This window comes from Ciconia boyciana, chromosome 7, assembly GCF_034638445.1.
Source record: "Ciconia boyciana chromosome 7, ASM3463844v1, whole genome shotgun sequence".
Taxonomy (NCBI): Eukaryota; Metazoa; Chordata; class Aves; order Ciconiiformes; family Ciconiidae; genus Ciconia; species Ciconia boyciana.
In genome coordinates this window covers 52,565,409-52,850,302 of record NC_132940.1, presented here as the reverse complement: position 1 = coordinate 52,850,302, position 284,894 = coordinate 52,565,409, and the positions used below count along the sequence as shown (strand labels likewise).

General features: G+C 48.3%; 8 protein-coding genes across 27 annotated transcripts; 2 read left to right on the top strand and 6 right to left on the bottom strand.

Moving 5' to 3' along the window:
- Nucleotides 1-1,474: 1,474 nt before the first annotated feature.
- LSG1 (large 60S subunit nuclear export GTPase 1) lies at nt 1,475-15,871 on the bottom strand. Its single transcript, XM_072867958.1, has 14 exons — nt 15,726-15,871; nt 15,520-15,637; nt 15,075-15,195; nt 14,398-14,484; nt 13,443-13,529; nt 10,261-10,321; nt 9,383-9,559; nt 7,678-8,103; nt 7,270-7,371; nt 6,307-6,450; nt 5,871-5,994; nt 5,147-5,226; nt 4,306-4,479; nt 1,475-2,952 (listed from the first exon to the last, which is right to left on the bottom strand). The coding sequence occupies exons 1-14, from the start codon at nt 15,804-15,806 to the stop codon at nt 2,773-2,775; spliced, it is 1,962 nt and encodes a 653-aa protein (XP_072724059.1). The 5' UTR covers nt 15,807-15,871; the 3' UTR covers nt 1,475-2,772.
- Nucleotides 15,872-24,691: 8,820 nt separating this feature from the next.
- Nucleotides 24,692-26,584, top strand: FAM43A (family with sequence similarity 43 member A). The gene has a single exon (XM_072867819.1). It carries the CDS (start codon nt 24,954-24,956, stop codon nt 26,040-26,042), a length of 1,089 nt encoding a protein of 362 aa, XP_072723920.1. The 5' UTR covers nt 24,692-24,953; the 3' UTR covers nt 26,043-26,584.
- Nucleotides 26,585-82,154: 55,570 nt separating this feature from the next.
- XXYLT1 (xyloside xylosyltransferase 1) lies at nt 82,155-120,875 on the bottom strand. The gene is made up of 4 exons (XM_072867190.1): nt 120,387-120,875; nt 114,004-114,151; nt 98,436-98,568; nt 82,155-83,323 (listed from the first exon to the last, which is right to left on the bottom strand). Exons 1-4 carry the CDS (start codon nt 120,837-120,839, stop codon nt 82,927-82,929), a joined length of 1,131 nt encoding a protein of 376 aa, XP_072723291.1. The 5' UTR covers nt 120,840-120,875; the 3' UTR covers nt 82,155-82,926.
- Nucleotides 114,004-193,387, bottom strand: ACAP2 (ArfGAP with coiled-coil, ankyrin repeat and PH domains 2). Of its 4 annotated transcripts, XM_072867186.1 has the most exons (25): nt 193,115-193,387; nt 172,737-172,794; nt 169,369-169,488; nt 167,955-168,008; nt 164,180-164,238; nt 163,497-163,680; nt 161,188-161,232; nt 159,970-160,065; nt 155,377-155,451; nt 148,450-148,562; nt 144,718-144,738; nt 141,489-141,540; nt 140,009-140,109; nt 138,756-138,861; nt 138,111-138,319; nt 137,827-137,896; nt 136,369-136,463; nt 134,783-134,967; nt 133,866-133,955; nt 132,370-132,557; nt 131,921-132,030; nt 130,789-130,899; nt 130,485-130,546; nt 125,503-125,640; nt 114,004-114,151 (listed from the first exon to the last, which is right to left on the bottom strand). In XM_072867186.1, the coding sequence occupies exons 1-24, from the start codon at nt 193,165-193,167 to the stop codon at nt 125,537-125,539; spliced, it is 2,361 nt and encodes a 786-aa protein (XP_072723287.1). In that variant the 5' UTR covers nt 193,168-193,387; the 3' UTR covers nt 114,004-114,151; nt 125,503-125,536. The 4 variants fall into 4 exon arrangements, with proteins under 4 accessions (XP_072723287.1, XP_072723288.1, XP_072723286.1 ...); XM_072867187.1 differs by lacking the exon at nt 114,004-114,151 and having other exon boundaries at nt 124,744-125,640; nt 132,370-132,554; XM_072867185.1 differs by lacking the exon at nt 114,004-114,151 and having other exon boundaries at nt 124,744-125,640; nt 193,115-193,386.
- A 2,449-nt stretch (nt 193,388-195,836) lies between these two features.
- PPP1R2 (protein phosphatase 1 regulatory inhibitor subunit 2) lies at nt 195,837-211,309 on the bottom strand. 11 transcript variants are annotated; one of them, XR_012043357.1, is made up of 8 exons: nt 211,125-211,309; nt 206,254-206,361; nt 205,698-205,778; nt 205,294-205,397; nt 203,852-204,031; nt 202,378-202,501; nt 200,786-200,836; nt 195,837-199,414 (listed from the first exon to the last, which is right to left on the bottom strand). XR_012043357.1 is itself a non-coding variant. In XM_072867176.1 (8 exons), the coding sequence occupies exons 1-7, from the start codon at nt 211,280-211,282 to the stop codon at nt 200,819-200,821; spliced, it is 849 nt and encodes a 282-aa protein (XP_072723277.1). In that variant the 5' UTR covers nt 211,283-211,309; the 3' UTR covers nt 195,837-199,414; nt 200,786-200,818. The 11 variants fall into 11 exon arrangements, 10 of the variants coding, with proteins under 10 accessions (XP_072723277.1, XP_072723278.1, XP_072723284.1 ...); XM_072867176.1 differs by having other exon boundaries at nt 200,786-200,880; nt 202,378-202,533; XM_072867177.1 differs by having other exon boundaries at nt 202,378-202,533.
- A 2,471-nt stretch (nt 211,310-213,780) lies between these two features.
- On the bottom strand, nt 213,781-218,068 carry APOD (apolipoprotein D). The gene is made up of 4 exons (XM_072868359.1): nt 217,922-218,068; nt 217,506-217,627; nt 215,591-215,679; nt 213,781-214,132 (listed from the first exon to the last, which is right to left on the bottom strand). The coding sequence occupies exons 1-4, from the start codon at nt 218,042-218,044 to the stop codon at nt 213,897-213,899; spliced, it is 570 nt and encodes a 189-aa protein (XP_072724460.1). The 5' UTR covers nt 218,045-218,068; the 3' UTR covers nt 213,781-213,896.
- A 13,472-nt stretch (nt 218,069-231,540) lies between these two features.
- Nucleotides 231,541-251,123, bottom strand: LOC140653969 (D-beta-hydroxybutyrate dehydrogenase, mitochondrial-like). 4 transcript variants are annotated; one of them, XM_072866810.1, is made up of 5 exons: nt 250,992-251,123; nt 246,967-247,077; nt 239,809-239,978; nt 235,615-235,767; nt 231,542-233,908 (listed from the first exon to the last, which is right to left on the bottom strand). In XM_072866810.1, exons 2-5 carry the CDS (start codon nt 247,026-247,028, stop codon nt 233,427-233,429), a joined length of 867 nt encoding a protein of 288 aa, XP_072722911.1. In that variant the 5' UTR covers nt 247,029-247,077; nt 250,992-251,123; the 3' UTR covers nt 231,542-233,426. The 4 variants fall into 4 exon arrangements, with proteins under 4 accessions (XP_072722913.1, XP_072722911.1, XP_072722912.1 ...); XM_072866811.1 differs by having other exon boundaries at nt 231,543-233,908; nt 239,809-239,975; XM_072866809.1 differs by having other exon boundaries at nt 231,544-233,908; nt 239,809-239,950; nt 250,992-251,117.
- On the top strand, nt 251,112-268,164 carry BDH1 (3-hydroxybutyrate dehydrogenase 1). 4 transcript variants are annotated; one of them, XM_072866808.1, is made up of 8 exons: nt 251,112-251,253; nt 252,571-252,702; nt 255,816-255,888; nt 257,340-257,450; nt 262,680-262,821; nt 264,403-264,555; nt 265,973-266,467; nt 268,020-268,164. In XM_072866808.1, the coding sequence occupies exons 2-7, from the start codon at nt 252,620-252,622 to the stop codon at nt 266,440-266,442; spliced, it is 1,032 nt and encodes a 343-aa protein (XP_072722909.1). In that variant the 5' UTR covers nt 251,112-251,253; nt 252,571-252,619; the 3' UTR covers nt 266,443-266,467; nt 268,020-268,164. The 4 variants fall into 4 exon arrangements, with proteins under 4 accessions (XP_072722909.1, XP_072722908.1, XP_072722906.1 ...); XM_072866807.1 differs by lacking the exon at nt 268,020-268,164 and adding an exon at nt 266,977-267,781; XM_072866805.1 differs by lacking the exon at nt 268,020-268,164 and having other exon boundaries at nt 265,973-267,782.
- The last annotated feature ends 16,730 nt before the right edge of the window (nt 268,165-284,894 follow it).

Here is a 284,894-nt window from a genome sequence, read left to right as displayed (position 1 = left end):
CGGGGTAGAAAGCACCACGCACTGCTGGGAGCAGACTCCTGGTTGGACTAGGGCTCCCTAAACTGGGCAGAAGAAAGCTGGAGGAGAATAGCAGCTCCAGCTCCTGCCCTGCACGGAGGAGAATTGTAGTTCATGATGCAAGCACAAGATACCATAAAAGGGAAGTTTAGCTTCAAACCATATTCCCAAACCAGCTCTGCACTTATGCTGGGTATCAGTACAGCAGGTAACAACATCAGCCAGGAAAACAAACTGCTTGCGTTATAAAGCAAAGCCCCCTAAAAGGGGAGGCAGACCACTGGGGTTCTGAATGTGCTGCAGGTCCCAAAGAACAGACTGGAGCCAGTTGCAGGCCACACGCTCCCTCTACATGCACAAGGCGCTTTAAGAAAACAACACTCAAAAATGGAAACTTGCCTTCTGCAGAAAGCAACGGGAGCAGCAGAGAGAGGCTCCTTCAGCAGGTGACCAGGGCAAAGCTCCTGACAACAGAGCAGTCTCCACATTGCCTCACGCCTTCCAGCTGCTCCTATGTGCTGTATGGAGCTGTCAACACAGCCGGCTGGCATTCCCCAGCAAGGGTAGGATGCGGTTCAGCGACAGACCAAACCACCACAGGAAAGCATTAATTTAACCACGATCCTCGCCTATTACCTAGTTTGCCAACTGCTTAATAGCAACATAAAATATTAACAAGCCTTTAGGTCTTGCTTATGGTCCTCCTTCTATCAATGCAGGAGTCCTTTAGCACAGCAAGGAGCAGTTTGCATTTAACAAACCTGAGCAAACATTATTTGCTCGGTCATATTTACATTATCCTCCACTCACTCAAACACTGCAAGTGGTTTGGCAGGTCTTGTCGCCAAAGGCTTCTGTAAGCAACAAGCAGAGTTGTCCCAAGCCTCAGGCCCAGGGGATTGCTGTTTTCACTAGATTTGGAAGAGTCTACAGGATACAGCCTGTCCAGCAAGGAGGCTCATGGAGACCCAGCTAGCAAGAAAGGGCTGAGAATGCAAAAGAAGAAAACTCAGGTACGTGCAACAAGAACAAAGAATTCAAAATGCTTTGAAGGAGAGAAACAGAATAGAAAAAAATATTTTAAAACTTCAATAAAGGATACCCCAACTTCAGTTTGACAGGTAGCTTGACAGATAATAGCTTCACACAAGACAGGACAAAAAGAAATGGGCGTTTCTGAGCAATCAGGTCCCTAAAGTATTATAAGGGACAAAAGCAGAAACCATCCCTCCAAGGAGGGTTGGGAAGTCTGATCGGAGACTGATTTGGCTAGAGCACAACCTCTTCAGGAAACAAAGGCAAAAATCACCTTCTCCAGGAGAATCAGATTAAACAGTGGAAAGTAGATTCTCAGGAGAGACTATGGTACACTGACTTAAAATACCATTGACCGTATTCATCCAGTATAATTATGCTTTAGTTTTACAGGTGGCAGGGAAGTATCTTCCCTCTAGTGATGTAATTAAGAACTTGAGAGCAGGGACTCTAGGGGAAGCAGGAGCCAAGGTGGGAGCTCTGCTGTCAGGAGACCCTCTGCATCCACAGTGCAAGCTGGCTGTACAGGACAAGCACACAAAGAGTCACAAAGCCAAAACCAGCTTGGTTGCACACCCCACATCTGCTGTGGCTTTGCTCAGCAGTTGCTTTCATCTCTCCATCCACACTTAAAGCCTGAAAAGTACAAAATTACAAGACAGCAATCCCTTTTTTTAGATTCAGAGACCAGCATCATCTGTTACTCTGCTTCACCACCTAAAAACAAAGCACAACTTGTCTTTGCGAGCCTCTCCAGTCCTATCATTACTCCCTGTTCTGGACTAGGAATAAAGAGCACTGACCAAGTACACAAATATTTTCTCAGCAGGGCAACCAAGGAGTAAATATCACTTAAGTCTGACCCCAAGTAAGTACAGTCTTTTTAGTGTCAAATACTAATGTGCGCATTAAAATCTGCTATGACGACACTTCTGCAACTAGGTCAATGCCTAGGTCAGTGAGACAGCACACGATGCCATATAGGAAGTAAAATCTCAAATACATTTAAGGACAAATTAGCACTAGATTTTTGGCCAGTCACGCGGAGCTAATGTTTTAAAATACCATTGGGAAGTCACACAGAAAAACAACTGATACCAGCTCAGTGCGAAGGACATAAAAGCAGCATTTTCCTTGCATGGTGTGCCATGCTCTGCTCTGCCTTAAACTGGGAGACAGGGAGTGGTTTCAGTACCAGATTCTACAGAATAGGGCAATAAAGATCCTTTTAACTCATTTTTCACCACACTAAAATGTTCTGTCAAATTAAGAAAGAAGCATTAAAAAAGATGAGCAACTGCATCTCAAAATGTAACAAACATCACTCATTGAGATTCAACTGTTTAAAGATTTTTGTCAGTTTTACAGGGCTTGCTTTGATCCCAACAGCTATAAAATACATCCTTTATGGAAGGAAAAAAAAAAAAAAAAAATCATTCCCGCATGGCTCCATCTGCTCTCATTGAAAGGACATTTCAGCAGCAGTCAAACATCTGGGCTGGCTTCCAGATAACACGAACAGCCAGGTCTCTTTTGTCCTCAGAAGGGATGAGCTCCAACTATCAGAGCCCGCTCTTATCCCCTGCCCAGGCCAGTCCATAGCATGGAGCTCCCAGGTGAGCTAGCAATTCCCACTTATCCTTTTTTTTTCCCCCCTCAGTTCAGGCCTGCAGGACAGTGCAGTCCCTGCCCTGGAAAGGCCAGATACTGGTGCCACAGCTAAGCCTCCAGGTGCTTAGTGATCCTGCGAATTTTCTCCTTCTTGTTCCTGTTTCCATGTTTTTTCCAGGGCTTTCCTACCACATTCCCAGGATTGGGCGTAGTCACAGGCATGAGGCCACCGCCGGGCCGGTATCCCATTGCAGCCCGGACCCCTTTCATCAGGGCGCGAACATTCTCCTGGAAGAGGAGACATAATCACCAGTGACCGATGAGAAGATATTTAACCACAAGGAACTGTGGTATGTTACTAAAACCAGACACAGGCAAGCTCAAACCCTACAAGACCTGCTCAGCCCCCAGCTCCAGAGCTGCAGGAAAGGTCACGCCGCACAGCTGAGTCAAAGCCTGCCAGCATGCTCCAGTTCTGTCTGCAGCCATGCCTCACTGCTCCAGGTCCTCAGCGTCTACCACTGCAAGCAGAGCCAGAGCGCTGATGAGACACCAAGCTCTGATAGGCATTAGCTACGGTGCTAGGATTGATTCCCACAGTCTCTGCTTTGCACACAACAAATTGCCTTTGCAAATAAATCTGGCGTCTGTGAAAGCCAGAGACTAAAATAACTTGCTCAAGTCTGGAGCGTGGGTAGAACTGCTGGCGCTCACAGCTTGTGCCAGCACTTTGGGCAGCCAGAGGAAGAGTCTGGTAATCCCAAAAATTCTTTTCAGGTCATAGCTTTCTGAAACAGCGCACCGATTTTTGAAAAGGGCCCGAGTTCTTGTTTTCAAAATGCATGACTATCTTCAGCTGTGCTGAAACCAATACTGTTCATATCCAGCTAACCAAGCGGAACAGATCATGCTATCTATGACCTGTCCTCTTCACTGCTAAACACCCTGTTCTGGTCTTTGTCACGTATCCAGACTTAATCAGTTATGGATCTGACATTGAGTCATTAATAATTTTTTTCAGTAGTGTAGGGGCAAAACAGATCCCTGTGGGACCTAACAAGAAGCATACAAGTTCAGAGAAATTCCCATTTTCCGCTTCATTGACATCTCTCATTTAGATTTTAAATTTGTTTCTGTGTTCTTTTCATCCGATTTCAGGTTCTGAGTCAAAACAACCATGTAGTACTAAATCAATTGTCTTAAAGAAGCTCATCACGTCCCCTAAATATGTCATCTCAAGTAAGGAAAGTTAGTTTGAAGGACCTGTTAGTCCAAACCCATGTTCGTGGTTGGTTGCTGTGTCACACCACCATCCTTCCTTGTCTTTCTTCCCAGTCACCTTCCTGTTTGCTCAAGATTGATGTTAGGCCCATAATGATGAGGGTCACACTGCTGACCTTTTAAAAATCAACTATGCACACCTCCTTAGCTACCTTTCAGTCACTTAGGACATTCCCAGTGATTTAGGAGATAATAAAAAGAACAGAGATCTCTTGGGTAGAAATTACGTGCAGATGCCAATGGCATCTAACACCATTAACAACGCAGCACCCCTCCATCCTCAAAGGTAATTTTTCCAGTAACTATGACACAGCAGTGCTGCTGTAAAAACTCCTAGAATAAATCTCCTCCAGAATTTACCTGGTGGAAAAATGTTTTGTCCACCACATTTTCAATTTGTTTTGCTTTGGTATTCTTCTCAGGCTTCACCTGTCCACTGGCCTGCACCATTCTGCTCTCTGGGCATCCTTGATGCTGGTGCTGAAAATCATTTGGGTCAATGCCAGGAGGTGGATGGCAATATAACAGCTTCCCCTGTGAAAGCAATGGGATACAGTTATTACAAAAAACAAACTCAGAGAGACCCAGAGAGGAAAGAAAACAAGTCCAAACCTAAGAAGGGCCCTGGAAGTCCAGGGGCTCACACTGGCAGACTAGCTATCAGTATACTTTATCTCTCCTCCCAGGCAACAACTGGCTTGACTTCTAAGTTAAAGCACCATTCTACCTCTACTTCAAAGCACCATTTCCAGCTGCAACATCCAGCTGCAAGCAATACAGTGCAAAGCTCTCAGGACTAGTGGAGGATCCTATTAAGAAATACTCAACAATAAGTTGCTGAGAGGGGCTGTAGAAGCATGCAGTATTACAACACTCATAACTGCAGTCCTTAGCGCCAAATACTGATCCAACTATACAAAATGGGTTTGTTTCCTGAATATCTGCTGCCTATTTTACAGATGCGATAATTTATTTAGCTAGCACCTTAGTTTTAAGCAATCATCTTTTTAAGAGTAAGCAGCAGGAGAAATTTCATTTGTTCCTTTAAAACACAAACATAGCCCCATTTAAAGAGTATTTTAATATATGCTGATTTTATCCAGAGAAATAGAATTCAATTTATTGTGCTCCTTCCTGCTCCAGCGAAACCTTCAATTTACCTCCTAGCAGGAAAGAAAACCCAGATGTAGGAAGCACTTACACTGACATAGTCTTTTAACACATATCGAGCTGATCGTGGCTGGTCTGGCTGTCCATGAGCTGCCATAAAGCCTCTCATATCTGGAAGACAAATCCAAAGTAAATTCTGTGTCAGTACAGCAAGAGAATTAACACATTCTTCTCTGCTGCCCAACTGCACGTTTGTATCCTTTCTAAAAAAAAAAAAAAATCCCTAGAAAGAAGCTTCTGCTGGGGAAAGCAGGGGAAAAAAGGGAACATTGCTGACTGTAGAGGTACTGCATAAGCATCCTAACCTGAAAGGAATGATGAGAATTGACATCTCCCTACCACCAGAAAACCTGCTGGTTTTTCATTTTTGTTTTAAGGCCAGAGAGGATTAACTGCATCAGAGAATCAGACAAGGGAGATAAACCTTCACTGCATTCTTCAGTCTAATTCAAGGCAGAGTTGATGGGAGGTATCTAAAAGGATAAGAGCACCACGCTACACAGACCAGCAGGGCATTTCACCAACATCCTCAACACAATCACTGTGTCTGTTGGATTAAATTGGCAAAGCACCACTGCAACAAACACATGAGATTAGCTGTTAACAAAGGTCCTTCCTGAGAGGAGAGCAAGTCCTAATGGGGAAGTTCAATGCATGACAAACCTGAGCTGGGCCTAATTTTAAGAAGTTCTCCTAAGGCCATGTTCAAGACCATGCACACAGCATAGGCAATAGGTTTTAAAGAGATCACTCACATCCGTATGCTGTCAGCAGCTCTTCAGCTGTTGGCTTTCGATCTGGATCCTCATCTTCCCTTGGCCTTATGATATTTATTCCATAGGTTGCTTCCAAAATGTTTCGTGGGATATGCTGGCAAACGTAAGCTAGTGAAGGAAACCACCTGGTGACTTTCAGCTACACAAGTAATCTTGCCCTAGTCACTCCAAGAGCACACATTAAGAATGACTTTTGGATTTTGTCGCAAACCAGAAAAACAATGCAAGTCTGACAACAAGAAAAACTTGAAATGAGATGGGGAAGGACCAACACAGCAAGGCTGTTTTATCCAGTGTGTCCCCACCACCCTCAACTCATGAGCACATGTGCCCCTAGCAGGGCTGGAACATGCCACTTTGCATACTCCAGATCCAACGCTTGCAGACACTCTCACAAACCGCATGCAAAGGATATTAGAGAAATGGGTGGGACATGGTCCCTCATCTGGTCTATAGGCAGAATTCCAGAACAAATCATTTCTGCCTTGGTAGAGATGAAAGATGGCATCACCAGACCAGGGCAATCACACAGGCACAGGCCAGGCTCCACATACAGGGTCTACACAATAAATAACCGATGAGTTCCCCAAGGCAAGTCAGTGTCCATGGAGGAAAAAGGAACAAAAAAAAAAATCAAATGTACAGATGGAACAAGGATGCAAATGAGAATAAGCAGAAATTCTGCTAACACAGACATGTGCCCTGCTGGCCCCAGCCAATGAACTAAGGAAACCGGATGTGGAAGACAGCAGCACTTCCAAGGTTCATAAATAAGGTGTCCAGACGGGGGCAGCAAGATCTTCAGCTCTCCAGTCTGATGGGAGAGGAGAAAGCATTCCAGAAACCTTTAACTGTTGGGCCTTTTGAAACAGGTAGGAGATTGCACAAGTGCAAATCCCACGATGCTCATTATAGCACTGGAGTTGCTACCTCAAAATTAAGAGCTTTATCAATATGAAAACAGCAGCATAATTAGACTTGTTCACAGGGACAACTATGGACAAGAAGGATGGTCTGAAAGCTTGACCTTAAGCTATTCAGAGGAACACTCACTTTTCAGAGGTTCTCTTCTCATGACTAGTGTTGAAAAAAGGAGGACCAAGCTACTTAAATAAAATCCGGAGATGGAAAATATCTCCCATTGCACAGCAGCTCTCACTAGTGGCTCTACAACTGTAGCAAGAGTTTGGAAGCATGAACTAGAGTTCCAAAATTATATACATCAAGCCCACCCCTCTCCAGCCTAAACTCTGCTGGGCAGAGTTCAGGTTGGCAGAATTCTCAGTGAGTCCACTTGGTTACGACTAGTTCATAATGAAGCTCTCTTCCACTGGGGGGCAGGAAAAATAAAGAGATCAGTGCTCTTTGTTAGCAATACCTGAAAGTGTTTCGTACGGCCTGGTGTAGCAGACACTGACACCTTCTTATTTCCAAGGATTGTGTTGATGGTCGAACTTTTGCCAACATTAGGGTAACCAACCTAGATGACAAAGAAGTGGAATGGTAACAGTGATATCAGGCAGGGCGATGCCAGAAGACTGGCAGAGCTCTGACACAAAAGTACTTTAATAAAACATACTAAAAAAAATTAAGGCAAGCAGTGGGGAACACTGAGCTCCAGGAACTTCAGAATTAATCTTTGCATAAAACCCTCAGTGATTTGTGCTTGCTAGTTTTTTTTACCCTTATAGGAAGCCAGGCTACAGGATGAATTTTTCCCAAGGAAGGCATATGGAATTAAAATTTAGATTAAGCAAGTTCCATTTAAGCACGAAGTCCAACTCACCAGCCCAACATTTACTTCCCCATCCTTCACCCTTGGTCTGTTGTGCATGGTTTTGAATATCTCCAGCAGCTCATTTCTCTGTACCAGATGGCTGAAGTTCCTGATGTTCCTGTTCTGCTCCTGCACTACATGCTGCACCGCAGCACCATCAGTCCTGCTTTCCATCCTCTCTGGGGCAACGGCATTTACTTTGTCCCCACCTTCATCTTCAGAACAGGTTTGCCAGGCCTCCTCTTCATCATCTTCACAGTCTTCATATTCATCACTAGTGTCATCATCACTAACCAGAACTTGGTTTACAGTTTGCAAAGCATTGCCTGTGGATGTGCTTTCTGCACTGTCTTGTGCTGTGTTGTTGTCTTCTTGACTGGAGCTTTCATCCTCAGAATCACTCGGGTCCTCTGCTACATCTTCAGTGTCTAGTTCCTGTGTGAACAGTATTTCATACGTGAAATGTAAAGACAACACTAAGTCTTGCTGTTGACTGCAGTTGCTGCAGCACAGTCAACTGTGTTTTCATCAGCCAGATCCCAAGGACTGACAATTCACTGCTTACATCACACAGGTTTTTTAGGGGTCTTAAGTAGGATGTAGAAACAACTAGCTTGTTTTAGGAGAATGACAAAAGTATTCCAAGAGGGATTGTTAGCTTCACTGCGAAGTTATTAGAGGTTTCTCTCCAGAAGCACAACTCTGAATGCGTGCACACCCACATTATCCTTACACACAACACCAGCAGAACACAGCTTTTTTTTTTTTTTTTAAATTATCAAGTGTTCCTAGTAATAGGAATGAATAAATTTTTCAAAATGTTCAGAACACAAAGCCATTTTGTTTCAGTTCTAAATATTTCATTAAAATAATTTCAAGCTGTCTTGTTTTCAGTCCAACTCTTTACATTTGTTACCTGCAAACAGTTCACATTTAAAAAGAAAGACCTTTTCATAACAATAGTATTTTGACATTTCTTTCCAAAAAAGAAAACAACTAACACTTTCACTCTCGCTTTTAAATCAATCTGTAAAAACATTTTATCCAAGGACTGTAAACCAGCTGAACAGACTAGGTATTTTTGGAAGGAGATACGGGATATTCCATAGCTGAATAGCAATGGCTGTAACAGATGAACCCAGTAAAACCTGGAAGTGGCATCTATTGATAACATGTAACTTGGGGCAGCAGCACAGTTTGTTCCACTGGGCAAAGAAAGGCTCTCAGGTACTTTAGATTCTCTAAGAAACACCTCCCCTCCCTGGGAGAGAAAAATCCTCTGTACAGATAACCATGTCCCTCACAGCATCCCTCTTGGAAAGGATTACAATTCTGTCAATGAGTTAAGCGTTTGCAAACAGATCTACAAGGGCTGTTTCTGTAGCTATTCATCAGTAGCCTTAAGGGACAAATTTACATTCTAGTTCAGTATTATTTCTCATGTCATTAACCTTGAAAGAGAAATTGCAAGTACTACAAACAGGGACTGAACAGCATACCACTTTGATCACCATTTTACTCTCCTCACTTTTGTCTCTGAATCAATCATTAAAATGCTGTTTTACAGCCGCATAGGTCCTTAGAATAATCCTTCCTTGAGACAAGGACTGTGCCTTTCCTAGAAAGGTGCTCAGGTATGTCACAATCATAACTACAAAGCAAGTTATCAGAGGCAGTCAGCACATATCCAGTTGGAACTGGTCATCTACAGTACCTTTGCTTCTCCAGATAGCCGTTTGCACTCTGCCAAAGCTGACCAGAACACCACCTTAATGCCCTCTTTCTCAAAGAACTGTGCCCAAGCAGCCCGCTGCTCCTCACTCAGCAAATCTGCTTTGTTTATCAGGATCATGTTCTCCTTGTCATTGCTGACTTCCTTAACGTAACTTTCCTGTAGAAAACAAGAGAAGGATCAGTTCATACTCTGGTTTGGACACCTCCTCCCTGCAAGGTGATACAAGACCAGCAAGACAAGTTACCCCATCCAGCTCCACATGACTGTAGCTAAGCTTACTGTCCCCTGGGCTAGATGGAACTGGTGTTTAGCAGTCAGCTACAAGAACAAATTGGAGCATGCAACTACGGCGATGCAGGTTGTTTCTGGCCAGGTGTGCAAACGCCTTGTCTGCTTAGAGCTACGACAAGGTATTAATCAGCACCTCACAGCAGGAACTCCTAAGATCAACTATTCAAGCAATTTCCTATCTCCTTGATGCACAGTGTTCTATAGTCTATCAAAGTTGTCACTTCAATAATTCTTGATCCTTCGCTTTCAGCGCAGTAATCCTCACCCATTTTTATTCCACTATGATTTTAAACAGAACAATTCCTTTAAGTGCAGACACTTCTAGTGGGTAATGAGGAGCAATACAATATCTGCAGCACTGCCTCTAAATCCACAACACTGTGTGAAATATCAAAAAACATTGAAGAAAAATAATTTCATGTCAGAATACTTGCATAAATAAATAAGACATCCAGTTAGGCACAACAGCAGAACAGCTTCAAGGTGGCTGAATGTGTTAAAAAAATAAATCATATAAACTCTCAGAAATAAAATGAAGACAACATTCAAGAAAGTGGTTTACTTACCAGATCTTGGCATCTAAACAGAAGGGGGTTTCTAGCATCTACTATCTGGACTACAATATCACTGCAAAAATAAAAGAAAGCCCCATTAAGTACTTTCTTACCTTGCTTCAAAGAAAGCAGCAAGGCACAGCACATTACTTGCTTTTAGGTTTTGCTTGGAATTTTAATGGTTTTAATTCTATTATCCTACTAAGGACCTTTATGGAATTAAAAAATCATCTCAGCATCCCACACGCCCCAACAGAGACACGCTTATGCTACAAGCCAGTACTACTGTACAGTATTTCTGCCTCACTTGGCTAATTCTCCTGTACAGACAGCAAGGGGAAAGGAAGCACATGAGTTTTGCCAATCCGTCTACCCTTCAAAAATGCTCAGCAGGCAAGAACGAGAGTAGTGGTATTCTATCCTTTAGAACGTTACTAAAAACTGTGATAACACAACTTTATTTCTGTCTAGTCTCATCCCCAAACCGCAGTGGGGTGGCTACAGAGAGGAAGAAGAGGTGGTTTTCCTACACAGCGAGATATTCTGCAACACTGTTGTCCCCTTTGCATGGAGCAAGATGTACAAAGTCTCCCACAAATGACCTGCAGATTCTAAGCATTTGCTATCAGGCATTTTCAGAATTTCCTTTGTGCTCTTCTTGTCACAAAAAGCATAGAAGAGTGAAAGAACAGTCCTAGACTTCAGTAAAACATGCTGCTCCCCCATGCAAGCAAGGCCTTGCAAGCATGCTTTTAGGAAACATCTTCCAAATCCAGACACCAGGTTGCCACCACATATATGAGCAAGATTCATCAGTTCTACACACAAATTAAATGCACTGGCTTCAGATACCAGAGGCATCCATGCTTTTTTCAAAAGGAGGGGGAAAATTTAACTACAGCCTCTTCCACTAGAACTTCCCCAGGCTGGTCACAAGCGGTGTTCCCCAGGGCTCTGTGCTGGGGCCAGTTGTGTTTAATATCTTTATCAATGATCTGGACGAAGGCATCGAGTGCACCCTCAGTAAGTTTGCAGATGACACCAAGTTGTGTGGGAGTGTTGATCTGCTTGAGGGTAGGAAGGCTCTGCAGAGGGACCTGGACAGGCTGGATCGATGGGCCAAAGCCAATTGTATGAGGTTCAAAAAGGCCAAGTGCAAGGTCCTGCACTTGGGCCACAACAACCCCATGCAACGCTACAGGCTTGGGGAAGAGTGGCTGGAAAGCTGCCTGGTGGAAAAGGACCTGGGGGTGCTGGTTGACAGCCGACTGAATATGAGCCAGCAGCGTGCCCAGGTGACCAAGAAAGCCAATGGCATCCTGGCTTGTATAAAAAATAGAGTGGCCAGCAGGACTAGGGAAGTGATCGTGCCCCTGTACTCGGCACTGGTGAGGCCGCACCTCGAATACTGTGTTCAGTTTTGGGCCCCCCACTACAAGAGAGACATCGAGGGGCTGGAGCGCGTCCAGAGAAGGGCAATGAAGCTGGTGAAGGGTCTAGAGCACAAGTCTTATGAGGAGCTGCTGAGGGAACTGGGGTTGTTTAGCCTGGAGAAAAGGAGGCTCAGGGGAGACCTTATCGCTCTCTACAACTACCTGAAAGGAGGTTGTAGAGAGGTGGGGGTCGGTCTCTTCTCCCACATAAAAAGTGATAGGACAAGAGGAAATGGCCTCAAGTTGCGCCAGGGGAGGTTTAGACTGGATATTGGGAAATTTTACTTCACTGAAAGGGTTATCAAGCATTGGAACAGGCTGCCCAGGGAAGTGGTTGAGTCGCCATCCCTGGAGGTATTTAAAAGACGTTTGGATGAGGTGCTTAGGGACATGGTATAGTGGTGGTCTTGGTAGTGTTAGGTTTATGGTTGGACTCGATGATCTTAAAGGTCTTTTCCAACCTATATGATTCTGTGATTCTGTAATTTAAAATACTGGTTGCCACGTGCTGATTCTATTTGTTTGACAGGGATTTCTGTTAACTCAGGAGAGCTTCAGAACACCATGGCTTGAATAGAAGAATTTCAAGCCTCACTAGGCAGTTGGTTACATATAACAAAACAAACAAACAAACAAAAAAATCAATAAACCCCTCAAGGGAGTCATTTAATAAGCCACATGGGTACAAAGAGGTACTGAACAGTTACAGAAATTCAAGGATCAATACAAGAGAAAGCTGACACCATGGTACTGGGATGGGATACAGAGAAGTTACTGAATCACACAGCTGGGAGCTAGTTTGAAGCAAACACAAGAAAAGACTGACAACAGATCAAATCATGTGGCAAGGTATGGGACTGGATGACTTTTCCATTAAATTCTGAGACTGCATCCTCACTCTACGTGAAATAAAAGGCTCCAACAAGAGCAGAAAGTCATTAATAACACATTCCAACCACCTCAAAACACACAATATAATCACACTGCACATCATGATACCCTATAGCGGATACTCCCGACCCAGCTCTCTCCCGGCCAAAGGCCCAGCAGCACCCAGTACAAAGCCACTTCTGTGAAAGGACCAGCTCACCATGACCTCACTGGTGAAGTATTTTTCAATTTTAGGAAAATCAGACGAGATGATCTCAAACTTAATTGCTAGTGAAATTAAATGCCCCAGTTAGATTAACATAGCAGATAGCACTCCTATTGTATTACAGCTCGGCAGAGCAAACAAAGCTATTTCTGTGATATGACAGGCTGTTGTCTTTTGTGCACTGCTGTAATTTTTCTGCATGGGAAGAGGCCAAGGACCAAGAGGCTCTTTCTTTCCCAATGTTATTTAGTTGATCTCCCATGCCTCCTGCCCCTGAACATCAGGCTGCAGCTGTGTGGTTGAGAAAGAGAGGAAAGTGCTAATCTTGGCAAAAGACCTCAAAGACACATTCTCAAAAGAGGCCTCCCACACAGAGTTACTGGAAGAGGCCAAGAGCAGCTGCATCTGAAGAACCATCAGAGAATCACAGCAAACAACCTGCAGAATCGCAGTGCTGAGAGCTAGCGTACACCTCTAAGCAGCTGCCCTTCTTCATGTCACATTTTGATCACTTCAAAACAAAATCACTTCAGTGCTGACAATAAAATATAACCAACTGTAATTGTTTTTCCTGCGCTCAGACACTTGAAGCTTGGCTCAAAAGCTTCAACTCAGGAAAACACATTAAACATTACTTTAAAAAAGGAGAAAGCGATACACTTTACCTTCTTTCAATGACTCTCCAAAGCTGACGCCAAAATTCCAAGTTTCGTTCAAATGGGGTTAGAATTAACTTTTTTTCTTCCTCAAGGCTACGGCAAAACAGAAAAAAAGACATAATATTTTGCCCATGTCAGGCAATAAGCACACCACCAGTTCTTCCTTAGATCTTAAACTTAGGCTTTAGTTTCGGAGAGAGCTACCAAATCAGACTCACATAGTAGGTACTATTTCCGCTAGTTTTGCAAATAGATCACGCGCCCAGGTAAACTGGTGTCAGTGACACTGGTTCAGCAGTGATACGATGGCTCCTGACACAATACCAATGGAGAAGTGGTAAATGATGGAAAGAGAAAAAACTCATCAAAAGTCTGCCTGAAATTTCACAGCCACAATAACAAACCAGAGAAGTTATCCCAAATGCCAGCAGTTATTACTCAATCGAGTAGCACCTAGGAAAAATAACAAATTTGGGGATGGTAGCGGAAACGGCTCTATACAACCCTTGACTTGCTGTGACCACCACCTCAACGACTTTACTCAGGGCAAGCGTGGGTTTGCAGGGTGTGAGCAGATACCACCTAACTCTCCAGGACAGCAGATGCAGCGCCAGACCAGCGCAAGCTGCTATACGCAGGCTGGCAGCACTGCACTCTATTTAGAGCAGCACTGTTGCTCTTAGAAGACACATTCACCACTCCTCCACTTTACAGGCAAAAGCAGAACATCACACTCCATCCTGAGGAATTTTAACTGTAAGCCGTACAAGAACACGCGCACACAAGAGCTTTGCAGAGCTCACCACAAAGACGTGTCTAGACTGCGGCTGGGATGTCCACCCTTCCAGAACAAGTGCAGCGAGCTTAATTTTATTGGTCCAGCAAGGATAAATACAACCCACCGCTTCCTGTGTCTCCAGATGCCACCAACTACTTACCCAGACACAAGCGGCATACTCACTGGGCAAGCTGTCGCCTCCATTCGAGAAAGCTCTCCCTCTCAGCTTGCTTCAAGTCCTCCGCACTGGTTGTCCTATCCCAACGTGGCCTGTAACAAGCACATTTTGGAGTGAGTGGTCAGAAGTAGCAGTTAAACCAGTTCCATTACTGCAACAAACATTCATAAAGAACACAGGCACCACACATTCAGCCGCACTGAAATGGTTATAGCTCAGACGTGCGTGCGCCTGTTTCCAGCAGCTTTAAGTACACCTTTTTTCCTTGTTCCTTCTAAACTCCGCTAGCTGAGAGGACACTATCCTACGCACACTAGACATCACAAAGCTGTTTTTTCAAGCTAAGATTTGTAGGACATTTAAGATGGAGGATTCATCTTTCTGTCCACCACACACGGAGCTCTGGAAAGGCTAATTAGGTGGCGTGGATACACCAGCTCCAGCAATGCCAGGCTTTGAGCAGGAAACCCACACAATCAGGACAGATGAGCTGGGGCTAGCAGCACCCATGTGGCAGGCAGGCACCTGTGCTGTGGGCTGCAGCAGGCTCATGCAGCCTAGGTAGTGTCATCCCCAAAACCAGGGTATTGACAAAGCAGAGGGCTGTCCCCAGGCTTGCAGCCACCAAGGGGCTGAGCCCACTCAGCAGAGGGGGATCCAGGCCCGGCCCTGCAGGACTCACCTCCGTGGGATGTGCAGGAACTGCTGGTTCTCCTCGTGCAGCTGCCGGACACGCTGGGCCTCCTGGGCCGTAAGCAGGCCAGTACGGCTCTGGGCAGACACGATCTGGACATTCAGACGCTCTGCAGGAAGAGAGAAACAATCATCCAAAGCCAGCTGTCCCCGTTCCTGCCTGTCACCAGCCCTGCTGGCCCCTGCCGCCCCACCCCAGCCCTGCTCACCCCCAGCCCTGGCTCAGTACCCCATCCCCTGCCCCTGTTCCCCCGCCCAGCCAACCCCATTGCCCGCCCCAGACCTACTCCCACTCCCCCATCCCAGAACCGGTCCTGGCCCCCCGCCCGGGTCCCCAGCCCCTGGATCTCTCCCCGGCGCCAGGTCCCCCCGGCCCGGCACTGGGCCCCGCCCGGGCCCCAGCCGCAAGCCCAGGACCCGGCCCGGCCCCTCACCGGCCACGAAGCGAGTGCCGGCCAGCTCGGCCGTGGCCAGGAACTCCTCCAGCGGGCTCTGCTCCGGCGCCGACCGCAGCTCCGGGCCGCGCTCGCCGCCCACCTCGCTGGCGTGCAGCTGCCGGGACAAGACGCCGCCGTCAGCCCGGGTCGTCCCCGCCTCCCGCCGAGCCCCCGCCGCCCCAGCCCCAGCCCCGCCGCCCTACCCACGAGGAGGTGCCGCGGCGCTCCAGGCCGCGCTGCCGCTGCAGGCAGCGGCCCAGCCCCGCGCCCCGCTTCTTGCCCATGCCGCCGCCGGAGCCGGAAGGGGCGGGGCGTCCGCCCCGCTTCCGCGGCCCCGCCCGGGTTCCTCCGCCGCGCCCCGCGGCCGCGGAGCAGCGTTCCGGGGAGGCGGGTTCCGGGGCGGCCCCGCGCTCCCCGCGCCCGCCGCCGGGCGGCGCCACGGCACCGGTACCGCCGCCCCGTCCGCCACCGGCCCGCCCGCCACCGGCCCGCCTCTCCACCGGCCCGCTCTCCACCGCTCCGTGTGCTCACGGACCGCCCATCCGGCACCCGTCCGCACGCTGCCCTGCCCGTCCGTCTGTCCACCGCACCCATGCACGTCCCTCCGTCCATCCCCACGCTGCCCTACCTGCCCATCTGCCCATCCCCACGCTGCTCTGCCCATCTGTCCGTCCATCCCCACGCTGCTCTGCCCGTCCGCCCGTCCAGCCCCGCGCTGCCTTGCCCGTCCATCCATCCATCCATCCCCACGGTGCTCCCGTCCCCAAACCCAGCTCCAACCCTCTCTCTCCCGCAGCAGCCACCAGCCCCGCCATTAACCCACGGCGCTAATAAAACCGGGGGCACGTCCAAACCCAAGCCCCCGGGGCCCGCGCTGCTGCGGGAGGCCCTGGCAGAGCGGCGACGCGCAGCGCTGCGAGCCCCGGCAGAGCCCACGGCAGCGCCGGTGGCGGCGGGGGCCGGTTTCGCTCGCCGGTTGGGCCTGGTGCAGATGCTATCTCCGGGGAGCAAACGCCGGCGGCGAGGCGTGCGAAACCCTGTCCCGGCAGCCGGCGATGGGGGCAGGGGTTTTGTGCGTCCCTCCGGGGGAAGCCGCAAGCTCCCAGGGCCGAGGTTGCCCCTGCAGCCGTAACGCACCCAGCCCACGCAGGACCCCCGTCCCAGCCTCCATCATCCCCAAACAGCAACTAGTGCATACGAGGAACGACGGTGAGAAAGGGGGATCCTGGATGCGGAGGTGGACGGTGTGCTGCGAGGTAGCTGCCAAAATCTAGCCAGAGCCTGGGCATCTCCGCAGGACGGAGGACGTTGCCTGCCCAGCCAGGGAACCATCAAATGGGTTTTGGCAGCAGCTGTTGCAGCCAGTTCGGGTCAAGATGGGAGAGAAGGTTAAATTAATAAACAACTCGACCTGTTCTTGCACAGTGAACTGATTTATGAACCATTTCTCCTTTATGGGTGTTGGGTTAAGGCCAGACGTTTTTGACTATAACTCTGTAATGTGTATCAGTTGTAATCAGAGAATAACCTGGCTAATCCCTGGAAAACACAGGCACTGCCTACACAGGCAGGCAGAGCTTAACTTCAGGTGCTGGCCATGTGCAAAACCCCGTGGGCAGGGGTCTTTTCTCACGCTCGGCACTACATGATGCCTCCCCATGATAAACACTCGTTAGGAAGATGCAGTTCTTCCTTTCTTCTCCTTTTCAAAGCCGGCAGCCGTACAGCATAAATTTCCCAAGTACGTCTGAACCCTTGCCATGCTCATCCCAGGCTCTGCCACCACCGCCAGCCTGGCCCGGCCCCTTCTTTGCTTCCTAAAGGCAAATAAGACAGATGAAAGGGGACTCGGCGTTCACCTTTTCATTTACACAAGGTGCTTCGGTGGAAGGCTGGTGGGCTGCAGACAGCACGCAGCGATTTAGTAAATTCATTTTTAATCAAGTCATCTTTAATAAAACCACCTCAGGTCTTTATGTGGGCATCGAGGCAGCAATATAAGCGCCCATTATTGTATTTCTTTTATACTTCAGTTAAAAGTTACCTTCCTTCTACACTGCATAATCATCAACCAGAGCAGCCAGCCAGCCCGGCCTTTCCCCACGCCTTGGGTCTGGCAGCACTTCTAACCCCACAGCCGAGGCACGCGCGATGCTGTTCCCAGGCTGTCCAGCCAGGGGTGAAACGCTTTAATGGTCCCATCGGCGCAGCCCCGGCAGCACGGCCTCGGCACCACCAGGGTCCTTAGCTGGCGACACAGCCCCCGATATGGAGCGCAGAGCTCGACGGACCTCCATGGGACACGGACAGCGGTGGCTGGTGGCATGAACTGGAAACAGAGACACACGGGGATGGGCAGAAGTGCTGGCACGATGGGAAAAGGAGGCTCAGGCTTGCTCCACTGCCTGCAACCCTCTGCACATCCTGGGGGCGGTGAGGTTTGAGGGTAACCTGAAGAGCAAAGATCTGTGCATTTTGATTGGGATGTTTTTCCCACACGTTGCCCTTTTTTCCCACGCCATTCCCCATTTCCAGACTGAAGCGCTCCAGGGACAGTCACTGCAGATATTGTCTGCAACCTTTGTGGGAGCTGATGAAGAAATGCCCAAATTGCCCTCATTCTTGCAACAGATACATTTCTGGGCGCTTCATAAACACTAAGGAATTATTTCTGTCCACTGATGCCAGCAGCACAGTGAGGATTGCTTTGAGCAGAGCAATGCTGAAGGAGATACAGATTGGGTGATCCAAGTGACGGAGATATCAGAGTCTCGGCTAGAGTCTTAATTGCCTATTTCTAATTGCAGTGTTTCTCCTCCCACTCCTATTGCTCTGCTGTGCCTACCTGAGCAAGATAGCCTTCTTCTGGTTTTAACTAAACACAACAACCTGCTTCTCCTAGAAGACATTTATGCATGGATTAATTGCACACACTGAAAAGGGCCACCAAGGAAAAGATGCTGTCACAAGAGCTGTACAGAGGCGGCTTGGCACCTGCGTGTGCATGCCAAGAGCGCAGACAGCCAAGGAGAGCGTGGAGGACAGGGGCATACTGCTGCAAAGTCCAATAAACCTGTTGATTTGCAGCCCGCTCCCGTACGATGCAGCAGCTACCGCAGCATGCAAAATGAACACGATTTTTGCTGCTGGGCCTTGTTTTTACAACTCATCTCTTTGACAGCAGTGCTCAGGCTGGAGTGCAATGCTGTCCTGGGAGAGCAAGCACCCCCTGTGCATGAAAAAACCTCTCGCTGCTCCTTTGAAGTGTGTTAACTGAGTGCCCAGCACTGCCAGCTCTTTGGAGGGTGGCCATGGCTTTGGGACTTCTCGCAAAACCATTGCAAAGGCGAAGTAAGATCTGCTGTCCTTCCAGTGCGCTGTAATCATCGACTTGTGTCAAAAGGTCTGGCTTCCCTCCCAAGTTTTCCTGCCTTGGAGCCAAACCACTGCTCCAGTTTTTGATGCAAATCCTGAGAAATATGTAGCAGCAACAGCTCTTTTTCAAAAGCCAATGACACCAGTGCATTTTTGCCTAAAGGAAACATTGTTCTTTCTGGACAACTTTTCCTCCATTTTCCTCTAAGGCAGCACTGGGAGATCTCAGGACTGTGTCTCTAAAATATTCATGTGACGGCTATTCATTATTCATGTGGGCTCACAATGCTCGATTCAGCAGTACTGCCAGCCTCAGCCTGACAAGCAGACCCATTAAGAACCCCCCCAAAGCACCCCTGCAAGAACACCAAGACAATTTTGCTCTGTGCACAACTGCAGCTGCTTGAACCCCCTTCTTTCCAGCTGTACTCAGAAGTGTGCCGGCACCGTAGGAAAAGGGAGAGCTCGCTCCACAAGCTCCCCCATCTTATGGTGAAGGTCTTGGTCCCCTCTGGGAAGAGCAGCACCCCGGGGAGGCTCTGAAGCAGGGCTGCCTGGCCAAGGCTGAGCCCTGAGAAGGCACCAACCCTGCCAGGGCCCTTGGGCGAGTTTTTTAGACTCCGCTTCTTCCACCAGCCCTATGAAGATAAAATCACCTCCCCGCCTGGCAGGGTGGGGGAAGGTTAATTACAGAGAGCTGCCTGTGTCTTTGAAGGCGCAAAGCGCTGGGCAGGAAGCCGGCAGGGGATTTCTCCAGCTCCCGGCGTGCCGGCTCTGCCAGGGCAGGCTCGCCCCCGCTGCCCACCACTGCCCACACCGGCTCCCCCTCCACATGGGCAGGGATGGCCCCATGGTGGCAGCCCCCAGGATGGGGCGTCGAGCAGAGGATGCTGCCCCGGCACCGCCTTGGCTGGCAGCATGGTGGGAGGACGGGTGCCCGGCACAGCCCCGCTGCCCCGGCGAGCTCCCCCGAGGGTGCCGTGACCCCCGAGGGAGAGCTCTGCACCCCTGGCCACTGGTTGCCCTTCTAATTATAGCTGCGGGCGCAGGAAGCGCCGGGGCCGCCTGTGCAGGAAGTGGGGTGTGCCACCCTCAGTGACTGAAAAACAACCACGGCAGAGGTGTGCCGTCACCGCCACGGCCCCGCCAAGCAGCACAGCCCCGGCCCCGGGGCTGCCCCTGGGCTGCGGCACCCTGAGCTCCACCAGCATCACCCTCGGTGCACCCAGGGGGATCTAGTGCCGTCGCCACGTGGACCCTGCGCGGTCCTCACGCCGCCCCGGCATCGCCTGTGCCCCCAGCACTGACCCCCGGAGCCCCGCCGGGGCAGGCCACCGGCAGGATGGGGTGCTGCTCCCCTTTGGAGAGGCAGGAGGGCAGCAGTGGCGGCATGAGGCATCCATTAAGGGCTGCTAAGGACCCTTCTCCCTGAGCAGGAAATGCTGTTCCCTGCCCTGCCGACTCGTCTCAGGCTGCCCCAGCTCCCGGCAGCAGGCAGCCATGTGCAGCCACTGCTGGTGAGACCTGGATGACGGCCGGCGGGGCTGGGGGCCGTGGCACCCCACCTGCCCCCATCGATGGCCCAGGGGGCACAGGTGCCACTCAGCCTTTCCATTTCGTGGAAAATCCTGACAGTTCAGCGTTTCCTTTGTCCTGGTTCAGAACAAAGAGTCGAAACTTTAACATTTAGCATAGTTACAGAGCCTCTGAAATACTTTGTTTTGGAAAATACTGAAATGCCAGTTTGAAACGTTTCACTTTGACTGTGTCACTTCGGCTGCTGTGGCACAACGAGCTCCGTTGCTGTCTGAGAGGAGAAAGCTTGGGATGTTTTCATACACTGACAAAATCAATACATTTCCATGAATTATTTTGGTCTTGTCATATCAACTTTTCCCAGCACCTTTTCCCGCTACTCTCCCCAACCAGAGACCTGCATCAGCTCCAGTTCCAGCTGCTGGGCACAAAAGCCATGCCCGAAGCAGGGCTGCTCCCTGCAGGGTTCTACCCTCTCCCATCGGGCAGGCCCCGGCATCTCGCCATGCTGCAGCAGGGCAGCCAGCACGGGCAGCCTGGCGTCCCCCTCCAATGGAGGCGGTGGGCAGCTGCCTGCCTGCCTGCGCCCCAGCAGGGCAGCGTGCGCCCCGCAGCCTACGGGCTCGTGGTGGGGTGCAGCCAAGGGCTCCAGCGCAGACCGGAGGGGCCAGGGGAGGAGGAGGATGGAGCGGGGCAGGGAAGGGGGTCTGCCAAGGGCCAAGGGCAGCACTCGCCGCGCTGCCGGCGCGGGGCAGGCTGGGCCGCGGGGGAGAGATGGTATCTTACAGACTTTCCCACGCCTCGCACAAGCTCTCCAGGCAGGCGCACGCAGGCAGGTGATGCTCGGTAGCTGCTGGGGTATTGCATAAATAGAGAGCAGGCTGCTGTGCTTCCCCCGGGCTACAGGGCCGTGCAGATAAGCCCCCAGCGTGCATGTCCTACACAGCATGGGTGCTGCCAGCCTCACAGGCGGGGAGGGAGCCTCGTGCTCACTGGGAACCAGGCAGCATGCCCTGGCCCTGCAGGGCAGGCTCCCCTTTCATTGTTCCTCAGCTTCTCCTCCTGGCAGTGAAATATGGACATCCAACATCACAGGAATAGCCCCACACTTGGGGCAGGTGCCCCAAGCTTAACTGGGCTGCTCCCTGCTGCCAGACTTCACCCAAACACTGCAGCACAGCTCCTCAACCCAGCACGGGACTAGGAGGGGTCAGCATTTCATTTGGGAATTGCTGTCCCAGGCCACCACGATTTGCAATGTGCTCTTCTGGTGCCAAAGCATGTGGTGGTTCTCCATGCCCAGAACTGAAGCAGCTGCCACACAGCAGGAAAGAGACAGTCCTGAAGCTAAGTGGGCCCTTTAATGAATCAAGGAAGGCTGCAATGGTCTCTGTCACACCAGCTGGTGAGCAAGCATGGTGAGGAACTGAGCTGAGACAGTTTCCATCTTCGAGCAGGGCTGTAACCACAAGACACCTTCCCTGCAGCTGCACTTCCAGCTGGCCGGGAGGCAGCTATGCCGGGGGTGCTGCTGCTCCCCAGCCACCACCCGGAGCCCCCAGCGGGTCTCTGAGGGGCTGATAAGGAAACCTCTGCCCAGAGAAGGCAATGCAGTAATGGCAGTGCTGCTGACTTGGGGGCTGGGGAGCTGGTGGGGAGGGCAAGGGGGTCAGAGCTCCTCCTCATTGTATACGCTACTGGGGTTTGCAGACAGGTATGCCCAAGGGCTGTCGGAGAGACATGGGGCTTGGGAGCCTGTGCAGGCCATGCTGTGAAAATTTAAGGTCTTCACTCCTGAGCATGGGTTGCTTTAATTGGGGTGACAGAGGCACCTGCCCAGCATGGCTCTGCAAACAGCTCTGTGGCAGTAATTATCACAAGAGTCCGTGTGCCAGCGCCAGCCCCCGCTGCCACTAACCTCCCTCTGGAGGCAGCGCCACAGGGAGGCGTGGGGGGCTCCTTGCCTGCTCCATCCCACCCGGAGCAAATACCTGCCTGCAGAGCCACCAGCCCGAGACCCAGGACAGGCTCCTCTGCCCACAGCCGGAGGCAGGCAGGGCTTTGGCAAGGCAAGTCCCGCTCCCATGGAGAGGCTGCCGTGCCCACACGTCTCAGAGGAGCAGCCGGGGCTGCTCTCGGCCTTGCAGCTCACGGGTGTTGCTCAGGGAGGTGGCAGCTGCTGAGCATGGAGCAGGCGTGGGTCTTGGGGTGCGAGCCGGGAGCTGCAGGTTCTCAGTGCAGTGGTTCAGCAGGACACCTCGAGGGGAGAAGGCAGCTCTGTGGGCACCGTGGGAGTGCCACACCACGTGTGGGTGTCACATGTCACCCTAAGCCGTTGGATTTATTTTATGTGCACAGCAGCGTCTTCTGTTTTCACCCTGCAAGACAAAGACGACAAAGCAAAAGCACACTGGATGCTTCTGGAGATGAAATGAATTAGCTGTACAAACCAAAGTCTTTCTCTCCCTGCTATGGTCCTGCAGGCTGGCGGGAGCTGTCTGCAATGGGCTGCAGCACGGCACATAGCCCCTCCTGCCCACCACACTGACAGCGCTGTGGGGGGCTCCCAATGGGTGCCCGGCTCCCAGCCTGCGTCCGGCCAGCCACGGCCAAAATCAGGGACCCCCCAGCTAGGGCAGGCTGCTGCTGGGCACCGCCAGCCGGGGCAGACCTCAGCCCCTCACCTGCCCTTCTGCGGAGTCCCAGCAGGACTTTGCCCAAGAGGCAGAGGGCTCGGTTCAGCACGGTGCTGAGCTCAGATGGGCATCTCGGTGGGTGCTGGGCTTTACGCCAAGGGGTCCAGCCAGCTTGCCCCGGCCATGCAAGGGCTTGTGTGCACTGACCGGCGCGGGCTCGGCCGATGCGGCTCTCGGGCTGCAGTTTTCCCATAGGAAAATGGGAGCATTAACTCATTCACAACTCAGGGCCAGCAACAGCCTTCCTAGCGCTGCGAACGTGCTGCGCTAGAGATGCTGAAGACAGGAAATGCAGCGTGGTACAGCTCCACACCCACCACCGGCCTCTGGAAACCATAGATGCGGTCAGGCGTCCCCTGGTACCAGCTGTGGCTGAGAAGCCTCAGGAGACGGCGCTGACGACGCTGCCCTCCAATGCGGGGGTATTTTTGAAATGTAAGCAAATGGGCAAGTGCTTTCAACAATTAGACGCCGGTCACAGTGGTTACTTGCAGTTCCCAAGTAATCTGCTAGATGGCATAATGTAATAATAATAATAATAATAATAATAACGATAACAACTATAACGATACACAGGTTTGTTTTAATTGATCCAAACTGTAGAAATGATTTGTCAAATAATTTAAGCAGGCGTTTACATCCTTTACTGCACGAGTACGTACCGCTCCCCTTTTGTCGAGCCTTTATTCAAACCCTGATGAAGCGCCGTGCTCTGCAACCATGGAATTTCTATTCTTTCTGGCAGAGGATATGATACATGACACGAGAAGCTATAGCAACGACACAGAGACCAACTTTCCAAAGCCCTCATTATGTCTGTGACTGTACTCGAGCAACCCCAGCAAGAAATTACAAGACAGCTTCTTGTTATTCGGCTGCTGCGTATAAATAAAGAGCAAAGCCTTACTCATACATAATAGCTTTCATTTGCTGCAGGCCCTTCGGCTCTCAGAGCCGGACTAACCAAGTCAAAGGGAAGATTATGTGGCAAGAGTGGGACTCCTGCACGGCACGCCCTGGCCGGGAAGGCTGCCGGGGTTTGGGTTCTCCGGGGCGGGGGGACTCCCGGCGCGTGGGGCCCCGCCGCGGCCTTGGGACTTTTATCAGCTTGGGCGGTGTTGCGCTGGGTTTTTTTGAGCCGGTTTTCGGCGGGGTTCCCCCCCCGCTGCCCCCTCCACCCTCCCCGCCCCTGCTGCTGGCGGCTGCGGGGGAGCGCTGTGGCACGCTCGCTCCGCGCGTGGTCGTGGGGACGGCTCTCGCGTGAGCTCCCAGGGCGGGCCGCGCCGCGGGGACCGAGCCGGGCGGCAGGCGGGGCGGGGCGCGCCGCCGCGGCGGGGCGGGGGGGCGCATCGCGGGCCGGGTCCCCGCCGCGCTCCGCTCCCCCGCGCCCACGGCCGGGGCGGCAGCGGCCGGCGCCCCCGCGGGGCGCCACGCTCCGCGGGGCCGGGGCGAGCCGGGGGGGCGGGGCGGCCCGGCCGGGCTGGCGCCGCCCCTGCCCGCCCCACAGCGCGCCGGGGCCGGGGCCGGGCCCGGGGCCGGGGCGCCGCGGCGGGCGGCGCAGAGCGGCGGCGGCGGGCGGGCGGCGAGCAGCGCGCCGCCGGCTCGGCGGGCCGCGGGCAGCGGGCGCTCCGCCCTCGGTGCGCGGGGCCTCCCCTCTCCGCGCCCGCGGAGCGCCGGCGCCCGTCTATATCTACGGCCGCGGCGGCCCGCCGCCCGCAAGGATGTGAGGCGGGCGGGCGAAGCAGCCGCCGCCGCCGCCGCCGTGGCATGCCCCCCCGCGCCCGGAGCCGTCGGCGCGGCGCCTAGCCGCGGCTCCGCGGGGCGATGCTGCCCTGGAAGCGGAGCAAGGTGGAGCTGGTGGCGGGCGAGGCGCGGCGGCAGAGCAAGCCCAAGGGGTACGCGGTGAGCGTGCACTACTCGGCGCTCACCTCGCTGGCCCGCGCCTGCCCCGAGAGCGCCCTGCACCGCGTGGGCAGCATGTTCCGCTCCAAGCGGCGGAAATTCCGCGTGACCAGCGAGGACCCCACGTACACCGTGCTCTACCTGGGCAACGCCACCACCATCCAGTCCAAGGGCGAGGGCTGCACCGACCTGGCCGTCTGCAAGATCTGGAGCAAGAGCGAGGCGGGCCGGCAGGGCACCAAGATGAAGCTGACCATCAGCGCGCAGGGCATCCGCATGGCCCACGCCGAGGACAAGGGGCTGCGCCGGCCCGGCCACCTCTACCTGCTGCACCGGGTCACCTACTGCGTGGCCGACCCGCGCCTGCCGCGCGTCTTCGCCTGGATCTACCGCCACGAGCTGAAGCACAAGGCGGTGATGCTGCGCTGCCACGCCGTGCTGGTCTCCAAGCCCGAGAAGGCGAAGGCCATGGCCCTGCTGCTCTACCAGACCTCGGCCACGGCGCTGGCCGAGTTCCGCCGCCTGAAGAAGCGGGACGACGCGCGGCACCAGCAGCAGCAGCTGGTGGGCGAGCAGAGCATCCCGCTGGTGCCGCTGCGCAAGCTGCTCAACGGGCAGTGCTGCTACAAGCCGCCGGTGGAGCGGAGCCGCAGCGCGCCCAAGCTGGGCTCCATCACGGAGGACCTGCTGGGCGAGGAGCAGGAGGAGCGGGCCATGCACTGCGACTGCGAGGACATCCTGGAGGCGCTGGGCGAGCCCGAGGGCGAGCTGCTGCGCGCCGGCGCCGGCCGCGGCGAGGGCCCGGAGCTGGGCCAGCTCCTCCGCGACCTGGGCGAGCTCAGCCTGGGCAACGACCTGCGCTCGCTGCGCGCCGACCTCCGCGTCCGCCGGCTGCTCTCCGGCGAGAGCACGGGCAGCGAGTCCTCCCTGGAGAGCAACGGCCCGGACGGCGCCGCCCCGCCCTGCAACGGCGCCGAGCAGCCGCCCCCCGGCGACCCCGAGACCGGCTGAGCGCTCGCCCGCCCCGGGCGTGCGCGGCGCCGCCGCGGCCCCTCCGGCAGCGCACGGTCCCTTCCGGGCCTGCACGGCCCCGCCGGGGCCCCGCCGGGAGCGCGCGGTCCCTCCGGCCGTGCACGGCCCCGCCGGGGCGCACCGGGTCCCTCTGGGAGGGCACGGTCCCTTCGCGGCGCACCGGGGCCCCTCCGGGAGCGCTCCGGGCCCCTCTCTGGGCGTCCCCGGCCCCTCCGGGAGCGCACCGGGGCCCCTCCGGGCCCCCTGGTTCCCTGCGGCGCCCCCGCGTCCCGCAGCATCCCGGGGAGCGGCCGCCGAAGCCGGGCCCCAGCCCGCCGTGGCCGGCGGAGGGGAGGCGGCCGCGGGCTGTTTCCCTCCGGCTCGGCCCTTGAAGATCTGCCAAATTCCTGGAATAGCTTTCCCCGGGGAGGGCGGCGGGAGGGAGGTGTTGCGCCTTGTTTACAGTCAGAAATCTCACATCCGAGAGGGCCCCCCCCGCCGTTTTCTCCATTAAAATCACTCCATCGTGCTGTCGTGTCCGAGAGGTTTGCACTGTTGTGAATTTTTTTTTTTTAATTACTATTTTTAAGTTAGACCCTTTTTTTGGGGCGCGGTCCTGTCCCCGGTCTCAATGCTCTAGATCTTTTGCTGTGCAAAAGAAGACTCTACTTGTGGCTGTTCACCTGTACATAGGGAAATGTATGCAAATACATTTTGTTATTTTTAAGAACACCACCATTGCGATCTCCTCTGTTTGCACATACGTGAAGAAAATAAAGATGACAGTAATTTAAAAGAAACTGGGGTCGCTGTGGCGATTTGGCCTCTCTGTGTGTGTGTTCCTGTAAGGGGGGAAGAGGGGGAAGAGGTCCCTTGGGATGTGTTGTAGCTGCAGGAGGGCACCCTGCAGAAATGCCCTCGCAAGCACCGAGCGTGATTCCTGAGCCAGCTGGAAATCTTGCGCTGCGGGGGAACGCACTGGGCACTTCAGGTCTCTTGTAAGACACAGGGATGAGGTTTTCTCTCTGCAGCCTCTAACGACGGGCAGGAACGTGCGAGAAGCCTCGTGTTGGGGATCTCTGGCTGGATCGGAGGCTCAAGAAACATAACTGCATGGTCCTGATTCTGAGGCCGCCGTGGGGCGCATGTGGGGCCATCTGCCCCGTGGCTGGCAGCGCGCTCGTGGGCGCTGGGACTGCCGCGCAGCCCTCGCAGGGTTTGCAGGCGGGTGCCGCCGCTGTAGATGATTCCTCACCACTTGCAGCGCCAGCCCGAGACAATTTCATAACCTCACCCCGGGTAAGCAGCGAAGTTGATTAGCCATGGGACTGCTGCGGTATTTTTAGCTGTAAATCTGTTTGTAAGTGGCAGGCTCCCAGGGCAGTAGAGATGTTCCGGTTTCATTTGTCCCCAAGTGGAGGTATCAATTAAGAGATAATTAATCTGGCATTTCTGATGTCTAAATGTTTTCCACTGTGCCCGTGCTGCAATCGGGCGAGTTGCAGGAATGTCAATGAAAAGCCCAACCAGCTGCCGGGGCCAGGCCTCACTCCTTGTGCAAGGAACCAGCCTCTGAACTTGTAAATATCTCATTAAAAGAGATTGCAAAATCTGCCACCGCACCAGCGAGAAACTTTTACCATTGCCTCAGTGTGAGTCATTCTGAGGAGGGAGGCACACCGGGGTGGTTTGCACGGGAAGGGGTAATGGCGAGAGAGGGGAGCCCCTCTCAGAGCGGGCGCCTTCTTGCCCAGGTCACGCTCAGCCCGTGATGGGCAGCGAGATGCAGCAGTGGCCACGGCTGGATTTGAGCACGCTTAGGCCGGCACTGCTGAGACACACCGTGCAAAAGAAAAAGCGCATCTTGCAGCTCTTTCTCAGGCAAAGCTCCCCTCACCTTTCCCAGGGAGGGAAGGGGCAGGCGATGAGGGGGAAATGAAACCCCCGGGGAAAGCTTATCCTGCAGTGCCTTCCCCAGGGTGGCGGCTGTGAGGCCGCCTTGCCCGCAGCAGGGGACCTTCAGTGCCCCAGGACCTTCAGTGCCCCAGACACCTGCCCCAGGTCTATGCCCAGGGCTTTCAGTCACTGCCTGCTCTCTCCTTTCAGAGAAGGGCAGCGATACGGCACCCCGAGAGCAGGGCATGCCAGGCACGCTGGGGAACGCACAGGCTGGTTTGAGCTAACCCTGGTTGCTGAATGACTGGGCAGTGTTTGCTTTTACATCCTCTGTGTGTGCTTAAAGGCAGTTAATGGCATTAGCTCAGTCAATGCCTTTCCTCTCTCCAGAAGAGCCATCATGTCTGCAACAGTAAGGAAAGGTTTTTATCGCATGCTGGAGCTGGAAGCAGAATTCCCCAAGCAGCACCAGCAGCAGCCAGGGCCTGAAGCATTTCCCCTTGAAGCCATTAGCAGGGCTACTGTGCAGTTTCCTTAGAGGCCTGTACAGATCATTAGTTGTAAATGTAGGGTCCAAATCCCTTTGTGCCTGGGATATTTTGGTACTAGAACCATTGAAAAAAAAATCATACAGATGTCTGCAGCACTAGTGTGAGGTTATTCATGTGCGCTTAACTGCTGTGTCCTCCCCATAGCAGCATGCATGGGCCTGCAAATGAGAACAAGTGCATGTGAGGAGAAAAAGGTCATTATGTTTTCTGCACAGCAAGTTTGAAGGACCATCTCCGTAAGATAAGGAGAGGAGGAGAGAGCAAGACCTTCTCTGCAATAGCTTCAAGTAAAGGGCTGAGCTGCTAATGATTTTCTTTTGAAACAAGTAGCTTTTAGCTGAGCTGAAAAGCCTGCTGCTGGCTGATGGGGTGGAAGCCCAGGAGAAGAGCAGGGCTTTGGGAAAGGCCTCTGTGGGACATGCAGCCTCTGCTGACTGCTGTTGAGGCCGTTCCTGTCTCGGGCTGTGCTTCCATCGGTAGAGGACAAACTGTTCTGTGGTCTCTGCTCAGCGCTGGGGCTGATGCCAGCCCCTGTGCCAGGGCTGCTCCCCGCAGACAAGGTGAAGCGTCCCACTGATCGCGGCACGGCCCCTGCTCAGGCTGGCGGCAGAGACGCGTGTTCCCACGTCGATCGGGCTCCATCCATCAGCGCTAACTCAGCTCTACAGCTGGGGATGGTGAATCAGCCCCTGACGCAGCTGAGGCGCGTGGGCTGCGCAAAGAGCAGCGCAGCCTCTGAAACGCTGCTCCCCACCAGCCAGCAGCCCCATCCCACCGTTGCTTTCCCAGGGACGGGCCTGCAAAGGGAGAGCAAAGGCAGCCTGATTGCTCTGCCAGTAGGTTTGGGCTGTGCGGGGAGAAGTCAAATGTGGGAGCAGATGTTTGCAGAATTACAAGTCAAGCATTGCTATCTGCCACTGGTGCAAATCACTGCCCTGCTCACCGACACATCGGCCGGGGCTCGGCGGGCCGTGCTCCTGCCTGAGCTCGGGCAGCCCTTGCAGGTTTCCAGCACGGAGCTCCACACAGCGCCGACCTAGCAGACAGCATGTGATGAATTGGCCAGAAAATACCCATAACAAATGATACAACACCAGGAAAGGCAATGATCCTGCTCCAAAGGCTTCAGCTGCTGGTTCAAATCCAGCACACGGGGCTGATGCTTTGGCAAGTCAGCTTAGGTACCCCACCAGGTGCCTGAGATTTCCAGAGCGTGTTACAGCTAAACAGAGCATGTGATTATTCCAGGCAACAACGATGATTCCCTGAATATAAAGAGATTAAGGGGAAAAGAGCACTTGTTGCTAATAGTATTTGTTGACTTTGTGTATTTGCTGGTGTACTCCAGGCTGGCTCCTGCACATAGGTAGTGAGGCTGAGGGGGGGCCACACAAATGTGGAAGTGTTTGCAGGATCCCACGTGCAGCTTCTTGTCTTTCTCCAGCCTTAGCATGCCCTTCTCCTGTCCTTAGGTCTTCCTCATCCACAACAGGAAAAAATATCATTTACAACCAAAAAAATTAGCCAGTGGTCAAGTGGAGTGAGCCAGGTCACAAAAATGACTTATAGCCCAGACGGTGGTACTGATTTAGATCCAGAATTATTTGCAGTCAGTCTGGTGACATGCCTCTACGAGTGACATCCAGTTTGTCTGGCCAGGGGCAATGCTGCAAGAATTGCTGGCTGACGGGGCTGGTGCAAGGTCTGGTTGCATGTCACCAGGCCAGTGGTGAAAACCTCTTGCTTTTTGGGGTCTACAGGCAATACCCAGTATCGAGTACAGCTCCAGCCCCTGGGGCGGTTCCGAGACACCTTCAGCACACACACTGCGACTCTCACAGGGAAGCAGGAAGGCGTCAGGATTTCCTCCTCGGCGATGTGTTCGAGAGGAGCAGCTGACCCTTCCCACTGCCATTAGTCATCCCCAAGACACCACAATGGTCCTATTGCCCAATTTTTAGCCATCACACCAGAACTCCTCATTAATTAGGGGGAAAGCCCCCAAATCTCAGCCTCCAAATCTCAGCCTCAGATCTCCTGCCTTCATACCTTCCAAGGGCGCGTGGGTGACAGCAATGCACAGCCCCCAGTGAGGACCTGTTTCCTGGGCAAGGGTGGCCAGGGTCCCATCAGTGACGTAAAAATTCTGCAGGGCTGCAAGCGGTACACAGTGCCAGCCGGCTGTGCCTCACCTCCTGCTTCTCTTGGAGTTGGGAGGAAAAAAACCCTGCATTCCCAAGGCCAGCAGCAGCCCCAGCTCCCACAGAGCCTGCGTGCTGTGAAGGCGGCTCCCCCTCCGCACCCCAGCCGCTGGTGGCAGCGGGGGGCTGTTTTCCCCAGCAGCTGGAGGGGGATGATGTGCGGGGACAGGAATGCGAGGGCAGGCAGCTGGGGCAGGGCACAGACAGCGTGGGGTCCCAGAGGCCAGGCCAGGTCGGTTCATCTGCAGGGCTCTTCGAGCGGGCCCCACGGATGAACCAACCTGACCTAGCCTCTGGGGTTCTGCTTCTCCCCACAGCTCCATCACCCACCCCAGGCAAGGTGACACCTCCAGCTTGCTGGCTGGTGGCTCGTAGGGGGCTGCATCTTGGTTAATGACCTGCAAGGTGCATGAGCGGGGGGGGGTGTGGTGTGTGGAATTGGCCGCTGCTACGACCCGGTGTGAAATCAAAGCTATGCATTCAAAAAAACATGACATTCCCCCTTGCCAGTGGGGGCTCTGCCCGGTGGGAGGGCTGAGTGCTATGAAAACACTCAGAGAAACAGTTATATAATGAAGGACAGGGGCCCAATCCTGCCTTCGGCTTGACACGGCGGCTCTGCAAGGAGCTGAGCTCCAGGCTGCAGCTGCCCAGCACCCTCCAGGATCTGGCCTTGGTCACTGCACTCCATGCTGCTGCCGAGGGGTGGAGGAGGGAGAAAGGCTGCAAAATGCTTTTTCCCAAGCTGGGGGATGCTCTGCAGGCTCAGCATCGGTAAGCCAGAGCCCAGCTCCCATCTGCAGGCTTAAACCAAGCCCCATTGGTGGCAGGAGCTGGGCAAGGTCTGGGACGGGATAGCCCAGGACTGCTGAAGGGCAGGGGCTGCTCGCTGCAGGCGTCTGGGCTTTCATGCTACTGCCCTGCAGCTCCATCCCAGGTGCCCCAGATGCAGTGGCGGCACATCATGGTACACATCATCAGTCCCCATGCCACAAACATGTCCTCAGCTCTGTGGGAAGCATGTGAGCTCTCCCCTGGAGAACTGGCTCCAGCAAAAGGCTGTGCCTATAGAGCTCTTGCCATGCTCTCCTACTCTGAAACGAGGGGTGGCTGGCCAGCTTGCCTCCTGCAGCTGGTCCTGCTACCAGCCTGCACAGAGGGGTGACGTGCTCGGCGTCATTTATGTCCAGATCTGGAAATTCCCGCTGCTCTGGCGTGGGCGCTCTGCAGACCCCAGGGGCCACAAGGAAAAGGCTGTGGGACGGGATTCATCGCTCTTCCTGCGGCACTGTGAAGTTGCATGCAGTCTGCTCGGATGCATGAGCAAGCTAAACCGTGATATTAATTAGAGCTGACAGCGTTCCTGGAGGGAGCCGGCAGAGAGACAGCGCCGAAGCCACTGCTGCTGGGGGACGGAGATCACCCACACTGTGCGCAGAGCCGGGCTCTGCAGCAGGCTGGCCTGGGCATGCCACGGCCCTCGAGTCCTGCTACCCTGAGCTCTGTGCTCACTCCAGCTCCAAAAATCAGGGTGGCAGGTACACCCTCAGCCCCGAGGTACAGGAGACGTGGTGCTTGAATCCAGCCCTGGTAGCCACCTCCTGCTGAGCATCTGCCCAGCATCGCTCTGCCCTTTCCAGCCAGTCCTGCCTGCAGCCTGGTGCTGCCTTTCCCAGCCCTGCATGCTCCCCTCCAGCTCCCCGCTCTTGCTGTGGCTCCTGGCCCCCGGAGCGCTCCAGCCCTTGGGGCTGCCGTCTCTCACACAGCTCCTTTCCCATCCCAGTTTCATGCTGAGTAAGAGCTGCCATTCACTGCTGTTTCAGCAAGTGCCGGAGAGGATCTCCTGCGCTGGCACACAGTGCGGCAGCCCGGAGCAGTGGGGGCTCCTCCTCCTCTGGGCAGGGAACGGTTAAGGCAATTAGAATGAAAAGTTGATATAAATAATTCGGTAGCTCCTGTAGGAAGATTGCGATTTAGCTTAATTATCATAATTACATTTTCAATCTCTCTGCTAATAATTATGAAACAATAGAGCTAAATGTGCATGCAGCCGCCTGCTTTCCCGACCAGCGACTTCTCATTCTGCTGCGTGAAGCAGGTCCATGGGGATGGCGAGGCAGCCGGCAGGGATGGTGGGTAGGGATGCGGTATTTCTCCAGCACCTTGTTCTGGGCATTGGGAAGCCTCATTCCCCTCTACCTGGCACAGGGATTTTAACTTCAGCTCCAGGATCAGCAATGGGATCGTCTGAGAGCAGCCCGCTTCAGTGGAAAAACATCTTCTCTTCTCCTGCCAGTGGAGGAGAATAGTCTAGAAATACTTGTTTCTGAGTGGGGAGGCCTGTGCTTTCTCTGCATGTGCACACTGTGGTTGCTGACCCCCAGGGCAGCTCCATCCACATCCGTGGTGGCCCAGGAGATGAGACCGGTGCGAGTGGAGAGCCATCCCCAGGCAGCTACTGGCAGGAACATTTTGGCAATAGCTAATTAGAGCTGAGCGGTAGCAATGATGAATTCTGAACAAGGACAGGACCATGTTTGTCCTGCAACCTGCTTCTGCCTTCGCCCACCTGGGAGGAAATGGAGGCTTCTGGGCAGCAGGGGCAGGTCCTGGGGTCTGTGCCCTGCCCACCACCTTCTCTGGGGGTCCCAGGAGAGCCCAAACTGAAGGCAGCTTGCCAGGGCCCTGGCAGCGACAGGCTCTGTGGCCAGGAGGCAAATGAGCAAGGGGAGGATGCAGCCGCAGAGAGCAGGGTATGTGCTGCGTCTCCGTCATGTGCAGACCCCTGAGGAGCAGCTAGGGCCATGGGAAGCCTTTCCCCATCCCACCATCCGCCTTCGTCTGGGTGTACCCCGACCTGCCCAGAGGGATCGCCAGTGCAGGAACAACACACCGGTCCCTGCCCTGCTCTGCCCTGGCTCAGCGGCAGCAACAACACCCTGTGTCCATGTTCTGCGTCCCCCCCAGCATCCCAAATACCTCTGCACATCCAGCTCTGATCAGCGCAGGGCTGGGGCAGGTCTATGAGCTTGGGGTCCCCTGGGGCAGTCTGCCACTGTCCCTGCAGGTGACACTGTGTCTGGTCCTGCCTCCTGCCTGCCACACTGCCCAAGTTGCGGGATGAGAACTGAGCCGCTTATCTTTAGTGCTGCTCTGATCTAATTTTACTTTCTTAAGCAATGTCCAGGCTTTAGAGAGTGTTTTATAATGCAAAGGCTCTGCATGGCAAGGAGGGGAGTCCCTGCACCAGTACAGCAGTTACCCCACACACCAGTACAGCAGTTACCCCACACACCAGTACAGCAGTTATCCCCCACGCCAGTACAGCCATTATCCCCCATGCATGACTTTGCTGCAAAAAACCTCTGGCTCCAGTGCTGGCTGGAGAGAGGTCTCAGCAGATTTCTACCAGAGCATACAGCATGGTACAGCTGTGCAGGAGACCCTAAGGTCCACCAGGATCTGCTGGAGCTGGTGGCCGGGAGGTACACAGCCATTGCTAGGAAAGGTCACTGGAAAATCTGCCTTCTCCCTTTTTGGACTCCCAGCTCAGTCCCATAGAGACCTTTTGATTACTGCTGCTTTGAAGTGAGCTGAACCCGCTGCCTCTGCCCGGCTTTCACTGCTGTTATTGAAGAGAGAAATACCAAGGAAACCAGACCCTCCAGGCTGCTGCGGGTGAGTGAGGCAGAAGAGCGAGGACAGCTGCAGACACGGCATATCGCAGGGACCTGCTGCGCAGCGGTAGAAAGACTGAGAGTCCTTATTGCACCTCTGGGCTGACCCAGACTTGGGGTTCACCAGCCAGGCCATAGATGGTCGTTAGTTCTGCTCCCCAGTTTGGGCTGCCAGGACTCAAGACATGACCCTCAGTGCGCTCCATGACCATGCAGCATCCCAGTGCCTGCGAAAGCGGCTCCGTGGACACTTACACCCATGCTTCCCCATGGCACCTTTGTGAGTAACGCTGTGCAGAAAGCTATTTCAGGACCCAACATGACTCTCCCTGATGTCAAGTCCAATTAGTTACATCCTGCAAGGGAAAAAAGTCCCCTAAAGCCAGCTCTGGTGGGACAATGACATTAAGACATCCCAGGTGCTCATCTGGGTTCCCCAAGCAAACCAGGAGCTAAACATAGCCCTGGGAAAGTGGCAGGAGGGGATGGCTGCTGTCCTCTGCACAGAGGTCTCCTGGGGAGGTCTGGTCGTGCGCTGGCCGTCCCTTCTCTTTCGTAACCTGACCTTCCTCTGATCTGCCCCTGAACCGGCAGCGGGCAGGATTCACCTGCCTGTGGTAGGACTAAAGCAGGGATCAGTCTGGGCTCATCTTGGTGGGCTTGACTCATGCTTTACGCCCCCCCTCCCCCCACCTGGGGCCCATCAAATCTCACTGTAGTTTTCCAAGGAAATACCCATTTGAAAAAAAAAAAAGAAATTAGTCAAAATAGTGAGAGACAGAGAATTTTAGGCATTTAATATTCTCATTGTCCTCCCCCACAATGGCATTATCCTTCTCTAAATAGATGCTGAGCTGAAGACATAACAACACCCTACTTCCCCCAAATAGCTCAAGTGAAACAAATGCAGGAAGTTTGGAGGGGTTGGAGCAGAGCTGCGGCCGGCTGGGAGCCCGGGCACCCCATGGGGCGCTGGGGCTTCAAGGGGCTGGCAGCTGAGCTGCAGCGAGCCAAGACCCAGGGTCCTGCCCTCTGCGAAATGGGGGTGCTGCCCTTGCATTGCAAAAGAGCTGATATGGGGGTCCTGGCCCTCAGTCCCCATGCCTGGCGCTGGTGCTGCCCCTTGTCCCTGGGGAAGCACCAGTGGGGCAGCCCTGAAGTGTGGGAAAGGCGTCAGCAGAGACACAGACCCCACACCCTGGCACAGCTCGGTCCTAAAAGCTGGTGGCAATGGGCTGGCCTGCCTGCTCCGGTGCAGTGGCAGCCTACCCGGGAGAATCCGCTGGCCTGAACAGCCCTGATGCCAGCTCCTGCCATGGGGTGATGGGGAGGAAACCAGAGTCCCCTGGTTCGGTGCGGCCAAGCTTCACCGCTGGCATCGGTGCCTGCTGCGGCATGGGGAGCCATGCTCCTCCCGCTGTGCCATGCATGGCGTGACGGGGACGCCCCGGGCTGTGAGTAGCCGCCACAGGCAGTTGCTTCATACAGAGGCTTGCGGTTCCCCGCAACACAGGGACAGCCCCCTCCCTGCCCTCCGCCCCGAAGCAGGGGTGACATTCCCCCCCCCGGGATGGTGCCGATTCCCCACGAAGCACCTGGGGCTGTGCTGGGACCCCCGGCGGGAGCCGTTTCGTCAGGACCAGGGCTTCCACACGTGAGAGCAGAGCCCCCAGACAGACCCACACTGAGACAGGCAGACGGGGCTCGATCCCAGGGAGAGGCAGCCGAAAGGAGGAGAGCTGGCACCCGAGGCGAGGCTGTGGAGGCCCCTCTGGCCAGCATCTGCCTGCAAGCTCAGAGATCCTCATCCGGGTTCGCCTCTAGTGCAAGGCACGGAAGAGCTGCTGCTGGCAGTTACGGCCCTTAAGCAACTTTTCACAATCATCCGCAATGGCAGAACCAGCAGTAAGTCACTCGAAGGTGCAGTTAGACTTTCCCTCCCCGAGGAATACTGTTAACTGAAACCGAAGCGCAGAGGCAGGGAAATTGCTCGATGAAGTGGTTTGGTAATTGTGAAAAAGAAGAACTTGTTTTCTTTGTCTTGCAACAGCAAATTGCACAACGTGACCTGCAGCGGCTTCAGCTCAGCAGGTTTTCAGGAGGAGGCTGTGGGGTGATTTAAAATTCAGACTGTAAGGAGGGAAATGCTTCCGAGGCTGTTATGGACCGTATGGTATCCATAAGGAACGTAGCGGTGGGTGACTGAGGTGGCAGTGATTGCGCTTGCTTTGCTACTCAGGTGCCCTCCGCAGGCACGGGTGAGCCCTCCTCTCCCATTTGGGGGGCAGCTCAGAGAGGAGCTGGCTCAGCCCCAGGGCTTGCCCCTGGTCCCAGGGGTAAGGTAAGCGTAATGGCCCATGTAGAAGAGATGCATTAAGCAAGAGGAGCTTTTAAGAGCTCAGTTTGCTGGGTTGCCATAAGAACCATTATGGTGATGATGACTTTTAGCCGTTTAACATAAAAATACTCTTTGGCAAGGTGAAGAGGTGCACTGCAGGTTAGCCCAGGGTGGAAGGAGAACAAAAGCCACCAGGGCAGCTCAGTTAGGATTAATTGCTTGTCCTGGTGTCACTCCTATGTACCCTGGGCCCACACGTGAGCTGGATGTGCTAGGTGCAGGACAAAAAAAGAAGAAAAAAATAGTAGTGCTGAGAGGAGCCAGCAGCAGAGCCCAGGACGAGCCCTGGCCAGGAGAGCAAGCCCGAGCTGAGGTCCCTCTCCTCCCCTTCTTCTTCTTCCTTCCTTCCCCAGGTGCTGCTGCCCCATCCTGGCTTTGCCATTCGGATGTGAACGGGAATGCTCCAGGGTGAGGCAAAGGCCATGGACACCGTGTATTTAATTCAACTCAAAAAAGGCTACTGGGTGTTAAAAGGAAAATGAAAAAAATAACCCCACAAAAACCTTCCAGCTCTGTTTTGTCCCAGTTTTAAATGGTAAAATCTGTACTTTGTTCTCAGCTATTGTTGCAAAATTGAACCACTTTCAGCCTCTCACCTTACTTAACCGCAGGCTACCTTCATGCAGAGCTGCTGAGTGCAGCACAGAATCAAAGCTCTCGCTTGGCCTAGAAATCCAAAGTGTGTGAACGTCACTAAAACGCACATAAGGAGCCCGGGCTTTGAAGTGGAGCGAAGTCAAAAGCCAGCGAGCCCCCGAAGGACAGCTGGTGTGTGCTGCTCCCAAGCCGACAAGTGCATCTCCAGCTGAGAGACATGCTGTACCTCACAGCCCCGTAATGCCTTCCCAATAACCGCCGTGGCCTAGAAATAACTTGGTGCTAGACGATGCTCTTAGGAGGCTGATGGATGTTGCTGACTTTCTGCAGCAGCCCAGCAGCTGGCTCCCACCCGGCCGCACCGACCCTCGGCTCACCAGCACCGAGGGCCTGGCTGAGGACCTGCAGCACCCATGGCTGATGAGCGTTGAGCTTTGCTCAGCTGGCCAGGCGAGCAGCTCCTCTCCTGGGACGGAGGGAGAACATCTCTGGTCCTGCAAACATTGCAGGCGTGTTGGCCTCTCCGGGGGCTCTGCCTCCGTGAGCAAGTCCAGCATGCAGAGCTGCCAGGGTAGCGTGTCCATTTCTCTTTGGAGATGTGCTCCTGGGCGGGCACTGAGCTCTGGCAGCTCCTCCAGCTGGTGCTCGGCAGGAGCATCCCGCCAGTGCCGGCTGGTGCCCTCCCGGTGTCACTGAGTGCTGCTCGGCCTTGGGCTGCACACCCCGCTGGACTCTGCAGGGCCAGGGATGCTCCAGCAATGAGACCCGAGGCCACTCCAGCCCCATTCCCAGCCCTCCACATACCCCCTTCGCTACAGCTGCTCCCCTGAGCTGGCTGTGGGGCAGCTGCCCCCCGAGCCCCACCCGGGTCCTCCTGTGCCCGGTGCCGGGCGGCTGCTGGAGAAGCCCTGACCCCTGCCAGGAGCAGGCTGCTTGCTCGGCCCTGGACAGAGGACAGAGAAGGTAATTGCAATCTGCCGACCGAGTTCCTCCTGCCACCCCAGCCAGATCCATGCTCTCAGCTGCTGTGCAGGGTCACTGTGCAAAGCCGAACGGCTGCTGCACTTCATTTCCCAAGTGGCCACTATTTGTCAATGAATGAAGCAAGTCCTCGCCCATGTGAGCACCGTTTGCAAGCGTTTCTGCATGGAGCAAGCGACCAGCAGCACTGGAAGGTGAAAATCAAGAAAGCCATGCTCCCATCCATCCATCCATCCTCTCTCCGCAGAGAAGGCAGGGATGCTCCTGCTGTCAGCAGGTAATGTAGGGAGGATAATTCACTTATCAAGTCATTTAGTGCAATTCTTAGTTATTAATACTGTGCTTTCTATTTCTTTTAGCTCTTGTGTAATCTCTCCCCTGCTCTGACTCATGCTATCCCAGAGAGTCAGAGCTGTGCACTGTGTTAGCACTGCTTGTGAGATGCGTGAGCACCTTAGCCACTGCGTGGCCTTGCTCAGGGGACCCTCTCCCCGTCTTTCTTCAGCACCAGACCCCAACCTGTCCCTGCAGCACAGCAGGAACATCCCGACCTCCGTAACCTGCCCCAGCTCAGGGCCCCGGGCTCACGCAGCAGCACTCATTTGTCTGCAATAACTCTACAGGGGAAGCAAAAAGCTCCCTGGTGTCTGTTTTATCTGCGTCCCTCTTAAGCACTGGAGAATGGTGTTATTCAAACTCAGCAGAAGGGTAAATTTTTTTTTTTACATGATTGAAACTAGAGTTATATGTGCAAAGCCATAAACTGTGTCTGACACCCATCTGCTCTTGTTCACCCACAGTATCTTTCAAATACAGTGTCCCAGATGAGTACCATGGGGGCCCAATTTGCACCCACAGATCCCTGGAGATCCCAGAATAGGCTCTGGGTGCTTTCCCCCTCCCCAGTTCGCTGACCACGAGGCCTATCGCATTGCTCCTGGAGGCCGGGGAGGCGAAGGCTGTGTGCGAGCAGCCTGGCTTCTGACCCAGGCTCCAGCCCTGCGGCAGTGCTCCCTGCCTCAGCCTCCCGTTCGGGGAGTTAATTGAGTTGCCACTACCCGATCCCTCACTCCCAGACAGCGTGTCTTGCTCGGTTGCAGCTCTCATAGCTTCATTACAAATGATGTATCTCATATCGGGGCGGATGTTATTTACACAGCAACTCTCGTCGTCTGACATCTGCAGTGAGAAGACAGCGTTTCCGTAGAGCCCAGCGTGGCACGTTTGGCTCACTGCTGGTGCTGCCTCAGTTTCCCTTCTTGGTGGCTGAGCCAGGAGCTGGCACCCACATCCCTCCGTGCTTCCTCCATGGGAGTGCAGCAAAGACCTGCCGCTCGCGCACTTTCCTTTTGGCTCCTGCGTCCCATCACCCTGTCTGTGGGCAGGGGACCGCGACCCACACCAGCCACCGTGGGCAGAGCCAGCGGGACTTGCAGGGATGTGCGCGGAGGCATCCGACGGTGAGGTCAATGCCACCGTCTGTTGCCACCCTCTGCCAGCCCTCTGCTTGCCAGGGCCTGGAGGCAGGGGATGCTCTGCCTGGGGCAAGATGCCTGGAGCTGGCATGCGGTGGCAGCTGGAGCTGCTTTAGGTAGCTGGCCACGGGCTGTGCTGGGTGACCAGGCTTCATGAGTTATTTATAAGCTACGGGAGGGAAGCGGCAGTAAATAATACATTGGCACTCTCACATTCTGCATGCGTGTGTCTATAGATAAATATTTAATTCTCCAGGAATACACATAGACACTTGTTGATAAATAAAAATTGGAAAATGTTCTGTTGGATAGTTTTAAATGTGACTGTCAACTTGCATCCAAAGAACAGAGTGTACCTTGTGTACAGCACAAAGATGCTAATTTCCCTCAGCAGGGGCTGCCTTAAATGTATCACTGCAGCGTGCTGGGCACAGTGCCTAGTGTAGCATGCACATCCCAGAAACATACGGCCCCAGCTTTTCCTTCCACACCATTATTTTAACATCACTTTTATAACAACACTATTCAAGCAGCTTTTCTAATTATACCTTGTACTGACTGGGCTCGGGACACAGCTGTCAGCCTTCTAAATATTAGCAGAGAGACCCAGAAGGCAGCACATTTCCTCTTCTAAGTGTCACTGGAGTTTGCAGTGTGCTCAGGCATGGCTGGCGATGCCAAGCTTGTTATTGCTGTTTAATTAGGCAGGTGGTTTCTCCCATTGGAAAAGCATGAGATACTGAGTGGGATGTGAGCAAATCCATGGGTCCCACCAGCCCCGCCACCGGCACAGAGCCACCATGTGCTGTTCCCTACGCCAGCCTCGGGGACCCATGGGGATGCAGGGACCTTCTGGGCTTGAAGGCAGCCCGCAGGGCGATGCAGCCCTCGCCCCGGGGAGCGCAGGGAGAGCCTGCCCTCGGTGCTTGCTGCTCGATCAGCCCCAGAGCCCACGAGCCAGGGCCAGCACCCATGCTGCAGCATCAGCCTCCGCCAGCCCGGCACTGGCAGCAAGGGCAGGTGAAGGGGTCGCTTTTCCCAAAAATATGGAAGGATTGGCTTTCTAGAGCAGGTCGCTCTCGGCTGGCTCCAAATGCAGTGCTGGAAGTGGAACTATTTAGCAGGGTCATTGTTTAACTTGGCCTTCACCGAGAAGGCCGTAAACTGCACCGTGCCGATGCCCCTGCAACAGCCGGCAGCACAACTGGGTTTGCACAGAAGCAGCCAGCCTCGGCAAGCAGCACGCGCCGGCAAACAACCAAGTGCCGATCACACTGTTCCTGGCCGGTTCGCCTGGTAGACGCCAATGTAACATATTGACATATTTGGACTTTTTCCAGTGTCTGGGTTTGGCTGCACTGGCTTGTGATTTTTTTGAGTAACCCTTTTTCTGTTCCGTGCCCAGTTATCAGTCGCTGGGTGCTTTGCCACGCTGGCTCTGGTCCCAGTGGCACGCAGGCAGCTCCCAGCGCTCACCACGCTGTGCTTCGTGCCACCACCCGAGGGATTTCCCACCTGGAAGTCCCAGGGACCGGGCCAGGCTGCAGTGGCAGAGCTTGGCAGGGAGACTTTGATCGTCGGCCAGGGCTCGTCCCCATCAGCGGTCCCAAGCGGTGGAATGCAGCACATCAAAGGGCAAAGAGGAGTAACTCTTGCTGAGCGCAGCAAGGCTCCGTGCCACGAGAGACTGTAACAGGCCCCCGGGAAGGGCAAGGCACAGGGAGCCGCTGCCCCAGGGAGGGGAGGCTCCAAGCGGCTCCGAGGAGCTGCGGGGCAGATCCAGGCTCGAGGAGAAAAACCAGGGAAGAGGGTCCGGGGAGGGGAGCAGAGCGAGGAGGCGGTGGTGGGAAAGCCAGGCAGGAGGCTGGCAGCGTGCCTCTGAGAGGCTTGTGTTTCTGCAGCCGTGAGACACCAAGCCACTGGGGCTTGTCTTTAGCAGCCCTTTTCCTCATCCTCAACCTGTGCTTGGCTCCCTCGCCAACAAGGCGTCCATCCAGTTGGCGATGAAATCGTAGCTATGTTTCTCCATCAGCGTGCCCTGCTGGGCATTTTACTGTGGGCTTCCCCCGGGAAACTGCCTGCCCGGTGCCCACTCCAAGGGGCACGTTGGCCCTATCATCCAGCCAGAGGAGGTAGAAAACATGAGACTCCACAGGGAGCAGGGAAGCCCTGGGGGTAGCAGGACTATTCCAAGGGGTGCTGCAAGCCCCAGTTCTGGGAAACTGCATCGCCAAGGGGACATGCCTGGCAGCGTGCCGGGGATGCAAGAAGCACCTCAGAACCTGCCCAGACCATGTGAATGTGGTGGTGCAGGATCACACCATGCAAAACATGACTTGGCAGGCAGCACTGGTGGGGAGAAGTGCTTTGATAAGTGACATAAGTGCTTTATGTCGTGTCAGCCAGCTGGAATTAACAGCCTCGTCGGCTCTTCCTCAGGGGAGATCCGCATCGCTGGGAGGAGGCTTCACGACAGGAGCGCAACAGGAGGGTACTGCGTCGACGCTGCCTGCCTGCCTGCTCACTCTGGCTGTGTGCCACGGTCCCCGCTCACACTGCACCTTCCTCCCCTGGCACCGTCTCCTGCTTACCACATGGCATCACTACCATCTGCCAGGAGAGATTCATTTTCCCCATCCTCCTCCTTAGCAAAGCTATTTGTGCCGCAGCACCTTTTGGTACTTGCATGAAGCACACAGGGAGAGATAATTTTATTAAGCCCAAGAAGTCTGAAACCACAGTATATGTATCTCTAACATAGGAAGTATGGGAATTTTATTTCTAGTCTGATCTAATCCCTATGCTGCAGGTCCCCACTTCTTCCAGCCCCATTAGGAAATGTCCAGGCTGTGTTATATGGCAAGAAATAGGTACAGAAGGAAGATAACATTGCTCCCATGCCTCATCTCCTCCTTCTTTAATACTGGTTTATCACCCTGAATAAACTGGAGTAATTGTGCAGAAAATTGCTCCATCCACATCATGCCCATGAGGAATTTCTGCTCTGAGTAACTGGCTGTCACCAGTGGCCAGACCCACCACTGACAGCAGTTTCCCGGGAACATCAGGCAGCGGTAGGGGTGCTGCAGGGCCGGGGGCTTTACCCGCTGGGCAGCAGGGCACGACCTCGCAGCGGGCCCGTCCCGCCGCCCCGGAGCAGGGCACTGGGGGTAGCCCCAGCCCTGTAGCCCCAGCCCTGGGCAGCCCTGTGGCTGAGGTCAAGGTGGGGAGCCCCGCTGCCCAGGTCTGGACCAGCGGGGCCCGTGGCTGGGCAGGCACAGCATCTTGGTGCTCTCCTCCTCCCTGCTGCTCTGGGGAGCGATGCCATCACAGGAGGGGGGGTAGGGGCGAAAGCACTCTCTCCCCAAAAATACATGCCTTCTCGGGCTGGTGTCTGCAGGCTGAGCAGGCAGGGCAGGCTCTGAGAGGTGCCAAAGCCTGGGGCTTCACTCCCTGCAGGACACTGACCCCGCGTCCTGTCCCTGCTGGTCCCGGTGTGGGACCAGCTGGTGGGGACAGGCACAAACAGGGCATGAGGACAAGTGGCTGAAATGTCCTACATAACAGCACGGGGGAGGAGAGCCTCCACCCCAAGGACTTTTGTGCTGCCTGTGACAACCAGAAAGGGAATAAAAATAGTGCCTATTGTAGTGTGCAGGCAGCGGGCTGCTGCAGGGTTGTGTAACGGTGCCAGCCAGCATGGGCTGGCTCTCCCAGGTATGGCGGGGCTGCTGCAGGGATGTGGGTCACCCGGGCACAGCCCAACATGGGGCGGGGCGGCAGCAGTCCCCAGGGAAGAGGAGGGGTGTCCCAGCCACTCTCCTAATGCCCAGCTGGACCCCCTGAAGCCCCAGTCCAGGACCGCTGCCCCTTGCTGCCCCACTGCCAGGAGCAGCCAGCTCTGTCCCCTGCCACCTGTCCGCAGCAAAGTACCCGTGGCTGAGCCTGCATCCCCCCAGCCTGCCCTTCCCCGGAGCAGCCCAACTCCTGCAGCCTCTCCTCCTCACGCTCCAGCCGTGACCAGTATGCCAGCTCTCCTCTGGATGGTCTCCAGTTCCTCTGCCTCCCCCTGAGCTGGAGAGCCGAGGAGAGGAGACACTCACTCCCCACTGCACCCTGCTCCGCACGGGGACATTTTCCCCTATTGCTTGTCTGCAAAACCATGAGATTAACAAGGAAAAGAGCATGGGCTGCTCTCCAGCAGCCAGGATGTCAGCGGCAGGAGGTGGGCAGGCTGGACCCACGGCTGTGCCAGGGCAGCCATGCCTACGTCCTCACCCTGCGAGCTGTCGATGTGCCTGAGTTTGCAGCTGATGTGCAGCCGCACTTTGCTGATTTGTTTGCAAATTGCTTTCCAATACCATGGTCCTGTCAAGTGTTTTAGCAAAAGCTGGATTCTGCTTTTTTATGGATTAAACACAGGTCTGTTGGCACCAGCAGGAGCTGGTCTTTGGTGAGACGTGCAGCTGCAGAGTAAGTGGGTCAGGGAAGTGGCTTTTGCAGACACCAGCCAGAGCTGCAGAGCTGCATGCCTGCAAGACATTGTGCCTGGCACTCTGCTTTCCTTGTCGAGAGGCTCAGAAAAATCACTTGGAGACATGGCTCAGCACAGGCAAGTGCCAGCCACTCAGGTATTTGTGGTTTTCGATGTACCACTGTGTCTTAACCTGACCACAAAGCCACTGGTGTCACTCCTTGGTGGGAGTCAGGCAAGGGTCCTGAAAAGGGTCCAAAGCAGCTTGGCGTGACTGTCACATCCAGCGAGCACCAACCTGACCTGCACTAGGGATGCAGGAGGGGTGAACACACACATCTGCAAGGCATGAGGGGAGTCATCCCCCCCGCCCCAGGCAATGCCTGGCTCCTCTGCTCTCCGGAAAGTGGAAAGCAAAGAGCTCAGGTAATAAAAGAAGAAACATCGGTACCTGCCTGCCCAGAGCATCTGAACCATACCTCAACCCGTGGCAAAGGCAGGCACCGGCATGGTTGGTGCTTTTGTCATATTCCCTCTTTAAACCTAGCCGGGTTGTCAGTGGGAAATGGAGATCGTGCCAAGAGAAAAACTCTGTTTGACACTGCATGCCCAGAATAAACCACATTTTTCACTGCCTCATCCCACCCTTGGGTGCAGACAGGAGCAGACCCAGCCAGAGGAGCACCACTGCTAAAAGGGGTGGCTCAGGCCAGTATTTAAGACATTTAACCCAGTAGCAACCCCCATCTTGCTGCTCTGTAACAGCCCTGGGCATAACTCCTCTTATAAAGTGCCAGGAGAGCATCTTGCTGTAAATCTTCACTGTCCTCACCAGCACTTGAAGTTTGTCCCTACTTAATCCCTGTGTGGCTCTTCCCTTCCTTCTAGGGAGCACGCAAATACCTTTGGAGCTGATAAGTCCTTTCTATGTCAACTTTCAGGTTTATTTATACAGCAAAATATCACTTCATTATAATGCAAATGGAGGAATCCCTGGGAAGCAATCAAAGCAAGCAGGGAGGTTTGTTCACACCATTTCATGTCAGACAAGCTGGGATGAAAGGACCGGCTGGCAGGAACCACTGCCTACAAATGCCACCGTGCTTTTGCCGCTCCTGTGCTGATAGTGCTCATGTGGGCACAGGGCTGGAGCGAGCCGGGGCTCTTCTCCTCCCTGGCTCTGGCAGGCACCCTGCCTTCCCCCTCAGCCTGGCTCCCGCCCAGCTGCCTGATCTGTTGGTGCCACCAGAACAAACTGCCATTAACTGCAGCACTTTCTGCAGCAGACACCAGCGTGGTGCATGCTGCCCAGCCAGCTTGGCAGCTGCTGGCATCGCCCAGGCACTGGGCAGCCCTGCACCCAGCAGCCACCCAGCTTGTTGCCCAACACCTAATCCGGCCCCCACAGCCTCATGCTCGTTCTGTCTCCTCGTCCTGCTCCTGCATCTCCGTTTCCATCCTCTCCGCTAAAAGAGCAAAGCCAGCTCCAAGTAGCTCATTGCAGCCCCTGCCAGATGCATAAGCACGAAGAGCTGGAAAGCGGGTCCCTGGGAGGGGAAGGGCTGGGGGCTGTTGGTCCCTTGCCCGTGCATGCAGCAGGGCAGCGCGGTGGGCAACGGGAGGGAGAGGAACAGCAGCAGCACAACCGCCAGCGACAGAGCTGGCAGGGGAGGCCGTGGCGCATGCCAAGCGGCCACCACAAGCACCAGGCCACTGCCTGTCCCCAGGGGAAGGGACCACGGCCACCACTCCACGGTGTGGGAATGCCCAGCTCCCCTCTGGGTGCCCCTGAGAGCGTGCTGGGGCATGGGGACAGCACCCCCTCCCCAAAGGCACTGTCACCACGGGGACACCCTGCGAGGCCGGGGGTGTGAGCTGGCGTCGGTAAAGCAGGTTAGCTGGTCCCAGCTGGTGAGGCAGGACATTGTCCTGGGCACGGGCAGGTAGGCAGGGCTGTGCCCGCAGCCCTGGGCCAGGCGTACGCAATGCAGAGCACCGGGGAAAGGGGGACTTTGCCCCCTCTTCGTGAGCAGGGAGACGGGCAGGATCCACAGAGAAGGAGAGGCTGCTGGAGGCTCACAAGCCGCAGACCTCGCGTGCCATTTGAGGGCTGGATATTTGCAGGCTAAGAGGAAAGCCACTGGCACGGCTTAATCCAGCCGAAGCAATTGTGCTTAGATAAAGCCACTAGGTGCAAATGGCTCGTAATGAGGGAGTTTAGCTGGATGAATATTTCTGGAGTAATTGCAGCTTTGCCTGATAACCCAGGCAACCGAAATGGGTCTGTCACTATCCCATTATATGGGGAGCAGAGAGCTCAGTGCCTGGTGACAGTGCTCCTGGCCCAGCTCTCAGGGGGTGCCCAGTTTCCACCCCCAGATAAAAAGGGCTGATTTCCCTGGGCACTGAGCTGTGGGCATCTGACTGTCCCTGCTAGGGTGCCTGCTGCGGGAGTACCAGCCAGGTCCCCTGGTGTGGGCAAGGCTTCTTTGATGCTACCTGGGCAGCATCAAATATTTAGCTGGAAAGGGTCCTGGGACACCGGGCCATGTGTCCCCGCTCCCCTAAGGGGGCTGCGTGCCCTGCACACCCCTGGCACGAGCCTGACCTGCTCCAAGGGCCTCCCCATAGGAAGACACCGACATCCCAGAAATAATCAGCCCATTTTTAAAGGTTAGGAAGGCTCCTTGCAAATCCTCCCTTGGGTTTCCTTCCCCCGAGCTTTTTCTCACCCTCTGCCTCTCCCCTGAGATAGCAATCAATGATACTGCAGGTTTAATTAATGTTTTTGACTTCCAGCACAGGGATGTGATTTATCCTCTGTGCTTTCGCCAGAAGTTGCCTTATCCTGCCAAGTGGGCAGGTAGTCTGGGCAGGCAAGACTGGCTTCGTACCTGCAGCTGCTAATGAGGCGAGGGGTTGTGCCTTTGGGATCGGTGGCAGTGCTGGTGAGGGGGCAGATCACCCCTGCTTGTGCCGGGCGCCGCGTGCCATTGCTGGAAAAGCTGCGAGCAATGCCAGGACCTCTGCTGGGAGGGGAGGAAGAGGAGGGTACCCCCTGGCACAGCGGCAGCCAGGCTGGGTTTCTCCCAGAGGATGCCCTGGTGCAGGGAGGGACAGCGGGCAGGACACTGGCCTTGGGAAGGGACACAGGAACCAGTATCTTTAACCAGATAATCCTTGTTTTCAAGAAGCAATGGCAGCATCAGCACTGACCCTGGCTGCTGCACTGCAAGCCTCAGGTTTGAAAAGCCCCAGCAGTGACTTCTGACAACAAAGAGGGGCAAGCTGCTCCCACAAGACCCTAGCCCACTGCCGCAGCCCCTCTTCCCCGTGGCCCCTCCGTCCCCGCCGCCAGGCTCTGCCACCATGCAGCACCGGCGCCAGCACGGGCTGCCGGCACAGGGCACCCAAATAGCTCTGATAACAGCCACCACATTGCTCTCATCCAGGGCTGTTTTGGGGCTTTTCTAGTTTTGTCCAAGATACTCAGATGATGTAAAATTAGGTTTGAGCCTTACTGCTAAGAAGAAATGCTAATAATGTTCAGCCTGAGGGCTAAAGATGGAGCCATGTCTTTTAATACACTGGCGTCTTCGCCCTTTGGAGTGGGATTTCTAAGCCAGCCTGCTCCAGCACAGCTGAGGACTCGCTGTTGCTCAAGAGCTGACTTTAGCCATCACTCCCTTTTACGCAGGGTGGCAAGAGCATGCGATGCAGGTGGCTACCTCTAATTATAGGGAGGGCTTTTTCCCTGGGGTGTTTATTTAGTGCCGATCAGCAGAGATGTGCCATTAGAGCCAAGGCAATCTCTGTAGGTTAGCATGGTTTGGAAGGCAGTCAGGCAGCCCTGGGAACGAGGCAGTGGTGGAGGCAGGAAGAGCAGGGAGCTCGCTGCGTCGGGTGCACTCAGCAGGCACAGGCTGGTCCGGGGGCAACAGGGGCTTCAGGTCTTTGGAGACATCAGTGCCAAGCTGGAAAGGCAATCTGTGCTGGCTGCGGCAGGGAAGGGGAACAGGGGCCAGACGATGCATGGTGCTGTAGGTCTCATTCCCTCATGCAATGTGTGTGCAGCTGGGGAAGGGAAAGCTCAAACCTGCTCCCCTCCCAGTGGCACCCACCCTGTCCTGGGTGGAGCAGGGAGACACAGGACAAGAGGAGGTGATGATCCCGCTTTTCCCAGTCCTGCCTGCATTCCCATGTTACTGCACTTCTGAGAGCCCCAGAAAACCCTCGCATGGACCATAGGATTTTGTTAAGTCTATTAATCAATTATTAAACTAAATTTGGGAGTTAAAAGCTTCCTGGAAAGATGCTGACTGCACCCAAAGCAGGAAATATCCAGCTTGTGTGTGGCTGAGGCTGCAGGAGTACCTGTGGGTAAAACATACCCCTTGCAGTGAAAGAAAAAGCCATGGGTGGATAATGTATCGTGGGAACAGAGCTGTGCCTCTTCCCAGGCATGAGTTGCCCATGAGCGGACAGTGACATTCTCTGCTGTGCTTGTTATCCGCACGATGTGTGAAGCTCTCCTGCAAATACTCATGCCTCTGCAGGCTGCGTGAGTATTGCCTCCGGGACGAGCAGGCTGCTCCCTGCCTCTCTTATTTTACTGGATTACTGCAGCCTCACGAAGCAGGGGATCAGCTAACCACCAGGGTGTCTCCATGCAGAACCGAGAATGGTTTTGCTTGTTCTGCCCCAAAGTGTGTCCCCCAAACGTGACAAACATCTTATCCCCCCCGCAGCAACCATACCTCTTCCCCACGGACCCTCCACTGCTGCAATGCCCGCAAAAGCCCCATCTCACACTGCCCTTAGCTGCCTCCTGCCCCCAACCACAGGCTGGGTGGGGGGCTGCTGGGGCCCCGGGCAGTCCGTGCATGGTGGGTGAGTGCCGAGCTCCTGCCGGGCAGGGGGACCCTCACGCGGTGCCTGCTCCTGCTTGCCTCTGGGGGCCCAGAATGCAACACACTAGAAGACATCCCTGGAAGGGGAGGAGATGACCAGGCAGGCACCCACGGTTGCACAACCCTTGTTTCCTTAGGAAACCAGGACAACAGCAGCCCTATTTCTGCCTGAACAGATGAAAGTAGGGATGGGGCTTTCTGGAGGAGATGGGGAGCAGTGCCGGGGATGGTTGCCCAGTCCCGCTGGGGAGGACAGCCCTGCAATGGCTGCGGCAGCGGTGCCAGGCTCTGCAGGCTTCACTAGCCAGGCTCGGTCCCTGTGAACACAGCTGGGGGATGGCTGTGCTGTGCTGCACCGCAACCCCTGCCTGCTCTGGCCTGCAAGGAGGGGGCTGGCAGCTCTTCCCAAAAGTGGCCGGAGCCGTAAATGCTGGGTTGTGCCGACAGCTCTGCTGCTCATTGACCCATCCCCAGAGTGCTGCTGGTGGCTGCGGTAGGCGGTAGCTGGAAGTGCTGAGCACAGCGTGTGCTGCCCACTGGCCGGCTTCACACCTCTGATGAGCAAAGGGCAGGAGGGACAGCGGGTTTCTCCGTCCTGCCGCTGGCACCTGGCCGTGCCACACCTGCCCGGCCAGGCTGCCGGGAACCATCAGCGGGGCTGGGGGGGGAGGCTGCAGCTGGGGCTGGAGGGTGGCAGGGGGGATTTTGTCAAACACTTGCCATAAAACACTGTGGTTTATGTGAAACCGTGACGGAGACCTGCTCACTTCCAGGCTTGCCACCCGTGCGGGCAATCGATGCGCACCGACCTCGCTGCTCGGAAACCTTTTTGATCGTGGAGCTCAGCCCCAGCTCTGGCCGTTTCCTATCAGCTACTTAACTATTTCCCTGGCAGCGGAGACGCAGCGTTAGCAGGGGCACTGCCGGAGCTGTGGGCAATGAAGATGGAGTCAGGGGTGCTGGGGGCTATGCAGTGGCCAGGCTGGGTCCCTGCTGCACCGCAGCTGGACCAGCCCTGCCAGGCCAACGCAAACCTTCAGGAGCATCCCTGGCCCTTGCTCCTGGTGGTCCCTGGCTCTTCTTGGGGGCCTTCATGTATCCCAAAGGCAAGCTGACAGGCAGCACCACCCACCCCCTCGCTCTCCGGCCATCACAGGGTGGCTGTGCCGGGGCTGTCGTGGGGGGCACCTGCCCCAGCCTCCCCTCCCGCACGGGGCAGGGAGGCAGAGAGCCATGCCACCGAGCACAAATCCCCTTAAATGCTCCGTGGCGCTGAGCAGCAGCTCCGAGCCCTGAGCCTCCCAAAGGATGTAAGGCTGCTTAGGACACCCTAAGCTCTTCATGCAGATGAACACTTGAAGCCATTAAAAAGGGCTTAAAAGCTTAAAGCAGGTAAATGTTTAAACTGCTCTAAGCCCTCAAGTGTTGCAGCCAGGCCAGAGGGAAGTCCCCAGTGCCAAGCCATCCAGGCGGAGCAGACCTCCATGGCCACCCGGTGCCCACATCCTCAGCCACCCCCAGGGCTGCATTTGTCCCCCCAGCCCATCCCTCCATCCTCACCATCCTCCCCAGACCGCATCCTCACAGCAATGGGTCAGGCCGCCACGTCCCTCTCAGCACCGTATTTATTTTCTGTCTAGACGCTGGTGGGTTTGATATGCAGCCCTCCAAACCCCAGCCACCGCTTCTGCTCCCTCTCATCAGGAGAGCAATAAAATGAATGGTTTTTTGTGGGCAGTTACACGGTTAATTCGAGCTCTACCCACTGAAAAGCCTGAATGAAATTGCACAGAGCACAGTTGGGGCCCCACGAGTGTTTTCATAAATAAATCTGGAGGCTTCAGGGGGATCTTTAATACACACTAAATAGGAGCCTGTCACAAACGTGTTCTCTTGCTAAAAGACAGCAGAATATATCTCATTCACAACAGCGGATCAATCCACACAGATTTTCCTCAAGTGGTTTCTCAGTGTACTAATGACTCGTCCCTTCTGGTTGCAGAGAGGTGTATTTGCAGTAATGGGATACCGCAAATTACTTCACTTGCTTCCAAGATCCTGAAGCTGCCCTTAAGCTTAATACAGCAAGTTATTGCAGGTATCTGTTCTTCTTTGCTCTGAGGTACCATGAGAAAAGCCTTGCTGCTTGTCTCCCTCCCAGGTCTTGTGTTCCTACGCGTTTATTTTTGGTGTGGGAACAAACTGAGCTCTCCAGTTCAGGCCGTGCATCTGCCTGAGAGAGGACCCTGGGTGGGGGATGCTCACCCTGCTCTGGGTGCTCTTCGGCCCTGCACCTGCGGTCATTTCCCTCCCCACACTCAGTTAACTCAGTGAGTGCCGCCGGCATAGCATTTCCAAATGTACTCCCATGGGGCAGGAACATCGTGTCCCTTCCCGGAGCTGCCGGCCTTGGAGAAGGGCTTGCTCTCAGACTCCCTCTTTACTTTTAGGAATATTTATTTCTACCTCACCAACCTTCAGTTTGCTATTTAACTTTGCTGGGATACACATCACCTGAAGCACACAGGCATTGCAAAGTCAAAGCAAAGCAAATTAATGTTTTATTTTGACACAAGAAACATCCCATCCAGCCAAGTGATTCAACACCTGCACGCATCCTTTTCAGCACCCTCCCCAGCCCAAGCCACCTTCCCACCATAGCCTCCCATCCAGGGCAGGGCACTGCTGGCCCTCCTGCTCCCAGTCTAAAATGCCCCCCAAAAGACCTCTTGTGAGCTTCCCAGCTTCTGCGAGGAGACAACACAACCACCACTTGTGACCAGTGCTCCCCGTAACTCACTGCTCCCTCTGAAGTTCAGCCCGGAAAGTGCCCCGGCAGCCACGTCCCCAGCCCTGTGCCGTGGGAGGGAGGGATGGCCGGCATGTGATAGATCACCACTTCTAGGCCCGTGACAGGCATGAGAATCTACTGTTGGGTCTTTCATAGGTTTTATCTCTATGCAGAGCCATAAAGAAAGTGGAAAAGGCAGCCAAGTGCTTTGATGTGGATCAGCACAGAGCATTCCCAGCGTTCGGGCAGCCACCTCAGACTCCCCAGGTCACCAGAAGACATTTGCTTCCTCCAGCTAAGGGCCCAGACCTCTGAGAAAACCCTGCTCCAGCCCCAGGAGCCCGGTATGGGTGAAAATATATTGGGAAGGAGGGAAGGATTTCCATATGAAAGAAGGAGTCGACTTGGGAAGAAATAGGGAGACTGCAGCGTGATGCTAACATGAAAAGCACACTCATGAATATGGGCTTTGTAGGAGAGCCTATAACCACCCATTTCCACACTTTGCAAATGCAAATTTATTTTGCATGCAGGATGAATGCTTGCGTGTCCCAGCTCGGTGCCACACTGCCAGAGGGGCTCTGGGCCCTTCCAGCAGAAACCTGCAGCAGCATGCTCTGGATGCTCCCGTGCTGCTGCCACGAGACTCGGACTCTGCGGATGGGGACACACCTGCAGGTCTCATCCCAAAAAGCGCTGCTCCCCGCGACTTCCATTGCTGGAACAGGAACGAGGGATCTGCAGCATACTGCTCGCAGCACCGCCTGTTCCTCCTCTTCCCCTGTATGCGACCCTGCTCCCTAACTCACCGCCACAGTCTGGGAGACCCCAGGACCCCAGCATAGCAAATACTGGGTGGTACAGTTCCCTAAGGCTGAGGTACCTTTTGTGTTGAAGGATTCTCACATGTATTTCACAGTTTCTTTAAATAAAATCCAAGCCCAGACCAGCAAATTGAATCCTTTACCATGGTGCTAAATTTCATACAAATTTCTAAACCTAAAAAAAGCAATTGATTATGACGCTATTTAAATAATAACCATGCAATTACATCATGAGAGACAGGAAAATAGCAAGAGAATTTATAAAAAAAAAGCCAGGCTTACTCAGCTTTTAATGTAGCACAAGTGTTCACTCAGGCATCCTTGGAATGAGAATTTTGAATTAAGGTTGATGATAGCCTGAAATAATAACCTCCATACTGTCTACAAGGCTTTTATTCTATTAACTCCTGCGTCTCGAGCAGGATGATAAATTTACTCAGTAGTGGTCAATTAGCACTTTTTCTTACAGCTTGTATTTTCTGCAGATACCGTCTCTGCAATCCAGGCTGTGCTGGTGCCGAGAGCACTTGCAAAAAGCCTTTCTATTCAACTGAGTTTTAATGACTGAGAAGCTTTGCTGCTGGGGAAGTTTTGGTCCCTGGGATGAAAATAAATGGGACATGCCTTTATGTCTCGCTACTCTGCGCTTTGCCAGTTCTTTTTTGTACAGAAATATCACCCCAGTCCCCAGGACATGGACCAGCACATTCGTAACCCCAGCCTTCTGGTCTCTGCGACCTGGTTTAACTTCATTTCTCCTCTCTAGGTTCAGACCCCCTCACATTTTTTAGGAATATCTTGACCCCCTGAACTGTCATTTATATCCCACACCTGGTGTTTGTGCCAGGATCGCCGCAAGGGTGACAAGGACACATGCTGACAAGTGAGGCCACTGAGAGCAGGCACCATGAGACCTTGCTCCATTGCACAACCACCAGCATCCTGAGAGCCCTCCTCTGTCTGGGACCCTTGGAAGCTACTATGAAAAAAAAGAGAGAATGACTCACTGTTGTGAGCCACAATGAAATAAAAATTACTTAGCAGAGGGCCAGCTGCCCTGGGTCACAGCAAGGGACTACCTTGCTCAGGACCCCATCTCACCCAGCATCCCAGCTCCAGCTGTGGCACACAGCAGACTCCCAAAGAAGGGTGCGAGAAGAGGGTAAGTTTAATGGTATGTCCCAGGATGTGCCACCAGTCTTCAAGAATCTGTGGCCCTGGGACTTCCTGAAACAGGTGATATCTTGTCTTTATAGCCGCCAGCAGACAGCAGTGTCAGCTGCCCGCCTCTGGCATTCAGCCCCAGTGAGGGACACCAACCAAGGTCCTTCTGCCCACAAAGTGTCTTCTGCAAACTGCAAAGCTCCCCCAGGAACGCAATCCCCACGTAAGCAAGCGACACCACGGTGAGGCACTGAGAGGCTGAGGACGGCAGACGGACACGTTTTCAGACGAGCTCTGGATGGGAGCCAAGCGCAGCATGGACTCCCCACCCCCAGCACAGGCCACAGCAGCGCGTCTGCTCCCACTGCTCCCGGGGTGCTTCTCCAATCTGGGAAATGATCTGGTTAGGAAAAAAGCACAAGTCTCATCTACAGCTCATCTCCGCCAAGGAGAGCCATCCTCCTCCAAAAGAGGTGCAAGGGGAGACGTAGGGGGGGACCCTGTGGGGACTGAGAATTGCCTTAGCAGCAATGCCTTGCAAGACCAGGTCCACAGGAGATAATAGGTGAGGAGAAGCAGAAAGCCACTGTCCTTTGTGTCTGTGGCATGCCATGGAGAGGAGGAACAGAGTAGACTGGTCCCTGGCACTGCTGCGGGAGTGCAGAGGTGACTCGAACAAAGCGTTGCCTAAATACAGTGCCTTGTCTATGGACAAGGAAGGCAGCAGCAAAGAGCTTTTCTGATTTATACTCGGGACACAGGTACGATAAGCAATTCGGTAAATAAAATGAAGTGCCAGCTGGGAAGGGCTCAGGCTCCCAGGGAAGCTTCCCTTTAGGAAGAGGTGATTCTTCAATAATCTGACATTTAAAGTGTCCTAAATTCCTTAAACTGGACTCGTAACTGGAAAATGCAATGGTGGCTACCACCTCTGTAGTGACAAAGGGGAAAATTCAAGTCTCAATTCCCTTGGCCCCTTCCCCTGCCTGGTATTTTTCCATGGCCTGGTTACCCTTTGGACACATCCCAAGTTCCTTCCTGCGGTGGTCTCTGAAATTCATTTAAACCAGGAAATTACCCTGCCTGTTTTTCTCCGTAGACTACATGTGTCCAGGCTGACAAATCACAGCAGGACTGGATGTCAACCATGATTTAACTCTTCATGTCCAGGGCCAGGCCCTTTTGAAGGATGCCTGCCCTCTCAGCTCCATGGCGCAAAGCACATCGGGTCTGGCAACTCCAGGCGATCGTGCCAAGTCCACAGCCCCTAGGAGAGGCTCGTTTCAGTTTACCCTTTGCTGGATCCTCTCTGACTCCCCTTGGTCCTCCTTAGGACTGCTCACAGCACTCGGGATGTGCGCACATGGTGATTTTATGCAGGTACATGCTCTACTGCATGGTGGCAGCCGATGCACAAAGCAGCATGTGGATGCCATCGACATGCAGGGTGCTGCAGATAGTCGCAGGACACATGGCAGCAAGACCAACACCACTGCTGTCGCAGGCTGGAGCGGGGCAGGACATCTGTCAGCACAAGGGAAGGGGCTTCAAGGAGTAGAGGCGCAGGGCTGTGCAGAGAGCAAGGCTATTTCTCAATGAGACCAGATGTATTGCAGGTGTTGCTACAGGATGGGACATGGCAGGGGTGTTCTGCAGCCAACAAGCTGAACAGATCGCATCTCTCCGAGGTACAGCTGAGCCACAAGTACCTTCAATAATTACCATCAGTTTCTTACAGCTACATCAGCTTTTCTGGTGCATCAGCTCCAGGGGGAGGACCAGTGACTTTTCTGAGTCTGGAGCACTCCTGCAACAGATGCATCCCCAGCGACCAAGCAGAGGTGCCACATGAGCTCTTGCTGTGAGCACTGGCAGCTGTGGAGGCCATGCCTGCTTAAACAAGGGAAGGATGGTCACTTCTGCTTTTTAAAAGACTCCCTTGGTCCTTACATAGGAACAGATCACACCCATGATGGGGCATGGCAGCCATGGCAGTAGCCAGGTACAGATTTGGGGTTGACTATAGTCTTTAAACTCACATTGTGAATGATTTTGACAGACCCTTGGTCCTTCTGCAGTGATGATTCATTTGGCAAGCTCATATACATGGGAAACCTTCTGACCTAGAAGCGTATTTCAAGCAGAGCAAGTGCCCGGTGCCCACTCCTACCACCAGCAAACTGCCCAGACTGGTGCCACCCATCCTGCCTGGCAGGGTTTTTTGTAGATGACCAGGGTCAGGAGGAGGGAACTTAAACTACAGGGCTGGACCAGGGCTAACCCCAGCCAAGGTTCCCATATCCTCCAGCTCAAATGGCCAAGCAGAGCCCACTGCTAGAAGACAAGAAAGAGTTGGAAAAAATGATTAAGAGAGACTTGGAAACAAAGCTGGCTTGATTTCTTTTGAAATGGAGAGCAGTTCCTCAGACAGCAGCCAGCATGAGCCTGCACAGCTTCCAGTGGGAAGGAAGATAAGTGTTTGCCTGGACGCAGTCCAACCCAGCGCGAAGGGAGACGCATTAAGGAAGCGAAAGGTTCACAAACCAACCCATGGTTCTCAGTCCCAAGGGGCTGAGATGGGCTCGTAGGACCCCAGCTTGGGTAGGGGCCACCCTGGAGCACACTGCCCCTTGCCTTTACACCTGGAGACAGTGTCAGGCGGGGCGGCATGGTCACAGCCAGCTGTGGGACAGCCGCGTCCTCGTCTCTGCATGAGGCAGAGCAGAGATCAGGCAGGAGATGGACCCTGCCAGCAAAGCCAGCTGGGCCAGGAGATGCAGGGAGCTGGTTTACAGGCTCTGGCAGAAACTCCAGGAGCTGTGACAGGAGCTGGCCAGAATGGAGAGCAGAGCTGCTGGTTGTTTCAAAGTCTACATTGCACTGGCCCTATAAATCAAATGGGGAGACGTAGTAAATTCATCAGGGTGGGATTAAATGGATTTCTCACTGGTGTTATATGCCAATGCCATCGAGCCTTGCTTCATCTCACTCTCATTTCCAGGGGCTTTAAATAAAACCTTCTTCCCTGCACTGTTTGTGATGTGGGTAAACAAAGTACCAGTTCCTGGCCAGAGGGATGGGGAAGGCAGCACCGAGCATCCGCGCTGCGCACCACCTTCTGCAAAATGGGGAAGAGATCGGAGGAGCTACTCCAAACCAGTGTGGGAGGGGAGCTCCAGTCCCCCTCACCCAGCAGGATTGCAGAAGACCTGGTGGCCTTCACTGGACTGCTCCAGTTTGCAGCTGTGGCAGGTAGTCCAGCCACAAACCACACACGCTAAGGGAATGATTCTTTTAATTAGAAACAAGCCCCATCTATTAAATAGCCTGCAACACTTAAAGGGCTGTTTGTAAAGAAAATGTTTTATTTCCAGGGAGATGGCTCACTTATGACAGCTGTAAAACCCCATTAATGAGAGGATAAGAGCTCTAGAGCTGTTACGAAACCCACTGGCTCATTTCTTGCCTTTAGTGTTGCTTACAATTCAATTTGCACTCAGGATCATTTGTTTAGCAGACGTTAATACAGCAAAGGCAAGTTAACTGCATCCAGCACTCCTTCACTCCCAAGGCACAACTGCGTGGTCCCAAAAGCCCATCTGCATGACCCACAGGGTGCAGCTGCGACTCCCCGGCCAGGATGGGGCCAGCACACAGCCTCTCCCTGCTGCAAGCACTGGGGCACATGGTCCCAGCCTCTGCTTGCTGGGCTCTCAGCAGCATCCCTGGGTCACACCGGGCAGCAGTCCCTCTGCAGCCCACCCCCACCCAGGGGTGCTCGTAGGTGCCCGGGGCAGCTCTGCAGAGCCCCAGGTTCATCTTTTGGGCTTTACCCCCCCATCTCCTCGGTGCTCAGAGCACCTTGCAATACCCAGCCCATGAGGGCAGGTCCCTTTACAGCTCCTCTCTTGTATGGGGCGGCTGCCTGGACTATGGCTATGGTAGCACTGGGGGTGGGAAGAGTGGGGCAGTGCCCCATCCCAATCCTAGTCCCTCTTCCACAAGAACAATAAAAAATATATATATATTCCTGTAGGAACTCCACTCAGCTTTGCACATTGAATGGGGAGTCAATTAAACCAGACAGCCTCTCCTGGAGCTTATTCTGTACGGTGTAATTAAACACTACAACAGCTTCACGCACGCATCTTTAACAAGGAGGCAGGAAAACTTGGCTGTTAAAGATCCAGCACAAAGTTACACCAGGGCAGAGATGCTGACCCATCGGGTAGGAAGCGTCTGGGGCAGAAGGGCTGCTGATGCCGCCTGTCCCAGGCCCCTCCTGTCACTGATGCCTTCGCGACGCCAAGATATGAGTGCAGCTCGTGTTGACTGTTGCACTGAATTGCAGTGTGCTGTCTCCATTTATTTGATTTGTATTGCCTGAAGGAAAATGCTTTTGCTGTCTTCATGCACTCTAAGCATTTGGCTTCAAAATAAAAGCTCTGGGGACCTGTCATCACATGCTTTCCTTCCCTTAAAGAAAGGGCAAGATCCAGTCTTTTTGAGCTGAATTGCAGAAAAGTGCTTGAGCCCTCTGCTGCTGCTTCGCCTTGCTCAGAGACGACCTTGCAAAGGTTGTTTTTGAAAGCAGCTGTCTCCTCCTGCTGCAGTTTTACATTAGAGCTGTCATGTCCTGACTTCCCTGCTTTACCTGGAAGACTTTAATAGCCTTTGGAGGAGTCAGAAAAGTAGCAGCATGGCTCAGGCTCTTCCACCCTGAACAAATGCTCTCAGGACTTGATCCGACATACCCACACGCATGACTGCCTCTCCTCTTCCACTGGCATCACACGAGAGCTCACGTGCACGGCGCAGCCCTGTGTGCCGCTGCGGGATGGGAGCAGGCCATGTCTGCTGGGGGTCTGGGTCATTCCCCTCTGTGTCCAGGGAGCTCTGGCAGGATTTCCTCCCCTCCAGGCATGCAGAGGGCTGCGGGGGAGGTATGTGATGGCGTGGGAGTGTGCTGTGCTCAGCCCAGCTGCTCTAGCTCCATGCACCTATGCACGACCCAGCCCACAGCTCCCAGGGCCAGTGACATAGATGTGAATCGCCTGGGTGAGTCCAAAAGAAAAGCACAGGGCAGAACTGCTGGGAAAGAGCTTGTCTCTGCTCTTGGAAACAAGGAGTAGAAATCCAGCTCCCCAGTTTCTGCCAGTGCAGGTACTGGTTTCTTTCTCATCGCAGATACCTCACTTCTGTGCAATGCACTTTCTGTGGTCCATAACCCAGATGCCCATCCTGAAGCACAACGGGGGGGACGTCACTGCCTGCAGGGACACCAGGCAGCTGCAGCGTGCCCTGGGCTCCACTTGCTTCCTGACACCTTCACACAGCCACCCGGCACCTCTGCAGTCCCATGCAGCCAGGCACCCACCCACAGGAGCACAGCCTCTCTGCCAGCCCACGGCAGGAGCCAGCGCCAGCCAGAGAGCTCATTCCTTACTCTTAGAGGAGGAAAAAGAAATACTTGAATTATTTACTTTGCAATTGACTCCAGTCCTCAGATCAAGACAGTCAGAACAGCAAATCCAAAAAATGTTTCCCTAATTCCGCATTACTCCAGAGCGCTGTTTTGCTCTAAAATAGTTAGCTTGCTCCAACAACACTGTTAGTGTTGTACCAGATCTCACTCCTCCTGTCTCTCACTTTCTCATCGCCTCTCCTCCCTCCCCCTCCTGTTTTTCCCATCTGTGTTTGGAGCAGAGGAAGCGGAGATGAAACACAGGCTGCTGACTCTTCCTGCAGGCTCTGAATCGCCAAAACCAGTCGACTCAGTTCAGTCTCTGCATTTCTTTGCCCACTGCTGACAAGCTCTGCAAAGATCAGAATGGATTTACTCTCTCCCGGTGCAGTGAGGAAGATGAAACATGAGCGCTCAGTGTATTGTTACAGAAACTGCGAAGAGAGGCTCTGCAAATACGATCATCGGAGGATCCAGAAAGTCTCTGACCTGACCCAGCACAGGGCCCTGGTTAAACGATTTACCGAGGGCTGCCAAGGGGCTGTGCAAGCATCATGCAAGGCAGCCTGCTGCTGGTTGCAGAAATTACCTGCTTATTCCCTTTGTTAATTCCCCCCCACCCCCTGCCTCTGAAGGAAAAAAAATGGGTCTTGAAAGCTCCCACCAATTCTTCAGTGAACTGTGGCATTAAGGATGCAGAGGGGGCTGACCCCACCAGATTACGGTTCATTCAGCAGTGGCCCGTGGGTGTTGCTCACCCGGAGAGCGGAGCCATCTCTGGCAGCTCCCTGCCCTACTTCTCTTTCATAAATGCATAATTGTGACATTGTATTACATAATTTATCATGTTACGTCAAGATTGGGGCCATCCTCGTGCAGCTTATTCCTCTGGGTGTTCGAGCTGCCAGGGAGGAGAGGCAAGAAGTGCTTGCAAAGGGTTTTCTCCATTGGAGGATTGATTTTGGCAGGCCCCATGCTGCAGGCCCGCAAACAGCCACTACTTTAGAAAAAGCTTTTAGAGTTGAGAACAGAGTCTGAGAGACCCTATCCCATGACACACAAGCAAAGGGAGTTGCATAGAGACCGAGGTCTAAGTTCAGACCTTGGTCTGGCACAGGGGTGCAGAGATGGCATCCCCTGCCTGACCATGCACATGCCAGACCTTGCACAGCTCCGTGGCACGCTGCTCGAACCACAGGGCGCTGGAAAGGACTGCAGTATGTCAGCAGAGACTTCCCCAGACAGCCTGCTGCTTTTCCAGTGCCCCCTTACATGCTGCCCAAGGACACAAGGAAGGGGCAGCCGCAAAGGGGTAAAACCCTCCCCACTGCTGCCTGCCACACCTGCGGTGCCTGCAGGACGGGCTGCAGAGCCAAGCAAGCCAGCGTTTGCTGGACCAGCGTCCTCCCAGAGGAGGGTCACACGCTCACAGCCACAGGCAGACTAAACCAGCCAGAAAGCATCTGTGTGGAGCAGCAGGAATTACAGCGCAAGCGCTCATTTCCCAGAAGGTGCTAACGCAAGCAGGGGCTCTGGGTGCCAGCACCCCCGCGGTGCCTCCGCACCTCCCACGGGACAAGCTGCACGTGCGCCGCGTTTCCGCCTCCTCCACCCTCCGGGAGGATGGGGCTCAGCCTGTCCCGGGACACGTTGCCTGGTCCTGGCTCAGCCCGTCCCGGGACACGCTGCCTGGTCCTGGCTCAGCCCGTCCCGGGACACACTGCCTGGTCCTGGCTCAGCCCCTGCCTGGAGCCCTGCCCTGCGCTCCCAGTGCAGGCAGCACAGTCCCAGCTGCAGCTCCCTGTCCTTGGCGCATGGGATTTCACTGGGATCCAATAACTCAGCTCATCCCGTGAGCCACCACTCGTCCCACCAGCGGCAGGACGGCCGGCTCCAGCCTGCATCCTCCCTCACACCGGGCAGCAGGCGTCTCTTGCCTCTCCCCCAGCCTGCCAGGGTGATTGATGAGTTTTGCAGGCACAGCAGGACTTCCCACATCAACCCACTCAGCTGTTTAACCTGGAAATGAGTCTATCAGCCCCGGCCGGGAATGACGACACTGCCCCGGCTCTGGAGCCTCCAGCCTTCACGCAAGCACAGCATGTCCAGCAATGGGACCTACCCATCGGGGAGGAGAGACCCAGGCATGGGCAGGGCAGAGGCACTGTGCTGCTGATGGTCATTACCCATGCCATTTCTCGCAATGCCACGGCAGGGACCCTGAGCACACACACCATTGGTGAGCCCTGGCACAGCCTCGTAACCACTGCCTACCCCCAGACCTCCTCACGAGACAGGGATGCTCAGCAAGGCACCGCCAGGAACCAATGGCAGACAGCAAACAGCCCTTGCTGTCCCCAGAGGGAACTTGCTTCTCCCATTAATATTTTTAACTGATTGCCACTGATTTTTGCTGTGTCAAAGCCTGTGCAATGGAGGAGCTGATGCAGCGTGGTACCCAGGAGCTGCGGGAAGGACGGCTGCAAACCCAGCACCAGGCAGAGCCTGAGGCCTCGGCTCAGAGCGGGGCAGGACAAGACACACCCTGGTGTCACCAGTTTCCCCCTATAGCCAAACGGCCAAGGCACCAAGGTACAAGGTGGTGTCTAAACACAGTTAAGCACCTTATACTCTCTGCCAGCATGGCTTTTGAGGGAGATTTGCAAAACAGAGCTGTTGTCTTTTTTTTTTTTTTTTTTTTTTTGGAGAAGACTACAGCCCTGCCCGACAAGCTGGGCTGCTGCCTTGCAATCCAGTTTCCCCAAGGTTTTTAATGCCACCTGACAATCTGAGCAAAAACATCTCATGTAAACAGATGCTCTGACCAAGTTTGAAGTGCAAGAGAGAATTAGAGATGCCATTTGGCTGTTACAAGCAGCTCCTAGGGGATCAGCTCCTGGTGTTGCATAATTTAATATTTTAACAAATTAACTAAATGACTAGAAAAATCTTTCCTGGTAAGACAAGAAGATGACACAGACTGATGGTGCCATAAACAGCAAGGAGCACATGCTGCTAGTGCCAGTGATCTGAATCACCCAGGGAAGAGCCACAGCCCTCAATACACCTTGAAACCGTGAACATAAGGTCAGGCTGAGACCTGAGGGCACAGGTGCTATGGAGGATGAGAGACTTGGTATAGGGAAGCAATGGCTGAGGACATGACTTGGGGCCCACAGCTGATGAAAGCAACCAGGCTGCCCTGCAATGGTGAGACCATTGATAAATGACTGTCCTGTGCTGGACACAGCACCCAGAGAAAAATAAAATGCAGGTTAGAAAGGACCTCTGCAAGTCTCTGGTCCAACCTTCTGCTCCCAGCAGGACTGTTGCAAACACTGGCTCAAGACATTTGAGTTTTGGAGACCTCCAAGAACAGAGACCCTCACAACCCCTTCTCTAGTGACGTGGTCCAACACCACACCAGCCTCCTGGCACAAAAAGATGGGGGAAAGCTGCCTGACCAACAAAACAAGCCTTCAAAGGGAATGGTATGAAGGACAAGATATTGCAGGCACAGTTGGTGGACACAGAAATGTGGGAAGGGGAACTGAGCCTTCCATCACTGCAAGGGGAGACCAAATGGCACCTCAGGGCTAAAACGTGACACTCAACAAAAGCCACCTCAAAATCACTAGCAGTTTTTCTACAGTGAGATAGATCAAACACTGACCAGCTTACTGGGAGCTGGGGGACTGACTGCCGCTGCAGATCTTGAGCACGAGGAAGAGCAAGCCCTCCTCCACGTGCCGAGGAGTGCCTGTGCCTGCCTGCATCGCCTAAATAGCCTGCCCAGGGCCAGCTGGGGTGCGCAAAGCCAGTGGATGGCCAATAAAAAAAGCAAGTGAGGGCAATGCACAAGTGTCTTGTGCTATGGGATTGGGTTGGGTGCCAGGAGAGCTGTCAATCTTACTCAGCTGTCAGAGCCCTCCCAAGGTAGCTGCTGACATGCAGCTGTGAGAAGCCCCTGTACCAGCTAAATCAGCCTTCCATCATACCTCTGTTAGCCTTTTTGTCCTGCTCATTCCTACAGGTACTTGTCATCGCAGCTTCCTAGGGTGTGAGTGTGCAGGGCAGTGGCCGGGGAGCAGCGCCCTGTGCTCTGGGATGATGCCCTTCCCGCGGGCATCTTCCTATTTCCTCCCCGCTTCTTACGACTGAGTCAGTCCCCATGCAAGCCCAGCACAATGACAGTGAACCAGGCACGCGAGCTCTTGCATGGGCCCTGCAGCCCTGCGGGAAGTGCCTCGGGGCTGGGACGGGTGGCGAGCCTTTTTGGGGCACAGGGGAGCAAGCTGGGAAACAAGTGGTGCTGGATACACAGCCCGGGGGCTGCCGCGCAATTTGGTCCCCACTCTGTGGATGGGCAGCCCGTGGGTTGCACCGGCCTCTGCTTCTGCATGCGGCTCTGCTCAGGGAGGTGGAAAGAGGCATTTGGGGTGCAGAGCAACCTGTGCCTCTGCTGGGGTGAAGGTGGCCAAGGCAGGAGCGAGGGGATGGAGCCGGGTGGCAGCCTGGGGGTGCTGCTGTTTAGCCTGGCTGGAGAGCTCGCCATTCCCCAACCACCAAAAATAGCTGCCACACAGCTCTTTGGTGAGCCATAGCCAGAAATATGTCCCAGGCACGCAGTGGCCTCCTTTAAGAGTGTACAATTAAAAAGCAAGGTTGCAATTTGATAATTTGTAGAGAAGAAATTATTTGCTACCTGTGCCCTGCCTCGGTCTGCCTGCTGTGATGGCTGGCGCACACGCCGGTTCAGGAGCTGCTGGGGAAGGGGAGTTACCAGGGGAGGGAACCACAGGAGCCCGGCATGGCGGTGAGAGATGCTGCTCACCCTACGGCCTCAGCTGTGGCCATGCACATGTGTGCATCAGGCACACCGTGCTTACGGATGTTCAGGTTATACCGCCCGTTCCCTGCAGCAGGGGTAGGACCCTTCCTAGATGCCGAACGCAGAAAGCCCCTCCCTCAGCCACAGCGCCAGCCTGCTCGGCCGTGCTCTCTTTTGGGCCAGGAGGGAGCGGGAACAGGTCCCAGCTTGAGATCATGCTGAGGTCTTGGCTCTTCAGACTGCCACGACGCCCCTTTTAAAGCAAGTTTCTTTGTATTTTCTCATTGCTACTGGAACCAAAACATGTTATCTGTGCAAAGTCCTAGAACCCAGCAGCAGTGCTCCCCAGGGAGGGGTGTGCAGGGGCCCCATCCCCGCATAGCACAGCGGCGAGAAGCCCCTCACCCCCCATGGGACTGCTCCTTTGGGGCATCACCTCGCAGGGTGCCCACCACCTCCCACTCCCAGCGGAGCCCCCTCCCTGTGCTTTGCAGGACAGGTTTTGGGTGTTGGCTCCTGTGCTTTTAAGCATGTGTGGGGGTAGCAGGAAAGGCTTATCTGCCTCTCCTTGGGATGAAAGGCAGCCATCACACCCACCCAGCAGGAACCTGCCCAGCCACACACCTCCACCTCTGCTCTGCCAGGCGCTGCCTTGGTGCGATGGCTGGAGAGCCCAAGGGGAGCAGCACCCGCAGGTTGGTGCCCACACAGAGAGGACGGGGAGCAGGTCGGCGCCGCAGATGCCGCAGCCCAGCGGAGCAGTCAGTGGGTTGGAAAGCCGCACGCTGTGAAATCTGGAAATGATCGACCAGGAACGGGGCGTGCAAATAGGAACCCCAGAGCGGTGGCCGAGAGCTGCCCCAGCATGCATTGGCCAGCTCCCCAAAGCTGCGACCAGGAGAAGGTGCAGGTCTGCATGTCACAAGCTTCACAAGAGGTGAAGGCAGCTGCAAAAATAAAGACCAGAATAAAAACTGTAAGTTTATGACAAACTGCATGTACATCAGGAGCCTACAAGATTGATGAAAGAAGCAGTGAGCACAAGGAGAAATCTCTGCCTGGCCCAAAAAGGCAGAGGGTGGCAAATCATGTAGGCAGCAACCCAGAAAAGGAGAGGTATTCAATAAATATTTCTGTTGAGCATTTGGGAGGCAAAACCCAAACAATACAGCACGTTATAAAATAAAATATAATTGTTATAAAATACTTTCCATCCTATGAGGGCTTCAGGAAGATGTTAAACAATAGCTACTGAGGTTAGATTTTCAAATCAGCAGGTCTGACACATCGGCGAGTGTAAAGGAGCCGGGTAAGGAGCCGTCTAATTAGCGCCTGCAGGTCCCTGGGACTTTCCCCGGGGTCCCAGGGCTGGCACGCTGCCTGTACCTCCATGGAGTAAACAGGATGTCCGAGGCTGGTCCAGCTGACATCAGTCCTGTGCTGAGGGGTGAAACGGCCGTGACCGGGTTCGATCGATAAAGCTTGGAAGCGGGGAAATATCATTAGTGTCAATTAGCACCATTTTATGGAAAAGAGATCTTGGCACATCTATGTTCTTGAGATTGCCCCTATCAGTCAAACTTGTGACGGCGCTGATATAAGAAGCTTGCGTAAGGCGTTTGGCAACTCCAGCTGCTTGGAGCATGTGCGTGGAGTTAGTACGTTGGAAATCCAGACATTCCAGAGGTTCCTTGCTGCAAACATGGCACCGCCGCTTAGCCGGGATGTTTCCAGGGGCCTCTGGCGGGGATTAATTCTCAGCCCTCCATTATTTAACACCTTCTCAGTTTCTCAGTGAAGGCAGAAGATGCCCAGGCTCTGGCGAAGTGATCCTGGCACAGACACAGCCCCAGGAGCAGGCTGTACTGCTAGCACAGCACCCAACACCCGGGTGAGGGGGGGCTGCACCCAGGAAGGCTAGGGACCTCCCCCCAAAAAGATGCCTCCCTGGGGAAGGGACTGAACACAGCCACCCAGGAGGGGTTTGCAGCCCCCCTGCAGAGCCGTGCCCGGTGCGGGGTCAGCATTTCAGGAGGAGGCAGGAAGCTGGACAAAGCCCAAAGAGGAAGCCAAGGAGCGACAGAGGGATGGGAAGACAGACTTTTCATGGAAAGAAATTCCCAGGACACCGTCCGCATGGGCCAGAAAAAGAGGTTAAAGGGCTGACTTGATCCCAGCTTATTAAAGCTCTTTCTGATGTGATTAAATCTTTGGCAGTGCCTCTGTTTGGCAGACAAGGATGAAAGAAGGCTGTGGTTGGGAATAACGCACGGATTTCAATGGGTGACGGTAGCTGGCTCCTGAAATGCTTTGTCAACGCCTGTGGTGAGTTCCCCATCCCTGGCAATGCTGTAACCGAGGTTTGGATAGGCTCAGCCTGTGTGTCCCTGACCTGGCTGTCCTGCTGCTTGTCTCCGAAGCTGCGCAAGGTCCCTATGCATGAGACAGGTCTTCATCAGAAACATGTTACGGAGAAATCAGGAGCGGGTCCATTTCCACCCTCGAGGGAGCCTGCGGTGCCTGAGCAGCCCCAGCCCTCAGGGGATGTCCCACTCGGCCATGCTCAGGCACTGCAGCTTGGACGGAAACTCTGGCCCGTCGTTTTCCTGCTGGGGACACAGCTGCTTCCTTACGGGTGGGAGCACATCACTTCCACATGCCAGGTGATGGAGGGCACATGGCTGGAGAGCAGGACCGTGGCCAAAGCGGGCGCAGCCGCTGTCACCTGGGAACCCTGGGAAGGGCACGGTGCCCAGCTTTGTGAAGCAACCAGATGCGCACAGTGATGAGCTCCCGGTGACGTGGTCCCCCATCCCTGCACCACGGTAGCCCCCAGCATGACTGCCCTCATCGGTCGGAGTTGAGGCCGAACTGGGATGAACACGTTTCAGGTGGGGCAAGGAGTGTGACACAGCCCTGCAGCTCCGCTGTGGACAAAACCCGTGCTTACGGACCGGCCCTCTGCCATGGGGCTCGCCCCCATGCCAGCCCCCCTCGGCGGGGTGCACCAGGGCTGCAGGCAGATGGAGAAGCTATTAATGGGCTTTCGTAAGAATTGGCATAAACACAGCCTCAGGGAGGGATCTGGGTTTACAGCTGGCCTCTCCCTGCCTGGCTGAGCCCCGTCCTTCATCGTTTACCAGGAGCAACAAATCATGGTCCCCGTGGGCTTGTCACTTGCTGGGTTTTGATGGACGCCTCTCCTAGGCAAATCCAGGTGAAGACACCTGGTTGCTCCTTTTTAGGAGACAGTTTGCTGCTGACAAGAAGCAATAAAGAAAACTTGGCTGATTCATATACTGTCTTCTTTGACATGCATGGTAGAAATAGAGGAGTGGATAAAAGATGATAAGCAGCATGATTAGAGACCCACAAGGGGAAATGAACGTGCACTTCAAATTGGAGGCAGCAGAGCACAACACCTGAGTCATGATTAAAGATGGATCCTGCACTCTGTCCCCATGTGGAGGCTACCTGCTTCTCTGTGATTCAGCATGTAATTGGAGTAATTACTCAGAGCTCACCCTAAGCAGCATGGTGGAAGACCGTGTCGGGTTGTTTCTCTCTCTGGTGATGTGGCAGCTCCCTGTAAATCACTCTGAAGTACCTGGGTGTGATGCCGAAGGAGCTGGCCATGGACAGGGCAGCTCCATGCCACCGTCATCGTGCACCGGGGCCACAGCTGAGCAGGGCGGTGCTGGCCCCTGCACCCAGCCTGTGGGAGTGGAGCGAGAGTCCCTCAGCCTAGCGCACTTGGGAGCAGAGGTAGTGCCCAGAAATTAATTACCCGGCAATCATTTAATTCATGCTCCTCTTTTCCCCTCAGTCCTCCACATCAGCACCGCTTGGCAGGCTGGGCTGCCCGTAATCCCTGCTCCGCATTCAGAGCTGCATTTAATCCCTTCCAGCAGGCAGCTGCCCTTCCTGGGTGTTTCCCTCTGCTCCAGCCTTGGCACAGCCCTCTGCCACCGGCCACCCCTTCCCTGCAGCTCGGAGACGTCCCTCGGCGGTGCGCTGCTGGTCAGCGGCAAAGCAGCCATCAGTGGTGTGGTGATGTCCACTCGTTTTAATGAAAGCATAACGAGCCTGCCATGGTATGCTCATTATGGCAATCCCAGATATCAGTCTGTGGGCTACTGCCCTGGGGTTCCCAGCAGTGGCCAGTGCCCAGACGAGCTCCGTGGGTGCAGCGAGCCTGCAGCATGCCTTGCCTCCCTGCCTGGCCAGTGGCTGGGCACTGCCCGCTAGCAAACCTCCCCAGCATCCCATTGAGTGTGCCAGCCCGGGGCTGGAGGCACCTCCGGGCACAAACCACGGGGCGGTTGGGCAAAGGGCCACAGCCCCCGTCCCCTGGCACAGCATGGTGGGTGAAGCCATGCGCCAGCCAAGGGAACAGGATGATATTTATTTGCCACCTTGGGAACATTAGCTGAGGAGCGTGTTTTGCGGAGGACAGTGGGCAACTCGTGGCTCTGACCACCAGCAGCATGGGGGACGCAGTGGCTGGAAAGGATGTTTCTGCCCTGCCCACGGCGACTGCTGTCAGGGCTTTGCCCACATCACGAGGCTGGTGGGACAGCAAAGCAGGGACAGAGGGACCTGGCCCAGCTCTGCTCATCCCTGCTCCAGCACAAACCAAGAGCAGCAGTGACAGGCGTGAAGATGTGGGAGATCCCGGGGGGACAGGAGGGTGCTGTGCATATTTTGAAACTCGAAGGGCGGAAGACTTTGCACTCCATGAGCAACAGGGCGCAGACTGGCCACAGCCCAGTTTCAGTGGCTCTTCTTCCCAACAGAGGAGCTCAGCAGTGCTGGAAATCAGACTGTGACATTATGCAAGACCTGTACACGGCTGCTTATCACTTCTCAGAAGCCACGTAGCAATCCTGCTCCCTGCGCCCCAGAGCGTAACCTGCTGAAAAGCACATGTCCTGCAAACCATGAGGGGTTTCCTCCCCACGGCCGCTGCTCTCGGGGGACTTGGGACGTCGCCCTCCGGCAGGCAGGGAGCCTGCTCTGCCAAGTGCCAACTTGGCCAGAGCTCCGGTGCTTCCCAGCACCGGATCAAATGCACAGCCCATTTTCCTGGCTGCGGCGGTGCTCTGCTGGGAGGTGTTGATTAGCTTGGCTGGTTGCTAATTGCCAGGAAGGGCCCAGCGCGGAGGTCAGGGCGGCCATTCTCTGGGAAGAGGGAGGTCAGAGCAGCCTCCACGCGGGACCGGCTCAGTTAAGCGGGAGGGGGCTCAGGCCCTGCTTGGGGAGAAGGGGTCCCACCAGTGCCAGGGCTGGAAAAACCTTGCTGCTGGAGGGTGGTTCCCTTTTAAACTCTGTGGATTGACATTGGTTTTGAAAAAACACAGCCAAACCCTTAAAAATTTCCATCCGCGTCTCACCGCACATCTGCATCTCACACGTTGGAGGAAAACAAAGACCACAATATCCAAAAAGTTCCTCCAAAGTGCATTGAAACAGCAGGTCCACAACCGTGCGGTGAGCTGCTGCTTGTCCCTGTGTTTAACAGTGACCAGCACCTCCCTCCTCAGTTTTAATTTTTTTTTTTTAATTATTTTTTTTTTCCCAAATTACCTGCAGCTCTGCCATGGGGTTCCTGCCTCAGCTTCCCCCAGCAAAACGCCTGCATACATGTGCAAAAACCCATGCTCCTGTTCTGCAACGCTGCCACGTGCGCCAGAAAAAGCACCATCCCACCCTCCTGCAGGACACTGCTTGTGCTTTAAAGACTGGAGAGGATGACATGAAGAACCTCACATGCCCACACGCCCATGTACCAATGCACACCCACGTATGCTCGCCTTCCCTCAGGCACTCGTTCCCCTTGGCCAAATGTCCCATAGCACAGGCAAAAGGGACACTGCATTTTGGGCCAGGTGTTGAATGAAGCCGGTCTATGAGAGATGGTAAGAGTGTTTAAAGCCTTTTTGCTTATGATGTCTAATAACAATAAGCCTCCTAAAAAGATGAAAGATGCCCTTTGGTGCACTTTGGAAGCAAGAATAAGGCAGGAAGACACGCCAGCCTTAAATTACTGTGAAAGCTGACACTACCTGTTAACATTTAATGTGCAAAAATCCCGTGTCCCACCACATCTTGAAAGAAGCCTCTTGCATTTTAAGCATGACTGATAACAACTGGAGATAAGTCATGCCTCCTCCTGGCGGGTGCAAAAGCTGCCAGCAGATACTATCTTTCCTGCTATCGTTTTTCCCTCTGGAGGCATAGGTTTGCAAGGTGTGAACATAAATCCATGCAGAAAGCCCAGCTGATGTTCTCCTAATGTAGAATATACTGTGGAGGGCAGGAGTCCTGGCTATGGCATGGCTTGGGAGCAAGGAACAGCCAATGTTTGGGGCTTTCACCTGAACAAGCAGAATAAAGCACCACATCTTGATTTATTTTGCTTTTTGATTTATAGCCAAAGACTCTTGATGCAAAGCCTCCCATGCAACATGCATGGGAAGTGTTTCTTTGGGGCTGAAATTGTTTATTTGACTTAATACGACCAGCAGCACGTTTTTAGTCTCCTCTCAGGCTCTCAAGGCTTTAAAGACGACACTCTTGGCAGGTATTTTCACCTAGCATCATTCTGAACGAGGAAAAACAGCTTGAGGCCTCTGGGATTAACTGCCCTTTCTGTGAGAAACATTTATCACTGTTCATACAGCTCTCTGCAATCTTTGTTTCTATCAAATGCCTGCGACCAAAGATCTTTGCCCTATCTGAAAGCATTTCTTCCCCATCAAACACAGATCATGCAACACTCCCCCATGCATACAAACTTCATCTTGCTAGAAAGTTACGGTTTCCAGATCAACCGGGCAAGAAGTTTTGCTGGTCCAGTGTACTCTGAGGGGCATGACGTGCTGTTCCCAGAGGCTGAAGCAAGGGGAGGATGTGGGGACGGCGAGGGGTGGTGCCTCCGTCCTCCTCCGCAGAGCCCTGAGGAGCCCAGCCCCAGGAGAAGGGTCCCCAGCTGTGGGACCTCCCCAGCACACCCTCAGCCTGGGTTTGCAATGCTCCTCAGCAAAAGCCACTCCATGGGCCAGGAGGGCATCGTGGACCTTACCAGGAGATGCTCCTGGAGCCTACCTGCTCCCTTTTCTAACAGCAGTGCTCAGAAGAGGTCCTGCAGGCTTGGCACTGGCGCCGGAGGGCTGGGAATGAGCTGAAAGTGCTAAGATCAAATTTTCTCATAAAACAGCAAACCACCCACCACCATTCGCAAGGAGGAAGGGACAGCTGTGACCCACATCTCTGCCCCATGGCGGGATGCTGCAGAGGGAAGGCAAGCAGCCCCACAGCCTTCCCCACACCACGCCAGTCACAGGCAACAGGCTAAAAAGGTGGGGGGCCACTTTCCTAAAAATACCCCTCTTCTCTAATTTGCTCTGTTTGAACAAGGAGAAAGCTGGCACAAGCAGAGGAACCACCGGAGAGCAATCCTGAACAGCACTGGGGGGACCTCGTGCTCAGCGTGGGAGTCAGGCTGGAAAACCCAAACCCTTGCACACAAGCCCAACACAAACCCTGACAGAAGTTGTCCTTCTGCATTGTCCTACCACCGCCCTGAGCCGCTCTCTGCAGGGAGAGCCCGCACCATAACGTCATGCTCAGGACTGGGCTTACCCAGTGAGGTTACTCCAGGTTTCTGCTCTTCACACTGCCAATCCAGGCAGGAAAATGGCACGGCAAAGATATATATTTATTCCTAACTATGGAAAATGCATATACCTGCCTCCCCCCCAAATCCTCCCCTTTTGTTGCAGAGGTTTATCAAAGGGCTGGAAGGCGATATCAAGCCAGGTTTTGTAGTGGTGTTGGGCACGGCTCCTGGTGGCTCTGAGCTGCTGTGAAGGTTGTAGGAGACACCAGAGATGAGCAGCAGACAGAAGTTATGTGCATTGGATACAACACCTTAGTTCTTCTTTCAGCTGGAAAATAAACTGTTAAACATTTGCTTAAAAGGGGCATTTTATCTGATTGCCATTGATACTTCCAGCTGCAGAAATATCAGAATATTTCCAACAGTTGTTTGTTAATGGCAGTTTGAAAAGAGAAGAAACCATTGTCTGATTATTTCCAAGGCAGCACTGAAGCTGAATTAACAATATTTGAAAATATAAAAAGTAAACTACAAGCAAATGGTTTCAACTTTGACGATATTTGCAGCTGATAATGGTAACGTTAAACTGGTGAGACACTATCCTAATGACACATTCATGGAAAATGAGGAGGAATATGTGCTTCCAGCTAATTGCTGAGCCTGTATGCCGTGTAACACCACAAAGTGCATTCTAAATAAATTATCATTTGATCTTGAAGGTTGTGCAACAAAACTTTTCAATTGCCTTTTCTAATCATCAAAAGAATTTCAGGATTACAGGGGAGATTTCATTTCTTCGGCTCTGAGTACATGGAAATGCAGAGGCGTGCCCTGACAAGCCAGTTATCTTTATGCTTTGCCATCTGCGGCGATCATGAGATGTTTCCCAGCTCAGAGACATTTCCTCGTGCATGAAGCGAGGGCTGCTGAGCCGCACCGTTCAGGGTAGGGATGGTGGGAACCAGGCGGAGAAGCTACCAATGCCTGAATCCTCCCCAGGGCTGCTGCCCAGCCCATGCTGCACGGCAGCCCCCTGCAAGGGGCACGCTCGCAGAGACCGGGCAGCGGGAAGCAAAGTGGCCTTTGGTCTGGCGCTTAGCCCAGGACACCCATTCCAGCTGAACACAGCTCTAAAGAAAACGAGCCTTGGGCAGCTCCCCCTGTTCACAGCAGCTCACACGGGCGAGGGGCAACATCTCCTCCTGACATGACCCACTGCACCAGTCCCGCTACTGCTGAAGCACTGCGTATGCAACCTTGGCAATAAATTACTCCTATGCCGCAAACCTCAGAATTCACCAATTTATCATTTTCAGCATAATTTACCATTCCAGCATAAATGCTGTCTCACCTAACATGGCAGTTCTGTTTGTTCCATCCCAGGCAGGTGTCCCAGAGCGAAGCCTCCCCTCTCCTGGGGCAGGCACCTGCCCCTCCCCTGCCAAGCTGAGCCTCTTAACTCTCCGTTGGCTTTACATGACTCTTAGTTTCTTTATGTATTTTTTTTATGAGGCCTGGTTAAAAATAACACAATTTGATCTTCTGTATGAGAAAAAACTGCAACATCTCTTCTCTGAAGGGGAAATTAGAAAAAAGCAAACGAACTTGGCTCTTAACTAAAACCAGACAGCAGCGGGGCACACCGCTCTGCCAGGGGACCTCCTGTAACGGCACCACGGAGCTCCCAGGTCTCTGGCTCCTGCAAGCAAAATGAATGGGTTCACCTGTGCTCCCCACACCTGGAATGTGGAGGAACTAGCATGCATTTTACTGTGTTGAAATTTGACAGCAGTCTGAACCTGGATGGTCTGTAGGAGGAACCCTGAGAGCCCGGTGCATGCCCAGGCGATGGGCAGTGTGCAGGTGGGCAGCCCCGGCGGCGGTGCTGGGACCCCTGGGACATTGCTAATGCTGACGTCCCAGTGCCCTCCCTGCAGCTCACAGCCACTGAGGGTGTCTGCAGAGTGGGCTCCATCTGACAAACGCCTTCCCTGGGCAGGTGTGGGACAGCCACAAATGTCCTCTCTTTCAGCCCAGTCCCTGCTGCTGGCCTCAGCACTGATTTTAGCTTTGGTCAGGTCCACGCCTGCTCTTGCGTTACCAGAAGGTTGCTATTCTACAAGCAACTATAAAGGGCTCAGAGAGCATCAATTATGGTTTTCAGACAACTGATCCACAAAAAGCAAAGTTATTTTGAGAAGGATAAATGTAGCCGAGACCATTATATATAATTCATGTCTGCCCACAGCATTCCAGCTCTGCTGAGAGCGGTGGCACTTCAAACTCCACGTCCTGTCCCAGATATGACTTTGGGGACAGAGGGACTTTGCTTTCTAGCACCTCTGCTTCCCCAGGAGGAATTCTGATTGCAGGAGGTCCCCCCAGAAGCGTGTCCTGCCACCCTCCCACGCCACACACACGCACCCCTCTTGCAGCCCTGGTGCTTCTACAGGCATGTCCCCAGCACCCTGCTCCGCTTCCTTCCCAGCATGCATGCAATGCTCTGGGTACCTGCTGAACCAGCCCATCCCACCAGAGCAGGGTGGGCATCACTCCCCTGTGAGGCATATGAAAATGAAACAGGAAAAAGGAGCCACATCACCCCAGGACACCTGGTTCCCAGGTCAGTGTCCTGTCTCCTCTAGTCCAGGACATTTGGCACTGGCAGCTGAAAGGATGGCCAGAAAATCTAGACATTCCCTCCCGGCTCCATGTCAGACAGTGGTTTCTCAGCCTCTGCTTCTTTTTCCCCTCTAAAATCAGGACAATATGGTCCCTTCGCAGGGAGGCTTGGCTGAGCACAGGCTGCAGAAACCCACGGGCAGGAGGAGCTGCAGAATTGCAAACACCAGTAATTTTGTACTGGAGCCCACAGAGTCATTTTCAGGCTCTGTATATGATGCTGCCAGCACCCACTCGGCCTGCCTGATGCTCCTGCCCAAATTCAGCTGACACATTCATTCATTAAGAACCTGGTACTCCGTTTTTATGACAAGTGTATGACTGCCTTGGCACTCTCTGCTCAGCCCAGCATTATTTAAATGCTTCCCCTATTATTATTTGATAATGCATTCTATTACACACAGCTTGTGAGGGAAGGAGAAGATGAAACACTCTGTGCATTTTGTATCCTCGTTCTTTGCTGGAAAAACTTCACTGAAGCAATGACTGGCAAAAGAAATTTAGTGGCATCTGATGAAAAATTTTTGAGGTTACAAGTAAATGACTCATGATAGGCTATTTCGTTACATTTGGTTTAATAGCGCTGACTTCTTGTATTTCGTATTTTTTGCAATGTCTGCTGCTTTGAAAATGTGAGACACTGGTGTGTCAGCATGGGCACAGCGTCCTGGTCTCCAGTTTCTCTTCCACTGTATGCTATTTTCCTCTAGATCAGTTACTGCATCTTTTAAAAATGTGGTGTCCAAAGCCCTGCTCGCTGCTCTCTTGCTCCAGGTCAAACCTTTTTGACCTAGAAAATTTGCTACCCAATGAACCTTACACCAGTTTTCCCATGCCTTTGCCCAACCTGGAAGTCAAGCTGCTAGCTCGGAGTTGCCAGCCTCCTCCTTTGAACACTGGCACAAGACTAGCATCCTCCCTGCCTTGTGCATAGGCATTATAGTTTATTCCCATTACTTAACTCGAATACACCCCAGCCCCACTGGACTCCAGGCACTGCTGTTTCGCTTCTGCTGTATGCAGTGGTTTACAGTGCCAGGACATCTTTTCCAATTACCGGACCAAAATTGCTGCTGGACACCTCTGCCTTTTCTATAACACTAAGAGTTTCCCCAACTGTCGGAGCAGAGATCCCACATAATTGCAAAATTTCCTTTGTTCCCAGGAGAGGGTGCGAACGTTGCTGATTCTCCTCAATCGCACCATCCTCGTCCATAATCTTAAGGCTGCTTTAATCCTGGGAGAGGTGCGCTGCCACTCTCTGACCTGACCCCGGGTCTGCAGCGCACAGTGGGGTCCCTGCTGGGGGACTTGCAGATGTATCACGAGTGACCCTGGCCATTTTTTCCCTGAGACGGTGCTGAAAGCCCACGACTTTCCCCCATGAAAGAAGATTTTTCTCGCTGGCAGAATCAGTTCATGATGAGATCATGGCTGGTGTGACACGAGGAGGCACCCACAGCTGATGCACATCGCTCTGCGCAGAAAACCACCTCTGCCCCAGCTCTGGCGGGCAATGGAGTGGAGACCGAGGGCATTTTCAGGGCCAGAGCTGGGGCTCCGTAAGCGCAGCCTGCAGGGGTACGCACAGCCAGGCAAAGCACAGACCGGCGGCTTTGGCCAGGTAGCCCATAGCCGGTGTGGAGCAGGCAGTGGCTTTCCTGCCCTGCACCCCCAGAGCAGCTGCTGGAGCAGGTCCCCCCGAGAGCCTGCAGGGCATGGCTTGGCATGGGCAGCCAGTGGAGAGAAATCCCATCCCGGTACCCCCTGCGCTGGGCTGCTTTGCTTCAGCAAAGCAGAGAACTGCGGGACGTGCTGACAGCTGGGATGTGTTAATTGACTGGCAATACATGTGGGTATCCACAAGCCTCCCCTTCAGCTCCCACCCAGCTGCGGTCAGCAGCAATCCCTGCAGCGCTGTCAGGTTTTTCCCATTTGTTTATTTTTCCTTCCCGACACCCCGTTGTCTCTTTGACCACTGAACGGACATTTGCAAGGAGCTGCCTATGCTGCCTCCCAGATCCCCTTCCCACAGCCCACGGCTCTTCCTTGTACCCTCGGGTTATGCCCTTCTGCGTCTGCTCTACCCAGCATCTGTTGACGATGAATTTTATTCCCATGTCATTACCTATCTGCTCCATCTCACCCACATTTTCTGCAGCTCTTCACACTGGCTCTGCATTTCCCTCTCCTGAACAGCTCAGCATCAGTGGCAGGTTCTGCCATGTCACCATTCACCCCCATTTTCCAGATAACGGTTTTTGACTGGTTTTGCCGCAGGGCCATAGGGCCTGTCAGTTCAGCTGGGCATCCTTTACCTGGGCAGCTCTCCGTGCCCCCATTCCATGGCTGAGGGGCTCAATCTCACATGCCCATTCATTGTTTCCCTACTGCTGCTGGTGTTTTTAAGCACTCCGTGTAAAACTTCCTTCTCTCTTGAGCGTGGCAGATCTTGCTGGAAGGGTACATCTTTGCTCTGTTCCCCAGGTAGCCAGAAAAGTCCTCCAGCATAGAAAAGAGATGAGTTAGAAAGTAAAAAGCACGCAGAAAAAAAAATACACCTTTTCTTTCCTACAGACTGCCTAGAGCCCCATGTGCCACAGGGCATCTGCAAGCATTTTATTCCCTAAACTGAGACTGTCCTTACTACTTAAAAGGATCTGTTTACCCTGACCAGCTCCAAGGAGGGGATGCGTTATGACAAAGGCCCCGAACCTTTCAATAGCTGCAAAATGCACTTAGAGCGAGCGGTCTGTGGGCGATAAATGGAGATACTTCATGCAGTACCTTCTGTGAACAGGGCTCTGCGTGCAGCCCATGGCTTGCACGGCTTTAGGATTGTCACCAGCAGGGTCACAAATTGCTGCTAAACGATGGCCGAGTGGGAGAGGGAGGAGAAGCTGGTGCCGGTGCTGCGCTGGCAAAGGCTGGCACTGGGGACAAGTGCCCTGCCAGGGCTGCAGCGTGCCAAATCCATCTGGAGTGAGCTGGGAGAAAGAGCTTGAAGGTGCCTGTCTGTTCGGAGCAGGGCTGGAGCCCCAAGGCATGGTTTCCCACCTGCCCCAACAGCAATGAGAGCAACATCTGTCCCAGGTAAAACACATCTGGCTCTCAGGAACATCCCTCAAATCTGAGCATCCCCTTCCACAGGTGGGCAATGCTAAAGCCTCCTGCCAGGGCCAACCCACAGCTGATTCTGGCAGCTCCAGACTCTGCTTTGTTTCAGCTTTTTCTTCCAACAGGCAAATTGCCTAAATTAATGTTGAGACTTTAGGTACAATATAGCTAATTCCCGTGAAATATCTCAGTAAGGTAATTTGCTCCAAGTGCTCCCCCCATTAGTAGCTGGTTAGCGAAGAAATAATTTCTGAAGGAGAATTGCACAAACTGAACCCTGACGGCACTGAAAAGACTAACAAGACCAGGCAGCAATTTCTTAGCAATTAGTAATTAAGCCACAGAGGCTCACGACAGTCAGAGATGGAGCTACTAAAAACCTGGCTGCAATATTCCCAAGTGAGGTGCTAGGGAACACGTCCCTCCGTGGCTCTGCAAAGTGTTTGAGGAAAAGCTCACAAAACGATGCAGCAACCTAATAAAAATCTGCGTTAAAAGGAAAAAAAACGGCAGTCGCCAACCCGTGTCCCAGGCTTACTGCTCTTTTCTTGCCTCTTTCTGCGTTCCCTCGGGGCAGATTTCATGCTACCCACGGCTCTGCTGAAGGCAGCAGGGTGGTTTGGGTGCCCGCTTGCTATGCTGCAGCCAGGCATTTCTTAGGGGAGGCAAAATAATAGGTTGGCTTTTTTTTTGTTTTGCCAAGTCAGGAACTCCATCTCAGTGCTTAAGCCCATTGTTATGGTTCGTGTTATTCTTGGCACGCTGACCGGAGTGCGCTCGGTATGAATAGCAGAGAGCTGAAAAGTAAATATTGTATCCTCTGGGAGCAGCGGAGAGGGGAGGGTGGTTATATTGCTTAATGGAGCACCCCCAGCGCCTGTTTGGGTTAGGCTTACAGTAATTGCTCCCTAGGTGAGTTTATACCAACAATTGATCGTTCAAATGGGAAAGAAGTACAAATGAGTAAGAGAATAAACACTGACAGTGTTACGAAATGCAGGAGAGGAGAGCAAAAATCCCATGCAGCTCAAGCACAGGGCTGAAAGCAAAGCTGGCCAGAAAACAGGGGATACTGTTCGCTTTACATGCAATTTCTCATGAACGCTGAACGACACAAGAAAAGAAATTGAATTTTCTCCTTAAGCTCAAGCTACAGAGCTACTTTCCACAGCCTGATCTTCTACAAAGAGTTCAAGGAGACCCCTCTGCTCTCCCGACTCCTTCTCTGTCCCGCAAAAACATGGGGCTCTCGGCACGAGCAGCACTTTGCTGTGAGCAAGTGGGTGAGAAGACAAGGAGCAGGAAGCCCACAGGCGTGACAGAGGAGCTGAGCTGAGTAACCTTGGTGTAAAACCCACCGTCCCCTTTCATGGGCCCTGGCTGGGGCCACCGCAGCTCTCCCGTGGGTGCAATGCCCACGGCCCACAGGGCACAGCCCCATCCCCTGCAGCCAGCCCGTGCCGGTGGGGCTGGCCCCTGCTCCCCACAGCTGTGTCCCCCCCCGCCACTCGCCCAAGGCTGCCTTTCGCCCGCCGTTGTCTCCAGACGGGCCCCAGCCAACCTGAAACCAGGCTCTGGAGTCTGCACATCCCCTGTGCTAGGCAGGGGACCAGCGCTGGCCCGAGGACGTGGCGCCAGCCCCTGGGGACCAGGAGCTGCTGGTCAGCCCCAGGGCCATTGCTGCAGGGTCACTGCTGCAAACCCCTGGTGCCCAGAAGCAAACCGGTGCTGCTTACTGTTTTCTGAGCATCTTTTACCGTGCTTGTGCTAGCGGTTGCTAGTGCTGGCTGTGATGGAGCCAGGGCAGTGTCAGGAGGACCAGGAGGGGATGCTCAGGTTTGGCCTGGGATGCAGGAGGGGATGCTCAGGTTTGACTTGTGCGCCTGGAGCAGTGTCTGCCCAAGGCTGGGCTGCACAGCAAGAGGGTGTTGAAGTGCAGGGAGGGATGGGGACAGAAAGTCCCCATTCTTCCAGGAATTACCACCGAAGGAAGGGCATGGGATGGCCCAGCAGCTGCCAGCCGGCTGGGCATCGAGAGCAGGAACCAGCTGTGGGGTGCCTGCAGGGGTGCTGCCCACCCTGGCCAAGCACAGCAAGCTCTGCTTCTGCCCCAAAGCAGACCTGGCGGCAGCGCCCTTTGAAAACGCTGAGCCAGCAGCCCCACGCCACTCAGCCCCAGGCTGCCTCAGCAGCTTCTGCAGCTGAACTCATTAGTGCCTGCAATCAGCAGGGCATGAAGGGGAGATTACTACACAGGCAGCGTGGCCCGGGCTGCGTGCAGGGTCTATATATAGCACTGTGCGGGTCCCCGCCGCCTGCGGTGCCTAGTCACAGCCCCAGGGACCGTGCGGGTCAGGGGGTGCAGGCACCACTGCGTGGGGAGCTGCGCCGCTGGGCTGTCTGTGGTGCCTGGGGAAAACTACCCCGAGCTGAATTAAGTAAACATTTTTCACTTACTGAAACATTTTTCACTTACTATGTTTTTTCCAGCTGAAAAAACGCAGTGAGTTTCCCAGTGGACTGCCATTTTGCACAGAAAAAACTGGAAACATTTTTTTTTGGCAGAATACCTAAGCAAAAGGTTTCAGCCTAGAGGCCAGGGTGGCCGCATGAAGGCATACCTCCCCTCACAGCCCCCAGGACCCCACAGAGAGGGAAGGGTGCTCCCAACCCTGCAGAGAGCATCCCCCAGCTGCAGGCAGAGGGTGCCCAGCGCCTGGCCCAGCTCCAGGGGGGCAGAGGGGCACCCGACCCCATGCAGCCCTGGCTCCTGAGGCCACCAGCCTCGGTGTCACCCTGTGGCAGTGCCATCCGAAACCCATCATGGTGCCTTCGGGCCAGCCCCGACACCCAGAGACACCCCAGAGCTGCTCAGCCCCGTGGAAAAGATGCACTTGTTCATCGCCCTGCCAACCCCCAGGACCGGTGACACGAGCCGCCTGGCCTGTATTTCCAGCACGGCCATTTCCAAACTGACAGTACGGTCCCGCCCCGGCACACAAGGCCCTGTGTGTCACGGGTGCCACCGGTGTGCCCCGGCTGGCGAGCGCAGGGCTGAGTCCCCGCAGCAGCAACCCAGGCACGGCAGGGGCTGTGCATATGGGGCAGTCCCGGGAGGCGCTCAGGGCAATCACAGGGGCCTTGGGACATGCCGGGGTGGTGACGAAGCACTGATGCCAACCACGGGACCATGATACTGCACCAGGAAGCCCTGCCCTCTCTCTGTTTTGCTCAGCAAGCCCAGGAAAGCAGCGTGGCACTGCCAGGGCAGGGGGCAAGGTGGGCGGCTGCCGGGGCTGCTCCCGGCCACGCAATGCAGGGACGTTCCCACCCAGCTCACACCTAAATCGGAGCGGGCACCGACCGAGCAAAGTCTCCCTCTGGAGTCCCCGGGAGGGTGCGTGCTCTGCGGGCACGGCAGCAGCGCTGGCTGGCTGAGCCGCTGCAAACCCTCCTCACTGCAAACCCTCCTCGTCCTTCATCTGCCCTGAATCCCGCCCCGCTGCAGCCTCCAGCACGCTGGCTGCTTGCCTTGCCTTGCACAGAGAGGCCTGATCACCTTGGTTTTTGGTGAAAATGTGAGTCTAAGACAGCAGGCTATTGCTTCTTTCACTAGCCCTTAATCACCTCTTCGCAGCTCCTTCCCTGGGGATGTGCAAATACTTAAAGCAGAGCTTGTGCCATTTGGAAATGGATCGGTTCAGCAAATCAAGGAGGGTAGGGTTAGGGCTGCAGCCCGCATCTCAGCCTGCCGTTCCCCTGACATCAGTTAGAGGGAGGAGAGCCTCTCCCTCAGTGAAGACAAACCTTCATTCACAGACACAGGGAAAGGAGCCCAGGAAACTCCTGCCACACGCTGCACGGGCTGTTATCAGGTTAAGCCATAACTAAGTCCCCGTCCCTCTCTTGCACGTGCACGTCACACAGGCGCACACACAGACATGCACACACACAGACACGCACACACACAGACACGCACACACACAGACATGCACACACACAGACATGCACACACAGAGACATGCACAAACACAGGCACACGCCAGCTCGGTGTAAAAAAAGCAGGGCTGAAAGTCCTGCGCGTGGGTTAATGCCCGTGGGCACCTCCTCTGACAGAGGCCTGTGCAGGAGCTTGCACGCGCCGGCTGGGCCAGACAAGATAGGATTTATTTAGGGAGCAGAGTGCTCATGCCTGAAGCCTGCTCATTCACAGCACAGGCAGTTCCCAGCTCCTTCCAAACCAACCCTAGCTACAGTGATGATGATCTTTTTTTAAAATCCAGTTTGTGTGCTGGCCCATTTATTTGCATCACTCACTCGGGACAGACGTGGGATAATCACAGCAATAAGCTGTGTGGGGCACCCCATTCGAATGCCCAAAAGATATACATCAACTACTTTTTAATCATGATAAGCACACAAAACCTCTTATCACACAGGACTTCAGTTGGGCCACAGAAAAACAGCCGAGTGTGTTTTACATCTGCAGCTTTATTCTTGTACGAAAGGTGAAAGGCAAAGCTAGAAAAATGAACCTATTGGTACACGCTCACTGAACGCTTTTAAGACAAGATACGGCAGTAAAGCTTTTATTGCTAAGAAGAACCAATGGGCGGCTTTAAAGCTCATCTAGCATTCAATTTTTGTTTGTAAGTAACCCAATTTAAAGCAGCTTTTCAGTCTTTAAAACCCTCTCGCCTTTCTGGAATGCTTCAAAAGGAAGATGACCTGAGGATGGTGTCCGCTCTCCAGCGGGACCAGACGGATGCTCTGCGTACGATGCAGAAACAGGCCACTGACGAATGCCAAAACGAAACCCAACTGCCCGGCTGTGGCCTCCTGCTGATCATTAGACAAGGCAAGGCTGCACAGCACCCACGGAGCCAGCACCCTGCCATGGGCAAAAGCAGCGATCGCCTGAAGGCTTCGGCTGTCCCCATGCCCCGCTGGCTGTGGCACAGACGGGCACTGTGGACTTGCCCCAAGCAGAGCCAGGTGAGAGCCGGGAGCTGAGCCTGGGCACGGTGACCGCGATGTCCTGCTCCAACTACCGGACTGCACTTTCGCCTGGAGGGGTGAGGCTACAGGCAGTGGGATACTGAACGCTCTTGGGATCCCTAGGGATGCAATGGATCAGGGCTGGCCACCGTTCCTGAGGGACTGCTGGTGCAGCCACTATGGCTTTGCAGGGCTTGCTGCAGTCAGAGCTGCTCCCGGGGCGGCAGGTGCCCTAGTCTTCAGGGATTGGGGTGTTGCAGTTCCCATGGTAAATTTTGACCTCACCCTCGCACTGGAAGTACTGGTCAAACACGTCACTGTATCCATGGTCCCTCCACCATGTGCAAAGCTGCCGGTTCCACGTGCAGTCAAGCACATGGAAGAGCTCTGGGTGCTCCATCCCCACCATGGTGAAGAAATCCTGGTCCCCGAGGTGTCCCTTGAAGTGGTACTTCTCCGTCAGCTTCTGCACCATGGCAGGCTCCAGCAGCTCGTTGTAGAGCTTGGACTGCCTCATGGCTTCCAGGTTCAGGAGCAGGACACCGCTGTTGAAGCCAGGCAGCCCATCAGGAGGGGGATCCCCCACTTTGGTTTGGGGGTTCTCGCGGCGATACTGCCAGAACGTGTGCCTGCAAAGGGAGGAAAAACAGGAACAGAGGAGTCAGGGAGCGCAGCCCGAAGAGCAGCCACCTCAAATCTAGGCAGGTCTGGATCACAGCACAGGATCTACCACCCACCCAAAGCATCTCACAGACCTTGTCTTCTGCTGGCTGGAGGCACCCAGCCTCCCAGAGCAGCCTGGCGCTTCATGGGCTGCGTCTCTCTCCATCCCCCTCCACAGGATATTGCCCAGATCTCAAAACTCTCTTCCTGCTCGCTCCTAAAGCCCCTTTTGTTTCTATCACCATTGCTCTTGGTGAGCCAACAGGACAGAGGATCGCGTGACTGCTCACATGGCTGTGCAGGGAGGCAAAACCACATCCCCAGTGCCTAGGGCGAACCACCAGAAGTGTCCCCATGGCTGGTACACACCAGGAAAATGTCCTGCAGTTAATGGGATCTCAGCAGCAGAGCTCGCAGCATCATTATTATTATTATTTGATTATGGGGAAGCTCTGCATCAAATATGGGCCCCAGTTTGAGGCTGTGCAAAAAGAAGGCTTGAAATAAATCTGCATGACAGAAATAGTTCTTCAAAATAAAAAAATAAATAAAATCCAATGGCAACATCTCATTAGCTAAATAAGCACTGCCCTCAGCATTTGCAGCCCTAGGAAGGCCCAGCTGTAGCAGCTCTGGCAGACGCGATCTTCACTAGCTAATTTCCAGCTGCCAAGGAGAAGAGAGCGGTGCAAGTCTACCAATACACAAAACTAACTCCAGAGGGTGATTCAAATGGGAAAAATTTAGACTACCTAAGCAAGCAGCCCAAAAATGTCTTTGGCTTCTTCCTCAGCCCTGGGGCATTGAGCACACCCCACCATACACGCACTGGCTGCTCCCACTTGCAGGAATTGAATTAATCCCATGCTATTACCCAAGCAGCTGAGGTTGAATCCGCCCCAAAAATTTGCTCCCATTCAGACTGAAAGTCTTCTGCCCCCAAGCAGCATCCTCTGCTACAAAGCCAGGGAGCAGAGCTAGCTGAGCCTGCGGTTCCGTCTGACAGCCCAGGGGTGCCAGCACTGAGCTCTCCTTCCAGCCCTACACTTAAGGCAAAGCTACTGCAGGTTTTTTTGCACCTTGCTGTGAAGATGTTGGAGAGAAACACTGTTAGAAAGAATAAGCCAAGCCTGCCTCTGGTTCCTCTCTGAATCTGTCAGACACCAACCAAAGTCTCCGTGCAGCTACAGGAAAAAAGAATTTGTTGGTAGATGGAGTGGATTTAGCACTGAAGGTTTAAAGTGGTCCCATGCTTGGAAGCTGAAGCTGGGCTAATTCAGACGCAAGAAGATGCAAGGACATTAGCCCCTGGGACAGCTCGAGTCACAGTGGGTACTCCCCCACTGCAAACACTTACACTGAAATTTTTCTTGTAAGAAGCTGCGTTCAGCTCTAACGATCATTAGCTCAGGGAATTCTATGGCTTGTGCAGAGATCAGACTATTAAATACACCCTTCTGGCCTGTCCTCTGGATCCCCTGGATCCCGAGAGGAGCCAGGACAGCACAGGACCGCGAGGAGCCTTGCCCAGGCGAGAGCGGCCAAGGCAAGAGCTGAGATTCAGCAGCCAGCACAGAATTATCCCAGCAGAAAATGTGGATCTATTAATAACTTCGACCAGGAGCACCTTTTTTATTTCCTGCTGGAGAACCACGACCATCACGCAGCATCACTTCCTTACAACTTTCCATTTAGATGCTTCAGATTCAAACCTCTGAAATTTGTCATTTCATTAAGGGTCTTTACACCGCTCCCTTTTGCCTGATTCAGGGCAGAAAGGGTTTTTCCAAGCGCCAGTTTCCCATGGAAGGAAGGCTCAGTTTTTGAGCAGGCATCTGCACGCCTCCTGGGGAAGGAGAGTGGAGGACTGGCTGCCTCATCGGAGCCCGTGGGCAGCAACGCTCGTTTGATCTAAAGGGCAGGGAAGAGATAAAAGGGCTCCGCTGGCGCAAAGAGCAGTTATGTCTTGGGGACAGGCACCAGGCCACTGCAAAGACGACTTGTGGATGCTCATGAGAAAAGGAAGGCAAAGTGCTCTCCATGCAGCATTAGAAGGAAACTCAACCTGCAAAGACAAGACCCAGCCTTGCACCAATTGGCCTCCCGAGGTGCGCAGGTCCAGGGGTCTGAGCAGAGACTGGCTCAAGCCCACCTCTGCATACTCTGTTCTCTCTGCTTCTCCCTAGCAGTGCCAGGAAAGTCATCCCTGTGCCCAAAAAATGATGCTGGAAGCTGGCAGGAGGGAGAGGGGGAGCAGTGCTGCGGAGGGAGGCACCTTTCCAGCTCCACAGCTGCAGAGCCGACTCCTTTCACGTTCTTACCTCCAAAAACAGGCTGCCCAAGCTGAGGGATGAGCTTACAGCCCCTGCAAGGAGCTAGAATAGGAAAAATGAAAGTGCCCAAGCCCTCAGCATCGCCAGGCCATGGCAGGGCAAAAGCAGACCTGTACCAAATGACTCAATTTTTCAGCAATGCCATTCCCCAGCAGATTACTCAGCGATGGCTGATAAACAAGAAGGGAGCAACGTGCCCTTTTCTGCAGGGAGAGGAGACAGACTGACAAGCAGCAATTGTTTAGCCCTTCCTCCCAGCGCTGGCGGGACGGGGCCATCCTCCCCCGGCCGTGCGCAGGGACCGCAGGGGAGCGGGGCTGGGGGGGGGACAGGGCCGTCCCCGGGGAGTGATGCTGGGGCGAGATCCAGGATGCGACGAGCTGCGGGCGGCTCCGCAGCGCCGACAGCTCGGGAACCTGCTCACAGCAGCGCACCACAGCCTTTCCAGTGCTGGGCTCGGGCCAACCAAGGGAAAGGTATTCTGGCAGGGCCGCCGGCAGCTTGTTTAGCCTGGATTTCGCTCGGCTTTTGTCCTTCTAACGGAGGGTTTTGGCACTGTTCTTCTGCAGGGCCAGGACAGAGAAGAGCGTGGCCGAAAGGCACCTCCACCCAGCTGGAAGTGGAAGGAGCTGTGGGTACGCGAACATCATTTTCTTTGGGGGAGATGGGACCAGGGAAGCACAGCAACCAGCCAAACAGCTAACCCAGGCTGCGCCCCGTGCTGCTCTGTCCTGCCCGACATCGCCCCTTGGCACCCACCTCAACTTTGGCAAAGCATGGGGGGAAAATCCCAGGGGCTTGATGAGTGTGCTGCCAGGATGCAGGGAGGGGGTGCTGGGGGTGCACCCCACCCGAGACAACCATTAAGGAACGGAACCCCGACTGGATGCAATGGAAACGCCTCCCTGCCCCAAGCCGCTGGAGCAGCTGGGATCTCCCTTGGGACAGGCAGTTCAGGCAGGGCAGCGTGCCCCCAGCCTCGGCTCCGGGGTGCCCTCCTCCCCGCACCCCCGGCAGCGAAGGCCAGGGCCGGAAGGCAGCTTGGAGATGCCGGCGGTGCCGGGATGCGACAGGGCAGGAAGCTGCTGGCCAGGCGGAGGGGAGGAGAAAGGAAGAGGAGGCATTTCGGGCTTTTGTTAACCGCCCTGGCCCCTCTAGACAGGAGGGGAAAGAGGTGACCCTGGGCCCCCGACCCCGTAGCATGGTGCGGGCGAGCCATGCAGGGCTGCTGCTGCGGGCGCCCGCCTGCAGCCCCGACGGGCTTTGCTTTGAGGAGCTGTTTATAAACAGAGCCGGCGTGTGCTAGGAAACATCTGGAGAAGAGCATTTCCAAGCATTCAAACGCCAGGCCCAGGCAGCCCAGATAAAAAAAACCTGCTTCCACCAGGACTTCCCTTGCTGGCCCAGCACAGGGCGCTCCAGCCGCACCTCCCCTGCCTCGCAGCCCAGCGGCCACCAGCCCCGGCTTGCAGAGCTGCCATCGCACGCTTTAAAATGCCTCGCTGGGAATAGCTGTCGGGGAGAAGGGACTGCTCCACCCATCAGCTGTATTTTGCAGGTCCTTCTCTTGCTTTCACGCACAGCAAGGGGCAAACGCTGGGCCCAAACCCATGAATTTGCCCAAACCCATGAATTTCCACTCGTTTACTTCAGCTCTGGGTTATGGGACAACTTCATGGGATGAGCTGGAAACAGTTGGTAAAGCAGCAGGGTGCCCTTGCTGGCAGGAAAGGAAGGGTGGAGGAGTTACTGCGGTGACCAACAGCAAGCCCGAAGCACTGGCCCCACAGGCAGCGCACTGGGCTTGTGTGCCTGTACCCACCCAAGATGTTCAAGAGGCTACAACCCTGCCACACCAGCTGTGCAGCCACCGCTGGCCTTGCTGATGAGGACATGGATCCTCCCCATGCAGCTGCATCTCCAGAAATGTGGACAGCCTGCAGGATCCCCCCCATGCAGCTGGGGAACCAAGGAGCCAGGTCAAAAAGACATGAAATGAAACCAGATGCCAGGCCAACCCCAGGGCGGCTGCAGTCAGAGGATGCTCCTGGAAGGCTGCGGGGTCTCCGACCACCACTGTGCACCGTGCACGTGCGCTGCATGAGCCTGAGCAGCGCGGTACCCAGGGAGGAAGACTGCACAGCCTCTCCCTCACCAAAGGGGAAAGCAAAGCCAACAGCCATGGCACGAAGCTACAAAAATAAGGGGTCTGCAAGATTCTGGATGCAATAAACATCCCTGGACCAGTAAACTCCTCACTGGAGCTCACTGGTTTGCTCCTACCTCTTGCCAGCGCTGGCAGAGTTTGGGCCAGCTGCTTGGGAGGGCAGGACGGGCAGCAGCAGCAGGCCAGCACCTTGAGGACACACTTTGTCACCAAGCCTCCCTCATGGGGGTCAGGGGCTGGGGGACCCTGAGCCCCATCCAGCCGGGCACGGGGCTCCTGGTGCAGAAGGGAAGCATGGGCTGCCGGCCGTCCTGCTCTGCGCCACTCGACAGCAGCCCTGCCAGCCCAAACACCAACTAAAACAACAAGTGCGCGCTCTTGCTACCTCTAAATACGCTTTTCAGTTCCTGAGCCAGAAAACAGATGGCTGGCGGCGTTATCCCCAGCTGCAGCTGCTGGCAAACGCCGCTGTTCCTGTGCAATAAGCAATGAGGTGCGAGCACACCGCGCTCCTCCGCTCCATGCCGCTGCCAGCGCTCCCCCGGGGTGGGCAGGGGGACGCGGCGTGTGGCTGCGGTCCCGCCAAGCAATCCCCAGCCGAGCTGCCCACCTGCTCTTGCCCAGTACCTGCGGGGCCTCGGCAAGCCAGCTGAGGCGGCAGATGGGATGGGAGCCCCAGTGGGAAGTATGCACCATCCTGATGGGGATGGGGGACGTGTCTGAAATGGAGGGGGAGAGCAAACAGAGGGGGTAAGTAATTGTAAAGGCTTCTGGGGACAACAGATACAGGCTTAAAAGCAACCTGGCTCCCACAGCAGCCTGGAGGACCCACTGACAGCGGCTTCTGTCCCACCTGGAGGAGAGGGTGTGGGCGGTGGAGAGGGAAGAGCGATGGCTTGGGGATGACGGCGTCATGCGTCCAGGGGATGACGGTGGCTTTCCCCCCTAACCCTCAGCAAGAAGTAAGAGCACAGCCAAGAAACCTCCCTGCACCCTTCTTCTCCTCTTGGCTAAACCTCACTGTGGCAGGCAGCTGCCAGCCCCTTACCACCACTCTGTTCAACCGAGATTAACCCTCAGGAAAAGGCTGTCTCCCCTTCCTCCAGCTCCCCCCCTCCCACCCAAAAGGCACTGCTGCAGTGAAGATGGGCCCTTCCAAGTTTCTGCCGCAGCCGGAAGGAGGCAGCCACCCTGGGGCTACACCCAGAGCAGCATCCGACCCACGCTCCCCCTTCCCGCCCCGGTACTGCCGGACCTCGGCCAGGCGAGCTCAGCCCTGCTGCAGACAGAGGCTTTGCAACAAAGCAGCCCTTGTTGCTAATTGCTTATTTCCCATGTGCAAATGCTAAACCCCTTAAGGAGCTGGGGCAGCAGGTTCAGTACCAGCCTGGCCCAGAGCGCCTTAGCGGAGGCTGAGCAGCTTGTGTAACCCAAGAAATCCCGGCTCCGCACTTCCCAGGAGCACTGTGCACCCAGCGATGTGCAACGGCATCACCAACACAGCAGTACCCCCACCTCTGCAGGGGAAAATGTCACCCTGGGGCAAAGCAACCCCAATTCCCAGCCCAGGACAAGGGGCAGGATGCATTGGTGTGCACACCAGGACTGCCTTACCCTCTTCCGATGGGTTCAGGGCAAGGGGCCAGCTCAGGCAGGACATCCAGCCCTCCCCTGGAAAACACTGATGAACTGACGGACTGAGTTCTTCAATGAAGACGTCAGTGATTCCTTAATAAACTTCCCACGTAATGCACAAATTATGTCTGTACTGTGCTGGTCTCTACTAGAACACGGTCTGCATGCCAAACTTTTATTAAAAGGCCTGTATTTGGAGCAGCAAATTGATTCTCGATGATTACACTTCTGCACGGACTTAGCAGTCCAAAAATGTGCACACTTAAATAGATGATTAGTAGCAACTTGCGAACGCAGCTCGCAAGCAAAACCTTTCCTCGGGACATGGATTTTCAAGGCCAGCCCCACTCACCACCTAAAATCTTCGCAGCCCATGCCAGTGCTAAAATAACCCTCCAAATAGAGGTGGGATCATAAATCACTCTGTCTGGGTCACATCGGTTTCCTTCCCTCTATAGATCAAACGCCCATGGTGCAAGCGGCGGCACAGAGCAATCGGCGGTATGCATCAGACCATCCGCTCATTCAGTGCCGGGGAAGGATGGGGGGCAGCCCGTTCATGGGGGCACTCCAACACTGCCGGCCTAATTATTGCCAAAATGGCAGATTTCTGTAACAACCGTGAGCAGACACCTCTCCGGCAGCACTCTCCTGCCTGCCTGCCTGACCCAGAGGCGCTGGCAGCCTCCCCCAGGCCACCCTCGCCCACCGATGGGGCTGTCAGGAACAGGGGAGATGTTCTGCCTTCAGGGATGCTCACCTGCTGCTGGGGGGAGGAGAAATAAAAGGCCTCCATCCCTCCATCCCCATTCGGGAGTCCCGGCCGTGGGACGCTGTGCTGCTGCAGGGGAGTTCTGACATGAAGGGGAGCTGCCACCGAGCTTTGGAGAGCAGGAGGGTGTTGCGGGAGCCCTTCCAGAGGATTGCCGGGAGCTTCCCTGTGTGGCCCCAGCACCACACTGCTCCAGAAAGCATCCCAGCTATGCAGCAAAGCCTCTCAATTTCCTGCTGCTTGTTTGTTTGTTTGATGATCTACCAGTGCAGGTACTCCAGCAACCCCCATAGTGTGCTTCCCAGAATGGGGAAACAGACCCAGAAACCCTGCTCATGCCGGTTCTGCTAACACTGCTTCGCACAAGGCAGAGGACTGATTTGCCCTCTGCAACCTCCCCACCAGACAGGAGGACACCTTCCAACGCTGGCTACTGTAGAGGGCAGCCAGGACAGCCCCAATAGCTGGAAAATCAAAGGGTCCTCCAAAAAAGTCAGCTGTGTGGGTTTGCGAAGTGAAGCATCAGAGAGGAAAAGGCCAAAGAGACTGTTGGTGCAGACCCTGCAAGAAGCTGTGCTACTGGGCATGGAGAAACCGGTCCAGCAGCTCACAGAGCTGGCGGCACAGTGCCACGGAAAAGGCAATGTAAATCCGCTGGGGCAGAAGGAGCAGCGGGAGCTGCCCGTGGGGACAGACAGCCATGGTGGGAATTCACGCTGTGCAAACTGGAACGTAATCTCACCAGTAGAAAGAGCCTTTCTTGAAAGTCTCGTGACAACCACAGCAGCTCCAGAAGATGCCACCGGTGTGACACCTACCTCTAGACACCAAAACTGAGACGTTCAGGAGCTGAAATTGAGAAGTTCAGAAGTTGAAGACAAGTGCAGGTACAGTAACTGATACATGCTCACCTGACACACACATCCTGGACTTGTGTGCTATGACCAACAAAAAAACCTGTAGCAAAGTCACGGCAAACTTCTCAGGCAGCCCTTGCAAAAGAGGACCACCACCCACGTGTGCTCTCTGCAGGACAGCAAAGTCCTCGGAGGGAAAGCTTGAACTCATGCTTGGAGAGTCCTGACTGCCTTACCCAAACACACACAAGTGTCTTGGTTGTTGGAAAAAATAATGTTTGTAACGTTCAATATCTCAAAGGGACAGTTAATAGTATTAATATTATTAATAGTATTTGTGCTAATCGATGCACAGTTGTGGTTGTCAGATCTTGTCAAATTTATTCACTGTTTTTAAATGACGTTTCAGGTTTGGTTGGTAATGGGAATAAGTGCAATGGGTCCTACATATTAATGACGTGCACAGATGTAAACAACAAAACCCTTTATCTTCTCAGATAATTTTTCATCAGAAGGTAATGCTGAATTCCTGAAATCAATTCTGCTGCCAGTTCCTTGCAGGTTCTGCTTGTTCTGTAATTTTGGCTGCTTCTTGGCAGCCGTTGTCAAAGAATTCCTAGAACCGTTCCCCCTGCGCATCAAGCAGCAGCACTTGCCACAGATCAAGTCAAAGCCTCAAAATGGTTTAAAATCCAAAGTGTGCAGGGTCCGGCTTGCAGGACTGTGGGCAGGCAGCACCGATGTCACCATGCCTGGCAGGGCACAGGCAAGGCAAATTCTCCTGCCTTTGCCGACTGAGGGGCTTGGGAAACACAGAGCCCATCGTGGCAGGCAGCTCCCTGCTCCCCCAGGGCAAAAGCACTTGGAAAAGAGCAAAGTCTCCAAATCAGGGCAACCTGCCTGCATGAAGAGCCCAGGAAACCAGGCGAACTCAGGCAGGAGAACCTGCTTGCTGGAGATGGTTATCTCCAGCTCTGGAAAGCTCCATCCCAGGCAACAGCCCACCTGCACTGTTATATCTTACAACCACCACCACTGCCTCAGCTGATACCCAGGGAATCCAGCTGCTCCTCCTTGCTCGCAGCTGTCAGCAGTACTTTGGGGTTTTTTTTAAATCCCAAGAGAAGGTACAGAATGTACTGTCTCAGCCCAGATGTGCTGACAGCCCAGCCTGGCTGCGGATTCAGCACTAGCCTGCTCACAGCCCAGGATAACTCCATTCCTCTTCCAAACATCTGACAAACTGACTTAGTACCGCTGCTGCTGAGCTCCCAGCAAATGTCGAGCACTGCAAGTGCCGTGCCTCCAGGTCTGGAGGTTGCACAGGCTTGCTCCACTCATTAATGGGCTTTTCAGGGTTATTTTACCAGCTCTCAAACAAACAAAACCCGTGTGACAGAGCACACAGCACACCCAGAGCAGCTCCCACACAATCACAAGCAGAAACAAAGCTTTTGCTTTCCACAAAATAATGTCCTGTTCGAGCTCTCCCTAGGTTTTAGGCAGAAGCAAAGGTGAACAGCCTTGCAGCCATACAAGGACTCAAGTGTCGGTCCTTCGTAGTCAGCAGCTGTCCCTTTGATGTAGATATCCTTTCCTGCAGGACAAACTTTTATCATTTCCAGCACTGTTGATTCCCAAGACACCTCCAGCTTTTATTAGCTTCTTGTCACGGGGGACAGCAGTGAAGATCTCACCCAACAGCAGGAATGGAGGCAGCAGCTGCCTTTCCAGCCCCAGCTACGTGTACCCTTGGACCTGAGAAGGTCTGGGAGCTCTCCTGAGGTCCACCATCACAGCCACCTAACAGGTACCTTGCTCCCAGCTGGAAAAAGGGGATAAAAGCACCTGCCTGAGCACCTGTGGGTTAGGTCCTCCCCAACAAGACCTCCAAAGCAAGCGACGCGGGGGCAGCGCTCAGGGCCCCAGGCAAGGCAGTGCCGGCACTGGCGGGCACACAGAGCCCACCACAACATGGCAGTGCCAGTAACAGCACCAGCACCATGTAGGAAGCGGAGAGGCAGGGACAGTCATGGGGATGGGAGCGGGGAGCACGGTGTGGTGTGCTGGTCCAGGGTCAGCCTGAGGCTGCCGAGCGCAGCTGTGCAATCAATACTGCTGTCCTGCTTCCTCTTGCACGCCACCAGCATCACCAGAGGGATCTATAACCAGGAAACTGAGTAAGAATAGGGTTTAAGCTCTGCCTTCTGTAATCAAAGAGTTTTCAGGACATTTTTTGGAGTGCCACAGTGTCCCCTCACTCCGTTCATCTCAGCCATGGGGCTGATTCGAAATGGGGAGGCATCTCCCTTCGGTACCCGGCAGCGCTGAGCTCCTGTGCCCGGGGACAAGCGCTGAGCCGAGCCAGGCTGGCAAAGAGGCCCCTGGGGAGGTCTAGGCTGCAGCAGCATCTGCATGAGGATGCCCTCGCCGTGCCCCGATGGAGACCTCCACCGTGCCCCCACACACCTGGGGGTGCCCCAGGCACAGCCCCTGCGGCTCATGCCAGGTCAGGAGGCTGACCCGCAACAAGCCATGCGTCGCTTGGCCATCGCCCAGCCCCACTGCAGCCGGGACCACAGCTAAGCCACTCCCCAGGCCAGGCGTGCACCCTGCACGCACCCCGAGGACAGTGACCTGCCTCCTTGCCTGACAACCGGCTTGCAGGCTGCATTTGCAACGCTTGCCTGCGTGTTTCTTAGCAGGGCTAACAGCACAGGAGGGCCTGGACTTCTCAATTTGGCCAGGATCTGGCATGGAAGGCCCAGTGCAACATAAATATTTATACAGAGCATCATTGCTCGCCCTCTGTAGCCTGGTGAACAGGACACTGCCAGCATGCCTGAGTAGCTGAAACGCTGCAGGGGACAACAGGATTTTTAATTAAGGTTATGACTCTGCAGAAGCACTTCCTTGCATGGAAAGCCTTTTGGACCAGGCAAACTTCAGATGCAGATTTTAATCTTTCCATCAAAATCATTCTTGCTGAAGCAGGAGCTCCCAGTCTTGGCTGTGGTGTTGATCCTGTGCAGACAGACACATGAGCAAGCATATGTCAGTGCTGGGAAGAGGCTCTGCCTGCAGGCCAGCATGCAAATGTCAACCTGGCAGGAGGCGTCCAGTACTGCCGTGGAAAGCCCACAAGCATCTAAGAGCCTAGTGCATAGTACTGAGGGGCCCCAACAGCCCTGGCAGCGGGGGCAGCCCCTTGTGGGACGAAGCTCTGCCTGCGACCCCATCCACAGAGCTGTTGACTGTACCTTGTGTCACACATCAGATCCAAAAGCCACAGGAAGGACAACACGTCTGACCCATGGACAGAGTGCTGCTTCCTCGGCTGCAGTTGGAGAAAAGCAAACCTGATGCCAACAGCCTCGGACCTCGGACCGACTCCTGCACCTGAGGTGGGCTCCTGCAAGCTCCCCGCTCCGCGCCCAGGACCCCCTGCCAGACACCACCCTGCGGGGCACGGTGGGGAGACAGGTCTGCAGGGCGATCCACGTACAGCTTCAGCAGGAGCTACCGCTCTCCGCAGGCCACTCCAACCCCCCCTGAGCAACCCCAACGGACAGGCCAGCCCCAGGCTGCGCAACAGTTAAAGCCCAGCGTTTGCCTTGCAGGAGGGCCAGGAGATCCTGTTGCTCAGAGAAACGCGTTTGTCCAAGACAAACAGCAGCCGGACATTGTTTCAGCATGAGTCAAATGAGTGGAAATGCTCCCGTGCCATCCTGTTTTGCTGTCTGGAGGTTTCCCCCTACCTTCAGGATGTGCAAGCCGGCTCCGGGACGTTTCCTATTTGCTGTTCTCTTACTCTCCTGTTTCCAGCAAGCGTCTGTACCCAGTGTACCAGTGCACAGTGCGCTCAGTGCACCAGCGCAGCAGCCGGGTGCTGTGCAGTCACAGCCCGTGCCTGGAAAGCACAGCCTACAACCAGACAGCCAGCAGGCAGCCAGTAGGGACAGCATCGCCTCCCAGAAAACAGTGCATCGTTTACAAAATACACCAGTCTGCACCCATTTACCTCCTCTGATGGGCCAAGTAGGTAGCAAGGATCCAACACAGCCAAGTGGATTGATCTCCATCCATCTTCCCCATTGCTACAGAGAGAGGAAGATGGCACCCAGCCCTTTCCCAGCCACTGGCTTACCCTGCCCCAAGGGTGCCAGTCCACAGCTCTGTGAGCAAGCTCAGGAAAGCTTTGCTGACTCGCCTCTGACGTTCTGCCCCACGCTGGCTACCCTGCTTTTAAGGCCTTGGTGTTGAATGTGTGCTGGTGCAGCCATGGTTCACACCAACACAACCACTAGGCAAGGGTGCACCCACACTGCTGCAGAGTCACAGGCACAGGCACAGCCCCGGGCACTGTGTCCTGCTTGGAAAACACCTCCTGGTCTGCTGTGGGAGCAGGTACCAGGACGCTGGCATCTCCTTCGGCTGCAAATCCAACCACATCACCTTGCTGCCCTTGCTGGGAATGCTTTGAGTGCAAAGGAGCAATGCTGGGATAAATCCCCCTGGGCAGCGCTGGTGCTGCAGGGAGCTGCATGAAGTGGGGAGGAAAACACGAGTGGAAATCGAGAGACCCCGCCATCGCCCCCGCAACCTGGTAACCCTCCTCCACCCCCACAACCACTTTCCCAACTGATGCTTCAAGCCTGCGCACGTGGCAAATCACATGGCTGGAGCTGGCACCTCTTATTTCGCACCTACAACACGTTTTTATCTTGCTAAAAGTATAAAAAGAGCAAAGATTATTTCTTTTACAAAGACACTCATGCTTCGTCAGCTCGCATTTTTGTCTGGAAGCCCTTTTAGCAGCGAGGTGCAAGCCCCACGGGGCGGAGGGCTCGGCGGGAGGGCAGGCTGGCGTTTGCACAGCTCGCCCCGCACCGGGTGATCTGGCGACAAGAAGGATCAGGAACTTGTTTTCACATGAAGATCAAAACAGCACAAGAAGAAAAGCACAACATAGCCCAAAGTGACCCAGAACATCCAAACTGCAACAACAGAAAGTTCAGCCCAAAAATTCAGCCTGTGAGGGCTGTTATTGCTTGGCTTGTTTGTCCCCACTGCGGGCGGCAGGACAGGGGAGAGCACGGCTTTGGCTCAGGTCAGATATTCAGTGCTCAGCCCCGTGGTCCCGTGCCTTGTCCCTTGCTGTGCCGGAGATCTCTCCCTCCAGCAGAGCACCCCAAACCTTAACTTGGTCCCCTCCAGGCACACCCGGTCCCACAAACCACATCCAGGCAGCGGAACACCATCCCCACTCCCTAGCTATGCGTGGAAATAATGCAAAACTGATCCCTGCAGAGACAGAAACATGGAGCGATTCCACCGTGGACTAATTGCAGGCAAACAAACACTTAATTTATCCCATTACAGGCTGCGCTGCTAACGAACGGGATCTGCCCTGCTGGGCAGCACTGACCGAGGCTGACAATCTGACACAGCCCCGCGGCCGCACTCGGCTGTCGCTGCTCCCTCCATCCTGCTTTAAGCTCTAACAATTGGATATGATTAACTGGGGCTGGATTTACCATTCTGGGCACCAAAATCCTGCCAGGACACCCAAAGCGGATACAGGAGCCCTCCATGCTCCGAGCGCAGTGCCGCCCTACGGAGAGGAGACCCGAGCATCCACATTCCTCTGGTCCCAGCTCTCCCTGCCAGGAGCACAAGCCAGGAGGCGAGGTGACACTCCTGCCACGGGCACAGAAACGTCTTCTTCCAGCCCGGGAACAGTGGTGACTTCTGCAGTTTGAGCAACCAGAAATGCTCTCATGAGCATGCTCTCAGCTGGCTTGGGCTTCTAGGAAACGATCAGTGGTGATTAATGACAATCAATCCCCTGCTGGTGAACTTCTCCCTGTGTCCACCCTCGTCCCATCTGGATGCACATGCAGCAGGAATGGCTGCTCCAGATCTTTGCAGCTCAGCTTTTGCCCAAGAATGCTGCTGGACATATCTTAGGAGGTTCAGTTATTGATCTCACTACTAAGGCTTCCAGGAGGGAAGGAAAAGACGTACAGAGCTCTTAAGCTTTTTTATCTTTCTCCAAGAACATTTCCATTAGGATTAGCAAATCTAGCCGAGCCTTCTCAAACACTCAAACTCTGCTCAGCTGAGAAGCCATTAAGGCATCCTGCGTTGATGATCTGATTCACCCTGGACTAAAACAAAACCTGAGGTTCATCCTTGGAACAATGCAGGCTAAACTAAATCAAACTCTTTAAGCACCAGCCTGGAAATATCTGTGTCCCTGAAGCCCATCAGTGGCCTGTGAGTGGGAAGAGCAGGGCCACCCCTTGGTGCACGGCTCCCACCGCTAGCTGCCACCACAGTTGGCACCGGCTGGTGGACCAAGGGTCTGCAGAGCAAGTGACCATGGGGCTGCCCGCATGCTTGCAAGCTCAGGTCACCACCAGAGTTGCCCACTCGGTCTTTCCTGGAGGAATATTTCTTCGACAGAAGGTGCACTGACTCTCCAGGGACCCAGAACCTCGCTGTTGCCCAAACTCAACCCCTACTCTCTGCCTACAGGGAAATGAAGCAACCACCAAATGCCACCAACCAACACACACTGGAAGACGCATCTCTCCACTGCGTTGGTCATTTTAGGCATTTCCCAAAAGATTTCTCACGTCAGCAGAGGATGAGGTTCACACTCACTGCAAGCAAGCTACTGGCTGGAGAAGGCAGACTGATCCGCTTAAACCTCATGCCAGGGGGATTCCCTGAATGCTGGGTCAGGTATTTTGTGGAAAACTTTGGTGGAGAGCAAAGAGGAAAGCTAGACAGCAGGACGCAAGGCAACCGCACTGCTCAGAGCGAGTCCTCAGGCAGTGCTGACCATACTTCCCTCTTCGTCAGAGTAACACGATGCAGGAGTACAGCTGAAACACACTGGTCCCAGGTCCACCTAGGCTAGGAAGGTGTTGCTGCTGCTTGGGCAGAGAGGCAATATTCACAGCCAAGCCTCTGAGCCCTGACGTACAAACTGATGCTCCAGAATGCAATCAGAGCACCTCAGCAGGGATGGTTGGGCAAATGCACCTCTAACGGATGTGCTATCATCTAGGTATGGATTTTGGCACTGATTACCAGGAACTTGTGACGGTGCGTGAGAACAAGGAAATGACAGTGACGCTGTACACTTTGTTCATACCGACCTACGCATTTCAGATTAAGTCCCCCTGCAGGGATTAAAGCAGGGAGCTGCTTCCCCCTAGATTTTCTTCCAAAGACAGACCTGAATTGAAGAGAAGACACGCCAGCTGCCCGCTGCCCACCCCCTGCTCCCCACGGGGGCTGTACCTGTACACTGGCTGCATTTCCCTGGCAATCCCGATGACTGCTCCCTCCGGGAAGTTGTCAAACTCATCAAACAGGTCTCGGATGTTGGTCTTGTACTTCAGGTCCAAGTCTACCTGGATGATCTGTGTTATTTCTGAAAGCACAAAGAGGGAAAATCAGCTATACAAGACAAAATCATAACCAGTGAATACCAATGGTGACATGACGAATTACACCCAACGAGGATTTGGTGCAATCAGCCCCATGGGCAAGACTCAGCCAATTCAGGGCAAATGCAACCCAGCTGCAATATCTACATAAAGCCACCAACCTTCAACCATCACGACAGCATTTACCACTGTGCATTTTAGGCATGATTTACTTTGGAAACCATTTCTGGTGACCTCCTGCTTCTATCCACTCCGTCCTTCCTTCCAGAAGAGTGGTTTTCCATATGACTGACAAAAGCAAGCGGTAGCTCCAATCCAGCCTCCCCCTTTCTGGAAGCGCTTCTGCAGGAGCAGCCACACAAAACCCCACGCTCACCGTATGTACTTCTGGGAAAAGCTACCAACTCCACGAGCATTTCCCAGCTCCAGCCCCCACAGTATCCCTGGCTTGAAGCATCAGAGCAATTCCCATCACGGACAACATCAGTAATGCAGTCAGCCACACGACACCCCCAGTAACACCTGCACAAGCTCATTAGCTGCCAGCGGCCTGACATGGGCTTCCCCGAGGGCAGAGATTACAGCCCCCTGCCTGCACAGAACTGCTGGAGGTCTGCGGCAGCCTGGAAAACTTTATCATGGACGGTGGTATTCTGTCAGAGACAAGGAGGGTTGTGCAGACATGGAAGCATCTTCCACTTGCAGTGGGAAAGTCGAGAGTGAGGAGAGGCTGGAGGATATCATTATCAAGGCCAGGCCTGAGCTCATCAACAGGGTCCAGCCCCTGCCTGCATTTGTCGTAGTCTCCTCTGCAGCACACGAGACCGATCGATGGAGGTGTTGCTTGGGAGATGGTGCAGGAGGTGCGCCTCATCAAGACTGCTCGTCCCAGGTGGATCTGGGGATGTTGTACGGATTGCAGCAGGCCAAGTGGAATGCTACAGCAAATGCTACGAGAGATTGGACAGTCCCATGGGTTCCCCCAGCCCTGGGCAAAGCCCATGGTCATCTTCTGGCCAGCGAAGCTCAGCCCTGCTCAGGGACTGTGAGCGGAGTCAAGCCATCCCCTGTGGCGTTACGTAATGCCAACCCTATTTATATGTGTTATAAAAGCCAAGAGCAAACTGGCTGGCTTGCTTAACACTTGGCACTAATTGGATTAAAAAGACTGTGTCAACCTGTTTCGGCCCCCACTCATCATGCACAGGTGCCGTTACAGCTTTCTGCAGGCTAGACATGCGTGTCACCACCGCTTTCACAGCAATTAGCAGACAAGGCCCTCATCCTTCCTCCTGCCCAGTACTTGCAGGCAGGAGGACGAGCCCAGCCTGCCCTCACCCTCTGCTGCCTGCACCCTCCATGGCTACGGGCAGGGCTTCCCATCAGGCTGGCGTTTCTGCGGCGCTGCCCATGTTCCAGCCTTCACACCACCGCGGTTCCTCACCCCTCGCCCCGCCGTGCTCAGGACAGGCTGCTGGCTACCCCGGTCTGCTGAGAGCAGGAGGCAATCCCTCTGTTTTCAGCCCCCAAAGCCACCGTTGGGACTAGAGACCCAGGGACACTGAGAGCAGCCAGGCACGGGCAGCTATCCTCCGGCACAGGAATGCAGCTTTGCCATTTCAACTCTGTTCGTCGCTTGGTTTTTGTGTTTCAAGCAGACGCTGGGCTGTACAGCAGCTCTGAATTTTTTGCAGATCCTGCACTAATCTGGGGCTCTTGGCAATTGGTCATATCCACCACGCTGTCCTCATTTAAGAAGGAAAAAGCCCTGTAAGGTTAAGCAAGAAATATATTGCTAACTCTGCGAAGCATCCAAGCAGAAATATAAATCAAGGAGAAACAGTATCTAAGCTACAACCCAGGCTGTATCTCAATTTATTTTTTTAACATCCATCACTCTCTATCTGCTAAAGGGAAAGGCCGCAGTCCCTTCAGCCAGCAGTACGGCAATCCCCAGGCCTACCTAGTATTTACCACCACTATAATCCTCTGTTTGCAAAGATTTAAAACCCAGGCATAGTAATTCACTACAAGCTAAAGCAGGTCTTGACCTGAAAGCAATTTCCCTCAGCCTTCCTAACTGCCTTAGAAATCTCTAGCACAACTCAAGCAGACGAATAGGCAGAGCAGAGGATTTCTACAATGGGGAAGGCGACATGTATCGCAAATACCCCAAACCTCCCCAGTGGTCCATACCACAGCAGTGCAAAACCCTGAATCCTTAACGCAACTGCATTTGAGAATATCCAGACTGGCCACAAAACTCCAGGGCGAGGGGACCTGGACCTCTCGCACAAGCTCAGCCCAAGCAAAACAGGGTGGGAGCCTGAGCCCTCCAAGGCGCTGCTGAGGATGGGGAGAGGGGCTGGGGTTCCCAGGAGGATCCCAGCACAGCTCACCCCAGTGCACAGCAGCCTTCCGACACCTCATCAGGTTTCAATTAAATCAACTGTGAGGCACGTCATCCGATTGTTTTCTAAAATTACAGATGAGCGCTAACTGCAATTAATCACAGCGGAGAATGAAAGCTGAGCTTGGGGGAAGCTCTAATCCCAGCCCTGCCTGCCCCAGCACCAGCACCCTGCACTGGTCCCACGCTGTGCTGGCAGAGCACCCCAGGAAAAACTCACTAACAAATTAGACCCAGAGAGCGCAAAGTACTTTTCCTTTTTTATTTATTTTTTTTTTTTAAAGCAAGTATGAACTGCAACACTGAGACAAAAATGAGCATGGGTGACATTACGTGCCGCTTTGCCAGATGCAGCTTGCATGGATAGATTAATGGCCAAGACGATTTCTCTGCCTGCGACTGGCAAGGGGCCAGGCACTAATATTTATGATGTATCACCCTCTTTCACCCTTTCACCAAGCGCTTTGTCCTGGCTGCCATGTGGGGGTGGAGGAATCGCGTGCTCTCTTAGGCACAAACTGCTTGCTTGGAGGGGTCCAGCTGGAAATGTGGGAAAAGGCTGAGAGTGTTTTGCTCAGCAAGCGAGTTTTCTAACTTTGTCATACTGTCTATTACCTTCTGCTCTGTTCAACTCCGGCTCTTCCAGCCATGGCACGTAAAGGGGAGTTACACCACTCAAAGCGGAGATGATCTCCATTAGCAGTGACAGCTTTACAGCACAGGCTGGCCCCATTTAACACTCGTAATGTTTTACCGCAGCCTCGTACCAGCAGCTGCAGCAGGGCTGCTGTCCAGGCTTGGTTCAAACCCTCCCTCCAGCCACGTCCAGAGGAGAAAGACCAGCTTAAGGGATGCATGAGCCTGCAGCTGTAAACCAGGAGAGAAAGCCAGCACCAGTGTCCAAGCCGCCTTGCACCGCGGCTCAGCTGCCGAAGACAGGGAGAATCAAGGTTATGCCAGAGCAGGACTCCAGAGAGATGCTGGTGCAGATCCCCTCTCGTGTGGGTGTTTCCTCCTTCTCCGAGAGCCTCAGCCCAGCGAGGGGGCACAGGCAGGCGGAGGTCACCTCCCTGTGCCCTGCGGCCCAGCATCCTCTGCCGGGACTCAGGAGAGCCACGCCGGCAGGCGGGCAGGCACCCCGGGTGCCTGCCAAGGGGCCCGGTGGATTGTCCAGATGCTCTGAGCAGCACCCAGGAGCCCCTCTGGCAGGGGGCAGCTTCTGCAGCAAGTCTGATGGCCCTTCCCAGGAGGCACCAACCCCATGGCCTGCCCCATGGCACAGCGGGGACAGAGCGGGACGGGAGCAGGCGGTCGTGCAGTGAGCCAGACCACCCCACCAACATGCGGTGCGAGTCTTGGGAGCAAATCGCTCTTCTCAGAAGAGTCAGGCGGGAGCGGGAGCGGCAGGCACAGGGAGGAGGAGCGCTGCTTTGGCTGACCCAGCCAGGGCTCTGGGGATGCTGCGCAGCAAGCAACCCTGCAGCGGCTATTGCCCCTCCAGCCCTTCTTGACCTGCAGCCACTGTTCAGAGCAGCCGACGGCTGGGCAGCCTTGAGCCTGCCTGTAGGCTAGGACTACTTTCCCCTAGCCTGAGTTGAGGGGATGGCCTGCAAGAGATTTAAACAGTGGATTTAAAACTTCAGGAAAGGGGATAGATGGAGGGTCAGGACGACAGGAGACGCGAACGCCGGAGCCTGTACAGAGCCTGGGGGAAGCTGCCAAGCACACAAGCCTGTGGGCACAACTCCCTTGGCTGCTCTGAGAATGCCAGCTGCCAGCTAGAAACCCGATGGGAGCAAAGGAGATCCCCTTCTTGGCTATTTGCCTTTTCCTGCTCCGGCACCTTTGCCACCAGTGAGTTGGTACCTCTCCAGTGCTGCAGGCAGCCAGGGCAGAGGCAGGCAGCAGCAGTGTGCACTCCCCGTGGCACGGACGATGCTGACACCCTCCACACGCAGTCAGGGCCTCCACAGGTCACCTAGTGATGGCCAAAACTAGTCTCTGGAGTACGACATGCAATTTGAGAGGCTCCTACGTGAGCTACAAACCTCCTGGATACCAGGCACCCCTGGGCACAGGTGTGGGGAACCCAGTGTGGCTCACCAACCGTGCATTGGGCTCTAATAGTTAGACAAGGCAGAAAAGCAAGACCCTGCAGCCTGACCTCTGCAGGCAGCACAGGCTATTCTGCAAGCAAACTCATTTACACTCATCCCAACAACTTTCTCTGTACGAGGGTTGCTACCCCGGCAAAGCCGAGCCCAGACGGCAGGTGCAGGGCTGGGGCATAAGCACTGGCCTCGGCTCCAAACCTTCTTCTTCCATACAAACCACACCAGATCTGGGGCAGAGGCATGCCACCACCGGCAGCCACCATCACTCTGCAGAGAGGGGAAAGGAGTGAAAATAATAACTTATGTCCAGGAAGAAATAGTGAAATGGAGAGCTGCCATCACAATGCAAAGGGCAGAAGCTGTCCCGCAAATGGCACTGCCTTAATCTCTGTTAACTGAGCAGTGGTTTAACAGCTTTAGACTAGAAGAAGCAAGAATTGAAACCTCCTGGAGGTGGTGTAGCTCTCCAGCCCATTGACGGGCTCATGCTGGCATGAGCTCAGCTCCCTCCTCAGAGTACCACACCCTGCCTGCAGCTGGTCTGGCAGCGGAGCTGCTGCAGGGAGCAGTAGGATGGCAGGAGGGGACAGGCCACCACCCTGCCAGGCTGCACTGTGCCCAAACCTCAGACACACTCCTGAGGCAGATGCCTGTCACCAACGCTGGTGGCGATTTGGCTCTTGCTCCTGCCATCCTCTGCACCGGGGTCTCTACCTGTCTCAGCAAACCTGCTTTTTAGGACCTAAGCACCCTGGTGCACCACGCCAACGAGGAGAGACTCCTCTGATGTATCAGATGGGAGCACCCCGATCTCCCTGTGCCTCCTCTGCATCACAGCAGCAACTTTTGGGGTCAGAGGCTGGTGCCTGGTGCTCATGCAGAGCAGAAGAGGTGAGATCAAGGAGGACACCGCTGGGATTGCCGCCTGTGCCTCACGTGCTGCGCAACCTAGGCGTGCCGCTTCGCCTTTCCCCACGGAGCCAGCAGCAGCGAATCCTGCAACACAAGGAGGCAGGAGCCTCCTGCATCCTTCTGGAGACTGTGCAGGGGGCAATGGCCTCGCAAGGGCAGGGCGACGGGCAGGTACAGACAGCTGCCAGATGCTGAGTGGCTCAGAGACCCTCTGCAGGGACAGCAGTGGCTGCAGCCAGCACGGGTGACACCACACAGTGAAGGGACGGGAGTGTCCCCTGCTGGCTGCAGCTCTGGGTGTTGTGGGGCTGCGGCCAGGGGTCTTGGGAAGGGCCAGGGGGTGGCTGTGCATTTTGCCACCTGATTTGAACCGTCAGAAGGAAGAGGGCCAGGCAGCCCAGGCTCTCCAGTTGGGGTCAGCAGGGCTGGAGGGCTCAGGTCTGCTGGTCTGCAAACAGTGGGCACACCTGGACTGCTTCCCTTCCACCTCTCTCCATCGCTTTGAGTTTGGCTCTGACTACCGATGATTTTTTTTTAGCTGTCCCCACCACGACACGAGGACATCCCAAGGAAACCAGGAGCTGTGAAGGACCAGCAGTGACTTTTGGATCACTGCCCCGGGCAATAAACCTCCCGGAGCAGGGCGGCAGCAGCCCCTGCTCCAGCAGGCAGCGTGCCTGGCAGCAGCAACGTGCAGCTCTGCAAAGCCACCGCGCTGGCTGCGAAACCAGGATCCTCCGCCCTTGCCGGCTCAGAGGGACGCGTGGCCAAGAAAAACACCACTCCCACGGCCAGCACCAAGGCCAGGCGTGGGTGCAGGGTGGGCGACAGGCTCCAGAGGGTCCCTGTGCAAGCCGGAGGGTGCTGCCCAGCAGAAGCAGCTGGCTGCCCCTGAAAGCCTGAGCTGCAGCAGGGAGCAGAGCACGAGTGCAGCTGTGGTGCCAGGCGGTGATGCCAGCACTATGACAAGCCCAGTGTGGATATGCATGGTTTATTTACACAAACACACTGGGTTCTCCATCCTGCCCTTCACTAGAGGCTCCCTGTGTTTGGCTCGCCCCCCCGCGCTGTTGGCTGCCCCCGGCCGCTCTACCTCCTGCTGTCAGCAGGGCTGTGAGCAGCTTCCTCTCCAGCTGTGCACTCCCCTGCCAGGCCTTATTTTCTCCACAGATAAAGTCTCCCCCTCTGCTTCCAGGATTAATCACCACTGCCTGCGCAGCTGACCCCAACAACACCGGAGAGCCTCGCCCAGAGGAAGGCAGCCGATGCAGGGGCACGCACGTGTGTGTGCAAGCACGACATGCTCTGTAGAGCTCACTGCCAGCACATCAGTGACTGCTGGGGGCTGCAGTCCCTCTCCCCAGGACCTGGTGCTGCTCTGGAGCCCACCCTCCCAAGAGAAGAGGATCCTACAAAGCCCTGCACAGGCAGGGCTTACCAAGGTGCAGACAGCTTACCTTCCAGCTGCCTGCTTAAATGCAGGTCCTCGCCTCTGCCATGCAGCCAAGGGTCCCCTCTGCTCCCTGGGGCAGCCTAGCAGCCCCCCTCCCCATCAAGCAGCCTCCCCTCCCTGCAAACAGGGCACCAGGGAGGGCAGGAGGCAAGGGGAGACGTGCCCAAGCACCCCGGCCGCTAACCATACCAGGACACAGGTTTCTGCAGCACTAAGTAAGCACCCAGCGGAACAGAGCAGCATCTTCTGCACAGCAATTCCAGCCTATGGGCTAATTAGAAAATGAGGCTGCCCGCCAGAAACAGATGACAAATCATTGCTACCACCCACGCAGGGCAGGCACCTGGGTGAGCTCAGGGGTCTGGTGCAGCAGCAATGGCCCTGGGTGCTGACGGCAGCATCGCTCTGCTCGCCTTGCTCCACACCCTGCAGCCACCTCCAGAGGGATGGGGAAGACTCGGCAGGAGATGGATGCATTTTGTTCCAGGAAATTAATTCTTCCTGTGCATCCAAGTGTCTCCTCGTAATCCATCAAGGTCTGAGGGACTAATATTTAATGGTGCTCAACACCTTGGCTCTTAACCAGACTCCAAAGCAGAGACATTGCTGAGCACGCGACAGCTTTCAGGATGGAGCTGTAAGTGCTGCTTGCTATGTATTTAATATATGGTGCCGCTGGGGGAGGAGTGTGAAGACACTTTTTGGAGCTGGAGGAAGAGCAGCAGGAAACCTTATAATCAGACAAAATAAGGTTTAATTCCAGGTTGCCATAAATTACAAAGCAGTGCAGATGGAAAGCTGTGAAGTAACGAGCGGGTGAGACGGAAAGGGAAACCAAAAAGAGATAAAGGAAAATAAATGCATTAAGGTAGATGATCTCATGTCCTGATTAACTGCATGTGCTGGGGGAAGAGGCTGCAGGCAGATTTTGTCCTTGTTTCTTCTTGCTAAGCTCTAACGAGCTACGGCAGAGCGGGGAGCAAGGCCGTGAGGGAGAGCAGCCCCAGCACCAACGCCGGGTGATCCCCAGCAGCTTCCACCCTTCAGGTATGGGGGAGCGGGGCTGGCTGGGGAGGGAGGAGGGCAGCACCCACCCGCAGCACCGGGCACCGAGACCCCGCTGCTCTGCGGGGAGAGGTGAAACAGCCGCGTGTGCCTGCCCCAGCCTGACAGATCTAGGACATCCAAAAATAATCAATGGTGGCACTGCAGCGATGGGCGGCCAGCGGAAATTATGAGAAGTGACACCATCCCCGGGGGCTGCGGGTCGCGCCGGCCCCCAACGGCAGCGGTGCCGCAGGGAAGGGGCCTCCGCCATGCCGAAGCTCCCGGGGTGCTGCCAGGCACCTGCCGAGCAGCATCCGCATCCCCCTCATCGCAGCAGCCCTTCCCGACAGCTCCTCCGCAGCAGGGCTGGGGCCGAGGGGCTCTCCTGCCAGGAGAGGCACATCCTGCAGGCAGCCGGACGGGGTTAGCGTCTCATTTTGGCAGGTGAAGGACCCCCCTACAAGGCCACAGCCTCCAGTGTTTACCTGGGGTGGGCTTATTCAGAGGTCTGCTGTTGCCTGCTCCCAAAAAGCACCATGAAAACAACTCCCACAGCACAACAGGCTCGCCCCAGCAAGGAACAATGGCTGGCACCGCTCTCCCTATTGCTCACAAATCCATCACTCCAGCCTCTTGTCTTCTCCTCCCAGGATCTGACATGAGTGAGCGCAGCCTGGAGACAGGCTGGGGAAGGAATCTGGCTGGTTTTCACATGGCTGCGGAGTGAAGCAGGGAAGGAGGTTATGAGACCACACCAGACACTATGAACACTCCCTCCATCCCTGTAAAGATGGAAACATTTTTACCAGAAAATAAACCCTTCAGCTACTGCAGCATCCCATGGGAGCTGCGGCTTGGGGGCATGTGGCTCTGGGGCCATCTCCCACGACTCCACCACAGACCCCAATTTTCTATGCCTCTTCACAACGTCTCCACTTCGATAATGCAGGATCAGGCCTGGAGCATCTGGGACGCTGGCGCTCTCCTCCTAGCACTCTCCCAACCCGCTGCATCTCTGCGTACCCCTGACGTGGTGGGGCTCAGCGACAATGGCAATGCTCAGCCAGCAGGAAAGGATCAGGAGTGACGCGCTCTCAAAATGCTCATTTATTACAATGCAAGTCGCTGAATTTTGTGGGTAGCTGCACTGTGCACCAGGAATTGCTCTGCAGCTGACAGGAAGAGGAGGGGGTGGTACTCCCCCATCTCCCTCTGCCGGGCTCCACCTTACAGACCTCTGATGCACATTTCTTTGTTCACGGTGTGACACAGGATTGATGCACTGTAACTCATTGCACACAGGTGCTGTCAAGGGGAAACATCATGTGCAGTCACCTGGCATGCTGCTGGCAAACAGAGCCCAACCCAGGCAGTCCCGTGTTACGGATTCGAACGTTGCAGCTGCAATGGCAAACCCTCATGCACGCACACCTACAAATTCCTGTTTTCCCAAATGCAATAGACCACGTTTTCGGGATGCTGCCCGCCTGTTTTTACAGAAGCGCGCTAGCAGAAGACAGCCACTTGTCAAGGTGCTGTTCCAGGAAACAGACTATTTTCCCAATACCTCTGCTTAACACATTTCCACGGCTCCAGGCTCTCCACCTCCACAGCCAGCAGCAGGAGTGCTTGGAGAGCCTGGCCTCAGTGCAGGCTAGGTGCCCTGAGAAGGCAGAGCGCAGCTCACCGCTCGCTCTAACACGTCTCCTCCCTGGCCTTTGCCCTCCCTCCAGCTCCGCTCGGTGGGAAAGGCGTAAGCTGATGCTCACAGAGGCCACTGTCTCCGGGCCGGGACTCCCAGAGCAGGCAAAGGCTGATATCAGTTTCATGGGAGACCAAGCTGGAGCCAGCAGCTGGAGCCTGCTGCAAGCAGCACCAAACCCCAAGAGGCCTAGGGCTTGGTCATTGACAGGCAGCTTGGACAAACATCGCTATAATCTGGTCTACGCTTAATAATCAGTACAGCCATTGATAATGAGCTGGATAAAATACCCCATTCAGAGCCTGAGGCCAGGGAGACCACTGGACCTCCCATTTGATCCCGGTGTGTCACAGCCATTAAGTCCAGACACCCGTTATGAAGCCGATGGCACAGCTCCCTGTCGGTGGCCGCTTCCCTGGACATGGTGCTGCTTACTCACCTGCAACAGCTGGCCGTGCTTGCCCCCACCACACGCAGCTGTGTACCCCCTGACATGCTCCTGCACAGCTTGCAGCCTGGGGAGATCCCAAAGCAGAGGCGGTGTCTATCAGACAGCAGCTTGAAATTATTTCCTCTTCCATGAGGCAGCTCAGCATCTACAACATCCCACGGCAAGAAACTCCATGGATCACCACACCTGTGTGAATAACCACTGCACTCTCTGTTTTAAACCCGTCTCCCACCAACTTTGATGCCCCTCAGTACTTGTACAACATCTGCCTTGCGTGGCTCGTGGCTTCGTGGACCACACCGTAACCCCCTCAGCCAGCCCTCTCCCAGACCCAAGGGTCCCAGTCAGCCAGGTTTGTCCCGTACAGAAGCCACTGCTGTTCTCTGAACCTCTTCCAGGTTTTTCCCATCAGACCATGTTGATATGCCATAAATTTCAGCAATACATAATGATCAATCCCACTCTGTTCTCCTTCCTCGTAGCTCCTCATCTTTGTTTAGTCACACAGAAACTCACCCACTTCTCCCACTGCTGCTTAGTTCCCTTATGAGCCCCTGATGAATAACCTTATCTGGTTATTCATCAATGGTACCTGCAGATCAAGCTCCTGAGTTTTCAGTCAGTAACTCCCCAGGTGTGTCTTCACAGTAGAGTACTGCCCAGCTCCTACTTCTCTTATTCATTGCCTCTCATAAGCACTGCAACCAGTGGTCTTAATAATTTAGTCATATCTCACCCTACCGATTTCAATAGTGATAATTATGTCAAGTATTTCCTCACCAAATATTTTCTCCCAAATCTTTTCCAACACATCCACTTTCTTACCCCAATTCCTAACACTGGAATAAACCAGTCAGGGAATTGGCTCTCTTCCCCTTCTCGGTCCCATGCTTTCAAAGTACTTAAAACAGGCTGAGGGTGAGCTGAACAGCATTTGCCTCTCTCCCTGGCTGTTAGCTAGACACCTTCTGATGGCTCTTGCTGTCTGCTCGCAGAGCCTTCTGCAGGCACGTGGGTCATCTCCGGGATGCAGCAGGCATCAAAGCAGAAGAGAGGCTGGGCACGAGGAGGAACTATCCTGCTGAGCTGCTTTCCTGGAGATCTCCAAGCCTAATTTTATACATATGCTTGTAAGAGATCCCCTTAGTGGAGTTAAACATTGCAGTCACAAGCCATCCTGCTCTGCACTCTTCCCTCCACTGCCTGTGTGAAGACACGGAGCCGTGTCAGCACGAGCAGGGGCCCATCCTCGCTGGCACTCCCTCTCCATGGAGACATCCCAGCCGTGGCTCGGCTCTGCTGCATCCCGCCGGCTTCGGGGGAGCAGAGCCGCGTTCCTCTTCCTGCCCACCCAGAGCGGTACCAAGATTAACGAGTTAGTGCTTCACCAGTGCCTGAAAGATGCAGCAGGCGCACGAGGGCTAACCTCATGCATGGCAGAGCCCAGGGGCCCTCTGCACCCTGTGCTCATCTCCTACCCTTCGTCAGGGCTTCTGCCTTCATGCTGGGTCGGTCAGTGGGAGAGAAACCCCGAGAGCTCCCCCACGTGCTGCCAGGTCGGGAGGAGGAGACCGTGTTCAGAGATGCTGTCCCCCAGGAAGACTGCCAGCTGTTCTAACCCGCCAGGAAACCTTGCTGCCTCCAATTTGTCAAATACCATCTTCAATCAACTTCTGCTAAATACCCTCACCCTGGTACCTCCAGCCGGGTTTCAGAGACTCCCCTGAGCTAACGGACTCCACTCCTCTGTCCGAGTTGGCAGAGATAAGCCACAAAGCTGCTTCTCCATCCTGTCCCATTTTCCCTCTGCTCCTTCTCTTCTCCCACAGGGTCATCCTGCTACAGCATGGTCAGCAAAACCAATGGAGTCAAACACCAAACAGCAGTTTTCAAAGCTCTGCCCAAGCTGCTGGATGCTGACATCTGTCCCTCAGCCCACTGGCTGCTGAGAACACCCAGTTGCCAAACTAATTCTCCCTGAAAACCACCTTATTTGGGCCAAGGACAGAGGCCAAGAATTCCCTGGGGAGCCCACAGCTTCTCCTGGATGCCCCTCTGCCACCCCATCTCCTCCTCCCCTCACCATGGCATGAGGAGTCCGTCCTGTGACCTTGCCTGCCAGGCAGACCTGCCCAGACACTGCTCCTTCACGTATCCGTAAGGAGGGTGATAAAAAGCTTGCTGGGTCTTCTGAAGTTACATGACTAAAATGGCAAGTGATTAGAGGGATCGAAATCAGCTGGGAAGTGAGAGGCCAACTCTGGATAGGCATACTAGAAAGGAAAGTAAAGAGGTCCGAGTCCTTGTTCTCCCTTCCCCTCCTTGCACTCCTCTGCAAGTCCCAGGACCATTTCATCCTGGCATCGTCCTCACCCTGGCAGCTCCTCCTAAGCCTGAACCCTGCTCGTCCTCTCTGTGTAACTTTCCCATCACTTCTGCCTTGCAAAACCATTCCGATACATCAAGCCCTCCTCCAGCTCCTCAGGCCTGGCCACACTGCATTAAAACAGGATTTACGAGCCTCAAGCACAGACAATAGTTATGCAGTCTGCACGCTGCATACCAAGTCCCCAGCTGGTTTAAATCAGATTAACTCCACTGATGTAAGACATTTAAGGCAAGAGAGTTCCATGATTTACACCAGCTAAGAAGCTGTTATATTATAGTTTGGCAGCTGCAAGTTTTAGAGCTGAAGTTTTTTGGGCAAGGATCCCAAGCAGCAGTGAAAAACAGACCAGTTGAGTGGCAAAACCCACTTATTCTCAGTGCTATATGCACGCAGCCAGCACGTGTTCCACAAAAGTCTTCTTTAAAAAAAAAAAAACAAACAAAAACCCCTGGTGTTCAGTTGTGAGTGCCATCAGTCTGCAAAGTCAGTGCCCCATCACAATCCCAAGGCTCCAAACAAATCACTAAGTCATGATACTACGAAAATGCCTGCCGTCAAAAAATGATAAATTTGGGAAACTAAAGCCAGGCAACTTTAATGCAAAGGTCACTAGCTATTGAAAAAAACCTACAGACCGATGAATACAAATGCAAAGAAACACACAAGAGAACTTAATATTCAGATCACGGCCTTCATTTCTGCTGGAGGATGCTTAAGCAATCCAATCAAATCTGGCTTCCACAAAAAACTGGTGCTAACACTGTGGAGCCCGATGTGCCTGTGAGGTGCACGAAAAGATGCAGCGTTCAGGGGAGGTGAAATGGCACAGAAATGCACCAGGACAAATGCTAATACTGCCTGAAAAGGAAGGTTTAGTCTTTTATCCTCCACCTTAGCCAAGTGGCTTCTTCACACCAGTAGAGGCTGGTTTGTCAGAGCAGCAGGAGCCCAGTGCCATTCCCACGCCACCCACAAGCCTGCAATGGGCAGCAGAGCTGCAGCCTTCCCTGCTGCCTCCCGTCCGGTGCCGGCTGCGCATCGGGAAGGAGGGAAGGGGCTGGGGAGCCCTGCCAGCCCCATAAATCACCAGGCACCCAGTGCAGTGGAGCCCTGACCTCCCTTGCAAGGGAAATATAAATCAGCTTTATTAGCAGCTTCTGAAACAAAAAGTAAGCTTATGAAACTGTAAAAATGCCTCTTTAAACATCCTGTGCCCCAAACAGACCATTTAAAGCCCTGTCAGGCTGAGGGAGAGCACGCAAGCTTTCCAAGCGATGAGACAACCAGTGGGTTGACGAACTGAGAAAAGGCATTTCAGACTGAGCAGCTTCTTGCTGGCAGGTGGCATGACATGGATATCTTTAGCACATGGTAAAGACAGGGTAGGGAATCGCGATGAGTGAATTACCCAGCATTAATACCGTCATTTGTATTCAGCATACTTCAAAGCACTCACAATGCAGACGTCACCGGAGAAAAAAAAAATTACCCAAGCCTAATGGAGAGCAAAGTACAGCACATTTGCTGGAAACCACAGAGTAATGACCGGTGGGGGCTGGATGGGACCCTTGGGGCTGCCTTGCCCCACAGCCCCCCGGAGGGGATGAAGCAGGCCACCTCCCTGCCTGCTCTTCCCTAACGCCTGCCTGCACAAATTAACCACCACTGCCCCACTGCTTAACAAGCTAGCATGGGATGGCTGTGCCCCCCACACAGGGGCACATCCAGAGGCAGCCTCACGAACCAGAGCAGAGGCAGGAGCTACTGGGCAGAGCCAAACTGGGACTGGGCTCAGCAGGGGCACAGGGGGAGTCGCACCCGCTCACGTCCCAGCGAGAGCAAGACTGTGCCTGAGATCCATGGTAGGAAGTCTGCAGGGAATATTATGGCTAGGCAGAGGCTCCAGACACCGAGGAAGCTGCCGGTGCCGGCGGTGCTAGCCACGGGAACAGCTATTTCAGCAACACACACAGGTGGGAACAGGTCACCACCGCGTGCCATCCACAAGCAGCTTTGAGAGGCTGGTCACCTCCTCCTGGGGCAGGGGTACAGCCACGCAGGACCCCGGGGCTCCCTGCCGCCACTACCACCCACGCCCTGCCGTGGCACAGGGAGGGCACGTAGCCAGCGGCTGGCCCGGGAGAGGATGCTGCCCTCACCGGTGCATCACGCCAGTGGGGCAGCCAGCAGGGAGAGCACAGGGACCAGCACCGGGAGGGGACAGGCAGGGCTGGGGGAGGTCTGGGGAAAGCGTTTGGAACCCAGGGATGCAACACCCTCCTCGTGCGACCGGTCCAAGGCTAGAGAGCACGCTGGTCCCAGGAGAAGCACCCGTGCGCAGCCGGGGAATAAAACATGGCATCAACTGAGCCAAGCCCTCTTTGCCAGCTGCCTTGTTTTCCTGCAGATTTATTGTTGTTCCCGCACTCAGTAACAGCAGAGCGGAGGCACAATAAGGAAACTCAAGTGATCAGTGGCTGCTAATCAGCAAAGCCTTCCAAGAGCTCACTGAAGCCAAGAGGAAGGGCTCAACAACCACTCTCTGCTGACACTTGCTAGCACAGAGCCAGGCAGCTGCGCCACGAACATGTGGCACCTCTTTCTGCTGACACCCCACGGGGAAGGGGGCTGTAAACACACACAGGGCAAGCACGCTTGCTCCTGTCTTGCCTCTCCTACCATCTCAGGGCGCAAGGGCAGGGCCAGCTGCAGCGCAGCGCGGATAACCTCCTGCCACTCATGCCAGCAGAGACCTGGATGTGGGCAGTCTTGGACCGAAGGGTCCGTCACTCTGCAGGAAGGAGCAGAACCCCAGCAGCCCACCCCAAAAGTTTGTTAGCTTTCTTTGCATTTCAAATAGCACAGATAACATCTCCGTGCAGAAGAAAAAGAGAGCCTGTGTTGCCAGAGGCAGCTGCTGCAGCAGCTCACGGAGGCTTACCTTTGGGCATGATGCGATGCATTGCAACCGACAAGAAGAAGATCGAGTCGCTGTAGTAGGTCCCTGATCCAGCGCTGAAGTGTTTCTGCATGGCTTCGACAATTGGAAACAGCTTTTCTGTCAGCTCATTCACATCATGGACTATTACCTAGGAGAGACACCAGAAACACCACTCAGCAGCCACCTCTGGGGACTGGCCCAGCGCTGGCAGCCTTCGCTCAGCCTGCACCGGCACAGGGTGAGGGGGGGCAGATTGGTAAAGCACAGATACTGCTGGTTGGCACTGCAGCTGCACAAAGGGACCCGACTGCCCCGGCCCCTGCATGTTCCCCTGCCAAGAGAGCCAGCTAAGTGTGGCAGGGAAAGGAGGGAAGGATTTTTACAGCCATTTCATAACTGTGAGATGGGCAGAGACTCGAATCCACTCACACAATCAAGCGTGTTCAATGTTTTGTGGTTTTTTTCCGGTCTATTCCCACTGCCTAATGCAACCATGTATCTGGTCTCCCATATGGAGTCCATCAGAAGAGGTGACTGTTCACTCCAGGGTCTGGCATCCTGCCATTTTGAGGCAAGCCAGACCATGTCACTTACCCTGAGGACCAAGACTTGCTCCTTCTACAGAGGCAGGCTGTGACAGGGCCAGGGACACAGCCCGGATTTCCTGAACCTCAGCCCGGCATGGAGGCAAGCTCTGCAGCACGTCCTGCCAGAGCTGGAGGGGGAAAGGGAGGACGGGCCACAGCACGCCGATGAAAATCCAAACATCAGCAGTTACAGCAGAGCCGAGCATCTTCTCTAGATGGAGCTCAGCCCGCTTGTGCTGGAGCTTTGCTCGCATGCAGCCAGCAATGCCCTGCACTCCTCAGCCCTGCTGGAGCCCACGCACCAGCACCGGCCCTGGCACGCCTGCACAGGTCGTGGCTATGGGCCAGAAACAGGAGCAACTGCAAATGTACCTTGTCAGCTACTGAAATTTTACAAGCTTATAATTAATTTTGGTCAAAGTCCGACGAACAGGAACTTTCATGCAGCCTGATGCTCATTACACACACAGAAGGACGCAGGCCACCGAATCACTCAAGATAACAGGAGGAATTTTCAGGGTAATTAAGAGAGACAAGGAATATGACCCTGGTGCGGACGGGGCGGAGTGCAGGAACTCGAGCGTGGAGACTTGAGGTCACGCTGCCTTCTTCAGGCCAGGGAAAGCAGGAAGAGCCCAGCAGGAACTGAAGGCCAGCAAGGACACAAATTTGCAGCAGTACTTGAATTTTGGAAAGGGGAGCCTATAACCCTTGTTTGAGGGATACAGAGACACTTCCTTAAGCCTTCAGCAGGGAACTCAACCCCATGATCTCCATAGATCCCTTCCAAACTAAACTATTCAACGGTTCTATGGTGTCACTCCTTTTTCCTACTAGAAATTCCAACTGCTTAAGAGCAAGGAGCCTTGCACTACACATACTTAAACATAAAACATAGAGCATTTGCTTTTTTTAATCCTAAACCAAGTCAAGTGCTTCAGAGGAAAAGGTGGCTCTGGAGCCTGAGCTGGTGCAATGACCATCCTCTCTATGGGATGCACAAGGGGCTGCTTTGATGCCCAGCAAGGCTGGCACAGAGACAGAGGCAGTGAGTGGTCTGGAGCTTCTTCCTCCCACGCTTTCTTGCAGAAAACGTTACCCAGATCAAAGTGCTCTTGCGTCAGAGCAGAGCTCGCCGGAGGCAGGGAGCCGCTCATGGGACCCACAGTACGCTGCACAAGACAAGGTGACGAGTCCATCCTGACCCCGGGCACGGCAGCCGAGCCCACGGTGGGGTACTGCTGGAGGACAGTAGCCCTCCCTCCTGGGGAGGGCACCCCAAACACCTGCCCTCAGCCAAGGGCTCAATGCTGGCCCTTGCTGTGAGCCAGGCGCTGTACGAGAGCCCTCGCGCAGGCTCTGCGGCCAGCGTGTCCCTCGGCGGGGCGGCCATGCTGCTGGCGTTCCAGCTGCTGGGATCAGGGCCAAGTGGCTGCAGGAGGACGGCAGGAAAAACACAGAACAACATGTACCAGAAAAGTGCATTAGGAGAGCTCATCAGCAGCCACACCTGGCTGTGGATAGCACAGCATACATAATCCTTCCCTGAGACACTGCAGGGAAGGAAACTCTGGTACCAGAAACATTACAGCAGTATCTCGCCCCAGTCCTGCCAAGCTGTGCGACCGGCTTCACCATCACCGTTAGCACCAGCATGGCTGCAGGAACAGGCAGGAGAGCGGCACGGCTGCAGGGAGCAGATCGGCAGCACCAAGCGCTGCTGACAGCAGTGATCCTGGGTGACCAAACACAGCAAAACACCACTACCCTCCAGGTGCAAAGGCACTGACCGCCTGCACACGGAGCTGAGCACCAGCACCACTGGGACGCACGATGCTCCGCTCCCAGCCCAGCTCAGTAGGGGCAGCTTCAAGAGTCTGGGCAGATTGGAGAAGCATAGAGGAGAAAGACAGCACCTGTAACCGCCCTTCTGCATCCACCAAAGGCAGCCTGAGGTCTGCACAGCACATAGGAAACAGCTGAGCAGGGGGAAAAAAGCATCAAACCAATTCCAGTCACCTCTGAAATGAGCAGAGTGCCAAGCACCAGTGAACAAAAATCATGGGAAAAATACTCCTGAAACTCCAGACACAGCATCATCCGCCTTCCCTCCCCTGCCAAAGAAAACAGGAAAATTTGTCTTTTGCCCACCCTTTGGTTAGGCACTTCTGCAAAGCAAACTCCTGAGCAGCTGAATCTTCCTGCCACAGCCACAGGCCGGCCGGCCTCTCCAGGACTGCGAGGGCTTCTCCTCTCCCCACTGCTGACTTTAGCACAGCTCGTTGATCTGCTGCTAATTTTGTACTTTGTTATTTATTTGTGTAGCAGCTTTCAGTAAATCCCGGTAGCTAAATCCGACCGTGTTTGCTGAGGACATTAAGAAAAGTAAGTTCTAGGGGTTTCCTGTGCAAGCACAGTTTTATAAACACGTCCTGCACCTGGAAAAGACCCTTTCAACTGATTCACTAGGAAAAAACAACCCACATTTCCTTTCTCTTTAACTTTCCCTCCTTCTCGTGCCGGCTATCTTTGCAGCTCTCTTGTAAGCGCAGGGTCATGGCAGCTCAGTTACATTCACCCGAGAGTGTCTTTGCACAGCACCAGACCCACAAGAGGAGTCAGCGTTTGGCAGCATCCTCTGCGGGGCCGATCTAAACAAGCAACCAGGAAGAGCAATGCGCAGAGTGAGCAGTTAATTTTATTCTCAGAGGGGAACGGAATAAATAAGCGATATGAATCAGCGCAAGGAGTCAGAGCACGCAGCCCAGAGTTGCAGGAAACGGGACGAGCAGGGGCTCTTTGTAAGCACAGAATCGGCCGCTGAGACATGCCCGGGCTCGTTCCTGGGCATTTCCCACTCGCCGGGAAGCAGGGAGGCTGCAAAGATCACCCTGCAACCCACGGGACAGGACAAGCTCTCTGCAACTGCGAGCATAAAAGCCCTGGTAAAAGCCCAGCAGAACCTCCGCTCAGAGGGCAAGGCACGGGCAGGAAGGCCAGGCCCTGGCTGGGTGCCGGCGTGCGGTGAGTCCTTCCTCCGGCACCGCTGTTTGCGGGTGCTTCCCGGCCAACTTCCTCCGTCCCCATCGCTCTCCACCCCACGCAAAAAAGCCACACAGGCACCACATCGCGGAGCACCAGCTCCATCTGCCGCTCACCGTCAGCACGCTGCGGTCCCAACTCCACATCTGGGACACATCTGTACAGGCACTGTGGGACCGGTGACGCCATGTCACGACTGCCCCATGGCTGGGACAGCCCAGGTCTGCCCTGCCCTGCACAACAGGGAGGGTCCCGTGCCTAAGTGCTCCCATGCACCCCACCGCGGTGCATCCCAAAGCCCGCCTGCTCTCACCCTCCGCGTCCTGCCCTGGCAGGCTGCAGCTGGCTGCTTCAGTCTCCAGGAGATCTTGAAAGTTCCTGAATTTGCTTAGGGAGACGAGAGCTGGCCCACGACCTTCCCCAAGGGCTGGGATCCAGGTTTGGTTCCTGGGCTTCACTCTAACAGAGGACGCAACTGATCCCAGCTCTGATGGGAGGGGAGGGCAAGGACAGCTACAAAAGCAGAGCCCAAATCACATCCTCATGAAGAAAAAGTAAATTTCAGAGTTTTTATCAATCCTGCCTCAGCAGCTCAAGCTGCCCTCTGAGCACTTTATCAAGCCTCGTCTCTGGGCCTACTCTAGGACTACAGCATAAGAAGTAGGAGTGTGTTCTGGGGACACCAAGAGAACCAGGAAAGGAGAGGTCTCGGGATGAAGATGGGTTACTGCTGGAGCTACCTGAGCATCAGGATCAACCATCTTCAACGTTATAGCAGCGCCAAAGTTAGGTCCAAGTTAGGGTGATGTTTCCTGCTGATAAAGAAGAGGAATGCGTAGGCTACAGCAAGAATAAAGAGGTGCTGTCACCTGCTGGCGTACCAGAAACTGGCACAATATTAGGGGCAAGGCTGTATGCTTGAGGAGCAGGCAACAGCTTCTGCTCTGTACTAGGAACTCTACCTAAACACAGGTAAGTGGATAGATCTGAAGCGTCCTGCCAACCACAAGCTAGCTAATGAAACCAGGATACGTCAGGCTCTGCCAGGAGAGAGGGAAGCAGCTGTCCCACTGAGCAGATCCCAGTGAGATCTCACTCGAGCCCTCCAGACCACGCTGCTTGCCTACATCCAAAAGACCAGTTCTGGTGCAAGACCTACTCACTGAGCCGTGAGCCAGGCTTTACTGCAAGTCCACAAGCACCTACAGTCAGAGGCCCACCCTGCAACAGACACATTACTGCGTGCCCCCACCTCACGCAACATTCAACTCGCAAGCCCATGTCCCCCTGGAAAAGCAAGACTGGCAAGGCTGCCCGCAGAGGAACTTGGTTTCTGAGAAGAGCAGACAGTAGTAAGGCAGCCACACGCACACAGAGGTGTCTGGAAGGGATCTGCATGCCATGGTGGCCCGGGGGACACTCGCTCCAGGGGACACAATACCACAAATCTGCGCTAGGCTGTCACACTGCACATTTGCACTGCACCGTCATGGGGCACCACCAGTCAGGAGGAATCCTCCTGAAGGCCGCTGTGCACACCTCCTCCAGACAGCTGAGCGCTGGCATGGTGCAGGTTACTCACCACGATTACGTGACCTGACTGAGCGCTAGCACTAGTAAAGTGCTGTTTAAGAAAAACGAGAGGTGCGATTATTTAGCAACAAGTGATTTGTATGAACAACGTTAAGGTTATATCTCTACTTACATCTCAGCAGCGTTCGGCTAATATTAAATATCTGAAAGATGAGAAATGAAAAATCACAGCAGAGGTAGAGGACACTTGCAAGCAATACTCTGCAGCAGCACCTCAGGACAGGAAAGTCAAGTTACCTGGAGTCTCTGGACTTAATACTCCTCCAGTTTTCGGATACCTGTTTAATGTGAAGGAAAGCCTGACTTTACATGGACTGCACCGACTACATTTTTGGGAGGCAGAACCGTTTCTCTCACAGGTAGAAGGATGAACATTCGCACGTGGAAGCACTCCAACCTTTGCAGGCCCTCTGTTCCCTTTTTCAAGAGCCGCTAGCAGCAGAGCGACAGCCTTTTCTGACCACGGTCCTGCAAGACCACTTGGGAAACCATCTAGCACAAGTGCATGTCGTCCTCTTACTGAGGCGCTGAACCGGGACTAACAACAGTGTCTCTAGAAAAGGGGCAGCGTTGCTGAGAGCAACTGCTCTTCTCCAGCAGAAGTGGTTTGCCAGAGGTGTTCCCAGGCCGCGCAGCCACCCAGTCCTGGGTGAGATAATCGCTGAGCTGCACCAGGACACCTCCCAGCAGGCAGCAGCAGGGAGCGCAGGGTCTCGGCTCACACAGAACAAGCCCTTCAAAAGATTCACTAGGCTGGGGAAGAGACGCAGCCTTCTCCAGCACAGATGAGAGGCAAACACCCTCTGCAGGGAGCTGGAGCAAGGGCTGCCAGTTGAGACGGTTTCTTTTCACTAGGCTGCTGCGCCCTTTACCTTGCGGGAAGATTAACGTTACTCAGAAACCCCGCGCGCTTCCTCTGCAGCGCCTGGCAGGGAGGCAGGTAAGCGAGAGCCCCAGGAGACAGATGCTCCGGCAGTAGCACACCCGCCAGCCGAAGCGCCCCAGCGGGCGGGCGGCAGAGGCCAGGACCCCGCTGCCGCGGAGGGCCGCTCCCCGCGGGCACGCCCCGCAGCCGCGGCAGGCCGGCCGCAGCGGGGCCCGGCCGCGCAGGTGCCCGCGGCCCCTCCGGTGCCCGCGGCCCCGCCCGCCCCGCCGCCGCACCTGGTGCCGGAAGGCGGCGCCGCGCAGCAGGTCCCGCAGCAGGCCGAGGCCGATGTCCCTGCTGGCGCCCTCGGTGACGAGGTGGAGGTGCAGCGCGTCCCCGCCGCCCAGCCGGCCGTGCCGCAGCAGGGAGCGCAGCGCCGCCTGCCCCTTGGCGCGCAGCGCCGGGCTCCGCTCCGCCTTGGTGAACATCATCAGGAGGTGCAGGTCGCGGCCGCCCCCCGCCGCCGCCTCCCCGCCGCCGCCGCCGCCGCGCTGGGGGTGGCGGTGGGCCGGAGCGGGCGGCGTGGCGCGGAGGCGGCGGGTGGCGCTGGAGAAGGTCTCGCCGCCGCCGCCCAGGTAGTAGAAGGCGCAGACGGCCAGGGCGGCGGCCAGCGCCAGGGCGCAGGGCTGGGAGCGCGCCCAGCCCCAGCCCCAGCCCCAGCCCCGGGCCGCGCGGCCCATCGCCGCCATGCCGGGGGCCGGACCGCCGCCTGCGCCCGCCCCGCGCCCGCCCCGCCCCCGCCGCAGAGCGAGGCCGTTGACAGCATACAAAGGTTTAATCAAGTACAGTATTTACAGTCCTCGGAGCATGTACAGTCGGTGAATTACAACGGTAATAATGCGTTTCTCTCATTTACAATGACAAACGACAGAAAACTACATTCAAGGTTCAGATACAAAGGCTGCAGGCTTACTAAATGCGAAGGAGGGCTGGTTATACATTCTGTACAGTTACAGCTTAAGGGGGGAAGAGGTCACAGGAGAAGGCAAGCGTTCTACTGCTGGAATGCTTACAAACACCAAATACAGAGGGACACGTGGATAAAGAAAAAAAAAGTTCATTATTTCAGACAGAGTAACCTCTCTGCTTGGGAAACAATGATTTCTCAGTGACTTCTATCAAAACGTGGACAACCTGGGATCCTAACAGAAAAGTGAGGGGGATTTTTTTCCTTCTCTATCATCTCCTTCCATGGGAAGAGAAACAAGGAAATACTGTATGCAGAAAGATAAAGCAAGCGTATAGGAGGGGATATACCGAAGTGGTACATTCATCCTTTTCCCCTCTATTGCCTTTCTGGAGTTGTCCCTGTTTTAGAAGTGCGCTTTTTGTGCAAGCCAGACAGCAAGACATTTCAGCTAGCAGGGTGCACAAACAAGTGGCATAAACTCTAACTTAGGAAAAAGTGTCCACCTGGGAATGGGCAGAGAGGGTAGTTTGCAAAACTGACTCTCAAAATACTTTCAATGTATTAAATAAGCAGCTCAGTCCTTTTGACGGTGTAAAAATATCACATCCTTCGTATTCACACATTATTTGTAATTCTACCAAGTGGTCCTTTTATATTCACGGTGTCATCTGAGATTCTCACGATCAAAAGGCAGCGTTAACATCCATACCTTAAAACAGATGGCTGCAGAGAAGCACCAGAGTCCTGGAAACATCACAGCCATCCCTACGCTTATTCTAGTTCTCACCTTTTTTCTTTAGTGCTACAAAGTTTTTGCTCTATCAGGGAGAACTCTAATAATTTGGACAACATGTGTGTACTGATGTCATACTGCAAAACAGGAGAAACTTCCTCTTGTATGGAGATTTTGCTGACAGCAGTTGGAAGGTCTGGTTGCATTTTCTAAAACTATTTCAGCTCAGTATATAACCAGGTAAAGTGTAAAACCCCACAGCGTGAAAAAATGCAGTATGAATACAGAATCCTTTAATGCACAAACATCAGAAGCCACGAAAGGTACAATCCAAAGCTTCTGAAATCAGTGGAAAGACTGCTACCGATTTCAGTGACTTCCTGGATTATGTCCTAATTGGTAAGGAGGCCGAAGTCTACAACGTACTAATGAACAACTGAAACACGTTCAGACTGCAATATGTGCAGCTTGTGAAAGCAAAGCAAGACTTCTACCATCTACTGTCTTCACCCAAATTTAGGGGAACAAATTCCAGCATGTCTAATATAATTCAGTGGCATGAATCAGTGTGATAATTCAGAAATTTAAATTTATATGCACTGTACTGACATTAACATAAATATGAAACCTTATGAACAATCAAAACAATACAGACCACTAAGGAGACACCACAGACACCATTTTAATCAACATCCAATGTAAGTAAATTATACCTCTGAAACCAAGATACATTAGAATATATGTTGAGCTCCTTTCCAAGAGACCTTTGGAACACATGATCTAACTCTGGCTAGGAAAAATATTATAAAATACTTTCAATGGGCTACCTAGTAAATTACTAAAAATCCATGTGAAAGCTGATTCTAAACTGTGTTAGGAATTTACCGCTTTCTACCTCACCAACTAAGACCTATTATACTTCATACCTACAGAGAAACGTGAACTGGAATTGAAGTTTTCCATTATCTGGCACAGAGAATGTTAACCCGCAATGGAGCCTTACTGTCTATTATTCTAGTTATACTCAGATACATATTGTAATAAAAATGGAAGTTTCCTAATATTACTGAGCAGAAGATTAGCCCTCGAGTCAGAACTTGATATGGAAATCCAGATCTTCAGAGTACCAGAGATAATCATACTTTGTATTCCTGAGGGCTGAATGCTACAAGTTACAGAGGCCCCGGACCACCAAGCCTGCCAGTGTTTGGTAGGACGAAGCCCTCAATACATTTCATGCAGCCTAATGGCATATTCATTTTTGCTGATGAGCAACATCCTAACACATGTATTGCACCTGACCTGAAAAAAGCTTTAACTGAATGTAGTTTATACTGGACATCCTAGCGTACCTAAAAGGATTGGGGATTGAGGCTGCAGGATCAGAAGTGACATACCTACTCCCTGAACCATTAAAACTCCAAAGCTCCTCACAAGAGTAATACAACCTGTGGATCACATATGTTATTAGTTCTTTAGCATAAGTAGACTGATACGGCTTCCCAGACAGATCAGAGTTGGAAATGCAGCACACAGATCTGTAGAGCTACAGGGAAGAAACTTTTTGTCTACAGGAAGTTGTCCTGCAAAATTTGTCATGGAGATTTTTATGGCTAGGAAAGAAAATACCAGTGGAGATTTGAAATAAGTGTCTCGGACATTTGTACAGCAACACGGACTAAGATAGTGATTATGCCATTAAGCTTTAGGTAGCTTTACATTACAACAATCACACTATATACTGCCTGTCATGTAGGCTGCAAAAGACAAATCTTTAAAAAAAACTATGTTTAAAGTGTATACTATACATAGTCATATCTTACATTGTCCCATCTGTACACTGGGAATTTTACTTTCTCTAAGTTCTACTAAAACATCCACTGCTGTTAAATACTGCAGATTAGGAAGTACACTATCATTTCATAGACAGCTATTTAAAAAACAACTTACTAGAAATTACTGCTTACAGGTGATATTCCTAAGTTTCTTACTATTCAGACTAAATGCACTCTTTAAAAGGGCAGAATCTGCTTTTCCTAGCATAATTAGACCATACACGAAGCAAGAACTGTTTTGTAAGATTCTTCTGCTTGGAAAAAGAATCTATTGGACAATTCTAAAATGCTATAACTTTGCAGCAATAATCATCCAGATTTGATGCATTATTATACATTTGATACAAAATTACAAATATATGAAATACCTTGTTAAAATGTAATATGCCAGAGAGTTTAATTTTACCATAGTTTACAGAAATTTTTTACCCTGTTTTGCTTATCTTAGCCAGCTTGGAGAAAAGCCAATTCATTTCCTAAATACATTTAAACAGCAGGTTAGCATAATGCCATGGCAATTAGGATTGTTAAAAACTCACATTGATACTACGTTACCTAAAAATTCTCCTTAAGTTGTCCATAGGGCAGACAAATAGAGCGTAAAGAATTGCATCTGCTGGTTTGGGGCTTCAGGTGATTACTATCTAGGTATTAAATAACCTGACACAGAAGCAGGTATCTACAGACATCAGTTATACATGCATATCAGCAGAGTGGAGCTCACTACTGAATAAAGCAAACTGCGTTGCTGCCCTCAGAATACAGCTGGAGAGCATGCTCATTCGTTACTTTGCAAAAGTGTGCAGTGAAATTCCTAGGTTTTCTTGTGCACACCTTAGTTTAGACAACACATATACATACACATCTTTGCAGGTTATATAAAGGATACTGTTTCCTGATATAAAGGATTGATGGCCCTAAATTTAGGGTGGCTGCATTACATAGGAGATGTTATATATTCATCTTGGGGCTAGTAGTGAGAACAGCAAAAAGAGAAGGTAACAAACAGCCTTCGTATGACTGCTCTACACAAACTCCATTGGCTCAATATTGACTTTCGTGTCTCAAATTTCAAGCTTTGATGTCCAAACACTGCAAACAAACCCCACATCATGTCCAGCAGGATTAAGTTTATTTTTCATGAAAGGTTCCACGTGCTCATTTAAAAGTGTACTTGCTGCACAGAAAGTTTAATTTAAGAGAAAAAAAAAAAAAAGAAGGAAAATAGATTGCTCTTAGAAGTTTGGTCCTCCAGGATATACACCTATTGTGACTGACCTGCAGTCACTAGCGTAAAGGCCAGCCTGGTGTTAAAGCTTCCACTGAAAAAGAGCTTGCAAAAGAGCAGAAGTTCTCATGTCTTGTTACTAACAGCTTACCTCTAACCACAGTCAGCATAGGAACAAGCGAATCTGTTAAGTTACAGGCCCACAAATAGAAGGACAACTTAGTAAGTCATTACCTGATTTCCCTTCCAAACAGTCCCAGAAAATGCAACCCAGACCTCCTTGTCAGAGACACATTCTTTATGGCAATAGGGAGACAAATGACAGTAGGGAATACTAAATAGCAAAGCTGGTCTGATCATCCTGCCATCCGGAGTCTGCAACGCATACAGCTACGCTCTGCTAACTTTATGTACAAACCACAGACTTTGTACTTGCTAACAGGTACTATTTTTATACTGAGCTAGCAGGTATTCCTTTTTTTAAACATTTTCTTCAGCTGCTGAGGTATATGTACTGTAGAACATAAAACAATTCATACATTTCCCCAGCTACCACAATCTAAAGCTACATTAGAGTGGTCATTTTATCCAAACTATCTAACAAAATGCATATAATTCATTCTGTTAAAGTAAAAAAACAACTTGCACTATAAGGATCACGTTCTTTTCCTTCTTGACACTTAAGACTTCTGGGAATCTGACTGCTGGAAACGGTTTAGCTTCTCTGGATTATTTGATGCCATTTGAGAAAAGTCACGAAAAATGTCCTGATAAATTTCATCTCCTAGGTAGAAAACAAAAGAGAAACTGTTTTAAACATTTGTGATAGTTAACATCACCCACCATTGCACAAATGCCCTACTGCGCTACCAATTACTGTATAACACTTATTCATGTATAAAGATTGCTTATAGATGGAATGATGCTGATGTGAACTCTTTGGGACTGTTTACTTGCATGCACATTCTGTAGAAGCAAATTAAAGCCAAACTATACCTGATATAGTACCTCACAGGCAGCCACACAGAGGAAAGTTCAGAGTTAGAAAGGAAAAATGAAAGCATTTTAAAGCAATGTAAGAAGAAAAATGTTTATTAGCTATCAAAGAATAAAATCTTTGTTTTTGCAGGGAAGTGCTAACCAAGTTCTCTTCAGAAAAGTAGAATTATGGCATAAAGATTTACTTGGAAACAGAGGTCAGAAATCTTACAGCCAAACAGAACTGTCCATGAAAGAAACAATCGCCATACAATAGTATAACACCCCCCCCCCCCCCCGCAATCCTAAGTAGAGAAGTTATTGTTCATAAATCCCTTTGGTCTATTACTTCAGCAAATATAAATTTTTACATGCATTACTGAACATTCATTACATCTTTTAGTTTTATCTATAAGAGTGATGGTATTTCCTTAAACATCTTTCATTTGTTTTTTTTTTTTTTATCTTCACCCTTTGTGCTTAAACACCACCCGACTGCTAGTGCATATTCCAAAATGAGGGATGGCAGCAATTTCCACCAGGCCTGTCTCCCTCCCCCTCCCTGTCTACACAGGAAAACACATTCAGGAATTATTACTTCTTGAGTCATTGCCAAGTCATTCTTCTGCCACTTTAAAATGGACATTTTCACATTCTTTCATCTGCTGCAGCATTTTGGGCCTTGAGTTCAGGTTTCATTTTAAAACATTAACCATACCCTGTTGCCTTCAAAGGGAATTCAATGCATAGAACATTTGGTCCAGTCAGGAACTATGAACCCATCCAAATTTTACTGTCTTCCCAACACAGATGACCACACAGGACACAAGATCCCAGCACTACTGTTCCTTGCTGACAGCTTGATTAATAGCATGGCAAAGAAATCAACCCAAAATCTCTCTCATCAAGTATGGTGAACATTAAGATTCCCCCCCCCCCCAATATGATTGCGGAAAAAAAGTATTATTCCACCACTTTTTTTTCCAAAGGGCAGTTTTTAAAAGAATTTTTTGTGTTTAAAAGTTTGCACTACAGTGAAGTTACACTGCTTTGTTTCTCCTTCTTTTAATGCACATTTCCAATATTAGAACTATTATTCTTTTGGAGATGAGACTCCATTCATTTGAAAGCACTTTCAGAAGTGATAACTGACCTTCCAGAAATATTTAACATGCATGGCATGTGGGTTTATATAAAAGTGTAATGACATAATTCTTCCCAGACTTTAAAAGCTAAATACATTCAATACTGCTCTACTAGGAAAAGTTAGTTCTAGTGAAATTCCCTTTTGATTTTCAGATTTAGTTTCAAGTATATTCTAGAGATGAAGCAGGCACAAGACACATTCTATTGTAACAGTTTCTGATAACTGCTTGCGCTGGGAGATAAGCACAGAATGAAGGGAGTTGTAACATTCACCAAAAGAACAGCTATGAAGAGCACAAATGGGAATCAAGCTTGTATGATAAAAGCAATTATGCTTATACAGAAGTGGGTTCCACTGGTGAACTAGTACTGTAGTTCAAGCTGCCATATTTGGTTCTTTCATATTAACTTGAAAGAAAAAACAAAAGCTATTTTTGCAAGATACATTGTGGCTCTGGTTTCGGCTCTATTACATAACAAAAATACTACATACAAAAATAGACTAAAATAAAGTGCCCCTTTAGTTTGTATGCTGCATTAAAATACTTACTACTGTAAACCTTATAATTATTTTAAAATCCTACTTTAAAATTGAATTCTGGAAGGAATTCTGCCTTTCCAAGCAATGTTTTCCCTAAAGTGCAGATTTTATGTACAAAAATACTATAATACTGCTTTACCATTTAACACCAGAGTAACTCAAAAGGCACACATCATACATTCAAGAAAAGATAGGAAGAAAAAGTAGCAATACTAACATCAAATAGTTAGCAGACATACAGTAGCACCAGGAGATGAGCACTCAAGTATTATACAAGAAACAGTACAATGGTACATATGGCTTCTACCACCAGAAATTAACTTTTTGTGGAACAAGCTAGTTTCAGCTAGTTCCCATTCTAGGAATATTTTGGAAGACCAGCTGTACCTTGCAAATCAATATGTACATTCTCTCAGTAGTTCAAACCAGATAGGGATACTTAAATTAGAAATGTTGATGCCATTAGCTACATTAGTAATTGTCTATCAGCTGCATTACTAAAGCAGAGAAATAGGTGGTTGGCTTCACTCTGAAGACAGCGAACTCATACATCGATATTTACCCTAACATAGCTCCCAACAAACATACAATTGTCTTGAAAATCCTTATTTTCTTCTAGAATCATAATCTTGGAAAAGAGGAGTTCTAAAATAAGGGCAGTGCAGATAACATGTATATGCAGTGAAAAAGACCTGCTTCCTCTACAACGTAAAGGTATCATACCTTGCGACAGCAAAGACAGATTTTGTGCTTACATTTACACATTTACACAACCCTTCTAGCAGGCTAGCAGACATTAACATTTAAAACACTCAAATATTACTTCAACTTTTAAGAGACTTCAGCAAGTAAAGAGTCAAGGAGAGTAGAGCTATGCTATCCAAAGATACAGCAAGATCTCCTTGCTGGGACACTGTGCTACAGCTTGTGGCCTGAATTTCAAAAATTACTCTCATGATACCCTCCCCCCGATTTTGGGCGAACTCTATCCCTTTTGGCAGCTCTACTTTCCATTGTCAATCTCGCCTGTTTACAAGGATCAGATACTATCTGGAAAATATCTGGATCAGATTGTATCAACTGCAGTCTCTAGATTCTAGTGTAATACAAACTGATAAAAAGGTCAAGATATTTTCAGTGAAAGACTTAGCCAGCTTTTTATTTCATCTACCTAATTGAAGAATCTGTCTAAAAAAATTATTTTAAACAAGATGCCAGGGAAAATAGTCTCCTGCATCTCCAGTTTAACACATTCATATTTTCATGTAAGTAGTGCCTGTATTTGTTATGAACGAAACACTTTACTAAACATTTAGTAACCAACTGAGGCTTTTTGTACAAACTATAGAAACACATTTTCTGGTTTATAATAATTTTGGATTTGTGACAGATCAATTAAATGATCTAAAATATTCATTTATGATTTAGCACAGAGCTTTTGAATCAAAATACCTACCTCCCTTAAAACAAAGGCATTTTAGTATTTGAAACTGATAGTTATTGTTTTTACCCCTTAAAATAAAAATGAGGACACTCAAAAATACTTCAGTATTTGTTACCTTCAGCCTGTCAGTAAAGTACTATGCATTATATCAGAAAACAGCTTTACATTCAAAATGGCCAAACTGGCAATACACTTTTTTCATATACGTAGCCTACTGCATTTTCTGAGTGGGGAATTCTTCCTTATTTAAGCTCATGATCAAGTATATACTTTTAAATTATCTGTTGCTCTGCCAAAGAAAGCATCTGAATGTCTGGGTGTCTATACTACTTTTATTGTTTTAATTTGAACTTCCTAGAAGATTTGTTTAAAAATAAATTTGAAAAATACCTATTTGTAAGGAGAAACTAAATAAATTGGGTTTATTTAATACAGTTCATCTGGGATATTGACATAAGACTCAATGTTGCCCTTTGAGTGTATTCTAGCTCCAATCTAGTAAAAGACATAAGCACACACAATCCTTATGAATCAGTGGAAAATACATAAGGGCTTTATAGGAGTGAGCCAAGAGTACTCAGCACTCAACCTTAAAAATAAGGTTTGCCTTTCACCACTGCCAGGTATAGCAGTGTCTTTTTAGCTGTCTAACTTGACAATCAAGTGTGACTTCATTATTGATATTTGCATGAGATGAAATTAGGTTCCTATGGAAGCATAACATAATAGAAGAAATGGCTTGCATAAATATCACATCAGAACATAGTGTAAATTGGGACTGAGTGCCTGAGAATAAAGTTGCACATATTTGTTAAATATAATTTGTTACTTTTTTTGTACCAGTAGGCTCAAATGTTTGCCAATTCTTTTTTTTTTTTAAAATCAAATGGTCAGATACTATGCATACAAAAATACATACTTAAGAATGACTGTTTTGTTTCTTATTTGTATCTTAACAAATAAAAATATTTAAAATAAAATTTGAGGAAATAATACTTTCCTATTTCTGTCTGGAGTTATTTTGAAATATTTGATGTACATTTTTACATTGTGTGCAAGCATTTTTTCTTAAAAAAAGAAAGAGAGGGCCATTCCACAGGAAGGAGAATGGTATCCTGTAATAAGATGAACTCCTCAACTGTCTCTGAGCAACCCAGGTCAGAAGGCTGCTATTAAATAATGTCAGGTAAATCCTAACATTACGTGAATTTCAATGGAACATCAATAGGAGAAAACTGTGGACAACTACCAGCAAAACAGGTTGGTAATGTCTGTAGTAACATACACTGCTATAATAATGTACTTTAAACACTCTCCTTTTAGGTCCCCTAAATACTCTGACAAAGTCACACCAGGGAATTTCAATGAAGTTTTAACATGTTGGTTGTTTATAAAAGACATTATTGTATGAAGCTATCTTAAATTTCCCTCAGATCTTAAGAATCTAATTGTAAACTGATAAATTCCTGAATACATTTCTTATACTGCATTTCAGTATGGTTATTAGTAGAGTATTGACCTGGCTGTCCATAGGGTCCTTCCGATTCACGCATTTCTTCATTCATCCTTGCTAAACGCAACCTATGATTTAGGAAACAAAAAGAACAATGTCATCTTTAAAGCACTAAAAAAAGACTGCAATTCAAGACCTACAATGCACTCCTGAACCTCACACCAGTGAGGTCATCCACGGATAGCGCACTCTGATTTTTCTTTTGCTCTCCCTGTTTTTATGTAAAGGAATTTTGACATTTCTTATATTTTAACTTGAAACAGAATAGGAAAACCTAGTTACCTAGTCAAAAACAGAACATACAACTTACAATGTCACAATATCTGCATTTGCAGCTTCTACTGCTATACTCAATGGATCTTTCCCATCTTCATCAGTGGCATGCTGGTTTGCTCCTCGTTTTAGGAATAAACACACTTGTCTGTTTAGAAAAAATATTTAAGAATAATTTTCACAACAATAAAGGGAAAAAAGCAAATAAATTCAAGCTGGATGCAACATATTTGGCTTAAATAGCCAAAAGTCTCTTGAACATATCAAACCAGTGCTGTTCATCTAGAACAACTAAGACGTTAAGACAGTAGTAAGCAAAACCTTTAATTATTTAATCCACATTAGAAAGACAGCTTAACTCAAATCACACTAGTGCAGCAAGGAGTTGAACCCTTTAGAAGCGAGACTCTACCTTCCTGTATCATCTTAGGTTGTAGAACCAAAAAACATAATCCCTTTTACCATGACAGACAAGAACCACTGAGCAGGATAAATCAATACAGGAAAGAACACAGTTCACAGGTGCCTGATTTACCCCATAGAAACTGATCTCATTTTTCTCTGCTATTATAATTCTTCATCTTTATAAACAGGGCATACTGACTAAGCTTACGTCTTAAACTCTCCCAAGTTGTTGCACTCTATTTAGAATTTATGCATGCAAAGAGTTTGGGCACCACCAACCAGATTATTATGTTCTTATTTGAATTGAGCTGGTACAGGGTTTCAGTTAAAAGCTGCGATTCCAAAATTCAAGATGTAATGCAGTACATTTTGAAATGAGATACGTTCTCAGTGCGACACACAGGTGGGACGAGTCAGAAAAAGCCTTGGCCCTCACACACCACTATTTCTCCTATTTGTATCTTATTTCTTAAGAAAATGAGAAAAATCTCATGAGTCTTCACCAAAAGTTCATGCTATTTCAAAGCATTATTAAATACATGTTTTTACAAAATGAACCAAGGTGTGTTTACAGATGTGTGTTTTGCTAGCAGATGAGACTGCTAATTCAAAACGTTATTTCCTCTCTCATCACAAAAGTTTAAGAAAAACCTAGATCACTTATAATATATTAAAATGCCAAAATATTTGGGGAAATGAAGAAGCTTCACATTAACAGCTATAGTAAAGGATGGCCATTTACAAATTCTGGAGCAGTGAGTTACCCAGTGTGTCCTAGAACCGTGGCATGGTGCAGGGGTCCTCTTCCTTTCATGTCCCTGATGTTCACATTGGCCCCATTCTGCAGCAGGAATTCACAAGTAACCAACGAACCCTACGGAATAAAACCAAAGAAACAATTCAGCACCAGATCTCTAGAATAAGAGCCAAACCTATTCTGCCTTCTCACCACTGAATCATGTGGCAAAGGAAACAAAAGGGATTTGCTTCCATATCAAGTTTAAACACTACTAGGTTATATAATTCCAAACAAAGCATTAACAGGACAAAAATAGTTCAGAAACAACTTTCAGAGAACATTGTGAAGACAACTTCAACATCACATTATCATTCATTAGTGAAGCAAGCAGTTCAAAAGGAGCAGTGACACAGAAGTATCCCTGCTCTTCACCTTCCCCTCCTCCCACATCAGTCGGTGCTGTATATCACATACCCCTCGCACTGCCTGAATGAGTGGCGTTGCTTTGTTTTCTTCTACATTGACCCAGTTTACTTCAGCTCCATGGGCCAATGCTTCTGCCATATCAGGAAGATTCTTCTCAAAGGCAGCTCGATACAGCTGCAATCCAGGACTAGGATGTTTGGAGTCACAGAACACAGAAGACTCTTGCTTGTCTCCTTCTGAAAGGAAAAAAAAAATTACTTATCCCTGTTTTTATAAGGTATCTCCTAGAATTCTGACCAAAAAAAAAAAAGTAATTTCTCTGGCATAAGGTAGCTCAGGTTTTGCAGAATTCTGTGCACTGTTGCCCCATTCTGCCAGGAGAAGTCACAGATGCCTTTATCTTGTTCCAGCATTCAGGCATGGCCACTTCACAGAATTATTACTGCCCAGAAAACATTCTCTCCACATTACTGGCACATGTTAATATCCTTCAATCTACCTAAATAATTTCCTATCAATCTAGGAAATTATTTTAGGTTAGAAGTGTGTTTTATCCTATACTGCAACATATGAATAAAACTAGTTTCCTGCAGGGATGTAGTCATACAAATATATCTTTATCTGCAACAGCTTGATACACCTGAATATGAGGCTAATACTGTTCTGACCTAATTTTCATTAAAGGATACCATTGTCATTTACCAATTATTCGCTGTGGCTATAATCTTTTGGACTAAACCATAATCTTTCTTTTCATCTCAATAAGAGTTATACAGAGTGAAGTCTGGGAGATAAAGACATTGTTATATATATATATATAAGCTTTCATGAGTTACAGCGTCACGTTTCTACAATGCAGCCAAAGAAAGGATCCAAGCCACATGCTGCTTGCCTACAAACCACAGCTGTGAACTACTGGATTTAAAACATACCTCAGAAGAGTGCTTTCATGTAGAAGAATAAGTTTGCTTTATAAATAAATGTTTTTAATATTTTGACAAGCCATACTCAATACATCTGTCAGCCCAGGATGCTAATATTAGATAGCAAATAATTTCATCAATTTATAAAACTTTGAGTAAAGAGGGGGTAATGTTTAAAGACATGGTAAATTCCACCTAAGTGTAAAACAGAGAAATTAAGTAAGAATGCTCAAATAACACATAAAAGCCTATTATCTGTGACTTAACAGGAATTCCATCTCCAAGGATTTAACTATTTATAAGAGGATTATGCATTTCTGTGGAGACTTGTCCGTATCAAAATGCAGCATTGCTCTCTCTGCTAAAAAACAAAGTTCTGTCTCAATATTATCTGACTGGAAAAAAACGTAATTGACTGAACTAATTTAGAAGGTGTCAATGTCATTCTTGCTACCAAGCCTGGAAGAGAAAGAGGTCCCTCAAGCAATTACTACCCTTGTTAAAAATATTTCAACCCACCAGGATGAATCGTTATCACCAAGTACTAATCTCTTTGATAAGAGCATGCTACCAAGAAGAAGTGATTAAAATTTTCATGCTGAAGTGCAAAGCCTAACGCACCTGGTTCATACAAACTGTTAGCTGATATAGTAGAGGCAAGGTGTTCTCTGCTGTCATCACTCTGCTGGATCCCACTGTCGCTGCTTCGTACTGTTTTGGGGAGAAACTGTAATTACTATGCAGACCGTAAGTTACCTACTCTTCACAGATACCATGATAATAAAGCAAGCTCTTATACTTGGTCCTGAATACATAATTTTTTTTTTAAAATGACTAGTAATTATTCAATATCCTTAACACATCCATAGAAAAATATGAAGTCACATATTGCAACCATAACATTTATAATAATAATAAATGTCAAATGTTATTAGAAAGGAAAAGATCAGGATAAGTAAAAAAGCTTAAATTATTTCATGAAAACACTAAGCAATGCAGTAGCCTGGAGACAATGGATTAAAGGCAGGGAGATGGCCACAACACACAATGAATCACTAGTGCAAATACTGAACACGCCATAGCTGTAGTACTTACTACTACGTAGTTTTGAAGAGGTATCAAAGTAGGAGAAGAGTGAATCTAGTTCATCAGGACAGAACAGAGACTCCCGCCTCGCCTCGTCGCTACTTACAGCAACCGCTGGGACATGCAAGTTAGCAATGCACAAAGCAGGCAGTAAGGAAGGGATAGGGCAGGAAAGAACGTTATTGGAAAAATTAAGAAGGATGAAAATACGGAGGAAAGTAAGTCGTTAATATGTTTCTGAATGATAAGCATCCCCACTCCAAATGGTTCCCCACCTAAAAATGCACATCTCTGAACAAGTCTTTTCTCCCCTATACTTCTGAACTAGGCTATGACCCATTAAAAGACAGATTCCGATTTCTCTGCATGAGGCAGGAAATCAATTAATACAAAAATATGTTACTTTACAAAGAACATGTGTAATATAGCTAAGGAGAGAAGGGTGTAAATACCTTTTTGGGATGCTGCACCTTGTTCCCCTGTCAAAAGGGATTTTTCAGGGCCACTGTGCCTTTTCTCTTCCTGACTTTGAGGCAAAACTTTTGTTCCAGATTCAAGCAGAGATGCTGATGCAGGCTGCTTCTCCACAAACTTTCTTTCCACATATTTTGCTCTGATATATGCCTCCTTCTCCTGCCTGTCATATACAAAATCCCTGGAGTTAGTAAGCTAATCTTAATATTCTCATGTATTAAAAGAACATCCATTTCATACTAAAGCCAGTAACCAAAATTGTAGTTTGGCACTGCACATAAGACACTTATGATGCATTTTCAGAAAGACGAAGAGCACGCTGTCTATCTCTTTCTGGATTCTTGATTAAATTTTGCATAAGGCTCAAAAGAAAGTAATTTTGTTAAGTTCATATATGTATATTTTCTTTCAGGCAGAGACTTTGGAAAGTGGTTATGTGGAAGACATAAGCATTAGCTACTCTATGTTACTTAGAATAGAATAGACTATTTCAGTTGGAAGGCACCTACAATGATCACCTAGTTCAAGTACCACTTCTTGGTATGAATCCTTTATACATGTTTTACACTGTTAATAACCAATTAATATAGCATATATTTAGGTTTTTAGGTAAATATAAATTGCAACATTTGTTAAAGGAACATCAAGATTGCAAAAGAGAACCATGACAATAATAAGCCTCAGGTACGCACAGCCACCAGTTCCATAATGCATTCTGAAATACTTTTTCTTGTAACCTGAGGTTATCATCTTAAGACACACACAGCAGTTGTGACAAACTGATGGAAGGGGCTATAGAAGTATTACTATTGAAACTGCTGAAAAGCAGTTACCACTAGAAGGAGTGTCTAGCAAATCTCCTATGTTATTTATATTATTATCATCTCCAAATTGCCAATGCTTGATAAAACACTGTTTTCTATACCATAAAACTGCCTGACAGCAAGCAGCACAGAACTGGAAACCTGGTTAAAAAAAGTTTTAGAAGACATCTTGTACAGCATAACAAAACATTAGGAAACTACCTTCAAACGCAAATTAGCATCAGAGAAATGGAAGACAGCAGTACAATCATTAGAGGGTTGCTCTAAAGCAGCAGAGCTCATGTACAATGTAGGCAGAAAGAAAAGAGCATTCTGGGGATCAGGGAACAAAAGTCAAGCTCAAGAACAAAGTCACAGTAAACAAAAGGCACAGCCACAGGCTCCTTCCAGGAGCACTCACAGACCAAGTACAGCTGGCTGAGATGGTACGAAGTAGACAGGAAACAAAATCAACATGCCCACGTTGATGAGACAGAGCAGGATGCTATACAGCTGTCATCAAAAGGAGGGAGTGAGACCAGAAAAAGAACAAGTGAACAAGAGAAGCCGAAAGGGACCAATAGAAGGAATTCCCAATAATGATAGAGAGTGAGAAAAGGGGAAGAGCAAAACATACTGGTGATAAGGAGAAACAGAGTAAATCAAAGGAGTGTTACACACATTAAGTGGCAGCATCTTTTAAAGCTGGAGGCTGAAGGAAGCGACACGAAAAGGAAGAGGCACTGCTAGTAAATTACTACCTTTGGCTTCCCGGTTGTGGCTTCTTTACTCCCACTTTTTCCAACTTCACTTCATATATTCTATTTATAACATCATTTCCCAATTCACACATAAGCTATGAAGCAAAATAAATAAATTCAAATACAGTTGCAAAAGGCTTTATATACCTATTTAGGTTTTTTTAACCTCACTCAGCATATTTTTACAACTTAGTATTTCACTGGTAAAAGTACACTTACAGAAATAAGCATGGGTTTATACCGTGATAATGAAACCACCAGTGAATAGAGAGACCAAATTCTAAGTAAGATAGCAAAAGATATAGTCACTCTTTTAAAGTGCCGTTCCCTTCTGAAAAAGGACTGCAAAAATGACCATCTGTCATTCAAGAATCTTTTTTGTGCAATCAGAATGGCACCTGCAGGCCTCATTAACAAAAGGTACTCTTTTCCACTGGCTTTGCCTGTAGCTATTCTTATCCCATCGGCAAGAGACAATTCAATCAATTCTATTCCATCTTGTTCAACAGACATTTTTGCTAAACCATAATCTGTTATGTCTACAGAAAGAGATCAAAGACAAAAAACAGCCTGCAGATACTACTTCAAGGAGAATTTGGCCCATAAAGTCCAATTTACTGATGGCAATGAACAGACTTCTTGCTTCTAATACCACGTGGAATATTCAGCTCTGATATTGACATAAACAGGACAATGGGTGTAGTTTTGGGGTTTTTTTTAGTTTGTTTCCTCAGCATGAACAAATTGACATTAAAGTTATTTAAGGTTAAACCACAAGAGAAACACCCCTACTCACATTGTCTTTTGATTGTTCAGAATAGAGAAGTAATACCCAAGTACCAGAACATCACAGCTAGAAACGAATGCTTTGCATCAGTTATTCAGTTGCACACATGCATCCATGCGTGAGTTCCTATTTCGGTATTTCAATGTCACATGATTTTCAGAACCACATTTCAAGCTAGAATTTTGGCACACAAATAGCACACAAGCAGTTGCATGAATATTCTCCTATAAGCCAGTAGGAAATCAAGATCTCACTGTTAAGAGCTGGCATCTGAATTTTCAAGTATGGTCATGCTTTAGGCTGATACAGCACTTCCAAAATTTTTCAGCCCACTATATTATTGGTCTATAAACAGATTTCCCTTTTTATATGTTTAAAGTATCAGATGAAACTTACTACTCAAAGTGTGTTTGCAAACCCCAAAGCATCATAAGTTGTTCTGACTCGCACGTTTGTAACAAGAATGACTACTGCTACTGCATATATTATAAGAAAGCGTGAATTAAAAAAAAAACAAACAACACACAACTATAAGCACTTCTGAGCAGAAAATTTAAGGCATGAACTGGGTACAAATGCAAGTGTTTCCTGCATTGAACTTTCTGATGCAGTTGCTTTAGAACAACAATTTAAGTACTAAACAGAAGCTTGTTTCAAAAATACTGTCATACCTTTAGAAGTTCAGGTTCCCATGAATCCAGTGTTAAAGATCTTACTTTTGAAAAGTGGACTCCCAAGCTCCTAAACAGCATGAAAAAAATATTAACCTGTAACTGCATGCTGTGTCTTACCTCAGACAGCTTTACCATTAATTTATGCAAATAAAGCAGTTACCTTAATTCTGTTTACAAACAGGGGTCTCTAACCTTGCTTCAATATACATTTGAAGAGGCAAACACCACCCTTCCTAATTAAGTCAATGCACAAATCAAATAGTTCTGAAGAGTTCCCCAACCTGTGTATCCCAGAGCACTCAATGCACAGCGTGATTCCTAGGTTGATACTGGCCCAGCGAGGATCTGCCAAACCACAATCACAGCAGGCAGCATTACCAGGAATACACTGAACCCGCTGTAGAGCACTTTCTCCCTTTAACAACTTCTCTTTTGTCTCACTGCCAGATTCTAGGCTTCCAGTAGAAGGGGATGATTTCTTTTCCTGTTTCTAAAAAAAGGAAACAAACAAACAAAAAAGAGACACACACTAAAATAAAGAAATAAAAGTCCTACAGATACCAACAGTGCACTAGAATCGTAGAAAAGTAACTTCTGCATTTAAGGCCAAGGAAAGCCATACAACTGAAAAAAAGTTTAGTTTTTTAGAAGAAATATAGAACTGAATATAGGAGTAACCAGTAATGCTATGAATTTTAATCACACTACAGAAAAATCTCATCAAAACATATAGGCCAAAGTAACATTAGTAAGATGGAGTGAAAGATAGATTAGATATAAATCATAGACTTCAAAATTTCATTGCATTTCCACTGGAAGACAAACAATAGATTATTTCCTCCCCTCTCATAAAAAGAGGTTTTCCTCTATTTTTAATTTTCAGGATCTAAAGGGGGGGTTGTTGTTTATTTAGTTTTTAAACTCACCTCAGATTCATCCCCTTTCTCTCTATATGCTGTAGCGATACTGGTCTGAACAGCCTTAATCCATGCCTGTCGCAGCTTTTCCGAGTCAGCCTGAAGCATGCAGCTTCTGTGACAAATACACGTGCACTCAGATTCAGAGAGATTGACCAAGCAGCTAACATCAAACAACACGTTGTTCAAGAAAATAGACTCTTGAGAAAGTTTCTTGCTATCACCACAAGCATATTGTTTAGTAGGCATCATCTAATAAACCCATTTATTTTGAGATAAAAAAGCAGCTGATCCTTTATGAATTGCAAACTCCTTGTTTCAAAACTATTTGCAGGTAATGCTAAAACATATAGATATGACTCTTCAAATAACCCAGAGAATGGCTTAGCTTCCTATTCCCTTTCTTTTCTTATTCCAAATTTTCCATTTTTGTATCCATTTTTGAGATCAAGAGAAAATTATGTTAAAGTTCTCTGACAAAGAATGAACTACTTTTCACACCAAAGGAAACAGGTCATGAAGTATAAAACTGTTCCAACACTTATGGGCTGAAAAAGTATAGGCAAGCAGGAGCAAAATGCATGCTAAAGTGAACCACAACTGAGTAGGCAAACATTAGGACAGCAATCTATTAAGAAGAGAAACATAAGTAGGAGCGGGGAGTGTAGATAACACCCAAACCTAAAAGCGGGTTGACCTTATGTCAAAAATTTAAATATGGTCACACCTCAAAATCATTAATGATAAATCCATGTCCTGTGCCCTGGCTGCAGCACAACTGCCATACTTCTCCAAATATAACCAATACACTGCACTGCTAGAGCTGAAAAATATTTTTATTTGCTAGTTTCATTTAGTGCATTCTGAAATGTAATTTAACACTACTGAGACAACAACTTATTAATTTGTTTCTCTCTCATTACACCAATCAGAAATTTGGAGAAACTGAGATCTATTTTCTATGTTACTAAGCAGCTTGTTAGCATGAGCTACTACTAAGCCACAACAGCTCCACAACCACAAGGCATTTATACGTAAAGCACAAGAATGTATGTTTATTTTAATGCCAAAAGTAAACTAAATACCAGAAACATTTCTCACAGCACCACTTACTCTTAGCCAAAATTTCAGAAAACAGAATTGTTCAGATACTTCTCCTGTTTTGATCTATCCCAAGAGAAATGTTAATCTTGCATGTCAAGACAACTGAATGTAACAATTTTTTAATTTTTAAATAAATATGCTCCATCACTTTTCCTTACTTTGTTGGAGAAACCACCTCAAAACAGAAACGTCTTTCTATGTCCTCACAGTGTTTAACCGTGCAAAGCCGTAAGTCTTCAACAACTACTGTAGGATTATCCTAAGAGACAAAAATTAACAAAACAAGTCACATAGAGGAAAGACAATAAAGTTGCTGGTAATATTTATCATTTAATTCTATTTGCTTGTTTACACAAATTTTTCCTCAAAAAATGAAATTTTAAATAGGTGGAATCAGAGGTACTTAGCAGGAAATACTTAGACAAATTTTAATGTTTCATTATATTTTATGAAAATTTAATACAAACTTTGGAGAATTCCTTTTTACCTACAATCCAATCTACTAAATAATTAACACCTTAAATTTAAACAACAGTATTCAAAGGATTTCAAAGATACTTTCTAAGAGATGCAATTAGCTCACAAATAAATCAGAAAGATTATACCTAAATCAGCAGTATTATAAGCGCCAAGCACAAAAAACCAGAAGCTGGATGCAGTGGTTTAGAAAATCTGATTCAATTCATAAGAATTCTCTTCTAAGCTAACGGCATTTTAAAGGTGCGTTTTTAAAAAACAAAAATGTAACTGGAATTCACAAACACAAAATGCCCAACTCAAATATGCTCACACAAACTCAGCTGTTTGTTTCCTTTCCAACCACAATAATGAAGACCCTTGATTTGATAACAGATAACAAGCAGTAGCCTCTGAACCTGGTCTGCTAACACTGAAGAGAAATGAGTTGTCATAAGCTCTACCCTCTTTTTTTTTCCTTCTCCATACAGTTCTCTAGTTTTTTCCAACATGAAGAACAGTTACAGCTATATGGTGCAAAAGCAGATCCTAGAACAGCAAAGAAAGGAGCAACTCAAAGGTTGATTCAAAAGGCTGGCTTATATACCGTGGCGCAGAGCTGCACTTGCTGCAACTGTAATATACAGCAACTGTACTCTCCCACCAGCAAAAAGACAGATATTGATTGCTGAACCACCTTACATTTTCAGTATTAAATACATGTACACAGCATCCCTGTTTCATAAAAAAAGCTTCCATGCCTTTCCCCCTCCCCCTCCAACTGCTTTGGGTACGTGAACCCAGTAAGTAACTGGAGAGAGCAAGTCCTGAAAGAGTTAAACACAACTGCTCAAAGACCAGCATGGAATATTTCGCTGCCACCAAGCACGTACAAGCCTTTTGGCACCAACAACCTTTAAGGCTCTTCATAAACCTCTGCAACAAGGTAACGAAACCCACAGCAAATAACATTATGTGCTTACAAGTCACTGTCCAGGAGTCTCCAAATCTGTAAGTGTAGCTATTAGTCTCATTTTACAAAGGGAGAAACTAATTTAGAAAATGCAGTAGGTTGTTCAAGACCACACAGGGTGCCAATGTCAGCACTGTTTCTCCTTCTGATCAATCGGAAAAACCATCACCCGCACCTCAAACTATCCCAAGCCAGTTTTTGATACCTACCTTAAATTTCTTCTGGTACACAAGTTGGTTATTTTGTATTGAGAACCAGCGCCTATTCAAATAAAGAGACATCCAGAGAGTACATAACTGATTTTACAGTGCTTATTTGACTAAAATGTGCTAACAGTCAGTGTACAGAGAGACTGCAGAAAAGAATTCACAAAAGTAATGCTGCAGTCAGTTTTGGCAAGTATTTCGTGAGAATAATGAAAAAAGGGAAAGCAGAGACAAAACAGAAAAGAAAGCAAGGGACTCAAATTATTTGAGTCCTAAACAAACACATTCATGTTATGACAACATTAGTTAAGCTATCACATAAAAAGATTTTCATTTCAAAGAACATTTACTTCCGTATTTCATCAGCAAGCTACAATTTTAAGTAATTGTTTGTCAACACAAATTCAAACACTTTGAATAACAAAAATACTTAAACTATGTAAACTACTCACTCCTGAAATACCTTTGAGACTAGAGAAATAACTATGAAATAACTTACTAAGGGACTAAAAATACTAGTGTTGCTATCCCACGTAGGTTTACTGTCTCTCTATATTTGGAATTTCTTAAAATTTTAGATGCTGAAATAAAAGGATTATATACAAAAACAAAGCAAAACCAAGGAAAGCCTTTTAAGTAGAATCCTAACTTAAGCCTCAGCTTTGTAGGAAAATATCAAATAAAGATTTAATGAAGGCATCCTATAAAAACCAAAAAGATAACGTAACGCTTAAAAACTCCTCTGAACTGTATCCTTCCTTGTCAAACTCACTGTTCAGATAGGATACAATTCATAGAGAATGGAAAGATCATTCGTATTTTGGAAAATATTACGAGCACCTCAGATCTCTAACAACTGCATTTTATCAGACCACTGAATATTAAAAAAACAGCAAGTATAACCATCGCTTTCTAGCTCTTCTGAGGATGCACAAAATAAAAGCTAACCAATCATCACTGGTTTTGAACTGACAAAAATGAAAGTAATATAAACAATAATTCAGTCCCGCAGTGAAATTTACACTATTTTGTTTTGTTCAAGCTTATAACGTGAACCTGTGTTTATCATAGCATAACTCCTCAATTATCTCAAATACCCCACTTACATCACACATCAGTTTTTTCTGCACTGCCAATTAGTTTGAATGGTAACAGTATACAACATATTGTATTGCACATATCTTGTTATTCTCCACAGGCTGTTGAACTTCAAGCTACAGTTTACTACAATTAGTAACAAGAGGGCTCCATATACTTATTCAACCACCACAAGCCATTCATGAAAAAGAAGCACACAAAAGATTGTTAAGAAAAATTAAGATATACTTAATTAAGAAAAATTAAGATATACAAGAAAAGTTAGATTCAAATCAGAAAAATCTAGTATTTGTTAGAAAAGTTAGTACTTAGTAGACAGATGAGATTCTACCTTTTAACAATTAATCTTTTCAAATGTTGTGCAGATATATTTAATTTAAACAGCAACAACAAGATCTTTTAATACTGGATTTCTAACGTAACAACAGTAATCTTTTTGGGTTAAGATAATTGAATAGAATAATGCAAAAAGTTAACTACTTTTTCAATTTATTAACAGCAATAGTTTTGGTTATTGCTATTTAAAAAGGTATCACCTTTACCATCTATTTAAAAAAAACCCACAGATGCCGTAACTAAGCCTCAAATATGAGCATAAAGGAGGTTATTGCTAATATTTAAATAGGTAACAACAAAAAAGCAGACTAGAAAAGGAAAAAAACCTCAGTCTTTTTCACGTGCCTTTTTTTTTTTTAACATAACAAATAGAAAAACATGAAAAGCAGTGCCTAAGTGATAAAGGGAAAAAAAAAAACAAACGCCAGCCTTGCCCCAAGATAACATGCAATGGAGCAAATCCCTAATAATGGCCTTAGGTAGCATTATTAACTTCATTAATGCAATGCTTCATTTGTTCTACAGCTAAATATTTAGTGAGTTACTAAAGTAAATAAGCTCCAATCTGATCAACTGGATATAAGTGACCACACAAATTGTAAAACAAATCTGTCTCATCTTTAAAACCTAGTCTGGAAGTTTTCAAACTATTCCAGCCCCTTTTTTTCCTAGTAGAGAAATTAAATCTGTTCAAGAAAACTTTCTAGTTAAGGCAAAAAGTGTGCGGGTTTTGATTTTTTTTTTTTTAAAAGAAACTTTTATTGAACAAGATCCACAATTTAGAATGTACTATAACTTGTAGATCACACTTTTGAAGTAGCTGTCAATGGAAAATAAAGTTAATACATTTTATTGTATGCTTGAAAAAATAAAATTGGCAGACTCCTCTCCAACATGTCAGCACCACAGCAGTTTTATTCAGGCCAAAAACTTGGAGCTATTTCATATTACGTGAGTATCATCAATAACCTCTGGTCATTACTGTAGGAAACAGACTGCCGGGGGTCTACAGTAGTAACAGCCAGGAACTTCTGAGGTACAATATATGTACTGAAGGTGCTGTCACAGGGTATACCACATCTACCCTGTTCTAAGAATTAATGTTCATAAACTTTTAGGCAACGTGTGTGCAGTAAGTACTGATCGTTATCAAAGTTTCCTTACAAAGTGTCATTCTGTCAAAAATAGGAGAGAAGCATGGTGAAGGAGAAAACATACTTGGAGAATCTTTAAGTAATTTGCACTGCCTCACTCAATAGTGCCTAAATATAGCTGTTTGGGTTGAGAAACTGAATGTTTTCCATCATTTATACCTACACAATTCAAAAGAGTATTTGTTAAAGAGGAAACAATACAAAATTCATTGAAAAACATTTCCAATTTCTGAGAACTGAGAGTAATACCAAGAAGAAATAAAATCTAAATTGAGTTTTGCGTAAAAAAAATGAATCATGCTTATTGATTCTCAAAAGGAAATAGCTAGTTGCTATCAGCATGCAAATAAAACAGAGTGATTAAGAATGCACAACATTTAAAAGTTACATCTCTATTTCCAATGCAGTTGATAAGAACTTTGTTTTAATTCCTTTTTAGCTAAAACTAGCTCAATCTTTCTAATTCTTTTAAAGGTGTTGAGCAGCAGGTATACTGGCATCCCAGGCAGAATCCTTCTGTTATTTTCTTAGACTGAGCCACTTATACATCCATTGCAAGTAACAAAAATTAAATGCAGGGTTAATTAAGAGCTTTTAGCGTGCCAAAGAAACATTGGGAAGGTATAAAAGAAGCTGGTTGGTACCTGATGTGATCTGGCTTTTTCCTGTCATGTGAAAAAATGGGGTAGGATTAAAACATAAGGGAAAGGAGGAGAAGGAATGAAAAACGCAAAATGAGCAAAATAAGCAAAGAATTAGCATGACCTGAAAATACAGCAGAATTTAAAAGGAAAACATTTAATGCATCCAACCTAAAAACTATTCAGAACATACTAGTGTTTGATAAAGGCTTTTCTCCCTACACACATTTTTTTCACACGTATCTTTCTTCATGATATGGACTTATTTTTCATTTGAATTTCTAGAACCAAAACAGCTTTCCACCTACTGCTCCACAATAACAAATGCACCTGATTTCAGTTCCTGATGCCTTAAGAAAAATTGTGTACAATAAGAGATCTCATTTACAAACAGATAGACATACACTCAAAAAATAGGTCTCCATACCTGTTACTGTAAGACTTTCTAGTATAAAGATATCATTTTGATTCCACTAAAGTATATTATCCAAAATACTCATGTACATTATGCACTATCCATTTAGTCACCATGAAAAGAGATTGCAAAATCTCCAGCTCTTTCAAGACACAGCAACATTGGATTGCAAATAGCTCTTGTGGTTTACTTTGTAACCTGCTCAAACACTATTTGTTTCTCAAGCCAGTGTCATGCAGAAGTATCCCAAGAACAGGAAACTTAATGCACCAACCCAAATAACTGAAGTCTTCAGACAATTAAACCCAAGCTGCCAGCTGCCCCAGGAAGAAACTACATCATCCTAGCAAGAAATTAGCTTGGATTGGAAACAAAACAAGCTTTCATTCATTAGAACAGATCTGCCCCCCTTCAAAGGGCTGCACTATATGGTTTTGATTTTTTCTCCCCCAGTAACCAGACTTTTCCCAGGATAATCCACTATGCTGTCCATGGATTCATTGACCAAGACATGCACAACGAAGCATCGCAATTATCTAATTTGTTAGCTAGAATCATACTGATGTGTGTCAAACCCAGACAAAATCCGTTGTACCATTTCTTTTACTCTTATGGTTTTAATGCTGGCAAGTATTATTTATGATTTTTGGTGCCTTTAATTCAGTCTTAAAGGAGTACTTAAAAAGGCCTAGAACCATCAAAACACCAACTGATACCAACAGAGGGAAAAGAGAAGCTACCATTTTAAATACATATTACTACTGACAGTGCAATCAGCATTTAGCAAGGAAGGTAAGTGCCATCGCCCTTAGTTCAGAACATCAGGAAATCCCAGTATTTCTTTCTAGGCAAATTCTTCTGGTTTTGTTTCAGCTGGTTGATTTTCCACCCACCTCCCCAAAGATGGGCATGTAATGAAGTGGCAAACTACCTATCCGATAAGAACACTGAAAATTTCTTGTCTGTCTTGGGGTCTCTGACTTCAGCTCTGAATTCCCTCATATGAAATACGTGATTCTCTAAATGTTTCCTCCTTTGGTACTTCATTGTACATTTTCACGCACAAAACAGTTTAATGCAATGACACAGTCCTTTCTTGTACCCTACCTAGTGACTGGAAAAACACCCTCACCTCTAACTTTAATCAGTAATTATCTTCCTGCAGCTGAAACTGCCATACTACATAAGTAAAGCATTCAGGCAGTGGAAAGCAGCAATGACCACTTCAGTGCCTACAATGCAGCAAGCAGTTACAAATGTATTCGGAAATAAAAATAAGATAAAAATACTTCTCTATTTTTATTAAAACATGAAAAATGGGGCTAGATTCAGAAACTAATAGTTGTCTTCATTAAGGTCTTAAATGTATATTATGTACGATAATAGTAGTAGTAGTTTCGTAACAATTAGTAATGGTTTGTGAATGTGAAGTACAAAATTAAAATGATTGATTCAATTTCTAAACAGTGTTTATAGATAGCATATCCAAAGCTATTCTCTGCCTAATTCTGAAGCATCCAACTAGCCTATCACAGTGAGATAAATTATCAAGAATCTAAGATTAAAAAAGGTAAAAGGTTTAGCTTTATTGAATACTTCTGTGACAAATAGAAGGAAAAACTATAAAAAAATATAACATATAGTAAAAGTAGGCAGCTCTGACTTATTACTGAGCCGTTTACCTTGGCTCTTTTAAATAACTTATTGTTTGGATATGTTTTTATTATATATGTTCAAACCTGTAACTTAACAAAGAATGTCATTGTGTATCTTGATTTAATTGAGTTCCCCATATTTATTTTGTGTCCATTTAAATTTCCAACATACAACAGTTAGTTTTAATTGACCATAACCACCTTCTGGCAAGATACATGTACAGTATTACTAGGTATGAAGCCACGTGGAAGAATAATATTTCTCAGCTACCTTCCAATGTTCCTGTCCTGCTCCCTCCTGTTACCTCCCTACAGATCAAGGCCTTTATGCTATTCAAAAGAAGAACCCAGAGAGAGTGTCAATTAGCAAGAGGCTGCAGGCAATCCTGCAAAACATCTTGCAAAAACAACCCTTTCGGCCTGTTGAGAATCCAATAGAAGACAATCTCCTATCATGTTACTATGGATTTTTCTCAGTGTGCTTACACTAACATTTTACTTCAGACCAGGAACATGCTTTTGAAGCATATCTCCCAGTTTTCTCCATTCACAGTCCTTTGATGCCTTGCAGATTTATCTTGGAAAACTCCGAATTCTGCTTGGATGAAACTAACCCAGAAGGTACATTACAATTACAGATGGACAATCAGACCACAGGACAAGACTAGAAGTAGTCCAAAGCAGAATCCCTTACACTAGTTGCACGTGACTTGCCAACACACAGTTTTATTGACGCCAGTGGCCCTTGCATTAGTCTACGGATTTAACTGAAGCAAACCCAGTATGTTATAGACTTGTGATGGTCCAAGATGCTCAAGGGATTATAGAATAATTAAGGTTGTAAGGGACCACATATCCAAATGCACATTCTGGCCTTTGACACACAGCAAATAGTTTAACAGAAGCACTACTGCAAAAATTGCAGAGCCTAACATAGTAAAGAGAGCTCTATATCTCAACAAATTAACTTCAAAATTCAAGAACTGTATCCAACTATACTGTAAGTACTCCAGCATATATAATATTTCCTTGAAAAAAGCGTACACCTTTGGAAATGCAAAAGAGATCCTGTTCAGGGAGAAAAAATATTTAAACAATAGTAAAATATACATTGTTAAAAGACATGACTAACAATATATTTTGAATTCCCAACAGGACCATCAAAACTACTAAGCAGAATTCACTGCACAGGACAGGAATTGTAAAGGACAACAATTACATGTTTACCTTTCAGGAAAAATAACTTGAGTCCTTCACTGTGTTTCCCTGCTTCCAATGGCTGTACAACTTCCATTTTACTTTGTCCTCTAACACTTATTTTCCCAGCATATACATTCACATAGCTTACAGTCATAAGGATTGCTCTATTTCAACCCCAAAGTAAGGCCAAAATGCAATTACAGAGCTGGACTGTGCACAAGCTTTCCATACATAGGACTTCTCCAGACGAAGATACACTCTCAGAAAAAGGCTTGCAAACAACTAGGACAGAAAATAAGGAAAAATGGCTTCAAAGCGTCATCTCTGCATTAATTAACAGAGTCGTCCAAGTGGTCTGTCAAAACTGTGGAATCAGTGAGTTGCATAGGTTATAAAGTCAGACCAGAATTTAGCTTAATAAGCAGTATCTTAATAAGCTAGTAAATAGAGGTTCTGGATAATTACCTGTTCCAAGTCTTGAAGGCATTGCTGGCTCGCTTAAATAGATAACCTTCCATAACAATACCATTGGCTGCATCTACATTGTATTCTAGTTTAGTATCATCACTGGAATAATCCTAGTACAAAGGAACAAGACAAGAAAAAGGCATTGCATTTTCAAATGAAACTTCAAATATAGGCAGCATTAATGTCAAAAAGAGTAAACATTTAGGAATAACATTTTGCTTGCAACACTTATTAGTCAAGCCATGACACTCAGCCCTGACAATTTTTTTTAAGAAGCATTTTTAGGAGATCAGAATGCTGAAGATTTTTACTTTACCTGCACACAAGGGGAATTTCTTGCTCAGATATTGGTGACCGCTATGGCCAAGTAGAGGGCACACATTACTGACAGAGCATCTGATGCTTCTACTGTCTGCTCAAATGGTCTCACATTTATTCCAAAGAAAGGGGAGAGTAAGGTAGTAAGGAAAAGGGGCAATGTGAGTTAGGAGTCAAAACTGAAAAGCAATTGCAGCCTGTTGCAGACAACTGTATAGAGCCAGCTGTGCTTTAGTATTTTCTTCAGCTCTGTCATCTTGACAAGTGAGCCAGATCAGAACTTAGAAGACAAGTAACCACATAAAGATGATGCTATCAGTTCTCTCTCAATTAAAGTGGTCAGGGTGCTGGCAATGATGACAAGAACTTAGCAGTAATTTTTTCTTTATGATCTATTGAATCATGAAGCTAGAAGTAGGACAAAGGAATATACATTTCAATCAATCTAATAACAAATAATAACAGCTAATAACAGCTTTACAAGTTTTAGAAGGGTTAACTGCTTCACATCTCCAGCAAAGGTAGAGTAGACTAAGTAGTAATACATGTGGTGATTATTTGCTTTTATATCTCATCTGAAACAGCATGGACTCTTCCCAGGGAGCTACAGAGCTCAGGTATTCAGTGAGTGGGAGGCTAACAGCTACTAGGGGTGCACAAAAAAACCGCACATGGAATGACATCACTTATCATAAGCTATGTCCAGAGATCAAAATAATATACATGCTATTATTTAATTTCACTCTTAGTAAAATATATCTTTGAAGTAGACCAGCAACATATGGCTTCTTCCCCTTAACTCGGGCAGAAGAGACACATCACTAAAAATTAAGTTTCAGGAAAAAAAAAAACCAAACAGGTTAAATACTGAAGATCCAGGATATTTCATAATGTCACTCTGCCATACCCTCAAGCAGGTACTTTTTGTAAATTGCAAACATCAGCTTGGTGTGAAAAGTATGTCTTTAAATCTCTGGTTTGCTCCTTAGGAATTTGTCTATGCATATGGAAAAAGAGGCTATACAAAAAAAAAAATCAGCTTCAAAACCAATACCATTAGCTCTATGTAATATCCCAGTCTGCACACAACTTTTCTGCTACACATGATGTTTACTCTTATACATGCAGATGGTTTGGTCCAACCCAAGGTTAATTAAACAAGACAGCGAAGTGGTTACAAATCAAAATGGGCCCTTTACACTCCCAGGCCAGCCCAGAACCAAATTCCATAAAATTACCCACAGTGTTTTCAGCTGTTACCAATCTGAATATATTAACTGGATTTGAAATGTTAAATCTAGATTTTTATTAATTTACTGGCAGAAGATCAGTGCAAAAGTAAGAGTTCCAAAAGAAAATGGAACTATCCTATCACTACCATATACTGATCTGAATAACCATATAGGTTGCAAATAAAAGCTTCTCAAAAATCACAAATTTGTGCATTTATTATTCAGCATTTAATAATTTTGATTTTCTGCCTGTTTTCTAGCTCAGAACATGCTGAACATTAAAGACTTCCTGTAAGCACAAACAGCCAAATACCACAGTACAATTTTAACTTAGTATTTCACAACTTATGGCATACATAAACAAAGTGTTAAAAGTCCTTTGTTTTCTTCTTATCCCCTCAAAAAAGAGAAAACCCCTATGAGCACAGACTTAGACATGCTGATGTCACATTACCCCACTCCCCAAAAAAATGATCAATTACTCTAACTTACCAGCTCCCAAACATAATGAAACCTGCTAAAGATTTGCATCTTCCTGCCTCAGTGATGCCTGCAACTCCTTGTCTAGTGAAAGACAACATACATTCCCTCAGTCTTTTCTGTTCAAACTACTGTGTAATCACATTTTCCTCCAGGTTTGGAGAACTGCTGTAGAAAACGCAACTGTCTTTTCCAATGAATCCAGATTTATGCTTTGAAGACATATACAAGCACGACAGGAAAACTCCTTTGGATCGTTTATCATGCTGCACTCTCAGTCCAAATTGTCTAAAATACTGAGCCTTCCTCATGAAGTGCATTTAGTATCATTTTTAATGGCTTCCCTGATTGAATTCCACCTTTGTGGAGCAGATAAAGACACAAGAGTATACAGACAAATGTTTAATATTTTCCTAACTATACATAGCAGACTATCAGCTGGGGGGTGATGGAGTAAAGCTTCCATATGCTTTATCCATAAAACTTCATTGATAAAGTTGTGGTCAGGAAAAAGATGAACAAACAAAAAAAACCGCACTTCATTTCAATTAAAAAGATGAAAGTAGAAAAAGGAACTAGATAAGCCCTGTCTGATCTTACAGTCTCTGCTAAATTTTATAATTAAAGGAGAAAAGCAGTCACATTATAGTTTATTTTTATCTTGGCTCATGGAAAAGTTTAGTGAATCACGAAAAATAATCGGGGTGGAGAGAAATACATCCATCTCTTTCCAGTGTCCTGCATAAGAGAATCACATGTTAATAAACCCAGTCACTTTACGTGATTCAGAATTTTGTATTCCTTAAGCAAACATGCAGCTGATAAAGACTGAATTTTAAACATCACTTATTTACTAATAAGGTGTCAGTTAGGACTAAAGTACATTTCACCTAAACAGAACTAAGAAAATTAAACCAGTATTATAAGTTACATAAGTGCTATATCGCACATTTCATTCCGATTTGAAGGAAGGAACACCTATGGCTTCTATTCTGATACACATTTTTCAAGGTTGGCCAGCCACTGGAAGAGAAACATGTAGAAGTGGGTTATATAAGTGAGGCGTACAGCATGCTTTCATGCCCCTTTTTTTTCTTTTTCTTTAAATGTCCATGAGGGATAGCAAACCAGCTGGCAATGGAAAAACAACTTTCATTTCCACAGTTAATACTAATCTGGTGGGCCACAGAATACTTACTATTCTTGACAGTGTTTCACTGAATGGATTTGCATATGAACGTATCAATTTATCACACATACTGGATTCACTTCATAGCTTGCGTGTGTTCTGTTTCTCTACAAATAATCTTCTTGTTACCAAAACATAAACCCCCATATTTTTCAGCAGCAGAGTTTTTGATTTACTTTCAATATGAAGATTGCTAGCAGGTGATGAAAGCTATTCAAGCCATTTAACCAGTAAACCTTAGGAAGTGTATCAGCATTTTAACATTGCATATGTATTCAATATGTTTTTTTTACTTTAGGGAAGCAGAATTTTTAAAGTTTTTAAAAAGACAGTAAATGGGGGAGCATAAGTACAAAAGAAAACACTAATCTGAAAAGTTACTCCAGCATATACTAAACAGAAGACAAGAACTGTGCACACCCCCCCCATTTAGAAAGTTGCTTCCATTTCCATCCCATCGACAAAGAGAGATGTTTGTCATGCGTAAGTTGAAAGTCCCTTGAGGAAGGGCTTAAAACAACAACAGCCACAATGAGTAACAAGGTTTACAGTCCAAGATAAAGTGAAAGAAGGCAAGATACTCATCGAGCATACAAGTCACTTGAAATACTGGCACATCTTTGTTTTTTGAGACAGGAATTAGTTTGCATTAATTCTCAACAGCAGCTCTGGTTTATGCCTGCTTTATGACTGTGGGAGCATCTGGTTTCCTATCACCTTGTTTACTCAAGATGTTAAAAATTTTCAAATCATTCACACTCCAGCTGTTTCCTGAGCAGTTCTTCGGATGCAGATTTTTTTTTTTTTAAATGAAAAAGGGATTCAAATACAACAAAAACTATTTGAAGTTCAAAGCAAATATTTTTCCTGTATCATTTCCCTCGTTTTAGAACAAAATACTAGCTCTGTCACAAAACCAAAAACCCATAATGCTGTTTACAGATCCAACCGATTTTTAAATTATTTCTTAATTCAACATCTTACTATAACAATGGACTGCAAACTGCTCAGAAAACAAGAGCTATAAATCTTAAGTGATACTGACATTGTGAACCACTCTTTCGATATGAATCTTTCCCTATAAAAATATATTGCAAAATGTTCCCAAAATGATTGTGACATTTCTAGATTAATTCATAGTATGTGTTGCTCCAGATTAATATGGAAAAAAATCTCTTACACTAAAAAAAAAAAAATAATTATTTCCTGCATATTTGCTGGGTAAATAGAACACAAAAGTTAAAACAAAGAAAAAAAAAACCCCAGACATCAATTCTCTTAAAATAGAAATCAAACTATAGTGGTGACCAAGCCCTTCCATGACTTTTGTATCAGCCTCTCAGACAACACCCTAATTAAATAGGATGATGATTGTAAAGAAAAGTGAGATGAGTTATTTAATTAGTGCAATTATTCTGCATGCATATGCACATATATGCAAACACAGGTAGGGGGTGGGTAAGTGTGTGCACATGTGCACTTACCTATACATTTCAGAAAAGGAACTGTTCTTTATCCACACAATGAAGAAAAGGCATCGTTCTGAAGCATTAGATTAAAACTTCAGTATATTAAATGCATATATACCTCATGGAATATTCAACACAAGAAGCAGAAGTTTCAGTAGTTATAAAACATGGAAGGATTTGGCACTGGAAGATTTAGGAATATATGCCTAAGAGGCAGCCTAGTGGAAAGCAACATGACAAGCCATGAGAAAAGAACAGAGAACAAGGTTGCCATCCTGGGCACGTTGACCAGATGACAAATAATGATATAAAGAACAAGATCCAAGGTCTAAGGCAGTTCAAGATTCTGAAATCCTGATGAGCTGGAAGAAAACTTGGTGGGAAGGTTGGGAAAAGCAAGTAGGAGGAGACAAAAAACAGACAGACAACGTGATTTGAGTAAGAAACCAAGAAAATGATTTGACGAGCTATAAGAGGAATCTCCAATAAAGCATGCCCTCCAAAGCCTAGATGCATTAATCTAGGCATTATCATCACAAAAATGCATCAATGATTTCACTGATAAGGACAGGAAACAACATACACAACTTGAAACAGAATTTTAGAGGACAACATACAATGCAATCCGACTGCCCTGATTATATTTTAGAGACAGCGTAAAATTGTCATTTAATTAAAATAAGGAACAATATATAAATAACCTCATTATGATTGCCATTTGTACTAGAAATCACAACTATTTATATTACACACAGATATAGCTTATCAAGTTTCATTAAGCTTAAAAGTTTCAATAACCATCAATACTATTAGAAATAGTTTACCTGTAAAGCAGCCTTAAGCAGCATTTGAAGAAAAAACAAAGACTGTAAACACCACTGGCAACAGTAATGACCATAATTCACAGTAACAAGTTATTATTTCTATGGCCAATTAAAAGATAATTGCCCATAGCTTACATCCTTCACCAAGCACCGCTGTTCTCTAACAGTAAAACCCTCAACTACTGCCCACTCCTGAAACTAGGCCTATTGAGCCCAAACACATTAAAATTTGAACATCAACGTTAATTCTCGAGTTCCATCTCTTTCCCATTTCCCCTCTTCCCCTTCCTAGCCTGTAGTTATCTCCTGTCTGCCTCCAAACACTGCACATCAGCACTGCCCTAAAACGCATCATCATGTCTGCTCAATTTCACAGTTAAAGCAATCCTAATGCTTCCCACCAACTCCTGCAGGAATGATGGTATGAAGTAACAAAAACATTTTCAGCAACCAAAAATGTTACGTTTTCCAATTAGTTTTAATATTGACTCCTACTAAGGCTACCTAAATTATAATCTTAGGATGTTTTCATTCCTGAGTTTATTTACTCATCAGATTTCATTTACATTAGGCTTTTTTTTTTTAATCTATGCCACCTGAATAGATACAGAATGTATTTGAACAAGAGTAAGAAGTGTTGCATTACCTTAAACTGGTATCTAATCCCTTTCAAAAGTACCTGCAGTATTAGCTCACTACCGGAGAGTTCAGTGGAAATATTTTTAACTTCTAGCATTATACCTGCAAAATCAATACTGATCTAGAGCTTCTGAAACATCCAAACAACAGAAGTCATTCCCCCCACAACATGAAATTATCCACATTTTTCTCAATAAGCAAAAATAAGAATTATTGCACATACAAATCTTCCCAAAACAGCAATTTAATGTTATCATGTTCATATTTGTGTACAGTTGAACACCATACATTAGACAGCCTTTACAAAAGTTTACTTTTGCTCTTCACATGCAATAGCAGCTGCCACACTCTACCTCAAAGTGCTGCACTCATATTTGGTACAGTCCAGAATGAAAGTGATACATATGACTGTAGGACTGTGCAGCCTATACACTTCTACAGATACGCAGGAAGGAAAGATAGCAACTTTTACAACTATATTGAATCCAAGATGTAATCGGAATTAAGAGTTCTAATGAAATGTTAGAGTCCCAGCATTCAAATAAATTCCACTGTTCTATTTATGTTTCAGTCAAAACTAAACATAATATTCTGTTCTGTAATACAAAATGAATATCTGCAATCCAACCCTACGCTTAATGATGTGTAACTCTATTTGTCTGCACTAAAGATACCATTCCTCACAGTTCCAATGCAGAGATGCACTGCTGGGGAGACATGCCAGAGATACAAAAAATGTGTGTGCAGTCTGCCTTTTACATTCTCTCAAGTACCTTTTGTTGAATAGTGGAGTGCTTTTGCTCCATATCTCTCTTCTCCTTTGCAGCATCTACAGCCAACTGATCCAGCTGTAAAGAGAAACAGAAAATTGGATCTTTAGATATCAAGAGAAATTTGGCTCAGTAGATTTCATAACACTGACAAAAAAGAACACATTATGTCTAGACATTGCATGAATTTTGTTTTATTTGCATAGTATAATTACTTCTCTGGTCACAAAGTGTTTACCTTGAATAACCACTGAAGCCTCGTTTAAAGCACTGCACTACCATCCTGAATTAACCTCTACGAAAGGTGTACATTTCTTGTAAGCCTTAGAAGAAATGTTTCAAAGAACAGCATGGTGCCAAGCATATGCGACTCTATACCGCATTGGTGCTCAGTCTCCGAAGAGAATGACTCATGCTTTAGCTGCTCTTGCTGGCTGACTGGCCTATGCAGCAGCACTGGCATTAGCAGCAAAAACTAGAAGGAGCAAATGCTAGTGATTTTTCCCCTCCACAAAGCGGGGGAACTGCCTCAACCAGGCTTTTGTATTGATAGTTTTGATAAGGTCACTAGCAGTATTTGAGCAAGATTCCTTGAAATCTTATGTAGAACCATTCAAACTGTTTCTAGTTTCAGAAGTAACAACATCATTTTGCAAATAAGAGAGACTGTCACAAAGGAGAGCATTTAAGTTAGCATCCTTACAAAGTCTGTGATAATAAAAAAGACACTACCAAAAACTTGCTGCAAGCATGTCTATAGCACTACCATATAAACTTTTTCCTTTTAAAACCAGAAGGAAAAAAGAGGCAGGACATTTAAGATATCATTTAAGAGAGTAAGTTTGGGGTTTTGTTGCTTTTTTGTTTGGCTGGTTTTGTTTTGTTTTGGGTTTTTTGTGTCCCCCCCCGTCCCCCCCCTTTTTTTTTTTTTAACAGACCCATTATCTAATGTTTAAGTAAGAGATATGGTGGAGGAGCAGATGCTGCCTGAAAGACCACTTAGCCTTGTAGTTATGTGATATGCTACAGAATCTGATGAATGACTCCTTTATCCAACCTGTAATACAAGACTGCCATTAACCCCAGTCACAGCATCTTACTGAATAACAATGCAGATGCAATACTGAACACAGTAGTAGAGCCCGCAGCTTTACATCTGTGGGACAGACCTCGTTCTACTCCAGGCCTAGAACGAGAAGACCGTGAACAGTGTGCAACACCAGTTTTCCAGCTGAAGTCAGCCACATGGCAGAGGGCACAGTATGATTAACAGAACCTCCAATTGACACAAACAAGATCACCTCCACCCACTCTCATAACAACAAATGAGAACCCCTGCCAACTCCAGTCATTTGCCCCAATGTTGTATTTCCCTTGCTTGAAATGATGTTAATGAGAAAAAAGGGACAAAACCTGCCTCTTACACCCTTGTGCTAGACAGTGTCCAACAATTAAGGAGCCATCAGATAGTCAGGACATTTGGATCTAATTCCATACTCTGTTACTTTTCTCAACTCTTCTCTCCCTGGCTTCTTCTCTGGCTCAGATGGCTATACCAGCACTTTCACACCTTACAGGTATTTGTGAAAATGAACACGTTAAAGACTGAAGTGTCCAGATGTCATGTTTATGTAGCTATACAACTTACAAATGATAGAAGAGCCTCTAAAACAGAGACTGCGCTGCCACTGTGCTCAAAGACTGTTTTGCACCAAGAACCCTGGGAAACCCATTCTTTTTTGATAAAGATGAGAACTTGTCCAAGGCCTATTGAAGACTTTATAGGAATCAAGCTTCTTGCTAAAACCTCAGATTCAGGAATCTGCACATGGCCCCCAAGAAATTCTTCCTCCTACCCTGCTAGGTGAAACAGAAGGTAGCCATGTTCAGATTAGGGCAATTACCTCTGATTTATCTTAAATACAAGTGTTGAGGATACATTTACCACACTGTTAAGTGCCAAAACAAAGTTCTTAACAGCAGCTCACTTAATTTACTTTTTTTACTGTCAAGACAGCATTGCATCATTCCTTTTTCCAAGCTCAGACCAGAATTTCTTCTTTTCACTGAAGTGAGCAGCACATCAACTGTCTTAAACAAAAAAGACCAACAGCATACAACTATCAAGAGCTGTGGCCAATTACACAACTAAACTACCGAAATCACAGTCATTGTACCGCTACTGGGTAGTCAAAAAATTAGTTTTTTCAAAATACTGCATTTACTGGTAAATGTATTTTCATAAGCATATAGTGCTATACGTGGTATTCTGTAGAGAACTAAGACTAAAGTGTTTAGCTTTTTGAACAGTCATCTCAGAATGAAAATTCAAATTTAAACTAATATCACATTTCATATGAAAAGTGCCCAATACCATGATTTCCATGCAAAAGCTTATATGATACTTGTGTGCCATTAAAGATCCCCCTGCAATGATCTGATTCACAAGCAATCCTACCCTGACCTAAAATATCCAGAAAGCAAAATTGCTCAATCCTATCCCGTCATGTAAAGCAGTTATTTTGAAAATGCAATACAAAAGAATTAAGTTATAACTCTTCTATTTAAGATCACTTCAATTTTAATACTTCAGGTGTTGTTAAACCTTGTAATCAAGACCACACACAAAATTTACCTGGGAATGGAAACTCACCAACAGAAAGACTCTGACAGTATTTTCAGAAAAATATAGCAAATCTCTGTTTTGTTATGTCACAACATACCTTCTCTCTGACCTGTTAAAGGTAGAAGCTTCAACCAATACAAACTGCAAAGCCATTAACTGTTAAACTTTCATAAGCTATTTACAAGTCTGCTTCTGTCATGAAAAATATCCATTACTTAAATGCCAAGGTCTGACACAAAAGAATAATTCAGCAAGTTGTACAACTTTAGGGTCTTCAGTCTCTCTTTGCTCCAACTGCAATATATTTTAAACATTCTCAGCTTCAGATTTTCTAAATTTAACTCCTTCAGTTGCTAGGATACCAGCACCAAAATGAATGTTACACAATGCTCCTTACCAGATCAAGCAAAAGGATGACCAGCCATTCAAAAATAACCTTGTGTTCCTTGCTCAAATAATCTCAATGAAATGAAAGCATAGCTGGTAGCATAAACCACTACCAACTCCATAGTTTTTGTCTCCTTTCCCCATCCCCTCTTCTGTAGAGGTACAGGACACAGATTCTATACTATCAAAATACTCCAGTTCAATAGTTACAACCCAGAATGGAAGGATGTGAAAGAATAAAAAGGCACAACTAAGGACAGAGTCATGTGCACCTGAACCTTGCAAGTGCCACTATTACACCAAATATGGAGGGCTGTAGCTGTACAGAAACTTCCCTTCTTGATGGCAGTGCCAGCTCAAGCAGCCTGCCTCTCTTCTCAGCTCCATCACTTGCTCGCCACACACATGCACACACACAAGCACACATTTCCCTGACGTGTGTTTGTGCAAGTAATTAAGACCCACAGTAACCTGACTGGGGACTAGCCTAGCAGAAAAATAACTATTTAGACATTTGATTGTTGGACTTATTTTCTACAGCTCCCAATCTGCTTCACTGCACAGACACAGAAGCAGGTTGAGGGGCACAGATGACGACAGCGCTGTGGCAGGAATAATCAGCTCAGAACAATGTCATTTCTTAGACATTCAATGACATGTCTACTTGAGATGAATGCAAATAAATGTTTGCTGTCATTTATTTGCTTTTTTATCTGGATAGACACTTAGAATTTGGGTTGGCTTTGTTTCGTGGATCAGGTTGAGAAGTGGCAATAGAGGGTTTTACATCAGTTCAGTTGTTGCAAGTCCTCGGACAGAAGTGAGGAAAAAAAAAAAAGTGTTGTACAAGTATTTCCAGGCCCATTCAACTTGCACTGAAAACAAGTCAAGACACTGCGGAGTCTTCTTCCTGCACCACAGACAGATCTTCAGATGAATATTGTATGTTCTTAATCTACTTTGCATAACTATTTTCAATGTCTCCTGTGTGCAGTTGGCTGTGGTCCATCTAACCTTTTCACGAGTCCCTCACTGAAAACCCCGAAGTTGCAATTGTGTGTTCTTAAACTTAAACAACAAAACTGGGCAAGAAGGATTCAGTGTATGAACTCTGTTTTGCACTACTTATTAAAATCAGACTTCTGTTTTATGGTCTAAGTTGCTAACATCAATAATATTTTTGGCACACTGCATAATTTATACAGTAAATAATGTATACAAGTAGAAGGAAAAAAACTAATCTACTTTTTATTGTTAAATATATTTATAACATGGGTCATACACAAAAGAATTTTAAAACAAAATAATCCACTGTCCTGAATACCAGAGTACCTCAAATGGCACTACATGGCTATGTTTAAGTATGTAAATCCTAAAGGTAGTATTAATTTTAGTAAACAGACAACCTTCAGTTTCTAACTATTTTCATTCAAACTGCTTACAGTGTATTTTTATGCTTTGCCTTTATCACACTACAGTTCCCTTTTTGTTGAATAAAAATGTTATATGCCTGATATGTATGCATATATCAAGTTTTCATCCATTCTAGCATATAGTTATAAATTTTTAAAGTAATTTGTTACCTGTGCACCAAGATCTTTCATGTAGGGCTCAAGTTCACTAAAAAGATCATAGCCTTGATGGAAAAAAGCCAGGTGGGCATACATGAATGATAACATCTAGAAGGAAAAAAAAGTATATTTTTTTAAAGGATAAATATTTATCACATATCACATAAATAGATCACTTAACTAATCCACATTAACAAACTTAAAATACAATTCCAGGGCTAATTTCTGCTCTCTTGTGTCCCGGCAATTTTACATCAATATCTCAGAGTTTCCAATGTTGTAAATAAACATGCAAGGTAAAGGCAAAGAACCCAGCCAAAAATCTCAGAAATTGGTTAATAGTATTAATCCCATTAACAAGACAAAACAAATCTACTTAAGGGCAGAAAATTACTTCTAATTCATGTAACCTGAAACTTTTGTTATCTCCTGTTTAACTAGGACATGTAAATTAGAGAGGGGCTACAGAATATACTAATGATCTAAAACTATAACCTTTATGAACACAGCTGAGAAGACTGTCCAGTCTTAAAAAGAAAACAATCTGTGAAGATGCAGAGCAGAATGGCAAGCAGCTATAAAACTGTGATCCAACTAAAGTTTTCACTATTTAAAAGGAATTAAGAAAATCATGGGAGTGCAACTTTAAACCTTTGAAAAAAAAGAGCACCATTTAATTTGGCAGTCTCTACCTCAGTAAACTTTTTACAGAGAAAATATGAAGCAGAAAAGGGAATACAATCAGAAGAAAACTAGTGTGCAGATATAGCTGTATATTAATTTAGCAGATAGCAAATATACAACATGCTTTAGTATGGTATTACAATATGCTACTTACATAAAAAAATACCATTTTTGTAGAAAGATCTGAATCCATCTTAGAATAGATTATAAGTAGTACTTATTGTTTATAAATGAATATAGCAGACCTAAACAGCAGAATTCTTGGCAGACAAAGTTTGATTTTAACCATGAAACACATACCAAAGAGTCAACAGCAGTGAAAACCTTGAAGTGTTCAAATCTGAACCAAAAGGATTGCCAAAAACAGTTAAGCATCTATGCCCAGTTATGGTAAAGGCCAAACTGACTGTCACCAAGGTGTCAAATGTACTGGCAATGTTTTGATGGGTAAAAGGACTAAATTTTTAATATACTGCTTTGCAGTCACATTTTTAATTTCAGATGTATCTAAATATTTTCTATACAAAAAATAAAAGTATATCTTACTGATTTTAAGATTTCTGCTCTCCTTTGAGACTGAAGAACGTTGATCTAGAAAAAAAAAAACCAAGCAAGCAACTTATTTCATTCTACTTGCAAATCTTCCACACAGAAGTAAACTTCAAGTTACATCCAAATAATCATATCAAAGCTTAAAACATTGGAAGAACATAACTCAGTATCAGACTTCACAAAGCACTTTTAAAAGAAGATGCATTCTGGTTTTGTCATGATATTAAAGCGATGCAATCAGAAAAAGCTTGCGAAGCTAGAATTTTGCAGGTATAGTCACAACTTGCTTATATTGGGGGAAGGGAAAATATAAGACATCACGTGCTAGCTAGAACTAATATACTACACCTTTCAAGCATGGAAAATTGGTACCCATTTTCAAGAGACTGAATTCAACATGTTTCAAATACCCTTTCTCACAGCATGAGCTAACCCAGCCCACCAACTTCTTACAGAAGCTGCACTCAGCACCACTGTGGTCTCCTGCCAGGGGAGAGGAAAGGACGGAGGCACATTTGTTTTTGCCCTTGAACTGACATTGTCTAAAGTGTCCCAAAACTGTGATATAGCCCCAGCCTCTGAAACAAGCAAGATCATAATAGCTTCAGTAAGTAATTTTTCATGTATACTTGCACTTTTAAGCTAGCTGAAGTCACTGACCAATGGTGTTGCTCTAGAACCTGAAGAATTTCATATCATATAGAAAAAATAACTGGTTTTTCACACTCACCTAGTTCTTCTATCCTCTTTGTCCCCTAATCTTTAAGGTTGTCATCTAGAACTACAGATTTTACTTTAAAAGCCCCATTTACCAGAAACATGCATGATTTTGTAATTTAACACCTCTATGTCAGTTTAAAATTCCAGCAAAAGAAATAAACTTACTGAAGCTATAATCAAAACCAGATTGTACTTCTATACTTAAATAGTCAGTATTTTGGAAACCTTCTGCAACAAAAATAATTAAGATTTGTTTGTATAGAACAAACCCTCAACTTGCAAGGCAAAAAAAAAAAAAGCAAAGGTTTTGAAAGCCAATTTAAAAAGCCAATATAGCTACAAAGAGACCATAGTTGTGAAGCCACTTTTCCAGAAGAGAGTCACTCAAGCAGAAAGAGTTCCTAAAGCTGAAATCATTTTTGCCCACATTAAGAGATGCTGAAATTTTCCCCTGTGACTTTAAATGCAACTTTATCAGAGGAACTGCTCATACTTTGAACATACGAATTCCAGGAGGCAAACGATCTGCAGTTCAATGCACACACAAGGAACTGGCCTATAGTAATGACCGCCAGCTTCCCCCCACCGCTACTATTCGATGTTCATACAAATTATGAAGTGGTACATAATTCTTATGACTTTTTAAACATCAAAATTAACTTTGTCCTTCGTGTTCAAAAGGCAGGAGTTCAGTGTTGACCGCTGACCACCATATCTGTGCACGTCCCCTGGCTGATCAGATCAATTCCACTTCACTTTACAGGCAATACATGCAATTTAAAGAACACTTAACTAAGCTTTAAATGACTGACTAGACTGTCACAAGTCAAGATGATAACGTCTAATATAAAACTAACGTAACTGTAAAGGGTTGTTCTGTGTTTGATCATAGGAGAACCCCAGAACTATTTAGGAGCCCCCAACCCCTCATAACATCTGAGTTGCAATAATCCTGTTTTTGCTGTAGTTGTAGGTAACTATGAAACAGATGAATTGTAAGTATCAACAGGAAGTTTATTATTATTTCACAGAATTAAAAGAAGTAGGACAAAGAACACCTCTCAACGCTCTATAGGAGATCTGCATTAAAAAGCAAAAGAGCAGTTATGTTCTTGATTTCCCCTATGGCACAATGCCAAACTCTGAGGTTTCTAGATAAGTAGGCTGAAATTGTAGTAGTAGCCAAAATCCTATATCAGAATTATTCAGGTAATTTGTATTTCCTAGCCTAGGTTACAGTTTTTACTTCAAACATATATGGAACTACAGTATAGCCGACTCACAAAATACATTTAGCTAAGTATTAGGCAAACACTGTTTTTTCAAAACGAATGTTCAAATTGAAAATTAAACTGTGTCATTACAGCAGCAGCACTGAATACCGAAGCATTAAGCAGTAAGAATGCATCAAGTAAATTAATTTTGCTCAGATTTCATTAAAAAAGAAATTACTTGCAAAGTTATTCCTTTTTCATTGAATCTCCACAGCTTCTGAGAAGCTTACAATAAGAACTTTTAAAGGACAGATCTCTAACTATATGTAACAGATGGTTTTGAAAAATAACTTTTATTGCTGCACTTACCTGAAGAACATAATCCAGAGCTATGTGTCGAAAACATTTCCGTGTTGCAGTCAAAATATTGGTTGCTTCCTCTACTTCGTGTTGCTTATTTCTTTGAACTTGGGCATTTTTTACTAGAGCATTCTCTTTTTCTTCACTAACTTTTTCAAACTGTTTCTTTGCATCCTTAAACTTCCTAATATCTCTTAAGAAAAATTGGATAACAAATTAATTCCAAAGCATGAAAAAACTGTTTAAAGATACACTAGACAGACCATGCTCGTGACTATTACAGCTAGTTTCTTTGTTTTCATATTCTTCAATAAACGCTTGGATCAAACAGAAATCATACAAAGTATGATAGAAGCTTCTCTGTCTTTCTCTTCTGAGGAAAGGACACAACTGAAATTTAAATAAATGCATCTCATGCTTACCAGGGAAAAGCTTTGGTAAGCACTTTTTTCCCCTAAGCTTAGACAATGGCAACATGTAATTAAGATCAGTAATTCATACTATTTCAACATTTCTGCAGCTGGATCTAAGGCCTCACTGATTTGGGGTGATTTCTGACAAGCTTTAATATATACTTCTCAATGTATGCCTGGCAATTTTCAGGAAAGATAGTTGACCAACAGACTCAAATCAGATGTTTTTAAATTCTATTTTACCTATAATTTTCCCATTAGAAGTGCAAATTAACTTACTCTTTAACAAAAGTCTGAAGCTGTGCTTTAATTGATCTTTGGGTTTGGTCAAACAGGATCTGAAAGAAAAGCATTATTATGTAGGTCAATAACTTAGGGGTATTCATAACTTCTCATTTTAGACATACACATGGTTATTATGCAGAATTAGATGAGAATTAAACCAATGTGTCTCTAATATCAAAATATAAAACCCTTCAAAGTAATTTTGAAATAAATAAAAAATAAGGAATAAAATAAGGAAAATAACAGAAACCCAACACCTTTTGCTGGTCTTTTCTTAAAGACTGTGGTTATAAGGAAAGACAAGAGCTCCTGGCATCTCACTCTCTCATCCTGACAATATAAGACATGCCTACTTTCATAGAACATGTTTATTATGATTATTAATCAGTCAATAATATTACCTTGAAGAAACTACTTTGAATGTTAAGTAACAAATTTTTTTTATTCTTACAGAAACTTTCCCATTTTAACCAACAACTAAAAGAAATGAAACCATAGAAAGAACATGCCCTTAACTTCTGGCAAAAAAAACACAGACTGAAATTAATGCTGAAAGTGTAACATACATGAGTAATTAGTACCACCTCCTTTACATAATATGTTTGTAAAAAAACGCCCACTGTTGAAGTGTTAAGAAGAATGGTTGCTTCTTTTTCTAAGATTAAGTGTTCTACGCCATGCTTCTCAAATTTTGTATGATTTGGGGAGGCTGGGAGTAGGGGAAGGAGCAGAATATAATCTAGTCATTCAAACTGTAAAGCTTGAGAAATTTGTTACGTTTCCAAGGCCAAAGCATACCTGAATGTTAGACAACTTGTATTTTCTCTTATGACCCCAGAAATTCTAACTGAGGAGTGAAAATGCACATTCCTTCAGCTTCACATCTGCCCTCTGAGTTTTAGGACAGAATGGAACAGGTCAATGGCTATGGGACAAATCCTTTTGCCACCTATCGTTGTGCAGACCACAAATGATGCCTTAATTCCCAACTCCTCTACACCTCCCATTCTGCATTATGGAAATATACAAGGCACAATCACAAAAAAATAAAGAGGTGAAAGAATATAAGGAAGTAGTAGTTGGCCCAACTGAACAGAATCTCTTCCAAAAGGTAAAGATCTTTAAGCGTTAAATAATTTTATTGAAAGAGCAAGTCAAGAACTGAAAGTTTCAGGTCAAACAATGTTTTCTTTACACGTTCTCAGTCTTAGTTTCCCTGTTCACAAAATTTGGGAATGAAAAGCCATGCAATGCCAAGTACTGACAGCAGAACCCTTGCCAGCTTGTTTCTCTTTTCCAGAAACACTGAAGGAAGGAAAACATGACTGAGTTTAAGTCACCCATTAACAGTGGTACTACATCCTTCATCCAGTCTCCGTTTCTGGAGGTTTTCAAGACCAAATGGGATAAAATCCTAAGCAACCTGCTCCAGCCTCAGAGCTGACCCTGATTTAGGCAGGCAGTTGAACCTGAGGCCCCTTCCAACCTGAATTGTCCTATACCTAACAGTAACATATTGAAGATCCTGCTTGTATTCCCACTTTGGGAAACCAGAAAAACAGACAACTAGAAGAGATAAAGAACTTCGTGACAAGCTGGAAGTCATGCTGGGACTACTCCCACTGCTGACATTTAAGCTTGCCAGTGCCTGAGGACTGCACCAATCAAGATCAATACAGGAAGAGTATAACCAGATGGGAACTCAACTGATTAGTGGACTCCCAGAAATATGAGCCTTCTAATTCTGCTTATAGTAACGTAGAGGAAAGAAGTGTTAGGTAGAAAAATACATACACATTTTTCCCCTAAAAGAACAGAAAAGAGTGCCCAGACCATGATCTGACTAGATTTACAGCCTCTCCAATACATTACCTTTCACACACTCCAAACCAAGTCTAAGGAAGCTGCTATTTGCCATACGCTGTCAAAGCTACTCCCCCACCGCTGAATCAGTGAAGATGCTGCATTAGTCTGGTTCCTAGCCTTATTTGTAGCAAAGCCTCATATGAGAAAGCTGACAGTCATCCAGATCTCAGTGGGACCATCTCCTACCCCTTCCCTCCTTCCTCTGGAAGATGCCTGCCTCTCCTCTTTCTTCCTCTAACTTCTTCTCACTCATGAAGGCTCTCCTGCCAACTTGGTCAACAACAGAGCTAACGCTCTGAGCTAGTAAGCCCTGCTGAACTAAGCAGATTCACAAAAAGCAACACAGGACCACAACATGTCTGGCAAAGCTCTACATTAGAACCCCATAACATGCCTCACTTCTTATGTTTGTGCCTTTTGATAAAAGCCACTGTCCTACTCACTATGCTTCAGCACAGCAAAGAACTGGAGGGAAAAAAAGCAGAACATAACTCAGAGTGGTCCTACTTAGATCTGCAAAGAAATCTTCTTTTAATATGGCTTGTTCTTTGCTTTCTGCCTTCAATCTGCCCTAAAGGGAGAATTGTGCTGTACCAAATTTTACCAAAGCACTGCAAGCCACAATCATGGAGAACAAGAACAGCCGCAAGAACGTAGGACCTAGGTCAGATGTGTCAAAAAGAGCATACCATATAGCAAATACATGGTTAACAGGGTAACCAGCAGCAAGAACTGTGATGAAGAGTGTAAAACAGGGACAGCCAACTGGATTCATCTGCTCAATCTAATCTGCAGAAATCACTGACATGAAAGTAACGCTTTCTCCCACTACTGCTGCTTTGAACCTTTACACTAGCTTCTCTCTACCAAAGTATCACTGTCCACTTACTCCCCTCTTTACAAGTTTTCATTATATTAGGTGTAGATATGTATGCCTCATATAATGGAAAGGAAATCCAGCTCAACAGTATTAACCTACTTCCCTTTGTTTCCCTTCCCTTCTAAAAGCATGCATTTTCAAAATAATGCCTAATAAGCCAGTTTTAGGAAGCTAAGTTAATGCTAACAAACTTAATTAGAGCTGAAGCTGTTTGAACTGCATTCTCTGTATCTCATTACATTTTAAACTCCTAGTGGTATTAAAAAAAAAAATAATTTTAAGTGCCCTGAATATTTTCAGCACTTTGGAGACACTTCAGTTGCTTTCCAGCAATTTGCTTGAAAATGAAAGAAAAGCAGTAGGGGCCAAGGGAAGAGGAAGAAAACAGGAGAAAACCACATCTCTTTGCCTTTCAGGATATAAGACTAAACTCTTTAGAGGAGAAAAAAATAAATCCGTTTTCAATCCAGGCAAAACTGTGCTTTCTAATGAAGTCTGACATGCTAAAAATCACTATTAGTCTTAAATCCTAGTATTTTCTCCTTCCTCTACACTTGTCTAAATCTGTCATACTTCCAAAAAGAAAACTACACACAAATCAGAGGAGCTTCGTTTTGTGCATTATAAAGGATGGGAAAAAAAAGTAGAAAATATCGAAAAGGTAATCATTATTTCAGTCCAACAAAGAAATATGCTCATAGTTTGTTACTGCTGCCCATCAGTTCGATTAAAAAAGATGAAACAATCCAGTATTTACTCTGTCTTACAGCACTGGGTTTTAGTAAAGCTTACAAATTCCAAACCAAAAATAAAGCAAGATAAAAATATGCAGAAAAGGGGATATAAATACTTCATAAACAAAATATAAATAAAATATTTACAAGTATAAAATGAGAAGTATTTAATACCACTTAAACCATGACTTTGCAAATACTATCAACAAGAAAAGCTTTAGCATTATTCTGTTATCTAATATAACTGGAGGTAAGCTATCAGTGTCATGTTTCAGCTAGAAATACTTACATTGTGATAACTGATCATTTCCTGTAAGGTGTCAGAGAACTTTGTCAAACTGGTCTGTAAAGAGAAAAAGTGGTTTATGTTAAGCCCTACCAAATACACAGCACGAAAGCAACGTTTCAGAGGTTTACAGCTTTTCAGTAAAGAACTTGGGAATTGATTTTCCTTAGCATGATTATTAAACTAAAACCATTACACTAGAAGGAGAAACATGGGGGTAATATCAAGTAAATCTATTAAAGCCACAAGCAACAAAAATGTTACTGCTACCTACCTATATATAAAGGACCAAACCGAAGCAAAGCAGGAAAAATTCAAATTAGGTTGACTAAACTATGGGAAGTTCACATAATTTAGCACATTAATTTACAATATTTAATATTACACTACTTAGAGTATTAAACATTAACTCCAAAAACCTGGTTAACATGTTGTAATCATCAGTATACACACGTTTACTGTAGGAACTAGTGCCTCACAGACAATATGCTCAACAACATCGACATCAATCTGTACAATCAATGTCTCAAACACAGTTAGAAAACAACGTTCCCTAATATATTTGGATGATTGCTTATTGCTTACAGAACAAGTGTAACAAAAGCCTGCTTGGAATCAAATAATGTAAGTTTTACTAGATTGCCATCACACTACGTTTCTAGCAAGTAAATGTCCAGACAACAACAGTTTCAGTTGCACACAGACTATACTGAAGTTCACAGGCATTATCTATTTCAACTAGTGTGTGAAGATGCATACATGCAATTGATGTTCTATTACATAACACGCATTAAATATAGATGATATACACACAGATGTGTATATACACACATAATTATACCTGCATATTACACAATTTCATACCTCATTTCAAAGTAACATAGACAGGAAATATTAGGTGTTCCAAAGTAGCCTAACAAGACATCAGTCTGAGGTTACACTATCAAAGTGGGCTCTGTACATTTAAAAATTTAAATTTCTATGTATTAGAGAGAGTGCCAGTTTCAGGACCCAAGAGATCAACTCAGGGAATTTAGTTGCAGAGAGCCAGCTCTTAGGATCTCAAAGAGACTAAAGGGACTAGAACCCCTTTATTTAGCAAAGTAAACAGGGCAGCTGTTCACAACCTCAACCTGACTTTCTCCACTCCTCCCAAGACTATTCCTAACCTAATACATATTTTCTGGAATTTGGAAAACCCTTGCCATTGCAGGTTAAAGTGGAAACTAAACAGCACAGACACCTGGAGTGCACCACAGTCAAAAAAGCTCACTCTTAAGACATCTCAAAGAAAAAGGAGCAAAAAGGCCAATAATAGTATAAACTTCAACTACTTCCCTTGCTAACTGTTATATTTTACCCTATGCATTTTAAGCTATGCTTTTCTCCTTTCATTTTCACCTCTTAAAGAGCTTACCTCAACCAATGCATCTTTGCAGGAATATTGTGCAAGGTCTCGAATTCCATTCATGAACTGTTTGTTGGCTGTACAGAATGCTTTCCCAGTATCAATCATTGCAATACAAAGCTTCACCAGCTAAAAAGAGGAAAAAAAGACAAAGTGGAAGTTTTTTGTTTTGTTTTTTACACCACCATATAAACATGGAACACGCTGAGCTTAGGTAAGACTGAGAAACAAAGATTTCAAAAGTTAAATTCTAAATTTACAGAGCCTCACATTCTATGAAAAGCTTTCTATTGTATAGTGATAGCTATAAAAATACTACTCTAGGTCAACTGATAAGCCATTGAGAAGGTTACTACTCTTTATAATTTATTTTTTATTTGTTTTATTGTTAACTGAGATTTTGCACATATTTCAAGAGAGGTGGCTGTATGAGGGCAAAAAGCGCAGCAACTAAAACATAACTGGTTAAAACCCAAGCAAATTAAGTGTTTTGTGGTTTCTGAGCCAAAAAAAATCCCAAGAGAAACCCACATCAGTTGTTTCATCTTGAGATACTCAGAATACAGGCACAGAAAAGCAAAAGGTTATCTGCAGAAAGCACAACTGAAGAGAGATGGTTACATCTCAGAAGGTGAAATCAATCATGTTTTCACTCATACAAGACTAGTCTTTCTCTGATGGGTTTCCATCCCTACCACTCACTGCTTAGGTCAGCACCTTAGCTATCATGGTACTGCAGAGTCTGATATGAAGACTGATGACTGACAACATCCGTCACAGTACCTTGTGATGGATGTTTTCCCACTTTTTGAACCATTTATGCACTGGGCCATTCATGAAAGAAAGAATGATTAGTGCGATCACTAAGATGCCCTCTTGAGAGAAGTGTCATGGTTTAACCTGGCAGGCAGTTAAACACCACACAGCTGTTTGCTCACTCCCCCCACCCAGTGGGATGGGGGAGAGAATCAAGGGGAAAAAAAAAGTAAGATTCATGGGTTGAGATAAAGACAGTTTAATAGGACAGAAAAAGGAGGGGAAAATAACAACTACAATAATAATAAATTATAAAAGAATATACAAAGCAAGTGATGCACAACGCAATTGCTTACCACCCACCTACCGATGCCCAGCTGGTTCCCAAGCAGCAGCCCCCTGGCCAGCTTTCCGCTAGTTTATATACTGAGCGTGACGTCATATGGTATAGAATAGCCCTTTGGCCAGTTTGGGTCAGCTGTCCTGGCTATTCTCCCTCCCAGCTTCTTGCGCACCTGGCAGAGCATGGGAAGCTGAAAAGTCCTTGACCAGTGTAAGCACTACTTAGCAACAACTAAAACATCAGTGTGGTATCAACACTGTTCTCATGCTAAATCCAAAACACAGCACTATACCAGCTACTAGGAAGAAAATTAACTCTACCCCTGCCAAAACCAAGACAAGAAGACATATTATAAATTGAGTTCCCCCACCCTAAACCAAACTGAGAATAAAATCAGAAGATTGAACCTTTATCTCTGAAGAATTTTTGAAGGATATTAGACAAATTTTCATTAAGAAAAACATGGAAGTACTTATTCCCATGTTGAGGCAAGGAAACCACCCACATGACCTTCCTGCCTTATTTACCCAGTAATTTTTGTGTTGACTCGGATTCTCTTAGGAAAAGAAGAAATCTGAGCATCATCTCCCACATTCTGATGAATGGCCAAGGTGCTTGAACAATGGACAGAAAAATCACTACCAACGTGATCCTTTTTTCCTCCATTTTTGTTTATGGTTCACAACCCTGAACCCAGCGTCCTTTCTTCCAGAGGGGAAAAAAAATGCAGATAATGTAGCCTAAAGTCACAATTGTGGGACAATAAAACTAAATTTAGTACAAATAACTGAGCAGAAAAAGTTACCAACCAAGTCTAGACAAATCATTACCCTCAGGCCATAGTTACTTCAGCTCACACAAGAAGCTTGGCTTTCAACTTAAGTATTATACTAGATCACTTATACTTCACATTACAATTAAACTAAATACTTACCTTGTGTACTTGCTTTCTTGTCAGGGGAGCAAATGGGTTTGGGTGTTTTTGTTTTCAAGAGTACTAGGATATTGTCTCAGGGCAAAGAATAATACTACAATTAGAGCTTTTCCATGATAGAATGGTATATTTGGCACTGGCCTCCTGCAAGAGGCTGGGGGCAAGGCCCTGAATAATGCCCCTTAAGGAATTTGAGAATTCTTTTCCCCAAAAATGACCCTTTTAGACTGCTGGAAAACACAAACTCGCAGGATAGATTTTTCAGATCCTTTAAATACTTACATCATTTAATCTACCAAACCAGATTCATCACCCCTGCAGTCTTATACCCATCAGTTTCACCAGAACTCACACCAAATCAAAATTAAGTATCTTAAATTTATTTGGAAAGAGCAAATGGTTACATTATTAACTACAAAAGCTAGAAATATTATTACAAGAAGTAACAAAAAGTCTTCAGACTTAAAACTACACTTGACACTGACTTTGTCTCTATCTTTCTACAGCCAACTCGCAGCTGCAGGAACAAAAGTTCAAGTTCAAAAAGTAGCTAAGGAGGTGAACAAATGACATCAGCCTACCACATTAAAACACAAGCAAAAAATAATGTTAAACATTTAGCATAAAATTCTAAGGAAAGGAGACTTTCTGCTTATGTAAAATGAAAATAAGCCATCCTCAAAATACTAGCAAAGAAAGAACAAAAGCCTCCAAGTACTACTGGTTAGGAAACCAATAAATGGATTGTAAGGCACTGAAAAGATGCTACATATAACCTTTTATATACATGCACAAAGCATGACAAAAAGCAGGATGAATTTTACTGTAGTTAAGTCCTCTAGACGAAAGTGAAGGATATATATACCTATCCCGCTGTGACTGTGTAGCAGACTACCAAAGACAGAAAGCATTGACTTTAAATCTCTAAAACAAAGAGTATCCAGATGTCCTCACAGTATGCAGTTGTCATAAAACATAAGCTCTCAATGCAGGGGTGGCCAACTCCTGGCTTTTAACTGAGATGAAAGCTGAGTTAGTTTCCATGCAGCTCCCACTGTGGGCTGAGCCACATGAGTGCGAGGGGGCCACAGGGGCAGAAGGGTATTGCACAATCCAAACCCTCAGCTGGGGGAGAAAGTGAGTTCACACTGGCTCTTGCTGCTTGTTACTCAAGCTTGGGTCTCTGGGGCCCAGCTGTGCACTCGACCCAGATCCATTCCCTCTGCAAGAGCAGAGCACTCAGTCTGCGGCCACTGCCGCTTCCCAGCTATGAACTTTAAAACAAAACCCAAACACATCTTTTTATATTTTTCAGAACAGACATTCTTGAAGTAAAAAGCTTACCTTGTCAAGTTTCAGTTCCAGTTCTGTCACATCTCCTTCTACTTCTTCTAAAGCTGCCCTGCATGGTTAAAAAATGTTTTCCTGTAAAACTTTCACAAAAATACTCTGGGACTGAGGGGAAGGGGCAGGGACACGTTAATTTAACCCATTTATTGCCATCACAGTTTTACTTAAATTTCAACTATAAACCAGCATAGATTTTAGAGAACCACAAGAATTGTAGAAAATTTGACAGTTAAAAGAAGAAAAACTACATCACTGATAAAACATATAGCTTAGTAATAAAGGTTTGAGATGAAGTTTTATTAATCCTAATATTTGACACATTGAAATAGGTTTCTTCTATTCTTGTATAGCCAATAGTCTATATGTTTGAAGGCAATAACAAAGGAAAGAAACTAAAAGTCTGAGTGAAATTTCTTAAGTAATTATTTTGGTGACTCTCCTGGCTCAAACCTATAGCTATTTAATGAATGACCTTGCAATGAGATTATGAAAAATACAGCATTTGCCATAAGTCAACTGACTTAGCAGTAAGTTTGAAAGGCACACATTTATATCATTTGCCTCTAGTCTAGACTGGTTGCAACTTTCAGGCCAGTCAAATTTTACTTGCCAGTAAAAGTTGCTTTCATGAAGCATTTCTAAAGCATAACTTTTTTTGCTTGAGAGATGATGTTTCCTTTGACACCTCTTTTCTTGCTTATTGCTACCTGAAAAAATAGGAGAAGACAGAGGAAGGATGACACTTTGTTCAGGGACATCATGAACATTGCTGTTCCATCAGGCTATTGCCTTGAGAGCTTGAATGTACTAATTTCTGGCAACAAATGCTACACTACAAAAATCTATTCAGTGAGGCTAGGATTTCACATTACACAGAGGTTGGCAGGAACAGCTGTATTCCCATCCCTTGCTCCCATCACGGGGTGCCTCATTCTTTCAGTCATTCCAGCATAACCGTTCACGGAGCCACACTGTTCACCAGTAGTAGTCCGCCTTGGGAAAAAAAAAAAGTAATAGGAAGTGTTCTGTAATGCTTTTTGGAAAACTGGATCAGATACAATTCACATTTCACTCCTACAAAAAACTCTTCCTGCAAAAAGTGAAGACAGGCAGGGAAGTACGATTTGGAGCAGGAATTTCTTAAGCCAGTTTTACCACTGAGGAGAGAGTACACAGAACCACAGCTCTACTGTCTCTTGCTAATTCCTTTCTAGTTCACATGAGTTCAAGCCAAGAACAAAAAATAAAAAAAAGACTGGATCAGGCCCCAAACTCAAGAAAAGCAGTTTTTACAGGAATAGTTCTGAAAAACACTGCCAATAGCCTGCAGTTCTCAAACACTGAGCATGACATTCCCAGCTTTTTGCAGATTTCAGTAACACATAGTTGCATTCCAGTTTTTGTATCTAAAGGCATTCCCACAGTTACGTCCTAGGTTTTATATCTAAGCACATTCCTGCACAGTTACATTTTGGCTTCTGCCTCTTCTCTAGCTTCCGACCATGAAGGACTTCAGGCAACATCAATTTCTCTTTTACTTTCTTTATTTTCTTCCATAAATTATTAACTTTAATGTAAGTCTCTAGAGTTAAATCTTGTTTCAGAGAGCATTACGGAGGAAAAAAAAACAACAAAGGAAGGAAAAGTATCTCAATATTTAGACTGCAATTGCGTATTAATTTGTTTATAATCACAGTGCAACCAATTTTTACTTGTTTCTTTGGCATTAACATAAAAGCATGATTAAGTAGTTTGTTTACAGAACTGCAGCAAGATCTGATAAGAATATTTTGTGTGTGTGTGTCTTTAACTCGCAAAGAATTCTAGCTCCACAGGACTTGATGAGCTAAAAAGTCTAAGATTCAAGATGAAGAAGGGAGATAAAGGCAATTAGAGCAGGCAGAATGAAGCAGAACACATCTGCTTAGCAATTAAAGCACTATTCCAAGGGGAAAGTTTTAAAACAGAATAAGCTCAACTGAAAGAGAAGTAACAACAGAACATTAAGAGACTGAAAAGATGAGGGACAGGTCAAGAAAGAAGAAGTATAAAGCAAAGCAAAAAGGTATCATGGGAGAAGGGAGACATACAGCCCCTCCACCACCTGATTCATTGCAGATCATCTTTGAATGACCACAGGCCCCTGAAGCACCAGGCTGGTTCTCTGGGCTATTTCCCACCACTGCCACATGATGGAGGGAAGGCATGTCTGGGCCCTATAGCTGGATATGGATCAAACAGCTGTTACGTTCCAGCCAAACCCCATTTCAACTCCCTGTTTCTTTGCATAGAACTGGCTACTTTCACTATTTCCATCATATACAAACTAATAGAAAAGTTATTGTCATGCAAACATATTCACAGTATTAGACCAACACTGGATTACAAAGCGTAAGAACAACAGAGAGGATGCCCTCAGACTATAAGAATACAGACACATATATCTAATAATGTATTAACACCATCTAGTCACAACAATTTTTTTCATACTGGGTTAGGGAACACATTAAGAACAGCTGATCTGAGCTGTGCTATGTTAATGCTATCCTTGTTTTTCTTAATTTAATACTTTTTGAAGCCACAGAATACAAAGGTGCATTTCTCTCTCTAAAACATCTGTGTCAGGAATTACTTAAAGTTCACAGAAAATTGTCATAATTCTGAGAAAATCTCATGTCCACAGCCAAGACCCAATCTCCAGCTACAAACACAGGAAGTGGTGATAAAACAGTTGAGGACCAAGTGCCAGACCTGACATGTACCAAAAATGTTGCTCCTTAGTGAAGTGGGAGCTGGGAGCAGGGTTTGCATGAGGGTAATCTTAGCCAGAAGGCTCTGGCATTAGGAATAAGGATCAAATCTGCCTCAGTATATGAATCAAAGTCAAACATCTGTGGCTTTCCGAGATGTTCAAACACTGCATGGCAACGCACAAAACTAGAACAGCTGCTTAAGGGTGGAGGACAACTTTTATAAATGAGCAGTCTCCCATACTCTTCACACTCCATAACAAGGAGTCCCAGGAATGTGTTTCTCTCCTCTGCTGTTCCTCCTCTCCTCCACCCCCCCTCCTAAAACACAGTTCAGTTTGCTAGATACAGCTTCCTGCACAGCCGCAGCTGCAATGGAGGAAGAATATAGGAGATGATGGAAGAAAACTCAAGACCTGCCTTAGCAGCCTTTTTAAATGAGGTTAATGTTCTGTTTAATATCTTTATCCGGTTCTGTTTAATGTCTTTATTAATGATCTGGATGAGGTGATCGAGTGCACGCTCAGCAAGCTTGCAGACGACACCAAATTGGGTGGGAGTGTTGATCTGCTTGAGGGTAGGAAGGCTCTACAGAGGGACCTGGACAGGCTGGATCGATGGGCTGAGGCCAACTGTATGAGGTTCAACCAGGCCAAGTGCCAGGTCCTGCACTTGGGACACAACAACCCCATGCAACGCTACAGGCTTGGGGAAGAGTGGCTGGAAAGCTGCCTGGTGGAAAAGGACCTGGGGGTGCTGGTTGACAGCTGGCTGAACATGAGCCAGCAGTGTGCCCAGGTGGCCAAGAAGGCCAATAGCATCCTGGCTGGTATCAAAATGGTGTGGCCAGCAGGACTAGAGAAGTGATTGTCCCCCCTGTACTCAGCACTGGTGAGGCTGCACCTCAAATACAAGAGGTGCAGCCATGCTACAAGAAAGACATTGAGATGCTGCAACATGTCCAGAGAAGGGCAACGAAGCTGGTGAAGGGTCTAGAGCACAAGTCTTATGAGCAATGGCTGAGGGAACCAGGGTTGTTTAGCCTGGAGAAAAGGAGGCTCAGGGGAGACGTTATTGCTCTCTACAACTATCTGAAAGGAGGTTGTAGAGAGGTGGGGGTCAGTCTCTTCTCCCAAGTAACAAGCCATAGGACAAGAGGAAATGGCCTCAAGTTGTGCCAAGGGAGGTTTAGATTGGATATTAGGCAAAATTTCTTCACTGAAAGGGTTGTCAAGCATTAGAACAGGCTGCCCAGGGAAGTGGTGGAGTCACCATCCCTGGGGGTATTTAAAAGACCTGTAGATGTGGTGCTTAGGGATATAGTTTAGTGGTGGACTTGGCAGTGTTAGGTTTATGGTTGGACTCAATGATCCTAGAGGTCTTTTCCAACCTAAACGATTCTATGATTCTATTCTCCGATTCTAACGTCACCAGTTACCTAGCCCAGCATATGACGAAGGAAAGCTGAACGCTCTGGTGTCCATCACAGCACTCCCCCCCTTAAGTGACCAGTGAAAGACTTGCTTCCAGGTTAAGGTACTATGGGACTCCAAGAATCCCAGGAACCAAACAGAAAGATGGCAACTAAACTCTCCTCTGGAAAGAAAATTGGTCACTCTTAGGCCACGAGCTGCAGACACATGCTAAGGAAATAACTTATTCTGGACTAAATCACTACATACTACTGACCATAAAGCCAAGCACACTGTGGCCACAGACAAGTGTCTGCTTGGCCTGTTTACTCTTACAGTGTAAAAGGTAGCAATGCTCAATGCTTTTAAAGTCAGCTGTTCTTCAAACGATATCTAACTGCCATTGAAGCCACATCCTGCCTTTTGTCTTTCATTCATTCATGATGTTCTAGCTTGCATTTTTAGACTGCGTTCCTAGAAGTGAGGAGGCTGGAATCAGTAGTCATTATAAATTAGATGTTGACAAAAAGCAAATTGGAGAAGTCAAAGTTGCTATGGATTATTAACAATTAATTACTGTTAATTCTAGAATTAACACATCCCACTATAAAAAAATATTCAAAATAATAAAAAGCCCATTAATAAAATTATTTTCCCATGCTATGGGGTTTTTTTTAAATTTTAGTTGAGGAAAGTTTAAAGCCTAAATCTTAGATTCACCTCTTGAATATACTTTCAGAAGAATAGGAACAAGTACACAAAATCAACTGCTATTCAGACTGGGACTTCTGAATACATTCATGTATTTGGACTCATAAAAAGGGAATAACAGATGCTCACAATCACAATTTCAATAATATTACTGCTAAAGTCTTGTCTTCAAATCTTGGAAAGACACAGCTCTCCTACTTGCACATATTCTATGCAAAATAGCCCCTTAATGCACAACTTTTGACTTCACTGCAGATGACAAGTCCTTTCAACTAACATCCACTACAGTTCAATGGTATAAAGTTGACGTGCAAGACTAGCCGCAAATTATCAATAGCTAAATCAAAGTATTTGAGTACACATTCAAGTATGACTACATTCACATTTTCTTTCATTTACTGCAGTATAATTTCATGAGACTGTCTGTGTATATATAGAAGAGTAAATAAAGAAGCATTACCATGCTCCACTGCCAGTGGAGAACAATTCAGCCTCGGAGGGAAAGAGAACATTGAACACGAACCAACAAGCAAATGGTACTGTGATTAACTCCCCTTTGTCCTCTTCAATTGTATTTCATTTTAAACTTTAAGGACATTAGGAAAACTGAAAAGCAGTTACAAAGATATGTACAGCTCACTAATTGCAAGGGCCAAAGCTGGATAAAGCTGGTTCATAACTGGCTAAAGTAAAAGCAATTGATCATTCTAACTCTCATGTTAAATACAAACCCAATACAGACACTAGCAGAGATTAGCGGCAAGCTATTTGTGCATCCCACAGTGGTATCACAGTTCTAGATGCATGTAAAAAAAAAAAAAAAAAAAACCAAACTCTATCAAAATTACCAAGCACTTGTGCTATAGCTTTATGTGATACCAGACTTAGGTTTCAACCTGTGCTGCCCAGATTCAGATGAAAAGGCCAGCAAGATAGTGACTTCTAATCCTTTTGATCCAAATTAGACTGAAACAAAATCAGCAATGGAGTTGCTTATGGACCACTCCTAATAGTGACTGCATTCAGCATCCTCAGGGACAGAGGGAAATAGGAGTAAATCAGTCACTAAGTTTCTTATAATGGTATGAGAGGCTTCAAAGCAAGATAACTTCAAAACACGTTAAAGACAACTTGAAAAAAAAAGTACTAATGAATGTGAAAAACTGGAAATAGGATGAGACACAGAAGTGCAAGATAAGAATATGCTCCTGATGATTTACAGGAATGTCTCCTCCTCTATGCCAGAGCCTATCAGGTGACAGACAGCAAAAAGGCCAGTCAACATCAATCAGAGGATGGACTACAATCTATAAGTATGATGTAAAGGCAAATTAAAATCCAGGTATACCACACAAGATACTATACTTGCTCACCTAATTGGTCTGGTCTCTCTCTCTCCACACACATAGCAGTTGCACCTTGGTATCACACTTCAGATGCTAAGCAACTACTTACAGATTAGTTTAGAAACACCCACAAACTAACTGCTGAGGGTAAAATCAGGCCAGGGAAACACACACAACACCATGACTAATGCCACTGCTGTCAACATCGTATTTCTCTGTGCAAAGTCCTCCAAACAGAAATCTGTTGTGAGCCTCACAGGAAAGACAAAATAGCAGTACTGTACCAAACAAGTAAACAGTCAGTTCTACTGATGACACATTTCAAGCCTCCATACCCAATCTGCCCTCTGCTAAAAAACCCAAGGATCAACGCACATTTCACCTACAAGAGGCTGTAACTTAACACAGCTATGGCAAAAATACTAAAAAGGGAATAATTTTATGACGCTGTTCCACCCAAACCAAGTCGTAACTACTTTATAACCAATACTCCTGATCCTCTCCACTTTGAATGAGAATGGAGGATGGAAGTAGCACAGCCTTTCTGGGCAACCTGTTCCCATGCTTAACCCTCAGTGCATGCCATTTGCATAGCTGCATCTTTCAATCATCATCTGTCTACTGTGCACCTAAAAACAAAACACCACACCTATACCCATATTACCTGAACTCTATAGTCTACTGGGTTACTGAAGACAGCAATTAGATCCTCCATGAGCCTTCTTAGCCTGCAAAAGGCCACAGCCCTCATGCTCTCCTTGAACTCCACATACTCCATTACAGTTGCCTTTAGCTGCACGTCCTTAATTTTGGTAATATCTTTCTTTTACTGGCAGGGCCCCAAATTGGTCATAACACTCCAGAGTTAGCCTCATGACAGCTATATACAGGGTCATCATCTCTTCCCTCAACTTGCCAGCTATTCTTTTGCAGCCAAATACATTTCCAGTTTTCACTGCCACACAGGCACACTGCTGACCGATGGTCCATTTGCTGTTCACCAGGACGCAAAGTTCCCTGTCTGTCAGCACAGCTGCATGGGGTTGTTCCTTTTCAGAGGAAGTCTTCACATTTCTCTTGGTTAAACTTCAGGAGCTTTCTACCAGTGCTTTCCTCTACCTTGCTGAGGTCCTTCTGAATGGCAGACTACCCTCCAGCATATCAACTCTGCTCCTTCCAACTATTATGTACTTCATTTGATTTCCTTCATCTCTAGTTAGATATAAAAAGGTATCTGGAGGCATCTTAACCAACATGCTAACAAGGAATATATTTGGTACATGTATAATGGCATCAGGCAACCACAGATTAAAAAAGAAACATGACATATTGAGGGACAAAGAAGTCATACACTGAAAAATAAGGCCTAATAACCTTGGGTAACAGCACAGATACATGCAAGAAGAGGTTTATAACTTATGAGATGTGTCATAACCATTAATATGGTCTGAAGAAAGAATGCTGTTGTAGCCTGTCACAGAGCCCATTGAAGTCCTGGTTTGGCACTACACAGATTTTTCCCTGCTGGCACAGAGCCCCTCCAGGCTGAGGAACAGAAAATGAATGCTCCCTAACATGCTGAGATAAATTTCCTCAGTCATGCTAGTACTCCTTACATTATTAATTCTTCAGGCATTGCCACAAAACATTTTATCAATAGCTTGGAAAAGCTTCACAATGTGAACAGTAGGACTTTGAATCAGAAGTGTGACATTCTCTTCACCCCCACCCCAAAATCCTAGAAATTTTCTATGAGCTTGGTGGATTGAAATATGGAAATGCATTTCCTGAACTGAAGATTATCATGTTGATGAATAAGCCAAGTTTTCACAGGTCCATAGCAAGCACTACCTGCATTTCAAATTTCCCCAGAGAAAAGAAACAAGGATCAAGTCCTCAATATTAGAAGAGCCATTCTCCTATTCCTCCCAAGTCAGACTTCTCCTCCTATAAAACAATCAAATGAAATAAGACAAGGGTATTTACTAAACTCACTTAATCATTAAAGCAAAAGTCTGCTTGTAGGTACCAGTTTAAGGCCTTCTTCACCTACAAAGTTTAGTTCATCCTCAGTAATTCATATGGTCTTTGATAGAACAAACAAAGAAACAGGACAAATCCCTTTAGGATGCATGCTTCACTTGATTTGCTCTTTACTGCAAGACTACACATGGCTCAAAAGATAATGAACATTATAAAAAAATCAGTCTTCAAAAAGGAAGAAGTTCTATTGCACTTAATATACATGGCTGAAAGTCAAACTGATTACCACTCAACTTGCAGCAGCATTTAATGTATCATACACAGTCTGGAAGGACATCTGTGCTACCTGCTGGCCCTAAATTCTCAAGATTTTTCTCTCATTACTCTTTTGCAGTAAATTGCCAGAAATGCCCAACAGTGTTCTTTTCCCAATAGTTTTGCCTAATATTTTTCCCCTAAGTTTTTTTACCCCAAGAGAGCCTGATACTTACTGAGCCTAAGTAGGAAATTAGCAACACTTTTCTTTCACAAAGATTCCGATAAGCAGGATTTTCTTCATCTTTCAACTTAAATGTTTTGTTCATTATGGGACAGCCGTTAGATGGGGACACAATGGTGACCATGAAAGCTTCACCAACAAGAAGTTGATTACATTGCTAAACATAAACTCAGATAAGAATACAACACATCACAATACCTGTCCTGCACAACTTTGACTAGTAATTCCAACATCTCAAGAATGAGTCAAAAGCTTTTTAGGAGGCCTTATTATCAGATAAGGAAGTAGGACTATAGTATCAAGATGTTGCAACAAAAAAAGGGCAGCAGAAACAAGCGCAAGAAACTGATAGTGCTGTGCAGAAACTTCTTGTTGCTGAAAACTTCCAAACATCACACAGCTGCTTTAATCTTTTAAATCTCAGCAACTACCCAGGAGCTTGAACACAGAAGCAGCAGAAGGAATGAAGGATTTCAACATTTGAAAACTCAAATATGTAGTAAGGTCAGGAAGTAGAACCATACATATAACCATCAAGCAACCAACTGAAAAGTATATGAGATAGGACATCCCTCCATCTAAATGCTACACCCTAACTACACCTCAACATCTGGAGTTCCTAGTCAGATGCTAAGGAGTCATGTCAACTTTTCTTTTAAAAGCTATAAGTGATAATAATCTGAGGAAGAATGAAGAAATTAATCCCCAATTTGGAAAGCTACCCCTTATGTACCACAAATGCAGACAATATAAAAGACAGGGTAGCAGTGCCTGAAAAAGAGAGAGTAAGTATCACTAGATTCCTCCAGGATAGGATTCTCAGTATCAATATGTTCAGAACTGATACAGCAAGACTTAACCACCTGTACAGAAAACCTCCTATAAAGTAAAGGCAACTGGAGATCAGAGTACTCTGCAATTAATCAAAGAGCATTCTTTACAGATATCATATAATCTTAATATGAGTCTTGTGTTTGCTTTGATTTCAGAAAAATAAGGCATATATCTGTCCCTTTCTTTTTGTAGTTTCCTTAGTTGCTAACTTATACCTACTACAGTTAGAAAAGTACTGTTGCGACTAAACCACCATAAGATGGCAAAGCCTTTATAACAAAAGCCCACCATGTTTGAGAAGAGCTAAGGACCATTAGCTCTCTACAATTCCAGTTATATCAGGTGGATCTTCTTTACCGAAACCAGAGGAAAGTTTCAGATTTGCTATGAAGACTGGGTCCTCTGCAAGTATTTACCCTTTTTGTCCATTTCAGGAGCTGAATATTTTGGTAACACGCTTTCACAAAATCAGAATGCTCTAGTGACAGTCAGAGGGGAGGTTGCAACTTTGCTGCAATAGACAAATTCTGAACTTGAATTTTTGTTTATCTATTAGGTGTATACACATACATGTATATCACACTCAGTTACCGTAAGTGTATTTTACAAGTAAATTAATATTTTTATTGTGTAGTTTTATTGTTCCCTCATACTGCAAAGAAACAGTCTTTGTTTGCCCTTTATGTCTTTGCACTGAAGCAGCCAGTCAAATGAATCCAATCTCAAGATAACAGAACCCATCAGCATCAGGAGTAGGAGAATATAGAAATACAGTGTATTGGTGTTCTCCTCCAATTTACTGTTTTCACATTTGGAAAAGCCAGTCTCCTTTCTTCTTCATCCCTCTCAAATGATAATGGGTAACCTATTAAAAAAATAAGCATTTGGAATATTATAACATAAAAACTACAAAATGCATATGGCACACCCACAGCCCTGGAAAAGGTTTAAATATTCTTTGGGTACATTTAGTATCTTTTCTCCCACTACTTTTAGTCATCAGGAGACTTTAAAGACCCTGGGCTTTCATTCATCTATTGACACTAATTGCAAGTAAGCTATTTCTCAACCAAACAGAAGCTTACATATCCTTTATTTATTACATACTACAGGTTTTTCATCTCAAATCAACTGCAAATATTTTCAAACAAAACCTTGCAAGACCAATACTTACGATATAGTGGATATTTTGCAATAGTAGGCACATTTAACACTTCATCTTGTCATTTTTCATCATTCATTTTGGGATAAATCAAGTAGGATAAACAGGCAAATATATTCTTCAAAATCAGATACTTGATAAAAGAAAGCACTCCAGAAAGTTAAATGAGTACTTTTAAAAAATAATAATAATTCTCCACAAACCGGAGATTCTTCTGGAGAACAATCCTGTAGAGAGGATGTGCACATGTGCATATACTTTTTAAACGGACTCCAATTTAGCAACACACAAATTGAGCCAGAAGTTGCATCCTCAATGAAACATCAGATTCCTCAGTCATCTTAAACAGTTTTTATCCTCAATAACAACCCTGACTAGCAAAGCCAATACATTTGTTCTATTCTTGTAGTGTGCCTTATCTGATCAAATACTGGTATCTACGCATAGATACCCGAGTTAGTCATCTAAATCACCTTTGGAAACGAGAGTAGAAATGCGCTATTTCCAGGGCTCAGTTCACCTTATCCTGACACGTATGGCTACAACAAATCAAGAGGCACTTGGGATACAACTGTCAATCTTCATTAAGATTTGAAGGAGCCTAGGCCTAAGATCTGCCTTCAGAAGAGAGATGGCTACACAGTAGATGATATGAACGCTACTCTTCCTGTTTAAGGAAGGTAGGAAAGGGCCCATTTTGTTAATTACTGAACTCTTTATACAGACAGGAACTCCCACCAACTTACATGAATCCTACCAGTCTAGGAAAGACAAGATATAACCTACATTTCCAGTTGAGCAGTGAGTCTTTTTAATGCCTTTGGTAGTCCCAGTTAAGATCACAAAGTCAAACACTGCTCCACCTACATTATTTTTCTTCTTCACCCACCCAGCTCTTACTTAGGTCGTCTTAAACCTAAAGTATATTAGCAACAGCATGTTACATAAAACCAATAATTTTGTAATAATACCATATGTTCTTTACATGAAAGTTCACCAGAAGACTCCAGTCAAATGCAGAGTCTGACTACTTTCACGAGGTACTCTAAACAAACAAAAAAACCACACACAAGCTGCACCATTCTGTCTTAACAATAAGCAACGTTCAGTCTCCCATTACTACCCACTGACGAGCAGCCACAGCAGCAAGGGAATCACCGGAGAGCTGAAGTCTAGGAAGGCATCCAAGAGTGGGACAGGTCTCCCGGCACCGACTCACACCAGCCACCACTGCTGTGCAAAGTAGTTGAGGGAGGCCTGAACCCAGCTCAGATCACTGCGGCAGTGAGGAAGGGGACAGAAGAGGCTCAGTACCTCCCTGGGTAGAGACCACGGAGCAGAAAACCAAACCCCATCTCCCAGCTCAAATTCCACACCTCTGTTTTGTCAGACAGAAGGGATAACATTCACGGCCAGAAGTCAGACTCTGAATACAACACGCCTTTCCTTTGTACCAAAGGAGTTAATTAAATTCAAATTTCAATCCACAAAATGTCATTCTAGACATCAGTACACAAAAATCTGTTACATGATCTACAGCATTACGTAAGTTATACATCTTTTTAAAAATAATTACAAGATCACTAATAATTGAAGACTAGGATATTTAAAATGCACAGAAATGTTGAGTGTGTTTGATATCCATGTGTTCCTACTTAAATTAACATCTGGCACGCAGAAAGATGGAAATCTGGAATTCTTTTGCACAGAACTTGTTTTTTTTAAATTTTGTCGGACTGAATACATTTCACTACATATGGCTTCTCCAATTTCTCTTTGTATTATATCCAGCTTAAAATACAAAAATACATTTTGGAAGTTTAGAAACTTCAAAATCACATCGTGTGAACTGATCACTAGCTCTGCTTTATGTTTATTCATAGAAAATTGTCAGCAGAGGTCTTCCTTTAATGACTGTTACTGAAGGCATATCAAACTCATGAAAAGAAAAAAGGTAGTTTGTGCGTGTGCAGTGACTACTGTTAGACTCTCTCTCATGCCAAACCACAATACAATTATTTAAATCCCCATTACTATTGACATACGAACTCTAAAAATTATTCAAGAGCATCATGCCTGCATATTGTAGAGTCTTAGAATTTCAAACAGAAAACTTAAAATATCAAACAGAAAGCCTGATTCACAGAAAGATTCATGCCACATGAGCAAGTTTGCCAACCATCTGACAGGCATTTTCCCTGTTCAAAACCTCCTCTCATTCATAAAACACTTGAAAGGACTATTTTGCAGCAAATTATTTTCTTAGTCTATCCTTGTGTCTTATCAGTTTGAAAATGTATACAGGACATCATTCCATAAACTAGATTTCTCCTCTATGTAGGCATAAGTTACGTACAGTGCATCAAAACAAAACAACTGATCTACCCTAGGTCTAAGGCCTGGCTACTTTTAATATTCACAGAGTAAATGTTCACAAAGTAAAGTAATTATTCTGCCACATATACAAGGACTCCTCTTGAAGAGATCATCAGGAAGGCAAAACAATGTTTCAGTCTACTTTACTGGACTGCTTAAAATTTTTTATTTTAGGATCATAATGATAACATCTACTATTTCTCATGTTCTTGATCTAACTTTTCAGTCATATGAAAGAGTGGCAACAAAACCAGGATTGATATTGTCACACAGAGAAGTACAGAAAACTCCTGCATATGTTAAAATAACGTTACAGTCCACATGCTAATCTGCATTTCCTCATAATGGTCTTCCCTTGCAGACAGCTACTTTAGCTGTTATTTTTCTTACAAGTCTGCCACTATCAGAAAGCAAGCCACCTAAATTACTACCTAAACTAACAGAGATATCTAAATCTCAAAGAAACAGCACAGTATCTGCTCAAAGAGATCACAAATGCATTTACACGGTTTAAACTTCTATACATTTTTTTTTTTTTAAATATATATGGGGGGGTTTGGGGTTTTTTGTTGGTTTTTTTTGTGCTCCCTCATGACACTTTTGCATTTGTATCTCCTTGAGATACTAAACTAATTCATTTAGCCAGAAAGGCCTGCATCAAGACCCAAGCAAAGGGTTCTTGGCTCTAAACCATAATTTCAGTAGGAATGTTTCTGTAGACAATGAAAATTAGATATTTTCTTTTCCTGGTTCTCCCAAATCAGATTATCAGGATGGATTTTGCTTTGGGGACTTTTTACAATTATTTACTATAGTAAAAATTTACCAATAACTTAAGTCATATTGTTCACTGCATGAAGTAAGAACAGGAAAAATGCTGACTCTAAATAATATAGTTCTGAGTACAAGGTTTTCAAGAAGCTAAGCCTGAAAAAAGATCACAGGACACTGCTAACATAGGTAAATCAGCACATTTGCTATTCAGTGGCCAATAATTTCACAGATGCATACAGGAAAAAACAAAGCTACCCAAAGCCTGCCTAGCCCAAGATAGACAGATTTCTATTTTACAATTGCCACCTTCCTAATGAATATTCTATTTACTAACCCTGCTTTCCAGAGATTTTAACATTGATATTCCTCTCCCCCCCCAAATATAAAACTATCATCTCCATAACTTTAGTTCTTAATGTAATTACATGAGATGTGCTTAGCCAACATAAATGAGACACTCCAGGCTAAAGAACCAAACCTCTTCAAATCCATATTTAAAACTTGAATGACTGTAAGAGCTTGTATAATTACAGTTATATTGCGCACACACATGCACATAAATAAGCTGTCCTTCTAATTCTGCAAGTACTCATTAAAGATCAGTTGCACAGGCTTAATTAATATCAGTTCTTCAGGAATTGATCCTGCTGCTGTGCTACAGCAACATTATGATAGCTAGCAGATTTTATTACTACTTCCACTGTAAGCTCCCTTCTCAGTGTGTGGCGTTTTTTTAAATATTCACAGATAAAAACTTTAAAAGTCCAAAACCAAGGAAATCAACATTTTAAGTTCCTATTAGCAATTTGAGATATAGTTAAGATTTTTCCGTTTGCTGTTACTTAACGTAAATTATAATCAAAGAGCAAAGAAACAGAATGAGAATCACCATTAAAAAAACCCTAACCTTTGTAATTCAATTATGACAGCCAACTTTTTACTTTTTTTATTTTTTAATTAAAACAATTTAGGTGCACTAACCAAATCAAGACAATCTGATTTCAGGACACATTTCTCTCATCTCTATTAGGAAGTATTGTAACAACTTACTCTTAAATTTGAAAAGACTTCAAGAGATTTCAGTGTGAGAGATTTTGATGAAATGTATTTAAGAGGGATCTTCAATGGAACTTCTTTACTCTAGTATGATTACCCTAGAAGAAAATGCTCTAACATGGGGTCCTATCTTCCAATACATCCCCCTTTCTTTAGGTCAATTATTTTCTTAATGTACATTTGAAAGATGTAGTCCCAGATTTAAAAATAAATAAATCATTGACTAGAGTCTGAGTAGAACAGCACATTCACTGTAATCTCCACAAAAGCAAAGAATTAGAAATCTAGAAGCACTCTGTCTAACTAACTCCATCAGACTCCTAGCAGCATGGACAGAGATGTTGTACACGTGTAACTCACCAGCATCCCACTAAGACTGTCCTCCACGTCACTACACTTCAGCTATGAAAAGTGCTGTTCTACAATCACATACTGGAAATTATAAACATAATAACCACAAAAGTATGAAAAATGGTAAAAGCAAACTTACAAACAAATGTTTGGCAGCTTTCTCTTTCGACTTATTGTATCTTTCTTTTTCTGTTCTTCTGCAATACTTTCCACCCTGCCTTGCCAAGTAAGTTACAAGCTTGCTTTTCAGTCCCAAACACCAAGAGGAGAAAGCCCAGACCAGACATTTCTTTGGAAATTCCTCCTAAAACAGCTAGGTAAGTCTGAGCAGAACAAACAGATTTTGTATACAGACAGAGTTCCTGGTCACATACCTCAACACCTTAAATGTGGCTGAGTTTACCCACGTGAGCAGCCTCAGTGATTTCAACAGTACCACAACCACACACAGATTACCTGCACTATAACACATGCTGAATAAGAGGGGTTTACTTGCTACTCGCAGTACTGTAACACAGCAGGTTAGGAAGGAGGCCGCACTGCAGCACCGTACCCACTGGAAGTCAACACAGAAGGGACAAGTTTACTGATGTTCTGATTTCTGTGTTTTCTTCAGAAAGTAATAAGCAGACCAAAGTATATCGGTTAGGCACATACACTAGTTTCTCTGACTACTGAACAAGACCTATTCCAAATAGGTTAAATAAGTTAATCTCTTAAATTACTCATACTTTAAAGTGACAAAACACTTCCTGTTACCTGGGAAACAGATGCTTAGTGACTAAACTTTGGTTACACAGTCCTAAAGAGGAGAGAAAAAAAGTAGAATTTAGAAAGCCATAAAACGGCATGAGTGACCTATTCAGCCTGCATCCCCTACATAAGCATAAGCTGCATCTCAGCTAGCCCCATTTAGATAGACCAGAATCAAAGCCACAGAAGAAGAAAACCAACACACATACCAGGGAACTTCAGTGACAAGCCAGTCTTACTTACACTGCAGGCCTGCCTACATAAAGCAATGCTTTAGTTCAATCTAAATGGAAGACTCTTCAGACAAGTCCCTTTGAAGGGAATACACCATAACCACCAGTTCTACCCAGAAACTATCCATGATATACTTTTACTTAGAATGGCAATTGGCAACAGTTTCATTTATATTCTTTCATCTACCCTGCTCATCCATCATCTGTTCTGCAGCTGGGGTCTCAGGAAGTGAATACAAAATCGAACACAAAAAAATTTTAAACTTCAGCAATAGTGACAGATAAGGACAAAGAAGTGATCTCAAAAATATGCAGCTTTTTACTGATGCATTTTTAAGGATTGGAACAGACTGAAGTTTTGTCTAGAGTTCTTATAATTGCACACATAGCAAGCAACAGAATTTTGCTTTTCTATTATTTGTTGTTTATCAAGATTCTTAATGGTTACTTAGAGCAGATATACTTCCACATCACTTAAACTTGCTTCTCCTTTCTAAAAATTTAGGTTCAGAGTGATCCATGTGGCTGCTACAGCGCATACCTCACTCATTAAGAGAAAATGTTCTTTAGTTACAAGAAGAAAAAACAAAAATGAAACATCAATGTAAAAGCCTGTTCCATTAAACTGTGAAACTGAAATCCTCATTGTTTAAAGATAAGGAGAAAGTATTATTTCACAATAGTATTGCATATCAAAAAAACACTCCAGGAATTCCTGATTATATACATAGAACTTGCCAGCACAGCTCAGTTCTTACTACTCAAGGACTGCTCCAAGGCCCCTCCCCAAGCAACTTCTTCATTTGATGGGAAGTCATCGACACACTGTAAGAGAACTGCAAACGCATTTCCTTGCTAGATCTTTGGTCTGTCCATACTTTACGAGAGGGAGTCATGAAGGAAAAGCATGTGATTTCAGCAAGACTATTTTCAAAGCTTCAAAGGAAGAGTGGATTTAAAAAAACATGATTGCAAATTTGCAAAAACTTGCCTGAACTCACAGCCTTTTCCATTACCTTTTCCATAGCATTTTTGAAAGCAGTTTCTAAACCTCAAGTTTCCAACCCCAAACTGATCTGGTATGTCGTAAGTTTACAAACCTAGTGATACAATAGGCCATCATTGCTTCAGGTTTTATAATTCAAAAGATTTCTTTATCTACTGGGGGGAAGCATGCCTTACTATGAAATAACGCACCATACTTCTGCCGTGAACCTTTATAGCCATTATTAATCACATATCAGCAACTCAACAGTGACAACCCATGCTCCCTTCATACGCATTTTAAGCAAGCAAACAAACCTTTATTTCTTTGATTGGGGTAACTATGATATTCCCAATTATATCTCAAAGCCAAAAGAGATCAACATGAACTTCATGAGAAACAGATAAGCAAGAAAGCCATGTGTCTGAAGCTGTATGTAGTAGAATGTTTTAAAAGATTTAAATAAATAGCTCCCTGTGAAAACAGGGATTTGGTGACTCAGGAACTCTGATTCACTCACATCCTCCCAGTTCTCTCCACGACTATAAGAAAGTAAACCATGACATTTCTGTACACTATATGCCTCCCAACAGGTTTATTTAACTGATCCAACAGGTATACTGATGGGAAGGATGGAGACTACACCCACCTGCTCAGCAAGGTCAGGAGAAAGCTGCAGCTCTGCTTTGCTATAAGATAAGGAACATAGCACAGGAAGGTGCTTTATGTCCACACTACTCCCTGCAAGAACACTAGGACTTTGTAATGACCTTGCTCTACATTAGTGTCTCTACCATACCTTAATAAAACCATTGCAGTAAACTTCATTTAGAAGGTTTCTAGTATTTGGTTCAGGTAATTCATATGAATGCTAAGAATGACCAAAGTTATAACAGCAAATACTAATGACTAATAATGAAAGATATGAACTTTTTTCAGAAATACTACAAGATTTTTGCTTCATGATTTTAACCACTTCCTATCAGTTAAAGGTTAGAAGGATGTTTTGGTGGCATCAGGTGATTACACCATAAGATCTTCTGGAATTTCTTCAAAGGTAGTAGTATCAGAGACTGTCAGAAAGACCGCAATGTACTAGGCCCTGACAAAGGGTTTTCCAGTTTCTCTCCTTAAAGGAAAGGAATCAAGAGGGGCAAAAGGAGAATGGTACAAAGTGAGTTCAAATGAACTAGTATGTCTTAACTTGAAGAGACAGCAGCACACTTCTGCTCACTAATTTTAGTCACAATTTCTTGCTTTCTCAAGTGTATTTATACTTCAGCAGGTATCAGTAATTAAAAAGAAAACAACCAAAATTATATTTAATGTATAACTCTATGGTTAAATTAAGCCAATCTAAGACTGCATTGTCACCAAATAGGATGGACCCACACTAAACACAGTATATGTACTTTCTGGCACAACTATGTATAGTATATGCATGTCCAACTCGGGGCAAAGTTTCATGGAACAGCTAAGCCAACGTAAAAACTCCCTGCTGCTCAGGGGAGGTCTCACTCCCCACTGCCTTCCTCTAGCCTTGCTTCTGGCAGTGAAGTTTCCTCTTCCTCCTCCCCATAAGCTTTAGTAGGTTTCACACCCTGTGCAATGCTGACTCAACTCACCAACCTAGCAGAAAACTATCCAGTCTCTTCTGGCAGGGCAGCTAGCTCATTGAAGGATCCAACAATACAATACACAGTCACCAGAAAAACCCGTGGCAGAAGCAGCCAGGGACAAGCTGGCAGCAGAGACAGAAGCAAAGGAGGGGAGAACAGGAACTCCAACTTCTGCCAAGAGTAAGCCATTCAAACCTTCTTCTCCAACTTCCTCCGCAATCCAACACCACGCGATTGCTAAAGCTGACACAAAGAGGAGGCGTGAACACACAGCCAGAGACCAGAGGAAGAGCAGGACTATCTCCCTCAACAGCCAGAGCTCACTCAGCCTGTGCCAACCACAGAGCCACAGGTGCTCCAAACATTGGCTCAGCATGGGACAGGAGGGGGACAGCAGTGACGCATCACATGAAGTCACGGAGCTCTTTGCTTCTCCATCAGCTAGCAGGGTGATACCAGGCACAGAAAGTGGGCCTATGTGCACAGACCAGCCACGCATCCAACAGAGAGGCAGAATTATGTTGAGTAGATACAATAGTGCAAAATATATATATATATATAATGGATAAAAGCGTAGGGAAAGATGAAGAGGAAAGTTGCCCGACATAAGCAGAAGTAAGCCTATAGCAATGACAGACAAGTGGTTGCTCGAGTGGGGAAAAACAAAAGAGTACATGCCTTGGTCTGACAACGGGAAGTAAGATTATACTGAGCTATTGATTATATTAAACATTAGTACTAGCACCCCAATAGCAGACAGATTGAGTATGGATGCGTGCAGCAGACACAGGCAGGAGATGCTGGGAGCTGAAGTGTAAGCACAACTCTGAAGAATCAGAGATGGACCACCGGGAAGTTCATGCTCTTGAGCCTGAGCAGGCACTGCTTCAGCTGCTGAGCATTTCCTGCACTAGCTGCCTGCCACCCTTCACCCCCCCACACCTGCTCAAAGGCGGGTGACCCCAGCAGTGTTCACTGCAGACTGTGCTGCCTCCACATGAACCCCAGACCCCCCGCATTGGCCACCCAGCCGACGTTCCACACATGCGGCCCCCTCTCCTTGCATGTCCCACCTCCCACCTTCTTCCCCCGAGCCCCCCACACCCCAGCAGGCCCCTCGTCCTACAGAGCCCCACAACAGCCCCTTCCTCACACATGGCTCCTGACCTCCCTACACAGCCCCTCACAGCCACCACCTCCACACACACTGCCCCTCCCCTGCCACCCTACGCTCCCCCATCCCTGTCCCCCACAGCCTGTCCCACGCAACCACCTCCCCACAACAGCCCCGGCCCCAGCCCGCCACTCTCCTCAGAGCCGGCTGCCCACCGCTCGCCGCCACCTGTCACCCTCCAGGGCCCCCACAACTCCCGTCCCCACAGCCCGGCCCGCCCCAGCAGCCCCCTCCCCACCCTGCTGCGCGGCCTGTCACCCTGCAGACACCCAATCCCGCTTCCTGCCCCCCCTGCGCGACCCACCGCGGCCTGCTCCCCCGCACGACCCCGCCCCGGCCCCTTCCCAGCGGCACCTGAAGCGCGGCGAGTCCTTCAGGCACTCCTCGAAGTCCACGGTCACCTTCATCTTCCCCTGCGCGGGGCGCGCCGATGCCTCCCCTGCTGCTGCTGCTGGTGGCGGTGGTGGCGGGGCGAGCCCGAGGCGAGGCGAGCCGAGGCCGGAGGCCGGCCGCCGGGCGGGGCTAGGCGGGGGCGGCGCTCATGGCGGGGCGGAGGGGCCCGGCGGCGGGGCGACTGCTGCGGGAACGCCGCGGCGAGCAACGCCTCTGCCCGCCTCCCGCGCCCAACCAGGACTGACGGTCAAGCCAGCCAATGGGCGGCAGAAAGCACCAGAAACAGCCGATAAGACGCCGGAGTAGGCGGGGCTTCATCCAAATCGGCGTAGGGCGGGGGAAGGGCAGCCAGCCCATCCAGTCGCAGGAGCAGGGGAGAGCTCTGGCCAATCACGAGGCGAGAGGGGAGGGCATAACAGGAAGACCGCCCAATAAGTGGGCCACTCAGAGGAGGCAGCCAGCCGCCGGGTGCCGCAGGGATTACTTCCTCATCGGGCCACCTAAAGAGTGACAGCCTGGTAAACCGCCTTTGGCCTCCCACCAATTGGCAAGCTCCATTGCCACGGCTACCCGCAAGGCCAATCGCAGCGCTCATAAACACTGAGGGGGCCTCTCCAGCGCTGCGATAGGCTGGTCCGCCCGTCGCTCGCGGTGGATGACGTTGCCCGGGGGCGGGGCGCGGTCGGGGTTGCTGCGGGCGGGCGGGGCCGGGCCGGCGCTTGAGGCGCTCGGCAGGGACTGCCCGGCTAATCGTTTTTCTCCGTTCATTTTTTTTAATTAAAGCCATTAATTAAGCAGGGGAGCTTTTCCCTCGGGGATAAGACACGCGCGGGAAGGCCCGGCCCGGCGCCCACCTGCGCAGGGGAGGCCCGGTCGCGAGCGGCCCGCGGCCCCTCAGCCGCCCGTGTGGAGGGGCCGAGGCGGCTGAAGAGGGCAGCCGGCCCCGCCGAGCGCTGGGCGGGGGGCCGCGTCGTGTGGCAGAAAGCGAGGCCGTCGGAGCGGTGCGAGGCCGCTGGGGCTCCCGCTCCCGAAGGGAGGCGATGTCGCCTGCTGAGGGTGCAGCAGCAACTGCGAGCCCCCGTGGAGAAGTTAGAGCTGCGGATGCTCTCCAGCGTGTTTCAGTTCTGGATCTTGGAAATAACTGTAGATTTGTGTTGCTTGGGGGAGAGTCAAAGCTGTCTTTGAAGGAGAAACGCGAACAGCAGGCCTTTTTCTGTACAAAGAATATCAAGTGCATGTTTGGGGTTTGTATGGAGAACATTTTGCCTGAGAATATTTTTGAAGGCTTTTCAGACAGCAAAAGGGCTGTATCATAGAGTGAAAAGGACCACGTTGGTCCTCTCCCACTTCATAGTGGAGGACTGCAGAACATTGCAGATTTCTGATCCCTTAAGAGAAGACAGAAGAAGAGCTTTAACAGGTTGGGCACTGCTTAGTGTTCCCAGATGTAAAAACGACAAAGGCAAAGGAGTGTCAGCCATCCCCACTCAGCCTCAAAGGCAGCGACAGAGGAGTACAAGGTACTATTCTCTTCAAGTTAAACTTGGCAAAGAGGAAGATATGTCACACCAAGTCACAGGCTCTGTCCTGCAGTTACAGGGATGCCGTGCTGGGAAGCTGACATGAGTTGATGATGTTCACTCTCAGCTCCTCCAGGAGTTTGAGGAGCTGCCGTACCTGCTCCCAGCGAGCCTGCTCAAGCCCTGCAGCCTTCACACCCTCCATCCCTCCAGTGCCCCATCACCTGCACCAAGCTTCACCTCTATATTTTTTACCACTTTCCCTTATCCTACCCGTTCTCTCTTCCTTTTGATCTCACAAGGAGAAAGAGTCAACATGGAAGGATGGAGGGGGAACATAAGACTTCCTTCCTTTCCAAGAAGTTGAATGCCTGCTGTATCCAGTGTCCCTCCCTCGGTTAAGGTGTCCTTTCACAGAAGCAAAGGGAAGCTTTTTGGTTCAGTCAGTTGTGGTTTAGGGTTTCAAGGTTTTTTGCTTTTTTTAAGACCGGTGAAACGTCAGATCCAAACTACAAGTTACCCAGAGGCAACGATTGTATATTTTTGTGAGCTGTCCCTCACCAAAACTAACCAAACTACTTACTGCTAGTTTGGTTAAGGAGTTGAGTGCATTCATCACACCCACATAGAAAAAGCAGCAAGTTAAATTTTTGTATCACTTAGGCTGCACCTGTTGTGAAATCCACTTTTCAACTAAAGTGTGCAATTAAAAAGAGAGCCCAGCTCTTTTTTTTTGGAATACAGTTTTACTTCCTAAGGAGTAGTTGTGTTAGTCATTTTGCATTACTCAATGCTAGTGAGTGATTACTCAATGCTGACCATGAAGAGACAGGCCTGTCTTGCTTTAATCCTACAACACACAAAGAAAATTACCTTGAAAAATGCAACCTTTTCTGTGGTGCTGCTGTCTTAAATTAATGGTTCAGGTTCCCAGATCTACCCTCCCATCTAGGTAGCCAAGCAACCTCAAAATCTGAAAGTGTGTACAAACTGATGTATATCAAAGTTACACTAAAGAGTACTTCCTCATTTGCAGTGATGAGGAAATTGCAATATTGGTAAATATTCATCTATGAACACACCTGCAAACTTTACAGTAGCTGCCAGTTTCTTCTAAAAAGCCCCAAGAAGTCAAACCAATACATCTAGTATTAGTCCCATAAGGCAGTGATGAAAACAATGGTTTTATTTACGTTGTGACACTTAACACTGGTTTCAAACAGAATAATTACATTTGTGAGGTGGTATCATAATAAACACCACAAAAAGCATGTTACAGAAACAAAGAGTTCTGGTAAGATACACAAGTTTAACACGAGAGAGCGAGCTGTGGAAAAAATACTTGCAGTTTCCATGACCTGTGTACAACTCTGTGTGAAAGAAACTTTAAGGACAGAAAAAACTTTGAAGATGGAGTTAAGGCTCTTACTTGCAAGCGATCTTCCTATTGGAAGCATATTGAAAATATTTTCTCTAAATAGGATACAGCTTGAGAACTTAAACCTGTGCAAGAAGCTTCACAATTATGATGCTGTGGAGCTCAATGTCCACATTAGTAAGGGCTGCGTGTCTTTCGTTTCCTCTTTACACCACTCTCTGTTGTATGAATGAGCCTTTACCATATGCGCCCCAAGATTAAGACATGCATGCAAGCTAAGTCCCCATCAAATGTAAAAAGAGAAAAGGCATTTCTCCTCTTGTCCCCACTCAGCAGGGAACTTTAATTGATATTTCCAGAATAGAAGGAAATCAGACATCCCTTAATAAAAAAAGCTATATAGAGTATCTGTAGTTACTGCAAAGTAAACTTGCCTATTTTAGCTTTTAAAATGCATGAAGATGTAAGCCTGGATAAAATCAAGTAAACCAGGCTTTCAGTTAAAAGCAGTGTCAGGTACATCGAGTTGCACTCCAGGTGAGCAAGATGAAGAAGCAAGAACAGAATTTTTGCTAGCACTAAAGAGAATGAAGAGGAGAACAAAGCCTTTAATAAAATCCATAACTAAAACCAGTACAAGTTCCAAAATGGCATCTAACTAAAACTTGGGGGCTTGGTGGCACAGAAAAAGAGAGATCACCCAGATAGCTCAACATCATCTGACTGATGAAGGGACCTGCTATACATTCTGAGCTTCATTTAAAACTGTCTTCATGCATTTACGTATACTGTACCTCCCTCAAAGGTACCTACCCATTTCATCCAGGATTTTGGAAGCCATTACAGGAAAGGTCTTTACTGGAAATTAGCAAATTTTTCTTCATTTGTTAAACAAAATGCTTTGCAGGTATTGCAGGGTATGAAGTACCCCCGCCGAGTACCAAAATGAAAATGAGGTCTTGGACACAGAAAGTGTGGAGGGGAAGGAGGGCAGGACAGGAGCTCATAAGAGCTGCTTCTGATGGAGTCACCATCCCTGGAGGCATTTAAAAGGTGTATAGATGTGGTGCTTAGGGACATGGTTTAGTGGTGGACTTGGCCATGCTAGGTTAATGGTTGGACTTGATGATCTCAAAGGTCTTTTCCAACCTGAACGATTCTATGAGTCTATAATTGTGGGTACAAAGTACCCACTTGTACTTATCACAAAGCACAAGTAATCTGTTTTACAGCATCACAGAAGACATCTGCATTACCCATACACAGTGGTCAAATCTTGACCCATTCATGCTCCAGGCTGAAAGTAACGCAGCTTTGCTGAGCGCTGCCCCTCTCTCAGTAGGACTTAACTGCCCTAGCTGGTGCAGACCAGGCCATCAGCTGGTCCGTTTGAAATGCAGGTCGGTGCAGACATTCCAACAGTCTCAACACTGCAAGCTGGTATATAAAGGGTGCAAACTTTAAGTTTTGAAATCCTATTCTTGGGAGCCAAATTTAAAGCTACATTAAGTGACTTTAGTCAGAAGTATCTAAATGTTTACTCTTTGCTCCTGTTTATTCTATAGAAGTAACCATGTTTGATACAAGAAGAAATAGCAGTCTCCATATTGAAAAATTAGCATCACCACACTGGACTGTATCAAGAGTTCAACTGTTTCTTGTGAAAAGATGCTATTAATCCTGATTCCAGCCCTTAGAAGACTAAATATCCCACAACTGACAACCCTGTTACCTAGTTGGGAAAGGCACACTACAAGACCCAACTGGCACAACTCATAGGTATCTTTGGCAACGCATCCATTCTAATGAATTATTCCTGTATAAATCTTTCAAAGGACAGCATCTGATTGCCTTATTCACTCTCAATCTCTCTGGGATTTCATGAAAGCTCACACTTGAGAATGCATATAACTGTAAAATAACTTTCATTCCTTTATTCAAACTTCACATATACAGTGAACAAAAAGACATTTTAAAATAGATCCATATAATTATATGGATTTTTGCAACATATCAAATTCAGATCAAAACTAAGATATACACTGTATTCCATAACCAAGCTAAAGCTTAAGTGTAGACTTCATTTGTGTAATAAAACCCAGGAACTACTCTGAATACTGGAACATTCACCAGTCAGATTCCACCGAGTAGGAAGTTGTTACAGCAATTTGGAGGTTCAGAATTCCTCTTTACAGGGGCTATAGCCACCCTGTAAATGAGTATTTGAATTACGCAGTTTCCCTTCTATTCTTCCAAACAGCCTCCATTTTACAAAAGCAGCTGCTGTAAGTTGCAATGGATACGGGAAGATTTAGACCAGTGGTTTTCAGTATTCAGGTTACCAACCCCAAATGAGTAGGAGATCATCAGCAGTTATCTTTATATAAAGAACAGCTAGAGCCTAAACTCAGCTCATCTTCACAGTCCTGATGTGGATTTGCTCCTGGTTGGGTGTTTTTCCTCAGGTGCTAGTAGCACAAGCACTCTTCATGCAACTGGAAAGGACCAAAAGTTTGAAACAAGAGCCAGAAGAGTGACAGTGGATGTGGTTTTAAGAGAAAAGTGGGAGGGAACTTCCATGTTCTCATGATGAGCCGAAGAGAGCTCCACAAAACATCCAGTCCCGATGGAAGAGATAACGACAGTAAAATGCAAGTTCAAGTTAGCACATTTCCAGTGTAAAAACATTCCCTCCACCAGATGTTAGTACTGCCTTAGTCAGAAACTAACAACTGATTCCAAACACCACTCTTAAACATAATACAGCTCTTCTTGTAAAGACTGGGAGAGTACAGGTAATAACATACTGAAATCTAGATTAACAGGTCCACATTTTACAAAAAAGTTGTAAGACTTAAATAATCCCTTTTAAAACTGCTTAACACATCTGATAAATAGCTTGCATGTCAATCTGATATATGCTGTACCGTTTGGCTCTTGAATCCCAAACCTTTCCATAAGTGATACCACACCTAGAACGCTGTCAAATAAATAATGAAAAACCAAAAGATACTGTCTGTTTCAAAGCATGAAGAGTAACAGTACATTATGCAAGATAATCAGCGTTATACATACAGGGAATGCCATTCTGGTTGAACAGATTATGAAGCAGTATTCTCCATGAAATACTAGGCACAAGAATAAATCAATTAGACAGGTTTTTCTGCCTAATGGACAAGTCTAAAATTAACATTCTTGGCAATACAACATTGTAACTGATATGCTTCTCAATATTTAAGAGCCTTAATTGCAAAAATCATGAAGCGATGTTTATATTTGTGTCTCTGACAAGCAGTTACAGTTCTGGACAGATTTCTTCTATACTGTGTGCTCTACTTTCCAGCTGGTCACGAGTAGCATGTGCTGCATAAGAAAGATTACAAAAAATAGGTAATTCTTCACATTCACTGAATATTTTCAAAACACACACAAAAATCCTCCTGAAATCATCTTTGCTTCTCAAAAGGCAATGTTTGCCAACCCATTTTAGCAACCTACAAGCTTTTAGTTTGAGAGTGCAGAAACTTCCAAAACAGTTATTTCACCCTCATGTTCTGAAGAAATGGCTAACACCGTTGTTCAGCATACCAAGCACTGAACACTCACCACCCCTGGAACTGGGAGGATTTAACCCAGGAGTTACGAGAGAGATCAAGTTGCAGAACTAACATATGAGGTTTCTGAAACACAAGCAAGCATAGTACTTCTCGGTTCAAATTTCAATTCCAGATGAGACACTTTAAAACAAAACAAGCTTATAAATGAAGGAGCACAGTCTTTTGTGTTTTTCAGGAAGTCGTTAAACTTATGGTTTTGAGCCAAAGAACAGCAATAAATCAGAGAAAGCTCCTTCTCATTAGTGCTTTTCATATGAAAAAGCTCACTATATATATAAATATGTGTGTATATATATGCACACCTGAAAATTCAGCGACATAAAGCAAAGATCAGAGAAAACCACATCCAGATGATAATAATCTTTTAAAAAAGGCCAGTTAGGCTTCAGCACAAGTTAGACTTGATAACGAGTGCAGTTTAACAAGTGAATAGCATAGCTAACAGGCAGAACCAATTTGTCTATGTTCCTACCCTTTCCACTTAAGTCAGCTTTAGGGTGATGCTCACCATGGTTAAGAAAACACAATGTATTCTCCATCTACCAAAGGCCAAAAGAGCACACCCAGTCAGCTGACAGCTAAGCTGATCAGCAGTGTCTGAGCAGGGTTATCCTAGCAATGAATGCTAAATGAACCATAAGGAGAGAACAATAGTTTTACTGCTTGTCAATTGAACTGCTGTAGATCACACCCTTGTATGCGATACTTTTGTGTAGCAGAAGACAAGACAGGTCTTCATTGAAATCACCATGCTTAAATCTCCCTACATCAGGAATCTTTCCTTCAGTGATTTCAAAGAGAATTTTTAAAGGAAAAGTGTTTGTGGAGAGGAACAAAGTTCACTGTTTTGCTGGCAAAGTCTATTTACATAATTCATGGAGTCATAAATAGGGAGTAGCCAGAGAAATTCCAGAGAAGCTGAAACACTGAAGCAAGCAATCCTAATGCAGTCTATTACAACTTGAACTTTCTTCTCCACCAAAAAGCTTGGCTGCTAGAATCCATTTGCATGGGATAAGTTACAGCTACTTGAGGCAAGAATGGAATGACCCATCCACTTAAAACACTTGGTAGCCCATGATGAAGACAGGGGCAAAAATACACAAACAGTTCTCACCATCACTGACTGGACTGGCCATCTTCATTTCAATCAGCAAGTAATCTCAGTCTGTAACCAAGAAGCGCAACTCATATTAGCAGACCTGGTGGTATCTGACAGAAGCCTTGTTAAAAACCTGTCCTAAGTCTTTAGCCCCTTCTTCAAAAGGAGGGTGTAGAGATTAGAAGAGCGCTGTTAGTTTTACTCAAATACAAAACAGACAGGATTAGAGGGCAGAAAGGAGCATCGCATAAGAGAAGCACAGAACCTTTAAGGGATCTTCATGGACAGAAAAATTCCAAGGGAGAAGAGGGTCTCAAATTGCCTGAAAAACTCAAGAGCTAGTGGAGCCCTAGAGTCACAACAGACCACTAAGAAATGGCTCTTATGTCACATCTTTACCTGGAATGATCATCAGTACTGTAGAAGTCATCTTATTCCACTGGAATAAAAAGACTGCATGCCAGCTCTCACTTACATAGATTGACAGTCTCAGACATGATAGGTGAGTGGTAGCCACATCACCAGATGATCTCTGTAACTTCAGAAGAACTGAAGTCAAATGGAAGAAATTATCAAAATGTAGCTACAATACAACATGCAGAAAAAGACAGACATTTCCTTTGCAGTTAAAAGCAAGTGTCAGAGCTGTTAGTCAGTTTAACAGACTGAAGCCAAAATAAGCCATCACAAAAATGAGCTCCTGTATCACCCAATACACCGAGTAAAGAAAACTCTCCTTTTCTGCTCTATAAGAAAGCAAAATACAACAATTTGAAGTGAAAGAGCTCTTCAAAAGCTCTTCGGATGAATAATCTTTCCACACACTTACAGTCCTAATAGGGGAATCTCAGGAACAAGAATATTAATAGCATTTTGATCCACTTCCATGAAGGAAACAACCAAATTGAAATACTGTTTTAAATACCCAATTGCTTAATATGACCAAAAGCACAGACTAACAAAAAACCCAAAGTAGTGAGTGTTAAAAACAGCTATTTGAGAAACATTCTGTAGCTCTAATAACTGTTTAATTAACATTTATGAATAAGGATTCTTTTGTGCCCTCAGAATACAGATGAGAGAGTGATAAAGAGATGTCATCTCAAAAAAGTTATTTCAGCAAAACTTTGACATTACTTTAACACAGCTATGTTGCTGAACGGTTATCATCTCAATGTAGGAATTTCTTAAAATGTAGACAGTGGCAGAAGACAGAGAGGTTTATTAACAGTTTTGTCCATATTCCATCATCCTTTGACCAACCCTGCCACAAAGAATCACACACGATCAGTCAGTCTGAGGGCATTCAATTCACCAGCTGCTACAAAAGTGAGACCAGTACTTAACCTCAGAAGAACTGATCAAGTACAGAGACCAAAAGCTATGATAGCTGATGCAGAGATTAGGAGATAATGAAACATCAAGGTTTGTTAAGCAGAATGATACCAAAAAAAAAAAGAATAATTGAGAACTACATCAAGTTAATGGAAAGTATCTCTATATGCTGTGGTGTGGAGGCGAACCAGTTAGTTAATGAGTTGATAAACTGGCAAACAGTTACATTTATGGAATCTACTGGCCATGAGCAGTCTAAAATTGATAATTACCAGTTGTGGCTCTGAAGCTGGTTATGAGGCAAGGTGGAATGGACTTCAACAATAGAGATGGAAAAATGCTGCAAAGGTGTGCCTTCTTTCCACTGGAGAATGCAGCTGGGGAGCGGAGTTGCCTCTGTTTTACAGCAGAGTGCAGAGAGATGGCAGCTTCAAGCCATGGAGAAAGGTCATAAGGTTGCCTATTGGAGCCCTCCTTTCCCCTGGAGAGTGAAGTTCTAGTAAATAGCCATTATAAGGCATATGGTAAGTTACTGGATAAAGTCAGTCCGTTAATGGGTCTCGGACACGTACCAAATGACCCTTTTGGAGCAATTATGAAGGCATTAGTCCTCCTGTAATAAATAATGGGACTAAAATGTGCAATCCACAGAACTTAAACACGGAACTTTGCAAATCACCTTTTTATTGTGTGGAATTTAAACTAATTTTAGACAAGTTCCTAGTTCACATGGTTGTGAAAAGCAAATGTGAACCAAGTTAAACCCATGCAGCATCTTCCCAAGTCTGCAGATTGTGCTAACGTCTCATAGCTTTGCCAAGCAACAGATGAATGAGGCTTACAGACTTTATTGCCAGTAGTCTCATGAGCAACAGATGTCTATTTTTTTAATGCCAAAAACTTGTTCGAAGTGCTGTTACACACGGAGGTGGGTAGTGAACAGCTGTAATTATTCACCAGAAGACCACCACAAAAATCAAAGACTTTTATTATACAGTCTACCCTTTTCACCCAGAGAGAAGCTTAAAGATGAAAGAGAAGGTGTCAGCTGCTACAGTTTTATCAGTTTCCTGTCAAGAGACAGCTCTGAAGCAGGTTCCAGAAACAGCTCCATGCTAAAAGTCCCAGACCTTCTTCCAGTAGCTGCAATAAAAGTGAAGCTGAGGGTCTTAGCCCATACTATAGAAATGAACATTACTGCTTAAGGACAAGTGCATACTGAAGTCCTAACAGCAGTTTTACATTACAGTAAGACAGGCAGAAGTTCTTATTTAGGAAGTTAGATACACTCCTCTCAACAGGGAGGAAACATTCGTGCTAGTTTCCCGTTGCTGGCTACAGGATGGTTTGCGAGCAGAATGGGAACGGAACCACAACATAAGGCCAGGCTCTCCCATGTGGCCACAGCTTTAACTGTTCCGTACAAGACAACTCTTCCTTTAAAAAGGATGCTGGCAACTTCACTACCAAAAGTCAGTTATGCTGGGGAAATAGCACAAAAGCAGAGGTGTTTGCTTTTCTGTTATGTCACAACAAACAAAAGTCCACATGCTTAATTAGCAATACTGATGGTTTTGGTACCACGCTACAAATCTACCTATGAAGACAGCATGCAGTATTGCACATTGAGCATTACATACATACTGTACCCTTTCTATTCATTGTAACACTTGAATGTATTCATTTCCTAACAGCGGAAAGGACCACCAGTACTTAAACATGCTTTTTGATGAATCACTAGCTCACCATGTTCGGTAGCTTCTGTATTCATTGTTTCTACATCTGCAGCATCATGCATCTCTTCATCCTCATCATCATCCTCTTCTTCACCATGTAGTTCTTTTGCAATGAGCTGTCTTGCCAGTTTGATGTTTCGTCCTTCATTGTAGTGCATTTTTCTCTTCATTTCAAACTGTTTCTTTTTCTCTGTGGACAAACAATTGCAAATATTTATTTATTCCCTTTTAAAAAAAAGAAATCAACTTATTTCCTCTTCAGAGAGGAACTAACTGCTTCCTAGGTCAAATTTATTCTTACCTTGAAGGTCCACTGATTATATGATCAAGTAATCACTGAATTGAAATTATTTCCTTCAAGCAGTGAAGTGTTCTTTTAAGCAAGTCTGACTTACAAAAAGGCTAGTAATTAATGGACTGGAATGGCTGAAGCACTTTTTAAAAGCTGTTTGCAAGTAAGAGCAAATCTGAACCAAGAGAAACATCTAGTAACAGCATACAAAATTCCAAAGTTTCGCAAGCCTTGTTTCTAAGCAAACTTAAGGACAAATTCAGATGTACTGGTGGGATAAAAGATGAACTTTTGCAGATGTCCAGCTTGACTCCTGGCTAGCTACCAAAGGCCAGTTATGAGAGATATATTTACCACACGTAGAATAAAATATTTTCCACTTTCCCCATGGCCTGAAGCCTAACTTTGCTCCATATATTAAACATTATCAGGTCTAGTAGTAACGCATCATAAGTAAATTAAACTTTGCTTACTGGCAGCCCCAACACTGTTTTCTTCTTCCTTTAGAACAGTAAGGTTACATGCTCAGAGTTGGGGCCAGGAAAGATAAGAAGCAACAGCTAGATAATGCAAGCCTGAAACCTTAGCAGTAGTATTGTTTGACTGTTTCCTCAAAATGTTCTAGCCCAAGCTAACACAAAACAACATCTCTGTTGAAGATGCATGAGGCAATTTGCTTAGGAATAAACGTAGATGGATCCAGCAGGAAATCTACCAGTTGCTTTGAAAACAACAGAAATATCATCTATATGTTTGCAAGCAATTTGCAAGTAGCATCTTAATTGCAGTGGTACTCATTGAATTGTTAAGTCTGCCTGAAATATGGTCAGATTAAGAAGTACTCCCTCACCCCAAAACCAGAAGAGTTTCTTATTTGAGAAGTCTAGGTTTAAGAGGAATTCCCACACCTTAAGCTTGTATACAAGGGGGCAGCCAGTAACAGCAAACTCCTGTTTATATGTAGATCCCAAACCAAACAGTCCCGATTACAAACAGCATATTTGTTCAATCTTTTACTTACCCTTCAAAGACTATTTATCTCCATTTTTAAATGACAAAATTTTTCTGTCAGCCAGTACTTTTTCTTCCCAAGTATTTCTTACTGAAAATCTGAAACTATTTGAAGGAAAAAAAAACCAAAACAAACAACCTATGCCTACCTCGTTCTTCAGGTGTTAATTCTTCATCCTCTTCCTCCTCCTCACTGCTTTCCTCTTGCTTTGCTATAATCTTAGGTCCTTTACCTTCAGCTGCAGCTGCCAGTCTACATAAAACATGCAATACAAAATGCTGAAGCAGCAAGTTTTTCACTATTTAAAATACACAGAATTTCAGAACACTCATACAAACTGCTTTGTTCGTTATTTTTGCCATATTTATGTGTACTAACAACCTGCAAGTTTAAAGTACCAGTGGCACTATCAAACACCAAAAACTACTTAATTTGACAACAGCAGAAGTTTGACTTCTAGAGAAACCAGCAACACCTTTCCATAAAGAAAAACTACTCTAGGAAAGAGAAAATTATCTTAACATTTAGTCAATTTTCTATGACAATACTTACTTTTTACTCAACACATCTGCTTTTAAGGGCTCATTTGATTCCGAATCACTCACTGCATCCTCATCATCTTCTCCTACCATGCTTGGAAGGCAAACAAAGAAGGTGGCCTTTATCAATAATTTGCTGCTTAAAATTTGCTTGATAAAACAGTCAAAACCTTACAACACTCAATTAAAAGACTCCTTTAATACTTTAAAAACTTTCCAAATCTAATTTAAATATTGATATGAATGACAACTTTATATTCTAGTACACAGATGTTAACTGAAAAAAATAAAATCAATACAAGTCAGACTTATTTATTCCATTCAAAGCCTAAACCTTGCTAGACATAAACCTTCTAAAAATTGACTTTGTCCTTTTTGACAGTTCTCCTCGATAGCTGTAAGCCTTTATTTAAAAGCTTTGTAAATCTGAATGTCACATATATCCAGTAGGCCTGCACAGTCTGTTAGGCAATCAGCTATAGTAAATACTACAACATCCACAAAGTCAATTTTGCTGTAAAACTACTATGTCAGCTGGCATCATTTAGGGCAGCAGTTTAGCAACTTACCTGTGATAAGGAGTACTTGGCTCATCTATTTTCATCAAGCCATAATCTTTGCCTGCTGGGTGGTACGTAGCTATGATGTTCATTTCATCCCACTTCTGGGATTTTTTACTGAAATAAGAAAACAAAGTTAAATTTTCTTATATTCTGAAAACAGTTAGTTCTGTTTGGCCACAGAAAAGGCATGTTTAGAACTTCTTTTGACCTCTACTACATACTGTGCACAAATAATATTGTTATGACACACAGGCATGTTCAAAGTACAGCCATTAAACACTGTTCTATGCATACTTTAGTGAAGTCATGACAAATTATCAATGCAACTTAATTTCCCTAACGATTCGCAATAGCTAAATAAACTCAGTGATGTACAAATGTATTCTTATTCATATACATACATATATTTTCTCAAGAGACTACTGGTCTTGTTCAATCACTGTCCCGTTAACTGTTTGCTCTTGTTACAAGTTACTGTAAAATCATTCTTCCTCTCATTACAGCCCACAACACTTCAACAAAACCAAATAACTTCCACCTCACCTCTGCTCAGTGAGCTGCTATGATTATTAGTGAAACTGTTGCATAAACAAGACCAACCAACAAATAACTTCCTGCAGTAAAATAAATAGCACTGAACAAGCTGGTTATTACTACTGCTTTTGTCATCCTGAAGTGAAATCACAAAGCAGAACTGATTCACTGCTGTAATTAAGCCAAAGGAGTTTCACATTTTACAGACAGGCACAAGTGATGTTACATGATTTAGAATTTCCTCAATTAATCAGAGAATGTACCACTTAATGTATATTTGCAGAAACAAAACTTTACCCGGACTGACAAAATATATAAGCCACAAGAAAAGCAATAGCCTTGTGGCCAGAGGAAGAGTCACCCCTCCACTGATCTAAAACCCACAGGAATGTTTAATCAACAGAACCTACCAGGTTCCACATGTTCTCTAAAAAGGTTATTGCAGGCTTCATACAAGGTGGTCTTTCCCTTAGACTAAACCAAGAAATTTAACTTTAGAATAGTAAAATAATTCCACCATTTAACATTACCTTATGCACTAACATATTCCTGAAGTGTTGCAAATTATTATTTATGGAAGCAAATCTTACAGGGCTTTATCTGGTTTTGTTTTGTTTTAGTGGGGGGGAGAGGGCAGTTGGCTAGAAGACTTTAACTTAACTACTCTTATTTAAACATGGACTGTTCCAACAACAAACTACTTGATTTGAAAAAAATATTGTCTCAGTAATACAACTGCTCTTGAGCAGAGTGCTATCTGTAAAACAAAACTGATAAAGCAAAATTCCAAGCATAAACTAAATTTTAGATTTATGGAGAGCACTGCATAATACAATGGGGAAAAAACTAAAGGGATTAAAAAAATAGATGCAGGAGGTTAATGCTGAATACTACATGCCACAGACTTATACTCCAGAAATGAATACAAATTAAGTGAGCTTAATCCCCTTAGCATATAGTAACCAATGACAAACTCTCATGTTTGAGGTTTCAGATCTATTTAATCATTTTGTTTGAACTGCAACACAAGAATTGCAACCTAAGCGGACAACACGTGAGTCAGATTGCCTGCTCTGGCAGGGTGGAGAGTCATGAGCTTCGTGATGACAAAGCAAGAGCTCTAGTCTAGGAATGCCAGTTATTCAAACCTATCTATTTAGGAGTTGAAAAATCACCAGTTAAACGTCAGCTAAACACCTGCTTAAAGTTCATCTATGACTAACATAAGATGATCATATGGTTACATAGCGAGCACATGAGAATTTTTACTAGCCATAGCAGTCGAACAATGGTATGCAGCCCCTATAAAGAGACAGAGCGTAGCTGAAGAGGAAATATCACAGATGGGAGAAACTCCCATAACGTGCTTTGTGTTCACCACACTTGCCCAAAGCACATCAAGGTTTATTGCCTGGGCTCACAACTCAATACCTAATAATAATATTGGCAACCTTAGAAGAATCTCTTTGGCATACACTGCTCTTGAAATTAGACAGCCTACAACAAGCAATTCAGTAACTTATAAATACAAGACTGAGGAAGATTTTAGCGGTTTACTTTTTCCACACATTTCTTTAAACTTAGATTCCAACATTAAAAACCTTGGCTGAGGAACACCTCCCAAAGCACAATTTAAAATTCATCCGGAAAAAAAGTATCATTAGTGGCAAACAGACAAACGTGCCATTTTACCCCTCCATGTAAAAAGCCATCACAGGACGGTGACTAAGTGCTCTAAAAACACACACCTCCCTTGATTGTCTCCATTTAGCATGCTTAGGCATGCCTGAGCAGCATAACATTAATGATAGAGCTTAGGACCATCACAGGAAAATGCTTCCTGACACCCCTTCAGATACAGAAATATGAAATCTAATCTTCCTTAGGAAAATCAGATTTGAAAAATCTCAGAACTGCTCATTTGTATTCTCTCACCTCTTTAAATATATATAATCATTTCAGACCACACCTTGACAGGCGAGAAGTTTCTGCAGCAATATTACTCAAAGGAACACCTCTCACACCTCACTGGCTCCTACCATAGCAGACTCTTCTCTTGCCTGTTCCAACACAGCTGTTTACACACACACACTCACTTACTTAGTTATTTTGCAAAATGCCAGATCAGATCATTCACAGGCTCTTACAGGAGTCTTAAGACAAAAAATACTGTATACCAGGAATGCCAAGAATATATCTACCATTAAACCATGATCTCAGCTCTTAGGATGCCGTTCCAGTGGTGTCCCAATTTCACAAGCTTCTCTCTCGCATCATATTTTCATTAAGGAAGTTTTCCAAATAATTTTATCATCACTAACAACAGTGCGAGGTCAATAATGATGCAAGTACACGAGAGCTCTACTGAACATGGTGCTTTAAAAGATGACAGCTGACACAATGAGCTCTTTCATCTGCAGCTATTTTTAAAGGTATTCAGATCTGATTTTCAATATTAGAAATAAGCAGAGAGGCTGCTGATAGAGATGCATGAAGAAAACAGATACCTTGATTTATAAACTAATTTTTAATCTTCAAGGAAGATCACAGCTGTACTGCTTATCATTCTTTTAAGTACAAAATTATTTTTCTGAAGTCAGAAATAACACTTTTTTAAATGAACTGTTGCCAACCAAAAATAATACCTGCACACAAACCAGCTTTAAATACCGTATACTGATCTTTCCAGGAAATTTTCTAATGCAGCCTGCCAGATTTAGCCAATATACTTTACCTTGCAAGGCAATTTCAGAATTAATCTAATTGACTTTATTGACTCACATTGGTAAACAGGAAATAGAAGCTGGACTCCTGCCCACTTGACTGCTTTGCAAGAAATTACAGTGTACTATAACCAACACACCATATACTCAGCTCATCAGTTTGTACTCTAATTTCTGATCATTCTTCAAGATGGTACAAAAGAGACTGCAGAAAATGAAACAGGGGCTACCAACAGCCAGTTTTACTTTATGGCTGGTGTGGTAGCAAACATCTTGTGCTACATTATATTAAAACTAAAGGACAGGGAAAAAAAATCACAACATTTGTGTAGCATATTACTATTTACATTCACCTCCTTCAAAAACATCATCTCATTCCTTCAGTTGCAATAATTTCTCCCTGGAAAACAGGAGCAGCTAACACAGGCAACAGAGCAAACCAAAAACTTTTCGTTCTTACCTTGTTGACTTTAGACTATATTAATGACTTAACTAGGCAAACAGGAAAGGAATATTACCATAACACAAAAAAAAATAATAGCATGTCCATTTTATTTTATCATTATTTCTCTCCTTGCAAGGGTGAGGTCCCAAATGAAGAAAACCATCAAAAGCAATTTTAGAAACATAGAGTTCAGGTCAATCCCGGTCCTCACAATGTGATGGAGTCTCAGAGCAACGTTAGGCAGAGCATACGGGTGCTAACATCAAGAGAAGTGCAAGAATTCTTACTGGTCAAGGGCAGCTGCTGGCTGCCTAAAGACCACTTCTTGCACTTTTGGACTAACTCGGCATGTTCCAATTAAATCAAGATTTTCTTGTCATTCAAAATACAAACCACGTGGCCAGTGCATATTCTCAGGTGCGAGATCTTTACAAATGAATCCTGCACAACCAAGAATACCTCTTACTTATGTTTCAACCCAGGAGAGGTCCTCTCCCCAGGGATGTGCTTCTGGTTACAGACAAATAAGCCACCTTTGAGAAGACTGAGAACAAATCTCCCATGCCAAAGCGTATTTCCCAAACTGTAAACTATCCTCGTAGCAACTGCAAAACCGTTCTTTCTGAACAAGCATTTAAAGATAATACTGCTTCTGCTAATATTTCATAAACAGTTCATCACATCGGCTCTTTCAGCTGCCACACTGCACTCTTGGTAAGAGTCACGACTGCAGTTCCTCTGTTCTCCTCATTCAGGCAGCCCTCACCTTCTCCACCCAGGTGCACAGCCCCGGCATCCCCTTTCTCAACACAGACCCTGCTCCAAGCCGTACTCCAGCCTCAGCAGGGTGCTTCCACCGCCTGACCACCGCGGACATGCGGAATTGTGCTCCAGGACCGCCACAGCACGGGAAGCACACGGGAACGACCCACTATCCCGCTTACCCCATTGCTACTCTGCCCACTTAACGTCACCCCTAAAAAACGGGAGAGCCCAGAAATCCCCCGCTGCAGACGCCGCCTGGCAGACCCCGCTCCGCGGAGACCCCTCTCCCCAAGGAAAGGCAGGACGGCTGGAGGCAGCGGGGCCGGAGGGGCGGCCCTGCTGGGACCCGCCGCCGCCTCACCGCCACCGGGGCCCCGGCTGGGCTGGGCTGGGCTCGGCGCGGCCCTCACCCATGCTCGTCCTCGTCGCGGGCCGGACTGGCCCGCCGCGCCCCGGGGGCCGCTCCCCCCGCCGATAGCTTGCCGCCGCCCTTCTTCAGGATGCCCTTGATGGGCCCGCGCCCCGCCGCGCCCGACGTCGAGGCGGCCGGCACCGAGGGCGCCTCCATCGCCGCCCGCCCGCCCGCTTCCGGCCTCAGCCGGCCCCGCCGCGCGTCAGAACCGCCGGCGCCTCAGCCCGCCGGAGCCGCGCCCCCTGGCGGCCGGCGGACCGCCGATCCCTGGCTGCTGTGCGCCTGCGCGCCCGCGGTGAGGCGCCCTGCGCGCGCGCGGTGGGCCGTGGTGGGGCTGCCGGCGCCTTGCACGCGCCCGGGGCCCTGCCCGCGCGGGGGCACTGGGGCACGCGTGGGGCTCCGGCACGTGCGTGCTGCGCGTGCGCAGGGCTCCCGCACGCGTCAGGCGCTCGCACACGCGGGGGGTCTCGCACCGCACAGGGAGCTTTGACACGCGGATCACGCGCGTGCACGGGGGGCGGCTCCTGCACACCTTCGGGGCTCCTGCGCGTGCTTGGGCGTGAGCGAGGCTTACGCGCGTGTGGCACTCTTGCACGCGCATGGCGGCTTGCGCGCGTGCTGTTGTGCTGGCGACGTTTGCTGGCACACGGAGCCAGGCGCGCGCGGTTCGCGTGCACTCTTTCTGTGCACCGTTTGCGTGCGCGGTTTCTCGCAGGAAAGGCCCCTGCTGCACCGTGCAGCCCCCTGCGAGGCGTCCCCAGAGTCCCCTCTGTGCTGCGATGTGGAGATGCTGTGGCTGCTGCGTGGTGCCCTGGCGCTGCAGCGTTTGGCAGAACAACCTCCCACAGGTCTCCGTGACACCAGGAAGGAGGCGGCGTGGTGTCCAGAGGGCTCGGGCATCGCGGCTTTCTGCCGCGGAGTAAGACGCTCCCGTTTCTCAGCAGGACCTGCAGGTGCCGGTTCCCGGCCGCGTCCAGGGGCGCTGGCCACCCCTCCTGCAGCGGCCGCGGGTTCCCAGCCCAGGGGCTCAGTGCCTGCACGGCCACCCCGCCACGGGCCGGCAGCACAGCTCGGAGGGGCTGTGGGCTGCAGCGTCACCATCCGTATGAGGAAGAAAATAGGAATCTGATTAAGCAGGGATGAAATGATGTACCCCAAAAATCTAACACACCTGGGAGCCACCGTGCAGCCGTCAGCATCCTGGGGTGTCCTCCATCGTCCTTACAGCCTGAGGATGCGGGCGGAGTGTTTGATTTTGTGTCACAGGAACTGTGGCATTAGGGTTTAAAAGTTTAAAGGGCTAATGGCTTAAACGTGGCAGTTGTTTCTGATCCCTGCAAAGCTTCCCTCCCATCTCAGCCTCCTCCGACTGGTAAAGATTAGTGAAATGCTGGCTCCCTGCCCAGCTCCCGTAGCCCTTCCAGGGCAAGAAAGCGCTCTGCTGCAGACCCACACCGATCGGGGTCCCACGACAGTAAGCGCAGAACGTTTCCTGCAGATTTACAGTCCTGCAGTATTCTATGTCCACATCGTTGTTTCTTCATGTCAATAAAAGCAACAGGAGATGGGGGCACCGCCAGCCAAAGCCACGACATAGGTTTGCCGGTATGGCTCAGACGATGGGGGAAGCCCACACATCTGATCCCAGAGCTGGAAAGACCTCCAGGCTCCTGGAGCAAACCATTTAACTTCAGACATGGTTGCTCATGTTGCATTGCATTCCCGCTCTCGCAGTGCCGTGCCCTCAGAGGAGGGGCAGACCCTGCACGCTGAGCCCCCCCAGCCTGCTTGAAAAGGTCGTGCAGCTGGGAAGGTACAAAAGCCCCACAGCAGATATTTTTATTTCATTTTTAATGAGTTGCATCAATGCTATTCAAGCAGAGTTGTCGCGGTGCCTGGTGAACACCCGCCAGGGCAGATGCAGTGCCAGCGGGCACTCGGCACGTACAAAAGCAGTGAGCAGGATGTCCGGCAGAGCCGGCCGTCTCCCGGTGTTCGGGAAAAGCCTTGGGAGGAGAGGACAAGGGAGCAGACCCATCTCTCTCTCTGTCTGCTTACGGATACTCTCAGAGCTGACCCTTTGGGAGTGCAGGCCCAGCCCTCACTTCATGCAAGTCACATACAGACACTGGGATGGAGCGATGCTGAATTTCTGGACTTTTTTAGACTTCTCAGACTTTAAATACGAAGGGCCAGATCTGATTTCTAGCGAGGAGGTCTGCTGACTTGGCAGTAACATACACCTACAGGCCTGCACAAGAAAACATGAAAGACCCCAGTCTCAGTTCCCAGGCTGCAGGACTGACCCCCCCGTGTCTGGGCGTTGCCGCTGGGACCCGGTGCCCGTGGTGTAGCTCAGACACCGTAGACAGGCCCAGAAACATCAAGACAAAAATGGGAAACAAACCTGCAGGCACACGACAAAAGGTTTTCCACTGGGACTAATACTTGCACATCACATCTCATACCCTTTCCCATTCACATACTGGAGGACTCACAGAAACAGCAGAGCTTCACGTCTGCACTTCAGGGTTTCTTTTCTTCACCCATTAGCTCTGAATCAGTCAGTTACTCTGCAAAAGTCAGAGCGAGACGAAAAAGCGGGGAGAGCGATAGAGGGAATGACGGCAAGCAGTAACTCAGGGCTGGCAAACTACTGTTAGCGAAAGGATTATTACATTTCTCTGTTACATAGAGAAATTCTAATGGATAACAAAGAAAGCAACAAAGTTCATCGCTGGTCTGGCGCTGTGTCACTGCGTGCCGGGAGTTACATCTCGGGAGGGCAGTTAAGTTGATCTGTGGGCATCATTTTCTCGGTGTCAATCTTGTAGGACTGGAGAACGCTCTTCAGGTGCTCCACGGTTTCTGGATGCATCTCTGGACCTCTTGATATAATCCAGGCGTAGTCAATGTGGAAGAGCCAGAGGATGTTGGTGCAGGAGTAAACCAGTGAGTAGTTTTCGTAGTCAGTGGAGATGACCCAGTAAGGGGCAGAAGGCATGACTAGGAGAAAGAAGGGCACTGTGAACGCCATGGGTAACCGACTGTGGACTGCTCTACAGCACTAGAGCCACAGCTCCTGGTGCTGCTCCCACTTTTGCTGCTCCTGAGCTGCATAACTGTGGTCAGTACAAGGAGCTATAATTTATAAAAGCCTACCAGGACTCCTTGTTCTGCCCAAAGGGACTCGAGAAAATCACAAAGCCCTGACTAGGAAGGACTTGCTGGAAAGTTAACACTATGACCTGAAGAGCTCGGCCAGGCCACCGAAAGCCAGCCTAGCTCGTACCCGTGTGAGGGCGCTTGCTGGCAGGAAGGAGCTGTAGGGCTGGGAGCTGATACTGGTGATCTGAGGAGCACGAACCACCACCCACTGCCCCAGGTGCCCTGGCCCATGGAGCCAGCTGGAGCCTGGGCAGCAGGAATCAGTATGGCTCAGCCCATCCCACCAGCACCAGCCACCTAGGCCAAATTCTGTTCTCCATCAGGCTGCTACGCCCGAAGCATCTGCTCTGATGAGGGCCAGCCACTCCAGCTTCAAACTATCAGGCAGGCGTAAGTGCCCCGGGATTTATTTCCGATCCATTTAGGAATGCCAGGTGCTGTTCTCTGGGGCTCGCGTCTGGTGAGGGCGGTTGGGGTTGCACACGCTGTGGGTGACATGGCTGCAGGTGATGCCTTAGCAGCGCATAATCAAGTCTGGCTGTGCTCATGAACAATAATTGTGTCTCCTTGGCAAGTACACTGCTCCACCCATTTCTCCAAATAACCCATCTGTGTGAGTGCTATGAAACAGCCAAGGAGAAGGTGTGAGGGAGCGGAATAAAAAGAGAGCCAAGAGGAGACTTCTGCTCACTTTCCAAAGTGTTGCTGCAACAGAGAAAAGTGCTGTGCTAGGTGAATAAAATGCACTGCACCTCAGCAGGCCTCTGTCGTGTGTTACATTGACAAGGGAAGAAAAAGCAAACAAAAATATTATTAATGGTTATTAAAAGGTGCTTGTAAGCTGAGGCAGGGTGGGCTAGTAGCTATACCACTGTGTTCAGAAAAACTAAGCCTATTCCTGGCCCTTGCAGCGGCTGTGGGGCTGCCTCCCCCACCTCCCACCCTCCCTGTCCCATCTGTGAAACGACCTGGAGGGATGGTAATGCTGCTGATCCTTCTTGCTTTGAGATCAGCTGGTGGAGTGCTCCACCACTGCAGAGCCTGTTGCTGTAAATGATGTATAAATCACTGCCTGCTGGTCACACATCTGTCCTAACCCTTTGCCATTCCCCGTAGTGAGAGCTACCAGGAGAGCTTTGCCTCTCGCTTTGCTAATTTTGCACCCCTGATGACGTGGCAGCAATGCCTGCTTCATGCCAGCACTGCCCTCCCATGATGCCGGCACCACAGCAGTGCTGAGGCCAGCGGGCACTGGGGAGCTGGCGGAGGACGTGAGCCTCCCAGCCACACACTTACACCAGTTAAAGCGGACACCCAGCTTGGCCGGCTGCTTTACATCCATGTGCATGATTTCTCCTTCGACTTCGTTGACTTTGCCATTGGAACTAAGGGGAGAATGACAAGATGACAAGGCGAGAAATAAAATCAGGTGAGTTTGAAATCACTTTTTTTTTTTTTTGCTTCCACTAAGTCATCCCTCCTGGCGCATCCGCCTGCCGAGAGGTGGCTGAAACATGTACCAGCTAACCACAGCATCCCTGAGGGACAGCTTGTCCCCGGGGACAGTTTCAGCAGCACCCAGGGCATACCAGATCCTGGGCCAGGCGCAGCGGGGCAAATGCTGTCCCCAGTTAAACCACCCCAGCACCCCAGGGTGCCTCTCTCCAAGTGCCCCTGCCAGCGGGGTACGCTTCAGTGCCATGGGGACAGTGACAGAGAAGAGGGAGAGGAAGACCCCTCTGCACGGGATGGGGTGATCCCAGCACTGATCTTGGATATGCCAGGGAGCAGCTGAACTCCTGCTGGTTGTGGAAGGCACGTGTTTACGTCTGTTTCATCACCTGCATTTTTTCCAGGTCATGGCACATTCCTCCGTGCATAAATTACCTGTCCCTGCTTGGTGAGCCAGGGTTTCTTTCGCTGCTGGTTCAGAGCACTGCCCTGCTGGTAGCAAGCCCTATGACTCGGGCTGCTTTGTCTTATAATTGCATTTTTCCCCAGATGCCTCAAGACCTGGATACTGCCTGTGGGCAGGAAAGTTTCACGCTTTCCTGTGAAACAGGAACACCCAAGGAGGCAGAAGCTAACGCTGCCAGCAGCAGAGGTCGAGGGGCTGATACTGGAGCCATGCACAGTGCACACCTGACCCAAAATATTTCCCGACTGAGCTGCTGAAGTGGTGACACCAACGGTCACATTAATCTCCTGCAGATGAATGCAGGTGCAAATAAATGGTCAGCTGTTTGCCAGGCGCTGCCCTAGCAGTGGAGCTGCAGAGACAGTGCTGCGTGGTCAGCGAGCGGCATGGACGCTGCTCTCTGCCGGACACAAGGGATGTGTTGCTGCGTTGTTGTTATTGTGAGCCAGAACAAAGTCCCCATGCCATGCCAGGAGCGCAGGGGACAGTGCTGCATTCACTGCTCACTCCCTCTTATTCATTCAGCAGCACCCCATAGCAGCCGGGGCTGGTGATTGAAACAGATAAATTAATATCTGTATCTGTCCATGCAAAAAGCCAGGGGAGCTCAGGTTAATTGCAAACTGTCAAGTATAATAAAGAGAACAATCGGTGCATTCACTCGGCTCACTGATTTAAATAGGCAGCAATTGCTGATCCCCTTACACAGCAGTTACTACCAGTACAAGGTAAATGCTCCAGAAAAAGGCTGACAAATATTTGCTTAAGTAAAAATGACCCATGTGCTTCACCTTCCCTGCCCCTTTTCATTGGGTCCCTTCACTCCGGAGCAGAGAAGAGCACAGGGCACAGGCACCTCTCAGCACGCAGGGGCACAAGGTGGTGGCTGCCATCCCGTAACCAGCCCCGTAACCCCCCTGGGACAGGACCCAGGCATCTGGCTTCTCAGCCATCACTGGGGATCACAAACCAGTCAGGGGGGACACCCAGGCTATTTCACACTGGAGTCACCATGTGCATTCAATCTGTTTTCTCACTACTTACCTTGGACAACGAAAGAGACCTGCTTGAGCCCCAGAGAAGCACAGGCAGAAACCAGAGACCCACATCTCTGCCGTAACTTCAGCAAAGCCCGTTATCCCGGCAGAGTTACCGCAATCACAGGGTGCCTCCCCCAGCACCCCCAGACCCAGAAACAGGCAATTTGGAGAAAAATGACCACCTGGGACAGCAAGAGAGGCAACAGGAGTGCCACAGCTGCGGTGAGGACACAACCCGAATGCAAACACTTACAGCAGCTCCTTGTTGATCACCTTGAACTTCCCGTTCTCCTTCAGCGAGTAATTTGCCTGGACACATCTTCCTTTCTCGAAACTTGAGGGCAGCTTCTCTATCTCGTACCATTTCCCCAAATACTGATAAAAGAAAGTCCAGAGAGATGCTTTTAGCACAGGAGGGCTGAGGCAGAGCAGCCCGGCTTGTTTGCTGGCACAGTTTCGCCTGCTCGGTTTGTTTGAGCATCCACCTCCGTGGCGTGGGAGGCTGCGGGGGGTTAGCGGCCCCGCAGACCCACGCTGGCAGCTCTGGCACAAGGCGTCGAGACCGGACCTGCCAACCCCACCCCTGCACCCAGACAGTCTGCCGTTGCTCCCATGCCCGCTTAGCCTAACTCGCTACGCGCCATGAGATTTTTCAAAAGCTCTTCACACCTTGTTGATATCAAAGTCTTCTTGGACTGGTGGATCTGGGCATGGTCCCATGTGAAACATTTGGCCTTTCCCAAAGCTGAGGAGTCCAAGCAGGATCGAGAGCTGCACTGCCGTGCTCAGCATGGCTGCGCCGGGATGCAGGCAGGAAATGGACCTGGGGAGGAGGAAAATAGCTGAGCTGGGGCCTCCCTGGAGCAGAACTTTGTGTGAAATACGGCAAGAAGGACAGGACGTCTGCAGCAGGGCACCTCGGGGGCACAGCAAGGAGAAAAGGACCATGAGAAGAGCACAAAGGCACTGTGCCAAATAAGTCCCCAGCCCAAAACAGCCTCAAGCCCTGCCTGTGCTCAGGCTGTGCCCAGCAGCTCTGTGGGAAGCAAGGCAATGCCTGATGAGAGTACTTGTACCCATCACTCACACCTGACACCCAGCAAGATGCAGGAGTGATAAAAGCCTGAGGACACGCAGGAGCATCGTCATCTGTCCAAAGCTGAGGCAGGGGGAAATGCAGAGATGTTTGCTATAAAATGCTGGAGCACAAGGAACATGTTCTGGAGCCGGGGCAGAGCCGGGGCCCTGGGACATGGAAGCGAGCAGTGTACGCATGCAGGAGCCTGCAAGGTGAGAGGGACATCCCCACCTGTGCAAGGGCTGCCTGGCCCTGCAAGGTGGTGGGAGGGACACAGCTTCTCTGGGGGTGTCTGCGTGTGCCAGGACGTACACAGCACTGCAGGGTGGGGAAGTTGGTCGAGACTCAAATCAGCACCAAATAAAACATGAACCGACCCCCAAAAGCATGCTGCGAGGAGGGAAAGGACACGTTTTCTGGCGGAGCAGAGGCAGGAGCTGTGCTGCTCACCCCCAAGCAGCCCTGGAGCCAGGATGCTGCCCACATGCTTCGGGCTCTGCTTGGGGCAGGTTGGCACCCACAGACCCTGCAGCACGGGGCTGCTCTGCTTCCCTGGCCAGAAACTCCTCCGCAGGAGCAGCGGTAACATTTTCCCCAAGTTTAAAAGAAAAGCCCAGTCTGCCTTCAGCTGCAGGGCATGGGCCTTGCTGCGGACACAAACACAGTTCCCATTTTCAGTCTCTTAATTCAGAAACGTACCTTGGCTGATAAGGCGGAGTGATACTCTGCAGAGGACCAGGGCTACAAGGAACAGCTCTGTGGTGAGCTCTCTGCCTCATCGTTTTATAAGCGTGCTGGGATCATCATTATTCAGTACTAGCACAAGCCACTCCCTGGTCCTCAACATGTTTTGTTTTTTTGGCAGGCCAGTCAGCTGCCTTAGATCTGCAGCTGGTATGAAGCTGGAGATGGGCTGCAACTTGGCTGCTCACCCAGGCAAACAAAGGCAGCCCACATGTCTGGGTATCACTCTGCAGCTGCAGAGCTCTCTGCCGTTTGGCTGCCCACGAAAGCCTCAGACTTGGGTGCAAATGGCAGGGGAAGGGGAGAAGTGCCGCAGCCTTTGAGAGAGGCTGGGGACAGGAGCAGCTCCTCTCCTGCTCGCTCTGGCCCAGCAGCAGCCATCGCCATGCTCCCAGGGGAGACGTGCAACCTCCTCTGCTAGGGACCACTTGAGCCCTGGAGACCCTCCGGGCCACTGCAATGTCCTCGTCCCCATCACGGTCACTCGCAGGAGTGCATGGGGAGGACTAAGGACTAAGCAGCGGGAGGCATTGCAGGCTCATCTGGGGACCTGCAAGACCTCTCAGCAATTTTTCTTCTAGACTTTTAAATCTCACTACAAGGAAAGATGCTGCTGCAATTAGTTCTATGCTGACTTGGCAGTTTTTCCAACAGGTGCCCAGCAAATGACTTTGACAGCAGAGCAGCCATCTGTGAAGGCAGCCAGTCCCGAGAGTTATGCAAGGAGAGTTGAGTAACAGACAGGATGCTCAGTGTGTTTAATTACATTTTCTTTTAATCTAATCTCTGTTGAGACTTTCTCTCTAGGTGTGTTTTTACATGCTGCACCACATGCCTTACTCACACATGCACACGCACACACTCTTGGGCCCCTGTCTGCCCAAATGCTACCCCAAGAGCCACAAATAGCTCAGTCCTGTCCCTTACCAGGGCTGTGCTGCCGAGGTGTGCCCTGAAACACGGCCACAGCCGAGGTGCTCCAGGACCTCGATGGCCATCACAGCTGAGCACGGCTCATCCACACAGACCCAGCAGTGCCGGCTGGGGGTCAAGATCTTGGGGGAGCACCCGCTCCACAGCCCTGCCGGCAGCGCTTGGCATGGGGCAGGTGAGCAGGCAGGGGCTCTCCCTGCCTGCACACAGCTCCCTCAGCAGTTTGGCAGCCACTGTGTGCGTGTCCCTGATGGGGTTGCTCTGGCTGCCCATGTCAAAGTCAGAGGTGTCCTGCAGACTATCTGCAAGCCCCATGTTCATCTGCACCTCTTGTGATACAAACAGGTTAGAAATCAGAAAAACCCTGACCTGAATGGTACGAGCACTGCCATGCCGTAGTGCGCTGCGGAGGTGAGATCCACACCCCCCAGCAGACCAGCAAGCTCAATTTTATTCCTGAGCTTGGCTGCCTGCATCCTGCAGAGCAACCAGGGGAGAAAGCACTGCACAATGGCTGGCCTCGGCCACAGCAGAGCATTTGCCCTGTGTGCGTGAGGACAAGCATGTGGAGGTGTGTCTGTGTGCGTATCCACGTCTGCACATGGAGCACTGTCCTACGGGATGGAGCGAGGACTCCCTGACTGTGGTGGCAGCGATTTGCCCTTGGATGGCGCGGTTCTGATGAAGCCTTTCGCCCTGCTGCAGCAGGAGGGGCTCATATTCACTCTGGCCTCCAGGCACTGCCCAGCACCCAAGGGCTGCCCTGCGGTGCTAGCCCTGCCAGAGACGTGCCCCGGTGGCTGGGCACTGCAGTTTTGGCTCCTGGCACCCTGCGGCCAAAGTCACACTGGAGCAGCGAGGTGTTCACCCAGCTATGCTCCACGAAACCTGCTGCAGGAGTGTGCATTCACCTAGGACGTGGCCAGGGGGTGATGAGGAGCCAGGAGCCACCAAGAGCTGACACTCCTTGAGCCGCAGCGAGAGCAGGGATGACATGTGGGGTGGGCTTTGCTGTAGCCATCAGCTCCCTCGCAGCCAGCACCAACAGCAGTGGAAGCAAACCTATGCCTTGGTAGGAGACACAGGGGTCCTACCTCCAGCCAAAGGCAGCACCTGCAGAAGCCCAGGGGCTGCAGTGCGTGGAGCCCCACTCCTCTGCTGGCTGCTGCCAACCACGGGGCATCCCATGGGTGCCAAGGCACCGCACGCCTTGAAGCACAGACAAGAACTGACAGCCAAGCTCGCTTCTGGCTGCTGGGACCTGTCTCCACACAAGTGCTGGCTGTGCCTTCCCCAGGGGCACATTTCTGGGCTCTGCCTGACCACAGCAGGAAGCACCCAGGTATCTGCCGCTCCCGTGTTGGAATGGAGCAGGCTTGGGCTTCTGCAGCTGAGTCCCTGCTCAGGGCCACCAGGCCAGGACATGTTCAGCAGCCACCCCATCCCCAGCACCACCAGGACCCTCCTGTCATCCCACCTCCAGCACCCGCTTCCCCGCACAGACCAGGGCCCTGCTCCATGTCCAGCCTGTCGTTAGCCCGGAGCAGGACTCCGCTCGTGAGCCCGTCCACCTTCAGTGCGCACCAGAGCAAGGGTTTGGGGAACAGTGTAACCTTATAATTGCACCTAATTGTGGGGTGGGGAGAAGTCCTCTCCACCTGGTAAGCAGTTCGTACCCTGGAGCAGAGGAGGGGAGGCACATCAAAGGACAGGAAGCTGGAGCTGGGGTGGGAGGACAGGAAGGAGGACAGCTGGGGAGAAAGCAGGGCAAAGAGGAGGGGCACCAGACACGCTCTGAACACTTCATGCGAGAATGAAGCCTCCCCCACATTTCTGGGTGATGAGGCGGCTGCAAGGCAGGCGTACGGGGTGCGTGCACAGCACACGGAGGCTGAAGTGCCGCAGGGGTTGGAGGACAAGGCAGCGCTGCCCGCGAGGCGCGTGCGGGTGCAGATGGGGTGTATGGGCAGCGTGCACACACGGGGAGGCAGGAGTGGGTGCAAAGCATACACGGGGTGAGGTGGCTCGGGCTGCACAGCATGTCCAGGGGTGGGCAGGTGAGGCAGCCCTGCCTTCGGGGCACAGATGGATGGGCTACGTTGGCCGGCCGGGATTTTCTCGTGTTACTAAGTTGTCCATTTCAGAGGCAAGGCTCGGCTGGCCCTAGGGAGAGGAGGCAACGGCACTGAGTGCTGCCAGCAAAGAAAACCCCCTTGTGAGAATAAGCTGGAGCTGCAGATAAAATCCAGCCAGCTGAGGGCTGGGGCAGGGCAGTGCCATACCACCCATGAAGTTCTACCTGCAGCCAACCTGGCTTAGTGCAGAAGTGAGATGTCCCATTGTGCACCCAGGCCACCCCGAAATCAGCTCCTGGCGCCTTTGTAACAGAGAAGCGTTAGCCGGCCAGGCCTGGTGGGGACCTGCCTCCCCAGGGAAAGGCTGTCTTATCATGCTGTGTCCCCAGGTGGGATTTCAGCAGCTGCAGAGAAGCCCCCAGCAGCCTTCTACCTGCCATGGGATGGGAGAGAAGCCGGAGTGACATCATCCTCTCAACCCTGTGATGAGATCCTTGACATTACTTACGACAGCCAAGAAGCTGCCCAAGCTCTTACCAGCAGGAAAAGCCTCTGGCGGAGGCACTGCAGGGACCAGGAGCTCTGGCCATACCCTTTGCTTGTGGGACACCACCAGCTCCAGCTCTGGAAGCCACTAGCCCAGGGCTCCCTCCCTGTCCCCATGAGGAAGGTTTCATCTCCAGATGGTGTCTGAGGAACCCAAACGCACAGGGGCTGGAGAGCTGCCATGGGCCTGCCCATTTTGCATCATTCTGCATGAACAGATCTTGTCTTCAGGCCTGCTGCCTTTGAAGCCCCGGTGCTGGAGCCTCTCTGCAGGACCTGCAGTGTCGAGGCACCATATCTGGGACCCAGGGTATCCTGGGAGTCCTGAGACTCCCACCACGGAGACAACATTGTTTGCATGGACAGCTCTTCCTGACTCAGGAGGTGCCTTCCCTCCCTTTCTCTGTCTTTTCTCCTGCAGGCTCATTTTTGTCGTTTTTCTCCCTCCTCTAAAGGAAATGGGGCTTTGGGTTGGCCAGACAAGTTGCGACATGTGTATAGAAACAAAAATGAACTTGCAGGAGACAAGACAGAGAAAGGAAAGGCAGGTGGGAATTTTCCTCTGTTTCTAGGAGTGGCAGAAAGCACTTTGAAATCTGTTTATGCAAAATGGTGTAAAATTACAAATTACAGTTATGACACCAAAGGAAGTAAACAGACTCTGGAAGCATGAACTGGCCTCTGGGATATGGGAACTTGGTCCAAGACAAGTGCACAAAAGATGTTGTGATTCATGTATATACAATTAGTGAGTAGCTCTCCACCCTGAAAATTATCCAATTATGTATTCAAAACACAACAAACCAAATAAAGAGATTTAAGAAGTTGGAAAACTAAAAAAGATATTATTATTTAAGGGACAACCCTGTCGTGCAGGACCAGCAGTGAGGAAGACTGAGGAAGGCTCCCTGACCTGCTCGCCACTGCTGCTGAGGTCCAAGTCCCTGGAGAGAGGAGCCAGAGGGATCCCTACTCTTCTGAAAGCAGAAAAAACAAAAGAGAGAGAAGAAGAGCAAGGATGAAGAGGTATAAAAGAGACAGCAGGCAAGTCTCTGCAGACAGAACTACAGTGCAGAGCTGGACCGGTGATAAAGCTTTGTCCCAGCAGCATCTCACCCCTGTAGATGTGCTCGCCATAAAAACCAGAGTTCAAGCAGCGCACTTAATCCTGGCTTTTCAGTAAGTTCCAGGAATGCCCCACGCCAGGGTCAGCCGTATGCTGCTAAATAAGGTAAAAAACTTCTTGTTGTTGCATTTTGCTGCCGGGTTATCACAGCATACGCTAGGTACCAGGCAGGGCAGATTTTGCATCATTTATCACAGCATACGCTAGGTACCGTTCAGCCAGATTTTGTTCTCCTTGTGAGGAGCGAGGAAGCACACGGCAGAAGGGGGCAGAGTAGGACTTCTCCAGTGGATGAGGGAGCAGATCCGCACTCTGACAGCAGACTCCCGTGGGCCCCTGTCTGTGAGTGCCTGCTCAGCTTTCAGTGCCACGGGCGCTCGGGGGCCCTGGCTGCCGCGGCTCGGCTCGGGGTGCTGCTCCCTCCTCCCACGGGTGCGTCTGCACCCCGCCGAGCCGGGCCCCGACGGGACCCCGGGGCTTGCTGCCGTGCTCTGCATCCCGCTTCTCGGAGGATAGCTCCCACATTCCCCCATGATTCATGATGCTTTTTTGTGGACTCCTTAAGCAGCCCCCAGCACACTGGAACATATTTTAAATGCTTTAAAAAATGTCATTGAACATACTTAGAGAGCGCCTTCTGCAAAGGGACTTTGTGTTCTCCTGGAGGAGGCACGGTGATCTGTTCACAGCATCGCCAGCTCTGTCCAAGAGATGCCCAAGTAAGGCTATTTAAAGCCCACAGCCCTATTTTCTGCAGCTAAACCGTATTTCAGCACCTTAGCTCAGGAATGCGTTAATGCAGTTACACAATTATGTTTTCTATGACCTATATACAACCTACATCTTCCTCGCAACATAGATTTATAATGTGGGGGTAACTGCAGCTCCACTCACGGAAAGAGAGGACAGACCCTATTGCATTAAGAAATGCAATTAAGAAATCTCCTGCAGATTATGCCATCCTGCCAGCCGAGTGCGGAGCCCTTCAGCAGGGACGCGGGCTCTCCTGCTGCGGGAGCACTTCGGAGCCGGCTTCAAGTCAGCAACTTGCATCAGCTACCCAGAGCGCAGGAATCATGCACAGAGTTTGGGGGTGGCCTCAGACCCTCAGATATCCCCCGTTCCTACACCTCAAGGCTGTTTTATATATGTTTTATATAGGCACCAGGAAGATCCAAGGGCGGCACTTTGGCCCTGATGGACTTCTCCACCGGCCAGCACAGCATTTCCAACCCCCATCTCTGAGCCCCCCAGTCTTACACCACAGGTCAGAGGAGAATTTTAAGAATCCCCTTTCTGAAAGAGCAAGTCGCATCCCTCCGCAGAGGCTGCAAAGCGCAAAGACACTGGCATATGTGTTTGGCTTTGCCCATGAATAGCTGCACTGAGGCCACCAAGCCCGAGCACACATGCCTTGCATTGAAAACACAGGCCTAAGTGTTTGCTAGACTGGAGTTTATGTTATACAGAAAATAAATAACATAAATTCAGTGGTCAGTGCTCTGACTTTGATTCAATACATAGTTACAGTCTGAAACGGCACAGAGATACCATTCATAGTGAGTTTCATTCAAACAAGCTGGGAGATTTTAGGAATGATTCATTTAGACAGTGTTAAAAATGGTTTTATCTGTGCTGCACCCCAGGGATACTAGCCAGGCATGTATTTCAGTGTAAAGAGACCTGAGGTGAGACAAAGGATACATTATCCAATTATCTTGAATTTTTATGACAACAGATGTCATTCCTTGCATTCCCAGAAATAATTATTCTTGCAAAATGGTTGTTACCCATGGAATAAAGCAAAAGCTTCTCACACCAGGACAGACATACAGGAGTGTAGGAACTTCCTTGGGTTGCAATGGATCAACCTAGGACTGATTTTGAGTCTGTAAGTGCCCGTGCACAGACAGAGCTGGAAGCCGGCTCCTGGCCCGTGCCTGCAGGCAGGGAGAGCTGCCTAAACCAGGAGCCAGACCCGGCTGTGCCAAGAGCCGGGCCTGGGGGCTTCCTGCTCCTGTTAGTGCTGCAGGTGGGCAGGGGCCACCTGGTACGGGTGTCCCCAAAGCTTGAGGGAACCAGGCAGCTCACGTGTGGCTCGGGGGTGGAAAAGTGCCAGTGGTGCAAAAAGAAGGTCCAGATGTACTCTTGGGGATACAGAGTCTTAGGGACTCGCTTGTCAGTAAAGGTGTGCAGCAAAAGAGTATGTGCAGGGAGGGGATGAGGTTGGGACTCAGTGTGGGGGCTGAGAGTATGAGAGGAAGATGGGGAGGAGAAGTGCTTCCTGCATGTGCACGTGGTGCGGCAGCAGCTCCCGGTAAAGGCACCGGCACCATCCCCATACCGCTGCTGGCCCCAAGAAAACTCAGTGCTGGAGTCCCTTGTTGGGATGGACAGACCACTGCACCCACCAGATGACTCCGTCCTGCACCTCCTCTAAGCCACCTCGTGCCACAGAGCCAAGCCACCGCACTATCTCATCCTCCTTAAAGATGGTCATTGCCACCTCAAAGCCTTTCCCAAGTCCCCAGGCAGATTTTCTGCAGGGACTTTCCCATTAACAAAGTGCACCTCGCCTGTACTGGAGCACTTGATCTGCATCTTCTCCAGAGGGCTGCCAGGGTAAGTACCTGTGCAAGCACTCATGCACTGCTTTCTATAGGAAGAGGAGCCATATAGCCATACTCCAGACACCCACTGGATGTCTCTGGTAGGACGCAGGGACTGCCACGTCCCTCCCTGCAGTAGGTGATGGAGCCGTGGAGCCTTATCAGGGTGCATTCCCTCTCCCGCCAGCTCCCTCGTTAGTCATGCTTCCTCGAGCAACGGTTGCATCTCATTAGAGTTGGAAAGGGAAGGTGCTTTGCTGTGCTCCGAATGCTTCAACACCCCTGAGCAGGCAGAAGCCAGGAAGGAGACGCAAGGACGCGCGGTGCTGGCAGCCTGCTGACTGATTGTCATAGTAACCCTGGTTAAAGTCCCACCAGGAAAATGACTTCTCCTGCAGCACTTGACCCCACAAGGTGACGGGTACCACCAGCACCCCTGGGAGCACGATCGCTCTGGCAGGGAGGCCCTGGAGTTATGCAGTAAAAGACGATGTAGAGCTTTCCCCCAAGCTGCAGTTCAAGGTCCCCGGGCAAGGTGCCTGTGGGGTGATGGTTAACCTTGGTGCCTGTTTAAAAGCAGCACAACAGTGTTAATGTCTGCCCTCAACCCTGGCACCTTCCTCCCCGAAGCTACAAAAGTTCAGAGGACTTTATAAGCCACTTGTAGCAGCTTTCACGCAGAAGACTGGAGACACCACATTTTTTATTCTGCCACAAAAAGTAATTCAGCCTATGGAAAGGGTGGTAACACCTATTCTGGCATCAGCTGTAACAACAAAATGAGTCAAACAGCACTGCATTGCATTGCAATGTATGCTTTTTGGTTTTCCGCTTTCCAGCATGGGCAGGGTGGTGGCAAAGATGGCTGGGGTGGTAAGGGAGCTTGGCGCAGGCAGAGGGGTTTGTTCAGGACACTTAGTAAGCCAGTGGCAGGGCCAGGACCAGAACTGCTTGATCGCAGTCCTAGGCAGAAGTCTTTCCATTATACCATTAAAACAGACCAGCTCTTATCTGGTTACTCTGCTGAATGCCCTCTCTAAAATCAAAGCAGAAATTCTTTCTTTCATTTTACCTGTTTCTACTTTTATTGATGTCTTGGCAAACACAGTGAAGGAAGATCTGCTAGACTTTCAGGTGATCAGAACTGCTCCGGCTGTCTGCTGGAGCTGGAAAAGACTGGAAAACGTCACTGCTCTTCAAAACATCATCTGCCAGGTCCTGCACAAGAAAGAGCTTTCATACAAGGGGCCATGCTTGGGGGGTGGACAACCTTGTGCCATGCTAGCTAGGAACAGGCAGGCACAAGAGAAGGCAAGAGCAAGGAATTGGTAGGCAGACCAAATGTCACCATGTGCTCTTCAAAGCAAACCCATAAAACTCACGGTATTTGGGCCAATTTCATGATGCAAGGGCTATGAAACTGCAAAGCTGGCAATGGCATAGCAGTACCATTGAGTCTGGGAAACCCTCACTCTTAAAAATACAGATATTTTTCCAAAAAGCCAGAAAACTTCAGACTCTTTCTCCATATTGATTCCTTGGGGCTCGAAGCTGCCTTGTGGCAGGGGTTCCTTCATTAAGGATAAGGTGATAATGATGTGCTTTGTCAGAAGGGACCAGAAAAATGCCTCCCTGACGATACCTATGGGACCAAAACACAAACAGCTTCTCTGTTAAGGGCAGAGGAAAGCAATACTGCACATCCACAGGCAAGGGCATGGGCGGAGACCCACTCTGTTACTGCTCTGTTGGCAAAAAGTGCTGCGAGGCAAACCACCTCAGGGAACCAAATTAAACCACCCTGAGGGAAGTGAATTACTGCATGTTCACTGCAGCATGTGCATGATAACTGCACCTGAACACTGACTCGGCCAAGCACTGTGCCCAGAGCTGCCTTCTGCACCAGCGAGCCGATGCCGCCGGCCAGCCCCGCTGCCCGCATGCCTGCAGCAGGAGCAGTGCTCACAGCACAGTTCGTCAGGGCAGCGCACACCTCTCCCTGCATCCTGCGGAGTGCTCTGAAGAGCTGGTCCACTACCGAGACACCGCAAGAGAAGGCACTGCACGCTGCAGGAGACCTGCACGCACGGCCGCTTTGTGCCTCCTGATGAGCTTCTGTCAGGGCAAAAGTACTATTTCACATGGGTGTTTTGAGGTGAAGGCACAGGTCTGCTCCCTCCCTGAACGAGTGCCAGGGGAGAGGACGATATGGCCGTATTGGTAGCATCCCTGTGGCCCTTCTAGCACTGCTGAGAATGAATTAACTGTATCTGGCTCCAGACCAGGCCCCGGAGGTGGAGCTGGCTCCGTTGCAAATTCTCATGCTATTTGTAGCATCTCTCCAATCCCCAGGGCTCAGGCTGCTGGCTGAGAAACCTGCTGATACTGGTTTTGGTTTGTTTCTAAGACATTTCTCAGCATTGTGGTTGCAGAAGAAGCTGAAAACTCATGTTTCAAAACCCCAGCCAGAAGGACAGGTGCTGCCGTTGCTATTTACACAGCACCACCCTGTTCAGGGGGCGTTTCCAAGCTAGAAAGATAAACCCATCCTGGGTTTCCTAGGTCTTAAAGTTTCTGAAATGCTAAGCGAGACTCCTGTTCCAGGGTGCGCTGGGTGGCACTGTTGCAGAGCTGGGTGCCGACGAGCAGAGCTCCCTGCAGAAGCAGCAAGCCTGCGAAGGTCTCCTGCTGCCATGCACTGCCCTGGCTGCTGGCTGGGCCGGCATCTCTCTGCAAGGCAGAACCTCAGCGGCCTTTCTGACCTGTGGTGGCTGTTGTAGAGATCTTTAGCACAGCTTCCCAATCTTCATTTGATATGTTTAAAACTTAATTTTTTCCAACTGATAAAGCTGATTGATTTCTTCTTAAAGACAAGAAGTCCCAGGGGAGGCAGCCCACCCAAGAGGCACTGAGTACCCAGGCAGAAACCTTTAGGAGCAGGGAAAGCAGAGGTAATGCTCTGACCTAGGGCAGAGGAGGGCTGCCGTCCTGTTTTCAGGGCTGCTGCTGTGTGTGAGAACAACTGCCATCACTGGCCTCCTTTGCCCAATACCATTTCTGGCAGTGGGCAGTTCCTCAGCTGCAGGTTCAAAGCCAGACGTGCAAGAGCTTCTCAAATCCTAAACTTTCCCCTAACACCTATCAACTCCATCCCAGGTGTCAAAGCAACAGGTTACATAGCAGACAGTGCCAACATGGCGTGAGTCAGTCATATGCATCATCTGGCCAGGAAAAGGAATATCCATTACCTGGGCCTGCTAGGCAGAGGAGAGGCAGCCGCTTTGCTAACACTCTGGCATCCCTTGTGATTATTTTTGGCCAGTGCTCAGTAACGAGACCGCACCTACAGGGCCACCACTTGGGAGGAAAGTGGCACACGAAATAGCCTGATGGTCAACATTATGTAAGAGAAATGACATCCCACTGCCTACAAACATTCATCCAAATGCTGGGTCTTGCCTGTCAGCCCAGCAGACTGTTGAGCATAGATCCTGGTAACACTACACAGCTTGCATTTGGTACAGCATGCCTCCTGGCCAGCTCTGCATTTGAGATCTTCAGCCACATCAGAACAGCAAACCTAGGACGTCACCCACTCGTGATGGTGGTAAAGACTTTTGAAGTCCAGAGGAAGAAGCATACATTCCCATCCTCTGTGTAGCTCATTGTACAGCTAAACGCATACAGGACTATCACTGAGGGATCTCCATAGCAACTTGCTGCTTCTCTCCTCTGCCTGAAATGAACCACTTCCTCTGCAACTTTTGCCACTCAGAAGAGACTTCTGGTTTCTCTTGGCTTTTAGAGATGATCTTTATTCACTTCACCTGCAATAAACTTTTTGTCTTCTAAACTGTCCCTTTGCTGCTAGTGGAGGTTTCATGTTGGGGCTAAACCAGGAGCCACAGGTGCCATGAGGTCTGGGACACACACTGGCACTTGCCACTGGTTTGGGACTTGGTTTTTGGTCAAGACAGAAAGAACCCAAAGCAATCTGGAGTATCCAGACTCACAGTGCTTGCTTGGGAGACCCCAGGAGGCCCCTTGCTGTGTTATGCTGAACCAGAGCAAACATGACATGCAGAGGACCACCTCTTGGTGCCCAGTGTCATCATAGAGAACCATGCTGATCTGAAAGGGAAAAAAGAAACACTTTACAAAGGCTAAATAAAGGGTGCACCAAGGAGCTGTACCATTGCTGTCTTCCAAAGCATTGATAGAAACATGCAGAAAAAGCTAGGACACTGCCATGGCCTCAGCAGCTGGCCCTTGAAAAAAAGCCACAGGCACCTGTGGCAGCCGAACTCCTTATAGGATACCACAGCAGCCATGAGCATGGACTTCCAGGGGGTTTCACTGAACTCCCTTCTGTCTCCTCCGCCCTCCAGCTTTGAAGGTCACTGTCAAATGGAATTAAGATTTCTTCCCTCTGTTACTTACCAGCAGGGCAACAATCTGCCCACAATGCCTGCATTAATGCAGCACTATGGTATGAAACAACAGGGGAACAGATTTCAGAACCAAGTTTTCACTGGACACCAAATGGCTGCTGGAAGCTCAAGATGGGAAGGGACCTGCTCGGTCATCTTGGCTTTGCTCCGCTGGCTCAGAGTTCACATGATCATCTGCACCATACAGAAACACTTGATACTTGCTCTTCCCGCACCAGCACTCTGCTCCTCTAGCCTACAGACGTCCACCCAGAGCTCCCCACCCAGGCAGAAACCAGATCAGGCACTGACAGCTCACCTGAGCACTTCTCAGGGGGCAGAGGAAAGGACTGTGGCTCACATGCTATGAAGTCCTAACCCTGACTCGGCCACAAGGTCCTTGCATGGCCTTGGACACTTCTTGGCTTGCAAGTCTCTGTTCTGTCTGTGAAAAGAGCTAATCCTTACTATCAGGCAGCTGTAGCATTTGGATTAGTTACACGCAGAGCGCTGAGGCAATGAATAATGCGCAGCGCCACTCTCTCAACACTGTCCTTTGAGGGAAACCACATAAAATACAAACACTGACGGTGTGTGTGTTTGCAGAGAGGCCTCTCTAGCTGCCTTCTGCTGATGAAATGGGTCATGCTGCCCGTTCTGCTCCAGGCAGTTCTCACTGAGCGTCCACAGTCTCACTACCTGCTGAACCACTGCCACCTCCTTAATTACTGAGCCCAATTAAATCCCGACCTCAGATGCAAAGGGGGTGGGGAAAACAATGCAGAAATAAGCACTGGAGACACAAACATGTGCTTTACAGATCTCTCAGTTTATTTTTCTCTCTGTGCAAATCAGTGCTACTTAACGTTACTCACATTTCACAGTGCAGGGGCAGAAGTGATTACAACACTGCTTAAGCTGCAGTTCAGTGGGATCGTTCTGAGTCCTGGATCCCAGGCAATCTCCATGTGCTGATGATCTGGAATAGAAAAGAACTGCACAGCCAGCACTTCCGGTAGTTGTTACTTGTAATACAAGCTACATCCACAGCATCTCCAAGGGAAGCCTGCTGTCCTCCTCAGGCATCACAGCATTCACAGCTGCATACAGACTCCAAGCATTTACAGCCAGCAGCATATAAAAAGTTTATGGCACAGTTTCCAAGTCAGAGCTAGCAGACACAGATGAAGAAGAACAAACAATAAGCTCTTTTCATAATCACTTAAATCTCCCACAGGACAAAACAGAAAGAAGTTTAGCAGTAGAAGGGAAAGCTGGTCCCTCGAGTGGGAGGGTAGGGTCCCAGCCTGGCCAGCAGTGCCCACCGCCTGCTGGCTGCTCCACTAGTGGTCACTGCTGGGACAGAGGGAATGGGGCATGAAGCCAGGCAGCCCCAGCACTTGGAAAATGACTGAAATCCCTGTATATGGCCAACAGGAGAGACCCTTGGGGATACTGTGCAAAAGTAGCTCATACCAGTTATCAGGAAGTTCTCTGAGGAGACAATCACGTGTGACATGGAAATTTCAATGTGCAATATTAAAAAAAGGAAACATGTCGCTTAAAGCACCCTTCCAGAGCTCATAGTCAGGCCACACTGGCTGCACAGTGCCCCTGTCACTGTTCAACTGCAGAGGAGATGAAACCAAAAAACTCATTTGGGAAAGCAAGAGCAGCTCCCTCATGAGCAAGAGGGAGCCTAGCATGGGGCAGTGATGTGGGCGAAGCAGGGGGGACAGCTGGACAGTGTCTGTACCACAGCTGAGTAGTTCAGGCACTGGTACCTAAGGTAGAGCAGTCACAGGAGCCAAATTTGTTTGCTACATCAGATTCAAGCCTGTCCTGCAAAGCTCATCAATAACGGGTTGAGAGAGGCTGCAAGTCCCAGCATCCACAGGGACTGACTGAGGGATGGCTCAGACCTCACTCATTATTAGCAGGGCTCTTCCCTGCCCAGCCTGTCCGCAGCTGCTGGCTCTAGAAGCTCCTGGCCACAGTGCTGGGAGGGAAGAACCCTTCTTTGCAGGGATCTGACCCCCCCGAGCTAGGTAATGAGGCTGTTTGGAGGCAGTGGTGCTGTTTTCCTGGAAAGAGCAGACAGTCACAGTGCAGCAGAGCTTCCTAGCAGTATCATGAAAACAACGGAAGGCTGTGACTGACCCATTTTCAATCAAATGGAAAACTCTGCTTTTGTTTCCCATTTTAGTTTCTCCCTTCGAGACATCTCATAGCAACAGCTTTGCTCTGCTATTAGCAGCCTGTCCTTGTAAGGAAAAGCAAGAGCCCATTAATAAGCCAAATTTATCACTGGGGGGACTCTGCTGACCTAATTACACTAGCCACATATTTTACCCATTACATTAACTTTCCTCTGTCTCCTCCACAGTTAAAAGGAAAACACCTTTCAACTTTAATCAGGACAGCAGGGAATACAAAGAGCAAGGATTAGGAAAAGAAACAAAAAAGCCATGCTGTTCTCAGCATCCCAAAACACAAGACTTGAAGCCATAACCCAAAGTGAAAGCACATGCGTCTACAGGGGAGATGCATCAGCAATGGGTACAGACAGCCCTAAGTCAGCTCTAACCTGTGCGTATGTATGAGCACTGGAAGGATGCCTGAAGGGCGGCCATTTACAGGGGGGCTCCAGGGATGTAAAGCCAGTCAGCAATGGCAGTGGGCAGATGAGTCATGACTTGCAGCCTCACCCACCAGTAGGCCTCCATGGGATTGTAACGGTTGTTTGGGTGCGTGGAAGTGAGCGCATCGGTGATGTCATTCAAGACCAGAGACATGTCCTTCAGGCCACTGTTAATGAAGGACTTCATCAGGGCCACGTGGCGAGTGAAATACTCCCTCCCATAGTCCTCCTGCACGGTGTTGCTGGCTTCACTCCACAGTGCCTCAGCCTGCTTGTCGATGCTGTCTGCCGTCAGGATGCCTGTCGCTGCCACAAAGTTACTGGGCTCAACGAGGATGACTCTGACACCCCAGCGGTACATCTCCTGCCGGAGGCAGTCAGAGAAGGCTGCCACACCAAACTTGGAAATGCAATAGCAGGAGCGAGATGGACTCACCATCCGTCCCAACATGCTTGTGATATTCACCACACGGCCTAGAGAGAAAAGAGCAGGGAGAGATAATGGGCTGCAGAAGAAGCAGCCAGAACATCCCAGTTAAAAGGTGCTTTGTTGGATGATGCCAATTTGTAAAATCTGAATCTTGAAGAGGTGTTCAAATCCCCTATCAAGCAGCCTCTCTCTCCTGACTCAAGCAAGGCTAGCCCCTGCTCTGACCTCCTCCATGGATGGTATACATGCCTGCCTCTGTACTAAAAAGGATTTACAAAGCAAACAACACATTTCCCTCCTAATTTCCAAGTATTGCCATACCCAGATCTTCTGACGCTACTAGCTGTGTGCTCTCACATCAGTGTGCCCCACTCCTGCGTCTTGCTAGAAAAGGATTCAAGCTCTCAGCTAGCAGGGTTATGAACTGGAAAGCACACAACAGCGCGATGCCATACAAGCATTCTGGTTCCTTCTGTGAGCATGACAGCTCATCTGCAGCCACTCTGCCTAACACAGCTACATGCTTCTAGACCTGAGCTGGATGGCAGAGAACCAGTAGAGGTTTCTCTGAACCTGCAGCATGAGCAGCACAGCCTGCTCACCCAGCTGGCCAGCCAGGAGCGCCTAGAGTGCTATATGCCTGGGACAAATGGAGAGGAGACTTGACATGCTGCTATCTACGGGGCAGCAAAGAGCAATTGCCCTAACTCCCACCAGCAGCCCATGATTTCAGCCCAATTGCAGAGCTCTGGCAGCTTGTGTTAGATCATGCACTGCCTAGGAGCAGTGACAGCAGTGGTCACTCCTCTGTGGGTGGCTCTGTCCTTCCCTAAGACCTGTGCAATTATGGTTTCAGATGCACTTACAAACAGGCCCTTGAAATCTCACCAGCTATTTTTACAGAGAAGATTTTCACAGCCGTGGAGCATGACACCCTTCTGCAGCTTGAAATTTTAGCTGAGAAACAAGTGGGTGGCTCTGCTCTCTCATTCCAGACCTAAATGCAGGTTAGAGGGACTGCGAGAACCACCTGCTGACCTGATGGGTAAGCTACCTTTTGTAGTGAGATGGGGCTTGTTTAGTTGGTATTTACTTTCTCGAGATGGTATCTGAGCAATCTTCTCAACATAACCCCTTTCTGTCCTCACAGAACACACAGCTGTGCCAGCACTCTCCCACACGTGCTAAATAAAGAAGCTTTTCAGAGTTCTGAAAAGAACATATCTTTTTTCTTATTTTTTCAATAAAATAAAGACTTTTGATAATACTGTTGTCTTGTAAGATATCTAAAATGGCTGTTATTGACCCTCATTTATTCCACCACTACCACTCTGCATTCATCTGTGAATTGAATAATATGAAGGGGGAAGATTCAGTTATCCAAACACAAGCACTTGGTGGACTTTGGAGGCCAGAATTACCTTGTCTGGCCTCCAGTCACTTTTTCTAAAGGTGGCCTGGGGTCCTGTGTCATATCTGCCAGCACTGCATGAAGGTCTCTGATATGCTGGGATGTTTAAGATAGCACCTGCTGTGTAGGTGCCTAGACTGCCCCCAGAGTGGCCCACACCACCAAATGCTTACACTGCACTTTGAACCCTGCTGTCTAGTGTGCCTGCATGCCTCAGACACCCTCCTTGGACTGCACAGGCATTCCTCGAAGCAGAGTCTGAGTCATGATTTTTAGCTACATCTCTTTGCTGTGCTGCAAGGACTCTCTCGGAGTCTTGCCACACTGCCCAGCATGTACCTTTAGCTCTGCGAATGAGGGGCAGGAAAGCCTTTGTCACCCTCACAGTGCCCCAAAGGTTGATCTCTGCCACCTTCTTGTAGTTGTCTAAACTCGCAAATTCCACCTCTCCAAAGGTCGAGACGCCAGCATTGTTCACCAGGCCCCACAGACCTGCCAACAAACACATGGTTAAAGAGTGGAACGAGGAACAGTGTCACAGAGAAGCAGTTTTCCTTGCTGTTCAAAGTAACCCAACCCCTTGACAAAGAACTGGGCACTTTTGTAGAAAAAAGTTAGAGAGGAAACCCAACAAAGAGATGAAATACACTCCTGGTATACCAGAAGTGAAACCAGTGGGGCTTGTTTGGAGGGCCAGGGAGAGTGATGGGGTCACACAAGCATTGCCTCCCTGAATGTCTCCTCTAAGGCCAAATGCTGTCCTGGGGCTTTGTATGGCTGGATCTGGCTGATGCTCTTTTACGCTTCCTGTTGGTCCCAGGTTTGTCTTCACTCAGTGACTTTATCATGGCTTTTCCAATTTGGAGGGGGCTGGACTTTCCCTCAAATTAAAAAAAAAAAAAAGGAAGGAAAACAAGTATCTTGGATTTCTAAATCCCCTTCACAACTCTGACTTGCTGTTTTGGAGAGTGCATGGTATTGATCTGCAGGTTCATGGCATGACTAACAGCTGCTGTATTTTAGTTCAGGTATTTGGTTTCCCTCAATCCTAACTATAGCAGAAGATGGCAAACTTACAACCAACCCTTAAAACTACTAGACCTTAAAAATGAACATCTTTTGTGCATGCAGTCCTGTCAAAATTAAATTCACCATGCTTACCAAGAACTTCTGCACATGGTAACCCTTACATGTCCAGGACTTAGCAGGTCACTGAGGACTTGACCCTTTGAAGCGATTACTGCAGGAGTCCCAGTGGCAACATTTGTAGGACTGAGTCCATACTTTGTGAATTTGTTGAAGCACAGAACTATGCAGACATAAACTGCAGGAGGAACTAACAGAAGAGCTGGAACAAGATAACAGAGTTGCTCCTCATTAGATGTCCTGCCATATACCATGGTTATTTTTCACTGTCTAACTAGTCAGCTGGAGTCGGGGCCCCTTTCTACTTCCTGACATTCCTCTTAGCACCAACAACACACACAGGGCTAAGAAGGAGTCTTCATGTCCAGGGAGCTCTGACATTGCTATCAAAAGCACCCACGTCATGCCACCCTGTTGATAAAACTTATCGAGCTCTCTCTCAAAAATTTTTGGGCTGTTTGCCCTGCCTCTGCTCCATAGCTTCCCTGCCCTGACGTATCAAAGTCTTTCAATAACTTCCAGCCTATATTTATTTATGGTCAGATAGTAACCATGTATTGCACCAAACATGGCCCTCTAAGCAAATTGCAATATTCCATAATTCCCCAGTAAATACCAATGGAACTTATCCTCCTGGTACATTTAAAAACACCAACATGCCCTTGCTAGACTGGCTCTCTACTCTCACACCGGCCCTAGTAACCTTGCCCCATTCCCAGCTAAGTTCGTTTTCCCTGAAGGCTGTTGACCAGCCATGTATAGCAGACCAGAGAAGGTCATGTCCTACCCAGTGATAACAGTGCATTAACCTTTATCTCATGGTCTGTCCCAGATGGATTTGCCTATTATAGCTGCCACCATTCCCGCATCTCCCAGCTCTCACATGGTGATCCCAGCATCGCTTTTGCCCTGCACACCTGTCTCTGACAGACAGTGATGAATATTGCTCCAGTTCACTGGCCTGCAGCTCTATCCTTCTCCAGAAGAACCCTTTCCCAATCCCCACCAGACCACAACAGCCCCAGGGGCTGTTGGGATAACAGCTAAGTAAGTTGTGGCCTGCAGCAAAAGCCAAGAAAACATCTTGCTCACCTATCCTTAGTTCCATTGTTATTAATTCAAATTTCCAAATGCTGCAGTCAGGTAGTTCTACTCCAGCTCTGCCCAAGATCCCCTGCCTGTTGCTGCTGCACTTATTGAAGCTGCCAGCTTTAATGGGTCATGATAACTCTGAAATTCACACTCATCTGGCAGCCAGCACAGCATCTCAGCCTGAATGGGGTCCCCTGTGCCACTGCAAAGCAGGCTCTAATTGCTAGCAGGAGGACCATGGAAACAGGGCATCTGATGGTGTAATTTCACCAGTAACAAGAAGCTATGCAGAGCAAATTTGGCAGGGATTTACCAAAGACTACAAAAGACTTAAACTGTCAGTCCCAAACTGACCTCTGCAGAGTATTCCTGATTCTAAATTTCTCTACAACTATTTCCCATTTCTTGGGTTACGAGGTTAGATTCAGGGACGTTCATGAAAACATTATTTACAATAGTTCATTCTTGGAATTTCATTGCTCTCTGATCAGGTCACATTACCAACAGAACAAAGTGCTGATAGGTACCTGGTCACAGGGCTGTTTGCTGGACAGCAATGTGTTTATTGAGCGGAGCCTTATCACTATTATTTCTTTAGTGTCAACAACACAGTGGGAACTGCATAAGATTGAAAACAAACAGGGGCACTCCTATCGAAATGAGTTTAGCCTTATGTACACAGCACAGGGAGAAGAGGTATAAATGTACAGCGCAAGAACTGTTCTGCACTAGCTCCTCTGGGGCCACACTCAGTGTGCAACAAGCAGCTCTGTGCAAGGCACCTCAGCCTGAACAGTGTCTACGTTCCAGCACTTATTTATTGAGCGCTGTTTATTGGCAAGCCCCAAACCTCAGTCACACTGATGGGCCTAAAAAGAAGCCTTTGCGGCTTTGCACACTGCGCTGGAGCAAACAACTACAGGGTAAGACTCTCAAGAGCAGGAGGAACCGGTCCAACTTGCTGATCAAGGATGCAAGACTTCTCTGTCACTGCTACACACACGGTTTTGCAAACACTGCTGCATTTATAGAGGCAACAGAACTGCTCCCTTACAAGCTTTCACTCAGTGGGAAATGGCTCTGTGCCACCACTGCTGTTGCTGGGCTCTTCAGGAAAAGCTTGAGAAGCTGTGAAATGTGTGACGAGGGCTAGGTGATTGTGTAGGAAGGAAAATCATGCAGAGAGAACATGTGTGGGATCAGAGCTTGTACGTAACTTGGTTACATTTCATATGCTTGTTTTAGGAGGTAGGGTGTGCTCATGTAATTTGCATGAAGATTAGAGCTATTGTTATTTACTAGCTTTATACTTGCTGTGAACAAAGACAGGCCCATGGCAGCCTCATCCAAGTTTCAAGAGGAGCAACCACCCTCCAGCCACATGACCCTTAAGTCCTGGAGCCACAGATGTGAAACTTCAGTCCACCCTCAGCTTGGGTCTACAGCTGCTGTCCAGCTTGCTACTGAGCTGCAGAGAAACGTATGCAGGGCAAGAAGCCTCACAACCTCACCACATGGGAAGAGGTTAGGTGGTGTCATACCAGGCTCCGACTGTAAGCTCACATCCCACTACCAAACCACTTCCAAGAAGGAAGAAAGCATGCAGAAGGGACTCCTGTCTTCTTTCATGTGCTCTTAGGGTCCATGAGTTGGACTCGTGCTTAAGGTGGCATGTGGATTAAGGTGTTCTATGCCAAGCCCATCCTGGATCCTGCCTCATATCACCTCTGGGATGTTGCATGGCAAACTGAAGGCATGGATTGACCTGGCTGAAGAATAATCCAAGTTTGGGGGCAGGTCCGTTTTGTGCTCCAGCTCAGCACTCAATTACACAAACAGGTTGTACCAGCACAGCAGAAGCGACAGCATTAAACAGCCAGGGCCCGTCACCTCTTCACTAGAAGGGTCACTATGGAAAGGTCTGCGTGAGCCAGGCTGCAGCAGGAGCACCAAGAGGGGATCAGGCTCTGGCCATCCTATGCGCTTCACAGACACTCAAGGAGAAAGAGACAGGCTCTTGCGGGCTTGCTGCCACTCATCACTTTTCATGGGATGTAGAGTTAGAGCCTAATCCTTCAGCCAGTCATGGTCTCTTTCCCTGTGGCCAGCGCATCAACAGCAAGACAATTCTCCTCACTGACCCAGGTACAGCACTGCCTGACTGCCAGCCACACACTGTCACCGGCCTCCAGGCTTGTTAACCCTCTTTTGGTGGTGCAGAGAGGGAACAACCTGGCCAGTGCATGGCCTGCACTGTAGGAAGGATTCTGTGGAAATACAAACATCCCCATGTACCTTCCTCTGGCTCCTTCAGGGTCCTCTTCACAAAATCCACAGCCTGAGCCACTTCCTGGTCACTGCACACATCCATCTGTAGCACTTTCATGCGATCTGACTTCATGTTCTTCAGCTCCCTGGCTCCGTCTCCATTCTCATCCTGCTCAGCAGAAAAGAAAGATGTCCTGCTAAGACAGACAAGGAACAGTAATGCACCTTGGGGCCAGGCATGTTCATGTGGACAGGAAATAAAAGCTACTGAAATTGCACACAGAGGTATAAGCCTGGTGCACAAATAGGCATGTGAGCCACACGAACCAGCGTGCAACCCATGGCCATCCTCCTATTCCCTCCAGCACAGCCCCTACATCTGCATCAGCGACCCACTACTCTGAAGGACCGCAAAGTTCCTGCTGTTTGCTAGTCACACAAAGGGTGTCACATTCTTAACGCTGTCAAATACTGCACCAGCCTGGGATAACTGTGGGTGACTCCCCGCTGCCTCAGTCTCCATGCTCTGCAGGTAACATAGCAAACACTTGTACATAAATCAGACTCAGATTTTCTGGCTTAAAAGGAAAAGGCTAATTAGCCACCATACTCCAAAATATTGCCTGGCTTCTAACGAAATAGTATTGTCAGACCACTTTGGAAACAAGACAGCAGGGACACCTTTGGCATGCCTAACAGCAAATAGGCTGATGCTACAGGATACAGCAGGAAACATTTACAGCTGACCTGTATCATAATAATATTTTGCTCTTACTACACAGCAGAACAGGATGCACAGGAATACATGCACAGTGGAGATCTGCCACGTAATGACAAGATTACAGACATGAGCCATAAAAGGAGGAGATTCTGGCTGAGGAAGCAAGAACAAGTCTCTTTTTTTTTTTTTCACACTATAGGTAATAAGAACATGATGGCTCTGCTTTCCTTTCTATCCTTTTCCTTTCTTTCCTCTCCCTGCCCCGCTATCATTAGAGATTCTGTTACTATTGTGTTGAGGTTTTTTGTTTAGTCAAACCAAAACACAGTTCAAATTCCAAATTTTACCTGGTCACTTCCAGACAGGATTGCTGCCTAAGCCTTACAGCCTTGCTCAGGTGGTATATAACAAGTACAAGTGAAAAGAGCACAGATTAGCCATGCAGTTCCACAGCAAGCTCGAGATTTAATTCACCAAACTACTCCCTGAATCACAGGCTCTGCCTCGTTAGGGAGGAAGAAGTTATGAATTGGTGAGTCACCATGCCTGGCTGCCACTCTTCCTTGAGCACTTGATACCAACTCCCACAGCACAAGGGCAAACAAGGTGAGCAGCCCTCCCACAGTCACCTGCTCAGCTGCCTCTGCAGCCAGGCTGATATAAAAAACACGTAACCACTTAGTTTTTCTATACATATCTCAGGCTATTTAATGAGTATAGTCCAGTGAACAATGACATGTAATGTTCAATACACGTCCATTGAAACAACGACGTGTAATGAAGGAAAAGAGCTGAAATGTCCATCACAGCCTTGAGCAAAACAGGGTAGCTCTCTTGAAAATCAATATATAGTTACACTGGAGCTGTAGGAATGAGTTTCTGGCCCCATGGCTGCATATCATTTCACAGCTGACTTATTTCCAGGTACCACAAAAAAAGCAAACAAAAACCTGAAGCTTTTCTAATGCGCATCAAATGCGGCAACATACTGTGTCTAGCCCTCTTATCTAGCCACGAAAAGAATCTCTGAAAGTAGCATTACAAGTTGTTAATAACATAGTCACCAAAGTATTATATTCCCTTTGAAACGGGTGATGGTTGTGTGATGCCTCGCTATATTTCTGGAAGATACTCTTGCATCTCACCGAATTATACAAAGCAACTTTCAGCTACTTAACAGTGAATAAAGTGGGGCTAATTCAGCTTGTAAAGAGAGAGATTTACTGTATCTATATGGAAACAAAAACTTAACAATATCTGTACTCAGTTGTCACTTCAGAGCACTGAAAACACCTTTCACAGAATAGCAGAATCAGAATAGTTTGGGTTGGAAGGGACCTTTAAAGGTCATCTAGGCCAATCCCCCTGCAATGAGCAGGGACATCTTCAACTAGAGCAGGTTGCTCAGAGCCCCGTCCAACCTGACCTTGAATGTTTCCAGGGATGGGGCATCTACCACGTCTCTGGGCAACCCATTCCAGTGTGTCACCACCCTCACTGTAAAAAATTTCTTCCTTCTATCTAGTCTCAATCTACCCTCTTTTAGTTTAAAACCATTACCCCTTGCCCTATCGCAACAGGCCCTGCTAAAAAGTTTGTCCCCATCTTTCTTATAAGCCCCCTTGAAGTATTGAAAGGCCACAGTAAAGTCTCCCCAGAGCCTTCTCTTCTCCAGACTGAATAATGCCAACTCTCTCAGCCTTTCCTCATAGGAGAGGTGTTCCATCCCTCTGATCATTTTTGTGGCCCTCCTCTGGACCCACTCCAACAGGTCCATGTCTTTCCCTGCATGTTTTTTAATCTGTCATAATCCCTACAAACTATACAAGAAATACTTCTACTGTTTTTTGAGAAACAAAGTCATAGGCCAGCAACTTAAAAATCCAGTATAAATAGTTTGCATTATTCATATTGAACTGAATTTTCCTCTATCACCAATGCAACTCAATCTGCAAAGTTACCTTCCCAGCTACAATTCATTCATTGTTGACAAAACATATTGATTTTGGAAGACTGACTTCAACATGCAATATCAATTGGAACCACTTTTCATAGTTGCAGACACCACCTCAGCCACTATTTAACTGTAAAACAAATTTCTTAACTGATGTCCAGAAAACCTCTTCACAAATGAAGCAGCCATGTATTTTTATGGAAAGAAGTGAACATCATCTTATGTTCTGTGGTCTTCAGGGGCTGTAAGCACATTCCCTGTTCAGATAGCCACATCGTACTTCCTCTTTGTTTTTTAAATGGTAGATTTGCTGGCTGGGAAAATACCTGGAGCAGTTCCCGTGGCAGCAGCCAGGCTGTCCTCCCTGGGATAGCCTTCATGGCCTTGGGACTCACCAGCAGGAGCTACAGAGCAGCATGAGTTGAGCAGGGTGCTGGCAGCAATGGCCCAACTGCTCCTGCAAAACCTCTCCCCTCCTCCCTTTGCTGTCACTTTTTTTTGTCTGGTTTTTGTCCTTTCAGAGAATCTCTCAGCTTCCCCTTCCCAGTTCCATCAGAATTGAAAGCCGCCCTGCTCCAGCCCAGCCTGCTGCCCAAGTACTCTCCAGAGAGGCCTTCAGTGGGACTTTGCCGTTTCCTCCCAGCTATCTCATTTCCCCCGGTTATCCTGCCCTCGCAGCCCAGCACGGCTCCAGCTGCCCACCCCACCCTCTGCCTAGCAGGGGCTGCTCCTGGGCGGGGAGCCCAACAGCCACACAAGCCCTCTCCACCCAGCAGAGGAGCCTTGCTCCAGCTTTTGGGTGCCTCCCCTTCCCCTCGCTCACTCCTCTCCCCTGCTCTGGTTCGGAGGATCCCAATACAGCTGGTGCTGAGGAACAGGCAGATCACACAGCGGCTTGTCAGCAGAGAGCTCTCCTGTAACGGACTGAGCCATGGCCTTTCCTCAGGGAAGCTCGTGGGATTCAGGATTAGGTCCTGGCAAGCACTTGGGCGCCTGCAGCAAGGTGTCAGTGGGAATCAGGAAGCGACAAACACAATGCTGAACAACCATGGATCTGGCTGGCTTGCTCCATCTGCACCAGTCCCCCTCCCACTGCTGCCTATCCACCCACTCCCTTCCTGCGTTTCCTAGGCAGAACACCTTGTATTTGTCATTACTGGATTCCATCTAATTGATTTCAGACTCCATCTGATCTATCAGGATCATTTTGAACCCTATTCCCCAAAGGGCCTGCAATCCTCCCTGCTTGGCACCATGCACAATTTTTTTCCAAGTGAACTCTATTCCAGGGGGCACTTCCAAGAACATTTCACTGGGACTGAACAGCAGTCACAGGCTTAGAGCCTAAGTTTGCTCATGAGACTATCATGAGGGACTGTGTCAAAACCCTTATTCAGGATACATTTATTCCTTCCCCTTTAACCACTCTGCTGCTTAGCCAGAATGAGATTAGACTGACATGGCACAGTCTGTTCCCAGTAAACTTATACAGGCAATGTGTATCACACTATGATCTAGAGATTTGTAAAACTGACAGATCAGTGTGTCGGAACTTCATCTAGCACACTGAAGGTGAGCTGCCTGTTGGCAATTCCAGAGGTCTGTCTCCTTTGAGAAGGAAAGTACAATTTCTGCCCTCTTTCAGCCTTCTGGAAATCCCCTGGCCTCCAGGTGCTCCTGAAAGTACCACCCATGGGGCAGAAATCACAATGGCTCACCCTTTAAATGCTCTTCAGTACATTTTGTCAGGCCTGGTGAACTTGAACAGATCCATTTATGTAAACATTTCCTGTTCTTTCCCTTTTCTTGCCTGCAGTCCTCATGAAAACTGCTGGCAGCAGGCATCTGAAAACAAATTTATCCTTTTTTTCAGTAAGATCAAAGAAAATAAGACAACTATTATTTCAACTTTTTCTTTACTTTCTACTTTTCAGGTTATTTTGTAATTGATTTCTGTGTGGTTTTCCATCTTAATCCTAATATATTAACAGAAAATTTCTCTGTGGACTTACTTGCCCTTGCTAAATGAAATCCCTTTTGCACTTGATCATCTCCAGTTCCATCCCAGCCTGCCTGCAGTATTCTTGTTATTCCTGTAGCTTTATTTTTGACTGTCTGATCATTAAAAAGCTCCTGATGCACCTGACTGTATCATCTTGCATTTCATGCAAGAGCTTTCTGTGGTGGCTAGTACATCAGGGATCTTTTAATTCGCAGTATAAAAGCATGCAAGTGATGATGCAGTAACTATGTGTGAACTAATAGCCTGGCACCTGCTCTATGACAACAGCCCCCATACCTGCTCTGACCCTGCAGCGAACCTACAGCAGCTCACACTTCTCTCATGACGGGGTAAATTTCCTTGCATTTGTCATGAGCAGTTACATACACATGCCCAGTTACCTTTGGGTAGCTGCATCCTTAGCCACACTGCATGTGCACTGCTTCACTTATCGCAATAATCTCTCATATGCTTATACCTTGTTCTTCACAAATGATCTGACCTGACAGCTCCCTGACTTCACTGGTGTTTTCTGCTTCTTTTGGATCCATCATGCTTTTCTGCAGTCACTATATGCTTCCTTTTCTTGGAGCAGTCAGCTCTAGATTTATAACCATTTTCATCTCACGTGCATTCTACCGTTAGGTTTTCAGTAAGCTCTTGCTCATCAAATTTTAAATTCCTAGGCTGTTATCTCCCTCAACCATCTAAAACACAAGGCTGTTCCATGAGAATGCTGGCTGTCCCAAGAACCGTAGAAAGCATTTGGCTGTAATATTTTTGCAACAGCTATCCAGGTAACTGTGTTAGCACCAGACCCTGTCCTTCAGATGCACCTAACAGCAGATAAGACAACACTAACAATCTGGGGGGGGGGGGGGGGGGGGGGGGCGCAAAAAACACAAGTGAAATCCTGGGGCTCTGAGCCAAGGTCTCCTGAAAATTTATTAACACACAGAACAAGAAAAATCACATTATCCCACTCTCTACCCCTTCAGAGTCAAGTGCTCAGTTCATCTACTGAACGTCACCTGCAGATCAACTATGATTGCTGATGCATTTTCCACTTCCACACACAATATACGTATGGAACCACAAAAATTTTGGTTTTGAGTAAGAAGTTGCCAGGCCAGATCAGAGGGGATGCTAAGAGCTGCCTGGCCGTTCTGGGACAGGTAATAGTCTGTGATCAAGAAGTAATATGTTTTTTTTTCATCAATAAAACAAGCAAGCAAGGCTCACTTCAGGAGCATTTATTTTCTTTATGTGGCTTCAAATGGAGCCTGGCCCTCTCTGGTCCACAGTTAGCATACTGCCTTCTGAACAGCCCTCTCAGACCACTCTTACCTTGCCTCTCCTCTCTGCTCCCTACACCTGCTGCTCTGCAAAGTGAGTGACTTGCTATCACCACAGAGACAGGCATCCCAAAGCAGTGTATGACATGATTACTGAAGGATTTACAGAGCCTCCACATGGAAATTTCCAAATAGTGGCAATTTTCCAACAGGACTCTCTTGCTCTCAAGTTACACAATATGTCAGCTGATAATAACTTTCCCTTCTGGTGTGGTGGAAGAACGTAACCTCCGCTGAGATCACACAGGCAATGAGGCCCACCTTTTTTTGTTTATTCTCGCCCTCCACATTACTCAGGAATCTGTGATCATCACTCCCTGAGCACCTGTGCTGAAATGGCCATCTTCAAATGGAGAAACAAGTGGGTATGAACAGATTTTGAACAATTCAGGTCAGAAATTACATGAGTTTTGACTATCAAAACAGCAAAAAAGCATAGTAAGGGTAAAACCTCAGCAGAGATAGAAGTGGAGCTGACCCAGTTTATAAAGAGGATTATACAACATGGTTACCTGCAAGAGCAGGCATGACAGGTCTGCAACTCCTTCTGATTCAGTGTGCCTAAACTGGTCTTTTACAACAAGTGATGCCATCTGCCAAACATAGATGACAGAGGGTAAGACCTACAGATACCAGAAAGGTATAGTAAATTTGTTTATTCAGCTATGCAGAAAGTGAGTAACTTCTACAGAAGCTGTAGAAGGACAGTTAGAAGACACTTTGGAAACAGAACCTGAACAAAGCAGGAGAGGCAGCTTGGAGGTAAGTTTGAGGAGAGTGTCCCCAAAGGAAAGTGACAGAATGAAAGACAGCAACAGAGATGCCAGGGAAGACAGAAAGCAATAGTGCCATAGCAGTCTTAGACTACCAGATTTATTGAGTGTGATGCGGTATTGCTGAGAGGCTTCCAGCAGTGAACAGTGCCCTACTGTGCAAGCTACTGTACAGATGTGCAGTTGACAGTCCCTGCCCTAAAGAGCTCAGAATTACAGGAATTACAAGATGCAACAGGCAAATGGAAGATGTAATGATCCCTGCCACTGCACTTCCCTCAGGTCTTGGACTAGGGTAAACGGAGGCTGCAGATGAAGATGCTGTAACTTGAGAAACACTTTTCTCCAATCAAAGAAGAATTTTGATCAATACTACTCACCACAAGCAAGCATCCAGCAAAAACAGTAAATCCCTTTGCATGAAGCTGTTTTGCCAAGGCATGTCCAAAACCTTTGTCACAGCCTGTTATTAGCACTGCCTTCCCTTCAGCCTGTGTGGAGAAAGACAATAACATGGTATCATCAGATATCACAATGCTACAGGCACCACCAGCACCCAGCAACGTAGCACAGGAGGAGCTTGCAGCCCTGCAGCCCAGGCCAGCCAGTGTTTAGAAGGTACAATTCCAGCTGCAAGTCACAGTGGCCATGCACAAGTCTGCATGCTAACCTGACCACAGTCTAAAGCCAGCAATTTCAGCGGAGGTTCTGCTGGGTCAATCAGCGTAAATGAGGTGAGAAGACTCCTGTGTAGAAATACAACCAGCTCCCAACTGCTGTGAAACCTTAAATTTATTCAGTTGCTGGTCTGTAACAATTTGTGTTGCCTTGATACCTGAGCTAGAACAGCAACTCTTTCTTTCAAGTATCAGTGGCCAAAGCAGAACAGAAACATTTCAAAAGAAGTTAGTGATCTACCAGCTCATAGGCATTATAAAAAAGAGCAGCATAGAAAACATCCAAATGATAGCATGTCACCTGCTTGAACTGTACAGCAGCTCTTTTATCTGCAGTGACTCTCCATCGTCTGTTCCCCACCTACTCCCACTCTATGCAGTACTTCCCATGCTGTATTTTAGCATGCAGGAATGTGACTACAGGTTAGGGTTTCCTTCTGAAACACTGCAGTCTTAACAGGAACAACTTATCAAATCCTACAGTTCTCTCCTACATTATTATTATCTTTTGACTGACAGATAAATTGAGAGAGAAGATTTGATACTCCATCTGGTATGACACAACAGGCTTGTGATAGATCTGAAAACAATCCCAAATCCTGAAGAGAAGCCTGTAGTGAAACACCACCCATACACCCTCCTTCTTTGCTTGAAAGCCATCTCTCCCCTGCTCTCCTCACCACAGCTGTGAAGCAATGAACTCCTAACGCTTAACCCAACTAGCAGGCACCCAGCTGCAGTGCTGCACGCTGCTCCAAACTGAAACCGTATCTGTGAGGCAATAACGTGATATAGTAATAAAGATGTAGAGAATGCAATAAGGAAGTGAGGTCACTTCCATCTCTGTGGAGATATCTGCAACTAATATTCCCTGTTACTGTATTAACAACAGCTGGAATATGAACATTTGTATTTTATACTAGTTACGTGTGAATTGCACCGGCTTGTCCAGCCACTTTTTCAGACAGAAATGGGGCAATCACCGGTGCTCTCTGATCTTGTTTTACTGACATGCACAGTAGCAAAGTGGCAATAAGGAATAATTGCACAGCGATAGTAATCAGACCATTACTGCACAAATTCAAGATGAGCCTAAGCAGAGAGCAATATGCAAATAAGCTACACCCTCTCCTATAACTCATCTTGAAGTTATTGCTTTCAAAGGGGAGTCATGATCTGAAGTTGAAATGAGAACTGATCAAAAGTCTGTCCTGCATTTATCATACGAACACCCACATTAACACTGATTCCTACACTCAGACAAAGAGCACCCAGCTACAGGCTAGCTCTACTAAAGCTCTGAAGGTAGCTACAGCTAAAGGACAAAAGATAAGTGAGAATTAAATATACAATGCTCAGTCTGAATTTAATTTACAGTGACACAACTCCAAGAGAGATGAGGACCAAGTATGAACCAGATCACAGAATTTGCCAAGGTTACCTCCCACAATAATTCAGCAAGCTGGCCCATGGAAAAGAAAGAATTTGACTCTTTTCTCTGCCTCACCTCCCTAGACCCTTTGCCTCTGAATCCTGAAGACAGAGGAGTTCCCAAAAGAGCAAGAACTGTGCAGGAGACAAGGAGTTGCGATCACTTCCAGAACCCAAGATGGGCAGACAAAGATTCCCAATCCTCAACCATCATTAGCTCCATCAACCAGTCTAGGCAGAGCTGAGCTGCAGGAAATAAAAGCAAATGGCTGGGCTGTGTTCCTTTGTGCATCTGCTTTTAGCTCTCAGCAGCTGGTTTGCTTTCTCTGGTTAACAAAAACCAAAACAAACCACTAAAATGTACAGAAAGGAGGTCTCAGCTGCCTATAATGGGGAGAAAAGCAAGGAACAACTTACAGTATGAGGAAGTTCCTGTGATTATTTATTAATTGCTATTACCCTAATTGCTGGTAATAAAACATGTGACTACAGCAGCGTGGTTCATAACAGACTGAGGCCTCAGCAGCACTAACGAGTGTGCAAAAACCCCAGGGATGTAACAGATCTCACATCTGTAGCTGCCCCCATCTTTTGTGCCATGCCTGGTCGACAAAGAGCTGCCAGGGATGAGAGCAGGGAGCAACCCCATTCCCAGCCAAAAAGATCCTATCCCCAAAAAACCTCTGCAAACAGAAAAGCCTGATCATCCTTATCTTTTGAAAGTCCCAAGATAAGGCCTAACGGGCCTCATTCCTAGAGTTTGATAAGGTCAGTCTGCAGCTTACAGTTTGACACAGTGCCGAGACAGGCAGAGAGGACTAGCTACCACCTCTCTAGCAGGCATCACAGTGACCTTAATCAGCGTTTTGAGGAACTTCAGGTGCCTTACTCAGTAATGGTCACACAGTGCTCTCAGGAAGTACTGCACAGGAGACGGCACTCGTGTACAGTGCTGCCAGGGCACCCGAGACCTGCTAAGAGCGCAGAATAACTTCTTGTACTGAAGGTGCTGCTGTGGCGTCTGGGCAGGGTAACACTGTCTGTAACCTCGCTGTGTGATCCACAGCACTGTAATACACGTTCCACACAGTTCAAACAGCCCCAGCAAGGCAGCCTGATTTTAACCCGCAGCCAGCTCAGGTGCACACACCTCACTAGCCTTTCCTACTGGGATATGATCGCTTTATTAAATAGCAGAATTTATTTTACTCATGCAGGTGATCTGTCAATATTATACACATTTATTGCAAAAGAGGCTAAGGAAAGTAAAGCTACTTTTTCAGCCTCGGTCACTCTGGACAATGTGGGAACCCCCCATGCTTGCCCAGACTTTATCTTCTTCTACTGTGTCACTTGTTTTCTGGATCCTATTCCCTTTTATGCCCTCCCCAACTATCTTCTTGTTATCAAACAGATCAATTTGAGGATGAGAGCAGTCACACAGTAAACTCTGCTTGTTCCTTTCTTCCAGAGTCAGGAAGCTGAGGTTTTCAGTCCCAGGAAAAGGAACTGAAAATATTCACTAAAGGGAAGGTATTTTCTCAGGTGGGACAGGGATGGGGAACGTCAGAGGAACAGAGTGGACGGAAGAAGAGCCAAGCAGGAGGTTGCAAATGAGCCAAAGCTGTTATCTGGCCACTTCAGAGGGGCAGGAGGGAGCTGGCGGCCCTGGAACAAAACCATGTTCACTTGCAAGTTCTTCCCAGTGCCTGCAGAAAGGTTGTCTGGAGCGTAAGCAAGAGCTAAGTTAACTCCAATCCAGTGGAAGAACCCCAGACATTTTATTTTTTTAAAACATATAACAGAGACCGGTTATGCAATTCTGTTCCATTCACAGGGCTTTTTTTCCTCCCTTACGCTCACTTCCAAATTTAGAGAACTGGAACAAAATCCAGCGCCCACTGTCTGTGACCCTGTGAGGTAAAGCGGGGTCTCGCCGCAGCGGGGGGGCAGGGCGGCAGCAGGTAGCCACACCGTGGCCGCGGCCGAGCCCCAGGAGGAGCCGGCAGCCTGCCCGAGGCCCTTCACAGCTCGGCATTTATCTCCCCTCGCAGTGCCTGCGTTAAGCCTCCGCCAGCCCAGCCGCCCGCTCGGGCAGCGCCCTTTCGGCTGCGTACAGCTGCCACAGGCGCGACGCGCGCGACGCCTCAGCCCCGCGTCGGTTAAACCGCAGCCGGCGGCAGAGGCGGGCCCCGAGCCGCGGCGCCATTTTGGGCCCCGGGGCAGCCGCCGGAGGCTTCTCCCTGGCGAGCCCCAGAAGGGGCCGAAGCCCCCCGGCCCCTCGCCGCGGTACTCACGGGCAGGGCGCGGCGGGCCCGCCGCGGCAGGAGCAGGAGGAGGCGGCGGGCCAGGCACCGCCCGCCGCCCGCCAGCAGCAGCACGGCGCCCAGCGCCAGCAGCAGCATCGCGGCGCCCCGCATGGCCGCAGCCTATCAGCGCCGCCGCCCGCGCCCGCCCCGGCCCTTCCCCCGGCCCGTCCCCCGCCGCGCCCCGGCAGCCGGGGCACCGGCCCAGCCTCATTCAAACGGCAGCAGCGCCCAGCAGGCCCGCCGGCTCCAGGTAACGTGCGAGTGGCCCGCTTCCGCCGCCGTCCCCTCGGGGCCTCCGCGGGAGGGGTCGCGGCGGCAGTGGCAGGCGGGCCCCGCCGGACCCCGGGCTGCCGGGCCGCCCGGTGACCTTGCCCCCCCGCGGGGAGGGGGCGATCCGGGCGGGGCAGGCCGCGGCGGGAAGGGGGGGGGCGGTGGCATCTCCCCCTGCGCGGCCTCCACCTGCAGCCCGCCCCACGCCGCTCACGCGTGGGAGGCCGCGCCCCTGTCCATGCCCCTCTGCTCCCACGGGCGCGGGGCCGCCACGCACTCGCGCGCCCTTGGCGAGCGCCGTGAGCCCGTTCCCGGCCTCGGGAGCCGCGCCCCTGCGTGGGGCAGGGCCGGCGGAGCCTGCCCGGGGAAGGCCCGTCCCCTCGCCCCCTCCTTAACAAAATTCCTTACAAAAATTAGCGTGGGCAGCAACCGAGCTCCCGAATTTGATCAAAACCCCTGAATTTTTGAGGATTGCCGGAGACAGCTAGTCCTCCTGAGCCTGGACCACCCCCTTCCGAGCTGGGTGCCGCACAAGTGCTCTTTTTGTGGTAATTTCACTGGTTTTTAGTCGAGGCCTGTTTCCCAGCAGGCCTTGAAGCTGCCGCAGCAGCAGCCCAGCCCTAGCAGAAATGCAAATAAGCCCTAACAATTAGATACCGGTTTTCTCTTTAGCAAAGGAGGCTGTGCATTAAGCTGGGGAGATGTTTTTTGTGCGCTGGATCGGTTTTATCCGAGATGAATATGACTGAAATTAACTTTCTGTACTTAACTCTTGTTCTTGAGCTGTTTTCACCCCATAGTGAGTTTAACGGTCATTCCCTGTGCATAGTCTAGCATTACCAGCAACTTAATTACAAAGAAATGTATTTTTAACTGCATGGCTGTACTAGCCGTAAAGCCCAAGGATTGCTTTGGGAACATGTAACATAACATCACCCATGACTTGAAGTTATATTTTAGTTTAAAATTATTTCGTATAGCTCACTTGAAATAATATATTCCATGTAAGTACCTTAATTTTTAGCTGTTTCAGGGAATACGGTTAAAGATGCATTAAAGAAGGAGAAACTGATATTTTCTTTAAAGGCCTCCCTGCTTGTCAGTTTACTTACAGTCTTTTTCCTTACTTAAAAGCATCTTGAGATGGCTGAAGGTTGAACTGTTTATCTCGGTGTGAGGGACTGCAGGGGGAAAAGATTAGTTCCTTTGGACTTTATGTTCTTGTTGAAATGCATGGAGTCAGCATGACTTACAAAATAACTTTTACAAAATAAAGAGGTGCTGTCTTGTATTGCAGAGCTAAGGGAAAACAGTCTCGCTGTTGGTAGAGTGTGTTAATTGAAAGCATGTTGGCTACCAAGCTGTCCCGCCCTCTCCTGAACTTCTCTGTGAAAGCCCTGAATTTCAAGGACCCAGGGAATGGCTTCAGGTAAGTAACTTGGTGGAGAAGAAGAAAGAGTGACATCTTGAGTAAAGCACACATGAGGGCTCATTTGATTTCAGTGGGATAGTTTATTTACAGAGTCACAAGATGGTTGAGGTTGGAAGGGACCCCTGGAGGTCATCTGGTCCAACCCCCCCTGCTCAAGCAGGGCCTCGTAGAGCTGGTTGCCCAGGACTGTGTCCAGACAGCTTTTGAATATCTCCAAGGATGGAGACTCCGCGACCTGCCTGGGCAACCTGTGCCAGTGCTCAGTCATTGAGCTGAGCACAGAGGAGATGGACTCTATATGCAAGGAGGGGTTGGCAACATGTTTTTTTTTTTTTACACTTGGGCAATCATCTGCAGTCAAAAGGGTGTTGAGTAGAGCATTAATTCAGTGTCAAGCAATGATTTATTCCTGAATATCAGCAAGTAGGCCTTGCTGCAGTGCAAGGAACTGTCATATGTTTCTATGACTTCATTAAAGAGGCAATGAATCACATGAAATGAGAGAGAAAGTCGAGAGGGAAGGTTTTAGTGAGAAGTGGAGGTGGGCTGAGTAACAAAGCTGTTTTTTTCTGAACATGAACAGAAAATTGTCTTATCTAATTCTAATTCCCAGCTCTGAAAAAAATACCTTTTATATTGATATATGATGGGAACCCTACTAGTCCAAATTCAGAGCAAGCTGAGTGCTTTCACTGGCTTTGCTTTAGAGCAGGGTTCCAAAACAATGGTGTGTGTACCACTAATTCTACATAAGCCATTTAAAAGTGGCTCATGGCCTGCTAAGCAAGAACTGCCACCTCCAGTGTTGTTCTACTGCTGTTGATAGTGGTGTCCAGCGCCATTACCGTCAAGGATGGCTCCCGTAACAGGGAGTTGTAGAGACCAAAGATAGCTAAGCTGTTAGAGATTTCCTATGCAAACAGACATAGGCCTTTTATCTCCTATTTACTCCACACACACCAAAGCTGCACCGGCAGGAGTTTGCTGTGGCCTTAAAAATACAAAATAATGCTTTATTCACTTGAGAAAAGAATTTTCAGCATATTCTTTTTTTTTCTTCTTTTGTTTTGCTCACTGTGTATTTGTGCTTTGTGCGTCTTGTACTCAGGGCAAAAATGTGTTGCATTTTTTGAAGTACCCACAAGCTGCTAAACCTGAAATGGAAATCCAACTGTTCATCTGAAAGGCAGTGTTGTCAGTATACCAGTATCTTAATGCATTGAGGTAGCATTTATATACTTGACTCTTCAAGCTGAGGACTGCCTTTTTTGGTGTAACTGAACAAAAGCAAATGCATGGTTACAAGCACAGATTCAATCCGAGGACCATCTGTGCATTTCAAAAGTCTCAGTTGTGGTCTCTAGAATTCAGTCATGCAGAATGACAAAAATGGCTCATGGTACATTAGTGTACTGTGTGGGGGCTAACATCACATATGTGTTGTAGCTGCTTCCCTCTGATGATATTCCTGCTTATCAGCAGCCAGCATCTATTTTATGCCCTTGCCTTCAGGTGAAGGTGGGCAGAATATCAAGTAGTTATTCTCTACAGGTTATTGTGAATGAAGTGCAGCAAATCAGTGGTCTGCAGTGAAATAACAGGACTAGACGTGAAACTGAAAAATAAAAATCAAGTTTGTGCAACTAAAAGAAATGTTATGAACATTTCTGGGCACTTTGAGACATACCAGGAAGCTTATTGTTGAGATAAAAGCTCCAAGGCAGGATTGCAGCTCAGTGATGTTAACACAGACTTTGCCTGGGGACTGACCTTTGCAGCAATTAAATTGGCTGTAGCTATTCCAAGAGCTGATTGGGCTTGTGACACTCCAAGTTAGAAAAAGAGCTAAACTGTTGCGGGAAGGTGAGTGGACACTGTTCGCAAATATAAATCAGCTCCTTTCCCATCTGGTTCAAAGCTTCCGCCCTAGCAGACCCTTTTTCTAGCCTTGTTTTCCCAAGATGCAGCTCAGAGGCCAGACTGTCTGCAGATTGCTGTTCAGTGTCGCACAGGTCACCCTGGGAGCGCCTGCGATGTCCGAGCAGGAGATAATTGTGAATGATTATGCAAATTCACTTAGAAGACAGAAGAGCAGCCTGGAAGATGAGCTCTGCTGAAGAATAGATGTTGTTAGAGGGCCAGAGGGTAGATAAGTACAGCAAGTCTAGGGGAAGGCCAGAAGGCTCTGGGAGGGCAATATGAGTGCCCAAAGCAAAAAGGAAAAAGCTGATATAGTTCAGAGAGGTGGCTGGGAAGGACAGAGGCTAGGGTCACTCTGGTCTGTTGTCTAGGCCCAGTTTTGATGAATGATAGCAAGACCTAAGACAGCGTGATGCTACTGGTAGCATAGCTTTTCTAAATAGAACCTCACTCCCTGGAAGGTATTGTTGCTTTGCTCTGGTCTGTCTTTGTGAACATGGTTTATCTTCCTGGGACTGAGACATACTATGCTCAGGAGCTTCAGATCTGCATGGCAGGTATTGCTCAAAGACATAGTGTCTTCTCCAGTGAAAAGCAGTATATAGTGAGTGTCTTAAACAGTTGCAAAGAGGGGATATAAAATCTAAGAGTATCTAATAGGTAGTCACTGCAGAGGAAGAAGTGTAATCCAAAATGACAGAAGGGTGGACCTGTGTGTAAAAGCAGTGAAATAGATCCAAGCAAATTCAGCCTTGGGCTGGGTATCAGAGACAACGCCACAGCAGAATTCTTTCATCAGACAAATGAACAGACTTCCCCTACCCCAGCTTGTGCAACTCTAAGTGAGAGTGTTGTTGCTGTTGGAAATGAAAACGCTGTACTGCCCATTTTGCGGGTGGAAGCAGCTCTTTGCCTCCAGACTGGGAGCTATTTTACAATTCTTGGTAATATCCAGACAGCTTCTGCAGCTGGAAATAGCATCAAGGTCTTTTGAGAAACAAATGTTTCATACTGTAGGAAACACACAGGCTCAGACTAAGGAGAACTGTAGAGTGGATTCCGTCTTCTCAAATGACAGTCTACATCATGTGTATAGGCAACACTACATTCCTTTTTACGTGTATGCTGCAGCACCAGGGTACGGACAAGATATTACATGCCTGATTGTTCTGTTGTTTGTTTTTTAACAGACCTATGCAAAGATTTTGCTTCCCTCTCTTGTCCCCATGTGGCAGCCGTTCTTACGCAAATGAAGTTGATCAGGTGAGTGTGATTGTGGTTTCCAGGAACTAGTTCTGCTGAGCTGGGGTTTTAAAGTCCCTGAAGCCTGGTGACCAAATTCTTCTTTCCGATTTGCCAGAAAGACTCCAAGCTGGACCTCTCCAACATACTCCACATTCTTTCCTAGCACAGAGCTTCCACTGACGTAGCACAGTACATGCTGCTAAGGATGGAAATAAACAATCAGACCTAGTGGGTTTTTTCTATTTTTGGAACTCAGCAGATTAAGTCTTCCACCTTAGAGTGGAGGGAAGTTGCATGACAAATTCTTAATAAAGCACTCTTTCTGGAGTATGGTTGTGTAAAGAGACGTAAATAAATTGGTGTGTCCTCACCTCTTGTTCTGGAGAGTGGCCCTCTTCTTTACCAGCCCTTTCCTTGGAGGTGCTAGCTTGCCAGGAACAGTGCCAGACAAAAGGAAGGGAGACGTTTTGCCCTTTTGCCTGTCTTGTGGCACAGAACTCAGCACTGTAGCAGTGCTAGAGCATGCACATCTTGCTCCGTAAGCCTGGGACAGAGTCTCAGAGGAATTCAGATATGGCCCTTGCATCGCTGCTGGGCTTCTATTCCCTGTGTATGCTGGGGAAAGCCAAATTTCTGGTTTGTTAAAAGAGATTACTTGGAATGAATTGCAAGTAATTATTATCTAATCCCACCCACAGCAGCACCTTGCTGCATGTGCACTTGCTGCTGGAAAGTCTGATGCACCATGCAATTTTTAACATGTCACTTAACTGCTGCCTCTCTTTGGGTTAAAAGAAGGGGGTTGGAGAAGGAAGGAGGTGTACTTCTCCTATTTAAATTGTAAGTTGTAAAAATAAGAAGACGAAAAAACAAACAAAAAGACTGATGACCAACTGGTCTTAATTTCAAATATTAAACCCACTTGATTCTGCTTAGCTTTTAAAACCCAGCACTAGCGGGTTTATGTGCTAGAGAGAAAAAGATGAGTGAGCAGTCAGTAAGGTTAACCCATATCCTTTCTTCAGTCAAGCTATCTTCCCCACACCCTACGGGCTGCATGGCACAGAATAGTGGACTCCTGCCTGCTTTGAACATATAGGAACAGTTCCTACTGAAGGGAAAACATTTCTTGGGAACTGTCTGGTATATTTTCAGATTTCAAGATGGATGTGACTGCCAGAGAATGGTGGTTTGCTTGGTCTCTTTGCTTGGGGGAGCCTGTTGCCAGAAGTGCCGAACTTCTCTTTGTGTTGGGAGGACAGTGATCTTGCCTCACTGGAGTGAACTCGGCATGAAACCTTCATTTCTTGTCTTCAGGAGGCACTGCGTGGCAGTAGCTGGCAGTGAGGGTAGACAACATCCCTGGAACGGACTGCTCCTGGCCAAGGACATGGTTTTGTTCTGTGCACTGCAAATCACTGATTTAAAATACTTAATTCCAGTGTGTTTTGTTCTGTTTTGTTTTGCAGATTGGCAGCAGAGCTGTGCTTATAACAGGTTGTGACTCAGGGTTTGGATTTGCCTTGGCCAAGCACCTGCATGCCAAAGGCTTCATTGTTTACGCTGGCTGCCTGCAAAAGGTAGGGAAAACAAAAACTGTATTCTTCACCTGTGGCACGTGCACGGACACATAGCAAATCCAATCTTCCCTCTCCGCTCTGCGCAGCTTTCTGCCAAGGAGAGGAAGGGTGGTTGGTAGCCCAAAGGGAAAGACACAGGTGCCTGAATTTCATAGAGCATAACCTGGTCTAGACCAGAACCAGGACTGAACAGTATCTAGGCAGGTTCTTATTTGAATCACAACTCTGTGGTCTGTTCCATATCTGATGGACTGGAACCCCAAATCTAATTTTATAGACTTATCCATAAGCAAATTTTAGGATCAGGTTGAGTCTGGACCTTTGGCCCTGCTCTCAGACTATACATATTTACGCAGGGTTTATTTTGATTAATTGTGACTAACACCAAGCCACCAGTGATTTTATGGCATGTGGTATGAGCATATTTTTCTGTATTCATGAGTACAGCCATGCATCAGTGTGTACTGATGGACTCCTGAAATCACTGTGAAGGTGATAGAATTCCAGTAGCGCAAATGAGAGCAAAATCAGGCCACAAATAGCTTTGTGATGCAGTTTTAATACACTTTGCAGGAGTGCTTTGTATGGTAGCCAGAGATGCCTGGTCATGGAGAACAGGAGAGAGCTTTAGCCTCTCTCTCCTTATGAAGCACTGCACTTTTTTAGCTGCATGGCCGCTTCCCAACAGAAACAAACTTACTTCTGGGGATATCCTGGGGTGGGCCAGTTATTTTGATCCTAATCTTTTAGCTCACTCATCACTATAAATGTATCTTGAATAGTTATATTATTTAAAGAGAATTTGCCAGGTATTTTTTAACGTTATCAATACTTTCTGCTGTTAATTTTTCCATTATTACTAAGTTTTGCTTAAGTTACTAGTTTCTTTCTGCTGCGTTTTTTCAAAAGAGAAGTTTGTGTTTCAGTAGCTCTGTCCCTTGTGGTATCTCAGCTTTGGGTCAAGGGTTTATTTGTTAACCTGGGCTCCCTCTACAGGCTTCTCAGCAGAACAAGACACTTATAAACTGCTGCTTTTCAAAAGGTGTCAAGAAGAGAGAGGATAGATGAGTACTTTTTTGGCAGATGTTTCTACTCAGAAGATCAACGTTGGAGAATATAAGAACATTGCAGACTTAAAAACCTCTGTTTAGAATAATAGCCTGCCTCTGTGTTGACACTATCCAAAAATTTCAGTGCTGCAAAGTTACTTCTGGGTTTCACTTCCTCTGCCTGAACTGCCAGAAAGACTCTATTTTCAGTGAGCATGTCTTTAACTGTCACTGAAACCTCCCTTCCATTTTTGTGTCTTCAGTGCTCATTCTGCTGAATGCATGTTAGTGGAAAATCTTGGCCTCTGACAATTTTAGCATAAGCTGACATGCATCAGCATGCCAGAACTCTTTTAGGCTTTGATCAATATTTATTTCCTCACCAAAAATCAGCAGAAAGCTTTGCTGTATGACTGTGTAATTAAATATTGCATCTTTAGCTGGACTTGCATCCCATGTTCCAAAATCTGTGTGACTATGGCAAGACTGGTGACAGCAGTTGTCATCAGAAGAACACTGTAAAATGCCAAAGCTCCTTAGCTAACAGGTTGGCCTCCTATGTGTCTTCAGGCCATATACTTTATGTAGAACTGCTCTGTAGAACTAAAACAATTCCAGGAGACTGAGCTGATTTCTCATTGTGCCACAGGTTTCACTAGCAAAACCATAAGCAGAATTCTGATCAGAGTGTAATTATTGCTGGTGCTCATTTCAGGGGCAGAAAAAGCCTGGTGTGTTTTTAGATGCTAGATGGAAGTGGAGGTAGAAATAAGAAGCATCATCTTTTGCTTGGGTATATTTGACCTAGCCCTGACAGAGAGGAAACGACTATGAAACTTCAGTGATATTTTCATGGGACTGTTTTTCACAGCACACCTGCAAAACAGACGCGTACTCCAGCTTGGGGAGCCATTGTGTCCTCAGGGTATGCACTGCTCTTAGGAATGTCACATCCTTATAGCAGATTAAAAGTGTGTGCCGCTGACTCTTCATCAGGAAAGGTTTCCTCGAGTGGCCAGATCCTGAGTGCCTGACTGCATTTTTACTGAAGGAAACCTGAGAGAGGTGTTTAGAGTCACGACTGAGGGGAGCCCAAGGATGGATCTGTGCTAACAGTGTGCTACTTCACACACAGTTTCTTCCTAACATTTTCACTGGCAAATATATTCATGGGAGAGTTGTGTTGATGCTTCATTGCCAAAAGACAGTGGTAGAGTGGATCCAATGAATGATCATGCTGCAGCTGTCTTATTTTTTCCTCTTTGGTTAATAGCTGGAGGAGCCAGCTGACACAAGATGAAGAAGGTATTTTTCCATCAGTATCTGTTACCAGTGGACATGTGATGTTTGTCACGGCTGTCAGGAGTGTGGTGGAACCCCTGTTTGCTTTGCTGTGTGTGCTCAGGCCTGTTGGGGCTTGCAGGGGGACAAGAAGGCAGAGATTATCTGAGCAAGCCAGCATGCAGGCCAGTTACTGTAGGTCTCAACAAGAGTGCTCAGAGCCACAGGGTGTTACATACCACTTCAAGGACACACTGATAAAGATACAAGCTAAAGCCCATGGGCCCCAGAGGGCGGCCATGGAAAAAGATGAGGCAGCAGTGTGCTTTTTCAGTATGCAAGAGCTGGGTCCTCTTCCCATGGGGACAGTGGATACTGGGACTGACAGCAGAGATATACTGGTCTCTTGACATAGCATGAGGTCCTTCCACTGCTGTGTATGGGCCCGGGGGTTGTGGGACAGGCTGCGTCCCGTGCCAGGAGAGCATGACACAATCACAGGGTGCCTGACTTAAACACCACCCATCTGCCCTTTCTGAAGAGCCAAGGGAATGGCCCTGTGGGTCTGGGTTAATGCTCAGAGTCCAACTCTTGGCCAGGATCCCAGCCCCAAGGGTCCCTGTCCAAGCATCCAGCTGTGTGTGGGTGGGAGGGCAGGAGGGATGTTGGCTTGCTGAGCCAACCCTGTAAGGGAGGAAGAAGAGGATGCTGTGAAGGTCCCAGTAGAGCTTACGAGGCCTCTGAGGCTGGTGTGTTGCTGTGGCCCAGAGATTTTGTAGCACCTCACAGACCTGGGATCGGGGAAAGAAGCACCTGGGCCTTATTGTTCTTCCTCTTCCCTTTAGCCATATCTGCTGTTTCCAAGGGACTTGCATGCTTGCACTTGCTGATTCCCTATTGGCATTCCCACATGTGCCACTTGTATGCTTTTCAATGCTTTGCCATACACACTGGCTTCAGCACCACAGTGCTTTTGAGTGAGCAGCAAACTTAGCACAAAACTCTAATTTTTAGAAATTTTTTAGAAATTTTTTCAAAACTTTAATTTCTAGTCACCATTAAAAGCAAACAACACTAAGCTGAGCATGGGACTTTCAACTGCTCCATTTTGTATGCGTTATGCTTCTGTGTGAAGAGAGTGCAGTAGATGCCTTCTCTTAAGGACAAACACTAACTGGTATTAACAGTCTGCATTGGGATAAGGAAGGGTGGAGAAGAAGACAGAGGAGACATGAGGTACTTAAGTTAGTGAACTGTCTGTGAGCACAGCGGATAAGCCCAGGAATGAGAGGAGTCAAGAGAAGGTGTTTTGGAAGACCAGGTGGTGCAGAGACAGGGGGATGTATGGCCACCCTCATGTGGTATCTAAAGCGTGATGTCTGAAGGGGACTCTCACTCTGGGGGGGCAAACGGGCAGCCTTGGTTCAGACTGCAAAGACATGCACCATCTCATTGACAGCTAACTACTGACAGTCTCTGACAGGGAGTGCCTGTGGCTCGAGGTGTTTAGAATGAGCTAATGTCATTCAGCCGTCAGGAAACAGCCCTGCCATGAAGAACTGACCTGTTCCAGGTCAGAGGAAAAAGAGCTATCTATCCAGAAAAGCCTCATCTATCACACCTGCCTTGTAAAAGCTCAGGAGTGAATGATGCTTGCCTGCCGATGCTGACACAGCGAGTGGGGCTACCTGGAGGGTTGAATGATGGGGGAAGAAGAGATGAGCAGCCGTCAGATGATCCTGTGGGACACACTCCATGGCTAGGCTGTTAATGGGGAGTAAAAGACTTCTAGTGAGGGATGATGTTAAGGGGACAGAGGGAGTTTCTTACAGTAAAGACAGGGATGTTCCCAAAAAGTTATTATTTTCAGAGCTAGACCTCACCATCCTCTACAAAAGTACCCTGGAGTGGCCAGCACAGTCCAGTACCTTATAACCATGGGAGTGATTCAGGGATAGCCCCAAACTCATATTAATATCCCATGTCTGTGTCCTGGAAGCACCATAGCCAGGCTTCACCACTGTGAAGGGAGTAGCTCTGGGCATGGCAGCCTTGTTGCTAGCAGCGTCTAGCCCCTGTGAAAGTATCTCAGGGGCTGGCCGCAGTTACATGGCTGGGCTGTGAGTGGATATGTGTATAGTGGGGCAATCTGTTGTTCTGAGCTGAGAAAAAAGGAGTGGAGATGGGAAATGAGAGTGAGAAAAAGCTCATGGGAGGAGGCAGAGAAGAGAGCAAGATGCTGGAAAAGACACCAGGGGGAATTGCTGGCAGGCAAGCTGGCCAGGCACCTGATGATCAGGCTCTGTAGGAGTCTGTTGGAGGCAGTAGGTAGGTTTCCAGGCAGTGGGAGCTCTGTGTGTAGATCATCCGAAGGGAGAGAGCAGTGGGCAGGCAGTCTCTCTTCTAGAACTGTCACTCCCAGAGCTGGAAACGTGACTGAGCAGCACATGCAACGTACATGTGCAGCCACTCACCGGCTATTTTGTATCATATCTCCGCCAAGCTATTTGCTGTGCCCTGTATGCAAGCCAAAGTGAGGATGGCACCATATTCCCACCACTGCAGTAGTGGGGCATAGCTTGATCTCAGGAGCTTATACTGGGCAGAAGTTGCCTTGCTGGGGCAGATCCAGCTCTGGCTGCTTTCTTGGTGGTCAAAGCAGTTTGTGCCAGCTGACTCAGTGGCAGGGCTCATGGTCAGATGGAGATGCTCGAGGAATGGTGTTCTGCTGCAGGAGCAGCCCTGTCTGTTCCCCTTCCTCTTAGAGCAGCAGGACTGTCCTGGTTATTCTGTGACTGCCCTGTGCACTCTCGTTTGCTTGATTTGATGGTTGCTATGCACTTGGTCTTCTACACAAGCTCTTTGGCCAGATTCAAACCAGCGCTTTCTTCCCCTCTAGGACAAGGGAGATGGTGGCTCCAAGGATCTGGACAACATGAACAGTGATCGAATGAGAACTGTCCAGCTCAATGTCTGTGACAGCAAAGAAGTGGACCGAGCAGTGGAGCACGTGAATAGCAGCCTGGAGGACCCAGAGAAAGGTAGGTGCATGCAATGGGCTCTAAAGTCACACAGGTGACAGGAGCTCCCCCAGCTGGGCTCTGAGAGCATTTTCAGGGCATATTTCAAAAGCTGAGCATGTGATTGAAGGGCACAAAGCTTTGAGGAGCAGCAGTGCAGAGCAAATGGCCTGTTTAAATGTTGTGTCATATCAGAAAGCAGCTTCCCACTTAAGACAGCATCTACAAAGAAAACTGCTTTTTTTCTCCACTAGCTCCTATAGGGACACGAGCAGAAATCAGGGTGGTATTCAAGGCCCTGGGATTAGTGCTTTATTCCTGTGACTTGAAGTTTATTGTGACTCCCTTTACGTTGTAAAACCTGGCCAGTGCCCAAAGATTGGGGATTAGCAACGGAAACATCTCCCCCAAACTTTCAAAAGGCAAAGGAAATAGAGAAGTTTTCCAAAGCATTTCCCGTGAAGCCAGCTGAGTATCATTAATGCCATTGCAGATATTACCATATATTACAGATTTCAGATTTTAGGGTGTAGCTGTAACTGACTTTCTTAGCCTGCCTACCTCACTCTGCTGAGGTGATGACAGCAAATTCTGCTCCAGTACTGTGAAAATCCCAGTGGATCATGCATTCCTGAAACCTTTCCACCCTTTGGTAAACTACATTTTTCCCTTAAAGAACATCCACACTTCAACCCATGAAGGTTGTTTAAAAACAGAACAACCAGTAGTGTTTTATTTGGATTTTACATAAACCTATTTCTTTTACTTTTCTTTATATTTAATTTTTATATATGAATCTTCTATATAAATTAAGTTTTCTAGCCCTGTATTCTCAAGCATAGGCCAGGATGAAGTTGCCTTTTCTGGGCTGCTTCTGAGAACACAGGTCTGGACACAGTCAGTCAACAGAAAACAGTGAGTTTTTCTAAACAGCAGAGAGAAGCCATCTCAGCCTTTCTCAGTCTGTTTCCTGTGCAATTAGAATATTATATGAAGTGAGTTAATTTTATTCCAAATTCCTTTTAAATCTTTCTTTTCATTGCCAAACGAGTTGGTAGCTTCAGTTGTTCCCATCTTGGTTGCAGGAGAATAAAAGGGAGAGGCCATGGTATGCGTGCCCACTCATGTCCACATCCCCCTTCCCAGCATTGCAGACGTTCTAGTTCTTAGGGTGACACAAGGGATTTTACTTTGAAAGAACTACTCTTGTTTCTTACAAGGTCTTTCCTATTCTTATTATTTGCATTTAGAGACTGTATTTTGCTTCTTTTAAAAAATCACGATGGATAAAAAGAGAATGGCAAGGAGGACAGCTTAGACAAGGCTGAAGTTCTCTGTTTGCTAGCTCAGAACTTCCTGGGAAGCCTTATTCATGGTACTTTGTGGCTGCAGTGTTGGGCAGTACAGGTAGATCCCGACTGTGTTTATATTTGCTCAGGAGGCTGAGGTTCACTCTGGACTCTCTTCTGTCTGGCTTTCATCTTTACAGGTCTTAATTAAAAGCTCTGTTGTGTGGTTCCATAATCTATTGCCAAGGCCTTTTCCAAGCTGCTCTCATTAGTGTCCCAGAGGGAAAGCTTTCTGCTTGATTTTGTCTTCCAGGGCTCTGGGGGCTGGTTAACAATGCTGGGATCTCCACATTTGGGGAAGTAGAGTTCACAAGCATGGACACCTACATGGAGGTAGCTGAAGTGAATCTGTGGGGGACTGTGCGAACCACCAAGGCTTTCCTCCCGCTCATCCGGAGGTCAAAGGGTGAGTGATCTCCTCCGGACTGGCACTCCCTGGAGCAGGTCCCCTGTCCTGCCCTGTGTCTTGCTGTGTTAGAGGCCAAAAGGTCTATTACGCTTCTCTCTGCACCATTGGCCACCTTCATACCTTTACAGATTGAATGTGACCCACAACATACACACAAATGGCAGATTTCCTAACCGCTCTGAGTTACACAGCAAGGCAGCAGTCCTGAAAACCAGTTATTATTTCTCCTTCCCATCTGTGCTGCCTTCTTCTGCAACATCCCACACAAGATCTAATCCATCATACCTTCTTTTACCTGTTCAGAAGCTGCAGCTCACCATAAATTCCAGTGCCAGAAGCGATCCTCCCCTCTATACAAAAACCAGCTGTGCCATTGCTGCGCAGGGTGGGCAGCAGCAGTGTATGATGACATGCATCTTGCAGGGAAGTTGTCAGCTGTGCGCTGTGTTACTTTGGGAGCTTGTAACGTATGAGAGGTGGGGTTTGTACAGCAAAGGAACGCAGACCTGGAGCTTGCATGGGTCTCAGCATAAGGGGGCAAAAGCTTTCCTGTACTGGGGGCCAACTACCTGACTAAATGAGAATATTTTTTACTCTCGAGGCATCCACAGACATTACAACGTTGTCCTGTGCTGCAGACCTGAGCTGTATGTGGCCCAGGCAGCATTTCTTCCACCATGGAAGGGTATCCACTTCTGTGGTCAAAGTTTCCCTTTCTAACCCAACTCAGCAATGAGCACTGATAGCAACTGCAGAGAACTGCAACCTCTGATTAGACTGCAGCATCCACAGTCTCCTACCAGCAGTCTCCCCAGCCAAAATGGATGGCTTCTGGAGAGGAGAAAGACCCCAGCTCTGTGCCAGAGCCGTAATTCAGCTGTCACATAGAGAAGGGTACAGTGGACTTAGACTGCTCTGTTCGTTTGTGGTGCAGGAGCCATCCATGCCCTTTTGAGAGGCAGGCACTATAAGCCAGCACTGGGCTCCTGCATTTTGTGCCTTTGCTTTGCAAATAAATGAGCTCAGCCCTGGTGCCAGAGGCTTTCTTTGCTGCAGCTTCCTCTTGTCTGGGTTCAGTCCTGATTGCTGCTGAGCAATCCTGTTTCCCACCGTGCAGGCTCTGTCCAGCCTCTTCTGTGTTCCCTGTAGCACTGAGCTTTATGTGTCACCATATGCCTGTGCCCACAGGTATAACGAGCCAGGGAGCACAAGCAATGGGCTTGTTCTGCCTGAAGGCCATTGCATAGGACAGCAATGCTCAGATAGGGTCACCAGCAGGTCTGCCAGGCAGCCCTTACAGATCTGCAGTGAGTGGGTGGATGCACATTCAGGAATCTGTTGGGTGGTACGTGTCAGGTATCTGCTTTGGATCAGGTACCACAGCTCAGCTGTGCTTTGTCTGGCCTCTGCCTAGGTCGTGTGGTGAACATCAGTAGCATGATGGGTCGGATGGGCAGTCCTGCCCGGTCACCTTACTGCATCACCAAGTTTGGTGTGGAAGCCTTCTCCGACTGCCTGCGGTACGAAATGCAGCCCCAGGGAGTAATGGTCAGCATCGTGGAGCCTGGCAACTTCATAGCTGCCACCAACCTGTACAGCCCCGAGCGAATTAAAGCCATAGCTGACAAAATGTGGGACGAGCTCCCCGAGATAGTGCGCAAAGACTATGGCAGGAAATACTTTGATGAGCAGGTCAGCAAGATGGAGACATACTGCAACAGTGGCTCGACAGACACCTCACCGGTCATCGAAAGCGTCGCCCACGCGCTCACCTCCACGACCCCCTACACCCGCTACCACCCCATGGATTACTACTGGTGGCTGCGCATGCAGATCATGACCCACATGCCTGCTGCCATTTCAGATCGGCTCTATGTTTATTGAGGCCTCATGCTCCTAGGCTACCCAGGTGGGAAATTTGTTTTAAAGAGAGCATTGTACACACTTCCCATTAGTAATTTTTAAATTTTTCTAACCTCATTTCAGAGTACTGTATTTTAGCTCTAAAGGGTTCATTTAAACATCTGACATAACCTAAAGGGCAGTAATTTGCAAGGGATGCTTCATAGGCAGGAATACATTATGCTTGTGCAGGGACATTGATTCTTTGCTATTTATTTCATGTAATTTTTTTTTTTCACCTCAAATGTCAAGTTAAAATCATTATTTAAATTGCAATTGCTCTGAACTGTTTTCAGAATAATTTCTGCTGATGGCTGAACACAATCTTCACAATTCCTGCCTAGGATGCAGCCTTCATACCATAAAAGAGAGGCCCTCCATGCTGTAACGGCAAACCACTGCCTCCTGGTCACAATAGCCCAAGGCGGAGCAGGGACTTCTTTAATTTGGGGATCAGAACTCAAAATGCTCGAGGTGCTGAAACTGAGCAACTGACCCTGTCCCTTTCTCTCTTAGAATTATACTGATGAAACCTTAGAGAAAAGGAACCAGTCTGCTTTACTTGCATGCTTTCTTGCAAAGGAGTTCAACGATCCAGGGACTCAATCCTGCAGACCTTTCCCACAGGAGTTTCTTATTCGTATGAGCATTCCCATGAGTGTGAGCAGCTTTATGCAGAGGACTGCAGGCGTCAGGATTGGCCCATAGTAACATTTCTCTTCAACAGTAATTGAACATCAACTCCAGACTTAGTTTGGAGAAGAGTTTCACTCTGGCTCCTATAATTTGTGAGGATCACTGCTGAGCAGAGGGAAGCAGAGAGGGTTATAGTCACATCAGTGAATGCCGTTCTTACCAGGAACCTCAGAGTTACACCGAAGTATTTGTACAGCACCTTGCACAGAAGGGCCTTAACCCTGACCAGGGCCTCTAGGCACTATTGCAGTGCAGGTGATGATAACAGTAATAACTTTCATTGAAGGAGTCACTGAGCTGAAATACATCTAACAGGATATAAATCTAACAGAACGTCCATAACAAAGTTAACTTTAAGAGCAGTTTCATTTCCATGATGGTTGTTTACATGTCTGAGAAACATTTATTTTGTACTGTAAGAAAAGAAAAAAGCATAAAAGATCCTTTCATGGGAAAATGCAGAAAGAGTTAATTTTTTTTAAGCTTGAAAGGCAAAAAACAAACAAGTAATCAAAATACCATTGTTAGCAAAGTTAAAGAGAAGGGATCTCATGTACTCTAGTAACATACCATGACATGATCAAACTCCTTTGGCTTAATAAATATATACATGAATGGTAACAAAATTCAGAGGCTCCCTATTTTTTAATATTTAAGGTGAAAAGCTCATATTTGTTAGTGGTGTTTTTTTTTATTTGGTGAGGTTCATGCCTGTTATGCATACACACTGCATTCAGAGGCTGATTTGCAGTCGTGGGTCTTACATGTCTGTATTGGATAGTACAAGACTTCTATATGAGTACCAGATGTATCCTGCATCTTGTGACAAATATGCCTAACCCCTGGACTCTGTGTATTCGCAGCTCTTAAGCCTTCATCTGTACCGGACTCCCACAGATTACAAAGGATTATTATGGATTATTCCCAGGGAGCGGGAAGAGAAACTGAGCTCTGAAGAGGGGAGGGGGATGGCAGCGATTCAGCAGGGCAGGCACACAGCAGGTCACTGATAGACCCAAAATAAAGCCCTGGGAGAGACTTGCTGGCTTCATGATCTTCTCCAGAGTCCTAGCAGTGGTAGCTGCATCTTGTGGTGCAGGGAGGAGTATTGCCTCATTCTCCAATAAGTGGACTTCTCTCTGGGACAAAACATGAGAGTATGAACCACAAGAGAGCCAGCAGGCACAGGGACTAACTTGCAACACAGAGCAAAACACCTGGATCACAATCTTTGCTGCAGGTGACACAGCAGAAAGAGAAAAGCCTTTACAAGAAAAGTTTATGTAGTCTAAAAATTTAGCCCCAAGATCCTAAGTAACACAAAAACATCATTTAATTCTGCTTGGGCTGCAAGGTCCTAGTTTTAAATGTACTGCTGGCTTTTAATACAGATATCAATGAAATTAGATATGGAAAAGACTGAGTGTGTAGCGGAGTTCTCTCAGTTTAGCTCAGAGACCCCTGAGAGCAAATGTAGCAGACCTTTCACTGTACCACGTTCATTCCCAGACAGAAAGATAAAGCCAAACAGTGATAACTGTGCTCACGCCTACACAACATCTCTTCTGGAGGCTTCTGAACCCTTTCGCATGAGGTACCCACAGAGAACTCTGAAGCTGTGCCACCATTCTGGGACCAGAGGAGATGTGATGGTACCGCTGCCCTGCAGTATGATTCACAGGGGACCATGTGGCCAAATACGATGGGGAGGCAATGGCCAGGATGCTCCTGTGCAGCACAGCCATTCCTAGGTTTCTGCCTGAGTTTTCCTGACACTGGGAGAGTTTGGTAGCTGATTCGTGGTCAGGAGGGCAGCAAGCTGGCTAGTTTTCCTGCTGGGATCTTGGCAATCCCACAATTTCAGGGTTTGCCCTGAGAAGCACATTAAAAGCTAATCCTCTCTGGTTTTGCATGACTGTCCTTGCGGCTCAGTGCACTCTAGGTCCTGCTTGCATGGTGCCACCGCGGCTCCTGGAATAGCTTCAGCCCACTAAGTTTATTAGAAAACTAAAAAGAACAAAACATAGCAAAAGAGGTTTGGCCGGGCACCTGGTCCTCTGCACTCCCAGAGCTGCCTCAGTGGGAGCTTCTGCCCCCTTGGGAGGAGCTGGGGAGCCTGGAGGGCTCAGTTTGCAGCAGTGCCCACCCCTGGGCTCTAGTCTGATCCCAGCTGGCTGGAGGGAGGGCTCTCTCTTCCCCAGTTTCTTGCCAAGCAAAGACCGTTGACAATGATGCAACAGATCTCACCGTGCAGCATCCCTTGGGCAACCTGGAGTTAAAAATAACTTTCCCTGGTGTGGTGGGAGGCAGCAGAGATGGGGTAATTTTAACTACAGCTGTTACATCTTGTTCTGAGCCTTAATGAGGAAATCATGAAGTCCTACCCACTTCAGAACTTTTTGCTCCTAGTGATGAGGGTGGTGAATGCTGCTTTTGAGATCAGCAGTTAGTGACCCTTTATTGCCCCGTTATCTGGATGAAGTGCAGGGATTTCCTAGTAAAACAGAAAATCATCTCACAGCCAGGAAGTCGCACAGCTTCAGGAGAGCTGGTCCCATGCCCGTGCCTCAGCTCCTGCGTCCCAGCAGAGGTCTGGCCCAGGCTCCCCCCTGGGTAGACATCTCAGCCCTGTGAGTCTGGCTGAGACATGGTCCCGGGCTGGCAGTTCAGAAACGGGACTGCTCTGGAAACAGACAAGAGGAGGGGACCACTTCAGGCAGTGTTAAATTGCTGAGTGCAGGGTACCTGCCCCAACTGAATTAAATATAACAATTAAGTAGATACTGAATTAAATATACAAGTGGCTCAGTTGCTGAGCCACAAAGTCAAATCCCTGTCTGTACTGAGATTGGGCTGAAGCCAAGGGGCCTTGCTCCAAAGCGTATGTGCAGCTGCTGGCACTTCAGGAACTATGGCTTTGAAAAGAAAATCTTTTTCCAACAAGCAAGAAGGGAATCATAGGCATAACTCACAGCAGATCTGACAACACCTTGCCGGGGAGATGCTGCTCAGGAACACAGCACTGGTTTCTCTTCCCTCTTTCCCATCAGCGATGTAGTGCTTGCCATGCAGCCTTGGGGTGCTGCAGACTTACACTGGTGCTTCCCCGTGCGAGGTGAAGCGCCAGCCTGGTACTACCAAAGCAGTGCGTGGCAGGCAGCAGCAGCACCTCCCGAGGGAGGGGTTCATCCTCACCATGAATGAGTGCACCAAGGGGGAGATGCCAGGGCCAGGAGCAGCCTGTGCACCCGTCACACAGATGGCAGGTAGCGCTGGCTGTGCCACCCCTTGCCTGTCACCATCCGTCACCTGGACATCACAGCCCTCGCTGGGTAGTGGGTGAAAGGGATGCTGCGAATGTGCCCTAATTTTGGCCAATCAGCTGCGGTAGTGCACAATCTGTCAGCCGGACAGACTGACTGCCTGGAGCCGGCTCACCATCACCCTCTGCCAGCAGAGCAGTGAGGGTGGCGATGGCAAACACGGGGGTCCCAGCTTGGCCTGTGTTACTCAGGACTTCCACTCATGACCACGCGGAGAGGGACATGCAGTGGCACAGATGCCATTCTGCAGCTCCCCTGCAACTGGTGAGGGATAAGCGGGGGTAGTTGTGTACTACCTTTTACCTTCCAAAGGGCCCCAGGACTTCAGGACTGCCTGGAAAATCAGGCTGCTCTGCTCCCATAGCCAGAAGGCAGCTCACTGCGCTCTGCAGAAAGCATAGGGGCGAGGAGTCTGGCTAAGATGTAGGTTGCTATCTTAAAATAATTTTTGCTAACACAGTGTTTTGTTTGCTACTGAGTGTGGTTATTCAAAGATGCCTTGTTGTCAGCATCTGTCCCCGATCACAAATGAGTCTCTCTGTCCTTCTGGGACTCTACCACCATAATGAACTGGAAGAGGGACTGGACTTGGCTGCAGGCTCCGCCAGTCCTCCTCTCCCATCCCTTCCCTAGCACAAGATTGTCTAATTATTTGTGTGATATGGAACAACTTTATCAGAAAAGGTTGGGAGAGCTGTCCTCACCCACCACATAACTCCTGGGGAAGCAGAGCTCTCTGGTTTCGCAGCCATGCAGCAAGCGGGTTGTCCCACCCACAAAACCAGTTGGGATCAGACTATGGTGCTGAGGAGCTGTGCACTGGGAACAATGGCCTCACTGCAGCCATCCCAGACACGTGCAGCCCTCGGCGGGGACTTCAGCTGTCCTCCCTTTGCATTTCTGACAAGCCTCAACGTGCTGGTCCCTGGGGTATTTGCTCCCCTCACTGCTTACCTCTCTACCAGCATACGGGGCCGGGCACTGATGAGGGGGTCATGCCTTTCCCAAGGGAAAAGAGGACATAGAAGACTAAAATCCCCCTCTTGGTCTTGTGTAGGTATTCATCCTTGAGCACAACCTTACTTTATTTTCCAGCCAGAATCACAAGCTGGGAAGTAACAGGAGCTTGCTCTCCCCCGCCCCGAATACCCTCACACCAAACCCCCAGTAAGCTCCTTACTGGAGCCAGGGGTGAAAGTGTAAATGTTCCCGTCCTCATTTCTCCCTCAGCTGTGAATGTCAGAGCAGTAGCGTAAAAAATGTGGTACTATCCAGAGTGATCACTGCAGTGGTATTTCTGACTTCGCCTGGAGCAGGATGGACCATAAATCTTGCAAGATAACATGTTGCCACAGAGACTTCCAGCCAGTTTTTCAGGCCTTAGGAATCTGAATGCTGCTGGCCCATCTGAAGCAGCCCACCCAGGGCTGGGCATTGCTAGCACAGAAAGCAGCAGGTTTCTGTTGTACCCATGAATGCAGGGTGAATATTTGCTACTTCCCCTATCATGAGATCTTAGAGGTGTTGTGGGAAACCTTACTAGGAATCAATCCACAACACGGTGAAATTGGGATATTTGTTGTCATGAGACTGAAAGTGTAACTGGTCTGAAGGAGAGACCAGGAAAAATTACAAAGATTGCTTTGACAGAAGCTTTGGGTTATTGCCACTAATGTGTCATCTCTGGATCTACAATGAGTTTAAAAACACTGAGAATGATCTTACTCCCTGAGGGATCATCAGGACCTGACCAGCCCCACCTGGGGTCCCCCACCGCACCCATAGCTCAGGATCCCATTTTAGCCCCGCCTGGCCCTATAGGATACTGGTCTTCAGCCCTACTGGGCTGGACTGATCCCTGCCATGCACAGCCCATGCTCCTGCTCAGGGGAAGAGCAGTACCCAGGTGTGAGAGATGGTTCTGCCCTGATACTGCTCTCATTCAGCCTGCTCTACCTGGGAATAATCCTGGTGGGACTGGGAGGTTGCCCCCTTGTCCCGCATCTTGCTGCGAGGTCCCGGCTGTCTCCTGTAGCTGGTCAATGTGCAGGCCCTCAGCAGAGGGTGCTGGATCAGAGGGAGCTGCTTTCCCCTGGCTCACCAGCACTTTTTCAGAAGCTCCTCTGGATGCCACTCTGCTCCCTGCCTCTCCGAGCCTGCTCTGGGGCGATGAGCCGCGCTTGGCAGAGCCCTTCACAGGTCAGGGAATCACCCTCCACCCCACGGAGACAGGGATTTGCGTTCCCTTTGCTGATGCTGCGGGCCAGCTCTGCCTCTCCGTGTTGCTTACGAGTTTGCTGCAGCACCGAATCCCTCAGCGAGGAGCGACGTGCTGTCCTTCCAGCTCCCCCGCGGCGGAGCAGGCTCCCCGCTAGCAGCCCCGCCGGCGCGCCTGCACAGCAGGGCTCTGCGCTGGGGAGAGGGGCCAAAGCACGGCACGGCACAGCCCAGCCCCGCTGCTGCTGCTGCTGCTGCTGCTGCTGCTGCTGCTGCTGCTGCTCGGGGGCATTCCCCAGGGATGCAACCCTTCCTCCTCCTCCTCATCCCCCGCTTCCTTCTGAACCCTTCCTTTGTTTTTCAGCTCCTGGGAGATCCCTCCGGTTAATTGCTTGGCTGGATCAATGTGCTGCTAGCTGTGCTCTGGCACTAATTAGCGAGGGGCTCGGAGGGGCAAATGTCCCCAGGGGGTGGAGAGCGGCTCCCAGGCTCCTCTCAGCAGCGGCCCTGTCTGTGTCTTGTCATGGTGTGCGTGGCTCTGTGTCAGGCCAGGCTGCCGTCGCTCTGCGTGGAGGGGCTCGCCAGCGCAGGGGTAACTGGTGCGTGGGGAGCCCTGGCAGCGCCGGTCAGCTCCTCTGTGCGGGGCGATGTGTTCAGGGCTGGGGATCTGGTGGCCCAGGGCGTGACCGCAGGAGCAGTGACACCCCTGTGTTTCACAGTGCTCCCGCTGTGTTTTGCAGTGCCCCGTGGCTCCAGGGGTTCCCAGTCTGCATTTTGTTGCTGAAGTGGAGGCAGAAATGCACAGGCAGGTGCACAGGGTCTTTTGAAAGATTTTACTCAGTGGTAGTTTGCCATCCCAAATCGCTTCTGTGCCTGGGGCCAGGAACCATCCCTGGCTGAGCTCTCCGAGTGCTCTGCACCAAAACCCAGGGACATACCCGGAGCTGGTGACCCCTGCGGTGGGGAGGGTGAGCCGCTGGCAGGGACATCAAGAGCACCTCCAGAGGTTGGTAGACTTTTTTTTCCCCCTGTTGTTCCTTAAAGCACGTTTCCCTCAGAGACTCAGCTGGGCTGGGACCAGGGTGCTGACGGGAGGTGTGGGTGGGTGGGTGTGCCGTGGGGGCAGCACGGCACAGGGATGCTGTGGGGTGAGACAGGCACACGGGGATGTGGCAGGGGTGCCATGGGGGACAGTGTGGCATCTTGGGGAGGCTACAGGGGCACAGGGCAGCCTGCTGCAGCATGGGTGCGAGAGTACGTGCCTGAACAGTGAGTTGCTGTGTGCTCCCAAGGGGTTTGGAAATCTGAAGCCGCCCTGCCTGCAGCCCTGCCGGCGGTGGCAGGAAGCAGGCTCACCCCGAGAACAGCTTTCCCCTGCGCAGTGTTTCCCCCTGGCCGGAGCAGCCCTGGGAAGCTCTGGGCCCATGCCATGCTGACGCCAGAGCCTCCCACCCCGGCACTGCCAGAAGTCACTTGGCTCTAACCCGCTGCTGAAAACAACGCGGCACTGCAACCTGAGCAGATTTGCCGCACCACCTCCAGCCGGCTCCCGCCCCGACTGCCACAGGAGGGCCCTGGGGTGGTGGGTGGGAGGACAGGCTGTCCCCAAGGTGCTGGCCCTAGATTGAAACCTCCGGGGCCCTTCCAGCCACCTGCCGTCTGCATGCAGAGCCTGGCAGGGCATCCCCAGCTCCTGGGATGAGCGTGCAGCAAAGTCCCTCTTGTGCATCAGCTCAGCCCTCCTGTGTGGAGGAGGCTGTGGGAATGAGGTAGTCGGATACCTGGGCTTCTCGGCTCTAAGCGTTACACCATTGCTCATCCCTCTCCCCTGTGCAGCCCAAAGGGTGTTTTAGCTTGTCTGCAAGCCCAAGCACCCTTTAGAGCCCCAGTACATGGTGCCTTACAGTTGTGCTGTTCCCTGCAGGCCCCCCACAGAGGCGATGGGTGTTGGTGCTGTGGCCCAGCTGGGTGCTACAAGCACTGGGTGTCATGAGTGCTGGGTGGAGGTGAGGAACTGTCCCCAGGCCCTGAAGAAGGTCCCTTTCAGCCCTGGCAGATGAGAACAAGGGGTGACACATCCACCAGAGACGATTCAGCTGCCAGCACAAAGCGCAGACAGAGCCGAGCCGTGCGCCAGTGCTGCCGGCTATGCACAGGCTGGTACCGTGCCACCAGGCTGAGCCCCAGCCACTGCCTGCCACCCTGAAAGGTTCTTTGTGGCCCTGGCTGCTGTGGTGGGACCCTGTGCCACCCATCTCCTCTCCCGGTCCCCCGCTTGCAGCAGGATCCTGCACATGGATGCTTTTGTGACTTTCTGACCTGCTGCAATCGTGCTCTGGTTTGCACCGTAACTGAAACCCATGCTGAAATCCTCCAGAAATCACTCGGAGTGAAGAGTGGAGCACCAGCAACATGCGTTGCTTTGGGTTTGCTCTAGATGTGGCCATGTTTGAGCTGTGCTGGGCAGAAGGCCTCCTGCCCCAGTGTCTGGGGTGTGATGCTCTCCCAGGACATGCATCCCATCCGAATGCCGTATGTCCCACATGGCGCTGAGGGTCACCAGCTCCATTCCCTAACAAAGACCTGTTCCAGAGCCACTCATGTTGCCCCGAGGTCTGTGTCCAGGAGCTAACCTGGCCCTGGGTGCACGCTTGCACACAGCTCTGCCCAGCAGCACTGGGGCTTAGCACTAGGGCTTTGCTTTGCTGCTCTGTTTGGCCTTCCATGGGATGGAGGATTTGCCGCTAATGCTGTTACTTGTGAGTAAATGGGGCCTTAGGTGGTCCTAGGCTGGGCTTAGTGGTGTTGCGCACCTGGCACGTGCAGGGGATTGCACCAGGGAAGCAGAAGTGGGGCAGATGTCTTTGAGAATAACACCGGGCATTTTTCTTTCCCATTCCAGGGAAATGTTGGTGCCCTGGAGGACTGCATCTTCTGACTGCTGTTTCTCTTCTTCTATAATTCTTTAGAAAAAAAAAAATCCAGGCATGCAAACTCCATCCCAGAGATGGAAAAAATGTGCCCAAATTCCCAGCCCAGCTGATAGCCAGGTCTCCGAGGAGGCAGGACACACGATACAGCCCTTGCGCTTGGCATCTCTGAGGGATGCCTGCCAGGCTGAGCTCCCGCTCCTGGAAAACACAGCTCCAGCACTGCCTCCCTCCCAGCTCTCAGCCAGGGGAGACGGGACTGCCGAGGTCGCTGAGATCTTTGAAATGTGCTTTTTGACAGGACTCATCCTGGTTTGATACAGCAGAGAGAAAGGGAATCTGCAAGGAATTACCAGAGGCCTGTAGATGTCTTAGACCGCAGCAAAGATGAAAGCAGATGAGCTTTTTTTAGGACTTGGCTGAAACGTTCTTTAAGATCCACTCAGCAGTGCTTTGAGCTGAGCTGGCGGCTTTGATCCCGAGTGTGGTGGGAGAGCTCACAGGAGCTCCTGTAGCGCCGCAGAGGCGAGCAGCAGGCAGACAGGAGATTTTGAGCTAATAACAGTGTTCCCAAAATGATCGCAATTGTTTTGGAGGATTTCTGTAAGCAAAGGCAGCAAATGGGCAGGGCTGGATTTTTAGCCAGCTGGTAACCAGGTGGTTGATGTGTCTTAAGCTGTAACCGCACCAGTGCGCATTGCACCCCCATGGCAGAATTTTTAAAACATCACATTCCTTAAAAGACCTAATTTTGGAGGTGGTATGAGTGCTGTCAGTGGCAAAACCTACTGAAGCTTCTGCAGCAGCCCCTGAGCAGCCGGGGGAAATGCAGGCATGGCTGCTTGGAGACGCTCCCCCCAGCCTGGGGGTCTGTGCTCTTGGGGACGAGCTGTGGGTCACCTAGCTCAGGCTGTGACCCCTCTGACAGCCGGATCTTTGTCACCCTTCCACCCTTCTGGGATCAGCCCTTTTCCAGCCTGATTACAGGCCTGGCTGGAAATGCAGACGACTCATGGTTTCGGTGTGAGTCACAGAAGGTTTGGTGGCTTTTCTCTCCTTGCAGCTCCAGGCTCTCGGGGCTGAAGTGGTTAGCTGGCAGAGTCAGCCTCCTCACCCTGAGGAAGCAGGTCTGCAGCCCTTGTACTCGTGGAGAGAAGCTTGGATGTGTCCTGAGCAGGCTCAGGGGGAGCAAGTAAGAGTCCCAAGTGTTATTTTGAAGACCTTTCCTCTTTTTGGGGAAAAGAGACCCCTGAGGTGGGTGGTGGGGAGGCTGGGCTTCCCGGGGACCCACGGCATGGGGGATCTGCTCCCAGGGGCCCAGGCTTGGTGCCTGCTGTGTTCCCTTTCCCAGCCCCAAGGTGCGCAGAGCCACTTGCCTCTCCCAGGGTGCACGGAGACCTGCCAAACTCGCTCTCCTCCACCGGCAGGAGTTCCTGCTGTACAGGGTTTGCAGGGAGAGGTGGGTTTTTAACTAAGCAGACTGTTACAGCTGGGGGACACAGGCAAGTGGTTGGGCAGGCAAACCCTTCCCTGTGTCTGTTGGGCCAGCGCAGGACCTGAGCTCTCCCTGCAAGCATTGCCTCGCACCCTTGGGGACAGAAGCATTAGTTCTGGTATGCAGAGTGCTGCCCCAGAGGTCATGTAACATCTGGGAGGTGAGGGGAAGCCTGACTGAGCTACAGTCATAAAGCACTTCAGAGAGGAAATGTCTTATCTGTGTGATATATAGCACTGCCTTTTATTTGGTGTGCTGTGTTTGGGGAGAGCATGGCGCTGTGCCAAGGTGGGGACCCACAGCTCAGTCCCCTGGCACGCAGGCACTGCTGTCAGACGTGTGCTTTGCTCCCTGGTCTCCTAAGCCAAGTTCCCAGCCAGCCACAGGGTTGAGCACCGAGCGCCCGCAGGGCTGGGACGGGTGCTGGTGTTCTTGCAGACCAGCTGTGCTGGACAGGCTCTCCTGCGTGGTTTGCTCGGGTACCAGTGTGTCTGGGCCCCAGAGTGTTTGCAGCACCTTCTAGCTCTGCAGCAGACAGTGACCGTGCAGGAGTAGGAGTCCAGATGTCCCCCCATCCTTTGCTTTGTAACCTTCCCTGTCTTTCCTCTGACCGTCACCCTGCTGCAAGCCTCCTCCCCAGGCCAGAGCCCAGCAGGGACAGGCGCCTTGGGCTCAGCTGGCTCTCCTGAGCTCCCTGCTCAGGCTCGTGCCACCGTCACCAAGGCTTCCGCATCCTCCAAGACTGTTCCCAGCCTTCAAAAATGCTGATAATACCCTTTAGTACTCAAAGGCTTAAAGAGGCTTGCAGCAGTTGTAAACTGTGGGAGCTGTCTTTTGTGTAAAACATTATTATTATATTTTGTTGGTACTAAAAATAACTTGGAAATGCTGTTAATGAATAGCTGTGGAAACACATACCAAAGCAGTATGAAATATCTCAGGGTGAACCTCCGCAGTGGGCACACTGATGTCCCGCCTGGGAGCCCAGTGACCCCAGCACCATTTCTCCAGCTTCAGCATTGGTTTGTAACATCAACATAACCTGCTGGTATAATAGCAGCCCTGTCATTTATGAGTACTTATCAGTCTATTTATAATATCACTAAGCAATTATTTATTGGGATAAAATTGGCTGTCCAGAGAGGCTGAAGTCTGCACAGGGTCGGGAGGAACACAAATACCCATTTTCTAATTCTGACACTCTAAGCCTCCCAAAGGCGAAGGCCATCAGTACTATTAGCAGACGTTACTGTGCAACGGGAAGACAATTATTGTGAGAGAACCTTTTCTCCTGGGCTTAATGATTCACCAGCACATGCGAGTGCCATTAATCCCCAAGGGAGCGGGGGCAGGTAGCCTCATGAACATGCTATTCCCCGCTTGAATGTTGCAGTGATGCTGGTGATGCTGTAGAGAGATTCTCCCCTTCTCTGGGTATCTCGGAAAATACTCTGAGAGGGTGCAGGGCTGCTCTGCAGCTCATGGGGGCCAGGCACTTGAGCTGGACCATGCTTTGGGCTTTTCCAGTGACACCTGCTACCCTGCAATGGGAATCCTTGCTCACCTGGGGGGGTCTTTGCCATTGAGCAAAGACTGTTGTTGCAGCAACAGCCATCCCATGCAGAGTCAGGAGAAGTTCAGCCGGTTCACTCGCCTTTTAGGTGTTCAGCAAGCTCCTACACCCTCTGTGGTTCACCACAAGGACAGATCACAGCTAGGCTTCACGGACAAAGCATCTCGAGCCCTCCCCTAACGGTAGTGCTGGCTGTGTCGCAGCCCCTGTGCTGGCTGCTGGGCGCAGCGCCTGGGATGCTCCTCTCTGCCTTTGTGGCCATGGGGCATCCCAGCTACGGCAGCCGGGTCCTGCACAGGGCTGTTCTGTGCTGGCTGGTCCAACATGCACGACGCAAGCTGGCATGGGCTGTGGAGTAGTCAGTTTGTAATGGAAATGCTGCCTGCAGAGCTCCCTCTGCTCCTCAGCAGCACTCTGAAACTCCTGTGCCTAATATTATATGGTTTGTAAGAAATCATAGGTGATTTCTGAGCATAATAGGCACAATTAAAGGTATGATGATACACAGAGGAGCTTACACTGGCGCTGCAAACTGAAGAGATTCTCCTTCCCAGCAAAGGCTTGTACATTGAATATACTGACTGCCTTTACAGAAGGAAAGTTTATAAGAAAAAATAAATAAAAGGCCTTTTTTCCCCCAAGCTTGAAAAGCCTGGTAAAATCTGTGTTCATTTGTTATTTATTGCCACAAAATATTTGTCTTATGATTGTAATCACTGCTAGTACCTCCTTGTGTCTTAAAGCTTAATTGCCTGAACTTTTCTGTTAGCAATGAGATAATGCAATAACCTTCTTGCATCAACAATTAATTTATCCCATAGCAGCTTGTGTTGCCTGCTGCCTCCTCGTTCAGCTCTGTGTGCTCAGGAAAGGCCGTTTGCTGGCTGTACCGCACTCCTGCGAGCCTCCACGAGGCACGGCACGTACAGCGGAGCTGCGGCGTGGGTGGTGATGGAGGTGAGGAAACCCAGGGGAGGAGTGGCTGTGGGGACCAGGAAGGCAAGCAATGACACGGGAGCGACATAAATATGAAGAGTTAAAGCAGCACGAATCCTTCTGCCACAGCGATCCGCCCATGCAGTGAGCAGAGAAGTGCCCATGGGCTGTTTTTTAGGGTTTCCCTGGCAGAGTGCCCTTAGGGTGGGTAGGGAGCAGAGAGGCTGCTGCCCCTCGACACGGGTCAGCTGAGGGCTGTGCATGCACTCTCCTCCCTGCGCCCTGTTGCAAGAGATGTTCTTGCTCACCCAAAACCCCAGGGCGACTGGGTGCTCACACAGCCCCTGCAGCAACTCAGTCTCGGGGCTCCCTTGGTAACAGCAAAGCCACGGGAAGGAGGAATTGCCCTTTGGCATGCTCCAAAAGGCAGCATGCCATAAAATTTGTTACCCTCAGACTAGTTTTATCCCTCCTGTAAAATACATTCTGTGTCTAATCTTGGTAATGCAATGTCTCTTTGCCACCAGCCTGGCAGCACGTTTCACTGCTGATGAGTAACGAGAGAAGCCTTGCTGTGGTGGCGAGAGCAGCCCTGCTTGGCTGGCACATATGGTACCCTTTCTCTGGAGACATATTTTCCCCCCATCAGGCTGTTTTGAGCTGCTTTAACCTGAAATCATCAGCATTTGCTTTACAACGCATCACGTGCCAGGTGAGATGCTGCCTCTCTGGCTCTGTAGCCGGTGGATGTGCCCCCAGGGATGACGTGTGAGGCTGAGCTTGGGGTCCAGCCCTGGCTGCCCACAGCCCGGGGGTATGTGCGGGGCTTGGACCCCTTCAGGAAAGCCTTCAGCCCATGGTCAGAGACTCACTGGCATGTCTGCTCTCCAGAATGAGCCACAAGAGCCGTGTTAGACCAGGACAGGGTTCATTTCTCCTCGTGGGCACCTACAGCCCATTTCAATCTATTTAAACTAGTCTTCAGAGAGGAGCATCTCTCCATGCTACCCACAAAGCAGCCAGTGCTCTGCTGGCCCCATGTACAGAAAACCAAACAGTCTTCATTTCTTCACCAAAGGAAGGCAGAAGAAATATTACTGCTTATGGGGAACTTTTGCTGAGCAAGGAAAGACAAGCTTTTATGCCTTCTGTCAGGCTGGTGGAGTTATCTAATGGGAAGCCAACCCCTGAGAGAGGCTGCAGAACCAGCAAAACCACTGCTCACCTGGAGCTGCAGGGCAGAGGCTGCCTGTGCTCCCCGCACCCCGCACCCTGTGCTAGCTCTGCCTTTGGCCGTGCAGCGTCCCCAGCCTCTGAGCCCCGCCAGCGCCTCCCGGGCTCTTCTCGCCAGCTCTGCTCTCTATCCCCAGCCTTGAGATGATCCCAACCACAGATTACTGTTTGGTTCACGTTTCGGTATAGGGGGAGGAGGTTGTAGCATCCGCCTTTCACTCCCATCCTTGTTCCAGAATGAGTCACAGGGATGAAGGAACTGAGCAACAGGCAAGAGGATAATTTGCCTTGTGATGGTGATTCAGCCTCTGCGGGGTGGTGACAGAGTGAGCAGAGCTATTGTTTCTCCCCATCAGCTGATGACAAAAGCGTTCTTGCCCCTCTTATGACATTTCATTGTGGGAGAAGAAATACGACCAAAGGGATGTGTAAAATAGTGATGAGTGAAGTCCCTGCTTCAGGAAACACCCTCTGGTGCTCTCAGTCTACCCTGAATGCCAGGGCAGTTTGCTGTGCAAACAGCCAGCCCCTCTCCTGCCCAGGGATGCTGTTGCTGCGCTGCCAGTCCCAGGAGCAGCTCAGTGCACACGAGGGATGGGAGCTAGCTCCGTGCACGAAGGACGGAGCTAGCTCAGCACGCAGAAGGGATGGGAGCTAGCTCAGTACGGGGGAGCGCTCTGCTGTGGCAGCCTTGGAGCACCACACCAGCTGCTCGTGCAGACTGCCTCAGCACATTCCTGCATCTGTATGTCACCCAGCATCACCTCACTGAAGTGGTTTATTAGGGACATGGCGTAGTCATGCATTGCAAAGATGATTTGGCATCTGAACAGCTTCCCGGCAAGGGGTGGTTCAGTAGGTTAGGACAGTTCTACAGACTGCCAAAATAAATGACCCAGGGAGAATATTATAGAAGTCTACTAAATACTGAGTGCTGTGACAAATAGGGAATGGTTATCCTCTGCCTCTTCTCATATGAGGTTTGGAGGCATCAGGTGAAACTAGCAGAAGCCTGTTCACAACAACATATGAGGAGATACTAATTTACAACATTTGTAGCTAAACTGTGAAACTCTTTGCTGCATGGCATAGAGGCTACTAAAATTTTACAAGGATTCAAAAAATGGTTCATGGGATTCATGGAAGAAAATACCTGGTGGTCACTAATTCAAATACAATCCCACTATGAAGTGCCTGAATCAAGCACCAGCAGACGTGGGGAGGACATTCAGGAGTCATCTTTGCAAGCTCTCCTGGACACTTAGTCTTCCCTTGGCACGCACTGGGGCGATGCCCCACTGGTCTGACTCACTGTGACTGTGTCCACGTCCCTTTGCTCAACATACATGTGAAGTTTATAGGTTTCTGCCTAAATAATATGTGGTTTATAGGTTTCTGCATAAAAAATATTTGAACTTTCAACAAATGTTGCCTGATCGTTACTACTCCAAAATCCAGAATGGCAAAATGAATATGAAGCTGCACTGGGAAAGCTTAAATCAGCATTTACTGACTTTAGTGTTTTCTTCTCCTAGTTCTTTACATTTTACATATTTTGCATTTGCATTTTAGATGAAGTCCTAGGAGCGGCGTGTAAGATTAATGCATGATTGATAGCAGCTTCAGGATATTCAGGCAGCAGTAATAAGTGTATTATTGACAGTGAATATTCATAGGCATAGATCAGCTTGGAGGATTAAAAGACACATCCTAGAGGGGTGGATATAATGAAAACGGGGGCAATCAAGTAAATGAAGCAGAAAAGGTGTAGCTTTATGGCCCTTTACAGTCACTGTCTCTGAGTCTTCTTCAGTTCATAATTACGGTTGCCGGAAGATAACAGCTATTAGCAGTGGCTACAGATCCCTGGGCTCTTTGAAGTCCTGAACAATAGACCACAGGAGGTGCTACAGGACCTTCTTCATCTTCTCCCTAGTCTACACCATCCCTGGGCCACGCAAACCGCTGACGGCTGTTTCCACCAGCAGGTTTCTCAGTTGCCTTTGATGGCAGCCGCCCTTGTAATAGCTTTGAGGAATAAGTTTCAGTTTGGTAGAATAAAAATCATTTGTTGCCTGATCGTATCAAAACAACTGCGAGGAAGGCAGTCCCTGTATCTGCCTGGGCAGAGAGGGGAGGTGAGCTGGTTTGGGCAATGCCGAGATCCCACGAGGGAGCTTTCTCCCCTCCTGACTGGTTCAGCTCAGTGACAGCAGCACCCCAAAGCCCAGGCTGGGTTTGCCTTGGCCATGGCTTTGTGTAAGTGTGAAATACAGCATTGGGCTCATCCTCAGAGCCAACAGGCACAGTGAGATGCAGAGGGCACAGGAGGCCAGCACTTATCTCTCAATTAAACCTGCAATCTGATAATAAAATCTCAAAACTAAAACCAACATGGCTCTTTAATTCAAGTGTGTTTTCCTTAATTGCTAGCGACTTACAAAGAGATTCATCCTGTACACAAGAGCCACAGATACTTTTTAATTTCTCCATAAGATAAAAACACCATTTAACTGTTTGCCATGTGGTTTTGCTCTAATTTCATACCATTAAGATGTTAGAACATGGCAGCCCTGTTTTTGCATGCCTCATGAGTACAAGCAGATGTTTTGTTGGCCTGCCCACTGCCAGCTGATTTAATCCATTTTGTCTAAGGCTTAGCAGCACCGGTAATAAACGACTCACGCTGAGCATGGGGTTTTTATGTTTTCCACATGTGGAAACCTCAGGAGGGACGGAGCTCTCCGTTCCTACGTACCTGACACCTGCCAGGTGCTGCTCGGCACTTTCTGCACCATTTTTGCCCAACGCCCTTGTTACAGTCTAGAGGCCTGTACCCGTGCCTTTGCGGATGGGGAGATTGCTTTGGTCTCTTCGCAGGTGTTCTCCTAATTAGCCGGCTCTGAATGTGAAGGCAAAAACACCCTCTCCTTGGATCACAGAAAATAGGTCAGGAGGAAACTCATGGATCCTCAAATCTGATTGCTTATTATCTCAAGCAACCATATGATGGTTTATGAACCCTTTCATAAACAGCAGGGCTTGGCCTGCGCTATTCCTATATGGAAGCTGCTGCAGATGCCCACAGCTCTGATGGATAGAAACCTTGTTTTAGAAAAAAAAGTATCACAGCCTGAGTTTTAATTGTGGCCAGATGATACCAATTTGTTCCTGTGGCAACATCAGCCTAGACAGCCCCTCTCACTCCCAGCTGCTCAGGTACCCATGCGTATATAACCACCTCTGCTCTCAGTTTCATTTCTATAAGTGAAGGTGTGGAACTGGTGGGGACTCATCTGAGCTACCAGTTTGCTGTCTGGGTGAGCACATGATGGGGTGACAGCAGCATCATGTGGTGCTGTAAGTACCACGAGAGGTGGGAGAGGGCTCTGCAACAGCTGGAGGTGGAACTGCCCCGTCTTTGTCTAACTGGGAGACAGCAAAAGGTTTCTGACTCCTAAAATAGTGCTTTGCTGTAACTAGAGTGAGGTTGCCCTTTGAACAGTGCAAATACAGATTGCCTGTGTGAGTGAATTGGTTTTAGACCTTGTTATTTGATTTACCTCCTCTTGCTGTGTGCTGGGGGGTGATAGAAGGCATTTAATTCCAGTCTCACTTTCTGCTTCAGCAGATTTCAGTACCTCCTGAATTGCAAGAAACTCTGAAACAAGTCCTTTGGGTCTCTAGGAAGTCTCTCCCCGCCTCATCTCTGGGGCTGGGTTTGGGTCTGTTTTGTGCTGTGGGTGTTTTCTGCTTCTTCAGCGTTTCCCAAGCCATGCCATGAGCCTGGAGATGCTCACTGCATCTCTGACTCTCTGCCTGTCCCATGTCGTACCCCAAAAACTTTCTGAGCCTGATGGGTTCAGCTCCTTGCTAGGGAAGGGCTGCCCCTCCTTGGGGAGGGCTGCAGGGAGCTGGAGCACAGCAGTGCCAGCAAAGCCCCTCTGGCTCCCAGAGAGCGAAGCACGGTGTATACAGCCCCTCCACAGCCAGCGGGCAGCACCCATGATGTACATGTCTCTGCAGTATGC

Bases quoted from the DNA above. Each gene is read 5' to 3' on its own strand.
- LSG1 (XM_072867958.1), bottom strand. From the start codon at position 15,806: ATGGGCAAGAAGCGGGGCGCGGGGCTGGGCCGCTGCCTGCAGCGGCAG. The intron at 14,485-15,074 runs GTGAGTCCTGCA...TGCTTGTTACAG, and splicing joins TTCCTGCACATCCCACGGAG to GCCACGTTGGGATAGGACAA. The intron at 5,995-6,306 runs ATATCCTTTGCA...TCACTAGCTTAC, and splicing joins ATGTCCCACCCATTTCTCTA to GTTTGCCAGCATATCCCACG.
- FAM43A (XM_072867819.1), top strand. From the start codon at position 24,954: ATGCTGCCCTGGAAGCGGAGCAAGGTGGAGCTGGTGGCGGGCGAGGCG.
- XXYLT1 (XM_072867190.1), bottom strand. From the start codon at position 120,839: ATGGCGGCGATGGGCCGCGCGGCCCGGGGCTGGGGCTGGGGCTGGGGC. The intron at 114,152-120,386 runs GTGCGGCGGCGG...TGTCTCTCCTAG, and splicing joins GCGCCGCCTTCCGGCACCAG to GTAATAGTCCATGATGTGAA. The intron at 83,324-98,435 runs GTACAGCCCCCG...CTCCCTTTGCAG, and splicing joins GAAATGCAGCCAGTGTACAG to GCACACGTTCTGGCAGTATC.
- ACAP2 (XM_072867186.1), bottom strand. From the start codon at position 193,167: ATGAAGGTGACCGTGGACTTCGAGGAGTGCCTGAAGGACTCGCCGCGC. The intron at 164,239-167,954 runs GTAAGTATTTCT...CTTTTCTTTCAG, and splicing joins AAATGATCAGTTATCACAAT to ATCCTGTTTGACCAAACCCA. The intron at 137,897-138,110 runs GTTGGGGAACTC...CATGCTGTTTAG, and splicing joins GAGTGCTCTGGGATACACAG to GAGCTTGGGAGTCCACTTTT.
- PPP1R2 (XM_072867175.1), bottom strand. From the start codon at position 211,282: ATGGAGGCGCCCTCGGTGCCGGCCGCCTCGACGTCGGGCGCGGCGGGG. The intron at 206,362-211,124 runs GTGAGGGCCGCG...TTCTTATTTCAG, and splicing joins CGCGACGAGGACGAGCATGG to TAAAAAATCCCAGAAGTGGG. The intron at 202,534-203,851 runs GTGAGCTAGTGA...CATGGCTTGAAG, and splicing joins TACAGAAGCTACCGAACATG to CTGCCATCTCTCTGCACTCT.
- APOD (XM_072868359.1), bottom strand. From the start codon at position 218,044: ATGCTGAGCACGGCAGTGCAGCTCTCGATCCTGCTTGGACTCCTCAGC. The intron at 217,628-217,921 runs GTGTGAAGAGCT...TTCTTTTATCAG, and splicing joins AAGACTTTGATATCAACAAG to TATTTGGGGAAATGGTACGA. The intron at 215,680-217,505 runs GTAAGTGTTTGC...TTCTCCCCTTAG, and splicing joins GTGATCAACAAGGAGCTGCT to TTCCAATGGCAAAGTCAACG.
- LOC140653969 (XM_072866809.1), bottom strand. From the start codon at position 251,114: ATGCGGGGCGCCGCGATGCTGCTGCTGGCGCTGGGCGCCGTGCTGCTG. The intron at 239,951-246,966 runs GTGAGTAGTATT...TCTGCTGAGCAG, and splicing joins TTGCTGGATGCTTGCTTGTG to GATGAGAATGGAGACGGAGC. The intron at 233,909-235,614 runs GTACATGCTGGG...TTTTCTCTCTAG, and splicing joins CCTCATTCGCAGAGCTAAAG to GCCGTGTGGTGAATATCACA.
- BDH1 (XM_072866808.1), top strand. From the start codon at position 252,620: ATGTTGGCTACCAAGCTGTCCCGCCCTCTCCTGAACTTCTCTGTGAAA. The intron at 252,703-255,815 runs GTAAGTAACTTG...GTTTTTTAACAG, and splicing joins GACCCAGGGAATGGCTTCAG to ACCTATGCAAAGATTTTGCT. The intron at 262,822-264,402 runs GTAGGTGCATGC...TTTGTCTTCCAG, and splicing joins CCTGGAGGACCCAGAGAAAG to GGCTCTGGGGGCTGGTTAAC.